Consider the following 213,969-nt stretch of genomic DNA (forward strand, 5'->3'; position numbering starts at 1 on the left):
TAACCAATGGTTGGGTAGCCCAACTAGAGTTAAAGTTTAAAACGTACATAACAACAAGGGTCACATGCAACCCAATTTTAGGTTAAACTTTATCCCTACATGTTTCAGTCAGGATACATTAATTTGATTGTTGAAGAGCCTCACTGTTTGTTGCCCTGTAGGGGGTGTCATCTTTGCATTCCTCAAATTGCCACTCAAGAGCCCACAAAACCAAGCACTGCATCTTCACCACTGACTGCAAAATCCAGGCCAACCTTGCTCATAGTTCCATTCTAAAGTCTATTTCTTTCTTGTCTCATTGGCATCTTTCCTTCTTTCTCTTCTGATTTCTGTTTTTACCAGAGTAGAAACACAAGATAAAAGATCTAGATGTAAAGATCTGTCATCTAGTGAACCTAACACCACCCAAACGGAGTCAAATTAGAGATGAGACCAGCAAAAGCAAAGAGTTACAGGTGTTCCCTCAGCAAGTGATCCAGGGAAGGCCTGCTAGGATTCAGCAAACACAGCCAGCAATACGGCAGTCCTGGCCTATCAGAGGTGACATCTCACTAGATGCTTGCTGGGTCCAGGATAATCAGATGTAAAATAATACAGGACAACCGTCTCTGTAATATAAATGAAAGCCGTATGGGCAGTGCTCCATCCTAGTTGCACACTTGCACAGTCGTAAAAGTCCATCAAGTGCCATGCACTTAATAATTACAGCTGTGTACATCGTGGTGGTGAAATGAATTCAATGCCACTCAAGCTCATGAGCAAAGAACTGGTAGACTCCTCTATGACAGGAACACAAAGGGCTTTAAACTATATAGCTGGGGTGGAGGGGGGTGGTGTGGTTCTGGAGAGGGCATACTTAGGCTACCAAAGCAAAAGGATATGGAAGCGTTGCAGGGCAGCTATTTAGGTAATGATACCCAGAGTGTGACAGGAAGGGACAGAGTGTACAAACATAAAAAACAGCAGCAAATAGGGTCAAAGGAGGAAAAAAATGGCAAAAATGCAAAAATAATGACTCTTTACTTAAATGCACATAGTATTCGGCACAAAATAAGTGAATTAACGACACAAACAGAGGTTAATTGGTATGATCTTATAGCCACTATGGAGATGTGGTTACAAGGAGATCAAGGCTGGGAACTAAATATTCAGGGGTATCTGATTTTTCAAAAAGACAGGCAGCAAGGAAAGGGTGGTGGGGTAGCTTTGTTAGTACGAGATGGAATAAGTACGATAGAAATAAATGATCTTGGGTCAGAAGATGTAGAATCCATGTGGGTGGAGGTAAGAAATAGTAACGGGAAGAAGACACTGGTGGGTGTAGTCTATAGGACCCTTAAAAGTAGCTAGATTGTAGAACAGAGAATAAATCAGGAGATAATGAGGGCATGTAAAAAAAAGCAGTACATTAATCATCCCAGTGCTTCCAGACCACCACTGCCGCATGGAAGACATGGCCTTGAAACTGAAGAAGACTGGAGCCCCCAGGTTCCAGCGACACATTCCTCGAGCACCTTTTCATGCTGCAGAGGCCCGCCAGGATGTCCTCTACCCCTACTCTGACCGCAGGATGGGCAGCAACAGCACTAACCCAGTTTGGGGGGTGATGGCAGTGGTAGTCAGTGCCAACGCTCTTCTAAAGAGGACAGCCACCCAATGCCACAAGAGGATGAATGATCCCCTCCATTCCGCCAGGGTAAGTCACTCTTCTCATCACTCTCAACTCACACAGTCACAAACCCATCACACATCCAGGGCCCTCACTCACTGCTGGTTCAAGGGACATCACCATTCACTCTCTCACAGTCACCATCATTGTCCTCATCCTGACCATGGGACCACTCTCCACACACACATGCCAGGCATACTTATCATCTGGCCTGGCAGGTATCCTGCTTACACTCTGTCTATCTCTATTCATATAGGACAAGCTGGTACATAACAAGAGGGAGAGGATGCTGACCAGTGGCAGAATGACTGAAATCAAGGTCCTCATGGACTTTGAAAACAGAGCCATTCAGCTGGCCGGCGTGGATCTGGACTGTTCCTGTGCTGACGGTGAGGTTGGCACTGCTCTACCAAGTGAGGATCCAGCAGATCAACATATATCAGACAACCATGCTGTGAGTGATGTGTCCTCTTTCACAGGCCACTATCGTGCCCTAATTATCTCTCTTTGTTTCTGCAGGCATATGTGGGAAACAGCCGATGGAGTCCATGACCCAGGGCCTCCAATCAAGCCCGGAAGAAACCTCTGAAGAGGAATCTGAAGGCACCCTCCCTGAAGTCCCCTCACAGCGCTCACACACATCCTCCTCCAGCACAGAGACACACACCGCGGTGGGACCTAGCTTTAGAGTAGCCTCGGGATCACAATCTGGTGAACACATCGCACTATCTGATCCACAGCAGGAGGCGGCAGGATTTCCCAGGTCCCAGGCACTCAGGGGACTGTTGGAGGGCAGAAATTTGCTGAGTCTGAGTCAGATGACAAGCCTTTGGACTCGGTCATGTCACAGTTGCTGGAGCTGCAAAGACAAGCAAGGGAACATCAGGAAGGGATGTCCGCTGCATTCCTCAGATTGCAAGGCACGATGGAGGAATCAGTCTGCCTTCAGGCTGAGGTGATAGTGCCAAAGTGCCAACACACTGAGGTCAACACTGGCAGGATGGCGGCCGCCATGGAGACTTTTGTCCAGGACTTTGCTCCTGCACTGCTGTGCGGGCTCAACTCCATCGCCGATGTCATTGTTGGCCTCCAACAGTGTGTACGTGAGGCAGGTGCCAGGCACTCAATCTCACTCCAGCTACCCCTGCTCCTCAAGGAGTCAGCCAGGAGCCCCTGGACATCCATAGGGAGGAGGAGCAGCAGGTGCACACTTTAGGCCCATCCACCCAGGTGACTTTGAGAGTGTCCAGTCCATCTGAATCCCCTCTTCCTGTGAGCTCCGCAGATCCAGCTCCACAGGCCGAGGAGGGTGCCACTGTCACACAGCAGCACCCCAAAAGCAGGGGCCCTCCAATTCTTGGCCACCCTCATCACAGACAGGGTGTCACAGTCAGCAGGCTGCCTCCACCTCTGCTGTGGGTGTCTGGGGAGCACCAATATGTAGCGGCAGGGTTAGGACAGTTAAGGAGAATTAGCTGCACAGTCTAGGCCTGGGCATTAATTGCTTGTACATACTCTTCACTGTTGTCAACAAACTCCAAAGAATGTCTCCCTGCCTATGGCTCCTTGTTCTGATGAGCAGTGTTCGTGTCACTCAGATGTGAAACCTTTCTGTACAAGATAAAGGCAGGTGTCTCAGTCCAGGGCCTCTTCCCTGTGCTCTGTGCAGCCTTCAGACCAAAGTGATGGTCCAGCCTCACACTCCCTGGACACATTACTGATGCCTGTACCTCAACGGTGCTGGTCATTGCTGCCAGAATGTTGTGGGCAGGCGAAACAGAGTTCCATCATTTTCTCTGTGTGCTCTCAGCACCTTTAAGGTAGGGCTGGCCCCCCTATCTCTTCAGCATCTGTGGCCAGTGACACTGTGCTCCTGAAGCACTCAGGTGCTGAAGATGGACAAAGGATCAGACACTTCTAAACTTCCATGGCTGCATCTCTATGATACGCCCCTGATCACAGAGCATAAGTGTGCTGCCCTCAGACATTCTCAGAGGCTATGTTAAGATTTATGGAGTGTCCTCACTGCATATCGTAATCGAGTGACTATTAGGGCTTCCGCTGCGTCTCCATGACAGGAGCCTTATCACAGAGGTATTCACGTTGCCAGAAGCCAGACTGGAGTCAAACATTCACAGATGCGATGTGAGGATCTATGGTGTCTCCTCACTGAGTGTTGTCATCATCCTGCACAAATCTAGTAGCTATGAGGGCCTCCCGAGCAGCCCTACCTCATCTGGCCAGTGCCTCATCTCTGTCATCGCCGCCTCCAGGGGCCTCCTCACCCTCATCCCCGTCAGCGTCCTCCTTCATCTCCTCCTCAGCCAGCTCATCTCCCCGTTGCAGTGCCAGATTGTAAAGGGCACAGCAGATGATGACGATGCGTGACACCCTCTGTGGACTGTATTGCAGGGCTCTACCAGACCAGTCCAGGCACTGGAACCTCATCTTCAGCATCCTGATGGTCTGCTCCACCAAGTTGCGAGTTGCAGCATGAGCCTCATTATAGCGTCACTCTGCTGCAGTCTGAGGCTGCTGCATGGGTGTCATCAGCCACGTCCTCTATGGGTAGCCCTTGTTCCTGAGGAGCCACCCCTGCAGCTTCTGTGGACCCTGGAAGACTCCAGGAATCTGTGACCGACTGAGGATGTAGGCATCATGCACACTCCCTGGAAACTGCTCATACCTGCAGGATGCATTTCTGGTGGTCGCACACCAGCTGCACATTCAGCGAATGGAACCCCTTGTGGTTGATGTAGTTTATTGTGTGTTGCGATGGAGATCTGAGCGTCACATGAGTGCAGTCGATTGCACCCTGCACCTGTGGGAATCCCGAGATCTGGGTGAATCCAATCGCTCTTGCATCCTGGCACTCTTGGTCCCGGACAAAATGCACGAAGTTGTGTGCCCTCGAGAAGATGGCATCCGTGACCTCATGGATGCATTTGTGGGTGGCGGATTGTGAGATCCCACAGAGGTCACCTGTAAAGCCCTGAAAAGGGCCACTGATGTAGAAATTTAGCGCCGCGGTCACTGGCAGTGGATGCCCTCCATGTTCACGTGGTGCCAAATCTGCGGTAGCTGGCAGATGTGACAAACCAGTTCCCTAGACATGCTCAGTCTTCAGAGACACTGGTTCTTGGTCATCTGCAGGAATGAAAGGTAGTGTCTATAGACTCTGGGTGTCATAAGGCGCCGACCAGCGAACGCTCACTGAGGCTGTTCGGTGGCATGTGCGGGAGACCCAGCCGCCCCTTCTTCCAGTGGGTGCTGCTCCTCCCTCTGCACAGCCAGGTGCCTCAGTCACTCTCTCCTGCATCATCTTTGCGCTCAGTAGGACATCAGGTATACAGCTAGTTCACCAGGCTCCATGATCCTGTTGTACTCCTTCTGCAGGATGAAAGAGAGAGACACGCGGGTTAGCATGAGTAACCAGGCCTGTCCTGGTTAAGTCTGAAGGCCCCTTAACGCATCTTGGAGAGTGCTGGCCACCACTTGGATGGCCAGAGTTTAGTGCACTGCATGGCTGTCCAAAACCCCACCTTCCTCCCCCCCACTCCACCTGACTGAATGGCAGCAGCTTTACCCATTGGACTGCATGCTGTGCTCTCAGCTCAGGCACAGGCATTCTCCTAACCCACACGGCAAGGCTGCACTGTTAGCTTGAACCATGGAGGAGACTGATCCAAACCGGGATGCTGACATTGCAAGGGGCTGTGAGCAACTCCCCCAGTGACTGCTCTATGGCCAGCTTTAGCGAGGAGATTGTACAACATTGTGCAGTCATCCAACTGTTCTGCAGTCCACTAAAACACTCATGGCATTGCAGTCTGTGCCGGGGAGGTGGGTTGCCGGGATGAAAAGCTTTGGAGCACTTGGTGGCACTTTGATGCCTCTGCGTTGCTTGATTGGGCAGATAAGCTAGAGGCCCGACTCTAATCATATCAATGTGGCTGCACCTGAACTGCCTGAATTGCAGAGGAATGGTCATTTTATACAGGTATCTCTAATGCATAACTACTTCCCTACTCCCCAACCCGAATGCTTGTGTGCTAAATTCAATGGCAGGTCCTTGGCCTCCCCCCACTCACAAGTCACCTCAATGGCAGGGCTGCCCTTAATCCTGACCCCCCCGACGCTCCTGAATCTTGAAGTCCAACAGGCGACCCTGGGTGAGTGCTGCACAACATTACTGTGTACTCACCTTCTAGTTCTCCTCAAAGTGCAGCCTGCCAAGTGCACGCCTTTTATATGCTGTTGTGAAACACATTGGCGTGCTTTCCCGTCCACATGGATGAATAATCCAGGTGATTCCAGCGGGCAGGCGTGATAATGAGATGCTGATGTATTATAATGAGGTTCCCGATGTCCGTTGGTGGGAAACGCGGACCGCCACCAGTGTGCTGAGCGGACAATGGTGAACTGGTTTCCCACCATCGTAAAACCGATCGCGCCACGTTGTCTGCTCCCACCATCAATCACGCCCAACGCCAGCGGGCACAGAAAATTCCGCCCCAAGTATCAGCCCACAAGCCACATGAAGAGATTCAAGAAATATATTCAATGATGCTCCAGCCTTTTGGGCCTAAAAGTGTGATTATTTCAAACTCGTCGGGAAAAGAAGACACAACAATCATGATTGACGAATCTGTTGTGTCCTTTGAGAATGTATTTAGTAAGATGGAGAAGGGGGAACCAGTGGATGTGGCATATTTAGATTCTCAAAAACTCCGCCCCAAGACGGAGGTTAATTTAAACAGCACTAATTTCTCCTGTCACCACCCATCCATAAACAAAAGGTATTTTTGATTTGCTCCCTCCTTTATAAGCAGTGGCATATGTCCTAACCCCTCAGTTTTGGTGTAATCCACAGCAAAGTCGAGATAGTATGAACTCGAAGGGTTAGTTTATTTGCACACACTCAAATGTGGGAGGAGGGTCACAACATTGCCTCCTATCCACTCAATCAGTAAAAGACAGATAGAAAAAATAAAGATTTTCAGTGCAGAGGCCACAGGGAAAAGAAATAGTGCTTCACTTTGATTCCAGAGCCCTGGATCAGTGGGTTAAAAACTATGCTGGATACTTTGCTTTTCTGGTGATGTTGATTTCACATGATGAGATAAGCATGCAGAGATGAATTGGTCTTGTAGGTGATAGTGCAAAAGTCCCAGTAGAAACAGTGTAGATGGGGTCAGGTATTCAAACCTGGGCAGAGGGCTCCATGTCTGTTAGGCTGCTTGTAGAATGGTAAACAGCAGACTGAGATTTTGCAGTACAGCAAGGCAATATTACTGGTTACACAAGCCAGAGGTCCATGTCACATGACTCTTACCTCTTCAGTGTCTTTGACAAAGGGTGTGTATTCCTCATCTGGGTCCTCAAGACGGTTAAATGTTTCAACCATTAAGGATTGAAAGGCAGGTGCAGGACCATTTGACCTAGCAGATGAGTAGACTCTGGTTGGCCAACCTGCATTATGAAATGTAGCTGGCTTTTGTATGGTTCTCTTTGAATTTGGCCTCTGCAGTCCACAGGCTGCAGGGGGGTCGTTAGTGTCTTTTCAGAGATAATGATGTGCAAGTCTCTTTGATACTGCCAAGTAGCTCCTTTTGTTGAAGGGTCACAGGCAGACATGTATTCAGCCATTTTAAAAGCTCTTTGTCCAGTTTTAAATTTTTAGAAATAGCCATGAGGATCTATAGATGTTTTATAAAAATATATAATGGGAGGCCTTATTCCCCTCACAGGACAAAAAGCAGAATAGTAATAAAGGGGGTATTTTTGGGTTGGCAGGCTATAAATATAGTTTTTTATCCCATAGGTTGTAGGCATCACTGGCTAGGTCAGCATTTGTTGCCCATCACTAATTCACCTTGAGGGGGTGGTGGTGAGCCGCCTTCTTGAACCGCTGCAGTCCATGTGGTGTAGGTCCACCCATCATGCTGTCAGGGAGGGAGTTCCAGGATTTTGGCCCAGCGACAGTGAAGGAAAAACAATATAGTTCCAAGTCAGGATGGTATGTGGCTTCGAGGGCAACTTGCAGGTGATGGCATTCCAATGTGTCTGTTGCCCTTTTGTCCTTCTAGGTGGTACAGGGTGTGGGCTTGGAAGGTGCTGCTGAAGAAACCTTGGTGAGTTGCTGGTACATACAAGTAAGCACTGCTGCCACTGTGTGTTGGTGATGGGAGAAGTGGTGAATTGGGTGTTGCTCAAACAAATTGCTTTGTCCTGGATGACGTTGAGCTTCTTGAGTATTGTTGAAGCTGCACTAATCTAGGCAAGTGGGGAGTACTCCATTGCACTCCTGACTTGTGCCTTGTAGATGGTGGACAAGCTTTGGAGAATCAGCAGGTGAGTTACTCACCACAGATTTTCCAGTCCCTGACCTACTCTTATGTCCACAGTATTTATATAGTTAGTCCAATTCAGTTTCTGGTCAATGGTAAGCCCTAGCTGGGGTATGGCATATGGGGTATCAGTGCTTTGTCTCAGCTATTTGAAATCTGTATTAAAGACTTAGATGAGGGGACCAAGTGTAATGTATGTGGATTTGCTGGCGATACAAAGTTAGGCAGAGAAGTAAGTGATGACCAGGGTGCACAGAGGCTTCTGTGGGCTATAGACAGGGTTGAGTGAGTGGGGAAGAGCAAGTAAGATGGAAATCAATGTGGTGAAGTGTGGAGCTTTCCACTTTGGTAGCCGAAATCAAAAAACAGAATTTTTTTCAAATGCTGAGAGACTGGAAAATGTTTACATTCAGAAGATGGATGCCCATGTACTTAAATCACAGAAAGTTAACATGCAGGTACAACAGCCAATCAGGCAGGCAAATGGTATGATAGCTTTGGTTCATTCCAGAAATAAAGAGTAACCAAGCAGCCGGGAAACGGTCCATTGCCCCCAATCAGCCCCCAGCCGCGATTTCACGCTAGCCAATTAAGTCCCGCCCAGCGTGAACCGAGGCTCCGCACTGGTCAGGAAGGGCCAAGAGGGGTGCTATCAGCTGACGGGTCCAATGGCGACCTGGTGGCCACTTTAAAAATGCCCGACAGCCCAGGAAGGTTGCCACAGAAGGATGTCTGTTCTGTGGTCTCAATATCAAAGTTATGGAGTTGAGTGCAGCTGGACATGGCAGGTGGGAGGGCAGGTTGGGTGGGCACTCTGCCTGCCACTTTTCAGACGAGTGCCTCGCCATCCTCGTGGAGGAGGTTACTGCCAGGAGGGGCACCCTTGTCCCCAGAGATGGGAGGAGGAGGCCACTGCATCTCACTAAGAGGGCATGGGAGGAGGTGGTAGTCCTGGTGAGCAGCCATGACATGGTGTGATCCACATTGGTGCAGTGCCGGAATTGCTTCAATGACCTGCTGTGCTCAGGAAGGGTGAGTACCGTGTTGGCGTGGGTCACTGCAGAAATCTTATGTATGGGCGTTCCCCCTTGACCTCAGGCTAGAGTCTAAGGGCCAACTGTTAATGATGCTGAGCTGGCCAAGCGGGTGAGCCCTGGCTGCTTGGACTGAGTGCCTTGCAGCTCGAGGGCCATGACTCAGATGTGCCCTGCGATCTGTTCCTCAGGTGAGGTTGGCCAGGCTGCAATGGTGTTGCAGGTAGAGAGTGGACCAATCGATGCTCCTCTGTCCTTTCAGGAGAAGACAAGCCATAACCAGGCAGAGAGGGCACATATGGACAGAAGGCAGCTCAACCTCCTGCTGCTCCACAGGGTCGAGCGAGGTGCCCTTGAGCTCGAGAGCCGGCATGCTCCCTGTGCAAACGGGTGTGGAGAGGTGGGATGCCAGATAAAGGTAAGAGTGCAGTGTGCAAATGTGAGAGGTTCGGATTGTGCAACCATCCTAGTGTAGTGTTTTCATTGATGTGACCCTTGAACCTGGAGCCGCCATTGATCATTGGAAGATGAGGGCACCATAATGCAGATCTCCATTGTCGCACCAGGGTGCCTGGCAGGCACAGTGACAGGGTGATGACTTAAGCTCATGACATGTCCTTCTTCTCCCTTTTAGGTTCACCAGCAGGCGTTCGCTGTGCAGACCCTGAAGGTCCACACTGGAGAACCGTAGAGCTTCATTCACACCTGCGTCACACCTGATCTCTGAAGCAGGCACCAGTGCAGTTACCAACCCCTCGGTGGGCATTAGAGTGGCAGCTAGTATCTTGCTGCACATTGGTGGGGGCACTTCACACTTGCTTGAGGTGCAGGCAGAGGCAGAGAGTGCCCAGGCCATCGGCAGTTGGAGGACTGCTGTGGACCAAGACGATGCTCTGTTGAAGGCTGATGATGAGCCTCTGGAGTCCTCCATTAGGCAGCAGATGCTGGATGTCCACTGAGATTTGCAGGAGGATCTGGCGAAGATCCATGAGGGTATACTTGCCTCCGAGCAAGAGCAATGTGTTGACCCTCATGGCCAAGCATACTGCCTCCTCCATCGAGAGAGTAGCGATTCTCATGGAGAGGTAGCTCCAGGAACAGAATAGGGGTTCCTGGGGTTGCACTCGGACCTGTAAGCCCTCACACAGGTAATGGCCTCAGGTGGTCAGTGCCAGTGTGGGAGATGGATGAGGCACCCAGTATCCCAGCTAGGTGCCCGTCCATCAATGGTGAGCAGGGAGGTCCAGAGCGACCTCATTTTGGCCCATGAGCTGTTTGTCATGTCTGTGGGCTCCTCTCAGGGCAATCTGGATGATGGCAGCAGCTCTTCTACCCTTCTGCCAGTAACCGTCACATCTAATGAGGCTGCGATGCCTGGGGAGATGCCAGCCGTGGCAATAATCGCTCCTTTCCAGGCAGGGCCAGCACAGACTCCACCGGCCAGAGGGCGACCTACAATGTCATCAAGGATAAAAGGACAGCAGAGTCAGCAGGCTGTCTCCAATGCTGGTGCCAGTGAGGGGGGAGCACCAAGACATAGCACTTGGTCACTATTAGATTCATCATCTGTGGCCTGTGCATCTGCATCAAGATCCTCTTCCTCCAGTGGTTCCCCCCTTGCCAGTGCCAGATTGTGGAGTGTGCAGCATGCAACCACTATCAGTGACACCCGCTCTGGGGGGTTTTGGAGTGCGCCCCCTGAACGGTCCAGGAATTGGAAGCGCATCTTGAGAAGACCTATGGTCCTCTCTACTGCCACCCTTGTGGAGGCGTGGCTCCTATTGTAACGCTGCTCTGCCACAGTTCTTGGGTGGCGGAGAGGCGTCATGAGCCACCTCTTCAACGGATAGCCCTTGTCACCCAGCAGCCATCCATCCAGTCGGGCTGGAGCACTGAAGAGCCTCGGCACCTGGGAGTGTCTGAGGATGTACGCATCATGGGAGCTGCCAGGGTTCTGCAGGTTCATGGAGTTGAAGCCCTTCCTGTTGATGAAGGCACCTGGTTGACCCGCTGGCGCCTTGATGGCCACCCTGGATGCGGGGGAACCCAGCAATTGCTGCAAAGCCTCTGGCTCGCTCAGCCTGGTGTCCATATGGTAAAGAATAAAGGTCAGTACCCGCCTGAACAGAGCTTCTGTCACCAGCTTGACACAACTGTGGACAGCTGATTGGGAGACTCCACACAGATCCCCCACTGGCCCCTGGAAAGAGCCGGAGGCATAGAAGTTGAGGGCCACGGTGACCTTCAGAGCCACTGGACTGGGGTGTCCACCCACAGAGTCGGAGCTGATCTCAGGCCCAATCATCTGGCAAATGGAAGTCACAGTCTCCCTGGAGAGGTGGAGCTTCCTTCAGCATTGCACCTCAGACATATTGAGATAGCTGCATCACTGCCTGTAAACCCTGGCAGCAGGATAGTGTGTCTTCTGTGGCCCCTTCCACCTTGGACTTCCTGCTGGCCCTGCGCTCCTTGTGCCAGCGCCTCCCCTCCCACAGGTTCCTCCCCTGGAGGCTGCATTGGGACACCTGGCCTCCTCTTCCTTCTGCCCCTCTCTTCCTCCTCAGAGAAGGTGCCTCCAGTAGAGAGCACAATCCCCATTACCAGGGTAAGGGAAGGCTGTCTGGATACCTGGAAGGATACCTGGAAGGGTCCACATGGTCTGAATCCTCCAGGGGCCTTGGAGACACCAATGAATGAATCCTGAAATGGAGCCTGGAAATGCAAAAAATGAAGCCCTGAACAAAGATGAAGTTGCCAAGTACCATTAAGTCACCAGCAGTGAACTATGTACTAAACTCCCCACTACTCACACTGGCAATGCTGCTCACCTGTTTTATACCACCCGTGGATGAGGTTTCTGAAAATGTCGGCTGGCCACCTGCCCGCTTTGCCCATGTGACGAGTGCGAAATCGCATGGGAATGAAAAATCACCATCAATTGGATTGTTAATGACCTTAAATGGCCTTTTAATTAATAGCTGCACCTGCTCTCACCGACTGAAATATCGCGCGAGTGTGCAATGATGTATGGAAACTCACCTCACGTCATCACACACTATTTTACACCCGATTAGGTCATGTGCACGCCCGCTTGCGGGCTGCAAAATTCTGCCCATGATTTTCCAAAATTCCCTAGATTCTAGAATGGCCCCAACAGACTGAAAGTTAGCAAATGTAACACTGCTTTTCAAGAAAGAGGGAGAGAGAGAAAACAGGGAACTACAGGCCAGTTGGTTTAACATCAATCAATGTGAAAATGTTGCAATCCATTACAAATAATGTCTTAACAATACATTTAGAAACTCATAGTATTATCAGACAGAGACAGCATAATTTTGCTAAAATGAATTAGTGACAAATTTATGGAAGTTTTTGAGGATGTAGTTGTAGATTAGATGAAGGGGAACCAGTTGATGTGGTATACTTGGATTTGCAGAGGACATTAGATGAAGTGCCACATAAAAGATTACTACGCAAAATAAGCGATATAGATTTGGAGATAACATATTGCAAGGATAGAGGTTTGGTTCGTGAACAGATAGCAGAGAGTAGGGATAAATGGGACATTTTCAAGTTGGCAGGCTGTGACTAATGGAGTGCCACAAGTTGTGCCTCAGTTATTTATACTCTATATTAGTGATTTAGACAAAGGGCAGGATTGTCCCAGATTTGCACTAAGTACGGTAGTGGGCATGAAAAAAGTCATTTTGCCCGTCGGCTGCAATGGCAGGCTGTGTCGTCCCACTCCCAATGCCTCCTGCCTCAGTAATAATGCATTCCCGGGAAACATGCCGGATCACTGGCAGGGCAGCCTTTGATTCATCCGCCTTTCCATCGCCTCAGGCCTTCAGTAATCCAGGCGTCATATTTAAAGGGTACCCCTGCATGGAGCTAGCACTATCTAAGGGATTGGAAGCTGCTGCAAAGTCATGGCTGCCAAAGGGAGGAAATGCTGCCCCCAAACTTAGCGATGCCTTCCTCAGGCGCCTACTGGGTGCCGTGGAGATCCGCCATGAAGTCCTTTACCCCTGATCAGGGCGAACACCAGCAAGCAAGGTCACCAATCCAGCATGGGAGGCAGTGGCAGCGGTGGTCAGCACCAATGCCCTGTAAAAGAGGACAGCCACCCAGTGCCAAAAGAGAATGAACAATCTCCTTTGTTCCGCTGGGGAAAGTCACTCTTTTCATCACTCTCAACTCACACACTCACAAACCCATCAGACATCCATAGGGACCTCACTCACTGCTGGTTCAAGGAACATCACCATTCACTCTCTCACACATACCTTCATCTGCCCTGCGGATCGTGTCCTCATCCTGTCCATAGCACCACTCACCACCCACACACACCAGGCATTATAGAGTCATAGAGGCCTACAGCACATAAAAAGGTCCTTCATCCCATCGAGCTTTTGCCAGTCAAACAAGTACCGAACAATTCTAGTCCCATTTTCAAGCACCAGGCCCAAAGCCTTGCTTGCCATGGCGTCGCAAGTGCACATCCAAATACTTCTTAAATGTTATGAGGGTTTCTGCCTATACCACCCTTTCAGGCAGTGAGTTCCAGATTCCCCCCACCCTCTGAGTGAAAAAATTCTTCCTCACATCCCCTCTAAATCTCCTGCCCCTTACCTTAAATCTATGCCCCCTGGTTATTGATCCCTCCACCAAGGGGAAAAGTTACTTCCTGTCTACCCTATCTATGCCCCTCATAATTTTATACACCTCAATCGTGTCCCCCCTCAAACTCCTCCGCTCCAGGGAAAATAACCCCAGTCTGTCCAATCTCTCCTCATAACGAAAACTCTCCAGCCCAGGTAACATCCTGGTAAATCTCCTCTGCACTCTCTCTAGTCCAATCACATCCTTCCTATAATGTGGATTCCAGAACTGCACACAATACTCTAGCTGTGGCCTAACCAGTGTTTTATACAGTTCCAGTATAATCTCCCTGCTCTTATATTCTATGCCTCAGCTAATAAAGGCAAGTATCCCATATGCCTTCTTAACCACCTTATCTACCTGTCCCGCTACCTTAAGAGACCGGTGGACATTCACACCAAGGTCCCTCTGATCCTCGGTACTTCCCAGGGTCCTACCATTCATCGTGTATTCCTGTACCTTGTTTGTCCTGCCCAAGTGCATTACTTCACACATATCCAGATTAAATTCCATTTGCCATTGATCAGCTCATCTGACCAGCCCATCTATATCCTCCTGTAATCTAAGGCTATCCTTCTCACTGTTTACCACCCCACCAATTTCCGTGTCATCTGCGAACTTACTGATCAACCCTCCTACATTCAAGTCCAAATCATTTATACATACCACAAACAGCAAGGGACCCAACACCGATCCCTGTGGAACCCCACTAGACACAGGCATCCAGTCACAAAAACACCCCTCGACCATCACCCTCTGCTTCCTGCCACTCAGCCAATTCTGGATCCAAGTTGCCAAATTGCCTTGGATCCCATGGGCTCTTACCGTCGTTATCAGCCTCCCATATGGGACCTCATCAAAAGCCTTGCTGAAGTCCAAGTAGACTAGGCCAAATGCATTGCCCTCATCTACTCACCTGGCAACCTTCTCATCTTACTGGGCAGGCATTCTGCTTACACTCTCTCCATCTCTATTCATGCAGGACAAGCTGGCACATAACAAAAGGGAAAGGTCACAGGCTGGTGGAGGAATGCCTGATATCAAGGTCCTCATGGACTTTGAGAATAGAGCCATCCAGCTGGGCAGCGATGACCTGGACCGTTCCTGTGCTGGCATTGAGGTCGGCGGTGCTCAACCAAGTGAGGATGCAGCAGTGCAACATCCATCAGACAACCATGCTGTGAGAGTTCTCCTGCCATGCATTAATTATCTCTCCTTGCTTTCACCGGCACATCTGGGAAGTAGTCGAGGGGGTCCATGAGCCAGATCCTCAACTCAAGCCCCAAAGATACTGCAGAAGAAGAATCTATAACATGGGATCATCGACTTAGATTAAGGGGTTGGTCATTTTGGATTGAGATGAGGAGAAATGTCTTCACTCAAAGGGTTGTGAATCTTTTGAATTCTCTACCCCAGAGAGCAGTGGATGTTCAGTTATTAAGCATATTCAAGACAGAGTTCTAAAGGTTTTTGAATACTCAGGAAATTTAAGGGATACAAGGATAGTGCAGGAAAGAGGAGATTAGATAGAAGATTAATCATGATCTTGTTGAATGGTGAAGCAGGCTTCAAGAGCCAAATGATCTGCTCCAGCTCCTATTACTTATGCAAAACTACTGGACTCCTATTAGGAGGACAGGGCTTCCATGAACAGAGGTCAAAAACTCATTCTCTGAAAGCATCTAGTCAATGTGTGAATAATAACAATCTGTATTCAAATGAAGAAGAAAGAATTTAAATAGCATCATCCATGACCTCAGGACATCCCTAAGCATTTTACAGTCAATGAAGTGCTTTTTGAAGTGTAGTCACTGTTGTAATGTAGGAAACACAGGAGCCGATTTGCACACAGTAAGCTCCCACAAACAGCAATATGACAATGACCAGCTAGTTTGTTTCATGATGTTAGCTGAGAGTTAATGATGACCAGGAGAACACCTCTGCTCTTCTTCAAAATGGAATCTTTCAAATCGCCTGAGCGGGCCCTTGTTGATGTCTCACCTCACCTCCATTGTGTGGTACTCCTTCAGTACTGAATGGAGTGTCAGCCTACATTTTGTGCTTCAGTGCCCGCTTTTTGACCCTAACCCACAACTTTCTGACTCTGAAGCAAGAGTACTACTCACTGAGCCACTAATCAAACTTGGCTTCCAGATGGAAAATGCTTACATCATATTCTGTTGCTTTGGATTGGCTTATGTTTCTTACCTTTATGAACAGGGCTTCTCTGGACACTTTTTCTGATGCCCAACACAATTGTCAGCTTCCAGAGACAAGCCCATGCTTGTGCGCAGAGTAATCCAGCATTGGATGACCTGGGCAATTAATAGGCTTACCATTGTTTCTGGATTACATGTAAGCTTTCTGCTATACACTCATGTTATTTTAGAAGAAAATTAGTACCAGTTGCACGAGACACTTGCATAAGCAGTTAAACTACAAAACACGTTTATTCATAGACATCCATTTATTAAAGCTAGCAGTAAGAAAAAGCTATTGAATTAAGTCCCAGTGATGTAGCAATTTGAAATAAATCCAAGAAACAGCCAACCCCATCATTTAAATTCTCTTGGTTTTTATTTTCTTTGCAGAACTTCCTGAAAACAAACAAACAAAAGCCTTTGAAAATGGGAACAAATACTGATCCCCAATTTGACTAACACACCTTCCCCCCTGACCTGCCCACTGTTCTTAATCTACAATTGAAACATAACTGGGACATCAGAAGTGTCCTTATATCCACAAAAGCCATTGAAATACAGTCCAGTCAGAAGCCAGTCCTTGAGATAAAGGCATTTTACTCAGACAATGGACAACCAACTCTGCAGTGCATATACAAGAACACGCTAACAATGTTTGCCATGTGCTATCTTTGTTAGACCAATTCTGATCAGATTATGTCATTGGGTAATCGTTCAGCATGTTAACTTGTTTTTAAAATCAGAATGTGATGCGAGTCCTCTCTCACTTGGGGAATGGGACAGGAAAACTCCTTGGATTTCCATCCTCCTTCAAGGGCAATCAATAATATCTGAGCAGAAAGGAACTCAGTCACTCTATTAGTGTAACTCACTCACACTCACTTTTCCACTTCCTAAGATACATGTTGGATGGCACACACAACATCATCAGGGTTGGTGACACAACCCAGAGACCTGCCTGAACAGGAAAGGCAACCACCCGCTTTGGTCTCAGAACACACCAATGCTCCATGTTGCATTGGTTGCCACTGCCCACGCCGATGGAAGTTGACAACAGGTTATCCAGCTGGCTCTCTGGGTCCAGGCTCACCAAGTGCGACCATGAGATTGATTTTAATTCCTAGCCTGGAACACAGCCTAGCCAGTGGCCTGCCCTTCAGAGAGTGGCGACAGGGATGCTAGCTTTAGCAGCCAGGCCGCTTGCCAGCTTCCCAACCAAATCAGAATCAGGTTCTGCCCCGCCGTTAAAATTGGGCAGCTTGGAGGTCAAGCCCAGGATGCAGGAAACCAATCGCTGGCACATGGTGATCAGGGGCCTCAGGGAAGGGAATCAGGGCTGAGGGGGAGGCCTGGAGCAAGGATTTCCTTGAGGGGCCCAGGGAACACAGCTTCATTATCTGCTGCACAAGGATTCCAGTAGAAAATTTAAAGTTTACTCTTCCTGAGCCTCTTCCGGTCCTGGTTCCTGCTCTCTGCAGGATTTGGCCTGGTGGGGTTGGTCCTGCACTCACACCTCAGGTAAAAACAGTTTGATTACATCATCAGAGCCTGATCCAAATATTTCAAGAGGGACAAGTCTGACTCCAGCCGTGTCCTTATTACCTTCATTGTACAGAATAAAATTATACCATAGAACAGGCCATTTGGCCCATCAGGTCTATGTCAGTGTTAATGTGCCAAACAAGACTCCTCCTACCCCTCTACATGTAACCCTGTCAGTTTTTTTATTCTTTCATGCAAAGTGGGCATCACTGCCAAGGCCAGCATTTGTTGCCCATCACTAATTGTTCTTGAACTGAGTGGCTTGCTGGCCCATTTCAGAGGGCAGTTAAAAGTCAACCACATTGTTGTGGGTCCAGAGTCACACGGAGGACATCATATTTCCTTCCCCAAAGGGCATTAGTGAACCACATGCTTTTTTTTACAATAATCATTGTCACAATTACTGAGATTAGCTTTATATTCTAGATTTGTTAATTGAATTTAAATTCCATCAGCTGCCATGGTGGGATTTGAACCCATGTCCCCAGACCACTAACCTGGGCCTCAGGATTACTGGTCCAGTGACATTACCATTATATCACCATCTCTTCAGTATAGCCTGCCATTCATTTTCACTCATGTTCTTCCATAGCTTTGCTTTAACTGCATCTATACAATTAGCCTCAGCTATTCCTTGTGGTAGTGAGTTCCACATTCCCACTATTCTCTAAGTAAGGATATCTCTCCTGAATTCTGTATTGGATTTATTCCTGATTATCTTATATTTATGGCTGTTAGTTTCTTGAGCTCATGGCTCCTAACATCTCAGTGGAATCACAGCTCAGCAGCAGGTCACTGGTACAAAGAAGCCTCCGCCAACACATGAGGTAGTTGAGAGTAACATAGGGATTTGCAAATGATGGTTGCAATATTTGGAACAGTGTGGTGTTTCTCTACAGTCCTGTCAAAGACCATCACTGTCTGCTGCATACGGCATTATTGTGCCCCTTAAAGAGGGGTGAGCTGGAGGCTGAGGAGCCACTAGAGCAACAACCCCATAGAAAAAGGAGCAACGAAGAAGAGGAAACTGAGATGGAGATCGGTGAAATGCTGGTTGAGAGCAGGGTTTGAAACACTGTCATCCAGGAAAGTTTTCAATAAGAAACACCAACATCCATATACCATCCTTTCCAACGTCCAGTTCACAATAGTTGCAAAGAAAGCCTCATAGACTTCGGATTGAAAAGACCAAATTCGTCGAGGGGTTAAAATGAGGCTGGAAGATTTGCCTAGCTCAGGCTAGATGGCAAGTCTAAAGCAAAAGAAACCCTTAATATAAAAGACAGTTCTAAGATTGTAATTTACTAGGTTAAGAAAAGAATGGAAATAAATCTTCATGGGCTAAGAATCACTTTGGATTAATTCAGGAAAAATGAATGTTTACACAAAGGACAATGTAAAGTGTACATGAAAAGTGTGTTTTCTCAGTTGGATTAAGAATAAGAAAGGGAATATTCCATTCTGTGGTTTAAAATATAGGTTGCCTACAAAGATAGTGTTTAGTTAATACTGTTCTTATGGATAGGTGAGAGACAGGCAAACTGTACTTTTTTCCTCTTACCACCTAACCCTAGGCAGAAGGTGTTTTGAGCTTTTTTGTTTGTTTTTAAAATATGCAATGGTGTCTTTTCCTAATCCCTTGGTTTTTGTGATCCAATTTATGAATAATCCACAGCAAACTCAAGTTAGGATTAATTCAGAAGGTTAAATTTATTTCACATTCAAAAGCCCAGAGGAGGAATGTCTGCAATGTCCTACTCCAAACACACAAGCTCACACACAGTAAATGGGGATAGGAAAAAGGAACTTCTCCAGTACAAGAACCATAGAAATAAGTATTAGTTCACATGATTTCCAGAGTCCCAAGTCAGAATCCACTGAGGAATTGTTTCATGTAGGAGTCTGAGTTCAGTTGGCTGGAGACCGGAGTCTTCAGTTGGTGCTAACCACAGGATGAAATAGGTATGCAGCGACTGGGTTAGCTCTGTAGGCGATAGTACGAAATCTTCCAGCAGGGACAGTTTTCGAGCCACAGGCTGTTGGTCTGCCTGGAGGGGTCTCCTTCTTGTTTGTTCCCCAGCTGGATGTTACATCAGACTGCATAGTACCCAATTCTCAAACGTGTATAGGGATTTCAAAATGGTCACTTTAGTCATGTGACCTTCCTTCTACACAATGGCTTCAAAAAGGGTGTTTGTTCACTGTCTACAATTGGCTTTGATTTCAGGGCTGATGATGGCCCAGTCACTAGTTGTTGAAAGAGGTACCATATATGCTGAGGGTCTGGTGTTGGGAAGCCATTGTCTAGGCAGACCCACTGACTCAGCTGGCAAGGTGAGCTTTTTAGATGCAAATAACATCCCTGTGGTTCTCTTTGAAGTTGGTCTGGGCAGTCCCAGGTGTGACATGAGTCTGTTAGCAGCTCTCCAGGCAAAACATAATTGGATGTGCAAGCCTCCTGGTCTTTTGTAATGACAAGGGGTCTCTACAATAAAGCGTGAGATTCCAGATCCTGAGAAAATAATTATTTTGTTCTTGAAACTCCTGACAGCAGTTCTCAGACAAAAGGCCAACCCTGTGGTCAGGTGACATGTAGAAGTCAACTTTTTGGTTCAGCAAAAAGTCTCTTTTTAAATATAGCAATAAGGATAAAGTTTTGAACATACAGTGTTGGAGTTCTTCTTACGCTGCAGGAAACCAACAGTGTTTTTAATCATTTGTTACAGAAAAGATCTTAAAACATGAAATATTGATGTATTGTTATTTCAACCATTGACTGGAAATTCAAATTTTGTTTTAAAAGTTACCCACCTCTATGGGGATTGTAACGAAGCTATTTGACCCACTTTAGATTATCCATCCTGGAGGACCATACCATCCCCCTCATTGCTGCATCTAATTAATCATTAAATAATTGCAGGGTTTTCAATCTTCCACTTGGAGAGTCTGTTCCATGTGTAGATCAAAGAGGAAACTCAAGACAGCAATTCTAATTAACTTCTGATGAAATGTCATGACCTGAAACACTAACTTTTTAAATTAATTCATTGGATGTAGGTGTTGCTGGCTAGGCCAGCATTTATTGCCCATCCCTAATTGCCCTTGAGAAGGTGGTGGTGAGCTGCCTTCTTGAACTGCTGTAGTCCATGTGGTGTAGGTACACCCACAGTGCTGATAGGATGGGAGTTCCAAGATTTTGACCCAGTGACAGTGAAGGAATGATGATATATTTCCAAGTCAGGGTGGTGAGTGACTTGAGGAGGAGCATCCAGGTGATGGTGTTCCATGTGTCTGCTGCCCTTGTCCTTCTAAATAGTAGTGGTCATGGGTTTAGAAGGTGCTGCCTAAGGAGCCTCGGTGAATTCTTGCAGTGCATTTTGTAGATGGTACACATTGCTGCCATTGTGCACTGGTGGTGGAGGGAGTGAATGTTTGTGGATGGGGTGCCAATCAAGGGGCTGCTTTGTCCTGGATGGTGTCAAGCTTTTTGAGTGTTGTTGAAGCTGTACTCATCCAGACAAGTGAGGAGTATTCCATCAAACTCCTGACTTGTGCCTTGAAGACGGTGGACAGGCTTTGGGGAGTCAGGAGGTGAGTTACTTACTGCAGGATTCCTAGCTTCTAGCTTTATATGGCTTGTTCAGTTCAGTTTCTGGTCAATAGTAATCCCCAGGATGTTGATAGTGGGGGATTCAGTGATGGTAATGCCACTGAATGTCAAGGGACGATGGTTAGATTGTCTCTTGTTGGAAATGGTCATTGCCTGGCAGTTGAGTGGTGTGAACATTACTGCCACTTGTCAGCCCAAGCCTGGATATTTTCCAGGTCTTGCTGCATTTGGACATGAGCTGCTTCAATATCTGAGGAGTCGCAAATGGTGTTGAACATTGTGTAATCATCAGCAAACATCCCCACTTCTGACCTTATGATGGAAGGAAGGTCATTGATGAAAGAGCTGAAGATGGTTGGGCATAGGACACTATCCAGAGGAACTCTTGCAGTGATGTCCTGGAACTGAGATGGTTGACCTCCAACTACAACCATCTTCCTTTGTGCTAGGTATGAATCCAACCAATGGAGAGTTTTCCCTCTGGTTCCCATTGACTCCAGTTTTGCTACAGCTCCTTGATGCCATACTCAGTCAAATGCTGCCTTGATGTCAAGGGCAGTCACTCTCACCTCACCTCTGGAGTTCAGCTGTTTTATTCACGTTTGAAATGCAATGAGGTCAGGAGCTGAGTGGCCCTGGTTGAACCCAAACTGGGCGCCAGTGAGCAGGTTATTTATAAGCAAGTGCAGCTTGATAGCACTGCTGATGACCCCTTCCATCACTTAATAGCTGATTGAAGGGCAGGTGGTGGAATAGTTGTGTTGTCACTAGACCAGTATTCAAGAGGCCTGGAGCAGAGGTCTGGAACTTGGGTTCAAATCCCATCACAGCAAATGGTGAAATTTGAATTCAATATAAATCTGGAGTTAACTCCAGATGCCCAGCAATGTGGTTGACTCTTAAATGCCCTCTAAAGATGGGCAATAAATGCTGGCCTAGCCCACATCCCATGAACTTCAGCCTTTTCTTGATATCATGCAGAGTGAATCAAATTGGCTGAAGACTGACATCTGTGATGCTGGGGACCTCCAGAGGAGGCCGAGACGGTTCATCCATTTCTGGTTGAAGATTGTTGTAAATGCCTTACCTTTTGCATCATTGAGGATGGGGATATTTGTGGAGCCTCCTGCTCCAGTGAGTTGTTTGGATTGGATGTGTCAGAATTGCAAAGCTTAGATCTGATCCACTGTCCATGGAATTGCTGAGCCCTGTCGATCACTTGTTGCTAATGCTGTTTGGTATGTAAGTAGTCCTGTGTTGTAGTTTCACCAGATTGACACCTCATTTTTAGATATGTCTGGTGCTGCTCCTGGCATACCCTCCTGCACTCTTCATTGAACCAGGGTAGATCCCCTGGCTTAGTGGTAATGGTAGAGTGGGGGATATGCTGGGCCATAAGGTTACAGATTGTGGTTGTACACAATTCTGCTGCTGCTGATGGCCCACAGAGCCTCATGGGTGCCCAGTTCTTGAGTTGCTAGATCTGTTTGAAATCCATCTCACTTAGAATCACAGAATCTTAATGGCACAGAAGGAGGCCATTTGGCCCGTCATGTCTGCACTGGCTCTCCAAATGAGCATTATGACCTAGTGCCATTGTCCTGCCTTTTCCCTGTACCCTTGTACATTGTTTCTATTCTAATAATCATCTAATGTCCTCTTGAATGCCTCGTTTGAACCTGCCTCCACCACACTTCCAGGCAGTGCATTCCAGACTTGAACCACTCACTGTGTGAAAAAGTTTTCTCACCTCACACTTGCTTCTTTTGCAAGTCACTTTTAGTCTGTGCCCCCTCATTCTGGGCCCTTTTATGAGCGGGAACAACTTCTCCCTATCTACTCTGTCCAGTCCCCTCATGATTTTGAACATCTCTAACAAATCTCCTCTCAGCCTTCTTCTCTCCAAGGAGAACAGTTCCAATCTCTCTAATTTATCTTCATAGCTGAAGTTTCTCATCCCTTCTGTTGAAGGGTCATGAGGACTCGAAACGTCAACTGTGTTCTTCTCTGCCGATGCTGCCAGACCTGCTGAGTTTTTCCAGGTATTTCTGTTTTTGTTTTACTTATCCCTGGAACCATTCTTGTAAATCCCCTCTGCATTCTCTCCAATGTATTCACATCCTTCCTATAATATGGTGCCCAGAACTGTACACAATATTCCAGCTGAGGTCCAACGAGTGGCTTATATAAATTCGGCATAACCTCCTTGCTCTTGTACTCTACGCCCCTATTAATAAAGCCCAGTACACTGTATGCTTTATTAACTGCTCTCTCCACCTGTCCTGCCACCTTCAATGATCTAGTCATATATACAAACAAGTCTTTCTGCTCGTGCGCCCTCTTCAAAATATCACTCCTTATTTTATATTGTCTCTCCATGTTCTTCCTAGCAAAATGCATCACCTCATACTTCTCCACATTGAACTTCATCTGCTACCTATCTGCCTACTCCACCAACTTGTTTATATCCTCTTGAAGTTCCATACCATTGTCCTCACAGTTCACAACATTCCCAAGTTTCGTATCATCCGTAAACTTTGAAATTGTTCCCTGCACACCAAAATCTAGATCATTAATATACATCAGAAAAAGCAAGGGTCTCAATACCAACCCCTGGGGAACTCTTACAAACTTTCCTCCAGCCCCAAAAATATCCATTGACCTTTACCCTCTGCTTCCTATTTTTCAGCTAATTTTGTATCCACGTTGCTACTGTCCCTTTTATTCCATTAACAATAGCTTTTCTCACAAGTCTGTTGTGTGGCACTGTGTTGAATGCCCTTTCAAAGTCCATGTACACCACATCAATAGCATTACCCTCATCAACCTTTTCTGTTACCTCTTCAAAAAACTCGAGCAAGTTGGTTAAACATGATGTCCCCTTTAGAAATCTATGCTGGCTCTTCCTTATCAACCCATATTTTTCCATGCAACTACTAATTCTATCCCGAATAATTGTTTCTAGAATCTTGCCCACCACTGAAGTTAAACTGACTGGTCAGTAATTGCTGGGCTTATCCTTACGACCTTTCTTGAACAAGGGCGTAATGTTTGCAATTCTCCAGTCCTCTGGTGCCTCCCCTGAGTCTAGGGAAGACTGAAAGATTATGGCCAATGCCCCTGCAATTTCTACTCTCACTTCCTTCAATATCCTTGCACGCATCTCATCTGGTCCCAGTGCCTTGTCAACTTTAAGTACCGACAGTATCAATTTTGAACTCTTTCAGTGACAGAGTTTCCTTGTCTGTCACCATGGCCTGGGCAGCATCTACTTCCTTGGTAAGGACGGTTGCAAAGTATTCATTTAATACCTCAGCCATGGCCCATTTGTCCAGGTGTAAATTCCCTTTTAGGTCTCTAATTGGCCATACTCCACCTTTTACCATCCTTTTACTATTTATATGTCTATAGAAGACTTTGGGATTCCCCTTTATGTTGGCTGCCAGTCTTTTCTCAAAATCCCTCTTCGCTTCTCTAATATGCTTTTTCACCTCCCCATTGAACCTTCTGTATTCCTCATGGTTCTCAATTGTATTTTCTACCTGATACCTGTCATAAGCACACTTTTTCTTCTTTATCTTAATTTCTATCTCCTTTTTCATCCGGGGAGCTCTGGATTTGTTTGCTCTACCTTTCCCTTTCGATGGAATATATCTTGACTGTGCCCAAACCAATTCTTTCTTGAAGGTAGCCCATTGTTCAGCTACAGTTTTTCCTGCCAATCTTTCGTTCCAGTCTATCTGACTCAGCTCCATTCTTGCCCTGTCGAAGTCGGCTCTTGTCCAGTTAATTATTCTTACTCTGGATTGCTTATCGTCCTTTTCTATCATCACCTTAAAAGGTACAATACAATGATCACTGTCTCCTAAATGTTCCCCCACTGACACTTGATTTACTTGGCCCGCTTCATTTCCAAGAACCCGGTCTTTTCTTGTTAGATTGGACACATACTGCTGTAGAAATTTCTCCTGAACGTAATCTAGGAACTTTAGCCCTTCTCTGCCCCTTACACTACCCAGTCTGCATTCGGGTAAATAAAGTGCCCTGTTATAACTACTCTACAAAGCCTGCATCTCTCTGTAATTTCCCTGCAGATTTGTTCTTCTATGTTCTTCTCACTATTTGGCGGTCCATAGATTACACCGAGCAATGTAATTGCATCCTTTTTGTTCCTTAGCTCTAGCCAAACCCATTCTGTCCTTGAACCCTCTGGGACATCCTCTTTCTCAAGCACTGCAACACCCTCCTTAACCTATACCGCCACCCCTCCTCCTTTCCTATCTCTTCTGAACACCTTGTACCTGGGAATATTTAACACCAAGTCCTGCCCTTCCTTGAGCCAGGTCTGTTATCACCACAACATCATATTTCCACATGGCAATCTGCGCCTGTAACTCCCCAATCTTATTTATTATACTCTGTGCATTCACATACATGCACAGCAACCCTGATTTAGATATTGTTACTTCTCCCTTATCCCGACTTTACCTATTAACTTACTACTCTCTATACTAGTGCTTTCTGTCCTTCCCAGTATTTTATGCACCCTGGTATTCCTCTCTAATATTTTCTCTTGGTTCCCACACCCCTGCTTGAATTAGTTTAAGCCCTCCCAAAAGCACTAACAAGGAACTCAGTCCCAGCTCCGTTCAGGTGCAACCTGCCCGGGTTGTACAGGTGCCATCTCCTCCACAGCCAGTCCCAGTGTCCCAGGAATCTAAAGCCCTCTCTCCTGCACCATCTTTCCAGCCACGCATTCATCTGCCTTATCTTCTATTTCTGCACTCACTGGTACGTGGCACTGGGAGCAATACAGAGATTACTACGTTAGAGGTCCTGCTTGTTAATTTTCTACCTAGCTCCCTAAATTCTGATTGCAGGACCATATCCCCCTTCCTACCCTAGTCATTGATACCAATGTGAGCCATGACCTCTGGCTGATCACCCTCCCCCAGAAGAATGTCCTGCAGCCACTCTGTGACATCCTTGACCCAGGCACCAGGGCAGCAACATACCATCCTGGAGTCACATCTATGGCCACAGAAATGCCTGTCTGTTCCCCTAACCAATGAATCCCCTACACCAAAGCTCTTCCTTTCTTCTTCCTTCCCTCCTGTAAAGTCGAGCCACTCATAGTGCCACAAACTTGGCTCTGACCGCACTCCTGAGAAACCAGTGCCCTCATCAGCTTCCAAAATAGAAAACCGATTTGTAAGTGGGACCCCAGGTCCTTACTCCCTTCTTCTCCTGGGCTGCCTTGTGGTCACCCATTGCCTCTCTGTCTCCAGGCTCTTAAAGCTGTGGTGTGACCACCTCTCTGAATGTGCTATCCACGTAGCTCTCAGCCTCATGGATGCACCACAGCGACTCCAGCCACCGCTCGAGCTCTGAAGCCCGGAGCTCAAGTTTCTGCAGCTGACAGCACTTCCTGCACATGTGGTCGTCTAGGACACCGGTAGAATCCATGACTTTGCACATATTACAGGACATGCATTCCACTCGGCTGAGCTGCGCTGCTATGTCTTAGCTCTCATTCCATCACGTTAGCTTCATTCTACTTTGGATTATTTATATTACTTTATTATATTGGTCCTAAATTTCCTTTATTCCTGGTGCTTCGCAGTTAAATCCAAGTATAGGAACTTTAAAAATATTACACTTTTCTAATTCACTCACCAGTTCCTACATACCAAGGCCGCTGCTCTTCTTTCTGAGCAAAGGTAGAAAAAGAAAAGAGCACCTCCTCCCTTCTCACCGAACTCCCTCAGTCACCAAACTCCAACTGAAGCACTCTATTGCAGCCAAAAAACAGCACTCCAGTGCAGATGGTGGTAGTGTCACACAACATAACGGAGGATATCCTCAATGTGAAGGCAGGACTTCATCTCCATAAGGAATGTACGGTGGTCACTCCTACAGATGCTGTCATGGACAGATGCATCCACGGCAGGCAGGTTTGTGAGGATGAGGTCAAGTATGTTTTTCCCTCTTGTTGGTTCCCTCACCACCTGCTGCAGACCCAATCTACCAGCTATGTCCTTTAGGCCTTGGCCAGCTCGGTCAGTAGTGGTGTTGTCGAGCCACTCTTGGTGATGGGCATTGAAGTCCCCCACCCAGAGTACAATCTGCACCCTTGCCACCCTCAGTGCTTCCTCCAAGTGGTGTTCAACATGGAGGAGCACTGATTCATCAGCTGAGGGGGAGGGGTGCAGTGAGGTACATGCTAATCAGCAGGAGGTTTCCTTGCCCATGTTTAACCTGATGCTATGAGACTTCATGAGGTCCAGAGTTGATGTTGAGAATTCCCAGGGCAGCTCCCTCCCAACTGTATACCACTGTGCCGCCACCTCTGCTGGGTCTGTCCTACTGGTGGGACAGGATATACCCAGGGATGGTGATGGTGGTGTCTGGGACATTATCTGTAAGGTATGTTTCCATGAGGGTGACTATGTCAGGCTGTTGCTTGACTAGTCTGTGAGAGAGCTCTCCCAATTTTGGCACAAGCCCCTAGGTGTTAGTCAGGAGGACTTTGCAGGGTCGACAAGGCTGAATTTGTCATTGTCATTTCTGGTGCCAAAGTCTTTTGTCCTGTTCATTAACATGAACTATTTTCTGATCCTGCACCTCTCTCGCACTGGTGGCATCAATTTCTGACTATGTTCTTGGCTTTCTTTCAGGATGTGTGGGATGTATACTCTCCATAACCTTCTTCTTGGAAGGCAGATGGAGATTTCTGCTCCTGATGTCTGCAGTAGAAAGGCGATGAACAGAGATTTTCATTGCACTCTTTTTTTTCTTTCCCTTCTTCTTGTGTTTTGGGAAAGGTTGGACTGCTGGCTGCTCTTGCTTGAAAGAATGAAGCTCGTTCAGCTTGTGTGAAGATTTGTACAGCTGTGGAGTACAAATGAAAATGCTGAGGGTCTACAAACTTCTACTGCTGCAACGAACAAAGTATGATGTAATACCTCATCCACGAATGAATCAGATGGACAAAAGGAAGGATATTCTTGAGGGAAAAATGATGATTATCCTGTTAATACTGTAGGAATTTCCTTTTCTGTAGTTAATTCAGCTTGTACACTCTCTTCAGTGTGAGTGCGCTCCTCAGCGGACACTAACATCTCTGGAAGTTCGTCAGAATGTATGCTGTCACCAGCATCAACAGTGAAAGAAACATGGAGAGGCGGAGAAATTACACTTTCTTGTACACCTATGGCATTAGTAAGATCTGTAGTAAGCACATCTGTAGTTTTTTTGATCTCCAGGTTTAACTTAAGATTGAATGATAGCAGGGATTTGTTCTTAAACAGTTACAGTGGCAATAGTAAGAATTTCTGGCCTCAGTTCTTCATTGTACAAGAGTTGCTGCATCAGGTTGGTGTATGTCATTGTTGTCTTCAGAAGAACAAACAAACGGATTTGCATCTTTAGCATCTTCTACAATATGCTGATCCCCCTCAGCAGAACTATCTGCGCCGTCATCATCACCATTATCTACACTGTCTTCAAAAGTAATCATCATGTCAGTGGCATCGTGGTTATCATCCTCTTCCACTCTTTCCTGAAAGAACAAGAAAATCATCTTGCGGCTGGTCACCTTCATCCTTGGTGCACCTGTCTCCCGCTGCATCTAGTCTCTCCTCAAAGAGAAGTGAAAGATCTACGATGTCCTCCTGTGATCGTCAGGGTGGAGTTTTATCTCTGCAGACTGATTCACAATGTTCTGTGTCAACTTGAGTTTCTTCTGCAACTCGTGAATAAAGAAGATGCAAATCTATACAAACTTCTCTGCTCAACAAGGAAAAATGTTGATTGGGAATGACACATAGGGTATCAGTGAACTCTATACCATTCTAACAAAATACAGCAGTCATCTCTTCCCGCACCTTGAGTGGAATACCTCCTACGCCATGAAGTTGAATGGTAGACTGCTGGAGGCATTCAGGCTTCAGCCATGATGTGGTATCAGAAGGAATGGACACTCCTGCTCCTGTGCCCAGTAAAAAATTCATTTTCTGGCCATTAATCATGATATCTGCATAGCTGAAATCTTCTTGCTGCTCTGTCACTTCACCTATACTGAAGACCACTCTATCCTGTTCTTCAGTATCAGCTATTCCTTGGACACTTGCAGATTGGAATGGCCTGTCTTTAAGTTTTTGACCTGAGAATGGAATACTGCGGCATACTATTTTAAAATGCCCCACCTTGTGGCAGGAGCGACACTTGCGTTAATGGTTGGGCAGGCTTCGCGCCAATGAGGTTCTTCCCTGTAACAACAAGGACATGGATCAATGGCACTGATCGTGCCCTCTTCATTCTGGCTTTGTTTTCTGGCAGGCATACTGAAAGCCCTATGGTTCATGAATTAGACCAAGTTGGCAGTCTGCCCCCAGAAAGGATCCCTATCACTCAGGATGAATAGCCTGTTTTGCTTGCAGCATTCAGCCTGCCTGGTTAACTGTGCTGCTTTGGACAAAGTGAGATCTTCCCTGGACTCCGAGAAGTCTGACAATGCTTCATTAATCATCCCCACCATGACGTGGCCTCTGATGAGCTCCTCTCTTCATGTCTCATATGCACAGTTATCTGCTAAGCAATATAGATTGCTTATAAAAGAATCAATATCCTCCCCAGGTTCCTGGCTACGGGAGGTTAATTTTACCTAGTCTATTATAGTATTGCACTGTAGGCTAAAGCAGGAATCAAAAACTTTGATGACCTCTTAGTTTTTAATGGTTTCTTCATCAACACCTGGTCTTCTTAAAATGTCATTGGCACAGCTCCCAATTGCATAGAGGAGAAAATTAACCTATCCGATTTCGGAGTGAGTCCAGAGGCAGTTCCATATCGACGGAATCGGCAATGCCAGTTTCTCCAGTGCGCAGCTTGCCCAAGGCTCTACACAAGGTCCAAGGGCTTGGGCAGATGTAAGACTTTCTCCATAGCTCTGGGCACTTGTAATCAGCTGCTGTGGGACTCCAGTAACAATTTGTGGCTCTGTTTGCTGCTACAGATGTTTCTCGAGTGTGGTCTGCTGAGCTGACTGCTTTTCTGCTTTTCTTGGCATTGACGGGGATCCTTAAAAAATGGCTGGCAGACTGCTACCACTATGTAATGGTGTCTTTGATGGAAGAGAGCTGGAAACCATGTTGTTGCAAACTAGTGAACATCTATTGACTATTTACACTTTTGCAGAGATGGACTTTAGCAGGACTCTATTAGAACCTTCTTCGCTCAGGTTCCAATTACATGTGTTCTGACACCATCTAACACTGCTAGTGATGCATTCTAGCTATTAGCATAATAGCTATTAACCTTTTATACTACAATGGTGTCCATGAAACTATGATCGATTCTTGTGACCAATTCTTGCTTCATTAATGTCCTTTAGGGAAGGAAATCTGCCACCTTTACCTGATCAGGCCTACATGTGACTCCAGATCCACAGCAATGTGGTTGAATCTTAGCTGCCTTCTGCAATGGCCTAGCAAGCCACTCAGTTCAAGGGCAATTAGAGATGGGCAACAAATGCTGGCCTTGCCAGTGATGCTCACATCCCATGAAAGAGTAAATTTTTAAAAATTAAGGATTAACCTTGAGGTGTTTGTCTGCACTACTTTCTACTCCATATACAAAAGCAAAATACTGCAGATGCTGGAAATCTGAAATAAAAACAGAAAATGTTCAGCAGATCTGGCAGCCTCTGTGGAGGGAGAAACCCCATTTTTCAGATCTGATGAAAGATCATGGCCTGAAACTTTGTTTGTCTCTCCACAGATGCTGCCTAACCATCTGTATATTTCCATAATTCTAAATAGAGTTTGTTTGTGATTTCCACTGACTTCTGCTAATTTGCTTCTGAAATTCAGCATTCTATTGTGTTGGCTGTTTTTCAGTGGTCAGGCAGGCTGAGTATGAAGACTATGCAGACTCTGGCCTTCATCCTTGACTGTACTATTGTTATGTTCCGTGTGTGTCTTGTGGTGGCTTTGACCACATAAGGCAATAAAGCAATGTTGTGGAACAAAAATTGAATAAGTTTTACACAAATGAGTCTTCAGTGATGAACCAGGGCCAGAAAGCATTGTTCTTCTGATAAGTGCTTTCCCAGCACATTGCTGTTAAGCAATTTTGGTATTACAAAGGTTAGATAGCTGCCTTAAGTTATTTACTAGTTGTAAGTTGCAATCTCGATGTGAACAATAGTGGTTTGTATCCATAATCAATTATTGGCAATGAGACGGGGTCAATGAGAAAGGATCAGTAGCCGCAGTCATCTCTTTTAGTACTTGCATTCACAGGCTTTATAGCAACCTCTGAGAGTTGTGGTTTAATTGAAATGTTCATTGTTGTTTTTTAATGGAGCCTCATTCCTAGATGCCCCAATGTTTGTGAAAAAGCATACAGGTTAACCAGGTTTGAGGGATTACATGTTTCTTGCTTTTCCTTCGAGGTGAAGATGACCAGGTTCATCATCTGGGGGTGTTTGGTAGGGGTCAGGTAAATCTGCACCCAAACGTTCTGCTGCAAATAGGACAGGATGCCGCAGACGATTGAGCTTTGGATGAGTTGCTGGCTCGGGATTTACTCTGCTTGCGATTTCTCTCTGCCTCTGACATGCGCTTACTTTCAAAAGGAGTCCGCACTGTTTTTTAGTTGCATACGTCAGGTGCAGCGATCCTGGGCAGACTTCTCGAAGTCAATTACAAAACCTAAGTGAAACCTTCAGAGTGTCCTTGCAGTGCTTCCTTTGACCACATGAGATGGCAGCTCTTCATACAAGATTTGCTCCGGTAAGCGAGTGTCAGGCTTTCTGACTATGTGAACAGCCCACAAACCCAAACCAAACAAGATGGTATGAAGGTCTCCTCTCTGAAGGTTGCTGATAAAGATAAGGGGGAAGAATGTTGGTTGATCATCTGCTGAAGCCCTTAACAAATACTGATTAAGGACGCTGATCAAATCATTAACAACATTCAGGGAACAACAATTTACTTATCAATATAATAGAAGCTGCAATCAAAGACGTTGGTCAGAAGTTTTTTGTCTAGGTTTTGATCATTTTTCCTTTATACATTCCCAACCAGACACAAAATTATAGCTACGTCTGCAGGTTTTAGTATGCAGGCACGGCAAGTGATTAGGGAGACAAATGGAATGTTGGCATTTATTTCATGGGGAATGGAATCTAAAAGTTGGAAAGATTTACTGCAGCTGTACAGGGCCTAGGTGAGACCAAATCTGGAATACTGCGTACAGTTTTGGTCTCCTTATTTGTAAAAAGATATAATTATGTTAGAAGCAGTACAGAGAAAGTTCATTTGACTCATTCCTGGGGTGAGGGGCTTATCTTATGAAGACAGATTGAACAGGTTAGGCCTAAACCCTTTGGACTTCAGAAGAATGAGAGGTGATCTTATTGAAACATATAATATCCTGAGGGGGCTTGACAGGTTGACAAACTGGATACTGGGGGGATGTTTCCATTTGTGGGGGAGACTAGAACTAGGGGACAGTTTAAGAATAAGAGGTATCACTTTTAAGACTGAGATGAGGAGAATTTTTCTCAGAGGGTCATTAGTCTGTGGCATTTTTTTTCCCAGAGAGCAGTGGAGGCTGGGTCTTTGAATTCATTCAAGGTAGGGTTAGGCAGATTTTTGATAGACAAGGGTTAACATGACAGTTGAGGCAACAACAAGATCAGCCATGATCTTATTGAATAGCAGAGCAGGCTTGAAGGGCTGAATGGCCTACTCCTGCTCCTAAGTCCTATATTCCTACATTCCCATATTTTAGCTAATTTATTTTTGGTCTGGATTTTCTACTGCACATTTACACAGGAAGTGTTTTCCACAACCACTCTAATGGCTCAGTCATTTTCAGAGTTTACCACACATGAAGTCACTGAGGCTGGTGACAAGTGAATAACATCATTAAAGCAGCCTGAGATCAGATGTGACTCAGTTAATGGCATTCTTACTTCTGTATCAGAGGAGGATGATAAGGGCGGAGACAACAAGGAGCAGGAAGGAAAACAAAAACAGAATTACCTGGAAAAACTCAGCAGGTCTGGCAGCATCGGCGGAGAAGAAAAGAGTTGACGTTTCGAGTCCTCATGACCCTTCGACAGAACTTGAGTTCGAGTCCAAGAAAGAGTTGAAATGTAAGCTGGTTTAAGGTGTGTGTGTGTGTGTGTGTGTGGGGGGTGGGGGGGGGGGATGTGAGGAGACAGAGAGAGAGAAGTGGAGGGGATTGGTGTGGTTGTAGGGACAAACAAGCAGTGATAGAAGCAGATCATCAAAAGATGTCAACAACAATAGTACAAAAGAACACATAGGTGTTAAAGTTAAAGTTGGTGATATTATCTAAACGAATGTGCTAATTAAGAATGGATGGTAGGGCACTCAAGGTATAGCTCTAGTGGGGGTGGGGAGAGCATAAAAGATTTAAAAATATTTAAAAATAATGGAAATAGGTGGGAAAAGAAAAATCTATATAATTAATTGGAAAAAAACAAAAGGAAGGGGGAAACAGAAAGGGGGTGGGGATGGAGGAGGGAGCTCAAGACCTAAAGTTGTTGAATTCAATATTCAGTCCGGAAGGCTGTAAAGTGCCTAGTCGGAAGATGAGGTGTTGTTCCTCCAGTTTGCGTTGGGCTTCACTGGAACAATGCAGCAAGCCAAGGACAGACATGTGGGCAAGAAAGCAGGGTGGAGTGTTAAAATGGCAAGCGACAGGGATGTTTGGGTCATTCTTGCGGACAGACCGCAGGTGTTCTGCAAAATGGTCGCCCAGTTTACGTTTGGTCTCTCCAATGTAGAGGAGACCACATTGGGAGCAACGAATGCAGTAGACTAAGTTGGGGGAAATGCAAGTGAAATGCTGCTTCACTTGAAAGGAGTGTTTGGGCCCTTGGACGGTGAGGAGAGAGGAAGTGAAGGGGCAGGCTTTGCATCTTTTGCATGGGCATGGGGTGGTGCCATAGGAGAGGGTTGAGGAGCAGGGGGTGATGGAGGAGTGGACCAGGGTGTCCCGGAGGGAGCAATCCTTACAGAATGCCAATAGGGGGGGGTGAAGGGAAGATATGTTTGGTGGTGGCATCATGCTGGAGTTGGCGGAAATGGCGGAGGATGATCCTTTGAATGCGGAGGCTGGTGGGGTGATAAGTGAGGACAAGGGGGACCCTATCATGTTTCTGGGAGGGAGAAGAAGGCGTGAGGGCGGATGCGTGGGAGATGGGCCGGACACGGTTGAGGGCCCTGTCAACCACTGTGGGTGGAAAACCTCGGTTAGGGAAGAAGGAGGACATGTCAGAGGAACTGTTTTTAAAGGTAGCATCATCAGAACAGATGCAACGGAGGTGAAGGAACTGAGAGAATGGGATGGAGTCCTTACAGGAAGCGGGCTGTGAGGAGCTGTAGTCGAGGTAGCTGTGGGAGTCGGTGGGTTTGTAATGGATATTGGTGGACAGTCTATCACCAGAGATTGAGACAGAGAGGTCAAGGAAGGGAAGGGAAGTGTCAGAGATGGACCACGTGAAAATGATGGAGGGCTGGAGATTGGAAGCAAAGTTAATAAATTTTTCCAAGTCCCAACGAGAGCATGAAGCAGCACCGAAGTAATCATCGATGTACCGGAGAAAGAGTTGTGGAAGGGGGCCGGAGTAGGACTGGAACAAGGAATGTTCCACATACCCCCTAAAGAGACAGGTATAGCTGGGGCCCCTGCAGATACCCATAGCCACACCTTTTATTTGCAGGAAGTGAGAGGAGTTGAAGAAGAAATTGTTCAGTGTGAGAACAAGTTCAGCCAGACGGAGGAGAGTAGTGGTGGATGGGGATTGTTCGGGCCTCTGTTCGAGGAAGAAACTAAGGGCCCTCAGACCATCCTGGTGGGGGATGGAGGTGTAGAGGGATTGGACGTCCATGGTGAAGAGGATGCGGTCGGGGCCAGGGAACTGGAAATTGTTGATGTGACGTAAGGTGTCAGAGGAATCACGGATGTAGGTGGGAAGGGACTGGACAAGGGGAGAGAGAAGGGAGTCAAGATAATGAGAAATGAGTTCTGTGGGGCAGGAGCAAGCTGAGACGATCGGTCTACGGGGGCAGTTCTGTTTGTGGATTTTGGGTAGGAGATAGAAGTGGGCCGTCCGAGGTTGGGAGACTATCAGGTTGGAAGCTGTGGGAGGAAGATCCCCAGAGGAGATGAGGTCAGTGACAGTCCTGGAAACAATGGCTTGATGTTCAGTGGTGGGGTCATGGTCCAGGGAGAGGTAGGAGGAAGTGTCTGAGAGTTGATGCTCAGCCTCCGCGAGGTAGAGGTCAGTGCACCAGACAACAACAGCACCACCCTTGTCAGCGGGTTTGATGACAATGTCAGGGTTGGACCTGAGAGAATGGAGTGCAGTAAGTTCAGAGAGAGAGAGATTAGAATGGGTGAGAGGAGTGAGACGACTAATGTCACGCCGACAATTCTCAATGAACAGATCAAGAGAAGGTAAGAATCCAGAGGGAGGGGTCCAGGTGGAGGGAGAATATTGGAGATGGGTTAAAGGATCCGTTGAATGGGGAGAGGACTCCTGCCCAAAGAAGTGAGCCCGGAGACGAAGACGGCGGAAGAAGAGTTCAGCATCATGCCGAGCCCGAAATTCATTGAGGTGAGGGCGTAAGGGTATGAAATTAAGTCCTTTGCTGAGCACTAAACGTTCAGCATCGGAGAGGGGAAGGTCAGGGGGTATAGTGAATACACGGCTGGGGTTGGGATTGGAAGATGGGGTGGGGATGGAGGGACAGGCGGGGTGGAGGGTCCTAGATGGGTGTTGGTGTCGATGAGTTGTTGGAGCTTGCGTTCCTTAGCACTTGAGAGAAAGAGAAAAAGTTTCTTGTTGAGGCGTCGGATGAGCCGAAGAATAAAATGAAACTGGGGGCACGCGCAGCTTTGAAAAAGGGTACGGCGGTGCTGCTGGAGGGAGAGGTCGAGTGTGTTCAAATGGCGGCGCATGGCACTGAGTGTGGATGAAGGGTTTGAGAGGTGGGAGGGGATGTAGACTATGTAAGGAATTGGGGGTGGGCAGAGGGCAAGGCACCGGGTGTGTACAGGGCAATCCAGACTTGCAACATGAGCCTCAAACAGGTGTTCCGACTCCTATATGCCTAAGCCATTCAGGTGTGGCCCTTGGCACCTCATTTTCTGCCTTTACCACCATGGCAGATGGCACATACTGAGTTTGCACAGCCAGTTGCCATGTTGATTTGCTTAATTGCCTGTTTGGCATCTGAAAAATGAGCGCATCACCTCCAAATGCCTAGGTTAATATTTCTGCATCGTGCCGTTATGCCTTGGCCTAGTTTCAAAGCTGTTATTGAAATAATTACTCCCAGGAACTCCTCTCAGTCTTGGTATTTGGAGACTATCTCATCAAAGTGTTTTCTTAAGATGAGCTCCCTGGATCACCATCTGTTAGGAACAGCTTCAAGTACTTTTTCTACTAATCACCAGCAAACAAATTGAAATGTGGCAGCAGTGACTGATCCCTCGACCCCATTGATTGTTATTTTTTTGAATTTAATTTCAATTCAAACCCTGTAGGTGTTGGAAAATCAGCAGGAAATGTATTCTATTAAGTTTGGGTTACATACAAAAAGGAGCCAACCCAAACATACCAGAAGGCACTTAGACGAACATACAAATGAGGAGGAGTAGGCACTCAGCTCCTCAAGCCTGCTCTGCCATTCAATAAGATCATGGCTGATCTGATTATCACCTTCCGCCTACTCCCGATAAACTTACATCCCCTTGTTTATCAAGAATCTATCTACCTCTGCCTTAAAAATATTCAAAGACTCTGCCTCTACCGCCTGTTAAGGAAGAGAGTTCCAAAGACTCACAACCCTCTGAGAGAAAAAAATTTCTCCTCATCTCTGTCTTAAATGAGTGACCTCTTATTTTTAAACAGTGACCCCTAGTTCTCGATTCTCCCACAAGAGGAAATATCCTCTCCACATCCACCCTGTCAAGACCCCTCAGGATCTTAAAGGTTTTAGTCAAGTCGCCTCTTATTCTTCTAAACTCCAATGGATACAAGCCTACTTGGAATGTTAGCACAGGGATTGGGGAGGGGGTGGTTGGAGAGGGATGCGGTAAGTTGCTACAAGAGAGGAGGAGGGCAGAAAATTAACAAGATTCATAAAATAAAAAATACTTGCAGTTTTTGTGTTATAGCCTGGAAACTGCAGGGAATGATCAGGAGGTGGGGGATGGGGAATAAAAATAAAAAATGCCAGAAAAGCTCAGCAGGTCTGGCAGCACCTGTGGAGAGAGAAACAGAGTTAACGTTTTGAGACTGTATGACTCTTCTTCAGAGCTGGAGGATGGGTGTTGCCTGGGGGAGAGAGCAAGTGATTGGGACTCAGGTTGGTGGTGGAGAGGCATGTGGTAAATTATTTGGGAGGAATGATTCCCAAAGCTCTCCAGAGTGAGCATTTCTTTGCCTCATATTTGAGTCTGTTCTAAACTAATTGATAGACTTTGATGGCCATAATTATCAACGATTCCACTATTATTGTATCATGTGACTAGCAGGATGGTGGAAGGCAAACTTGATGGACACCTAGCCTTTTATCATCTGGCAAGTTTTCTGTTCGAAAGCGATAGATCGGTGGACACAGCGAGAGGGGAAGTGATCAGGAGAAAGGAGGGATAGGGAGGGGAAGTGATTGTCGTGTAATGTGTAATATTGGATATTGGGTTGTTAATGGGTTCATTCTAATTGTTTAATAGGCTAATCATATGTGTACATCATTACAGGAAGTGATGCAACTTCACATGATTTGATCCCTCGTACAGCCTCACAGAAGATGTCAGCCAGAGTCAGATGTGTTCCAATAAAGCCCCTGTTTCCTATACCTCTGCAGGCATATTAAGTATATTTTTCACAGTCCTGTGTTCCCCTCTGTACAACCATGAACTGCAGTTTAAGTGTTTCAGCCATACCATCCATAGTTCCGTTGATTTTGTTGACAGATGATCACTTGTGTTGCTGACAAGAGAGTGCACAGATTTGCACAACGTTCCCTCTGTTATGTTGGGAGGTGTATTGCCTGGAAGGAACAGGCTCTAAAGGACGGAATTGCATTTCTCTAGTGTCTTTCATCACCTTAGGACCTCCCAAAGTGCTTCACAGCCAGTGATATATTGAAGTGTAGACATGGTTACAGGAGCCAATTTGTGCACAGGAAACTCCCACAAACAGGAATATGATAATGACCAGATAATCTATTTTTGTGCTGTTGGTTGAAAAATAAACATAGGCTGGGACACTGGCGAGAACTCCTTCTTCCAATCATGCTAAGGGATCTTTTACATTTACCTTAGGGAACAGATGGGCCTCGGTTTAATGTCTAATTTGAAATGTAGCAGTTCCTACAGTGCAGCACTCCCTCAATACTGTACTGGACCATCAACCTGGATTATGTGCAAGCCTCAGAGGTGAGGCTTGATCCCGCAACCTTGTGATTCAAGCGAGAGTGCTACTCACTGAACCAAGGCTGACAGCATAATAACTATTAGCAGTTATTGATGGGTTGCAACACTGGGAGATAACTAAAGGATCCTTTGTTAAACTAGCAAAATCACTAAATGACAGAATATTTTGAAATACAGGCCAAAATCAGAACTATTGACTTGTAAACTCAAAACTACTTTGACAAATCCATCTTTTTCTTTATGAAATATTTATCAATCATATACAATCTGCCTTGACACTCTCCGCTGAGTCCCTTTAGAGCAGGAATAGTCACCAGAAGCTAAATTAAGCTCAGTCAATCAAATACAATCCTCAAACAATTATAGGTCAGTCAGTATCTTAGATAGAAATAAACCAAATGTATTATCGAATCGGTAGAAGTGACAACCACACAGCCATTATGGAGACAAAGTCCCACATTCACACTGAAGATACCCTCCATCGTGTTGTGTGGCACTACCACCATGCTAAATGGGATAGATTTCGAACAGACCTAGCAACTCAAGACTGGGCATCCATGCCCAGCACTGTGGGCCATCAGCAGCAGCAGAATTGTATTTAACCACAATCTGTAACCTCACGGCCTGGCATATTCCCCACTCTATCATTACTATCAAGCCCGGGGATCAACACTGGTTCAATGAAGAGTGCAGCAGGGCATGCCAGGAGCAGCACCAGGCATACCTAAAAATGAGGTATCAACATGTGAAGCTATAACACAGGACTACATGCGTGCCAAATAGCATAAGCAGCAAGTGATAGACAAAGCTAAGCAATCAAACAACTAACAGATCAGATCTGATCAGATCTAAACTCTGCAGTCCTGCCACATCCAGTCGTGAATGGTGGTGGACAATTGAACAACTCATTGGAGGAGGAGGATCCACAATTATCCCCATCCCTAATGATTGGGGAGCCCAGCAGTGCAAAAGATAAGGCTGAAGCATCTGCTACAATCTTCAGCCAGAAGTGCAGAGTGGATGATCCATCTTGGCCTCCTTCGGAGGTCCCCAGCATCACAGATGCCAATCTTCAGCCAATTCGATTCACTCCACGTGAAATGGCTGAAGGCACTGGATACTGCAAAGGCTATGGGCCTTGACAACATTCTAGCAATAGTACTGAAGACTTGTGCTCCAGAACTTGCCGCACCCCTAGCCAAGCTGTTCCAGTACATCTACCTGGCTATGTGGAAAATTGCCCAGGTTTGTCCTGTACACAAAAAGCAGGACAAATCCAACCCGGTCAATTACCGCACCATCAGTCTACTCTTGATCATCAATAAAGTAATGGAAGGGTGCTATCAAGCAGCACTTGCTTAGCAATAACCTGCTCACTGGCGCCCAGTTTGGGTTCACCTGGGCCACTCAGATTCTGACCTCATTACAGCCTTGGTTCAAACATGGACAAAAGAGCTGAACTCCCAAGGTGAGGGGAGAGTGACTGCCCTTGACATCAAGGCAGCATTTGACCGAGTGTGGCATCAAGGAGCCCTAGCAAAACTGGAGTCAATGGGAATCAGGGGGAAAACTCTCCACTAGTTGGAGTCATACCTAACACAAAGGAAGATGATTGTGGTTGTTGGAGGTCAGTCATCTCAGTTCCACGACATCATTGTGGGAGTTCCTCAGGGTAGTGTCCTAGGCCTAGCCATCTTCAGCTGCTTCATCAGTGATCTTCCTTCCATCATAAGGTCAGAAGTGGGGATGTTCGCTGATGATTGCACAACGTTCAGCACCATTCACGACTCCTCAGATACTGAAGCAGTTCATGTCCAAATGCAGCAAGACCTAGACAATATCCAGGCTTGGGCTGACAAGTGGCAAGTAACATTCGTGCCACACAAGTGCCAGGCAATAACCATCTCCAACAAGTGATAATCTAACCATCGGCCCTTGACATACAATGACATTACCATCGCCAAATCCCCCCCTATCAACAGCCTGGGGGTTACCATTGACAAGAAATTGAACTGGACTAGCCATATAAATACTATAGCTACAAGGGCAGGTCAGAGGCTAAGAACCCTGCAACGAGTAACTCACCTCCTGACTCCCCAAAGCTTGTCCACCATCTACAAGGCATAAGTCAGGAGTGTGATGGAATACTCCCCATTTGTCTGGATAAGTGCAGCTCCCACAACACTGCAGAAGCTTGACACCACCCAGGACAAAGCAGCCGCATGATTAGTACCACATCCACAAACGTTCAATCCCTCCACCACCGTCGCACAGTAGCAGCTGTGTGTACCATCTACAAGGTGCACTGCAGGAATTCACCAAGGCTCCTTGGACAGCACGTTCTAAACCCATGACCACTACCATCTAGAAGGACAAGGGCAGCAGATACATGGGAACACCACCACCTGGAAGTTCCCCTCCAAATCCCTCACCATCCTGTCTTGGAAATATATCGACTGTTCCTTCACTGTCGCTGGGTCAAAATCCTGGAATTCCCTCCCTAACAGCACTGTGGGTGTACCTACACCACATAGACTGCAGCGGTTCAAGAAGGCAGCTCGCCACCACCTTCTCAAGGTCAACTAAGGATGGGCAATAAATGCTGGCCCAGCCAGCAAAGCCCACATCCCGTGAATAAATTTTTAAAAAAGCACCCATTCATGAGGCTCTTCTTGGTTTCCTGATAAGGACATCAATAGTTTTTGTATGTACAAGGAATGGCTGTTCTAAATATTTTCCGCTTGAGATTGTCGGCTGGGTCCTCAGTGAATAGTTTCATTTGTAAATTCATGCCACAGGCAAAGTGTTCAAAAAAGAGCTGCATTGGAACATCATCAAGTCACCACCAAGTCACACACCATATGGACTAGAGATGCCAATTCTCTAGGATTGTCCTGGAGTCTCCAGAAATTAAAGGTTAATCTCCTGGACACTGCCAGGAGCAATTAGGGAGAAAAACATGTGGCATTAAAATAGTTTTTTTTCAATTTATGTTAGTTATAAAAATATTGGAAATGCCACAAAACCTATTTGATTCTGTTGGGGATATTGAAGACGGGCATATTCATGGGATGTGGACATATCTGGTAAAGCCAACATTTATTGCTCATACCTACTGCCCTCTAGTGGTTTACATGAGATTGCATTATATGGCAAGGAATCAGGCCATTTACCAAACCAGTCCATGCTGATGTTTATACTCCACTCGAACCTCCTCTCATCTTTCCTCACCTAATTCTACCATCATAACCCTCTATTCCCTTCTTAGATCTCCTTGTTTAGCTTAAATGCTTCTATAAACTCGCTTCAGCCACATTCTATGGTAGTGAGTTCCACATTCTCTTTGGGTGAAGAGGTTTCTTCTGAATTCCCAATTGGATTTCTTGGTGACTATCTTATATCGATGGCCTCTAGTTATGCTGTTCCCCACAAGAGCAAACATTTTCTCTATGTATCTAATCGATCAAAACTTTTCAGAATTTTAAAAATCTCTCCTAATTCACCCCCTCAGCCCTTTGTTTTCAAGAGAGAAGAGACCCAGCTGGTCCATCCTTTTCTGATATGTATACCTACACATTAACATTATCATCCCTGTGGTGGTGATGGTGAGCCACCTTTTTAATGACCGAGTGGTTTGTTCAACCACTTCAAAGGGCAGTTAAGAACCAATCATATTGGCTGTGGGTTTGGAGTCACATACGGGCCAGACCGGGCAAGGACAGCAGATTCCCTTCCTTGAAGTACATTTGTGAACCAGATGTTATCTTAACTGACAATCTGGCAGTTACATGATCACCATTACTGATCCTAGCTTTTAATTCCAGATTGAATTGATTAACTGAATTTAAATTTCCCCATGGTGAAATTATGGACTCGTGGGCTTAATTTCAGGTCAGGAGCAGTGGTGGGGCTGCCCAGAAATACAGGCGTTGGCCAGCATATCAGTTCCCGAACAAAAACAGAATTACCTGGAAAAACTCAGCAGGTCTGGCAGCATCGGCGGAGAAGAAAAGAGTTGACGTTTCGAGTCCTCATGACCCTTCGACAGAACTTGCGTGGTTTTGTCGAAGGGTCATGAGGACTCGAAACGTCAACTCTTTTCTTCTCCGCCGATGCTGCCAGACCTGCTGAGTTTTTCCAGGTAATTCTGTTTTTGTTTTGGATTTCCAGCATCCGCAGTTTTTTTGTTTTTATATCAGTTCCCGAAGCTGGCAATGTTCATCTGGGCAGTGGAAGGACCGTGCAGCGATCCTGTCCACCTCCCAGTTGAGGCCAATTAAGTTAAAATAATTAAAAAGTTCATTATGGGCTTGTTGAAGAGGAAGGATGCCAATGTGAAGGAGCCGTGAGGATTTCAGGAGGTGTCCATTGGCTGTTCGGCTGAAGGGAGGCAGGTACAGAGTGGGGAGCCAGTCATGGCTGCCCCAGGGCATCACCCCATAAGAGGGTCAGTGGGTCAAAGGGGGGCTGGGCATTTGCCCATGATGGCAGGTACAGAGTGAGGAGCCAGAGCCTGGGCATTGAATTGGTTCGTCACACTGTGTCCCCACTACCCCCCACCCCGACTCCCCAGCATCATGTGGGCAGAAGACCTCGAGACAAGGTTGCCAATCACAATACAGTGGCACCTGTCCAAAAGGAAGGCATTGGAGGCATGACTATCAAATTTTGGGCTTGGAGTGATGAGAGAGTAATGCCCTCTGCATTCCAAGAATGAATATTTAGAACATTCATTCCAGAAGGCTGCCTGTGATACAAGTGAGCTGCAACACTCTACAATATAGGGAATTATTCATCTCTTCTGGGAAAAGAACCATCAGCTACTCTTCCTTGAGCTCCGGATACCTTAGCTAAATACAGCCTTGCGCCTGCAAGGATTAATTAGCCATTACCCGGCTTCCTCAGTGCATAAAGGCTGAGCAGTAAACACTTCCTGTGTAGTGTAGTTTGCATGACATTCATTTGTAAGCACACCTGCATGCACCTTGGTGTAACAAATCAACCAATACAGTACCGGCGGGGTTCATTGTTAAGTCTAAAGGCTAAAATCAGGATGGGCCTGAACTGGCGATTACAAAGTAAGTCACCCTCATCGCTTGGAACCAGAATATTACAGCACAATACCAACTTGTGGAAGTTGCTAATTTCAGAGATATCCACATCATTTGCAGGCTGCTGTAATACAACCTTGGTGCTCTTGTTACCAAAGGAGGGAATTCCTTCTCCCTCTCCTGACAGCAGCAACTTGCTTGAAGTTCCACAACTTGTAAAGGGAAAATCAAGAAAGTAAAGGTGGATCTAATCTGAAAACAAGGGATTCATTGTTTTATCAGTAGTTTTCCTTTTGGTGGTTTCTTTAGATGCCTACTTTTCACAGGGTCATGGAGACTTTGTGCAGTCATGTACAATGAGCCAATGTCAATTCATTTACTCATCACACGTCTCTCTCCTTCCTATCATATAAGGAGAGACTGAATTGACAGAGCCCACAGTACACTATCATCCAAAGTCACTGTTTATGTCAGCTCAGACAGTGGAAGTCAACAATACTTACCTCGTGAGGGGTGAACTTTACCTCAAGGTGGGGGTGTGGTCCTCTGTACGTTATCAATAACCAAATTAGAATGCTGTATGATGCCTGAGAGATGCTTTCCTTCCCAGCTAATCCACCTTGAGTCCACCTTCAGGTGCTTCAGGTGATTCCTACTGGTCCAATGTCACTCCTACCGCAGGGATTCCCCTTTGGCAGGGGCCTACACCCAGAGGTGTGGTGAGAGTTGTGAGGACAATGACTTTCAGTTCTTTTGGCTTTGGGCTCAAATACTAAAGGTTTAGCCATTCAGCACTAGATTGGGCTGGGCCACATAAAGCACTATGAGGTACTGCTCTCCTCAGCGAAAACTATTCATTATTCCAGACCATCCCCAGCTTCTTAGAGCCCTTCCCACCTCCTGCCCCCCCCAACAAACCGCAGGCATCCAACAACAAGTGCGAGGACTTCTTTGTCACCAAGACTGAGACTATCCAATGAGCTGCCTTTGCTGCTTCCCTCCCTTCCAATTGGTCACTGGGCCAATAACCCATTGCCCTTGCCATACCGTTATCAACTTCCACTTCCAGCAAGTTACAGGGCAAAAGATGTTTGAGCTTAATGATGCAGGACAAGGTATAACTTATAGTGCAGCCATGAGATGTCCCACTTCAAGAAGAATTGGGCTAATCTGGTTTCTTTTGATCCTCTATGGCTGGTGGTGGGTGACTTATAAGTAGAAACATTGGGGGCCCTGATGCTTAGTAGTAACGTGGTACGTGGGATAAGCTCAACAGACCAACTGGCTGTTCCCTGTTATCCATGTTACATTATGAGGACAACTTGCAAAAACTTGCCTTTTATTCCCTTGAGTATAGAAGATGAGAGGTGAGCTATTTTGACATGTTTGAAATGATAGAAGTGCTTTAACGGAGAAAGGATGGGGGCAGTCCAGGATCTTAAAATTAGAGCTAGATTATTTAGGAGTGAACTCAGGAAGCATCCTTTATCACAGGAGGTAGTGAAAATCTGGAACTATCTCCGTCCAAAAGGAATTTTCAAAGCTGAGATCAATAGGTTTTTGTTGGGTATCAAAGGATGTGGTGAGATAATGGAGGTGAGGTTTAAGCTGAATGACTTTACAGGCTCGAAGGGCTCAGTGGCCTCCTCCTCTTACCATGTTTCATGTGGGCTGAGGAGCAACACCAGAGAAAAATTAAACACAATTAGGTTGCTGCATAATGCAACATTCTTGACCTTAGATATTTGTTGGCAATAAAATATTTTTGTACAAAGTATTTGTTATAGAACATTGAGAAATTTTGATTCTTGTATTGCCATGTGGTGGCAACCTTAATTCACTCTCTCTGCCCTATCCACTCTGCTGTGTTGTACTGGGTCAGAGTAGAAAGTGGAAACAGTTCCCTCTGCTGCATTTACCGAGCTGTTAGTTAGTCACCTGTTATTTGGCTTTTTTTTGCTCCTTCATTCCTCGTGTAGCATCAGTTGCAATATTTCCCGACTCAATTTCTTTTTTCTTTATTCTTTCATGGGATGTGGGCATCGCTGGCAGAGTCAACATTTGTTGCCTATCCCTAATTACCCTTGCGCTCTTGGTGGGTTATTTCAGAGGGCAGCCAACCACATTAATGAGGGTCTGGAGTCACATGTAGGCCAGAGCAGGTAAGGACAGCAGATTTCCATCCCTAAAAAGTATTAGTGAACTAGACAGGTTTTACAGCAATCAACGCCAGCTTCATGGTCACCATTACAAGCTTTAGATTTCAGATTTTTAATTAATTGAATTTAAATCTCATCAGCTGCAGTGGTGGGATTTGAACCTAGGATTTGTTAATTAACGAATTAACAAATTAAGTTAAAGTGATAGTCCCCTAAAGGGGCACTGTGACAGAACAAACCCTCCAGCGGAAACATATCTAACTGAATTAAAATGTTGTTTCGGGGGCCAACGATGTATTCCAGCCCCCCACAGTGCCCACCGGTCGTGCAAGGGGTTTTCTCTTTATACTTTTGAGCGTATCAATTAATGAAGGGACAAATATCAAGTAACGAAGGGATAAATTAATATGATAGCCGTGTAAAGGGGCATGGTAACAAAAGACAAAAATCTTAAAAGGAAACTAATCAAATCAAAATAAAAACAAAAACAAAGATACCTGGAAAAACCCAGCAGGTCTGGCAGCATCGGCGGAGAGGAACACAGTTAACTTTTTGAGACTGTCCACCAATATTCATTTCAAGCCTACCGACTCCCACAACTACCTTGACTACAGCTCCTCACACCCCGCTTCCTGTAAGGGCTCCATCCCATTCTCAGTTCCTTCGCCTCCATCGCATCTGTTCTGATGATGCCACTTTCCAAAACAGTTCCTCTGACATGTCCTCCTTCTTCCTTCACCGAGGTTTTCCACACACAGTGGTTGACAGGGCCCTCAACCGTGTCCAGCCCATCTCCCACGCATCCGCCCTCACACCTTCCTCTCCCTCACAGAAACATGACAGGCTCCCCCTCGTCCTCACTTATCACCCCACCAGCCTCCACATTCAAAGGATCATCCTCCAACATTTCCGCCAACTCCAGCATGATGCCACCACCAAACACATCTTACCTTCACCCCTCTGGCAGCATTCCGCAGGGATTGTTCCCGCTGGGACATCCTGGTCCATTCCTCCATCACCTCCTACACCTCAACCCCCTCCCACGGCACCTTCCCATGCAACCGCAGAAGGTGCAACACCTGCCCCTTTACTTCCCCTCTCCTCACCGTCCAAGGGCCCACACACTCCTTTCAAGTGAAGCAGCATTTCACTTGCACTTCCCTCAATTTAGTCTACTGCATTCGTTGCTCCCAATGCGGTTTCCTCTACATTGGAGAGACCAAACGCAGACTGGGTGACCGCTTTGCAGAACACCTTCAGTCTGTCTGCAAGCATGACCCAGACCTCCCTGTCACTTGCCATTTCAACACTCCACCCTGCTCTCATGCCCACATATCCATCCTTGGCCTGCTGCAATGTTCCAGTGAAGCCCAATGCAAACTGGAGGAACAACACCTCATCTTCTGACTAGGCACTTTACAGCCTTCTGGACTGAATATTGAGTTCAACAATTTTAGATCATGAACTCTCTCCTCCCTCCCCACCCGCTTTCCAATCCCCCCCCTTTTTTTCCCAATAATTTATATAGATTTTTCTTTTCTCGCCTATTTCCATTATTTTTAAATGTATTTCCATCCATTGTTTTATCTCTACCTTTTAGCCTATTTTGATCCCTTCCCTTCACCCCACCCTCACTAGGGCTATCTGTACCTTGCTTGTCCTGCTTTCTACCTTTAATTAGCACATTCCTTAGATAATATCACCACCTTCAACACCTCTTTGTCCTTTTGTCTGTGACATCTTTTGGCTATCTCCACCTATCACTGGCCCTCTATCCAGTTCTACCTGTTCCCCACCACCCCCGCCCCCCCCCATCTTAAACCAGCTTATATTTCACCTCTCTTCTATTTTACTTAGTTCTGTTGAAGAGTCAAATGGACTCGAAACATTAACTGTGTTCCTCTCCGCAGATGCTGCCAGACCTGCTGGGTTTTTCCAGGTATTTTTGTTTTTGTTTTGGATTTCCAGCATCCACAGTTTTTTGCTTTTAAATCAAAATAAAATGTCATTTTGAAGGCCAATGATATACTCCTGTGCCCACCACTTGTGGAAGCGTTTCTCTCTTTATTAGTGCTCTAGGTACTTAATTAATCAATGCCCTTTACCCATGCATCGTAACAATATAAGTAACACACCTTTAACACATGGTTTCGCCCAGGTTTAAGCTCCCCCAGTGAGAGGAGCAGCAGAGAGGGAGAGAGCTGACTAAGGGGCAGGGCCACCAGCTTTTGTGGGTGGGGTTGGGTGGAATGGAGGAGAGAGGCATATAGGGGCTTGCAGCCAGTCTTTTGTGTGAAGAAGTTACCCATCAGTGAGGGTCTGCTGACTGAAGCTCAATTGCCCAAAGGTGTCAAATACTGTGCCTCTCCCACAGACCGTCACAGAGCTGTGTCTAATTCTGAAGCATGAGCTGAGCCTTATGGGATGTGGTGGACATCCAATGTCTGAAGGTCACTAGTGCTGAATTTCCACACCTCCGAATCATTTCAGCGATCCACCAGTGCCAAGTGTGGGATATCGCAGTCTGTGGCTCATTGTTGCAGCAAGATGGTCACCAACGCCATGGTCAAAAGCTCCAGCCAATACGTATGCTTTTGCACCGATCTAGACAGTCAGACTTGTGGGATTCAGGGCAATCGCTGGACTCCCCAGGTGCAGAGGCTAGTCGACTTCACACATGTGGCCATCAAGGCTCCCATTGAACAGCCTGTGGCCTTCATCAAAAAGAAGAGCTTCCACTTGCTCGATGTACTAGTACTGTCTCCAGGTGTGTGCATGCTTCCCAGGTAGTAGCTACAATGTCTACAAAATGCCATAGCCCCATGTGTTTTCAAACCCCTCACGTGCCTTCCAGGATGGATCCTGGGTGACAAAGGCTGCTGCAGAGGAGAGGTACAACACCAGCCATAGCACAAATCAAGCGACTTTTGAGCAGCCCATAGGGCTTCTCAAGATGTAGTTCAGGTGCCTGGACAGACCTGGTGGATCCCTGCAGTATGTCCCAGCAAGAATCTCACTTTTTTTAAATTCATTTTTTATGGGATGTCGGCATCACTGGCTAGGCCTGCATTTGTTGCCCCTTGAACAGGGGGTATTTAAGAATCAGCCACATTGCTATGAGTCATGTAAGGACAGCCAATTTCCTTCCCTGAAGGACATTAGTGAACGAGATGGGTCTTTACAACAATGGTTTCGTGATTGTCATTATCAACTTTTAATTCTAGATCTTTATTGAATTCAAATTCCACCATCTGCCGTGGTGGGATTCAAACCCAGGTCCTCAGAGCATTACCCTGGGTCTCTAGATTACTAGTCCAGTGACAATATCACTATGCCACTTACTACCTATTGCAAAATAATTGAATAATGAGGATATCGTTGAACTCGATGCCTCCTCCGGTGATGAGGGGATGGAGGATGATGAGCAGGTGCAGGATGATGTGGAGCCCCAGGGACCCGGCAGGAGATGTTCGGGACACACAAATACGGGAATAGTTTACATGATCCTTACTGACAGATCGATACAATTCAATAAAGCTTCAGCACTCTGGAGCCTTTGCACTGCCTTGTTCATCTACCTCCCCCTTTACCTGGTCCCGGTTAGACAGCATACTGCAGCATGATAAAGACCCTTAAATGGAGCCAGAATACTCCTGCAGTTCAAGCAGCCCCCAAGAAATGCAAGGAGAACTCAAACCTTTTAACATCAGGCATTTAATGGCAGGACAAATATCTGCAAGGCTTCATGAATCCAAAAAAACCCTGTGAACCCTGAGTGCAGCTAGGTGTTCTTTTTAAATCTCCTCCGTGTGCTCCTATGTGGTTCTCCAAGCATTCAGGCTGAGGTGGAGGCTGGCCCTGTCACCCCATGGCTTGGCATGACTTTGGCCATTGTCCTCTAGCTGTCTGAGGCCTGGTTGGGGGAGGTGGGGGGGTCCTTGCATGCTGAGGTGCTCCTGCAGAGGTCCAGAATCTCCTCTGTCGTCGTGGCTGAGTGAAGTGATAGTGTCACTGACAGAGGGGCTGTGAAGGCAGCTGCTTCACCTCCTTTACAAAGCCCAGCTATCCCTCCCTGCTCAGCTGAGGAGTCCAAGAACCTGGCTGTTATTCCAGGGATCCCGCCACCTCTTGCCAAGCCATTGCTTCACAAGCCTCTTGGAGGTGATGGTGGCATTCACTGGGTGGTGAACTGGATCTGGCGGGTTGGCAGATTCTCAATGGAGGAAGCTGTGTGTACATATGTCAGAGATAGGGCAGCACTCAGGGCCTGGATGGACTCCTCCACTGTCTGTGCCAGGATGTCCATAGCCTCTGGAAACTTTGCTAGGTGTTCTCTCACTGTGCCCTGTAGCTGCAACACCTGCCATCTGCTAAGGGATCCAGAGGCATGTCACCATCTTGAAACTCAGTGTTACCGTCCTTCCCACAGTCCTCCGAGTGTCAGTGGTATTGCCTGTCACAGCCTCCATCAGCTGCTCAGGTGTGCCTGTGATATGCTCACCACATTGTGATCCCAGGTCTACTTGCAAAAAGATATCCTCTGACTTGAGAATATCTCTCCACTTGCCTGGGTGAGTGCAGCTCCAACAACACTCAAGAATCTCGACATCATCCAGGACAAAGCAGCCCGCTTGTTTGGCACCCCATCCACCACCCTCAACATTCACTCCCTCCAAATCTGATGCACAGTAGCAGCAGTGTGTATCATCTACAAGCTGCACTGCAGCAACTCATCAAGGGTCCTTAAGCAGCTCCTTCCAAACCTGTGACCTCTGCCTCCTAGAAGGACAAGGGCAGCAGACACATGGGAACACCATCACCTGGAAGTTCCCCTCCAAGCCACTCACCATCCTGTCTTGGAAATATATCACCGTTCCTTCACTGTCGCTGGGTCAAAATCCTGGAACTCCCTCCCTAACAGCACTGCAGCGGTTCAAGAAGGCAGCTCACTATCACCTCCTCAAGGGCAATTAGGGATGGGCAATAATTGCTGCCCTGGCCAGCGACACACAGATCCTGTGAAAGAATTTTAAAAATTTGTGCTTGAAGAGGAATGATGTAACGGCGCATCCTCGAAGGCTCACTCCCTCTCCTCAGAGTTGGTCAGCTGTTTCCCTATCTGTAGAGCTGTTCCCCTGTCGATACAGCTGTTCCCCTGTGTATGCAGCTGTTCTCTTATCTGTACAGCTGTTCCCCTGTCTGTAGAGCTGTTCCCTTGTCTATGCAGCTGTTCCTGTCTGTGCAGCTGTTCCCCTGACAGTGCAGCTGTTCCCCTCTCTGTGCAGCTGTTGCCCTGTCTTTGCAGCCATTCCCCTGTCTGTACAGCTGTTCCCCTGACAGTGCAGCTGTTCCCCTCTCTGTGCAGATGTTCCCCCGATCCCCTGACTGTGCAGCTGTCCCCTGCCTGTGCAGTTGTTCCCTTATCTGTACAGCTGTTCCCCTGTCTGTACAGCTATTCCCCTGTCTATGTAGCTAGTCCCCTGACTGTGCAGCTGTTCCCCTGTCTGTGCAGCTGTTCCCTTATCTGTACAGCTGTTCCCCTGTCGGTACAGCTATTGCCCTATCTGTGCAGCTAGTCCCCTGTCTGTAGAGCTGTTCCCCTGTCTGTTCAGCTGTTCCCTTATCTGTATAGCTGTTCCCCTATCTGTACAGCTGTTCCCTTATCTGTATAGCTGTTCCCCTATCTGTACAGCTGTTCCCCTGTCTGTGCAGCTGTTCCCCTGTCTGCAACTGTTCCCCTATCTGTGCAGCTGTTCCCCTGTTTGTACAGCTGTTCCCGTCTGTACAGCTGGTTCCCTATCTGTGCAGCTGTTCCCCTATCTGTGCAGCTGTTCCTCTATCTGTACAGCGGTTCCCCTGTCTCTACAGCTGTTCCCCCGTCTGTGCAGATGTTCCCCTGTCTGTACAGCTGGCTGCTCTAGTCTTTGACCTGAGTGAGAATGAAAATTAGTTTGAGGATGATGAGCATTCTACAATGTCTTTCAGTCTGCTTCTAGTGTGCTGTTCCACATGACATATGTGGACATGTGGGCACAAGGCTTCCTGTTCACCAGAAGCTTTCTTGTGCCCATCCATTAGGCCACTCACTCTCATCTCTCCACTCCCATCTCATCATTTGTGATAGAAAGGCCCCCATGGTACCTGCCAAGCTCCAATGCTTCCTGCTTAATGTAGTCAGGATTTGTAGAAATGGACACCACACTAGTCGTCACTTTTTCCCATGACATTGCGGGCTGTCTTTTCCTGAAAGCACACAGATGACCATTGTTAATCATCCGACAAAGACATGCAAGTCACCTATGATGCTGGCTGCCTGATTGTCCATGATGGTTCCTGTTGTAAGGTTATATGTTGTCTCATGAAGACATCTAGAGGCTTGTATGAAATGAATGAAAATGAAATGAAAAAATGATGAACGTCACCGTAGTCCCAGAGGACCATAGGCTGCTCTCTCATTAGAGAGAGACGACAGGTGATGAGTTTATTCTGAGGGTCATCACACCTCATGGATGACCTCAGCCAGTACAGGAATTGAACCCATGCTGTTGGCGTCACTCTGCATCACAAACCAGTTGTTCAGCCAACTGAGGCTTGTATGGTTGAACAATAACTGTTTATTAATAACATATTAATAGGATACAGTCCTGACGAGGTGCTATCACCATGCCAACTTCGACCAGACTCTTTACATCATAATGTGGGTAGTACTGTTTCCCCTGCCCCACATTAACCCTCACAGTCCAGGGATGACACTAGTTTCTATATGTGCAACAGATTTTATTCACAATGCTTTAAAGTGTCTACTCCATTCTTCAGCTCTGGTTTCCAGCTCTTTCTGCTTTTCTCTGAGTCCATACCCAGGCTTAACCAATTGAGCACAGTGAACATAGATCAGTCAACAATCGCCCATAATCAAGTACAGAATAATTGAACCATTAAGTACTCCACAAGTGGAATGCCTTCTGCATATTGTCGCTCAGAAGTGGCAGAGCAGGAATCACCTGAGTTGGAGCAGGGCCATTAACTGACATGCTGCCATACCAGGACCAGCCAATACTGCTGCCTTGTCCCATTGCCAGTGGCTGGGCTGGCATTCCTTTCCTAACTAGCCCACTCTCATGCTTTGCCACATGAATGCCCCTAAGGAGAGCACATTGTGGTGCACCTACCTTGTCGGATCGCATGAGGTCATTCACCCTCGCATGGCAGCGCTGCCACATTTTAGGGACAACCTCATGGCTGCTGACCTGTGTGATCTCTATCCTGGCTTGTTTGGTCTGGCGGGCAGGTCTCCTCCTCCTGTACCAGGAGAAGGGGACCTCCCACCTTGTCCGAGCAGCCTAGAAGAGAACCTGCAGGGAGGTATCGTTAAACCATGGGGTCACTTGGGATCTTGCCTCCACCATTGCTGCATCAGCCTGCTTTCTGCTGCAGTCATCTTTGCTGCTACAATAATTGAACAGAGTGCTGGGAGCTCTTTAAAGATGGTACCATTATTCCAGTGCCTGCTAGGGCACCCATTCCGCTTGTTGGCAGTTAATTGACCAGCCACCACATAATTTTAAACATTATTTCCTGGGGTGTGGGCATCACTGGTTAGGCCAGCATTTATTGCCCATCCTTAATTTCCCTTGAGAAGGTGGTGGTGAGTTGCCTTCCTGAACCGCTACAGTCTTTGTGGTGTAGGTACACCCACAGTGCTGTTAGGGAGGGAGTTCCAGGATTTTGACCTAGCAACTGTGGGTCAATGGCAATATATGGGTGGCTAGTTTTTTCAGCCGGCACAGACAGGATTGGCTGAATGGCCACTTTCTGTGCCATAACTTTCCTATGGTTCAATAGTTCCAAGTCAGGGTGATGTGTGACTCAGAGGGAAACTCGAAGGTGATGGTGTTCCCATGCACCTGCTGCCCTTGTCCTTCTAGGTGGTAGAGGTCATGGGTGTGGAGCCTTGGTGAGCTCCTGCAGTGCATCTTGTAGATGGTACACTCTGCTGCCAACGTGTGTTGGTGGTGGAGGGAGTGAATGCTTGTGGATGTGGTGCCAATCAAGTGGGTTACTTTGTCTTGGATGGTGTTGAGCTTCTTGAATGTTGTGGGAGCTGCACTCATCCAGGAAAGTGGGGAGTATTCCATCATACTCCTGACTTGAGCCTTGTAGATGGTAGATAGGCTTTGTGGAGTCAAGAGGTAAGTCACACGTCGCAGGATTCCTAGCTTCTGACCTGCTCTTGTAGTCACAGTATTTATATGGCTAGCCCAGTTCAGTTCCTGGTCAATGGTAACTCCCAGGATGTTGTTAGTGGGGGATTCAGTGATGGTAATGCCATTGAACATCAAAGGGCAATGGTTGGATTCTCTCTTGTTGGAGATGGTCATTGCCTGGTACCTGTGTGGCATGAATCTTACTTGCCGATTATTAGCCTAATATCCTGCTTCACAGCCCGTCCCCCCCAACCCTTCTGCACAAACAGAAGTGCCTGCTGCTTCCGGCTTGGGGGCAGGACTAGAAGCAGAGCTGAAAAACTCAGCCCAGCGGTCCTACTACTGGTTGTCTCTGATTTTTAATATTTGTGCCCATGATCTACAAGTAGCAGTTAAGGGAACAGTTTGAACATAATATACTTCCCCAGAATGTCCCTTCCCCTTCAAGGGAAACACCAATAACAATTTGGATTTATATGGCACCTTTTAACATTGTAAAATATCTTAAAGCTCTTCACAGGCACATAAATGGACTAAATTGGCATCAAGTTAAAGATAATGAATTGGGGCAGATGACCAAATGCTTGTTCAAGGAGGTAGGTTTTAAGAACATCTTAAAAGGGGAGACAGACAGAGAGGTTTAGGGAAGGAATTCCAGAGATTTGGGCCTAAAGCAGCTGAAGCCATGGCTGCCAATGGTAGAGTCATGGAAATTGGTGGCGGGGGTGGGGTGGTGTGGTGTACAGAAGAGGCCAGAATTGGTGGACCATCAATTTCCCAGAAGGTTGTAGGCTAGAGGAGGCTACGGCAATAGAGAAGGTTGAGGCCATGGAAGGATTTGAACACGAGGATGAGAATTTTAAAATAGATACACTGCTTGACCAGGAGCCAATGAAAATCAGTGAGCAAAAGGGTAATTGGTGAATGGGACTTAGTGCGAGTTATAATAGAGGCAGCACAGTTTTGGATGAGCTGAAGTTTATGGAGGGTGGAAGGCAGGAGGCCAAGTAGGAAAGCAGCAGTGGATCCAAGTGGCTGAAAGAGTCTCTGATAGACTGCCAGAAATAGGCAAGGTTAATGACAATGCTAAAGCTGTCAGCTGTCTCAGTGATTCTTTCACATGTCCAAGAAAAACACAGGCTGTGTAAATACTGTAAACAAACTAGCCAGGGACAGATTAAACCTGCAGACAGGTGTCACATGTAGCAAAAAATAGCTCAGCTTGTAATTCTACACATGGGGAGTTAGAGGGAAAATTTCAAATAATTTGAATCATTTCAAGTTGGTCTTTTTTCTACCAAAAATGATTACAGTTAATGAGGAATTCATGGCCAGAATTTTACCCATCCCACAGGAGCAGGCTGGCAGGTGGGGGCGGGGCTGTAAAATTAGGTTGCCTGGTGAATGGAACATCAAGCCTGTTTCCTACCTGCCTCCACTGTTATTTTACCAAACTCATAGACCCATGGGCAAATTGAATCTCTTAAACGGCTGCCGCTGGTAAATCGTGGTGACCTGGATGTGGGCCTGGGGTTGGGGGAGGGAATCCCCTCCTGTTGGGACGCCTAGGAGCAGAATTTTTCACTGAGCGGGCGGGCACATGCCCGACCTGCTCGAGCATGAAACGTTCAGGCAAGCATCCTGACGTCATCACACGTTTGTGCGATATTTCGTTTGGGGGGTGTGCGCTAAACCCGGAAGCACGCCCGCTGACAATTAAGAGGGCCCTTGAGCCCAGTAATGAGCAATTAACAGAGATTTTTCATTGCCCGTCCAATATTACGGTTGGCAGGTGGGCCAACCGGTCCAAGCGGCCTTTGCATTTTTCAGGAAACCTCATCCATAGGTGGAATGAGGTTTCCATGATAAATTAAAATTAAAATAAATTTCTGTGGGCAGCATTTTCATTACCTACATTTTCAGATGACTGATTATCAGAATTTTAACAACACAGAAGGAGGCCATTCAGCCCACCATGTCTACACCGGCTCTCCAAATGAGCATTATGACCTAGTGCCATTGCCCTGCCTTTTCCCCGTACCCCTGCACATTGTTTCTATTCAAATAATCATCTAATGCCCTCTTGAATACTTCGATTGAACCTGCCTCCAGATTATGAAGCATGGACACTTTTTCCTCTTTCTGTGACCTTTATTTAGGTTGTTCAGCTCTTCAGCTCCCTGAGGCTGGAAGCTTTCTGTGAATGTTTGCCTGCACTGACTTCAGCACTTGCCCTCCTCCTGCCCCCATCCTGGCAGCACTGAGCCTTTCAGTGCACACTTCATGCTAATTAGCCAGCCAGCGTGAACGTGCGGTTGGAGGCCGATTGTGGTCATCAGTCCGTTCCCCGGCCAATCCCGGACCCGCCGACTTGCCTGCCAGTTGAACTGAAAATTCTACCCCTAGTGCCCAGCAAAGGCCCCCCTCCCAACAGTGATCATCAGCCCCTGCTTATTCCTTCAGCCCAGCCTCGTGACCGTGGCACCCCCCCCCCCTCCTCCCCAACAGCCTCACCAGGGCCTACCTGACTGACTCCAGCAAAGCTGCCCTGTCTCACCTTTGAATTGGGCCTCCATGCTGCTCCTCATGAAGTCAGCTGCAATCCAAGCACTGGCCACTATTCCTAGTGGCACTGCTGAAACTGGAGAGCTGCTAGCTCCACTCTGGCCTGCAGTCTCTGCCACATTTACTGCAGAGGGAGACAGTGGGCTGAGAAGGTGCACGATTCACTGGCCTCTGTTTTCTCTGGGCCCTCTTCTCAGCCAGCTGACCTTTTAATTTCTGCTCACCTATTCCGATGCCCTTCCAAACAGTCGGCCTCCAGAGGTCACGGCCGTCAGTGACAGTCTCCCAGTTGTCAGTGTCAGTGTCCGCCATCTTCATATCTCACTTGCAGGTGTCCTTGTAGTGGAGGTATGGACGCCCAGGAGGTCGTGACCCAGTGGCCAGTTCACTGTGCGGCAGGTCTTTGGATTTATGGCCGTCAGCCATTCGGATAGCCTACTCCTGATCCTGAGTCCTGTGCTCCTGTGTTCCATACGATGAATGTGATGAGCCAGTGCAGATGTTGCTGCCTCAGCAATGAGTGTTTGCTGATGGAATTAACACGCTCCAGGACCCCTGAGTTGGTGACCTTGTCCTGTCAAGAGGTGCCGAGGATACGTCTGAGACAGTGAAGGTGGAAACTGTTCCGTTTTTTTCCTGCCTGGCGTATGTTGTCCAGGTCTCACCACTGTATAGGAGTGCACTGAGGACACAGGCTTGGTAGACTCACAGTTTGGTGTTCTCAGTCAGGTTGCTGTTGCTCCACACTCTCTCACTCAGCTTGGACATAACAGCTGCAGCTTTTGTGATGCATGTATTGATTTCAACATCAAGTGACAGATTGCTGGTGTTTGTGGAGCTTAGATATGTGAAGCTATCAACAACCTCCAGTGTCACATTGTCAATGCTGATAGATGGCGATATGACAACATCCTGGACTATGACATTTGTCTTCCTGATGCTGATGGTCAAACCAAACTCTTTACAGGTGTGAGAGTTGTCCATTTGTGCTGAAGGTGTTCCTTGGTATACACTCCCTAGAAACTATATACTTGGCCAAGCTTTTGGTTACTTGTCCTAATGTCTCCTTCTTAATGATTTGAGTACCGCAGCCTGATCAACTTTCCTCTGAGGTGTGTTGGGACATTTTACTGCAATATAGATGTTATGTAAATGGAAATTCTTGTTGTAAATTGTTTATACACTAATGATCAATGGTCCCCACAAAATATATTGTCGATGATCAATATTTCACAGAATCACAGAATTTTAAAGGCATAGAAGGAGGCCATTTGGCCCATCGTGTCTGCACTGGTTCTCCAAATGAGCATTATGACCTAGTGCCATTGCCCTGCCTTTTCCCCATACCCTTGCACATTGTTTCTATTCAAATAACCATCTAATGCCCTCTTGAATGCCTCGATTGAACCTGCATCCAATACACCTCCAGGCAGTGCATTCCAGACCCAAACCACTCATTGTGTGAAAAAGTTTCTTCTCACGTCACACTTGCTTCTTTTGCAAATCACTTTAAATCTGTGCCCTCTTGTTCTTGATCCTTTTACGAGTGGGAACAGCTTCTTACTATCTACTCTGCCCAACCCCATCATGATTTTGAACATCTCTATCAAATCTCCTCTCAGCCTTCTTCTCTCCATGGAGAACAGTCCCAACCTCTCCAATCTGGTTGTGGTTGTAATTGCTCACTTTACCCAATACCCTGGCTGGGAAGTTAGACAATGCTGTTTTTGCTCTGCTAGTCAGGGGCAGTGTCAGGACCAGGATCCCCAGGTCGGTCAGCATTGCCAAATGGACCCAAGGCTAAGTGTTTGTTGTTGTTTTCCAGTAAACTGTAGAAGGGTCCACAAGGCAAAACATGGCAATGCCACCAACATAACTTTGCCAGAAGTGTGGCCGAAATCTCATCACACTCCAAAGGAAATGCCGGCATCTTGTGTCAGAGATGGTGAAGCCACATCAGACGGCCCACCATCATTATCAGTTCTCCTGTGAGAACCGCCCGTTGACAATGCAAGCTTTATTGAGGTGACATTGAAGTTGTAATTGGACAGTGTCAATACTGCTTTGACAGTATTACATAGAAAACAAGAACTTGAATTTATATAGCACCTTTCAAAAGCCTTGGGATATCCCAAAGTGCTTCACAGACAATTACTTACTCCTTGAAGTTTCATATAAAGTTAGTGATACAGAGGCAGCCTTGTAATGATAGTTACAGGGAAGTATGAGAATAGTTCCCCAGCCTTGCCATCTTTGCAGGTCATTACTTATTGTCCTTGCGAAATAAAATATCATCAACTCTTCACAATTATTTCTGGCGGCTGACGATGTGGTTACAGCTGTTGAAAAGAAACTGCATCAGATAACAGCACAATAGATCTTGAAATCAGTGCCAGCAGCTGCCAATATAATTTACTTTTTAGTAGCACAAGTTCTGATTTAATTGTCTCCATTCAAATTACACTGTTGTGCCTCATATTAAACAAGTCTGCAAGACACCATGATTCAACAACTCACATGTGCCAGATGCTCCCTACGCTGAGATAACAGTGGAATTCACCACAGCCTTAATTCGGCAAATCTCAACTGATGCTCTCCTGACAAGTGGAACATTTTCTGCATGTCTCGTGTAGCTATGTAGTGCAACACTCCCCAACCGTTGACAGAGTACAGATGCACTTTTACTTCAATGGCGTGACGGTGCAGTTGAAATTGTTGGGTGCATTTGGACAGGGCTCCGTGACTGAAAGGAACTTGGCAGCTGCTCCATGAAGAACACATTTATTTAAACACCAGGAATTTGGAAGTGATCATTGGCAATTGCTTCAAGCCATCATTGAAAGAACAGAGAGCAGAGAGCCAATGCAGCGAGATGCGAGGATTCCCATCCTCTCTGGCACAGGCTGCACAGATGCCAATGTCATAACACCATGTTATTTCATGGATTGCTCCCTTCAACTTCCATAATAAATAGAAGTAGAACCTTATCACAGTCAGTGCAGCATCCACTTTGAATGAAAATATCACTAGAAACATGATACATTTCTCATAAATTAGTAAAAGTTTATAGATTAATAAATCAGACATGACCTGATAGAGGTCCATAAAAACAATTAAAGGGCTGGATGGTGTCCCTATTGAAAGATTATTCCAGTTTAATAGATTAGGGAGAGCCACGGACTTGAGTTTAAACTTTTTAGGGGTGCGGGTAGACTGGATGCTGGGCAGATCTTTCCTCAGAGAGTATCGTGACTCTGGAATGCATTGCCAGCTGGTTTTGTGGGTACTGACTCTCTGTTTGCCTTCAAGAGGGAGTTGGACTGGGCAGAGATCACCTCATATGGAACTGTCTATAGATAACACTTGGTCTGGGTGATATCCTGGGCTGGTTTGATGGCCTGAGGTGGAGGGAAGGGAAGAAGGGGTGTCAGAGAAGTATTTATCAGGATTGACCTGACCTCGTAGCCAACAGGTTGGTACAAGTGGAGACGATGAATGATTTTAAAGGAAAATTGGATGGGCACTCGAAGGACAAAAATTGCAGGGCTACGGGGATAGAGCTGGGGAATGGGGTGGACTGGATTGCTCTACACTAGCATCACATAGGCTCGATGGGTTAAATGGCCTCCTTCTGCATCGTAATGACAATAACTCCATGACACTATCTGCCTTATTGGCCCTTGGCTTTTTCTCTTTACCTTTCCCAGGAGATCACATGGCTAAGAGGGTGATAGCTAAACATATGCATCATGATGCTGCAATCACCAGGAGGGAGCTGTAAGATTTCCTGATGTACAAGCTGATCTTTTCCTGCCATTCAATTTTATATGTTTGTGCGATTAAAGGCAAACATTGGCTGTATCTCTCTGCTATGGCAAGTGAACAATTTGGAATCACTAATTCTAGATTTTAAATGAATCCTGAATGTATCAACTGCATGTTCACTACACTCTTGTTGCATTTTCAGAATATATAAGATGATAAAACCTTTGTTTCCAGTGTGCTTTCAAAGGGGATGAGTTTTGCAAATTCATTATCTCTATCTGACTTGATTGGGATCGGAGATATGAGTTTAGACCTTTGGCACCCCCTCTGGTCATTCCTGTAAGTGCAGGCCTTTTTTGTCCAAAAATCACTTATTACAGAAAATGTGTGTCATTCAGTTTTTTAAAACCTTTTTCCTGGTTCATCATTCATTGTCCCATTGGGGTCATGTCAGTCAAGATATGTGCAGGAACTTGTTCCTAGCCTTGCAATGAGAGTCATTCTGGGGCTTTCGTCCTGACCTCCACCATCAATTGTAAAGAACTCATGGGTGGAATTTAATGCCTCTCCCCATCACCCCGGAGATGAGTTCAAAGGTGGGGGTGACTGTGTAATTAGGCTGGAGGGTGCGGAGTGGAGATCCCGCCACATTACTGACTCCCCCAATCAAGCTCTGGGTGTGAAGGTTTCCTGTCCAATTAAGGTCCTTAAGTAGGCAGTTAAGGGCCTCATCCCACCTCTGCTGGGATTCAACAAGCAGCAGCTGGGGGATTCGCCATCCAGGACAACCGCAAAGCAAACCCTGAATTGGTAGGGGGGCCCCATGAGATGCCAGCCCCATGCCCTTTCCATTTGGCCCCTCTCCCCCTCCTCGCTGGTTCCCCCCCCACCTTCCTGGGACTTCCATCCTTCCTCACTTATCTCTGTTCCATGGCTCCATCGTCAATCCATGGTGAATGCCTGAGTGCTGTACCAGCAGTGGCCACTAGTATCACTACTACCAGTGGCACTGGGGAGCTGCTGGCCTGTTTGGCTGGCAAATCTCCAGTGTGGGATTTGGATGATTCCGTGGGAAGCTCAATGCTATGCAGGGGGGTGCTCCATTGGGACTAAGTCCCATTAAGCCTTTGGAGTATGGCAGGGTTGTCACTAGTTTTCAGGCAGATGTTCCCTCCCCCCCTCCCCAACCCAAGCTATTAATTTCTGCCCATGGACTTCTTTGTCACTAAGACTGAGCCTATTCATTCAATTCCTCTTCCACTCCACCAACCACCTCCCCCCCACCCCCACCCCCCCCACCCCTCCCCCCACCCTAGCCAAACAGGCCAAGCCTTCTCTAGGTTCCAACAACAACAATGACAGCAACTTGCCAGGGAAGTCGGGTGGTCAGCAGTTTAGTGGGAAGAGCGTAAAGGAGCAGGAAATGGGTCTCATTGACAAGATGAATTCAGAGGCGGCATGAGGGGAGATACGATGATACTAGAGAAAGATGTGAGTTCAGACTTCGGGCACAGAGAACTAAATATTGGGAAGACCCATCCATTGTCTTCAGTCCCTGCCACTGACTCTGTACTCTCCTTGACAACTGTCTGAGGTTGAACTGGACTGTTCACCAATTTGGTGTTGCATTTGATCCCGAGGTGAGCTTCTGAACACCATCACCAAGACCATCTATTTCCACTTCCATAACACTGTCCAACTCCATCCCTGCTGCAACTCATCTGCTGCTGAATTATTCATCTGTGTTATCACTGGACTCAACTATTCCAACACACTCCTGGCCGGTCTCTTATCTTCCCCCTTGCATAAACCTATGATCATTTAAAACACTGCTGCCCATATCCTAACTCACACCAAGTCCCTTTTAACCCATCACGCTTTGCTCACTGACCTACATTGGCTCTTGGTTAAACAACGTCTTGATCTGAAATTTTCATCCTTGTTTTCAAATCCCTCCATGGCCTCACACCCCCCACACCTGCTATCTTTGTAATCTTCTTCAGCCCCTACAACACTCTGGGATTTCTGCGCTCCTCCAATTCTGGCCTCTCCAATTTTAATTGGTTCCCCAGTGGTGGCTGTATCTTCAGCTGCATTGGCGTAATCTCTGGAATTCTCTCCCTAAAGCACTCTGCCTCTCTTTAACCCTTTAGGATGCTCCTTAAAACTGACTTCTGACTAAGCTTTTGGTCACCTGCCTAAACGTCTCCTTAAATGGCTTGGTGTCAAATTCAATAATGCTTTTGTGAAGCATCTCCCAAACTCAGAGCTGTAGCTATTCATTTGTATTAGCTTCAAAGCCTTTTCTAGTCCAATCTGTGGTTCCTAATTTTTCCAGTGTCCTTGCCTCTCCCCTTCAATGCAACAAACTAACATTCTTTCAAAAGCCTTGCATTAAAAAATATTTTTAAAGAGATTTGAGTTAGCATTTTACTAAATTAAAGCTTCTATTTAAATACAACTTGTTGTTGTAAATGTGATCAGTCATAGCATAAATTTTCAGTAAAATTGTGAATAATTGATTGACTTTCATGGAAGAATGTGAGATTTTCAAGAGAATGCTGCTTTATAGAGAGGATAGAACAGAATTGTTTGAATGACCAAAAGGATAGAAAGTTATCACAAAACACCAGTATAGCACTCTAATTTAATATTTTGCTGAATATTCAAATGAGAATAATAATGACTGCAGCAATTTGTATTCAGGTATCGTTTTTGAGATTGTAAAATGCAATTTATATTTAAATGTTGAGCCACAGCAGGATTGGCAATTGTAATCAGAAATATTCGTGAAAACCTTAAAGTGCATTGAGATTTGTATGGAAAAATTGTTTACTAGTCTATCAAAGTAAAGTATTAGGACATATGATGCTATTACACTTTACTTAGAGTATGTGAGTCAGGCATTCAGGGTAGGTATCAAGATCAAATGTGTTTGGTAAAGTGTAAAACATGGAAGCAAGATTGAGTGGGAAGAATTGTTGGCAGGACAATTATGATGAAAGCAATGCACCATCATGCCTCAAATAGGAAGATTTATTTCATACATCATTTTCAAAGGGCATTGCGGCTTGAATGCCTGTCATGTATGATAAACAATGAAAGAACTGAAAAACTGTGTCAACACCAGGCCTAGGCCAACTTTTTTATATTCTTTCTTGGGATGTGGGTGTCGCTGGGAGGGCCAACATTTGTTGCCCACCCCAAATTGCCCTTGAACTGAGTGGCTAGCTAGGCAATTTCAGAGGGAACTTTAGAGTTGACCAAATTTCTGTGTCACATGTAAGTAGATTTCCTAAATGACATTAGTGAACCAGATGGGTTTCTTTTTAACAACAATTGTAAACTTCATGGTTACCATTACTGAGACAATCTTATATTCCAGATTCAGTCCCCCGGTTTTAAATGAAGTTAAATTCCACCAGCTACCATTGGTGAGATTTGAACCCATGTGCCCAGAGCATTAGCCTGGGCCTCTAGATTATTAATCCTACAACATTACCATTACTCTACCATCACCCCATACAGTAGATATGCAACAGACTGACAGGCAATACTCAGTAATGTGCAGACTGGAGCAATCTATTTGGTAAATGGCACCGTTGGGTAGTCTTATCTTGACACTTCCATATCATATGCTGTCTTCTTCCAGATCAATTCCTGTGTTGAGAGGAAAATGTTCACACAGGTTACCAGCTCCTGCCAAACGCTGTTATCTGGGGAGGATTTCCTGGAGTCCCAATTATCCTTTCACCCTCTAACAGCATCTCGACTTTGCCAGCTATTGTTTGCCCAGGTGTTATTTTTCCTGCCTCCATATTTGTTTTGCTTTTTTTTAATCAGACATTTTTTTTTCCATATCTAATCTTGGGAATGGCTGAGGAATAAATGGCAAGTCTATGAAAAGGCTGAAACTGTCCTGTTAACTGAGGCAGGTAAAGGCTAAGATTATAAACTTTAAGATTATGTATTAATTTCCTGCACCTGCCCTGCCCCAGGTCCAATTCAGACAATGAACTTGACATTCATAGACTAGTATTATTCAATAAAAAGCACTGATTAGCCATGGGTGTGGTTGATTGTAGCAGAAAACACCTCACACACACAGAACACATTTACTTTATGTGTATAGTTGCTGAATAAACATCTCCCACCATTCAGTAACCAAGGAAGGAAATTACTCAACAATAAATAAACACTTGCACTCTGCTTTTCCTTTCACCATTTTACCAACAAATGCACAAAAGGGTTTAAGTTCACATACGTATATGACTTGAGATCATCATATGACCAATGACAATCTTTTTCTAACTATTCATTTGTGATTCACAAACACAATTCATCACATCTGGATATATTGGACAGCACTGCCCTAGGGTGACTCAATGGGCTGACTCTGGAAAATCTATTGGCGTCAGTCCTGCATAATTTCAGGGAGCACAAAGCTCCCTGGTGTCACCACCAAGACAAGGAAATCTGCCCTTGTGTCATAAACTCATGCTTATTTCACTCCCCAATTAACCTGGATGTACCCACATTCACTGAAATAAGCAATCACTGCAAATAACACCCCAGAACTCCAAAGAGTATGAGTCTCTGTTCACTAATATTTGTTGAACGGCCTGAGTATGTAACAGTTTTCCTGCTTTTTACAAATGAAGGAACCAATATATCCTTGAGTTTTTAAACAATGTCACTAGTGCCAGCAGTGTATTTTAAGTGATAGTTTAAGAGCAGTAGTTAGTGTTTGCTGCACTAACTTTCAAGAAAGTTAAACTAATTAAAATCTTCCACTCTTTAAATCTTAAATGGCACTAGGGGTAAATAATCTGATGTCTGCCAAGAATCATTGCTATTAGGCATATATGTGTTTGGATGTCTGTACGTGTGCCTGTATATTCTGGGGGCTGAGCATAACTAATTAATAGCGTTCTTCTAGCATTTTGGTCCTTCCCCCACCCAAAAAATATACTTTATTCATAAAATTTGTAAAGGTATTTTATAATACAATTCAGGTGTGACAGTACATAAAACATGATAGATCAATTGGCTAAATACAATACATGGTACTCTAGGCTGTCTAACTTCACTTAAAGAGCAGGTTACTGCTGCATTTACATTGCCTTTAAACATAGCCCATGGAATTACACATATGTTCCAACCCTTCAGTGTGCTATGGCATGAGAGCTCTGAGAGGTGGCATTTCCCCATTGATCGCTGCACCAAGACTCAATGTGTCCCTCAGTAGTCCTGGGTCTTTGGATGTGCTGGTCTGCTGAACTCCATCATGGACAGCTCCTTACAGTGAGGCTCCAGAGGCTTGAGCACAAAGTCCAGGCTGATATTCTAGTACAGTACTGAAAGGGTGCTGTACTATCAGTGTTGTCAGCATTTGGATGAGACATTAAACTGATGCACCAGCTGTCCTTTCAGGCGGATGTAAAAGATCCCATGGCACTGTTAAGCTCCTTACAGTCATTTGGTCAAGGAGAAGACCAGAACTTCACTGTCACTGGGTCAAAATCCTGGAACTTTTTTCCTAACAGCACTGTGGATGTTTCTACACTACATGGACTGCAGTAGCTCAAGAAGGCAGCTCACCACCACCTTCTCAAGGGCAATTAAAGACAGGCAATAAATTCTGGCCTAGCCAGCAACTCCCAAGTTCCTTGAAAGAATATTTAAAAAATAAGCTAATCTTTACTCAGTTTTTGATTTATTCACAGAGTAAAAGTGTGTAACTCCTAACTTTATATGTGCTCAAGTAATCATCCATCAATGCCCTCCACCTGTATATATTTAACCTTAATATAAACAATTAACAGACACTATTTGAAGAAAAATTTGGAGTGTACTTTGTATCCTGACCAATATTTATCCCTCAATCAACATCAATAAAACAATGATTATCTGATAATTATCACTTGGCTGTTTGTGGGAGCTTGCAAATGACTGCTCTATGTCCTACGTTATAACAGTGACTGCACTTCAAAAGTACTTCATTGGCTGTAAAGCATTTTGGGATGTCCTATGTTTGTGGAATATGCTAATAAATGAAAGTCTTGCTTTTCCTCATAAAGGATCGTGTTATGATCCGCGTAGAGACCATTAACTTTGAAAGAGAAATTTGAAAATCCTGTGATTAAATGAAAGAAAATATTCCACAGGATTCCATAGTTTAAAACAAATTAATTTTTACAATTACAAGAGACAAGTAAAGTAAACACTACCAAATAAACACCGTCTTAGGTGAATACTTATACTTAATATCAAAAAGCATAATAAAACACAACCACATATCCTTTAGAATACAACTCTCAACTGAACTTACCCTTTTCCTTATAACTTTCTTCCAGGAAGTCTTTGGCTACTTATCAAACTTTTGAAGGTTGGTCATGTCGTGGGACCAAGTCTCTCAGGAGTTCACTTCGATTTCTTCTCAATGTTTCAGCTATTCTCTGAGGTATGAAATTTCATGGGGGTTTCTTCTATTAGCTTTTGGTTAAGTTTCTTAATATTTCCAATATTCCAATATCCAACATTTCTTAAGCACCTTACGGCCGTAGACATCTCAGCTCGAGCGTATACTTCTCTGCAATCTTGCTTATTACCTCCACCTCAGAAATATCCCTGATTTATATCAGCCCTTTGGTTCTGGTCTACAGTTCCCCCTCCCCACCTCCCTATTAGATAATAATAGTATTAGTTTTGGTTTAGTGGTAGGACTTTTGTGGAAAACAGGCATACAAGGAAAACTCCAGCAAATGATCACCAAGAGGCATCTACAATTCTTTGTGCTTGTATTTAGGATGGATCAACTAGAATATGTGGTAGTTACTGGAAAAACTGAAGGTATCAGAGCAAGAGGGAGACAAAAGGATGAAATACACTGACAGCTTATGAAGCAGAACAGGTACAAGATTTGAGAACAACACCAAAACGTTCATCTGTCCATCTCAAGAGACGATGGACTGTGCCCAGAGGGTATCTCACATCTGGAATGAACATCGTCTGTTGTGGCTGTACAGGCCGATTTGTGAGTGGCAGTCCCTTCCACAGCTGGCACAGATGAATAGTGTTGGTCCGAGGTCAACTGATGTTTTTTTCCTTCTGGCAGGCTCTCATTTCCACAAACTGGTCATTTCTCTTGCTCTCTGCTTTTTCCACGCCCTTCCTGACCGTTTGTCTCCAGGCACTTCAGTCAGCAGTGAGGACTTCCCATGCATCGCCTCCTATCCCAGTCAGCTTGCGGTCTCATTTGCAGCCATCCTTGCATCGCAGACGTGGACGAGCCTGTTGGTCCCATGCCAATAGCAAGTTTGCCATAGAACATGTCTTTTGGAATGCGGCCATCGTCCATTCCGCTCATATGAACCAGCCAATTGAGTTGCCGCTGACTCAAGAGGGTAAACATGCTAGGGATCCCTGCACGCTGGCGTACTTCCATATTCGGCACTCTGTCCTGTCAGGAGATGTTCAATATTCATCTGAGACAGTGGAGGTGGAAGCTGTTCAGCTGCTTTTCTTGCTTTGCACAAGTTATCCATGCTTCGCTGGTGTAAAGGAGAGTGATGAGAACACAAGCCTGGTACACGCAGAGCTTTGTTTTTTTCGGATCCTTTGCTGTTGGCCCACACTCAACTTCTCAAATTTGACATTCAGTTATGGCCTTGGCAATCCTGTTGCTGATTTCAGCATCGAGGGACAGGTTGCTGCTAATTGTTGATCCAAGGTATGTGAAGCTCTTGGCGAGTGAGGTTGGCGTTGTTGATGGAAGCTGGAATGTCTATGACCTAGACCATAACTTTGGTCTTCCTGACATGGATTGTTGGTCCTAACTCCTTGTTGGCCAGGGAGAACCAATCTACAAGCTGTTGCAAGTGAACTTCAGTATGGAATGCCAGCGCAGCATCATCATTTGATGACCTCAAATTGTCAAGATTTGAGAACAACACAAAGATGTTCGTAGGATTATAATAGGAGCAGCAGTAGGCCATTTAGCCCCTCGAGCCTGTTTCGCCATTCAGTAAGATCATGGCTGATCTGATTGTGGCCTTAACTCACTTTCCTGCTTATTTACCATAACCCTTGACTTCCTTATAGATCAAAAATCTAACCCAGTCTTGAATATATTCAATGGCTCAGCCTCCATTGTTCTCTGTAAAAGATAATTCCAAAGATTAACAACTCTCTGACAGAAGAAATTCCTCTTCTGTTTTAAATGGGAGACCCTTTATTTTAAAACTGTGCCCCCTAGTTCTAGATTCTCCATGAGGAGAAACATCCTCTCAGCATCCACCCTGTTAAGCCCCCTCAGAATCTTACATGTTTCAATAAGATCTCCTCTCATTCTTCTAAACTTCAATGAGTATAGGAGCTATCAAGGACCATGCAAGTTGGAGAGCCATAATCACCAATGTTGTAAAACATGACACCTGAAGAACAGTGATAGGACCCTTGCTTCTGAAACAGGAGCATGTGGATTTGAGCCCCATTAAAAGGCAATACTGGGGAAATGCTCTGTTGGAGATGCCATCTTATTGATGAGATATCAGATCAAAATCGTTCTATTTGTCAGATTAGTGTAAAAGATCCCATGGTACTTCTTGAAGAAAAGCAGGATAGTTCCACACAGAATTCTGGTCAACAATGATTCCTCAATCAACATCACCGAAATGGAATAACTGGCCATTTAGCTCACTGCCCTTTATGGGACATTGCCTACATAACCACAGTAACTACACTTCAAAATAATTAATTAGCTATGGGGGTAGTGGACTGGCTATATGAGAATCAGGAGATTTCTCAAGTGCTCCTCCCCTTGTGAATGGTTCCATTGAGCATCATTGCACTACTTTTCTCTGTGAGAATCTCAGATCCTTTCAGGTAAACCAGTCTGAACCCAAATTGGCACTGAAGTGTTTAGGATGTCCTGAGGATTTGAAAGGAGTTACACAAATGTAGGCTTCAGTTTCTGTGCTTTAGAGCTGCAAGAGGAAGACAGTGGCATAATGGTAATGTCACTAGACTAGTAATCCAGAGGCCCAAGGATGTGGATTCAAATCCCACCACTGGTGGGATTTTAAATTCAATTAATAAAATCTGGAACATAAAGCTAGTCCAAGTAATGGTGGCCATAACAACTATCAGTGATTGTTATCTGGTCCACTAATGCGCTTTAGGGAAGGAAATCCTACATGTGAGTCCAGACCCATGGCAATTCTTGAAACGTTAACTCCGTTTCTCTCTCCACAAATGCGGTCAGACCTGCTGAGCATTTTCTGTTTTTATTTCGGATTTCCAGCATCTGCAGCATTTTGCTTTTACCACAGCAATATGGATGACTCTAAACTACCCTCTGAAATGGCCACTCAGTTCAAGGGCAATTAAGGATGGGTAATGCTGACCTTACCAGTGACGCCCACATCCCATGAAAGAATAAACAAAAAGGCAAAGCAACCTAAGAACTAAAACAATATGACATTTCAATACAGCACTCTCCACAATGACCTGGGGGGATCTCTATAGGAACTATCAATAATGTGTACTAATCACAGGATGCACTGTGGCAACTCATCAAGGCTTCTGCTAGTGGCACTTCCCAAACCCGCGACTTCCACCACCTTAAGTGATAAGGGCAGGGGCATGGGAAGATCTTGACCTCCAAGTCATTCAACATCCTGACTTGTACTTATATTGCTATTCTTTAATTCCAGATCCCATCCACTCTCTCAAGTGCATGTAAAAGATCCCACAGCATTATTTGAAGATTAGAGGAGTTCTCCATGAGTTCTGGTCAACACTTATCCCTCAATTATTATCTGAAACAGATTATCTGGTAATTTGTTTCCTTGCTGTTTGTGGGATCTTGCTGTGTGCAAATTGGCTGTCCTGATTCATATAGCAGTGACTTCTGCATGGCTGTAATATTTTTGGCTGACTTACTTGTACTTTTGATCAAAACTTGTGGTTGAGGTTGCTTTTAAACCCATGGGAAGCCCTGGCAGTTTAAAAAAATATAGAACCTTGTTGGTTGTTTGGAGCTGCGGGGTGGTTTTCATGACAGATGAAGAGAGTCACTGATAAAACATCTCTCGGGTATAAAAAGTCATAAAATGGGTTGTAACCAGTAAACAGACATGTTTAAAAACTGTGCCCTCAGGGCCAGAAGGTTGTGGCTTACACTTTTTTTCAAAAGTACTTAATTGGCTTCGAAATGTTTTAGGATATCCTCACTCAGACTGTGAGAGGCACTATTAAAGATGTCAAGTCAGAACTTTGCAGAAGTTTTACATACAGGAAAAACCTAGAGCCATCAGGTCAGAGAACGCAGAGATAAGGGATTGATACGTTTTGAAAAATGTTAATTCAGTTGGTCTTAAGTACTTTGAGAGTTGAAACTTACATTGATGGGCGATATTTCCTTCTGAAATGCAGGGAAATGAGAAGACATGTCTATTTATACGCTTTATACAATACATTGCCTTTAAATCTCCAAAAAACAATTTGTAAAAAGTCAGAAACTTAAGAGATAAAAGCAAAAAACTGGGGATGCTGGAAATCTAAAACAAAAACAGAAACAGAAATACCTGGAAAAACTCAGCAGGTCTGGCAGCATCGGCAGAGGAGAGCACAGTTGACGTTTCAAGTCCTCATGACCCTTCAACAGAACTAAGTAAAAATAGGAAAGGAATGAAATATAAGCTGGTTTAAGTGGAGGGGGGGAGGTTGTTGGGACAAGTAGCCAGTAATAGATGGAGATAACCAAAAGAAGTTACAGACAAAAGGACAAAGAAGTGTTGAAAGTGGTTATATTATCTAAGGGAATGTACTAATTAGGAGTGGAAAGCAGGACAGACAAGATACAGATAGCTCTAATGGGGGTGGGGGAATACTAAAAGTGCTAAAAGGTAGAGATGAACAATGGGTGGAAATACATTTAAAAATAATGGGAAAAGAAAAAAAACCTATATAAATTATTGGAAAAAACAAAAAGGAGGGGGAAGAAATGGAAAGAAGGTGGGGATGGAGGAGGTAGTTCAAGATCTAAAATTGTTGAACTCAATATTCAGTCCGGAAGGCTGTAAAGTGCCTAGTCGGAAGATGAGGTGCTGTTCCTCCAGTTTGCATTGAACTTCACTGGAGCAATACAGCAGGCCAAGGACAGACATGTGGGTATGAGAGCAGGGTGGAGTGTTGAAATGGCAAGCGACAGGGAGGTCTGGGTAATGCTTGTGGACAGACCGAAGATGTTCTGCAAAGCAGTCACCCAGTCTGCGTTTGGTCTTTCCAATGTAGAGGAAACCGCATTGGGAGCAACGAATGCAGTAGACTAAGTTGAGGGAAGTGCAAGTGAAATGCTGCTTCACTTGAAAGGAGTGTTTGGGTCCTTGGATGGTGAGGAGAGATGAAGCGAAGGGGCAGGTGTTGCATCTTCTGCGGTCGCATGACTTGAATTGTTTTATTGTTCTATGGTCATAAAATGTGTGTGTGTGGGATACTCAAAAAGGACTGATAAAGATCTTGAAAGAATTTGTGACAGCCACGAGGGATAGAAAAGTATTGAAGGCATTCCAACATACAGGCATTGTTAAGGAATGTAGAATATTGTGGTTTGAACAAAGTATTAGACACCACATTAGCTTAAGGTTGATTTCGATAGGACAAGATGATCTTGTCAATGAAATATCCTGCTCACCTTGAAAAGAAGGGTGTAAGAATCATTGTGGAAGATTATTTGATGTGCAGCCAAAGCAGTTTGGTCAGCTGCTAGATGGTACGATTGGCAGGGACTGATCATTGAATGATTGTACTTAAGATTTCTTGTAACTTATTTGTGAATAATGGATTATTGTAATAGATGGTATTGTATTGTTCAAATCTAGCAAAGACAGGAGTGTTTAATTTGAGTTTTGAGTGTTGTCTCATTATTTCTGATAATTCTCATATCCAAGCAGTAACTTGTCAGGAGTAGAAGGTCAAGTCTTAGACTTTGCTTCAAAAGTATTTAATTGGCCATAAAGTGCTTTGGGACAATCTCAGGCTGTTAAAGGCGCTATATAAATGCAAGTTCTTTCCCTTTCTTCATCATTGCCAGGCCAAAATCCTTTAACACCCAAGCAAACAGCATTGTTGCAGCACCTTCATCACATGGACCACAGCGGTCCAAGAAGGCAGCCCATCAACAACTTCTGAAGGGGGATGGGGGTGGTGAGTGGCAGGGTGTACAACAAATGCAGACCTTGCTACGTAATAAAAATCAGGAAGCTTGAAAATTTCCATAACCCAGAGCCTGTAGTATGGTTTGGTGGGTGATTCAGGTATTTACTTGCAAAGGACATGGTGCTGGTGGACAGAGGTCCCCTGCCAGATGTACTTATAAAATTCAATTTGTTTCCTATTCACAGGGGAAATGGTGGCATGGAGGTAATGTCACTGGACTAGTAATCCAGAAATGCAGGCTAATGCCATGGGATCAAATTCCACCATGGCAGCTGGTGAATTAATAAAATTCTCAAATATAAAGCTAGTCTCAGTAATGGTGGCCATAAAAGCACCATCAATTGTCCTGAAAACCCGTTTGGTTCACTAATGCCCCCTTAGGGAAGGAATCTGCCATCCTTACCTGGCCAGACCTACCTGCAAGTCCAGACCTACAGCAACATGATTGATTCTTACCTGCTCTCTGAAATGGCCTAGCAATAGGGGGTTGCCAACTGTGATTAAACATATTCCTGGAGGTTCTATCACATGACTTGCCCCTACACTCCAGCCATTAGTCGGCCAACACATCCATCCTTGTGATGCACTGTCTTCCTATGTCAATTGGAAAGCAAAAAGACTTATTACACAACTGGATGATGCTTGACCACCAGCCAAACAGTCTTTTCTCTCCATTTTCAATATTTTTATATCTGGTAATGAGAAAAGCTCAAAGAAAATGACAAAAAAAATGTATTTAATGTCCCGATGATTTTTCTCTAGGTATACACACAGCAGTGTCCTGGAGATTGATCTTCAATTCCTGGAGACTCCAGGACATGCCTGGAAGGTTGACAACACTACCACTCAGTTCATGGGCAATTAGGGATGGGCAACAAATGCTGGTCTTGCCAGGGATGGCCATGCCCACAAAAGAATAAAAAAAAGACAACAGTATAAAAATCACTAAGGATCAAAGCTAAAAAAAATGAACACTAAAATAAAAGCAAAAAACTATGGATGCTGGAAATCCAAAACAAAAACAAAAATACCTGGAAAAACTTAGCAGATCCGGCAGCATCTGCGGAGAGGCGCATGGTTAACGTTTCGAGTCCGTATGACTCTTCAACAGAAATTCAAAAGAAATGAACACTTGGTAACGTATGGACACCCACATCTACAAGGCGCACTGCAGGAATTCACCAAGGTTCGTTCAACAACACCTTCCAAACCCACGACCACCACCATTTAGAAGGACAAGGGCAGTAGATACACCACCACCTGGAAGTTCCCCTCCAAGTCACTCACTATCCTGACTTGGAAATATATCACCGTTCCTTCACTGTCGCTGGGTCAAAATCCTGGAACTCCCTCCCTAACAGCACTGTGGGTGTACCTACACCACATGGACTGCAGCAGTTCAAGAAGGCAGCTCACCACCACCTTCTCAAGGGCAACTAGGGATGGGCAACAAATGCTGGCCCAGCCAGCGAAGCTCACATCCCGTGAATAAATAAAAAATCAAACCCATGAAAGAATAAAGGAAAAGAAAAGAAAACTAAATGATTAAAAAGTGATGTTTTGTGATTGTGAGCAGTTGAGTTTTGATGTGAAGGAGTTAATGAGAAGCTGGGCTAGGGGCTGTCCCTCTCTCCCTGGCTCCTCCCTTCACTTCACTCTCAGGCGGATCCAGTCAGACCCGGAGCCGGCCTCTTGGTGCTGCCAGGCGGTGGCTCACACCATCCTCAGGCCGGCCTCTCCCTCTCCCTCCTTCCTCCAGCCCCCGCCATGCTCAGGCGGATTTTACAGAGGGTGAGTGACCGGGGATGGGGCTGAAGGCGCTGCTTCACCCCCCCTCCCCACCTCGGGCTGCAGGGGGCGGATTTGCTGCCGGCCCGGCCCGGGGAGGGGAGGGGAGGGGAAGGCGGCCTCTTCTGTGCTGGAGAGGCCGAGGCTTGAGTGAGGCCTGCGGGAGCCCAGAGTCCCCGCTCCCTCCCCCAGGACAGGCTAGAGGGGACACACCCGCTTCCCGGCTTGTGTCTGGGGGGGGGGGGGGGGGGGGGGTGCAGGGTGGTGTGTCTGTCTGGGGGGCGTGGGCAGGGTGGTGTGTCTGTGTCTTGGGGGGGTGGGCAGGGTGGTGTGTCTGTGTCTTGGGGGGGTGGGCAGGGTGGTGTGTCTGGGGCGGGGGGTGGGCAGGGTGGTGTGTCTGTGTCTTGGGGGGGTGGGCAGGGTGGTGTGTCTGTGTCTTGGGGGGGTGGGCAGGGTGGTGTGTCTGTCTTGGGGTGGTGGGCAGGGTGGTGTGTCTGTCTGGGGGGGTGGGCAGGGTGGTGGGTCTGTGTCTTGGAGGGGTGGGCAGGGTGGTGTGTCTGTCTGGGGGCGTGGGCAGGGTGGTGGGTCTGTGTCTTGGAGGGGTGGGCAGGGTGGTGTGTCTGTCTGGGGGGGTGGGCAGGGTGGTGTGTCTGTGTCTTGGGGGCGTGGGCAGGGTGGTGGGTCTGTCTGGGGGGGTGGGCAGGGTGGTGTGTCTGTCTTGGGGTGGTGGGCAGGGTGGTGTGTCTGTGTCTTGGGGGGGTGGGCAGGGTGGTGTGTCTGTGTCTTGGGGGGGGTGGGCAGGGTGGTGTGTCTGTCTTGGGGTGGTGGGCAGGGTGGTGTGTCTGTGTCTTGGGGTGGTGGGCAGGGTGGTGGGTCTGTGGCTTGGGGTGGTGGGCAGGGTGGTGGGTCTGTGGCTTGGGGGGGTGGGCAGGGTGGTTTGTCTGTCTGGGGTGGTGGGCAAGGTGGTGGGTCTGTGTCTTGGGGTGGTGGGCAGGGTGGTGTGTCTGTGTCTTGGGGGCGTGGGCAGGGTGGTGGGTCTGTGTCTTGGGGGGGTGGGCAGGGTGGTTTGTCTGTCTGGGGTGGTGGGCAGGGTGGTGGGTCTGTGTCTTGGGGGCGTGGGCAGGGTGGTGGGTCTGTCTGGGGGGGTGGGCAGGGTGGTGTGTCTGTGTCTTGGGGGCGTGGGCAGGGTGGTGGGTCTGTCTGGGGGGGTGGGCAGGGTGGTGTGTCTGTGTCTTGGGGGCGTGGGCAGGCTGGTGGGTCTGTCTGGGGGGGTGGGCAGGGTGGTGTGTCTGTCTGGGGGGGTGGGCAGGGTGATGTGTCTGTGTCTTGGGGGGGTGGGCAGGGTGGTGTGTCTGTGTCTTGGGGGGGTGGGCAGGGTGGTGTGTCTGTGTCTTGGAGGGGTGGGCAGGGTGGTGGGTCTGTGTCTTGGAGGGGTGGGCAGTGTGGTGTGTCTGTGTCTTGGGGGCGTGGGCAGGGTGGTGGGTCTGTCTGGGGGCGTGGGCAGGGTGGTGGGTCTGTGTCTTGGAGGGGTGGGCAGGGTGGTGTGTCTGTCTGGGGGGGTGGGCAGGGTGGTGTGTCTGTGTCTTGGGGGCGTGGGCAGGGTGGTGGGTCTGTCTGGGGGCGTGGGCAGGGTGGTGGGTCTGTGTCTGGGGGGCGTGGGCAGGGTGGTGGGTCTGTGTCTGGGGGGCGTGGGCAGGGTGGTGGGTCTGTGTCTGGGGGGCGTGGGCAGGGTGGTGTGTCTGTGTCTTGGGGGGGGTGGGCAGGGTGGTGTGTCTGTGTCTGGGGGGTGGTGGGCAGTGTGGTGGGTCTGTGTCTTGGGGGCGTGGGCAGGGTGGTGTGTCTGTGCCTTGGGGGCGTGGGCAGGGTGGTGTGTCTGTCTGGGGGGGTGGGCAGGGTGGTGTGTCTGTCTGGGGGGGTGGGCAGGGTGGTGGGTCTGTGTCTGGGGCGGGGGGTGGGCAGGGTGTGGGTCTGTGTCTTGGGGGTGGTGGGCAGGGTGGTGTGTCTGTGTCTTGGGGGGGTGGGCAGGGTGGTTTGTCTGTCTGGGGGGGGTGGGCAGGGTGGTGTGTCTGTGTCTGGGGGGGTGGGCAAGGTGGTGTGTCTGTCTGGGGGCGTGGGCAGGGTGGTGGGTCTGTGTCTGGGGGGGTGGGCAGGGTGGTGTGTCTGTGTCTGGGGTGGTGGGCAGGGTGGTGTGTCTGTCTGGGGGGGTGGGCAGGGTGGTGGGTCTGTCTGGGGGGGTGGGCAGGGTGGTGGGTCTGTGTCTGGGGCGGGGGGTGGGCAGGGTGTGTGTCTGTGTCTGGGGGGGTGGGCAGGGTGGTGGGTCTGTGTCTGGGGCGGGGGGTGGGCAGGGTGGTGGGTCTGTCTGGGGGGGTGGGCAGGGTGGTGGGTCTGTGTCTGGGGCGGGGAGTGGGCAGGGTGGTGGGTCTGTGTCTTGGGGGGGTGGGCAGGGTGGTGGGTTTGTGTCTTGGGGGGGTGGGCAGGGTGGTGTGTCTGTGTCTGGGGCGGGGAGTGGGCAGGGTGGTGGGTCTGTGTCTTGGGGGGGTGGGCAGGGTGGTGGGTCTGTGTCTTGGGGGGGTGGGCAGGGTGGTGGGTCTGTGTCTTGGGGTGGTGGGCAGGGTGGTGTGTCTGTGTCTGGGGGCGTGGGCAAGGTGGTGTGTCTGTGTCTTGGGGGCGTGGGCAGGGTGGTGGGTCTGTCTGGGGGGGTGGGCAGGGTGGTGTGTCTGTGTCTTGGGGGCGTGGGCATGGTGGTGGGTCTGTGTCTTGGGGGCGTGGGCAGGGTGGTGGGTCTGTGTCTTGGGGGCATGGGCAGGGTGGTGGGTCTGTGTCTTGGGGGGGTGGGCAGGGTGGTGGGTCTGTGTCTTGGGGGCGTGGGCAGGGTGGTGGGTCTGTCTGGGGGGGTGGGCAGGGTGGTGTGTCTGTCTGGAGGGGTGGGCAGGGTGGTGTGTCTGTGTCTTGGGGGGGTGGGCAGGGTGGTGTGTCTGTGTGTTGGAGGGGTGGGCAGGGTGGTTTGTCTGTCTGGGGGGTGGGCAGGGTGGTGTGTCTGTGTCTTGGGGGCGTGGGCAGGGTGGTGGGTCTGTCTGGGGGGGTGGGCAGGGTGGTGGGTCTGTGTCTGGGGCGGGGAGTGGGCAGGGTGGTGGGTCTGTGTCTTGGGGGGGTGGGCAGGGTGGTGTGTCTGTGTCTTGGGGGGGTGGGCAGGGTGGTGTGTCTGTCTGGGGGGGTGGGCAGGGTGGTGTGTCTGTGTCTTGGGGGGGTGGGCTGTGTGGTGTGTCTGTGTCTTGGGGGGGTGGGCAGGGTGGTGGGTTTGTGTCTGGGGGGTGGTGGGCAGGGTGGTGGGTCTGTGTCTTGGGGGGGTGGGCAGGGTGGTGTGTCTGTCTGGGGGGGTGGGCAGGATGGTGTGTCTATGTCTTGGGGGGGGTGGGCAGGGTGGTGTGTCTATGTCTTGGGGGGGTGGGCAGGGTGGTGTGTCTGTGTCTGGGGGGTGGTGGGCAGGGTGGTGGGTCTGTGTGTGGGGGTGGGGGGGGGGGGGAGGTGGGGGGGTGGTGTTGTGTCTTTAGGGGCAGTGGGCCTATGTTTGTGGGGGTTGGTGTATAGAGGGCGGTGAACGGGGCGGTAGGTCTGTGCCTGGAGTGTGATGTGCGGGTGCAGTTGTTCTGTGTCTTGGGGGGTGGGGTTTGTGGGCAGGTGTTTGGGTGGTGGGGGGAGGGATGAGGGTCTGGGTAATGAAGGGGAGTCTTGTGGGTCTGTGTCTGGGGTAATTCTAGCATAACCTGCTAGTACCCGGAATGATTGCTGGTTTTCTCCCCCTGCCCAGTTCCACTGTCTGTTGAAGTCGGTGGGTGGGTTTGTAAATCTCTTGCGAGTTCGGCTAAGCTACCCTCTGAGACCTGGGATATTTCACAGATCTCCACATTTTAAGGGTTGTGCTGGGGATCCTTATGGTGTACTATGTTCTTTCGACTGTCAGTTTCCTATGTTTGACAGTACTTGCTGTCTGGCATACAATGCCAGACAAATTACACAATAACGAGTCGGTTTTGCTACAGGCAGCTTGACTATATTTTGGGAATTAAGACGTGTGTCCAGGAGTGTTAGAATTGGCAGAGGATGAGACGACGACTCTAAAAGAAGCTAGTTTGTTGCTGACGTCAATGCTGTGTTATTGCTCCTGGTGCCAGTCTCTTCCCTATGTCACTGTTATTGTTCGCTTTTCAGATCACATAGAAACTTCTCCCAGAGTTTTTTTGTTATTTTTTTTTTGTTGTTGTTTTTACTTAAGAGACATGGCAATTCATTAACAAACCAGTTTTCTGCTTTTTATTTTGTGTCGCATGTGACCATGTGGTATTTCCCTCGATTCTGAGTCAGGATCATGTACTCAAATTCCATTGCAGCAGCTTAGGTACAGAACCTCAGCTGGCAGTGCAATACTGATGGAGCGCTGTCCTGGCGGAGGGGTCACTCTGTACGCTGGCCTGGTGGAGGGGCCACTCTCTGGGTACGCTGGCCTGGCGGAGGGGCCCTGCTTATTTCGGCAAGGTGGGGGTGGGGCTGTGGAAGCTGCTGTAAGGGACTGGTCCTGCTCGTCGAGGCTGGGGTGGGGGACTGTCCTAGTGGAGGGACTTGAACACGGAGCTTCTGGCTTAGAGGCAGGGACTCTACCCAGTGCTCCACAAGACCTTCTAGTGTGATGGCACCAAGTTATAAAAGGTGTCAGCTGTTGCTCATTGGTAGCACTCTCACCTCTGTGTCAGGAGACTGTGTGTCCAACTGCTTGAACACACAAACTGGACTGAGACTCCAGTCTAGTCTGTTCATTGTCACCAAAGCCTTATAGTGAGGCCATTGGCTGTGGCTTGCTTTTCTGGCTTTCTTCAAGCCTCCTTAGCCCATGTTTTTCTTCTTTCTGTTCTGTTTTTACCCTCAATTTTTTCCTCCAATTATTGCCGGGACAAGGCTGTTGGGTCTTTATTTCCAATGTCTGCATTTGGTGTTTTTCTCTCTCTAACTATACTTAGCAACCCCTTTGATTCCTGATCTTCTCTTGACCTAACCCACTCTCTTGTCTTTCTGTCTATCCAGCTGTACAATACTGAGATACTATTCCAATGTCAGGTGCAGGGTGAGACATTAAACATGGCCCTATCTGCCCCCTCAGATGGCATAAAAGGTTCCATGCCACTATGTGAGAAAGGGAGGGGGGGTGGTGGTCTCTGATCTTGCTGGCTAATAATTATCCCTGAACCTTCACTAAGACAAGATTATCTGGTCATTTGTCTCTGTGCTGTTTTGTGGGGCCTTGCTGTGTGCCAAATGGCTGCTCTGTTTTCCTACAAACAACAGTGATTACGTTGCCTTAGTCCATTTGCCTGGATGAGTGCAGCTGCAACAATGCTCGGGGAGCGCAACAACACCCAGGACAACGCAACCCGCTTGATCTGCAGTCCATCCACCATTTTAATCATTCACTCCCTCCACCACTGATGCACAGTGGCGCGAGAAGCACTGCGGGAACTCGCTAAGCCTCCTTCAACAGCACCTTCCACACCCGCAACCTCCACCACCTAGAATACACCACATAAATATAAGTTTATTCTTTGTGTTGCAATGGGTGTTCAAACGCGTCACTTCTGCTGCAATTGGGTTAGAATGACATGGGGTAGAAAGTGAGTGGGAAGCTTGACTGAGGGTTGAGAGGTGCGGTGAAGGTAGGATGTGAGAGATGCAACAGGAGAAGTTGTAAATCACAGGACAAATTCTTGCACTTTGTTAAGTTAGATTCATGAGACTAGATTTCACAAGTAGTTTAGTGAGGGTGCAGTTGAGGCACAGCAGTGAAAACACCCTTGCACAGTGACATTTTTATCAACATGTTTTTGGTTCTGCATGCTGGTTTGCACAAATCCACTAAAACTCTTTGATGAGGGACCCCTCCTTTCTTTTCCCTGGGAGTCCGCTTCACTTGAGCCTGAGTTTGCTGCACTATGTGCGGTATAACTCTAGACTGTCATTGCTGACGCACTCGATGGTTTGCTTCACACTAGTAGTCAGCACTGTGTCAGGAATGAGAAGTGTTTGATTTTGAGATTGTGGAGCTGGGCCGGTGGAAACCAACTAGTACCCAGAATTGTTGTAATGTTAAATGGTCACTCGCACTATGTCTCCTGTGGCTAGCCAGTCAGTTTTCTCATTCCAATTCTGTGTGTGTGGCTGTTTAAATATTTCATAAACTGGTTTTTGCAGAATATGATTAAAACGGGGCTTCACAGTGAGGGCATGTTACAGAAGTTGTTCCTCTTGAAGGCAGAGTTTCTGTGGATCTGTGATGATGTGAGACCTGAGATTTTAAGCAGCAATTATGTGGATTAATTGAGGGGAGAACTGCCTCAATATCGTACTTTTCAATTAGGTTCACACAGTCAGGTACAGGACTATGTGGTGAATGATGTTCTTTATCAACTGTTGGCAGTCCCATCAAATTTGCACCATGGAAACGGGCTACTCAGCCCAATGGGTCTATGCTACTATTTATGCTCCACACAAGTGTCCTTCCACCTACTTCATGTACCCTATCAGCACATCTTTCTATTCCTTTCTTCCTCATATTTCTCTGGCTTCCCCTTAACTACATCTATGCTATTTGCTTCAACCATGTGGTAGCAAGTTTCACACTTTCACCATTCTCTGAGTAAATAAGTTTTTTTCAAATTCTCCATTGGATTTAATAGTGACTCTTTTATATTTATGACTGCTTGTTTTGGTCACCCCATAAATAGAAATGTTGTCTATGTTGTTCCTATCAAACCTATTCATAATTTTAAAAACCTTTATCGAGTCATACTCTCAGCCTTCTCTTCGAGAAAAGAGACCAAGCCTCTTTAGTCTATCCTGATAAGTATATCCGCTCAGATCTGACATCATCCCTGGAATGTTGTTTGCACCTTTCTGGTACCTCTTTGATCGATTGGGAGAAATGGAAGAATTTTTAAGTCAAGTTTTAGCACAGCTTAATTTAATTCCAGGCATGATGGTCTTCCCTTCTCTTCCCCCACCCTTCCCTTCCTGAAGCACCCACTCCTGTGTGGGTACGGTCCATCATGTTCGAAGCATCCACTTAAGCAACGTCTTCACTATGGCTAAGCCTCGTTATGCATTCTTGACTGAGCCCAGACATCCATTACCCTGTTAAAAGAGCTGTGTCCCAGGGAAAACATTGCTTGATTGACAGCTCTTGCTCTGTGATCTTTTCTGTTAATTGCACATGTTTCTGTACATAAGTTCAAGAGTTGTCAAGTGCTTGCAGTTTCTGCTATTGATACTGTAAAGGATTTGGACAATTGACACTTGTAGGGCTGTAATAAAAACAACCATTTTAAGAAGGTAGAAAAATTTTTTTTAAAGCTTTTTCACACATCCTTTTGTTACGATCGTGCTCTTTAGTTCTGTACCAAGTGTATATTTGGTGAATGGGCATGGAATTGCTGTAGCTTGGCATTGCAGATTGGAGGGGCCATGGCAGGTGGGTGCAGGCATAGCTTGGCATGGAGGGTATGAGGGGCCATGGGTGGGGGGGCTGGGTGGAGAGGCATTGCTTGGCATAGTGTGTTTGAGCTGGGGGTCATGAGGCAGCATAAGTTGACATGGATGGGGTATGTGGGGTGTGTGTGGAGTGTTGGTGGGTGAGGGATTGTGAGGGGTGAGGGCTAGAGGGCTGTTCTTTGTTTTGCTGTCATTATTTTAAATGGGACGAAGTCCCACAGCACCGAGATAGGCCTTTTAAACAATCCGCCTCAGCAACCAGCAGCCCCTGTGACTGCCTCTGACCCCTTTCTGATGATGGTTGGCTCGGCTGCTGTTAATGCCACACTTCTGCCACCCGGGAATGAAAATCCCGCATTTGCTGGCACTTTCTGCCATGGATTGTGGGCTGAGCAGGGAAATTTCCCAATTCCTGCCACCAGCCTCTAGGACGAAAATCCAGCCTTTCTCTTGATGAGGACCAGCCTACCCGCTCAGATGGGTGGAAAAACCCCATGACAGTACTTCAAAAAGAGGAGGGCGGTTCTCCCTGTTGTCCTGCCAGTAGTTATTCCTCAAGCAAACAGTGCAGTGGGATCTCTCACACCCTAGTGAGAGGATAGCCAGTCCTTGGCTTAATGCTGTATCTGAAAGATGGCACCTCTGACAATGCTGCACTCCCTTAGAACTGCACTGAAGTGTCAGCCTGGATTATAAATGTTGGTGGGGAGTGTCATTTATAGATCAAGTAAAACTAACTTGTTCATAATTGAAGTGAGTTGTAACTTTTTTAAACACGACTTTAAAACCTGACTGGTTTACTTATTCCAACTGACTTGTGCAGTATCTGTTGTGATGTTTGGAATTCTGGTTGCAGAATGTTCACTTGTTAAAATTAACTGGGTGTTTCTTTAAAGAATTCAGTTAAATATTTCTTAACAGCCCTTAAACTTTAATTGTGAAGGAAGTGTCAATATTGTACTTCTAACAGAAGGATTTTTATTTTTTGCATTTTGTTTTTTGTTTTGGTGGGAAAATGACCAGGAAACATTTAGAAATTTAATCATTATGTTTAATCTATTCTTTCATTTATCTGATGCCTTCAGTGATCAAGTGTTCATTTAAGTGGAATTGATTAATATTTTACTTGCTGGTCAGTGCTAACTGTACAAAATGCTTGTTAAACTCAATGATTCCATTGCTCAAGAAGCAACAATGCTGATCAAAATCTCTCTCCTAAAAGGAAGCATGGACTGCTGGTGAGGTGTGAGCCTTGGCTCAGTGGGTAACACTCTTGCCTCTTTAGCCAGCAGGTCCTGGGTTTATGTCCTACTTCAGGGATTTGAGCACAAGATCCAGGCTGATGCTCCAGTGCAGTGCTTAGATGTGCTTTCTTTCAAATGAGACATTCAACTGAGGCCCCATCTGCCCTCTTGGATGGATGTGAGAGATCCCAGGAGCAGAGCAGTTCTCCCTGGTGTCCTGCCCAACTGAAAGGGATTATCTGGCCTTTATTCACGTTGCTGTTTATGGGGTCTCCTGTGCAAATTGGCTGCCAAGTTTCTTACACTTAAAAAGTACTTCAGTGACCCTAAAACACTTTGGGATATTGTAGGTCATAAAGGCACTGTACAAATGGAGGTTTTTTTTGACAAGTAAATTATCCATGAGCAATTGAGTTGTCGGACATTTTGGATTCCCACAGGAGGTGGTGGATAGAGTACTCTGCCCCACCATGGGGTGGTTGGAGGCCTGCTTAGCTGTGAATGGTCTTTGGGTTGTAACTCTTTATGTTCCAAAATACTTAAACTAAATTAACCAATTCCGGGACAAGGCTTTGGATTGTAGTCACACTTGTGCAGTGAGCTGCCATGATTGACCGTTGGTGGAAGGTGAGGCACCACTCGCATCTCTGACTGTCCCCTTGGATCAGGAAGCCTGCAGTGGAGAGAACTTTTGGGAGTGGTGAGAGGGGTTGTTTTGGGCCTGCACAAACCTCTCCTGGGTTAGTTCAGTGTGAGTCACTTTCTGCGCTGGTGATATTAGAGGATAACGCTCATTGACTCTGACCCAACAATGTTTTCCTTCTTTCGTAGACGCCTCTCGGCTCTGCGGGTTCTGACCCGGACACCCCGGTAACAACAGCTCCTGCTGTGGAAGTCAATGATGAAAGTGGTTCTGAGGTAAGTAACCGTGTTGCTATACATAGTATAGTATACTATACTATACATACACTTAAAATAAACTATACATACACTTCATTCTTCCAAAGTCAGCTGTCGAAGCATTTCTTCCCTTGCTGCAATAGACCTTCTGAAAGGGTTGAATTGAGGGCGTCTGCACAGACCAGCCTTGAATGCTCTCAATTGCAGAAATGAGGGAGAATCTTAATTGAGGTGATTCAAAACGGTTAAAAGATTTTGCCGAGTAGATAGACTGAAACTATTTCCTCTGGGAGAGTCCAGAACAAGAAGGTATAATTTAAGATTACAGCGAAGTCATTTAGGAGTGATATTAGGAAGCACTTTCTATTTCATTTATTTATGGGATGTGAGTGTTGCTGGCAAGGCCAACAGATATTGTCCATCCCTAATTGACCATGAGAGGCTGGTGACCTAGGTTGTGGCCGGATGGTCTGACCAGTTTTATTCTTATTGATTTTTCTGTCGTGGGTTTGATCCAGTAGTTTCACACACAGGGTAGTGAAAATCTTGAATTCCTTTTCCCTCAAAAAGACTGGGATGCTGAGGAATTACTGATAATTTCAAAACTGGGATTGATGGCTTCTTGTTTGACAGGGTTGTTTTAAGGTGGATAGATGGAGTTGATACAGGTCAGCCATAATCTCATTGAATGGTGGAACACTCTCAAAGGGCTGTATAGCCTACCCCTGTTCCTTTGTTTCTTCAATCTAAGCATAAAGAAGGGTTGTTATTGTTGATTTATTAAAATTAGCACATTTTCAGTGTGCTCATTATACAATTTAAATCATTTTAGATACATTTTCTTTTGCTCTTGGAACCCACCCTGTGGCATTGACCAGTTCCCAGTTGAGAGTGAAGGTAGGCGACAGGCTTACCAGGTCTGCTTGGGGAACAAGCACCAAGAAATGTACAAACAAAAGAAAACTGACACACTGGCACTCTGATGCAAAACCTGAAAATGGTAGAAATGCACCGTAGCTCAGTCTGCATCTGAGCAGGGATCAGGCGTGTTAACATCTTGGGTGCAATGAACAAATATCAGAATAAAAAGGGAGAGGGTTGGGGAACAGGAATGATCCCAGTGGCATGGTTTGCAGTGTGTTTGAAAGAAACAAAGCATTAAAATGGCTAGATAGCTAAAGTCTGTAGTAGGTGATACAAGGAATTCTGTACCAGGGAGAGAGACCAAGAAGAAATCGAAGCTGATGCAGTGAGGGATACATCAGGGTTGGAACGGAAATGGACAAAAAGCAGGGTAGAATCTGAGCACCTGAGAATCTGCAAGACCCTGGTGCAGACTCCTGCATGTTGAGGCAGGTTCTAGTCCAGGTGTGTAAGAATTTACTGAGGTGGCTTGTCTCTATTTTACTTTCTCCCTTTAGGATGTGACTTACTCCTAAGAATGGCTTTGATCAAGTTAAGGCTGTTAATCTATGTAGCGACAGGAGGAGGCTATTCAGCCCCTCAAGCCTCTTCCACCATTCAGTTAGATCATGGCTGATTTGTATTTTGTTTCCATTTACCCACTATTGCTCCGCATTCTTCAATACTGTTCCCAAAAAAGTCTTATCAGACTCGGGACTTTCAGTTTTCAATCTCTCCACCATCCAGAGCACTTTGGGTAGAGAATTCCAGATTTCAGTTACCCTTTGTGAGTAAAAGTACTTCATGACCTCACTTCTGAATATCCTAACTCTAATGTTATCATGCTAGCATGTGTTGTTCCTTCATTACACGACCCAAGGGGACAAAAATATTTACCTTTCAAGCTATTTTTTTAAGCATGTCTTCAAAATTGAGTTTCATCTACTTATCTAGTATGGTCAAACCTCTCTGTGCATTTTGTGTGTTTTGCCTTCAGAGCCATTGATGATGTTACAAGTTGCTGTGTTTGAATTTGCTCTTAATCACAACTATAATTCTGAAAGTTAACACTTTTTCCAGGGGTTCATCTGTCCAATCTGTATGCAATCGTTTCTAACACCAACTGAGCTGTTTGAGCATGACCGGAACGAGCACACTGTGGCAGACAGGAGCCAGCTTAATCCAGAAGTGGCCATTAGTGTGGGTTGCTTTTTTTGTTGAATTCTCTCTGGGTGGGTGATGGTTGGTGAAGTGGTGGCGGGTTTTCTTTCTGATTTGAAAGCCGTCCTGCTTTTTTTTTTTGTTTTCCTCCAGTAGTGGGGAGCTGGCTTTTTTTCTGTCTGGTAGAGCACGCTTTATGCTCGCATGGTTGTATATTGACTTTGTCTACAATTGCAAAGTTTCCATCCTTCAGTAAGATGATTGGCTTAATATTTGGTGCAAGTGAAGGCTGCTGGAATTCTTTACGCAAATAAAGTGCCCCGCTGTGCAGTGTTTTTGTACCTCTTGATTTCAGCCAGGGAAGTGCTGCTATATGCAAGCAGTAAGAATCAGTCCCTTTACTGCACTTTCCACTGAGCTACATAACAGAGAGATGAGGATACCTGTAGGCTTCAGGATGACACATGCAGAATGGTGAAATGAACAGAAGTGTGGCAGATGGAGTTTAACATGGAGAAGTGTGAAGTGATTCACTTTGGGCAGACTTATCTGGACAGACAGTACATTATTAATAGCATGATTTTGATAAATGTAATAAGCAGAGAGACTTGGTGTCTATATATGCAAACCCTTAAAAGGCAGGTTAAGATGATATGGTGATTAAAAAGCACATGGGCTACTTAGGTTTATAAACAGAGGAATAAAATATAAAAGCAAAGAGATCTTGCTAGAATTTTATTAATCACTAGTTAGGCCCCAGTTGGAGTATTGTGGACAATTCTGTGCCCCACACTTCAGGAAAGATGTAACGGCTTTAGAAAAGATTCAGAGGAGATTTATCAGAATCTTACCAGGAATGTGGGATTTCATTTATGAGGAGAGATTAGAAAAGTTCGGACTGTTCTTCTTGGAACAGAAAATGTTAAGGGGAAACGTAATATAGGCTTTTTTTAAGCTGTTGAGAGGTTTTGATAGTGTAGATTGAGTAAAACTATTCCCTTTGAGTGGGTTAGTAAGCAGAGGTCAGAGATTGAAAATCGTTAGCTAAAGAGATAGATGAGAGATGAAAAGAAATATTTTCACTTAAGAATGTTGTTGGGAACTGAAAAGGCATGGAAGTCAGTTGGACAAGTCCATGCGGGTGAAGAATTTGAAGGGTTACAGATTAAAAAAAACAGATGTGGGACTAAACACAACAGCTTTTTCAAAGATCGAGCGTGGGTATGATGGGCCAAATGGCTTCCTTCTGTAAGCAAGTTTTTATAATTCCAGTGCCAAGCTAAGGATCAGTGGAAGGAGGGTTAGTCCGATCTAATTGACGTGTTTAAGATTGAAGGATATGATAGGATGGATCATGGAAATCTCTTTTCTCTGATCGGGGAGTCCAGGACAAGGGGGCATAACCCTAACATTAGAATTGAATAGTTTGGGTTGAGTAGTAGATACAGTAGCATACTGGTAGTGTTACTAGACTAGTAATCCAGAGACTGAGACTAATGTTTTGGAGATGAGAGTTCAAATCCCACCATAGTAACTGGGGAATTTAAATTCTGTTAATTAAATAAATATGGAATAACAAGCTAGCCTGAGTAATGGTAACCATGAAATTACTGGATTGTCATAAAAACTCATCTGGTTCACCTGTGTCCTTTAGGGAAAGAATTCTGCCATCCTTACCTGGTCTGGCCCCTGTGTGACTCCGGACCCACAGCAATGTGTTTGACCCATAAGTGCCCTACCAAATGTCCTAGCGAGCCACTCACCACCTGCTCAGACAATTGGGGATGGGGAATAAATTCTGGCCTTGCCACTGATGCCCACGTCCTGTGAATGAATTTGAGAAAATTATCAAGAAACACACAAAGGGTTGTGGAACAATGGAACCCCCCCCCCCCACCCCACCAAATTGCAAGTGAGCCTAAACTGACATTGACAGATTTGTAAAACAAAAACAGAATTACCTGGAAAAACTCAGGAGGTCTGGCAGCATCGGCGGAAAAGAAAAGAGTTGACGTTTCGAGTCTTCATGACCCTTCAACAGAACTAGGTGAATCCAAGGAGAGGAGTGAAATATAAGCTGGTTTAAGGTGGGGGGGGAGAAAAGTGGAGGGGGGTGGTGTGGTTGTAGGGACAAGCAAGCACTGATAGAAGCAGATCATCAAAAGATGTCACAGACAACAGAACAAAAGAACACATAGGTGTTGAAGTTGGTGATATATATCTAAACGCATGTGCTAATTAAGAATGGATGGTAGGGCACTCAAGTTATAGCTCTAGTGGGGGTGGGGGGAGCATAAAAGATTTAAAAATATTTAAAAATAATGGAAATAGGTGGGAAAAGAAAAATCTATATAATTTATTGGAAAAAACAAAAGGAAGGGGGAAGAAACAGAAAGGGGGTGGGGATGAAAGAGGGAGTTCAGGACCTAAAGTTGTTGAATTCAATATTCAGTCCGGAAGGCTGTAAAGTGCCTAGTTGGAAGATGAGATGTTGTTCCTCCAGTTTGCATTGGGCTTCACTGGAACAATGCAGCAAGCCAAGGACAGACATGTGGGCAAGAGAGCAGGGTGGAGTGTTAAAATGGCAAGCGACAGGGAGGTTTGGGTCATTCTTGCGAACAGACTGCATGTGTTCTGCAAAGCGGTCGCCCAGTTTACGTTTGGTCTCTCCAATGTAGAGGAGACCACACTTTTCTTTTCTCCGCCAATGCTGCCAGACCTGCTGAGTTTTTCCAGGTAATTCTGTTTTAGTTTTGGATTTCCAGCATCCGCAGTTTTTTGTTTTTATCTCTTTGTTTAATTGACAGATTTGTGTTAGGCAAGGGTAGCAAGTGCTAGTAGACAGAATAGTTATAGAGTGGACACATAGTCAGAAGCTGCTCTCTGGGTTAAATATGATACTGAGGATACGAGTGGTCTATTTCAGCTTCCTGCAGCTGCCAGAGATAGGAATGAAGCTGGTGGTTAGAGAACGGAGTTCGTGACTGGGACCAAAGACACTCACTTCACTTTTCCTAATATTTAGTTGGAGGAGATTTCTACTCGTCAGTACTGAATGACAGGCAAGCAATTTGACCAATCAGATTGAGAGAGAGATGGTGGTGAGGTAGTGCTGGGTGTCTTCAGTGTGCGTGTGAAAACTAAAGCTGTGCTTTTTGGTCATACCACCAAGGGACATCAGGTTTGAGAGAAATCGGAGGTTGTTAAAGGTATCGGTGCAGGAGCAGGAAGAGAAGCCACTGCTGCAACGTGATAGATAAGGATTGAATCAGAGGGGAGCAGTCCCATTCAGTCGGACAGTGGTGCACAAGGGTTGGAGGAGGATGGTGTGGTCAACCATGTCAAAGGCTGCAAATGGTTCGAGAAGGATGAGGAGGGATAGTTTATCTTTGTCACAGTCATATAGGATGCCATTTGTGACTCATTAAGGATAGTTTTGGTAACATGTTAGGGGCGGAAATCTCATTTTGAGGGATTCAAACAGGGAATGTGGGTACAGATTATGGAGAACACATGTTCAAGGTCTTTGGAGAGGATAGGGATGTTGGGGACGAGGAATTAATTTACAAGGACAGAGGGGTTAAGAATGAGTGATTTGAGGAGAGGGGTGATGTTGGCAGATTTGAAGGAGGGGCAACAGTAACTGAGGAGAGAGAATGACTAGCAATGTCAGTTAATATGGGGGCCAGGAAGGGAAGTTGAATAATCAGCAGTTTGGTAGGAACATGGTCACTGTAGCAGGAGGTGGGTCTAATGGCCAAGCGAAGGTATGAGGGGATTTAGGGGAGAAACTAGAGACAGATGCAAGTCGAGAACCAGGGCAGCTGGGAGGCTTCAGGGAAGTTTGATGTGGTGGGAAGGGAGGGTAGCAGTAGAGGCAGCCAATCGAATGGCCTCCATCTTAGTGACAAAGAATTCATTCCTCACATTTATTGTTGGAGGTGTAGGTGGGCAAGGCAGGGGAGCAGCTGGTGGCTGGGAATATGAATGAGGGAGTTCACATGGAGAAAGAGATTAAGAGATGATCAGAGGGTGGTGAGCTTGGAGAAAAAGAGGAGGACAAGTTGAAATGCAGATTGAAATCCGTGATGAAAAGTTGCTCAGTGCAAAGGCTGAGGGACAATAGCAGGGAACATACCAGAGTCTTAGGACTACAAGTGTTGAAGCTGCAGTTAAAACTGACTTCGTGTTATGACTTCGTGTTACGATCCCAGCTGAAGTTATCCCTAGACTAGCCTGATCCTAGAGTGGAACCCAGCTTGATAGATCCTAACTTTTATTTGTTGTTTAGATACATGGAGAGTAGTTACTGAACAGAGGCACATGAGTTAGGTGATGAATCTTTAACCAAAAAAATGTATTTAACAAGAAAAAATGAACTACATTACAATACTCCTTCACCCATAACAATACATTTACAGATATTTACAGATTTGTAAGGCTAACACAAGTTATAAAAGCTATCTTATACTCTAATGTCCACAGTAAGTACACAGTCTATGTAAACCTATGGCACCCTGTGGTCAGATACACCACACTCTGAAACCAAGTGACAGATGCCACCTCAAACAGATACTATGGATCTCTCCTCAATTCTCCAGTCGCTTGTAACACCATGAGCCAACCAGTCTCACTGAATTCCACACAAGGATTTCCAATCCCTACTCTCTAAGACCTTACCTTGGAATCTTCTCCCAAACCGACTCTTACTCTCAGACACCTTCTCCAAGGTTTCGAACTCTCCTTCTGATGTTCTTCCCTGGGTCACCACATGCACTCGAGCAGCAATGGCTATTAGGGTTTATGTTCTTCCAAGCAATGGCAGGTTAGAGAGCTGGTCGTCATATTTATTGTTAAGTATTTAGTCAGGGAATGGTTGAATGCAATTGAGACTTGTTGGAATTTATGTAATTCTCTATTTTCGTTACTGCACCATTGCCTGTAGAGGCACAGAAAAGATTTGCAAAGGCAATACCAGAACTGACTGGACACAACTATCAGGAAAAGCTGAATGGATTGGGGCTCTTTGCTCTGGAAAAGATAAGGCCTAAAGAACTCTTTAAAATTATGAAGGTCTTCGATAGGGTAAATGTGGAGAGGGTATTTCCATTTTGTGGACAGCCTGAAATTAAGGGTTATCAATATAAGATAGTCAATAATAAACTGAATGTGGAATTCAGGAGAAATTCCTTTACCCAGAGAATGTGGAACTCGCTACTGCAGGGGGTAGTTGAGGCAAATATCATAGATGCATTTAAGGGTAAGGCAGGTAAGCACTTGTGGGAGAAAGAAATAGGAAGTATCTGCTAATAGGATAAGGTGACGTAGGATGGAAGGAGACTCGTGTGGAGCATAAACATAGACCAGTTGGACCGAGTGGCTTGTGTCTGTGCTGTAGAGTCTTATGTATTTGCTGGTTGTCCCTGGTTTAAAACGTGAATGTTGCTTCCATTAAGCAGGAGCGAAGTGTTTGACTCCATCTCTGTTATTTTGTATGCAAACCTGTGCCTGATTTGCCAATGTGTTAGTAGGCTTTTGTAATGGGGTGCTCCACTTTGCAATAAATAAACCAGGGTCTCTCCTAGCCAGTAGATTAGTTTTGAAATTGCGCGCTCTTGGGGTCACCCACATCCAAGAGCTGGATTATTTCCTCAACAACTTAAAACAACTGCATGGATTTTGCATGAGAGCATGTTAAATGGTAGCTGGAGTAGGCCATTTGGCTCCATGAGCCTGCTTCACCACTTAGAGTTCATGGCTGAACTTTGACCTCTGGTCTGCCTTCTTGCATGATCCCCATATCCTTTGATTCCCTTGGTATCCAGATCTTGAATATACTCAGCAGTGGAGCATCCACCACTCTCTGGAGTAGAGAATTCTGAAGATTCACAATCCATTGAGTGATGAAGTTTCTCAGTCCAACATGGCCAACCCCTCATCTGGGCACCAATTTTCACCAAACATCAGCCATCTTTATATCTCTATCTTTTTGGCCTAGGTTATAGCAGTTTGTCCATCATGCCATTTAGACCTTCCTTCCCATAACTTTTTGACATTGATTTTCACAATCTTTTATGGAGCATAAACTGAAATAGAATTGTCCTCCTTCCGTTGCCTTTTTCACTTTTGAAGACTTTCAATGCATTTTGCGCCACTCCTGTGAGATTGTGACACACACAAGCACATTTTCTGACCATAAAAGATGCCTTGTTCTTCCCCTCCACCATAAGACCATAAGACATAGGAGTAGAAGTTAGGTCATTCGGCCGATTGAGTCTGCTCTGCCATTCAATCATGGCTGATAAGTTTCTCAACCCCATTCTCCTGCCTTCTCCCCGTAACCTTTGACCCCCCTTACCAATCAAGAACCTATCTATCTTGGTCTTAAATACATTCAATGACCTGGCCTCCACAGCCTTCTGTGGCAATGAATTCCATAGATTCACCACTCTGGCTAAAGAAGTTTCTCCTCATCTCTGTTCTAAAAGGTCTTCCCTTTACTCTGAGGCCGTGCCCTCGGGTCCTAGTCTGTCCTACTAATGGAAACACCTTCCCCACGTCCACTCTATCCAGGCCTTTCAGTATTCTGTAAATTTCAATCGAATCCCCCCTTATCCTTCTAAACTCCATTGAGTATAGACCCAGAGTCCTCAAACGTACCCCATATGTTAAGCCTTTCATTCCTGGGATCATTCTTATGAACCTCCTCTGGACCCTCTCCAGGGCCAGAACATCCTTCCTGAGGTGCGGGGCCCAAAATTGCTCACAGTATTCTAAATGTGGTCTAACCAGAGCCTTATAAAGCCTCAGCAGCACATCCCTGCTTTTATATTCTAGTCCTCTCGAAATAAATGCCAACATTGCATTTGCCTTCCTAACTACTGACTCAACCTGCAAGTTAACCTTAAGAGAATCCTGGACTAGGACTCCCAAGTCCCTTTGCACTCCAGATTTCTGAATTCTCTCCCCATTTAGAAAATAGTCTATGCCTCTATTCTTCCTACCAAAGTGCATGACCTCACACTTGCCCACGTTGTATTCCATCTGCCACTTCTTTGCCCATTCTCCTAACCTGTCTAAATCCTTCTGCAGCCTCCCTGCCTCCTCAATACTATCTGTCCCTCCACCTATCTTTGAATCATCTGCAAATTTAGCCAGGATGCCCTCAGTTCCTTCATCTAGATCATTAATGTATAAAGTGAAAAGTTGTGATCCCAACATTGACCCCTGACTAGTCACTTGCCGCCATCCTGAGAAGGACCCCCTTATCCCCATTCTCTGCCTCCTGCCAGACAGCCAATCTTCTATCCATGCTAGTACCTTGCCTCTAACACCATGGGCTCTTATCTTACTGAGCAGCCTCCTGTGTGGCCCCTTGTCAAAGGCCTTCTGGAAGTCCAAGTAGATAACATCCATTGGCTCTCCTTTGTCCAACCTACTTGTTACCTCCTCAAAGAAGTCTAACAGATTTGTCAGGCATGACTTCCCCTTGATGAAACCATGCTGACTTTGCCCTATTTTACCGCCACTTATTACTGCCTCTACTTCAATGAGCCGATAGTAAATAAGCTCTTTGTTGTTGTCTGTTGAGTTGATGGGAGGAGGATGGGCAGTTTATGGAGCCAAAAACAAAAATACCTGGAAAAACTCAGCAGCTCTGACATCTGCGGAGAGGAATACAGTTGACTTTTCGAGTCCGTATGACTCTTCATCAGAACTTCTTGGAGTTTATGGATCCCTTGTTGACACTGCCACACCTTGAATGTGCAACAGGGCAGTGCTGCTCTGTGTGACAGCCCTAGCTTCCTCTTTCTTCTTAGCATGTAATGGAATGCTAAATGATAGTGTTATCTCTGTCAGTTGGAGATTAATGACCTGAATACACATTGTGTGTTGCTGGCCCTCATTGGGGGCTGCAGAAATTTGATTGACCTGAGAAGTAACAAGTGCTGGGAATCAATCAGACCCCCATACCTAGTGAGCAGAGTGGTTTTAATAGAGCAGGAAAATGCCCAAGTCAGATTGAGAAGATTTCAGAACTTGACTGTGTTCCACAACTCTTGTGGTCAGTAAGGAAGATAACTCAATAACGTGCATTAACATCTCCAGAGATCAGTAGTTAAGTTTTTCGAAGCTGGTTCTGGAGTTTGAGTTACATTAATGACAGTCAGGTAGATATTTAGACTGCAGGTAATTTTGCTGTCCATTTGCAATTTTTTATGCCACTCTGCACGTTTTGCCAATTGTCAGCAATGAACTAGAAACAGCAATGTAGACAGTTACTAGGGAATGGGCCCAATTAACCTAAATAGGTCAGCCATATTCTGACATCTTAAAAGCCTTATGACAAGAGCACCCTTAATTTGTGGCTTCTCTGATTTTCTAGTTGGCTTTGTTTTTGCTGCCTATTGTGTTGAGTGAGGAGCAACAGGAAGTTAAAGCACGTCAGAGCAGGCATAGGAACAGGAGTTGGCCGTTCATCCCTTCAAGCCTGTTCTGCAAGTTCAGCAGGTCATGTCAATTGGTTAGGCGGGTGTCAAACTAATTATTTTGAGCTGTGTAGAAGGGAGTTTAAGCTCACTGGGGAAGTTATGTAAAATACTGGACTTAAAGATTTTCCTCAGTGATTCCAAATGTTGTATCTGTGGCCAGAAAACACGTGACACCCCTGCCAACCTATTCAGTGTTTCAAGGCTGAATGAGGAGAATGTAAAAGGCAGACCTGTCCTTCTGCCTGTGTCAGGACTGTTCAGGAGCTTGGCCGATCCATTGTTTTAAGAGAGGGCTCTCCTTCCTCCGTTATGGTTGGAGGTTATAGGCACAGTCAAAAAAGAGAGATTTGCAGGGATCACTGATTACACCTTGAGAGCATCAGTTCAGTGCGAAGAGTTTATCAGTAAGGCAAAGGTATTTATGAACTGTTGTGCATATGCAAGGTATTAGAAGACAAGTTAGAGCCCATTTCATAGATTGACGTAAGGCGAGGTCTGGAGTACAGTTTGCTCACCCGAGTGCAGAAAGTATTTGGATGCGTCAGAAAAGTAGCAATTAAGTACTCTGTTTCATATCACTGAATTATTGTGCACAGGGATCCCAAACAGACTCTCGTCCAATACTGTAAGTTGCTCTCTTTCAGGTGAGGCTTTGTCCTTAATCACCACTTAATCCTTAATTATCAATCCTTTTATCCAGTTGTGAATCTTTCTGGGCAATTCCCTGTTTTGGCTTTCCCAACAAGCCTCACATGAAGTGAACAGCAATAAATTTTAAAAAATAATTCATTCACAGCTGTGGTTGTCACTTGCAAGGCCATCATATGCTGCTGTAGTCCTTGTGATGTAGGTAATCCATCAATTACTTTTTCCAACTTGGTACAACTGACTGGTCTCCTAGACCATTTCAGAGGGCAGTTGAAAATTGCTGTGTGTCTGGAGCCACATATAACCTGGACCAAGTAAAGACTGCAGATTTCCTTTCTTAAAGGATAACAGCGAACTGGCTGGGTTTTTTATGACAATCCTGTAGTTGAAGGAACAGCATTAGTTTTCACATGTACACTGAAACACCCAGCTCTACATCATCACCACCTCTCTCAACAACTCCACTAAATTATCAGGCTGCATTTCTGACATCCAGTATTGGATGAATAGAAATTTCCTCCAATTGAATATTGGGAAGACTGAAGCCATTATTTTTGGTCCCCACTTCAAACTCTGTTCCCCAACTACCAACCCCATCCTTCTCCCTGGTAACAGTCTGAGACTGAACTAGTGGTTCGCAACCTTGGTGTCACATTTTCCCCTGAGATGAGCTCCTTACCACCCATTCACATTATCACCAAGACTGCCTATTTCCACCTTGGTAACATCAGTCAACTTTTCCCCTGCCTCAGTTGGTCTTTGCTGAAACCCTCATCCATGCCTTTGTTATCTGTAGACACGACTATTCCAGTGCAATGCTGGCTTTTAAAAAATTCATTCACGGGATATGGTCTTCGCTGGCTGGGCCAGCATTTATTGCCCATCCCTAGTTGCCCTTGAGAAGGTGGTGTTGAGCTGCCTTCTTAAACTGCTGCAGTCCATGTTGTGTAGGTACACCCACAGTGCTGTTAGGGAGGGAATTCCAGGATTTTGACCTAGTGTCAGTGAAGGAACGGCGATATATTTCCAAGTCAGGATGGTGAGTGACTTGGAGGGGAATTTCCAGGTGGTGGTTTTGAGTGCTTTTCCGTCCATTGTGAGATTTTACTTGGAGCTGGTCCCTTCTGACACGGTGTGCTTGGCCAGTTCCCCAGGCAGCAGCAGGCGCATGGCGGTCTGGGTCTCCCAGAAGCTGATGGTGCTGTGCTTGTTGTAATGGGTTAGGCAGGAAGCCCCACCTGCGATGCGCTCAAAAATATTGTTCAGGAACGAGTTCATGATGCTCATGGCCTTGGAGGAGATGCTGGTGTCGGCGTGAACCTGCTTCATCATTTTATAGATGTAGATGGAGTAACTCTCCTTCCTTGACCTTTGATGCTTCTTGCTGCCCTTCGCTGACGGTTTCTTTAAGGTTTTCTTGGCTGCCTTCTTGGGAGCTGGTTCCTTCTCATCACCCATCTTCAGTTTCAGACATAGTGGTGTTGCCGTCTATCCGCTGCCCTTGTCCTTCTAGATGATAGTGGTCGTGGGTTTGGGAAGTGCTGTCTTATGAACCTTGATGAGTTGCTGCACTGCATCTTATGGTGGTACAAACTGATGCCACTGAGCAGTGGTGGAGGGAATGAATGTTGGGGGTGGTGGATTGGGTGCCAATCAAGTCGACACCAACACCCATCTAGGACCCTCCACCCCTGTCTGCCCCTCCGTCCCCACCCCATCTTCCAATCCCAGCCCCAGCCGTGTATTCACTATACCCCCTGACCTTCCCCTCTCCGATGCTGAACGTTCAGTGCTCAGCAAAGGACTTAGTTTCACATCGGTGCTGCTTCATGCTCTCATCGGGACTTGGAAAAATTTATTAATTTTGCTTCCAATCTCCACCCCTCCATCATTTTCACGTGGTCCATCTCTGACACTTCTCTTCCCTTCCTTGACCTCTCTGTCTCAATCTCTGGTGATAGACTGTCCACCCATATCCATTACAAACCCACCGACTCCCACAGCTTCCTCGACTACAGCTCCTCACACCACGCTTCCATTCTCTCAGTTGCTTCGCCTCTGTTGCATCTGTTCCGATGATGCTACCTTCAAAAACAGTTCCTCTGACATGTCCTCCTTCTTCCTTAACCGAGGTTTTCCACCCACGGTCGTTGACAGGGCCCTCAACCGTGTCCGGCCCATCTCCCACGCATCCGCCCTCACGCCTTCTCCCTCCCAGAAACATGATAGGGTCCCCCTTGTCCTCACTTATCACCCCACCAGCCTCCGCATTCAAAGGATCATCCTCCGCCATTTCCGCCAACTCCAGCATGATGCCACCACCAAACACATCTTCCCTTCACCCCCCCCCCTATCGGCATTCCGTAGGGATCGCTCTCTCCGGGACACCCTGGTCCACTCCTCCATCACCCCCTACTCCTCAACCCCCTCCTATGGCACCACCCCATGCCCACGCAAAAGATGCAACACCTGCCCCTTCACTTCCTCTCTCCTCACCGTCCAAGGGCCCAAACACTCCTTTCAAGTGAAGCAGCATTTCACTTGCATTTCCCCCAACTTAGTCTACTGCATTCGTTGCTCCCAATGTGATCTCCTCTACATTGGAGAGACCAAACGTAAACTGGGCGACCTCTTTGCAGAACACCTGCGGTCTGTCCGCAAGAATGACCCAAACCTCCTTGTCGCTTGCCATTTTAACACTCCACCCTGCTCTCTTGCCCACATGTCTGTCCTTGGCTTGCTGCATTGTTGCAGTGAAGCCCAAAGCAAACTGGAGGAACAACACCTCATCTTCCGACTAGGCACTTTACAGCCTTCCGGACTGAATATTGAATTCAACAACTTTAGGTCTTGAGCTCCCTCACCCATCCCCACCCCCTTTCTGTTTCCCCCTTCCTTTTGTTTTTTTCCAATAAATTATATAGATTTTTCTTTTCCCACCTATTTCCATTATTTTTAAATATATTTAAATCTTTTATGCTCTCCCCACCCCCACTAGAGTTGTACCTTGAGTGCCCTAGCATCCATTCTTAATTAGCACATTCGTTTAGATAATATTACCAACTTTAACACCTATGTGTTCTTTTGTTCTATTGTTGGTGACATCTTTTGATGATCTGCTTCTATCACTGCTTGTTTGTCCCTACAACCACACCAACCCCCTCCACTTCTCTCTCTCTCTCTCTCTCTCTCTCTCCGCCCCCCCCACACACCTTAAACCAGCTTATATTTCAACTCTTTCTTGGACTCGAACTCAAGTTCTGTCGAAGGGTCATGAGGACTCGAAACGTCAACTCTTTTCTTCTCCGCCGATGCTGCCAGACCTGCTGAGTTTTTCCAGGTAATTCTGTTTTTGACTTAGTTTCATACCCTTACGCCCTCACCTCAATGAATTTCGGGCACGGCACGATGCTGAACTTTTCTTCCGCTGTCTTCATCTCCGGGCTCACTTCTTTGGGCAGGAGTCCTCTCCCCGTTCAACGGATCCTTTCATCCAGCTCCAATATTCTCCCTCCACCTGGACCCCTCCCTCTGGATTCTTACCTTCTCTTGATCTTTTTATTGAGAACTGTCGGCGCGACATTAGTTGTCTCATTTTCTCTGCTCCTCTCACCCACTCTCTCTCTGAACTTACTGCACTCCATTCTCTCAGGTCCAACCCTGCCATTGTCATCAAACCCGCTGACAAGGGTGGTGCTGTTGTTGTCTGGCGCACTGACCTCTACCTCGCGGAGGCTGAGCGTCAACTCGCAGACACTTCCTCCTACCTCTCCCTGGACCATGACCCCACCACTGAACATCAAGCCATTGTTTCCAGGACTGACCTCATCCCCTCTGGAGATCTTCCTCCCACAGCTTCCAACCTGATAGTCGCCCAACCTCGGACGGCCCGCTTCTACCTCCTACCCAAAATCCACAAACAGAACTGTCCCGGTAGACCGATTGTCTCAGCTTGCTCCTGCCCCACAGAACTCATTTCTCGTTATCTTGACTCCCTTCTCTCTCCCCTTGTCCAGTCCCTTCCCACCTACATCCGTGATTCCTCTGACACCTTACGTCACATCAACAATTTCCAGTTCCCTGGCCCCAACCGCTTCCTCCTCACCATGGACGTCCAATCCCTCTACACTTCTGTCCCCCACCAGGATGGTCTGAGGGCCCTTAGCTTCTTCCTCGAACAGAGGCCCAAACAATCCCCATCCACCACTACTCTCCTCCCTCTGGCTGAACTTGTTCTCATACTGAACAATTTCTCCTTCAACTGCTCTCACTTCCTCCAAATAAAAGGTGTGGCTATGGGTACCTGCATGGGCCCCAGCTATGACTGTCTCTTTATGGGGTATGTGGAACATTCCTTGTTCCAGTCCTACTCCGGCCCCCTTCCACAACTCTTTCTCCAGTACATCGATGATTACTTCGGTGCTGCTTCATGCTCTCGTCGGGACCTGGAAAAATTTATTAATTTTGCTTCCAATCTCTACCCCTCCATCATTTTCACGTGGTCCATCTCTGACACTTCCCTTCCCTTCCTTGACCTCTCTGTCTCAATCTCTGGTGATAGACTGTCCACCAATATCCATTACAAGCCTACCGACTCCCACAGCTACCTCGACTACAGCTCCTCACACCCCGCTTCCTGTAAGGACTCCATCCCATTCTCTCAGTTGCTTCGCCTCCGTCGCATCTGTTCTGATGATGCTACCTTCAAAAACAGTTCCTCTGACATGTCCTCCTTCTTCCTTAACCGAGGTTTTCCACCCACGGTGGTTGACAGGGCCCTCAACCGTGTCCGGCCCATCTCCCGCGCATCCGCCCTCACGCCTTCTCCTCCCTCCCAGAAACATGATAGGGTCCTCCTTGTCCTCGCTTATCACCCCACCAGCCTCCGCATTCAAAGGATCATCCTCCGCCATTTCCGCCAACTCCAGCATGATGCCACCACTAAACACATCTTCCCTTCACCCCCCCCATCGGCATTCCTTAGGGATCGTTCCCTCCGGGACACCCTGGTCCACTCCTCCATCACCCCCTACTCCTCAACCCCCTCCTATGGCACCACCCCATGCCCACGCAAAAGATGTAACACCTGCCTCTTCACTTCCTCTCTCCTCACCGTCCAAGGGCCCAAACACTCCTTTCAAGTGAAGCAGCATTTCACTTGCATTTCCCCCAACTTAGTCTACTGCATTCGTTGCTCCCAACGTGGTCTCCTCTACATTGGAGAGACCAAACATAAACTGGGCGACCGCTTTGCAGAACACCTGCGGTCTGTCCGCAAGAATGACCCAAACCTCCTTGTCGCTTGCCATTTTAACACTCCACCCTGCTCTCTTGCCCACATGTCTGTCCTTGGCTTGCTGCATTGTTGCAGTGAAGCCCAACGCAAACTGGAGGAACAACACCTCATCTTCCTACTAGGCACTTTACAGCCTTCCGGACTGAATATTGAATTCAACAACTTTAGGTCTTGAGCACCCATCTCCATCCCCACGCCCTTTCTGTTTCTTCTCCCTTCCTTTTGTTTTTTCCAATAAATTATATAGATTTTTCTTTTCCCACCTATTTCCATTATTTTTAAATATATTTAAATCTTTTATGCTCTCCCCACCCCCACTAGAGTTGTACCTTGAGTGCCCTACCATCCATTCTTAATTAGCACATTCGTTTAGAAAATATCACCAACTTTAACACCTCTGTGTTCTTTTGTTCTGTTGTCTGTGACATCTTTTGATGATCTGCTTCTATCACTGCTTGTTTGTCCCTACAACCACACCAACCCCCTCCACTTCTCTCCCCCCACCCAAACATACCCACCCCCCAACAAACACACCTTAAACCAGCTTATATTTCACCCCTTTCTTGCATTCACTCAAGTTCTCTCGAAGGGTCGTGAGGACTCGAAACGTCAACTCTTTTCTTCTCCACCGATGCTGCCAGACCTGCTGAGTTTTTCCAGGTAATTCTGTTTTTGTTTTGGATTTCCAGCATCCGCAGTTTTTTTGTTTTTATCTCTGTGTTTAGTGGGCTTCTTTGTTCAGGGTGGTATTGAGCTTCTTAAGTATTTTTGGAGTTGCACTTGTCCAAGCAAATGGAGAGTATCCCAACACTCTCCTGACTTGCTTTTGAAGGAGGCTTGGTGAATTCCTGCAGTGCATCTTGTATATGATAAACACAGCTGCTACTGTGCATTGGTGGTGGAGGGAGCGAATGTTTCTGGATGAGGTGCCAATTAAGTGGGCTGCTCTGTTCTGGACCTTGTCAAGCTTCTTGAGTGTTGTTGGAGCTGCACTCATCCAAGCAAGTGGGGAGTATTCGATCACACTCCTGACTTGGTGCCTTGTAGATGGTGGACAGGCTTTGGGGAGTCAGGAGGTGAGTTACTTGTCGCAGGATTCCTAGCCTCTGACCTGCTCTTGTAGCCACAGTATTTATGTGTAGTCCAGTTCAGTTTCTGGTCAATGGTAATCCCCAGGATGTTGATAGTGAGGATTTCAGTGATGGTAAACCCTTTGAGCGTCAAGGAGTGATGGTTAGATCTTTCTGTTGTTGAAGATGGTCATTGCCTGGCACTTGTGTGGCGTGAATGTTACTTTCCACTTGTCAGCCCAAGCTTGGATATTGTCCAGGGTTTGCTGCATTTTGGACATGGGCTGTTTCAGTATCTGAGGAGTCACGAATGGTGCTTAACATTGTACAATCATCAGTGAACATCCCCACTCTGACCTTATGATGGAGGGAAAGTCATCGATGAAGCAGCTGAAGATGGTTGGGCTGAGGACACTACCCTGAGGAGCTCCTGCAGTGATATCCTGGTGCTGAGATGATTAACCTTCAACAACCACAGCCATCTTCCTTTGTGCTAGGTATGACTCCAAAGAGGAGAATGTTTTCCCCCCTGATTCCCATTGACTCCAGTTTTGCTAGGGCTCCTTGATGCTGCACTCGGTCAAATGCTGCCTTGGTGTCAAGGGCAGTCACTCTTCCCCTCACCTCGGGAGTTCAGCTCTTTTGTCCATGTTTGAACCAAGGCTGTAATGAGGTCAGGAGCTGAGTGGCCCTGGCGGAACCCAAACTGGGTATCAGTGAGCAGGTTATTGCTAAGCAAGTGCCACTTGATAGCAGGGTCGATGACCCCTTCCATCACTTTATTAATCGAGAGGAAATTGACGGGGTAGTAATTGGCCCAGTTGGATTTGTCCTACTTTTTGTGTACAGGACATATCTAGACAATTTTCCACATAGCCGTGTAGATGCCAGTGTTGTAACTGTACTGGTACAGCTTGGCTTGGGGTGTCAAGCTCTGGAGCATAAGTCTTCAGTACTATTGCTGGAATGTTGTCAGGGCCCAGAGCCTCTGAACTATCCAGTGCCTTTGGCCATTTCTTGATACCACATGGAGTGAATCGAACCAGCATTTGTGATGCTGGTGACCTCAAAGAGGCTGAGATGGATCATCCACTTAGCACTTCTGGTTGAAGATTGTAGTAAATGTCTTGTCTTTTGCACTGATGTGCTGGGCTCCCCATCATTGAGGGTGGGGCTATTTGTGGAGCCTCCTCCTCCAATGAGTTGTTTGATTGTCCACCACCATTCATGATTAGATGTGGCAAGACTGCAGAGCTTAGATCTGATCCATTGGTTGTTGGATCGCTTAGCTTTGTCTATTACTTGTTGCCTATGCTGTTTGGCATGCAAGTAGTCCTGTGTTATAGCTTCACTAGCTTGACACCTAATTTTTAGGTATGCCTGGTGCTGCTCCTGGCATGCCCTCCTGCACTCTTCATTGAACCAGTGTTGATCCCCCTGGCTTGATGGTAATGGTAGAGTGGGGGATATGCCAGGGCATGAAGTTACAGATTGTGTTCGAATACAGTTCTGCTGCTACTGATGGCCCGCAGCGTCCAGTCTCGAGTTGATAGATCTGTCGAAATCTACCCCATTTAGCATGGTATTGCCACACAACACGATGGAGGGTATCCTCAATGTGAAGGTGGGACTTTGTCTCCACAAGGACTGTACGGTGGTCACTCCTACCGATACTGTCTTGGCAGATGCATCTGCGGCAGGCAGGTTGGTGAGGATGAGGTCAGATATGATTTTCCTTCTTTTTGGTTCCTTCACCTGCCACAGACCTAGCTATGCCATTTAGGACTCGGCCAGCTCAGTCAGTAGTGGTGCTACCGAGCCACTCTTGCTGATGGACATTGAAGTCCCCCACCCACAGTACATTCTGTGCCTTTGCAACCTTCAGTGTTTCCTCCAAGTGGTGTTCAACGTGGAGGAACACGGAAAATCAGCTGAGGGAGGGCGGTACCTGGTAATCAGCAGGAGGTTTCTTTGTCCAAGTTTGATGCCATGGATGCCATGCCATTATTTAAATGGAGAGAAACTTCAGAATGCTTCAGTGCAGAGGGATCTGGGTGTCCTCGTGCATGAATCGCAGAAAGCTAGTATGCAGGTACAGCAGGTAATAAGGCACCTGGAATTTTGGCATTTATTGCTAAAGGAATAGAATATAAAAATAGGGAAGTGTTGTTGCAACTGTACAAGGCATTGGTGAGACTGCACCTGGAGTACTGTGCACAGTTTCGGTTCCCTTACTTGAGGAAGGATGTAGTTGCATTGGAGGTGGTTCAGAGGAGGTTCACTAGATTGATTCCAGAGATGTGGGGCTTGTCTTATGAGGAGAGATTGAGCAGTTTAGGACTATACTCGCTAGAATTTAGAAGGGTGAGAGGAGATCTAATTGAGGTATATAAGATGCTAAAGGGGATAGACTAAGTAGACATGGAGCGGATGTTTCCCCTTGTGGGGCATTCTAGAACGAGAGGCCATAGTTTTAGGCTAAGGGGTGGTAGATTTAAATCAGAGATGAGGAGGAATTACTTTTCTCAAAGGGCTGTGAATCTGTGGAATTCACTAGCTCAGAGTGCAGTGGATGCTGGGACGCTGCATAAATTTAAGGAGGAGATAGACAAACTTTTAATTAGTAACGGGTTGAAAGATTATGGGGAGAGGGCGGGAAATTGGAGTTGAGGCTGAAATGAGATCAGCCATGATTGTATTGAATGGCGGGGCAGGCTCGAGGGGCTGAATTGCCTACTCCTGCTCCTGGTTCTTATGTCATGAGACTTCATGGGGTGCAGAGTTGATGTTGAGGACTCCTAGGGCAACTCCCTCCCGACTGTATACCACTGTGCTGCCACCTCTGGTGGGACTATCCTGCCGGTGATGGTAATGCCATTGAACGTTGAAGGTTTCATTCTTTTTTTGAGACTTTGCAGTGGTTTGAAACAATGAGTTGCTTGCTAGGCCATTTTAGTGGACATTTAAGAGTCATCTACATTGCTGTGGGCTGGAGTTACATGTAGGCCAGGCCAGGTAAGAACGACATATTTCCTTCCCCAAAGGACATTAGTGAACCAGATGGGTTTAAACTTTTAATTCCAGATTTTTGTTGATTGTAAGTTCCACCACTGCTGTGGCAGTTTGAGGCTGGGTCCCCAGAGCATTACTCTGGGATTACTAGTCCAGCAACAATACTGCTACATCATCACCTCCCCCTTGCTGGCTGGTTTCCTATATTCTATCCTTGGTAAATTGAGGTAATCCAAAACTCTGCCCACGCCTTGATTGTAACAATACCCATTCGTTCCCCTGTCATCCCTGTGCTTACTGACCTACATTTGATTCCGGTCAAGCAAAATCTTGAAAACGGGATGAGAATTTTAAAATTGAGTTGCTCCACAGCCTCGACCCTCCTTTGCGCTGTAATCTCCTCCAGCCCCACAACTTTCTGAGATGTCTACACTCATCTAATTCTGACCTGATTGTATCCCTGCTAATTACTCCACCATTGGTGGCTGCGCCTTCAGTTGCCTAGGCCCAAAGCCCCGGAATTCCCTCCCTACACCTCTCCGCCTCTCTACCTCATTTCCCCTTTAACACACTTCTTAAAATCTACCTCTTTGACCAATCTTTGGTCATTTGACCTATATCTCCTTATGTGACTCAGTCATAATATTGTTTTTTAATGATTCTGTGAAGCACCTTGTGACATTTTATTATTTATTGCTATATTAATGTAAGGTAGTAATACTTGGTTATTAATACACTGTAACCTCTCCATACTTTGGATCAAGTCATTTCTGGATTTCAGAATTTTCTGGATTAATTCTCTGGATTACTTGTCCAGTAAAATAAGCACTGTGCTGCCTCTTTTTTTAAAAAAAAAATGGAATGCTTTGTGAATTTGCATATCATTCTTGTGGAACATTCACAGATAGAAAATAGTTTCCATTAGCAGACCAATTCCCATGAACTGTTACTTAAATTCTTTTATGTATAGTGAGTAGGATGGTTGCAAATGAGCACCCTAATATTGTGAAGCAATGAACTGAAGACCACCAGAGGCTCAGTGTGCTTTGTCCACTCGATAAGGTGGTATATATAAATTTTAGCCTGAAGGCAACTGTCTAGCATTAAAGTAAATAAATGTAAGTTACTAGACAATTACACAGTAACAGAAAAACTGAGTGAGGATCTAAGAGAACAATACTTGGCTTAGATCATACATATGTTATATTCCTGATGGCCAGCTGGTGAAGGAATAAACCAGAGCCAGTCTTTACTTGGAATAGATTTATTCATAGAGTGAAACACTACAGATATATATCCTCTGACTCCACTCCAGTGTCAGCAAGTGTCTCTTTATATGTGCCCCAATCAATGCCCCCCACATCTATGTACTTAAATCTCAATTGATACAATTAACAGCCTGAGCTTTCTCTTTTCACTCCCGGGATGTTGGTGTCACTATTAAGGCTGGCTTTCATTGCCCATTCCTAGTTGTTCATGGATTGTGATGGGCTACTTTCTTGAACTTCCTGGGTAACAGTTTGATATAACTGGCTTGCTACACAACTTCAGAGGGCAGTTAAGAAACGACCTTTGGTCTAAAATAATAGTCACAATTCTAGGTCATTGTCAGTAAAATTTGACTGAGTGAAATCAAAATTGACTCCATATCACCCACCTTGATTGCCTTGTGTGGACAGTTAAAGTCAGTGTATTGACTCTGCGCTGCTGTCTCTTTTTTCTATTGGTGTCGGAAGCCGATTTGTCTGAAGATGATCCTGGATTGTTCAATGTTAAGGGAATTGGGAAGGACATTAACCATTTTTACCACATGTGGTGTGAATTCTTAGACAGTTAATTCTGCTATCGGATCATAACAGAAACCATGACTAATGACTTTTAAAAGTCTGCCAATTATTAATATCCATTATCGTTAACAGTCCCTAATTTAATGACACTCTTTGAACAAAGCTGTTGCAACACTTACATATCAAGCTATCTGTGTGCTCGCCTATAGACAGATGCTCAGTATTAGAAACTGGGCTGTTTTATGTATTGACTGTACCCTGGTCACAAAGTCAGAAGAAGTAAGAGCCATTTTTTTTTAAGTTGAGTCTACAATTCTATTTGGTGAAGTAGCACACTAAGGTTTTCTCTGACGCATCTAAATCTACTCAGTTTAACCTTATTGACTCACCAGGCTAATTACTCAAGGGCTGAAAAGCTTAACCTATTGATTGCAATGCCGACTGTTTTCTGCAATGACCATGTACTTCTAATGTTCAACAGTAATAACCTCAAGCATTCTTCCCCGTGCCCCCTCCAAATTATTAGAAACTACAGTTGCTTTCTTCTAAGATCCAGTTTATAGGAGCTGCTGAAAAGAATAAATGAATCAGAAATGAGCTCTGTGGAGAAGAATATTATTACTCAATCCGCATTTTCAGAACAGGAGATATTAATGTTCTTAGGATTGTTGGATCCACACCCTCGTACCATTCAATGACAGAATAATTGCTCCTTGCTCCCCTTAGTACCCTTCAATGTGACATTGGACATGTTGTATAATTTCAGTTCTTCACTGACCTTGCATAGGTCTCTGCAGCCACCTTGTGTTTGGTGGGGGAGGGGGGGGGGGGGGGGGGGGGGGGGGGGGGCGGCGGCGGTTGGTGGTGGTGGTGGTGGTGGTGATCCATTGGAAGTCAATTATTCGTGGACTCTGGGTGCAATGGGGTGCATTACCCCAATGGCTTCGTTGCACACTCTACCATAAGTCTTGACTTTGATGCATTGGGATTTGAAGAAAAGGAAAAGGGTGGTGCATTCTTAATTCGCGAGACCAGGTTCAGAAGAGCAGTAACATTGTTAGTGACAGAGAGAGACTTTAGCTGGGTAAAAGAAAGGTTTGCACTGACACAAGAATTGCTCAGGCTGGAATTTCTGTTGTTGAAAATATAGAAATGGAAGACCAGGGTTGGAACGAGCCTCCCAAGTATTCAAGTCTTGTCCAGGGTTGGGATTCACATGACGTTGAATTGTTAAGGGAAGAAGAAATATTTGGCGTGGCGGAGGAAAGAGTTTATAATAAAGAGCTTCAGCATTGGAGGATATGTAGGAAATCTGAGGTCAGTGAAGATAGTAAGGCTAAGAATTTTGATACATGTAGAAAGACTTGAGACTGAATTCATTGAAGACGGCAGCAACTGGTTAGGTTTGCTAGAGGCTTGTATAAATAGTGTGCAATGATCTCCATTGTCCTGTTGAGAGGCTTGAGGAGATTGAGGTTGAGATTCTGTCATTGTATGATCAGAGGATTGAGGGCAAAGAGCACTGCGTCATACTAAGACCAGAGGCAATCGATTGCAGAAGAGTGGATTAGACTTTTAACAAGTGAACCTAGGTAAAGGGGTGTAGCGGAAGAGGGGACAAAGCTCTTGGGGAAAGGCCCAAGTTAACAAGGAAAGTCAGATGATAATCCATGAACTGCATGGAGTGAGGGAGAGCTGGAGACCTGTGAACAGTGTTGGTGAAAGGCCATTTGATGGTAACATGTCTATACTGCATGGACCCGGGAATATTGCCACAGGCAGAATCTATTTTAGACGATGAAGTATGATTCACCAGTGTTTTCAGGAGCACAGAACTGCAGAAGTACAATGCAGGCGATGGTCTCCAGTGGACTGGGTGAGCTGAAGCCTCCACGGACCATCATGTCTCACAACAGGACCTCAATGGCAAAGGTGATAGATGGAGAGTTTGCTGCTAGCCTAAAAGGTAAGAGGGATCACTTTTCTTCAGGGTAGACTGGCGCGAGGAAATTTCCTAAGAGCTAGTCAGTCAGCTAGGGAATAGAAGAATTAAAACCAGAGAGATAGGTAAATTTAGCAGCTTTTAGCTTGAGGAGAGAGACCTGTCATCAGGATTGAAGTTCTTATTGAATTTCCAATCTGGAATTCCCTGCACTCCTCCAATTGTGGCCTCTTCCACATCCCTGGTTTCCTTGGCCTCACAATTAGCAGCTATGTCTTGGCTGCCTAGGCCCGAAGCTTTGCAACTTCCTCCCCAAATGTGCCAGCTCTCCCTCTAAAACCTATCTCATTGGCTAAGCTTTTGGCCACCTCTGCAGATGTCCTTGTAACTTGGGACCAAATAATGCTTGAATATCCTGTGAGAGCCTTGGGATGTTTTCTCAAAAAGAAAAGAAAGAAGCACATGCATTTATATAGTGCCTTGCAGAGCCTCCCAAAGCACTTTATAGCTAATCAGGTACTTTTTGAGTGTTATCCCTGCTGTAATGTAGGAAATGCGGCAGCCAATATGTGCATGACAAGATCCCATAAACAGCATAGGATAATGATCAAATAACCTGTTTTAATGATGACGGTCAAGGGAAAATGTTGGCCAGGCTCTTTTTTGAAATCTTTTATGTCAACCTAGGATTAATGAGAGGCACTATATAAGTGCAGGTTGTTGTTGCTGTTGGAGACCAGAGAGTGAGGTGTCTGATGTATCCCAGCTCGGAGAAAGATTCACTGCAGCAGGAGAGGGAGTATTGCCACAACCTATATTTGAGTTGGAGAGAAGTATTCAACGAAAAGTTGAGAGCTGGTGGCACAGATGGGCCGGGGAGGGGTGGGGGGTGGCAGCTGGTGGCACTGGCGGGCCGGGGAAGCGGCAATTGGTTTTGCAGCCTGTGGCTGAGGTGTGGAATGTACAGAAATTGAGAGTTCGGGATAAAGTTGGTTGGAACACTTCCAAGTGATCGAGAGAAGAAATGTGAAAGGAACCTTTTCTGAGAGACAGACCCAATAGGTATTTTTGAATCAAGGTGCAGGAGCAAGTTTGACAGGAGTGGAATAATGGGATATTCCACACATCAATAAGAATATTATAGGTTACTTTAGTGACATGGTCAGGAGAGTATGAACAGCATTTGGCTCATGCGTCTAAAGTGGTGGTTTCCTATCTTAAATCTCATTGGCCGGTGTGCTCATGAAGCTAATTTTGTTCAGGGTGTTCCTTTTGTAATACCTCTACCTATTGGCCAGGTGGTAATCTCGCATCATCAAGGCGGGTGGTTAAAGCTATAACACTGAAGTTTAGTTCTTCAGTTGGGGAATGAGACTATTTTGAGGAACAGCTGTTCGCTTTTCAGCTCCCACACTAGTTTCTAACAGCTGATCAGAAAACAGTTCAGCTATGAATAAATGATAGAATTTTGGTTTTTGGTCATTGGCTTCCTATCTAGCAACACCTCAAGTACTTATAAAATTCTCGTCCTTGTGTTCAAATTCCTTGATGACCTCACATCTCCCCATCTGCTTATAACTTCCAATACCTGTGCTCATCTCATTCTGCCCTCTTTGTATAGTCGACTTCTATTGGTGGTCATGCCTTTAGCTGACAAGGTCCTAAGCTCTGGAATTCCCTCCCTACACCTCTCTACCTCACTTGGCTCCTTTTAAAATTCTCCTTTATCTCTTTTTGATCACCTGCCCTCATATTTCCTTAGTTGGCCTGGTCTGGAATTTTATTTGATCACCCTCCTGTAAAAGTGTTTTGTGACATTTCACTACATTAAGGGACTAACACAAGTTCTCGAGTCAGACTGAATTTGATTGCTGACAGAGCTGATTGAAATGTTGTGGTCAACGTGCATTCTGTGCATTTCGTTGAATATTACTGCACTTATAGCTGTTCATTCACATTTGTCTATCCAGCAAGCGAATACAGCAGCTTAGGGAGGATAGCACAGTTTTTGTGAGTTTTATAAAGAAATGAAGCCGAATAATTCAATACAAAGCAGAATTTTTTTTGTTTGGTAATACTCCTTTAGATGTGTTGCTGTCTTAAAAGCGCCATATAAATGCAATATTGTATTTGATGGACAGGTGTGAAAAGGAGCCTTCAATAAGAAGTATCAAATAGTCTCAATGGAAAAGTGGCTTAATATAGAACTCAAAGTCCACTGTACATCTGGGAATCAAGTGGACTAGTATTTATTCCTCTCTCCCTTTCCCTCGCATGTTATGGTTGAGGAGATGGAAGGACCTGCTTCCAGTCCTTGTCGTTTGTGTCTCTGCTCAGTCTAGAGTGATTCTCCCTTCAACATCAACCTGACCTCCAACCAGTTCCTAACTAAAACCTGAAACTCAGGCCTCCATTTTATCTTTCGGGCTTCATTTCTATAGTTGGGTTCTTAACTCATGGCGGGAGCCACAGCCTGGCAGGTGGGTGAGAGCGAGAGTTCATCACCATGAGCAGCATGAGGCTGCAACCAGGGACCCAGTGGCAATGATCCCCTGCAGTCAAGTAAGCAGTGGGATGGAGGGAGGACACTCAACTAGGGAAAGATGGAAATTTCCTTGTGGGACCTGGAGGGTATGGCTGCTTTCACCCCGCCCCCACCTTTGGCAAGCAAGGAAGTTTAAAAAGCTAAGAGTTTCCTTACTGGGTTCTCTCCTGGACTTCAATTCAGCTTGGTAGGTTCAGCCTGGGGAGACACCTCCCACTATTCTCCCTGCCCCAGGCCTTGGGTTAAAATATTTGCTGGAGCCTGATTTTCAGGGGACCCCAACAGATTGCTGGGAGAATTGGTGGTGGGGCGGGGGTGTTATTTGGAGATAGTGGAGAGGTTAGAGTTTGTTCAGCATGGAGGATTTGTTGGGAGAGTTGACTGTAACACAATAATGGCTAGAGGTGAACACTTGTGCACAGACAGCATGCAATATTCATCGTCAGCTTCAGCACTAGTCAGTGCTTCAATGTTGTAGTGGAATTGCATTCAGCCTCTGATTTCCCAAATGATCGTGTGTGCTTGGCATGATATGTTTTGCATTGCAACCTTCTGCTGTGAGGTGTTACGTTTCTTTGCTTCCCATTTCCAACAATGAACCTCTTTTGTCTGTGAGCAGTGATATTCTTGTGTGCATGTACAAATATGCCTCTTTATTTTTGTGTCTACTTTCTTTTCACAGGGTTTCATTTGCCCACAGTGTATGAAGTCTCATGATTCAGCAGAAGATCTCTTCAAACACTATGATGCATTTCATGAACCGGGAAATGATTCTGGCCCCAGAGAAGAAATGGCTTCGAGGAGGTTTGTTTCTTTGCTTTGAAAATTGCCTTATGGAAGTTGCTTTCTGCTATTTTTCTGGGTTTCTGCTGACATAAGGCACCTTGAGTTGATTCTACATCTGTGCTGCTTTGTTAACTAACACACTTGATGAAACATGGTGAAATCTGGGTGTTTAATCATTCACACTAGTTTATAAGTTTAAATGTCATCCTTTTTAAATGTCAGCCTTAGCTCAGTGCTAGCACCCTCTTGCCTTTTGAGTCAGAAGGCTGTGAGTTTGAGTCCCACCACTGAGAATTGAGCACAAAACTCTAAGCTGCGGGGGATTGCTGCACTGTCAGGAGACGCTGTCCTTTGGCTGAGATGTTAAACGAATGCTCCTTGTACTCTTTCAAGTGGATGTAAAAGATCCAGTGCCACTATTTCAAAGCAAAGCAGGGGAATTCTCCCCAGTGTGCTGGCCAATATCACTAAAGACGGGAGATCTGGCCATTTATCTGATGGCTGTTTGTGGGATCTTGCTTTGTGCAAATTGGCTGTAGTATTCCCTGCAAAAGATACTTCAAAAGGTACCTAATCGGCCCTTGAGCACTTTGGATTAAATCAAAGCAAATCAGGGCTAAACGTCTACCAAACAATGTGACCTGATGACCATCCGGAGCACACAGTCCCCCATTGTGAAACAGGTAGCAGCTTACAATACTGCAAAGGCTGGATTGCCTTTATTTGTCAACTTGGTACTACACAGAATTCCATACTACCAACCTGTGTAAAATTGAATTATTTTTAAATATCCTATGTGAGAGTTCTGTCCAGAAAGCTGGGTGTATCATGTTTGTTCTCCCTTATTAAAAGAGACCTTTTACAGCTCACTTATTTGCCTCCTCATGGCTGGAATAAGCATACTTGCACTGTCTGCATACCTTGTGAAAAATGTTAAGTGTTGTATTCTAAAGTTTTTGAAGCTGAGTTGTATCGGGTAGATATGATTTTGATGCTGGGGATGGTAGTGTGTGAAGAAAATATTTGGATCTGACCTTGCCAGACAAAAGAAAATTACTTCAAATGGCTCATGTTTCAAATTAATATCATAGAATGGTTACAGCACAGAAACAGGCCATTCAGCCCATCGTGTCTGTGCCTGCTGTCTGCAAGTGCAACTCTGCTAGTTCAATACCCCAGCCTTCCCCTGTAACCCTGTTTGTTTTTTTCTCTTCCAATAATTATCCAGTTCCATTTTGAAAGCCACAATTGGGTCTGCCACCACCATTGTCTTAGATAGTGCATTCCAGATTCTAACTACTTACTGCATTTAAAAAAAAATCTTATGTTGTCTTTGGTTCTTTGTAGATCACCTTAAATCTACGCCTTGTAGTTTACAATCTTTGCGCCACTTTGAACAGTTGCTCTCTAGCTACTTTGTTTAGATCTCTCATGATTTTGAACAGCTCTATCAAAGCTCTTCTCAACCTCTGACAAGAACAACCCCACCTTCTCTCATCTGTCCATGTAACTGAGGTTTCTCAACCCTGAGACCATTCACGTAAATCTTCCCTGTACCCTCTCTAATGCTTTCTCATCGTTCCTGAGCTGTGATGCCCAGAATTGGACATAATGGTCCAGTTGAGGGTGAACCAGAGTTTTATAAAGGTTCACCATAACTTTCTTGCCTTTTGGTTTGTTTTGGAATCGATAAGGTTCAGATGGAAGTATTATCACTTCCGTTAACCTAATACTTCAAATGAAGTGAATGGGGGGGTGGTGTGGAGAGAAAAGCCTTATTAGTCCAACTGCCAGTTATGGGTTGCTGTTTGATCAATAACTTCCGTACTTTTCATTGCAATACTCTGGCAAACATTCAGAAGAACCATCCCAACTTTATTTTTTAAAATTTGTTCATGTGATGGGGACGTTGCTGGCTCGGCCAGCGTTTATTGCCCATGCCTAATTGCTGTGGTTACCACATTGCTGTGGGTCTGCAGTCACATGGAGGCCAGACCAGGTAAGGATGGCAGATTTCCTTTCCCTAAAGGACATTAGCGAAACAGATGGGTTTTTATGACAATTGACTATTTTTGACAATTTATTTTTTATTGAATTCACCGCCTGCCGTGACTCTGAATACGAGTCCAGTGACAATGCCACTATGCATCCAACCCTGACTGGTTGAATTGTACTGACCAGCTTGGAAAGAACATCCCTTGTTTTTTTGTGTTCTCTCAAGTGACCTAAGGCACTCTTCTTTTGAAAGAAGGAGTTCCGTATGTCAGGGGCTGTTTTGGTGTTTTCCTACACTGCTGGCATTGATCATTATTACAGCTGACGGTAAATTAATTTGTCGGGCAACCTGGAGATGGAGGGGAAGGGAGTTGCTTCTATTTGTTGAGGGTACTAGAGTGGGATATGTGCATGATTGAGAAAGACCTGCCTTCTGACTATAATAATTTTGTTTCCCTTGTGCAGAGACGACCTCGCACTCCATCAACAAGAGGTGCAAGATCTGCAGGCCTCCTTAAAGGTTGGGATTTGCACATTCAGATTTCTGCAGCCCCACCTATTGCGAGTAGCCACTGGGGCCACTATATTCAAATGCTGGTCTGTTTTTTCCACAGGAGGAGCGCTGGTTCTCGCAAGAGTTGAAGAAGGAACTGGAAAAAGTGCAAGGACAACTGAAGCAAGTAATTCCTTTCAAATACCTAAAGCACCAGGCTTTGAGATAACTAATCAGCTGGGCTGGAACCAGTGTCACAATCTGATTTGTGTAGCCTCTTACACATTGAGCCATGCAACAGCAGCCTTGACTGACTGTCTTTATGATGCTTAGATTAGGGTGCAAGAGCAGGGAGATCTGGGGTGTATGTGCAGAAAGCTTTTTGGCAGGGCAAGTTGAGAAGGCCTTTTTTTACTGTTTGTAGGATCATATGGAACCCATGATATCAGTAGAGATAGAGTAAAAAAACAGCAAGTTGTCCTAAACCTCAATAAAATGCTGACTCAGCCTCAGGTGGAGTATTGTGTTCTATTCACGTTCTATTGGACTCACCTTAGGAAGGAAGTATTGCCTTTGCAAGAGTGCAGGATAGATTTACTAGAATGGAACCAGGAATGAGGGACTTCAGTTATGTGGAAATAATGGAGAAGATGGGATTGTTCCCTTTAGAGTAGAGAATATCAAGAGGAGATTTAATTGAGATGTTGAAAAATCATAAGGGTTTTGATTGAGTGAACAGGGTAAAACCATTTCCGGTGACATGAAGGTGGATAACCTGAGGACACGGATTCAAGATAATTGGCAAAAGAACTGGGAGGGAAATGAGAATTTTTATTATGCAGCGAGTTGTAATGATCAGGGTGCAGAGCCTGAATGGCTGGTACAAGCAGATTCAGTAATAATTTTCAAAAGGGAATTGGATGAATAATGAAAAAGGGAAAAAAACTACAGGGCTATGGGGGAAGATCACGGCAGTGGCACTAATTAGGAAACAATCCTCAAAGGCATAATGGGTTGAATGGCCCCCTTGTGTGCTGTATGATTCTTTGATTGTTACAGAGAAGTTATACTTTATTAATAATAAACAAGCACAATTCAGTGGCAATCAGACTGAAGATTTATTGAATCTTAAGTCATGGTGATGAGTTTAAATGATTTGAGATCCTGTTCTGGCAGGGCGGGGGGGCACCATTTTAGAAAGAGAAGTAATGTATTTAAAAGAATTGTTTTTGAATTAACTACAGTGCTTAAAATAATGTGGTTAACCAGCACGCCAGAGGAAGCCAGCTCCCTCATGTCTTAGATGCGCATAAATTCAATGCTCCAGTTTTTGGGGATGTACAACATCAACGGTCCTAAAGATAAACTTTGGCTTGGATTTGCAGTCATTTTACTTGGTATCGAGTGTCACATTGCTTTGTGATCCAGAATTATTGGCACAACATTGGAATTGTCGAGATTTTTTTTAACGTTAGTTTGAAAGGACAACAAATTTGAGATGGTAAATTTATTTTGTCACCAGGATTGGCGGGGAGTGGGAGGGGGGGTGGAACCTGAAAGAAGCGCTCAAACTTGCTGAAAGGTTTGAGAGGGTCGGGGGGGAAATACGCCACCTGTAACAAGGAGACACAAGGGAGCAGTTGGGAGGAACCTTTCACCCAGAGTCTTTTGGAGTATGGCCTGTGTTACATGCACAGCTGGGTCGAGGCATTTAAGTGGGAGTGACTTGAAGATTTTTTTTAAAGAGGGTGAGGAAATGAAAGAAATGAGGTTGAAGTAGGTCTGATGTGAAGTCAGCCGCAGCATTTTTCAGTTTTACTTCAGCCCTATTTGATTTGCATTTGGAAGTAAAATGGCTTCAGATTCCAAGTGCTTAAAATTATGCAGTTCTTTGAATGGAGTATTGTCCAATCCATTGGTCACTAACTGCAAAACAAAAACAGAATTACCTGGAAAAACTCAGCAGGTCTGGCAGCATCGGCGGAGAAGAAAAGAGTTGACGTTTCGAGTCCTCATGACCCTTCAACAGAACTGTTCTGTTTAATATGCTGTTGTAAACTTGTTCTGCATTTCTTTCCAGGCATCCCTGTCCGGTGGAGTGATACCCCCTTTTCCCCCAGGTAAGTTGAGTTCCACTTAAGATCATTTATGGCACAGAAGGAAGCCATTTGGCCCATTGAATCCACATGAGCTCTCCGTGGAGCAGTCCAGTCAATCCCATTCCCCTGCTCTATCCCTGTGGCCCTGCAAGTTTATCTCCCATGAGTATCCATCCAGTTTCCTTATGAATCATTCATCATCTCTGCTAGCACCACCCTTGAGTTCCAGGTCATTACCAGTCACTTTATATAAATAAAGTTCTCCTCAGATTGTCCGTGCATCTCTTTCCCAAAACCTTATACCTGTGTCCCCATAGTCCTTGTACCATCAGCTAATGGGAACAATTTTTTCTTGTCTACCTTGTCCAAACCTATCATAATCTTGGACACCTCTATCAAATCTCCCCTCAATCTCCTTTGCTCCATAGAACCATAGAAAAGTTACAGCACAGAAGGAGGCCATTCGGCCCATCTTGCCCATGCCAGCCTGAGGACACCCAGATGCCCTTTCTAATCCCACCTTCCTGCACCTGGCCCATAACCCTGCAGTTTACAGCACTTTAGGTGCAGATCCAGATACTTTTTAAAAGAGTTTAAAGTTTCTGCCTCTACCACCAACTTGGGTAGCAAATTCCAGACACCCACTACCCTCTGCGTAAAAAAGTTCTTCCTCATGTCCCCCCTACACCTTCTGCCACTTCTCTTGAATCTATGTCCCCTGGTTCTAGAATTCTTCACCAAGGGAACCAATTTTATCCTGTCCACTCTATCTATTCCCCTCATAATTTTGTACACCTCAATCAAGTCACCTCTCAGCCGCCTTTGTTCTAAGGAAAATAACCCCAACCTATCCAATCTCTCCTTGTAGCTACACTTTTCTAACCCTGGCAACATTCTTGTAAACCTCCTCTGCACTCTGTCCAGAGCTCTGTTACTTCCTTCCTGTAATGTGGTGACCAGAACTACACACAATACTCCGATTGTGGCCTCACCAGTATTTTATACAATTCCAACATTATATCTTTACTTTGATATTCTATACCTCTGCCAATGAAGGAGAGCATTCCATATGCCTTCTTTACAACCTTGTCTACTTGAACTGCTGCCTTCAGGGACCTGTGTACTTGGACGCTAAGATCTCTCACTTCAACTACCCCTCTTAGTATATTCCCATTTATTGTGTAATCCCTGTAACTGCTTGACCTCCCTAAATGTATGACCTCACTCATGTCTATGTTAAAATCCATCTGCCACTTTACCGCCCGCTCCACCAACCCATCTGTATCGTTTTGGAGATTATGGCTATCCTCTACACTATCCACTACTCGGCCAATCTTTGTGTCATCTGCAAATTTCCCAATTGTGCCCCCACGTTTCCGTCCAAATCGTTCATATGTAACACAAACAGCAAGGGTCCCAACACCAAGCCCTGTGGAACACCACTTGAGACAACTCTTCATTCACAAGGGCATCCATCGACCATTACCCTTTGTTTCCTGTTACCAAGCCAACCTTTTATCCAGTTTGCCACATTACCTTGAATCCCATGGGCTTTTACTTTCCTGACCAATCTGCCATGTGGGACCTTGTCAAATGCCTTGGTAAAATCCATGTACACAACATCCACTGCACTACCTTCATCAACCCTTCTTGTCACTTTCTCAAAGAATTCAATCAAATTTGTGAGGCAAGACCTTACTTTAACATATCCATACTGACCATCCCTGACTAGTCCATCCCTTTCCACATGACAGTTAATCCTATCTCTCAGGATTGATTCTACTAATTTGCTCACCACTGATGTAAGACTAATTGGCCTATAATTGTTTGGCGTTTCCTTTGATCCCTGTTTAAACAATGGAACTACGTTTGCATTTCTCCAGTCCTCTGGTACCTCCCCTGTATCTAGTGAAGATTGGAAAATCATCCTCAGAGCATCTACTATCTCCTCCCTGACTTCCTTCAGCAGCCTTGGAAACAATCCATCTGGCCCTGGTGGGTTATCAGCTTTCAAGGATTTCAACCCTTCGAGTACTTCCTCTCTCTTTATGACTATCCCATCCAATATCTTGCAGTGTTCCTCCTGGACTACTATATCTACATCCTCCCTTTCCTTTGTAAACACGGCGACAAAATATTCATTCAAAACCCTTCCCACAGCCTCTGCATCTACACACAAGTTTCCATCTTCATCTCTGATAGATCCCACTTTTTCCTTAGCTAACCTTTTAGCATTAATGTATTGGTAAAACATCTTTGGGTTATCTTTAACTTTACTTGCTAATCTTTTTTCATGCCCTCTCTTTGATTTCCTTATTTCCTTTTTTACTTCGTCCCTGCACTTCCTATATTCATCTACGTTATCTGCAGTGCTTAGTTCTTTGTGCCTATCGTATGCTTTCTTTTTCTGTTTGATCTTCCCCTGTATTCCTCTAGACAACCAGGGGGGTCTAGATTTGGCAGTACCGCTCTTATTTTTATAGGGGACATGTCTACTTTGTACAATTAGGATCTCGCTTTTTAGTGCTTCCCACTGGTTTTCCATTGTTGTATCCTCCAGCAGTGCTGTCCAGTCCACCTCAGCAAAGTCCCTTCTCATTTCTGCAAAATTTGCCTTCCCCCAATTCAAGACTTTTACTCTTGCCTTATCTCTGTCCTTTTTCATGGTAATGCTAAATCTAACTGAATTGTGATCACTGTCCCCGATATGGTCGCCAACTGTCACTTCACCCACTTGCCCTTCTTCGTGCCCCAAGACTAGGTCTAGAATTGCCTCTCCTCTCGTTGGGTTTGTCACTAATTGGTTGAAAAAATGTTCCTGGACACACTGCATGAATTTTTCTCCCTCAGTGCCCCTTATACTGTTTGAGTCCCAGTTGATATTAGGATAGTTGAAGTCTCCTACTGTTATTGCCCTCTTGCTTTTACAAGCAGAAATTTGCCTACCTACTTCTTCTTCTATCTCCCTTTCATTATTTGGGGGTCTGTACTATACTCCCAGTAGTGTGACTACCCCTTTTTTATTTCTAAGCTCAATCCATAAAGCATCGTTTGTTGACCCATTTAGTATATCAATCCTTCTCGCAACTGGAATTGATTCTTTAACCATTAGTGCTACCCCCCCTCCTTTTTTATCTCCTACTCTATCATGTCTGAAGGCTCTATAGCCATGGATATTAAGCTGCCAGTTTTGTCCCTCCTTTAGCCAGGTCTCCGTTATAGCAATGACATCCTGCTTCCATGTGTCTACCTGTGCCCTTAACTCATCTACCTTGTTTGTAATACTCCTTGCATTGAAGTATAAATAGTTTAACCCTGTCAATTTCCCTTGCTGGGCACTTTGTAAACTTTGCTTCTCCTGTAACTCCCAGTGTCCCTAACTAATGTTCTACCTCCATTTTTCTGATCTGAATCTGACCTATCTGATCCTACTCCTGGGATCCCATTCCCCTGCCACACTAGTTTAAATATTCCCCAACAGATCTAGCAAAAGCCCCCGCAAGGACACTGGTCCCAGCTCTGCCTAGGTGCAGCCCGTCCGGTTTGTACAGGTCCCACCTTCCCCAGAACTGGTCCCAGTGCCTCAAGAACCTGAATCCCTCCCAGCTACGCCATCTCTCCAGCCACGTGTTCATTTGGTCTATCCTCTTATTCCTGCTCTCGCTGGTATGTGGAACTGGGAGTAATCCTGAGATGACTACATTTGAGGTCCTGCATTTTAATTTATCTCCTAACTTCCTGTACTGAGCTTGCAGATCCTCATCCCTTCGTTTACCTATGTCAGTACTAACGTGTACCATGACCACTGGCTGTTTACATTCCTTCCCCAGAATGTCCTGCAGCCGTTATGTGACATCCTAGACCCTGGCACCAGGGAGGCAACATACCATCCTTGATTCATGTTTGCAGCCACAGAAGTGTCTGCCTGTGCCCTTAAATATTGAATCCCCTATCACTATAGCCCTGCCACTTCTTTTCCTACCGCCCCTCTGAGCAGCAGAGCCACCCACAGTGCCATGAACTTGGCTGTTGCTGCTTTCCCCTGAGAGACCCTCCCCCCAACAGTATCCAAAGCGGTATATCTGTTAGATGACCACAGGGGACTCCTACACTACCTTCCTGAGTCTTTTACTGTTGCTGATGGTCACCTTTCTGCCTGTGTAATCTTCACCTGCGGTGTGACCGCCTCGTTAAATGTGCTATCCATGACTTGCTCAGCATCACGGATGCTCCACAATGAGTCCACCCACAGCCCCAGCTCCGAAATCTAGTTAGCTAAAAGCTGCATTTGGACACACCTTCTGCACACATGGTCACCATCATCCCTCATTTCCCACACCCTACAGGAGGAGCATATCACGGGTCTGAGTTCTCCTGCCATGACGTCCCTCTCGATTAAGCTAGTTACTCCCTTAAAAACACGCTAGCTTGGGGCCTTATTTATGTTAGCTAGGAACCTTGTTTCTTGACTAATTATATTTGTACAGTACTACTCTATACTTTTTTGTTTTAGCTCCTACCTCAGTATTAAGCAATGAATTACTTTAATAGACTGAAAAAAAACTCAGCAGGATTTACTCACCAATCAGCTGCTTTTTTAAAATCCACTTTCAGAAGAGTGTCTCTTGCAGGTCTGGTGTACTCCTGAAGGTACTGCCTCTCCCTCTTTCTTTTTTGGTTTGAGGATGATGGAGGGATGGAAACACTACAGCGATGTAATGTTTGGGGTTATTCCGTTCTTTGACAGTGGGTCCTCCTCGATCCCCTACTGAGTTGTGGTGACTGCACTGACTTCTCCCAAAATGCGTCTCAGTCACTTCTCACTACCGCCCTCTGTTGGATGCTCTTCCTCCTTTTGAGTGCAAGGTTCTTCTCCTTGATCCCCTTCTGAGTTGCGGTGACTGCACTAACTTCTCCCAGAATGCATCTCGTCACTTCTCACTACAGCCCTCTGTTGGATCCAAGGAGAACAACCCCAGCTTCCCCAGTTTAACCCTGTAGCTAAAATCCCCCAACCCTGGAACCATTCTCGTAAATCTCTGCTCCTTCTCAAGAGCCTCATACCTGTTCTAAAAGGTGGTGATCAGAATTGGATGTAATACTCTAGTTGTGGTGTAACCAGAGCTTTACAAACGTTCAGCATAAGTTCCTTACTTTTGTACTTGGTGCCTCCATGACCCATCTGCTTTCAAACCACTTTCCTAATATGTCATGCCACCTACCAAGATCTATACACATGCACCCCCACTTCCCTCTGTCCCTGCATACTCTTTAGAACCGTGCCATCCCCTCTGCCAAATTCAAGATGCAAAATGTGTACCAATAGTACTGGCTACCTATTACTTCAATCCTATTTCTTCCAGTTTTGTCAGCAGTAACTTGAAACACTGAGGTAACTTACTACACTGCTGTTCATTGTTCTTTCTACAGAGCTAACAGATCTCCAGAGCCAATTGGAAGATGCACAGGTAGAAAATATGAAGATTAAGCAGATGAATGAGTTGTTGGAACAGAAAGCTGCCACATTAGCAACTGAATTAGTAGGTGAGTGTGAGTTCACTTGCTGAAGGACTGAGTTAAATGTAAGGAAGATTTGCATTTCGTAGAATGGTTACAGCATGGGGGGGGAGACCATTTGGCTCCTCGTGCCTCTCTTCAAAAGGAACTCATCTAAATTCAACCCCCCACCTTTATCTGGAACTGTGCACAGTTTTTTTCTTCAGATCATTGCCCAATTTTCTTTTGAAGGCTGCAAGTGCAATCTAGATCCTAATCAATCACTGTGTCTAAACAAAACATTTATCCTTTTTTCATCATTGCTTCTTTTTCCAATCACCTTAAATCAGTGTCCTCTGGTTCTCAATCTTTCTGCCAACAGGATCAGTTTCTCTCTTTCTGTCCAGATCCCTCATGATTTTGAACACCCCTATCAAATCTCCTCTCAATCTTCTCTTCCCCAAGGAGAACAACCCCAGCTTCTCTAAACTATTTGCATAACTGAAGTCCCTCAAACCTGGAATCATTCTTGTAAATCTTTTCTGCACCTTCTGTAATGTTTTCACATTGTTCCTAAAGTGTGCAGCCCAGAAGTGGATGCAATACTCCAGTTGAGGGCAAACCAGTGTTTTTTACGGCTCATTGTAACCTACTTGTTTTTATACTCTATGCCCATATTTATAAAACCCAGGATGCTGTATGATTTATTAACATCTATCTCAACTTGTCCTGCCACCTTCCACGATTTGTGCATATATACTCCCTGCTCCTGCACACCACCTTTAGAATTTTACACTTTGTTTTGCTTTGTTTTGTTCACCCTACTGAAGTGAATCACTTCACATTTTCCTATATTAAATTTCATCTGACACCTGTCCGCCCATTCCACCAGTTTGTCTATATCCCCTTGTTTTCACTGCTCCGAGCCTGCTTCACACTGCTCCCCTGTTGACCAGCTTCACGCTGCTCCCGGTCTGCTTCATGCTGCTCCCAGTCTGCTTCACACTGCTCCCTTGCCGACCAGCTCCACACTGCTCCCTTGTTGACCTGATTCACACTGTTTCCAGTTCTTTTCCCAACTCAGAACATTCCTAAGTGCTGTACGTCCAATTAAGCCATTTTGAGATATGGTCACTGCGCCAATGTAGGAATAGCAGCAGCTAATTTGTGCACAGCAAGCTCCCACAGATAGCAATGTGATGGTAACGAGGTTCCACCAAGGCCAGCTCCTGACCTCTTGACAGCCTTGGTTCAAACATGGACAAAAGAGCTGAACTCCCAAGGTGAAGTGAGAGTGACTGCCCTTGACATCAAGGCTGCATTTGACTGAGTGTGGCATCAAGGAGCCCTAGCAAAACTGGAATCAATGGGAATCGGAGGGAAAGCTCTCTGCAGGTTGGAGTTATACTTAGCACAAAGGAAGATGGTTGTGGTTGTTGGACATCAACCATCTTCCATCTTGGCTCCAGGACATCATTGCAGGAGTGTCCTCGGCCCAACCATCTTCAGCTGCTTCATCAATGACCTTCCTTCCATCATAAGGTCAGAAGTAGGGATGTTTGCGATTTTTGCACAATGTTCAGCACCAATCGCGACTCCTCAGACACTGAAGCAGTCCATGTCCAAATGCAGCAAGACTTGGACAATATCCAGGGCCGACAAGTGGCAAATAACACAAGTGCTGGGGCAACGACCATCTCCAACAAGAGAGGGTCTAACCATCACCCCTTGACATTCGATGGCTTTACCATCACTGAATCCCCCACTATCAATATCCAGGGGGTTACAATTGACCAGAAACTGAACTTGACTAGCCATATAATTACTGTGGCTACAAGAGCAGGTCAGAAGCTAGGAATCCTATGGTGAGTAACTCACCACCTGACTTGCTAAAGCCCACCATCTATAAGGCACAAGTCAGGAGTGTGATGGAATACTCCCCACTTGCCTGGATGAGTGCAGCTCCAACAACACTTGAGAAGCTTAACACCATCCAGGACAAAGCAGCTCACTTGATTGGCACCATATCCACAAACATTCACTCCCTCCACTATTGACACACATTGGCAGCAGTGTGTACCATCTACAAGGTGCACTGCAGGAACTTGCCAAGGTTCCTTAGTCAGCACCTTCCAAACCCACAACTGCTACCATCTAGAAGGACAAGGGCAACAGATAGATGGGAACACAACCACCTGGAAGTTCCCCTCCAAGCCACTCACCATCCTGACTTGGAAATATATTGCTGCTCCTTTACTGTCGTTGGGTCAAAATCCTGGAACTTCCTTCCTAACAGTACTGTGGGTGTACCTACACCACATGGACTGCAGTTGTTCAAGGAGGCAGCTCACCACTACCTTCTCAAGAGAAATTAGGGATGGGCAATAAATGCTGGCCTAGCCAGTGACGCCACATCCCATGTTTGAATAAAAAAAAATCTCCCTTTGTGATGTTGGCTGAGCGATAAATATTGGCCAGGGGAGAACTCTCCACCTTCTCTCAAACATTTTTCTTCATTGTTTCATGGGATGTGGGTGTCGCTGGCTAGGCCAGCTTTTATTGCCCATCTGTTTTTGCCTTTGAGAAGGTGGTGGTGAGCCATTGCAGTCCATGTAGTGAAGGTACATCCACAGAGCTGTTAGGAAGGGAGTTCCAGGGTTTTGACGCAGTGACAGTGAAGGAAGGGTGATATATTTCCAAGTCAGGATGGTGTGTAGCTTCGAGGGGAACTTGCAGGTGATGGTGTTTCCATCTAGCTGCTACCCTTGTCCTTCTTGAGGGTAGTGGTCATGAGTTTGGAATGTGCTGTGTAAGGAGGCTTGGTGAGTTCCTGCAGTGCATCTCATAGGCCATCCACTGTGCGTCGGTGGTGGAGGGAGTGAATGTTTGTGGATATGGTGCCAACCCAGCAGGCTGCTTTGTCTTGGATGGTGTCAAGTTTCTTGAGTGTTGTTGGAGCTGCACTCATCCAGGCAAGTGGGGAGTATTCCATCATACTCCTGACTTGTGCCTTGTAGATGGTGGACAGGCTTTGGGGAGTCAGGAGGTGAGTTAGTTGCTGCAGGTTTCCTAGACTTTGACTTGTTCTTGTAGCCACAGTATTTATATGGCTAGTCCAGTTCAGTTTCTGGTCAATGGTAACCCCCCAGAATGTTGATAATAGAAGATTCAGTGATGGTTTTGCCATTGAATGTCAAGGGGAAGTGGTTAGATTCTCTCTTGGACATGGTCATTGCCTGGCACTTGTGTAGTGCGAATGTTACTTGTCACCAGCACGCTGGAATCTTTTACGTCCACCCGAGAGAGCAGACGGACCTTGGTTTAATGTCTTTACTGAAAGTTGGCAACTCTGATCATCCAGCACTCCCTCAGAACTGCATTGGGAGTGTCGGCCTAGTTTATATGCTTGAGTCTCTGAAATGGGATTTTAGACCCCAACCTCTGGCTCAGAGGCAAGAGTGCTGACGTGAGCCACTGCTGACATCTAAGACTAATGAGGCAAATCAATTCCAAACAATCTACCCTTTAGAAAACAAACGAACATCCTACGTAGGTAAATATTCTTCATTCCTCGGCAGATATTAAGGCAAAATTTGACGATGAAAAAAGCCACAAGGACCTTGCAGAGATGAGACTGAAAACCTTAGTGGAAGAGCTGGGAAGGGAAAGGACCATGACTGAAGAACTCCAAAATGAATTGGTACGTGAGTTTTAACTTGTTTGGATATATAGTTTCATCTCAGAAATTCAGGAGAGTATTCAAGCTACCAAGCAAAGTCTTAGAGATTTATCCTTCCCCCACATTATAATTATTTTTCTCCTGTAAAATAAATGATTGTGATCGTTTGAAATTTGGTATTCTTGCGTTTGTCCTGATGAGTGCAGGCAGACAAGCCTCAGCAACAAATCTCTCTCTTCAGCAAAATTCAAGTTCTGTCCTACCAAGTGACTCTTTATAATTATTTTGTTCTGAGGCAGTTTCTTGCTACCCCCAAAGTCTAACTAACGGTATTCACTTCTTCATTTTCAAGCATTCAGCCTTCTTCTTTCACCTATTGATCTTCTTGTATCATTATCTCCTCTGACCTCCGATGAGAATAACACACCACCTCCATTAATTAAAGTCCCATCTTATCTTTTGTGCCAAGCACAATTGTTCTTTCCAGCTTGTAACTTTGTCAGAGTAAGACCCAAATCGTTAAGGCAAGAGAAGTAGTAATAATTGTTCAAAGGACGGCAAACAGTTTCGGTGAATATGTGCTTTCCAATATGGAGGGCTGTACCCAGTGGTATCCCCTCGCGGGATGTGTTGGGACTATTGCTGTATACATGAGTTTTGCCAGATAGTAAGAGGTCGCTCTGTCCATTGTGAGGCTCTTTACACAAACTTTTCAGTCAGTCCCACTCCCCTCTTCATTTTTTATAGTTCTATAAATTGTTCATTTTCAATGATATGTCCAATTTCCCTGTTGAAAATTCCGATTGAATCTGCTTCTCTTCTGTTATTTCAGATTCCAGGCAAATTTAACCTAGTGGTTCTGGTACTGCACTGGCAAACTAATAGTTATGAGTTCCAGTAACGCCTTGTGGAATTGATTTCATATATTGTGGGCTGGTGCCAGAAAAGCTGAAAATGAAAGCAGCTGTTCTGTTATAAAAACCCAAGTGGTTCATTGATTTCCCTTCAGTGAAGGGTGTCTGCTAGCCCTCCCCTCGTGGGGGAATCTAGAACCAGGAGACGCAGTTTACATCCCATGAATTGTCTTTAAAATAATTTGTCTGGAACAGAGAAGTTAAGAATTAAATTAAGTTATGTGGAATCTCCAGGCTGAATCATAAAATGGCGAAATCCCAGGGTAAAAGGCATGAATGAATAGGTATTTTGACCCACTGAATCCTTTCTTTACCTTGTTAGTAAATGTGAACCTCAGAGTTTGATATTATTGGTGATAAAATGGAAGCAACATTGGTCAGAAATAGTCATTTGGTAGTACAGAACTTGAGTTTTACTGGGAAAAAGAGATGTTGAAGCTTTCCATCTTGCACTCCTCAGGACACTTAGCAAGAATACCAATATAAGGGAAAATCAACAATTTGTACTGTATGTGAGGAGAGTGCTGATTGATTGGCAAGCGGACTCTGATTAGTAGAGGCGTTGCCATGGAGATTGCACCAGTGCTGGTGATTAACAGTTAACTGCCAAACATTGTTTGAAATTTAAACGAGGCAGCTTGATGCTGATTGGCCAAGGCACATCCTGATGAATGAATCAGCGAATGGCTGTCACTTATTTTGTTTAGCTGAAACAGGCACAATGTATGTACATGTTTTTTCTGTCTGCAAAGAACAGGGCTCTATGTATTAATATAAGTAGCTTCCAGTGCACACAAGTGTGCCACACTGCGAGCCCAACTGACAATCTTAAATTGGTTGTCAGCGTAATTTTTAGCACACTGAGGATTATTCAGCAAACGTTGTCCAATCACGGAATCATATCTAATGTTGGACACTGTTTTGAGTTTTGCAAGCACAGACTGGCTGGGTATGGTCTGTACCTTGCCCATTGCGAACAGCGGCTGGGACATGCTGTTTGATATGATCCGCCAGTCTTTGGGACATACGGCCAACATACCTAGCATCTCACTGGCACTGAAATTTGTATAGCACATTATTCATTTGTGTGATAGGCAGAATGTTTTTTGGTTTGACAGCAGCATCCTGTTAATGGTGAATACCACTTGTGTTGCTACTGCATAGTAGCAGCGTGAAGCACCTAGCTTCACCTGTTGCTCAAATTTTTGAGATACCTTTCCCTTCCAGGGTAATCTGAGGTAGACTGGGCACTTTTCAGGGCTGAAAGTGATGGCCTTAGGCCTGTTCATGAGTTTGCGTGACATGCAGCGTGAAATGATCTGATCATGGTAGCCATTATCCTGCAGAATGCCTTTGATGTGCCCTATTTCAGCATCAAGCTTGCCTGGTGAGCAATGGATAGGGCCTATTTACAAGGTTACCGATAATACCAACCTTACAGCACATCGAACTGTATGAATTCCAATGCGTAAATTGACCAATGAAGGTAAGTTTGTGATATACGATGGTAGAGAACCCCTGGCACATTCCTCAACTAGCATGTCAAGGAAGGGGAGTTCATTTGACTGCTCCATTTCAGAGAAGCACTGCAGGGATTCACCAAGGCTCCTTAGACAGTGCGTTCCAAACCCACGACCACTACCATCTAGGACAAGGGCAGCAGATAGATGGGAACACCACCAACTGGAAGTTCCCCTCCATGTCACACACCATCTTGGAAATATATCGCTGTTCCTTCACTGTCGCTGTGTCAAAAATCTGGAACTCCTTCCCTAACAGCACTGTGGGTGTACCTGCACCACATGGACTACAGCGGTTCAAGAAGCAGCTCCGAGTTGCAAAACTTAAAAAGCAGTGTCTAACATTAGATGTGATTCCGTGATTAGACAACACTCGTTAAATAATCCTCAGTGTACTAAACAGTACACTGACAACCAATTTAAGATTGTCAGTTGGGTTCACAGTGTGGCGCATTTGTGTGTGCTGGAAGCTGCATATAGTAATACGCAGGGCCCTGTTCTTTGCAAATAGAACACGAACATGTACATACATTGCGCCTGTTTCAGCTAAACAAAATAAGTGACTGCAATTCGCTGACTCATTCCTCAGGGCAATGCCTTGACCAATCAGGGTCAAGCTGCCTGGTTTAAACTTCAAAGTATGCTTGGCAGTTAACTGTCAGTCACCATCACTGGTACATTCTCCATGGTAACGCCTCTACTGGAGTCCACTTGCTAACCAATCAGCACTCTCTTCACATACAATACAAATTGTTGATTGCCCTTTTATTTTGGCATTCTTGCCAAGTGTCCTGAAGATTGTAAGACAAAAGCTTCAACATGTCTCTTTCTTAGCACTATTGGTCAGAAACCTAATTGAGGTTGTGTTTGCGTCTTAGTTTCAGCGGCCTGGACTGGAGGACGTGGCGGTACTGAAGAAGGAATTGGTGCAGGTTCAGACACTGATGGATCAGATGAGTCTTGAGCAGGAGAGACGATCAGATAAACTGACAGATGAAAATGCGCAGCTGAAGGTGCAACGTAACACGGCGGAGGTAAGATCGCGTCCATGCCTGTCTGACAGCAACCCCTGATTCAACTGGTGATGTTAAATGCTGAATAATCAACTGTAGTTAAAGCTGTAGCTTTAAACTCGGAGATCTGTAACTTGCTTAGTTATTTGCCCATGAAAATATTGGTACCTGAACAGTCTCATAAGATCTTACAGCTCCGGAGGTGGCCATTCAACCCATCATGCCTATGCTGGCTCTTTGAAAGAGGTATCCAATTAATCTTATCCCTTGTTCTTTTCATTGCCCATGGTCCTACATTTTATTTCCTTTTCAAGTATATATCCAGTTGTCCTTCGAAGATCCTGTTGGATGTGCTTGTGCTACCCTTTCTGACAGTGCATGCCAAATCTTCATAACTGGTTGTGTAATTGAATGAATTTCATGAAACTCAACATCTCATATGAGCATTATTTTGCTTCTCCATTACCTCATATTAGATGTTTAATCAGCACACTGTGTATGTGTTTTGTGTGTGTGTGGGTGTGTGTATGTACACATGGGGCAATTTAAATCTAACTTACCAGTTGGAGGCTCCATCCCATGGGATGGGCTGGAACGCTGTTGACTTCCACAGGATTGTAAATCAGTGTTGCACCTGATCTCACCAGTTTCTGGGCAGGTGGGTTAGGTTATAATTGTGTCACATATATTGAGTGAATCTGTTGAATCAGTGTCAGTATGATGGCGTGCTGTCATTCATCCTCCTGTCTAACATGTTCCCTTATTTACTTCCGTCCAGTTCTCATTATTCAAATGAATTAAATAACAGGCTCCAGTGTTGATGCTTTCATTGTGTAATTTTGTTGTTTGTCAAGTTGTTGAATTTTTCTCCATCTACCATGCTGTCATTCTTCATTTTCTGTTTTTCTTCTGATTGCTGCCCCATGGAGAAACTTAAACTTGAGGTAAACCTTCACACTATCCCTCTCAAAACCAAATCCATTCCTGACTGTCAAACCCTATGCAGCAAATCGATTTGAAGTTTTTAGTTTCATCACTTCTGAAAGACCCTACCTGGCTCATAGTGGCTTTAATAATGGCACTTCTTTAAAATTTGATAGAAAACCTAACGTCTCTGTAAAAAATTTGTTGGGAGTAGCAGTTATGTGTAAGTTGCATAGACTTGCAAGAGGCACAGTGTATGTGATCTCTCATGAAATACCTCATGTCGCTAAGTGTTTGCTCTGATTCTCAAGTTTGGGGTGGCTCTACATCTCTTCTAGAGAGCAGTGATGAGTCATGGATGTGAAGATTGTGGCTGGAACATATGAAGAAGCTGTAATGAAATATTGTACTCTCACACTCTGCAAGACACCCTGCTCTAAAGCTGTGTACAAAGCTGAGTTCTGTACATTTGTTCTTGTTAGAATCAGTAACACACACCTCCTTCAGTTTAACACAAAGGCAAAATACTGCAGATTCTGTCAATCTGAAATAAGGACAAAAAAAGCTAGAAAATCTCAGCAGATCAGGCAGCATCTGTCAACATTTTAGGCTGATGACCTTTCATTGCAACTGAAGAAAGATAAAAATGGAAGAGTTTTTAACTCCGAGGAAGGGGGAGGGGCCAGGAAAATGAAGGAGAAGGTCTGTGATAGGGTGGAGGGCAGGAGGGATTAAATATCAAGAGATTACATGATGCAGCAGGCAGAGAGAGTGGTAAAGGATATAGGAAAGAAGGAAAAGTCGTGACCAAATGAGGTGTGATTGGCTACTTATAAACCATCCGATTGGAACATGAAGGGATAAAGAGGGAAACAAAATGAAGACTGACCCAGTAAAACAACAAAAAAAACCAGAATAAGATGGCGGCAGAGGTTATGATCTAAAGGCGTTGAACTCGATGTTACGTCCAGAGGCCTGTAGAATGCTGAGTTGAAAGGTGAGCTGCAGTTCCTTGACCTTGTGTTGAGCTTCATTGGAACACTATAGCAGGCCATGGACAGAAAAGTCAGAGTGTGTAGCAGGCCGTGGACAGAAAGGTCAGAGTGTGTAGCAGGCCGTGGACAGAAAAGTCAGAGTGTGTAGCAGGCCGTGGACAGAAAGGTCAGAGTGTGTAGCAGGCCGTGGACAGAAAGGTCAGTGGCAGCAAGGTGGAGAGTTAAAATGACAAGCAACCGAAAGCTCAGGGTCATGCTTATGGACTGAATGGGGCTGTTCGGCAAAGCAGTTACCCAACTGCATTTGGTCTCCCCAGTGTAGAGGAAACCACATCATGAGCAGTGAATATGGTAGACTAAATTGAAAGAAGTACAAGTAAATCACTGGTTTACTTGGAAAAGAGTGTTTGAGGCCTTGGACTGCAACAATGTTAGATTATAACCTCTGTCTCTGTTCTATTCTAAGTTTTTTTTTCTCTTTTACTTTGTTTTACTGTGGTCTTCATCTTGTTTCTCTCTTTCTCTCTTCGTGCTGCAATCAGATGGTTTTTTTTTTAATGTAACCAATCAGGCCTCATTTGGACATGACATTTGTTTCTTTACTTTATCCATTACCAGAATCACAGAATTTTAACAGCACAGAAAGAGGCCATTTGGCCCATCGTGTCTGCACCAGCTCTCCAAATGAGCATTAGGACTTAGTGCCATTGCCCTGCCTTTTCGCCGTACTCTTGCACATTGTTTCTGTTCAAATAATCACCTAATGCCCTCTTGAATATCGCAATTGAACCTGCCTCCACCACACTGCCAGGCAGTGCATTCCAGACCCAAACCACTTGTGTGAATAAGATTTTTCTCAAGTCACATTTGTTTCTTTTGCAAATCACTTTAAATCTGTGCTCTCTCCTTCTTGATCCTTTTACGAGTGGGAAAAGCTTCTCCCCATCTATTCTACCCATCAGCTCATGACTTTGAACGTCTCTACCAAATCTCCTCTTAGCCGCCTTCTCTCCAAGGAGAACAGTCCCAACTGCTCCAATCTATGTAATTGAAGTTTCTCATCCCTGGAACCATTCTTGTAAACATCTTCTACACTCTCCTGTGTGTCACATCCTTCCTACAATGTGGTACCCAGAACTATACACACTACTCCAGCTGAGGTCTAACGAGTGTCTTATATAAATTCAGCATAATCTCCCTGCTCTTGTACTCTATGCCCCTTTTAATAAAGTCCAGGATACTATATGCTGCTTTAACTGCTCTCTCCACCTGATCTGCCACCTTCAATGATCTATGTACATATACACCTAGGTGTTTCTGCTCCTGCACCTTCTTCAAAATTTCGCCCCTTTTATATTGTCTGTCCATGTTCTTCCTACCAAAATGCATCTCCTCACACTTCTCCGCATTGAACTTCATCTGCCACCTATCTGTCTACTCCACCATTTTGTCCGTGTCCTCCCGAAGTTCCACATTGTCCTCTTCACAGTTTACAACACTCCCAAGCGTCGTACCATCTGCAAACCTTGAAATTGTCCCCTGCACACCAAGACCTAGACCATTAATATATACCAGGAAAAGCAAGGGTCCCAATACCAACCCCTGGGGAACTTCACCACAAACCTCCTTCTAGCCTGAAAAATATTCATTAACCATTACTCTCCTTCCTATTTTTCAGCTAATTTTGTATCCACGTCCTTTTTATTGCATGAGCAATAACTTTTCTCACAAGTGTGTTGCGTGGCACTGTATCAAATGTCTTTTGAAAGTCTACGTACACCACATCAACAGCATTACTCTCATTGACCTTTTCCGTTACCTCTTCAAAAAACTCCAGCAAGTTAGTAAAGCACAATTTCCCCTTTAAAAATCCATGCTGGCTCTTCCTTATCAACTGATATTTTTCCATGTGACTACTAATTCTATCCTGAATAATTGTTCCTAGAATCTTGCCCACCACCTAAGTTAAACCAACCAGTCTGTAATTGCTGGGCTTATGCTTACAATCTTTTTTAAAAAGGACATAATGTTTGCAATTCTCCAGTCCTCTGGCACCTCCCCAAAGTCTAGGGAAGACTGAAAGATTATGGCCGGTGCCCCTGCAATTTCTACTCTCACTTCCTTCAGTATCCTTGGATGCATCTTGTCCGGTCCCGGTGCCTTGTCAACTTTAGGTACTGACAATCTATTCAACACTTCCTCCTTATCAGTTTTGAGCCCTTCTAATAACAGAGTTTCCTCGTTTGTCATGATGGCCTGGATAGCATCTAGCTCCTTGGTAAGGACAGATGCAAAGTATTCATTTAATACCTCAGCCATGACCCCTTCGTCCATGTGTAAATTCCCTTTTAGGTCCCTAATTGTCCCTCCTCCTCCTTTTACCATTCTTACACTATTTATATGCCTATAGAAGACTTTGGGATTCCCCTTTATGTTGGCTGCCAGTCTTTTCTCATAATCCCTCTTCGCTTCTCTAATATGCTTTTTCACCTCCCCTCTGAACCTTCTGCATTCCTCTTGGTTCTCAGTTGTACTTTCTACCTGACACCTGTCATAAGCACACTTTTTCTTCTTTATCTTAATATCCATCTCCCTTTTCATCCAGGGAGCTCTGGATTTGTTTGTCTTACCTTTCCCTTTCGATGGAATATACCTTGACTTTGCCCGAACCAATTCTTTTTTGAAGGTAGCCCATTGTTCAGTTACAGTTTTTCCTGACAATCTTTCGTTCAAGTCTATCTGGCCCAGCTCCATTCTTGCCCCATCAAAGTTGGCTGTCATCCAGTTAATTATTCTTACTCTGGATTGCCTGTTGTCCTTTTTCTATCATCATCCTTAAAGGTACAATACAATGGTCACTGTCTCCTAAGTATTCCCCCACTGACATTTGATCTATTTGGCCCACCTCATTTCCAAGAACCAGGTCCAACCGTGCATCTTTTCTTGTTGTACTGGACACATACTGCTGCAGAAAATTCTCCTGAACACAATCTAGGAACTTTTGCCCCTCTCCGCCCTTTACACTACCACTGTCCCAGTCTACATTTGGGTAATTAAAGTCCCATATTATAACTACTCTATAGTATTGCACCTCTCTGTAACTTCCCTGCAGATTTGCTCTTCTATTCCTTCTCACTAGTTGGTGGCCTGTAGGCCTCACCGAGCAATGTAATTATGCCCTTTTTGTTCCTTATCTGCAGCCAAATTGATTCTGTCCTTGAACCCTTTGGGACATCCTCTTTCTCCAGCACTGCAACGCCCTCCTTAACCAATACTGCCACCACTCCTCCTTTCCTTCCTTTCCTATCTCTTCTGAACACCTTGCACCCAGGAATATTTAACACTCAGTCCTGTCCTTCCTTAAGCCAGATCTCTGTTATCATCACAACATCATATTTCCACATGGCAATCTGCGCCTGTAACTCCCCAATCTTTTTTACTATACTCCATGCATTTAAATACATACATAGCAACCCTGATTTAGATTTCTCCCTCACCCCGACTCCACCTATTAACTTACTATTCTCTATTCTAATTATTTGATTCTTCCAGTATTTTGTGCACCCTGGTATTCCTCTCTAATATTCTCCCCTGGTTCCCACACCCTGTCAAGTTAGTTTAAACCGCTGAGTTAGTTTAAAGCCCACCCAACAGCAGTAACAAAATGCCCCACAAGGAACTCAGTCCCAGTTCTGTTCAGGTACAACCTGCCCGGGTTGTACAGGTGCCATCTTCAACAGAGCCAGTCCCAGTGTCCCAGGAATCTTAAGCCCTACCACTCTCTCTGGCTGTTGCATCATAAATCTCTTGTTACTTAACCTCTCACCCTCCACCCTATTACAGACCTGCCCCATTGTTTTTCCTGCCCCTTTACCCACTTTCTCTGGCTTAAAAACTTACATTGTTATCAACCAGGAACATTAACTCTGTTTCTCTCCACAGGTGCAGTCTGACCTACTGTGTCCCCCAGCGTTTTGTGTTCTTCCTTCAGTTTAATTTGGTTTAGTTTTTAAAGCACTGAAACTGCAGTGGGCCAAATCTTAAGTAATGGCCCTTTGGAAGAGCTTAAGTTAAACAATATTTAGAGTTTGGGTTTAAGAGTGGAATTTCTTGTTGTTTGTGTTCAAATGTGTTGTTTAGTGAAGTCTGCGCTTGATGTCTGACACTGATTGGTGGGAAGGGATGTAAATTGAGTGTAGCACAGTCACCACAATTATATAAAGATATCAGTGGACCATGCTCCTTCGTTTATGGAAAGCACCAACTATTGCTACAAGCCAATTTAAAAATGGTCTTTGGACGTTTTGCAAAAAATTGTGTCTTTTGGTTAAATCTTTGTTTTCATTTCTGGCCTTAGCAAAATCTCACAGAAACAAGATTGGACCATTCAATCCTAATAATCTACCATCATGGAACAAGGGAGTGTAAACTTAAAAAAAGAAACACTTCTATTCAAAGGATAGTGGAAATCAGGAACTCATTTCCTCAAAAAGCTGTTGAGGCTGGAGGTCAATTAAAAATGTCAGATTTGAGATTGAAAGAGTTTGTTGGATAAAGATTATGCAAGCAAGGCAAGTAGTTTATGGAGTTAAGGTATAGATCAACCATGGTCTAATTGAATGGCTGAAGAGGCTCAAGGGGCTGAATGGCTCCTCTTGTTCCCATTTTCAACACTCATGTGTCAGAATAGTTTTGTGTATCAGATGACCAGCTTGAAAAGTTTTAAAAAGGAATTGCGATTATCTGGGTGTCATCCATGTTCCATCTTTTTGAACACATTGTCCTTTTTTTTGTGACTGAGCTTCCTTGTGCGTTTTGGCCTCTAAATCTTGCTTGTTTTTTGCTCCAAGGCGTCTATGTCTGAGCTGAGGGCGGAGCTTGCTAAAATTCAACAGGAGAAAGCTGCGCAATGTGAGGAGGTGCGGAAGGTCCAGCAGGAATGTGAGGAAATAAAGCAGCAAAACCAGGTGTGTGAAATGTCCATCAAGGAAGCTGAGGCTCGTTACTGAGTAACCTGTGACATATTGTCAGTGGGAGGGTGATTCACTCTTTAGATTTGATTTCACCAAATTAAAAACAAGCATTTACTCATCAAACAGCATATCCTTATTTTTGAGCAGATAAGGGTAGAATCCCTTTCATCCTCCACATAGGACATGAATGATGGAGGAAGGATGGAATTGTGTTCTGAGTACCACACTTTTAAAAAAAATTCATTCATGATGTATGGGCATCGCTGGCTAAACCAACATTTATTGTTCATTGCTAATTGCCCCAGAAGTTAGTGGTGGGCTGCCTTCTTGAACTGCTGCAGGCCATGTGGTATAGGTGCACCCATTCTGTTGTTAGGAAGGGTGTTCCAGGATTTTGACCCAGCAACAGTGAAGGAACGGTGATATAGTTCCAAGTCAAGATGGTTTGTTTCTTGGAGACAAACTAGCAGGTGGTGGTGTTCCCATGCATCTGCTGACCTTGTCCTTCTACATGGTAGAGGTTGTAGATTTGGAAGGGACTGTTGAAGGAGCCTTGGTGAGTTGCTGCAGCACATCCTGTATGTGGTACACACTGCTGCCACTGTGTATCGGTGGTGGAGGAGTGAATATTGAAGGTGGTAGATGGGGTGCCATTCAAGCAGGCTGTTTTCAGAGTAATGGCAATGTTAATTGTATACAGGTTGTGGGCATTAATTGTGGATTCACTTGTGCTCCTATAAATAAGAAGAGATTATAAAAAGAGGTATAAATAGGAAGAGACAAACTCTGGTGGCCAGGTTAGGAGGTGTATGCTTGTAATGTGTATCTCTGTAAATAAATGCTTAAAAAAGTGTGTAAAGATTAGCTCCAGCTCTATCCTACACTGTTGGGCTTCATGAATTAGAACAGTCAAGGCATTGGAGAGGATATGGAGAGGAGAGTGTGAGAGGAGGACCCTGGGCCATGCAGTCAGCAGCACCAAGAGGAGAGTGCAACAGGAGGACCCCGTACCAGGCAGTCAGCATCACCTAGAGGATAGCGGAGTTGGAGTGGAGAGGCTGTATAAAGAGTGGGAGCAGAGCGGTTGTATAAAGAGTGGGAGTTTACCTGTGAAGGAGCGGAGCGGCTGTATGAAAAGTGGAGTTTACCTGTGAAGGAGCCGGTTCTCACCCAGACACCCAGTGGCAAAGGAATTCGAAAGGAATGATGTCAGGACAAGGGAGAGAGCTGATTGGTAAGTAGTGGATAAGTTGTTTTATTCCACTTTAAAGTGACATCACAGAAGGTCAGAGTCTCACCATTTTTTTTAAGAAACACGAAATAGTTTTCTACTTGGCTTAAATTTAAGGAAATAGTCTTTTAATTAAAAACAAACAAAAGGAGCTCAGTCCCATGTGTTGTATGGCCTGCAGCATGTGGGAATTCTTAGACACTCCTTGCAGTCTGAATGACCAGATGTGCAGGAAGTGCCTCTGGTTTGACCAACTTGAGCAACAGGTTTCAGAGCTCGAGCATCAGCTGGAGACTCAGGCGTGCATCTGCGAGGCTGAAGGTTATGTGGATAGCATGTTTTTAGATGTGGTCACTCTGCAGCTTAAGGAAGTGCAGTCAGAGAGAGAATGGGTGACCACCAGTCAGAAGAAGGGATGTAGGCAGGTAGTCAGGAAAGCTCCAGAGTGAAACTCACTCGGGAACCGTTTTTCTATGTTGGAACACGGTGAGGGTGAAGGTTCCTCTGGAGACTCTATATGGAGGAGATTTACTAGAATGCCACCAGGGCTGAGGGACTTCAGTTATATGGAGAGATTGCAGAAGTTGAAATTGTTCTCTTTTTTTCAGCAGAGGAGATTAGGAGTAGAAATGTGGATAATGTTGAAAATTATGCAGGGTTTTGACAGAGTAGATAGGGAGATATTGCTTCCAGTGGTCAGAGGGTTGGTAACCAGAGGATGCAGATTTAAGATAATTACCAAATAGAACCAGGGGAGGACGAGATTTTTTTAAGCAGCGAGTTGTTATGGAATGCACTGTCTGAAAGGATGGAAGAAGCAATAGTGACCATGATGAGGGATATGGATGCGTTTGTGGAAAGGAGGGATTTGCAGGGCTATAGAAAAACAGCAGGAGAGTGGATATAATTCGATAGACTTTCAAAGAACTGGCACAGGTACGATGGGTTGAATGGCCTCCTCTTTTGTATGATTGCAAGTTTGACTTGTCCAATTTCGACCAAATCAGGGTTTTTTTGGGGGGTATCTAAAGTCGTCTCTGGTATTTCAGCAATTGTGAGATATCGAGGTTCTTGCTTTATAATTAGTAAAAACTTGATCAGGTGATATTTTTAAACAGTACTTCCAAGTGATTAAAATCTAAGTTTCAGTGGTCAGCATAAGTTGCTCTGTATTCATTCTCTGGATGATTCTCTTTGCAATTTTTGCTCATCCCTAGTTCGCCCTTGAGAAGGTGGTGGTGAGCCAATGTGACCTATAGCTGTTTGTTACAACTGAGCAGGCACTTCAGGGGACAAGTTGAGTCACCCAAGTTGGTGTGGGGCTGGAGTCACAAAACCAGTCGAGGGCACCTGATTTACTTCCCTAAAGGTCATTAGTGAAACCAATGGTTTTTTAATGACCGCCTGGCAGCTTTGTTGTCACTTTTACTCACACTAGCTTTTTGCTTCTAAATTATTATAAACTGAATTGAAACTCTCAAAGTGTTCTTTTCTTCAGTCACGAACGTGTGCATTGCTGACAAGAGTTACATTTATTCCTTAAGAAATGTGGTAATAAGCTGCCATCTTAAAAACGATCAAATGGCTTGCTAGGACATTTTGGTTTTAAGTTGACCACGTTGTTATGGGCTTGGAGTCGCACATAGGTCAGATTGCACATGGACGTCAGATTTCCTTCCCTACAGGATCGGTTTTTATGATCATTGAGTGGTCTCATATTCACCATTGCAGATACAAGCACATTTTTAATTCCAAATTTATTTAATTAAATTTAAATTCCCCTGCTGCCATGATGGGATTTGAACCCATGTCTCCTGAAAATGTGTAATTGCATTATTTCAGAAACTGTCAGAAAATCTATCCAAGAAAGGGGTTGAGTTCCAGCAACTGCATGATCGTCTAAATGAAGCATCTTTAAGTAAGAAGAGTTTGGAGACCAGCCTGCAGGAGAAGGAGCTGGATTCCAAGCAGCTGCAGGCGAAGCTGTTGGCTGCTGAGACACTGATGCAAAGAGCGCACACGGAGTTGGGTCAGAGCGGGGAGACGAGCCAGAAACTGAGGGGAGAACTATCGGAGGTGGAAACCAAGTACCAGCAGCTGCGGGCCGAGTTCAAACAAATGCAGCAACAGAGAGAAGAGAAGGAGCAGCAGAAGATCCAGCTGCAGAATGAGATGAATCAGGTGAGGTGCTACAGTTTGATGGCAGTGACTGGAAAATTTCCAGTGCTGCACCTAAAGTTTTCCGCACTTCAATTCGGGAAATTGAATTAGGGATATCAAAAACATGAGCCAATCATTCAGCCCTCGACCCCGTTGCACCATTCAAATAGATCATGGTCGACCTGCACCGTTGCTCCATACCTTACCTAATCTATCAATCTCAGTCTTGGAAGCTCCAGTTGTTCCCCGGCATCTATGGTTTGTTGAGGGGCGTGTTCTAGATTTCTTCCACCCTTTGTGAAAGACACCAGCATGGACCAAGTGCTGTAAATACCATGTAATAAATACTTATATAAAAAACCCTTTCTGATCTTGCTTCTGAATGGCCTATCTCTAATTTTAAGACTTTTTTTTGTTTCCCCGCCAGACAAGAATGTTTGTTGTACTGCAATGATTTAGAATTATTTCTGCCTGGGAATGGGGGGAAGGATGGGGGAGCATCTGCATATTAAATATTGTCCCAGGAACCCCCTGCTCTAATGTCTGCAAGGCAGTGTCAGCTATCAGTGCTTTCTTGATATCTAACAGTAGAAATGCTACAATTGGAAGCAGTGAGTTTAAGACCCTGCTGGACTCTAGTTTCGAGGGAGCCCTTCAGCCCCAGTGACTCTTTAGAGATGAGTGGCCATGTTGGCATCTTTAAACTTTGGGTTAATGAAGTTCTGTGGTTCCAAATCGTACTAAACAGAGCACAATGAGGCCATTTGGCCCATTGTGCCTGTTGGTTCTTTGAAAAAGCTATCCAATTAGTCCCACTCCCCTGTCTTCCCCATCCGCCTGCGTTTTTATCTTTTCAAGCACATGTCCAATTCCGTTTCCAAAGTTACTACTGAATCTGTTTGCACTGTCCTCTCAGGCAATGTGTTTCAGTGCTTAGTGACTGTACTATACAAATTGCTAACATTCATTACTGCGAGGCAGGATAAGTGAGCACTTATGAAAGTATAAGCTGCTTAAGGAGAGTTAGTGTGGTTTTGCCAGACATAAGTCCCCTGTGCCTCAATAGTGGAGATCTTTTGACGGTTAGTTGTACAGTATATGGAGGATCAATGGATGTCGAGCACACAGATCTTTTGAAACGTTTTAGCTAAGGTTCAAGCAGGGAGTTGATCATTCATTTCGGACATAGAACTGGATGGAACCTTGTGACTGGAGGATGAAATTAATTGGAAATGAGTTAGAGATTGAGATAAAAGGGCCATTTTTGCATTGGCGGGCAGTTACGAAGTGTCTGAGAAGAAAGCTAGGATTCCCGCATATAAAGAGTCTGATTTTTACAATGTAAGGCAATGTAGAGTGAGTTGTGAATTTCATAAAATTGCACAGAATGTATAGCACAATGACAGGGCATTCAGTTCAGCCCAACTCCTCCAAGCCAGTGTATATGCTCCACACGCGTCTCTTCTTTTACTTCATCTTACCCTTTCAGCATATCCTTCTATTTTCTTTCTCCCGCATCTGTTTATCAAGTTTCTCCTTGAATGCATCAGTGCTATTGACCCTAACTAACCCCATTGGATCCACATTTTACTACCCTCTGGATAAAGCAACCTTTTCTGAATTCCCTGCTGGATTTATTAGTGACTATCTTGTGTTTGTAACCCCTAGCTATTGGAATTCGCACAATTTCCATATCAAAACTTTTCATAGTTTTGAAGATCGCTATATCATGTAATCCTGAAGCTTCAATTTTCTAGAACAAAGAGCTCGGCCTATTCAATCATTCCTGATAGTTGTAACCTCTCAGTTCTGCAACTTTCTGTCCTTCAGAAGGTAAAAGATGAGAGAAAAGATGGTTAAATTGGAGTGTTTGGAGTAGGTGGGAAGATTTAACAGCGTACATGCAATTAAAAGGTCACAGCATGAAGCAGAGCGAGTAGGACATGTTCCTACTACAAAAAGCTAAACTGAGAACGCTAGATCAGTATGTGAAGATATATACCTACAGATAGAGCAGTGAAGACAAAATACAAAGTGGCCTTCCTTATCTGTAATTAGATGTGATGGATTAAACACTGCGGGAATGATGGGTGGAGTGGTTGTTTAAAGAAATGGTGAGAGGTGGTACATTTTGAACATGAGTGTGACAGTTGAACAAACAGTCAAAACATTGGGTCAAACTCAGGCTATGTATGTGGGCTCTTGCAATGTGCAAATTGCCTGCTACGTTTCTTGCAGTACAACACTTCAGAAGTAGTTAATTGGCTGTAATGAATTTTGAACACACTCAGCACAACCTCAGTTTCTGCAATCTTTTGTGGTAATTTCAAAACCTTTGCGCTAGATGCAGGGCATCCCCCCACCAACACCACCACCACTCCCCACTCCCTGGGTGACTTGATCATCCATTGGGAGTTTCTGTTATTCTGCTCATTCACAGGTCTTTCAGGAGGCTCTAAACATTAAACTGGAACTTTGGGACACAAGGACACTATTGTTAAAAGGTTTTAATTTAAATTTCCTAAATATCTAACTAGAAAATAGATATTTTTAAATGTATTCTTTCATTGGATGTGGGCGTTGCTGGCAAGGCCAGCATTTGTTGCCCATCCCTAATTGCCCTTGAACTGAGTGGCTTGCTAGGCCATTTCAGAGGGTAGTTAGGAGTCGACCGCATTGCTGTGTGTCTGGAGTCACATGCTGGCCAGACCAGGTAAGGATGGCAGATTTCCTTCCCGAAAGGACATTAGTGAACCAGATGGGTTTTTACAACAATCGATGATAGTTGTCATGATCACCGTTACAGATTTATTAATTGAATTTAAATTTGAACCCATGTTTGCAGAGAATTAACCTGGGCCTCGGGATTACTAGTCCAGTGACATTACCACTATGCCACCATCTACTTCAAGTTTCTCTATATATTTTTTAAAAAGTCATTTTAAGTAATTCAAAATTCGGGTTACTCAAGGGCAGTGGATTGACACTAATTTAAAATGCTTATTTTTTTTGTGATGAACTCCTTTTTGGCTGTCTTATCAAACTGCACCAAGTTACCATTCTTAAATATATCGAGGAATATTTTAAAAATTGCTTTTAAAAGCTCTGCCCAATTGTGCGGGTATGTGGAAGAATTTGCAAATGACTTTCCAAAACTGATGCAAATTTTCATCGATTGCACCAAAAGTAAAAACTCCAGCCTATATTTGTAATAATGTGAATGATTTGTGCTGAATGTCTAGTTGTGTAAGGTCTGCAGTTCTCGATGTGGTTGGATGGCTGCGAGCCTGCTCACAGTGATCCGAGATGTTCATTGTACTCGTCTTGTTGATAGCTCCACGCGAAGCTTCTGGAGACTGAGAGGCAGCTTGGTGAGGTACAGGGCCGGCTGAAGGAACAGAGGCAGCTGTCGGGTGAGAAGCTGAAGGACAAGGAACAGCAAGTAGCTGACCTGCAGCTCAAACTCTCCCGCACTGAGGAACAGGTAAGGGGCACATATGGAATGTGTGGTACAGTTGACACCTGTTCTCCTTTAACTCTGCACCAATCGAACAGTTTCTTTCACTCATCAGACCTGAGCACACCACGGCTCATTCATTCCCGTTTATAAGGATTCTTGACCCTGGTATGATGAGCAGTTTATACCATTCAATTTATTATCTGTCTGAGACTGTGGGTAGGGAGGGAGTGAAGTCATTGGTGAGAGTATAGGCTTGTAGTGGGAATAAGTCATAATGTCAAAGTTTAATCCCTGGCTCAGTATCTAACACTACATCATCTCCATCATTAATGGCACCTATTTCCACCTCTTGTTATGTTAGCTCCTGGTCCAATAAAGTCTCAAGTTTAATCATCTTGTTCTCGTCTTCAATCTGCACATGGCCTTGATCCTTGCTCCAGTCCTACCATTCACTTCTAAGTCAGAAGGTCAAGGGGTTTGAGCCCCACACCCAAGGCTCGAATGGACTTTGTAAGCTGACCCTCCAGTGTAGTACTGAGGGAGTGCTGCATTCTAAGGCACTGTTTTTCAGATGAGACATTGAACTGAAATGCCACCTGCCCCCTCGGGTAAGCGTTAAAGATCCCATAACTCTGTATGAAGAAGAGCAGTAGAGTTCTTGGTGGTTTCCTGGCCAACATTTATCTCTTACCAACAAAACAAATGAAGTGGCGATTTATTAGTCCATATCCTGATTAACAAAATATTTCCTGTTTGCATTAGTAATTCTGTAGACTTGAGATAAAAATAACTGATTTGCAAATTCTTTCCCCAGTGTTCAATTAGTGATGTATTTAGTTCTTGAACTTAACGTATTTCAAATACCTGATAAACCATAGTGACTATTTAAAGAAATTTCACACTTGAAATTTGGTAGTCTCATTAGCTGCGGAACTTCACTATGTACTGGTCGGCTGCTGCATTGGCAATAAAATAACAGCTCTTTGGGTGGAAAGCACTTTTGGGATGCCCTGAGCTCTCAGAATGTGCATCTCTATAGCACCTTCTCTCATTCCTTCCTTTCAAATGTGATCTGCTGTTTGCCAAATTTCATATGAGACAGTATTTAAGTTGTGTGTAATATCTATTTGAGGTATTTTCAACTTGAATTAAGAAATAAATTGTTTATCTAGCTGCGGTGCAACATTTGTAAATTTGCTGCTCTTGAGCCTGTAGAAAACCAAGTGCAAGCTGGAAATATTTTGTCACATTGTACATTGATCAGCATGTAACATAGACATTGCAGTCTTCTCCCACTAAAAATTAGCATTTTCATCGGGGAAATCTTCAACAACTGTCCTGTAATGGTATTGAAAACCCTAATCCTATCCAGCTGTCCATCCTGTAACAGTATTCGGATCCTTCTTCTACCCAACTCTTTGCCCATTATTCTGTGAACAGCTGTGGTCAGTCTTGCTCTCATTTATATCTTCAGCACCAATCTAATTGATGTCGCTTCTGTAAAATTAAACGGGTGGTGCAGATTTTGTCCATGCTACTGAAAGTAAACTTTGGCCCTCTGTATATTTCAAATGATGTTTGGCCTGTGCAGGTTTTAACTTTGAAATTGTAGCGAGTCATATCAGTCTTCGCCTGTCACCAGTAGAGACTGAGCAAATACTTGACAGTATAATAGATACCTACAGCGATCAATGTGTTGACCCAACTGGCTGACAACCTATCAGCTTCTCCAATACGTCAACCAACATAGAGGAATGAACCGTCAACCTAGCCATCCTCATTGGTTGATCCAAAAAAAATATAAAAAATATATTTAAAAATTGGAATTTCGTTGCTGGGGGAATGGTTAATCGTAGGCAAGGAGATGGTTTAAAGATCCTGAGGGCTGGGCTGTAGGAAGTTGGCATTGTGGCCCCTCCACTCCTGGGAGGAGGAGAAAGGGGCAGTTGTGTTTATATTAAGGCAAGACCCTTGAGAGAGAGCCTAAAGATGATGTAGATGTTGCGTAGACCTGTGTCATGGTCCCCAGTTTATAATGGCATTTGGAAGAAGTTGGAAGAGGCTTATTACCTGATTATGATGTGGTTCGTCAAGCACACAAAGGTCAAGTACTCTTACTGCTGTTTTCAAGGCTCATGCCCTCTTTAAAGATTTTTGTAGGGTTTTTTTAATGTATATATTTTGGATTCCTTTCAGGTAAAGGAAAGTACAGCTGCTACAACTGAAGCACAGCATCAGTTGGACAAACTACGACAGCAGCAGCAGGAATTGCAGACTGGTCAGCAGAACACCACATCCCAGCTGAGGGAAACACAGGTATTCTACTCCATGTCTATCTTGAATCATTTGACAGGTCTCACATGAGGAAATGCTAAGTTGTACAGTTAGATTTTTGAAAAATTCTAATTTTTGATCTGACAAAACCATTTATTGTCCCTCCCTAGTTTCCCATTTAGAAGGTGGTGGTGAGCCGCCACCTTCAACTGCTGCAGTTCATGTGTTGCAGGTCCACCCACAGTGGTGTCGGGAAGGAGTTCCAGGACTTTGACCCAGCGACAGAAAGGAACAGTAATTATGGGCAGAATTTTGCCCTCGGATGGCAGGCTGGCCCCACCGGCGTCATCTTCCCCTCGGTGAGCTGGCCCTGCCCCCAAATCGCCGAGGGGAAAATCCTGGCCTATAATTCCAAGTCAGGATGGTGTGTGACTTGGAGAGGAACTTGCAGGTGGTGGTGTTCCCATGCGCCTATTGCCCTAGCTGTAGGTGTTAGAGGTTGCAGAGTTTGTTAGGTGCTGCCAAAGAAGCCATGGTGATTTGCTGCAGTGCTTGTAGTTTGGAGATTGGAGTACAAGATCCAAGCTGATACTCCAGTGCAGTACTCAGGGAGGGCTGCACTGTTGGAGGTGCTGTCTTTCAGATGCGACATTAAACTGAGACCCTGTCTGTCTTCTCATCTGCGTGTGTAAGATCCCACGGCACTATTTTGAAGAAGGGCAGTTATTCCCGGTGTGCTATCCTCGACCTACGCAGCACTTAAAAATAGACTATCTGGTCTTTATTACATTGCTGTGTACAAAAAGTTGGCTGCTGCATTTTCTACATTACAACATGGGCTACATTTCTTCACTGACTGTGAAGCACTTTGCAACGAGTTTGTGAAAGGTGCTATGGAAGTGCAAGCCATCCTTTTTATGTCTGTCTTCATGCTGTGCCTGGTGATCTCAAGAAACTGAGTTAGGTGTATGCCATCTGTTTAAAATAAACACAGAAAATGAAGAGAATTAAAAATATTGAAGAAGAGCTTCTTTTGTGTATGAAATTTTTGGGGCCTGCAGTGATTTTAGGTCAGTCTCAATCCACAGGTAAAATATCCACAACACTTGAAGTCTTCATTAATTTTGGAATAGTTAAGTATTTGCAGTGCTTAAAAAAAAAAGTAGTTTTTTTTTTAGTTTAAACTCTGCTAAAGGTAAGCACTTCCAGTCATCTCTGGTGCTTTTTGCTTTAGAATGACCTGGAGCAAGTGCTGCGCCAGATTGGGGACAAGGACCAGAAGATCCAGAACCTGGAGGCTCTGCTGCAGAAGAGCAAAGACAGCATGGTGCAACTGGAAACTGAGCGGCAGGAGCTTGTTGCTAAAATTCAAGATGGCAAGGGCGAGGTAGCCATTTTGAATCAACTGCAGGAGAAGAACCATGCCCTGCAAGACCAGGTACACCAGTTGACTCTCATTTTAGTGTTTATATGTGCTTGTACCTTACTTCTCCAGAGCTATGTAAACCCATTAATGGTGTGTGGATTTGGAAGCAGCTTTATTATAGTAGGTAAACAGAGAACAATTTTTATAATTAGGCAGTGAATTCTGCTCATGTTAGTCTATCTCCAGAAACATTCATCATGAATTTGACACATTTATGAAAGCAATTTTTTAATTCTCCTCCTCTTGAAGGCATTGGGGAGTGAGATTGAATTTGGGCAGGGACACATAACTTCTGCCATGTGCTACATGCCCTGCCCAATATTCAGTTTGGTTGAAGTCATACTCATGTCCAGTTTCACCCCTGTTGATTCTCACTGAAGTATATTTCTGAGGAACTGCCTTCCTCCCAAGTGGCCATTCCCCATATGTGAATCTAGACTAAGAGTGTTATCTGTGAGGAGATGGAGGATGATGCTGCAGTTAATCTCATTCCTGCTCATTCATGCTTTTCTCAATGGCAGGAGTCATGAGGTTGCAACCAGCAGTGTTTGTTCCTCTCCTTCCCAGGGGATGTTGAGACCACTTTCGGTCTTTCCACTATTGCCCCAACTGAGATGCAATAATTTAGCATAGATTGGGAATGGGCTGGCATATCCCTGGTCTATCTGTCCCATTCCCACACTGACCAGTGTGCTGACTAGTAGAGCCATCCAGGAGCTCAGCATAATTGAAATATCAGTTTTAGAGAGGGATTCTTAATTATAATCCACTCCGCAAATCATTAACGGTCTTAAACACTGCGGCAGTACCTAAACATGCACTTTAAAAGATTGCACTTACAAACATACCCGTGTTTGGTTGGTCAGGGACTGAAACATGTTACAGTTCTGAACTCTGTTCCTTAGACTTTTTATAAATCCAGATACTCATTACAAACACCCTATTTTTATTCATCTCTCTTAACTCCCTCCGTGTGACAATACACACAGTTCTGTATTGCATATTTCCATAACTCTGTTAAAGGAGAATTTAGTTAACTTATCCCTAATTAATAACTTCACTTTAATAAAAATAGAAAATGCTGGAAGAACTCAGCAGCTCAGGCAGCATCTGTGGAGAGAGAAACAGAGTAAATGTTTTGAGTCTAACATGACTCTTCTTTGGAACTCTTCACGAGTGTGCCTACGCCACAGGGATTGCAGCAGCTCAAGAAGGCAGCTCATCACCACCTCGTGGGCAATTAGGGATGGACAACATCCCTACATCCCATGAATGAATAAAAAATATTGCTATTCTTCCAATGAAACCTTCAATTATAAGTCTGCATTGCTTGTGTATCATTCATACCAATTATAAAGGATGATGTGTACCCAGATGTTTTCTTTTGGAAAACTATTTTCCCACACAGTCTGTCAATGTCTGAAATCTCTTATTACTATTGCTACAGGAGCAGTCCTGATCCACCAACCCAGTACTTTCCATTGACCTTGACTTCCCTGTTTAATATGTTTAACGATAACATTACTGCAATATTAAGAGACGTTACTAGCAGCATAACATTATTAGTCTTCAGGACGGCCGGATTAACTCTTTTCTTACACCAAGGTGTTAAATTTACCTCAGTTAACATAAAATAAAGCTGAGTGCGAGCGGCTGTAACTGTGTATTAACCCCACTCCAATGACTGTTCTCTGTATCGAAATGTTAGGTTGCTCAGTTAACTGATAAGCTGAAAAATCAAATGGAGAGTCATAACCAAGCACAAGAGAATTTACACAAGCAAATGCAGGAGCAGAAATCACAACTGCATGCTGCTGAAGACAGAGCCCGCTCCCTTGAATCTACCATTAGTGAACTCACCAATCAACTTGCTGAAACCAAGGAGAAGATGGCTCAACTTGACTTACAGGTGCAGTGTGGACTTAATTCATTTATAGTCAGATATTGGCCTTAGTGTTTTATTTGTCTCTATGTAGAACAACAAATTGTGATTTCAAAAATGAAATTACTTGAGTTTTGCCCTTTATATAGTTGCTGTAAAGCAGACTGGAATGGTGAGCTATGTGGTCAATGTAAAGGGGCAATCACTGAGTGTGCTCAGGCACCAATAAATATTTGCTGAGATTAATTACACTGAGAAGCTGGATTTGTTCTCCTTAACAGTAGAGAAAGTTAAGGGCAGATTTAACAGTGGTATTCAAAATTATGAAGGGTTTTGATAGATTAAATAGGAAGAAACTGTTTCCACTGACAGGAGGGTTGGTAACCAGTGGACACAGATTTATGATCTTTGAATCCTAGGGAAGATGAGTTTTTTTTTAATGAAGCAAATTATTATAATCTATTTTACATAGAATAGAATTATACATAAAATAGAATGCACTGCCGGTAAGGGCAGTGAAAACAGATTTGGTAGTAACTTTTAAAAGGAAATCTGATATATATTTGAAAAGGAAAAATGCTGCAGGGCTCTGGGAAAAGAGCAGGAAAGTGGGATTAATTGGACAGCTCCTTCAAAGAGGCACAATCTGCCAAACATATTCTCTGACTATTAGGACATTTATGGACATGACTCTTAGAACACATGTGGCAACTTTTAAAAAGTAAAGCATTGTTATTCAAGGGAAATTAAGAGACACAGTTTTAAGATTTTAACATTGATTGGGAAACATAATCCCAGTTGAGGTGTTTAGATGACCTTGTAAACTACAACAGGAAAGCCTGAGATCTTTATTGATCAACTCATTCACACCATGATCAATAGATCTTGAACTGTGCTCCTGTTTTACTGGACATTTCAAGTATGTCTCCCCTTCCAGTAATTGGCAGGACTTGAGCTGCAAGTTCAGTTGTATTGTTCAGTCCTGTATTGCCATGACATGACACTCAGTTTTCAGTGGATGTCACAGGGACATAACCATGTGTGAGATAGAAGTTAACTCTAACCACCACTAGCCTGTCTCATGCTGGAAGTGGAACTTTCAATGCTGTTTTCAGTCATTACCCTGAACCTGTAGTAGCTTGGAAAAAATACATAGCTTTTTATTTCTATTTGCAATTTTATTACATATTGAGATTCCGTTGATTTGCATCATTCCTTTTCATCACTGCTATTTACTGAATTTATTTATTTGAATTTACATCGTAATCAGAGGAGGCAATTTGCTAAATTAAATCTACCATAGCGCAGCTGAAGTAATTTTACAATGTGGATCAAGGAACAGGAGGAGGCCATTCAGCCCCTCAAACCTGTTCTGCCATTTGATTTAATCCATTTACCTGTTCAGATACTATGACAGTGCGTTTTAATATGATAACCCATCTCTCATGTTGTTGGACATAGGAGATTCAGACCAAATGTAGTCATCAGGTGAACTTAGAGTCTGAGGTTAATTGGATCAGGATCTCCAAAGGAAATTTTAACCTCTTTTCAAGTTATAGATTTTCTCCTTAATTGCATATTTCCATTAAGGGTCCCAATGTCCATGTTTTTAATAGGAATTTCCTATGTAAACTTGTCAGTGTAATTACAGCCTACCAGCTCAGCACCTCCAATGGCAGGAAGGTGCCAGCCTACCGAGGGCCATGTCCGTTTTGAATGTGGACATTGCCTGCCAACTTTTCCTATATTAAATGCAACGTATGCAGATACAAACATTGATATACTGTCAACATAATTGTGACAGTGCCTTATTAAAAGAGGCACTACACTTTCTTAGTTGAATTACATGGAATTGCACAGAATCAGGCCATTCAGCCCAGTCAGCTCATACTGCTGTTTATGCTCCATTTGAGCCACCTCCCTTCTTCTCTCAGCCAATTCTATCAGCATAACCCTCTATTCCCTTCTCCCTCATATGCTTACCTGGCCTCCCCTTAACTGCAACTAATACTGTTTACTTCAACTGCTATGAGTGGGAGCAAGTACCAAATTTTCACCACTCTCTGGGTAAAACAGTTTCTTCTGAATTCCCTATTTGATTTCTTGATAAAGATGGCCTCTAGTTTTGCTCTTCCCCACAATTTGAAATACTCCTTATCAAAATCTTTGATAATTTTAAAACTCTCCGTTATGTCCCCCTCAGCCATCTCATTTCAAAAGCAAACACGCTCAGTCTTTTCATCATTTTGTATTTCTGGTATTATCATTGTCTATCTTCTTTACACCATCTCCAGTGTCTCTATATCCATTTTATACTATAGTGACGTGACCTGCACACAGTGTTCTCAAGGCTGTTCTAACAAAAGTTTGATAAATATTTAGCATAACATCTCTACTTTTCAGTTGTAGCCCTCTAGAAATAAACCCTCGTGATAGGTTTGCTTTTTTTTGGGTCTTCTTAATCTGCATTGTTATTTTTAAAAATTTGTATAATTTTATTTATTCAGCCATGGTGAAACATTAGTGTTTAGCTTGCTCTTGTTTTTACTGCCACATATTTTTTCCTGGACTCTGTTGAGCACCATACTAAATGTTTCTCATTGCTGCTCCACATCATTGTTATTATTGTCCATTTCATTTTCCAAAGTTCTATTCTCAATTTTTCAAAGTTAGTCATTCTCCAATCTATTAGCTTGGTCGTTACCATGCTTATCTCCTGCTCACTCATTTTTAAGCGTGTTATATCTACTAAAATGTTTGTGTGGTTTTAATTGTACATAATTGATGCAACTGGGTGCAATTGTTTTTGAGTTTCCAGCAGTGTATTTTTGAAACATTTGTCAAGCACTGTGGTTAAATCAAGTGATAAGTGGTAACAAATATCTAATATCCAATAAAATTCGTAAAACTGGATTTTATGCAGTGGTACATTTAAACAGCCCCTGCTATTAGTGGGAAAGGGCAGGGAAATGCAACAAGAGGTGATCAGGTCCATTGAAGAGCTGGTGCTAGCCCTTGCCCAACGGCCATTTGATCCTATTCTGTGCAGTGAATGTCCGATACCATTGCTTTCCCCACAGGCATTCTGTTACAGTAATAAGTGGGCAGTGAATCTACTGTGAAACAAAAACAAAAATTTCTGGGAAAAAACTTAGCAGGTCTGACAGCATCTGTGGAGGGAAAGAATTAATGTTTCAAGTCCAGATGACTCTTCTTCAGAACTGAAGAGTCAATTTCTGAAGAAGAATCATCTGGACTTGAAACATTAACTCTTTCCTTCCACAGATGCTGTCAGTACTGCTGAGTTTTCCCAGCAATTTTTGTTTCAGATTTCCAGCATCTGTAGTATTTTGCTTTAATCTACTGTGAAAGACAGGTGTTACGACCGCAGTAGAGACCAATAACCTTAGAAGGGAATTCCCAAGCAACCCAGATGGAGGGAATCGATGGATAAGATTTCACTTTTTAAAACTTTTACCGTAACAATTAAACCAAAATCAATATAAATTAGGCATGCATTAACAGACAAAGGTTATTCCAATAGAAATGATGAATTTCACTCTAAATAGCCGATACACAAAGATAATTCTCTCTCGATTCCCAGCAACACCCCTAGCACATAAATGGCATCACATGAAGTTCCAAAGTTCTTCAAACTCTGCCTTCCATATGTAACAACTCTCACTTAATGGATTTACTCCTCTTGTCACTCGCACAGGCAGCCATCCAAATTCTCCAGATACCAACAAGGTGAGCTTCTATAAACCTCCTCCCTCTCAGGTCATGACAATCTTGATGGCATAGCTTTCCAGAGTTCATTTTCAACTGGCCAACCAATAAAGCCCTGGTTCACAGTCTGGTCGCCTTGGTAAAAACACCCAGTTCTTGAGCATGCCTGAGCTATTTGTACAACGTTTAAGTTGCAGTCTTTTTAGCTAGTTCATACATTGCTTCACCAAGCGCTCCTGTCGGTCCTCTTTTCTGCTAAACAGAAAACTGACTTTTTTTCTCCTGAACACCAGGATTTGTGTGTGTGTTCTGCACCAAAAGCTGAAATCCAATCCTCCCAGTTGGCTTCTATTAGTCCTTTTTTGGTTAATTAGCTTTCATTTCCATAGTAACCTTAGGTCACAGGTTTGCTTCTCTCCGGCTGTCGGTCGGAGAAGATTGTTCTGAAGGAGAGATGTCTGGTCGCGGTAAAACCGGAGACAAAGGATGTCCCAAGGCCAAGACTCGCTCCTCCAGAGCTGGCCTCCAGTTCCCCATTGACCGTATCCACTGGCTGCTGCGCAAGGGTCACTATGCTGAGCGTGTTGGGGCCAGAGCTCCCACCTATTTGGCTGCTGTCCTCGAGCAGCTGACAGCCGAGGCCCTTGAGCTGGCTGGCAACGTGGCCCAGCACAAAAAGAAGACCCGCATCATCCTTCGCCACCTGCAGCTTGCCATCTGCAGCGAGGAGGAGCTCAACAAGCTGCTGGGAGGGGCCATCATAGCGCAGGGTGGGGTCCTGCCCAACGTTCAGGCTGTGCTGCTGCCCAAGAAAACCAGCCACCCCAGCAAGGTTTATGCCTGAAGGGGCAAGATCGGATTACACCCTTTTCAGCAGCTTAGTTTGGCTTCACTTTGGTTAAGGGAATATCTCCAAAAATACAATTTTTTCCTTTTTTTTGCAAAATGTGATGTTCATCACACCAGTCAGAATAGTTGAGCAATGCACTTTACCCTTCTCCACGCATGAATCTGCTTGAGGTATTTTCTCCTTTTGAATTCGATAACTTAGTTATTTCGTACGATGAAAATAAATCAAATGTTTCACTCCTATTTGACCTCGGCTAGTTTGAAGTGAAATCATGAAGCACTTTATTACACAAAGGGACAATCTGGATGGATCTCTCTCCTCCAAATGGCTGTGGATGCTGAAATGAAAACAAAAAATGCTGAAAACTCAGCAGGTCTGACGGCATCTGAGGAGAGAGAGAAACAGAGATAACGTTTCGAGTCCATATGACTTCTTCAGATTTAAAAGGACGTAGAAATGTGGTGAAATATATACTGATTAAGGGGGGCGGGATAGGTGAAGCTAGATAGAGGGCCAGCGATAAATGGAAGCAAAGGAGAGATGACAAAAGATGTCATAAACCAAAGGTCAAAGAGTAGTTAATGGTGGTTGTACTGGCTAAAGGAGGTGCTAATGGTGACATTAAAGAAGCAAGATATGATAATGGCTGGACCAGGGTAAGCACTCTGGAAAGTGACAGATGGCCCTAGTGGGGGTGGGATAGGGGGAGGGGACGTGGGTGGGAAGAAATATCGAAAATAGGCTAAAAGCTGGGGATAAAACGATGAATGAAAATGGAAATAAATGTAAAAAATAATAATGAAAATAAGTGGGAAAAGAAAAAAAAAAATTAAAATAAATTAACTAATTAGAATAAAATAAAAATGAATATGGAAAAAAGGGGAATGAAAAACAGGGGTGAGGATGGAAGAGAGTGATCATGGTCTGAAGTTATTGAACTCAATGTTAAGTCCGGAAGGCTGTAAAGTGCCTAATCGGAAGATGAGGTGCTGTTCCTCCGGTTTGCGTTGAGCTTCAGTGGAACATTGCAGCAGGCCAAGGATGGACATGTGGGCATGAGAGCAGGGTGATGTGTTGAAATGGCAAGCAACAGGAAGGTTTGGGTCATGCTTGCGGACAGACCGGAGGTGTCCCGCAAAACAGTCACCCAATCTATGTTTGGTGTCTCCAATGTAGAGGAAACCGCATTGGGAGCAACGAATGCAGTAGACCAAGTGGAGGGAAGTGCTGCTTCACCTGAAAGGAGTGTTTGGGCCCTTGGACGGTGAGGAGGGGGTTAGAAACGGGCCAGGTGTTGCACCTTCTGCGATTGCATGGGAAGGTACCATGAACAACCATTAACAATTCTTTGACCTTTTGCCATCTCTCCTTTGCCTCCATCTAACGCTGCTCTTCTGTCCAGCTATACCAGTTACACTCCACTTAATCAGTATATATTTCACCACATCTCTACCTCCCTTTAGATCTGAAGAAGAGTCATATGGACTCGAAATGTTCTGTCTCTCTCTCCACAGATGCAGTCATCTTTCCCAGCATTTTTTGTTTTCGTTTCAGATTTCCAGCATCCGCAGTATTTTCCCTTATTTTAGCTGAAATGTTTGATTCTGAAATTGATCGATTTTTGCTGGGCAGGGGTATGAAGAGATGTGGAGCAAAGGTGGGCACATGGGGTTGAAGTGCAGATCAGACATGATCTAATTTAATCGCGGCACAGAGGAACAGGCTTGAGGGACCAAGGGGCTGCCTCCTGTTTGTATATTCCGTTCTCCAGAGTTAAATGAGGCTCTCTGATGCCTGATAGCCGTCTTTATAACTCATGTTTTCTCTAATATTTCAGGTGAAGGGAAAAACAGAGCTGCTGCTGTCTGCAGAAGCATCCAAAACTGCACAAAGAGCTGACCTGGAAAACCATTTGGAAACCGCCAAACATGCCCTTCAGGATAAAGAGCAGGTCCTGGACTTTGATACTTCAGCACCTGTTTTTAAAGTCATGCGTTCTGCCTTTTATCTTTCCATTCTAAATTCCCATGACAGCATGACAATGGAAACTGCCAATGTAAATGTGCCACATTGCAATTACACCCTTTTCCTAATGGCAGCACAGCAACACCCATCACAGCAGGAATGTCTGATTGCCTTGAAGTGGCATACTGATATTGTCAGTGGACTAGTATTCCAGAGGCCCAGGCTAATGCTCTGGGGACCTGGGTTTGAATCCCATCATGGCAGATGGTAAAATTTGAATTCAATAAAAATCTGGAATTAAAAGTCTGATGACCACAAAACCATTGTCGATTGTTGTAAAAACCCACCTAGTTCACTTATATCCTTTAGGGAAGGAAATCTGCTGTCCTTACCTGGCCTGGCCTACATGTGACTCCAGACCCACAGCACTCTTAAAATGCCTGTTGAACAAGGGCAATTAGGATGGGCAATAAATGCAGGCCAAGCTACATCCCATAAATGATTTTTTTTTTAAAAAGTTGACAATCTAATTTCTCCACCTGAAATTTCTATGTACACATTTAGTATGGAAGGGTATTCACATTATTTGATAGAGGTATTCAAATTCATGACAGACATGTTGGTGTGTGACTGACATCGCATGAGGGTCCTGGACAGAGTAGATAGGGAGAAACTGTTCCCATTTGTGAAAGAATGGAGAACGAGAGGGTACAGATTTAAAATAATTGGCAAAAGAAGCAAAAGCGACACGAGGAAAAACTTTTTCACACAAGTGGCTAGAGTCTGGAATGCACTGCCTGAGATTGGTGGAGGCAGGTTCAATTGAATCATTCAAAAGGCAATTAAATTGTTACCTAAAAAGGACCTCAAGGTTATGAGGATAAGGTGGGAGAATGACACTAACTGAATTGCTCATTCAGAGAGCCAGTGCAGACATGATAGGCAGAATGGCCCCCTTCTGCGCTGCAACAATTCTGTGATGAGAGGTTTGTACAGATTTAAGATTAATACATTATAGGTGATTAATATATATTCTTTTATCTTGCATTGTTGCTTCAGGACTAAATGTTAAGTGATGTCAGTACGAGCAACACCTAGTAAGACTCCAAACCAACAGTTACTATTTACACTCATGCAAAAAAATCAAGCAAGCTGGCTATTAGTTACACAGCGAGCTGCAAATTAGTATGTAAGGTTAGAGAAAGCTCTTTAACGAGTTTCGTGAAACTCATTATTGCGGGGGGTGGGGATTTCCACTTGACAGCCAGAAAATCTGTTTTGCGATGGGGGTGGAGGGAAAATTGAGGGCAGAAAGTGTACTTGATGAATTGTATTCCTACTTTCAACATAACCCATTAAAAATGCTCATATAAATTAAAGTAGCCTGCCAGTTATGGGGAAACGTTCTTTAGACATTATTCCTTTGCAGGATGTAGGAGTTACTTGCAAGTTATTGCCCACCCCTGCTTACCCTTGTTTAAGCTGAGTAGCTTTTTAAGCAGTTCAAAGTCAGACATGTTGGTATGTGACTGACATCGCAAATAGTCCAGACCCAGTAAGGACAGCAGGGTTCCTTCTCTAAAGGGCATAAGTGAACCAATTAGTTTTTTTACGACAATCTGACAACTTCACAGTCAGTTTTACCGAGACCAGCTTTTAATATGCACATTTGTATTTTTAATCTGAGCTCAAATTTTCAAACTGGAACAATGGGATTTGAATTCATTTTCTCTGGATTACTTGACCACCCAAGCTTAGCTTCCGAACCATTATCCTCACCATCATCAGCACCACCTGCTTCCACTTCCATCATTGTCTGAGTTTACCCCTGCATTAACCTTTTGGGGATGAAACCCTCATCTACACCTTATTGATACCTTTGGACCTGACTATTCCAGGGTTCCACTGGCCAGCCACCCACCCTGCACTCCACTGTAAACTCAAGCTCATCGAAAACTCTGCTGCCTGTATCCTAACTTTCACCAAGTCCTATTCACCCATTGCCCCTGTGCTCACTGACCTTCATTGGCGGCAGGATCTGACAACGCCTTGATTTTAAATTTCTCATCCTTGTTTTCAAACCCCTCCGTGGCCTCATCCCTCCTTTTCCCTGTAATCTTCTGCAGCCCCACAACCCTATGAGACACCTGTGCCTCTCCAATTCTAGCCTGTTGTGCATCTGTGATTTTAATCGCTGCACCATTGGCCTTCAGCTGCCTGGGCCCTAACTTCTGGAATTCCCTGTCTGAACCTCACCAACTGTACCTCACTTTAAGATGCTTCTGTAAAATCTACCTCTTTGATCAAGCTTTTGATCATTCATTCTTTCTCCTTATGTAGCCTGGTGTCAAATTTCACTTTATAATGCTCCTATGAAACACCCTGGGGCATTTTACTATGTCAAAGGTGCTATGCAAGTACAAGTTGTGGTTGTCCTCTAGCATTCTTGTCTCTTGACACACAAGGTTCCGGGTTCAAGTCCCACTCCAGGGCTTGAGCACAAAATTCAAGACTGACACTCTCAGTGCAGCACCTAGTGATTGTTTCATGTAACTCGTTATTGTGGGGGTTGGGGGATGGTGGCATGGATTTCCACTCAACAGTGAGAACTCCTGCTTTGCGTTTGGGGTGGAAGGAAAATTGAGGGTATTTGATGACTTGTAATCCTACTTTCAACATAACCCATTAAAAACTAGTGAGTGCTGCACTGTCGAAGGTGCCATCCTTCAGATGAGATGTTAAACCAAGGCTTTACCTGCATGCTTCGGTGGATGTGAAAGATCTCATGGTACCATTTTGAAGGCAAGCAGGGGAGTTATCCCCAGTGTCCTGGCCAATACTTATCCCTCAATCAACATCACAAAAACACATTATCTGGCCATTATCACATTGCTGTTTATGGGAGCTTGCTGTGCACTAATTAGCTGCCATGTTTCCTACATTACAACGGTGTCTACACTTCAAAGCACCGTAAAGTGATGTCTAGTGGCCATAAAAAATCATTGTAGAAGTGGAAGTTATTTTCTTATATTGACTTTGACATGTATTTCCCTAGGAGCTGACCAAGGCCCAGGGCCAGCTGGATCAGACTGCAGCCAAACTCATTGAGAAGACCGAGTATTGCACTCAACTGGACAATAGCCTTAAAGAGTACAAGGAGAAGCAACTGATCTCTGAGCAGAAAGTAGAACAACTGGAAACACAAATTAAGGTCAAAATTATAACAAACTCTAAAGTTTATAGATAACATTTATCCTGAAGAGCAGGAGTAGTAATGCTTAATTTCCAGTGTATAATGTACGTAATACAGTGTTCTATATAATGCAAGCTCAAGAGCTGAGAAATGGGACTGTATTTTTACTTTCATTTTCATAGTGACATAAATTACACATATCAATAAAGTATGAGCTGAACAATAATTCCGGCCTTTCCAGCAACACCCAAATCTCACAAATAAATAAAAAGAAGTTGATGTCAAAGGCAATACATTACACAATTGGTGCATTATAGATCTTTTCTCAGCTGGGCTGGTTTAGAGGTCACTAGAAGTTAACTGGGGATCTAAATTTATACTCCAGATAATCATTGGATCAGCTCTTTTTCTTATCACTGTTGGAATGATAGTGAAATCAGACCCTTGGTTTTTTTTAGGCTGCGTTTACTGCCAACGTTGTACATGTGCAGTTGTATGCTGCTGACAGGCTTGGGTTAACGGCCTCCAACCTTATAGGGGGCAATTATATTGCATCATCTAACACTCTCTCAGCAACCTACAATCCACTTACATTACTGGGATAATGAGACAGAGTTTAAAAACACTCACCAACATGGCTACAGTAAAATATCCCACAATATGCCAGTTTCCTGTCTGCAAATCCTTCCCTCCCTATTCTGTCACTGAGTTCCAGGCTGCAGCCTGCAGCTGTGATGTTGTTGGATTTCTGCACATACACAGATTATCGGTGGCTTTCTTGCGTGGCCATGTTGCGCTGGCAGGAAACAGTGCTTCTTCTCCCCCTCCCATTCTCAATTTAAATATAATAGCCACATTTCTGAAGAAAGCACTAAGTACCATATGTATAAAAGACAGATAGACCTCACTCCTTACAGCACAGTAAGGGATCATTGAGATCGAGTTTAATGAACAGATCTTTAATCAACATTATCAAGTGCCAGTGGTGATGTGAATGGAATAAGCTTCACAAATGATTTTCTTTAAAACAAACTGAGCCAGGATTGCTGCAATCCAGTTTTCAGATAAAATACCCTTTTCTCAGCTCATCTTTATTATAATTAGTCCAAGCCATTGATCAAGAACTGAACTGGACCAGCCTTATAAATACTGTGGCTATAAGAGCAGGCCAGAGACTGGGACTTCTGCGGAGAGTAACTCACCTCCTGAATCCCCAAAGCCTGTCCACCATCTACAAGGCACAAGTCAGGAATGTGATGGAATACTCACCACTTGCCTGGATGAGTGCAGCTTCAATAACATTCAAGAAGATTGACACCATCCAGGACAAAGCAGCCCGCTTGATTGGTCATCCACCACCTTAAATATTCACTCCCTCCACCATCAGTGCACAGTGGCAGCAGTGTGTACAATATACTAAATACACCTCAGCAACTCACCAAGGTTCCTTTGTCAGCACCTTCCAAACCTGCGATTTCAACCACCTGGAAGGACAAGGGCAAGACACATGGGAACATCGCCTGCAAGTTTCCCTCCAAGCCGCACACCATCCTGAATTTTGATTTTATGTTCATTCATGGGATGTGGGCGTTGCTGGCTACGCCAGCATTAATTGCCCATCCTTAATTGCTCTTGAGAAGGTGCTGGTTAGCTGCCTTCTTGAACCGCTGCAGTCTTGGAACTATATCACCATTCCTTCACTGTCACTGGGTCAAAATCCTGGAACTCCCTCCCTAATTTGCATCATATGCAGTGGTTGAAGAAGGCAGTTCACCACCACCTTTTCAAGGGTGATTAGGGATGGGCAACCAATGCTGTGATGCCCTTGTCCTGAGAATGAATTAATAAAAAGTTAAACTGCATGGAGCCATGAACTGCTGTGCAATTGATGGTCACCACTTACATTATTCCAAAGATTTATCACAGCAGCTGCCTGCATTAAAGCCCCAAAAGCAACTATTATGGGCAGGAGGTGGCAGAGGGGGGGGTTGATTTAAACGGCACTAATTTCTCTTTTCACCACCCGCCCATAAACAGAAGGGTGCATTGATTTGTTTCCCTCTTTATAAGCGGCAGCATATTTCCCAACCCCTTGGTTTTGGTGCAATCCAATTTTTTTATTAATAACCCTGCAGAACACTCGAGATAGGATGAACTCAAAGCGTTAGTCTATTTGCACATGCTCAAAACGTAGGGCCGCAATGCTGCCTCCTTTGCATTCAAACCATAAAAGAGGGATAGAGAAAAGAAAGATTTACAGTGAAGAGACCACAGAGAAAATAAATAGTGCTTCATGTGGATTTCAGAGCCCTGAATCAAAGTCCAGTGAAGTATTCCTTCTCAGAGGTTGGTGGACTGAAAATCGATGCTGGATAATTCACTTTCCCGGTAGCGTTGACTTTATGCAATGAGATAAGCACGCAGTGCTGAATTAGTCTTGTAGGCGATGGTACAGAATTTACAGTGGAAGCAGTGTAGGTGGGGCCAGGTGTCCAACTTGGGCCAGAGCTCCTTGTCTGTGATGCTGCTAGTAAGATGGCGAAATGGCAGACTGAGACTTTGCAGTACAGCAATGCAGTGTTACTGGTTCCACAAGCCAGAGGTCCATACCTCATGACTCCCACCTCTCCACCTTGTCTTTGACAAGGGATGTGTATTCCTCATCTGGGAACCCGAGATGGTTAAATGTCTCAACCATTAAGAATTGAAAGGAATGTTGTGGGGCCCTTTGGCCCTTTGTCCTGTCAGACGAGTAGACTCTGGTTGGCCAGCCTGGGTTATGAAATGCAGATGGCCTTGTATTAGCTCTGTTTGAATTTGGTCTGTGTAGCCCACAGTGGTAGTGGGGGTGGGTTGTTAATGTCTGTTCAGGGATAACGAAGCACAAATTTCTCTGATACTGCTAGGTAGCTTCTTTGTCACAGACAGACTTAGATTCAGGTTTTGAGATAGCAATAAGAGGGTGAGGTCTTAGTCCCTCACAAAACAATCCAAATAGGTATTTTGATCAGTTTTGTAAGTTTAAACCAAAATGAAGTTAAACCGCAGCTAACTAGCTCTCTGAATAAAAAGTAGCTAATCTTTAATTGCACCATGTGAGGTTTTACACAGAGCCTGCTGAAAAAGTCATTACAGTGCAATAATGAGGCTTCTTCTTTTAGAAACTAGAATCTGAAATCAAAGAGGCCCGAGATGACCGAAATCAGCTCCAAAAACAGCACTCTGCTCAAGAGAGCCAAATCAAAGAACTGAACCAACAGCTCAAGGCCGAGAAGGAGATGTAAGGAGTGAAATCACTGTCGACTTCTGTGTTGTTGGCTTGGAATCATAATCCGCTGAAGGAGGCCATTCGGCCCATTATGCCTGAAACGATTCTTTTAAAGATCTATCCATTAGCCCTGCAAATTTCCCCTTTTCAAGTACATTTTTAATTCTCTTTTGAAAGTTGTTATTGGAATCTGTTTCCATTATCCTTTCCCACAGTGCATTTTAGATCACAATAACTCACTGTAGAAAAACAAGATTTCCCCCTGATGTTTATGCTAATTATCTTAAATCTGTCTCCTCGACCAACCCTTCTGGTATTGTAAATACTTTCTCCCTTTCTATTCTGTCAGAAGGTCCCATGTTTTTGAACACCTCCATTAAATTGCTCCTTAACCTTCTAGTTTCTAATACTCTAGTTGGGGTACAACAAGTGTTTTATAAAGATTTACTATAATTTTGTTGCTTTTGTTCTCCATCTCTGCATTAATAAAGTCAATGATCTTGTTTTTAATTGCTTTATCAACTTGTCCTGCCACCTTCAAAGATTTATGTGAGATTCCCCAGGTCTCTCCTTTCCTGCACTCACTTTAAAATGGAACTGTTCAGTTGATGTTGCCTCTCCTTATTCTTCCTTCCAAAATGCATAATTTCACGCTTTTGTGTGATAAGTTGCATCTGCCCTGCGTCTGCTCATTTCTCCAGTCCATGTTCTCCTGAAGCCTGTTACTAATCCTCACCTTTTTACATTGAGTTCTGTGAAGCCTGCAAACTTTAAAATTATGCTCTTATGCCCACGTACAGGCATAGATATATGAGCAGTGTTCCTAATATTGAAATAAAAGCAAAATACTGCTGATGCTGGAAATCTGAAATAGTTTGCTGTTCTGAAGAACAGTCATATTCAACATGACACATTTATTCTGCTTCACTCTCCACACGTGCTGCCAGTATTTCCAGTGCTTTGTTTTTATTTTTGATCCTAATACTGACCCCAGGGGAACACCAGTGTATACTACCCTCCAGTCCGAAAACAACCATTCATTACTGCCCTCTGCTACCTGTTTCTCAGCCAATTCCATGTTTACACTGTAATTGGCCCTTTTCATCCCGGGGGTTTAACCCAATAGTATTCTATGGGTTGTGTTTAATTTATTTTCAAAGCACTGAACTTTCAAAGCCCTTGGAGGGAAAGAAGCCCAGTTTGGAGCAATGTGCAAAGAGTTAATATTTTCAGTTTTATCGACTACGGTGACGCATGGAACCTGAATTGTGAATGTTTATACGGAAGCTGTCACAATTTGTTGAACTGATTTTATGACCAACTTTTTCTTACTTCCAGGGTTTGTGGTGTAAAGCAGGAACTACAGGAGAAATCAAAGGCCCTGGACAAGACAAGGAAACAGGCGCTGGAGTATGAGAAAGAGCAAGCTCAGCTGGGCCAGGGGCTCGAGCGGCTGAAGGAGGATGCAAAGAATAAGGCAGAGAGTGAGAGCAGAATGCAAAAGGAGCTTATGGCACTCAGACTGGAGAAGGAGGCTTCATCCAAGGAGCTGATGGAAACCAAGGGCAGCTTCACCAAGACTTCGAGGGCCCTCGCAGAAACACGAGCAGAATTGGAGAAAGAGCGTCATTTGATGAAAACTGCCCATGATGAAAAGGTCAGTGTGTACTAGCTGCCAGGTACCTGTATAAACCTTGGATATTTTTTTAAAGTATATCACTCTTGGGCTGTGAATCTCTCTGGCAAGCCTGGCGTTTATTGCTCTTCCCTAGTTTCCCACAAAAAGGGAGTGGTGAACTGCCTTGTAACCGGACAGGGGAAGGCTGCAAGGATAGTTAGAAGTCCAACACTTTCATGTTGTGGCACTGGAGTTACACAGTAAAGGTGTGACAAGTGGGTTTACTTCCCTAAAGACAGTCAGTTAGGTTTTTATGACGCAATGGAAAGCAGGGGAATTCTCCCTATGTCCTTGTCAATATTCATCCTCATCCAACATCACTAAAACAGGTGGCCTCTAGGCCATTTATCGTGGATGTTTCTGGCATTTTGCGGAGTGCAAATTGGCAGCCACACTTCCTACATTACAACAGTGACTACACTTCAAAAATACAACATAGGCTGGAAAGCGCTTTGGGATGTCATGGAGGGCACTATATAAATGCAAGTCTTCTTGTTTTCCTTGTTCTACCTTGAACCAGCAGTCGCTCCATAGGCAAAGTCTGTCAGTATTTCAATCCATCACATCTTTACTAACCACACAAATAGCTCGACTGCTGCAAGCCAGTCTGAATCTTCACATGTGTAAACATTTTAAAGAGAGGAGATCCCATGCTCACCTCTGTTGGTGACGCGGGGAGTCAGTTTCACTCCTTCAGCAATAACTGATCCCAATTCCTGTTCGATTAGGAAAAATTGCACGAGCAGGTCAAACAAGAGTGGCAGAAGAAGTTTGAGAGCGCAACCAATGAAGTGAATGAACTGAAGAGTTTGGTGCAGAGGAAAGAGGAGGTGAGCAAACCGGGATTGTACTACTGTCAAGATCATCTGATCTGTAATGTGTTCACCCATGCCTAAGAACAGCGATTCAAATAATTCAGTGACACTATAGGCCTTCACCCACTTGATAAGTAACTCCGCTTATTGGAGCATGGGCCCTAATTGAAACAGTTTGCATGTCGCCAGGATGTAAAGTGAGATTCCATCACATTCTGCTTTCCACTCTTAATGTCACCTCTTTTAGCCATTACCACCACTATTAACAACCCTTTGACCTTTTGCTGATGACATCTTTTGCAATCTCTCCTTTGCCTCCAACGATTGCTAGCCTTCTACCCAGCTTCACCTGTTCCACCCCCCCTTAAACAGTATATATTTCACTACACTTCTACTTCCCTTTAGCTCTGAAGAAGAGTCATGCGGACTCAAAACGTTAACTCTGTCTTTCTCTCCAAAGATACTGTCAGACCTGCTGAGTTTTTCCAGCATTTTTGTTTTTGTTTCAGATTTCCAGCAGCTGCAGTATTTTGCCTTTATTCCATTTGCCTTCCCTATTACCTGCTGAGCTTGTATGCTAGCTTTTTGAGATTTTTTAAAAAAATATTCATTCACGGGATGTGGGCTTCACTGCCTGGGCCAGCATTTATTGCCCATACCTAGTTTCCCCTGAGAATGTGGTGGTGAGCTGCCTTCTTAAACTGCTGCAATCCATGTGGTTTAGGTACATCAACAGAGCTGTTAGGGAGGGAGTTCCAGGATTTTGACCCAACGGCAGTGAAGGAACGGCGATATATTTCGAAGTCAGGATGATGGATGACTTGGAGGGGAATTTCCAGGTGATGGTGTTCCCATCTATCTGCTTCCCTTGTTCTTCTAGTTGGTAGTGGTTGTGGGTTTGGAAGATGCTGTCAAGGAGCCTTGGTGAATTCCTGCAGTGCATCTTGTAGATGGTACACACAGCTTCTACTGTGCGTCGGTGATGGAGGGAGTGAATGTTTGTGGATGTAGTGCCAATCAAGCGGGCTGCTTTGCCCTGGACTATGTCAAGCTTCTTGAATGTTGTTGGAGCTGCACTCATCCAGGCATGTGGGGAGTACTCCATCATACTCCTGACTTGTGTCTTGTAGGTGGTGGACAGGCTTTGGGGAGTCAGGAGTTAAGGTACTTGTCGCAGGATTCCTAGTCTCTGATCTGCCCTTGTAGCCACAGTATTTTTATGGATAGTCCAGTTCAGTTTCTGGTCAATGGTAACCCCCAGGATATTGATAGTGGGGCATTCAATGATGGTAATGCCATTGAATGTCAATGGGCGATGGTTAGGTTCTCTCTTGTTGGAGACTGTCATTGCCTGACACTTGTGTGGCGCGAATGTTATTTGCTACTTGTTAGCCGAAGCCTGGATGTTGTCCAGATCTTGCTGCATTTGGACATGGACTGCTTCAGTATCTGAGGAGTCATGAATGGTGCTGAACATTGTGCAATCATCAGCGAACACCCCCACTTCTGACCTTATCAAGGTAGGAAGGTCATTGATGTAGCAGTTGAAGATGGTTGGGCCAAAGGCATTACCCTGAGGAACTCCTGCAATGATGTCCTGGAGGTGAGATGACTGACCTCCAACAACCACAATCATTTTCCTTTGAGTTAGGTATGAATCCAACCAGCAGAGAACTTTCCCCCTGATTTCCATTGACTCCAGTTTTGCTAGGGCTCCTTGATGCCACATTCTGACAAACGCAGCCTTGACAAGGGCAGTTACTCTCACCCCACCTCACCTCTGTATTTCAGCTCTTTTGTCCATGTTTGAACCAAGGCTGTAATGAGGTCAGGAACTGAGCGGCCCTGGCGGAATCCAAACTGGGCATCAGTGTGCAGGTTATTGCTAAGTAAGTGCCATTTGATAGCACTGTTGGTGGCCCCTTCCATCACTTTACTGATGATCGAGAGTAGACTGATGGGGCGGTAATTGGCCGGGTTGGATTTGTCCTGCTGTTTTTGTACAGGACATACCTGGGCAATTTTCCACATAGCCAGGTAGATGCCAGTGTTGTAACTGTACTGGAACAGCTTGACTAGGGGTGCGGCAAGTGCTGGAGCACAAGTCTTCAGTAGTATTACCGGAATATTGTCAGGGCCCACAGTCTTTGCAGTATCCAGTGCCTTCAGCCTTTTCACGTGGATTGAATTGAATTGGCCGAAGACTGGCATCTATGATGCTGGGCACCTCCAGAGGAGGCCTGAATGGATCATCCACTCGGCACTTCTGGCTGAAGATTGTAGCAGATGCTTCAGCCTTATCTTTTGCACTGATGTGCTGGGCTCCCTTATTATTGAAATGGGCCTGTTTGTGGAGCCTCCTCCTCCAGTGAGTTGTTAACTTGTCCACCACCATACATGACTGTGTGTGGCAGGACTGCAGAGCTTAGATCTGATCCGTTGGTTGTTTTATTGCTTCGCTCTGTCTATCACTTGCTGCTTATGTTGTTTGGCATGCAAGTAGTCTTGTGTTATAGCTTCACCAGGTTGACACCTCATTTTTAGGTTTGCCTGGTGCTGCTCCTGGCACGCCCTCCTGCACTCTTCATTGAACCAGAGTTGATCACCTGGCTAGATGATAATGGTAGAGTGGAGGATATGCCGGGCCATGAGGGTACAGATTATGTTGGAGTACAATTCTGCTGTTGCTGATGGCCCACAGCGCCTCATGGATGCCCAGTCTTGAGTTGCTAGATCTGTTCAAAATCTAACCCATTTAGCACAATGGTGGTGCCACACAACACGATGGAGGGTATCCTCAATGCGAAGGCGAGACTTCGTCTCCACAAGAATTGTGCAGGGGTCACTCTTACCGATACTGTCATGGGCAGATAAATATGCGGCAGGCAGGCTGGTGAGGATGAGATCAAGTATGTTTTTTTTCCCTCTTGTTGGTTCCCTCACCACCTACCGCAGGCCCAGTTTAGCAGCTGTGTCCTTTAGGATTCGGCCAGATTGGTCAGTAGTGGTGTTACCGAGCCACTCTTGGTGATGGACATTGAAATCCCCCAGCCAGAGTACATTCTGTGCCCTTGCCACCCTAGGTGCTTCCTCCAAATGGTGTTCAACATGGAGGCGCACTGATTCATCAGCTGAGGGCGGGGCAGTATGTGGTAATCAGCAGGAGGTTTCCTTGCCCATGCTTGACCTAGAGTCATAGAGGTCTACAGACACAGAAAAAGGCCCATCGGCCTATTGAGCCTGTGCCAGTCAAACAAGTACCTAACTATTCTAATCCCATTTTCCAGCACTAGGCCCATAGCCTTGTTTGCCATGGCATTGCAAGTGCACATCCAAACACTTCTTAAATGTTATGAGGGTTTCTGCCTATACCACCCTTTCAGGCAGTGAGTTCCAGATTCCCACCACCCTCTGGGTGAAAAAATTCTTCCTCACACCCCCTCTAAACCTCCTGCCCTTTACCTTAAATCTATGCCTCCTGGTTATTGCTCCCTCCACCAAGGGGAAAAGTTCCTTCCTGTCTCCCCTATCTATGTCCCTCAGAATTTTATACACCTCAGTCATGTCCCCCCTTCAATCTCCTCTGCTCCAGGGAAAACAACCCCAGTCTATCCAATCCCCCCTCATAACTAAAACTCTCCAGCCCAGGTAACATCCTGGTAAATCGCCTCTGCACTCTCTCTAGTCCAATCACATCCTTCCTAAAATCCGGATTCCAGAACTGTACGCAATACTCTAGCTGTGGCCTAACCAGCATTTTATACAGTTCCAGCATAACCTCCCTGCTCTTATATTCTACGCCTCGGCTAATAAAGGCAAGTATCCCATATGCCTTCTTAACCACCTTATCTACCTGTCCTGCTACCTTAAGGGACCGGTGGACATTCACACCAAGTTCCCTCTGATCCTCAGTACTTCCCAGGGTCCTACTATTCATCGTGTATTCCCGTGCCTTGTATGTCCTGCCCAAGTGCATCACCTCACACTTATCCGGATTAAATTCCATTTGCCACTGATCAGCCCATCTGACCAGCCTGTCTATACCCTCCTGTAATCTAAGACTATCCTCTTCACTATTTACCACCCCACCAATTTTTGTTTCATCCGCGAACTTACTGATCAACCCTCCTACATTCAAGTCTAAATCGTTTATTTATATATATATATATATATATATATATATATATATATACATACCACAAACAGCAAGGGACCTAACACCGATCCCTGTGGAACCCCACTGGACCCAGGCATGCAGTCACAAAAACATCCCTCGACCATCATCCTCTGATTCCTGCCACTCAGCCAATTCTGGATCGAATTTGCCAAATTGCCTTGGATCCCATAGGCTCTTACCTTCGTTATCAGTCTCCCAAGCGGGTCCTTATCAAAAGCCTTGCTGAAGTCCAAGTAGACTACGTTAAATGCATTCCCTCATCTACATACCTGATCACCTCTTCGAAAAATTCAATCAAATTGGTCAGACATGGCCTCCCCTTAACAAAACCATGCTGACTGTCCTTGATTAATCCCTGCCCCTCCAAGTGTAGACTAATTCTGTCGCTCAGAATTGCTTCCAATAGTTTCCCCAGCACTGAGGTTAGTTCCCTGGTTTATCCCTATCTCTCTTCTTGAATAACGGCACTACATTGGCTGTCCTCCAGTCCTCTGGCACCTCTCCTGTAGCCAGAGAGGAATTGAAAATTATTGCCAGTGCCCCTGCTATCTCCTCCCTTGCCTCACTCAACAGCCTCACTCAACACCCAACAGCCTCATCCGGGCCTGGAGATTTATCTACTTTTAAGCCTGCCAGACCACTTAGAACCTCCTCCCTTTCAATGCTAATTTCTTTAATTATATTACAGTCCTTCTGCCTGATTTCCATACCCACGTCGCCCCTCTCACTTGTGAACATCGACACAAAGTATTCATTTAGAACCCTACCCACGTCTTCTGGCTCCACACACAAATTACCACTATGGTCCTTAATGGGCCCTACTCTTTCCCTAGTTATCCTCTTACTCTTAATGTACTTGTAAAATAACTTTCGCTATTTCTTTATTTTACTTACCAATGTTTTTTCATGCTCCCTTTTTGCTCTCCTAATTTCCTTTTTAAGTTCCCCCCTACACATTCTATACGCCTGTAGGGCTTCCACTGTTTTGAGCCCTTGGTAACTGCCATAAGCCTCCCTTTTTATCCAATCCTGTATACCCCTCGACATCCAGAGTTCCCCAGTCCAGGGATCTGATGCCATGAGACTTCTTGGGGTCTGAATTCGATGTTGAGGACTCCCAGGGCAACTCCCTCCCAACCCTATACCACTGTGCTGCCACCTCTGCTGGGTCTATCCTGCCTGTGGGACAGGATAATGCCAGAGACGGTGATGGTGGTGTCTGGGACATTACTTGTATGTGAGGATAACTATGTCAGGCTGTTGCTTGACTAGTCTATGAGACAGCTCTCCCAATTTTGGCTCTAGCGCCCAGATGTTAATAAGGAGGACTTTGCAAGGTCGACAGGGCTGACTTTGCCTTTGTCATTTACGGTGCCTAGGTTGATGCCGGGTGGTCCGTCCAGTTTCATTCCTTCTTTATGACTTTGTAGTGGTTTGATACAACTGAGTGGCTTGCTAGGCCATTTCAGAGGGCATTTAAGAGTTAACCACATTGTTGTGGGTCTGGAGTCCCATGTAGGCCAGACCAGGTAAGATTGACATTTCTTTACCTAAATTACATGAGTGAACTAGATGGGTTATTACAACAATCGACAATGGTTTCATGGTCATTATTAGACTTTTAATTCCAGATTTGTATTGAATTCAAATTCCCCCATCTGCCGTGGTGGGATTCAAACCCAGGTCCGTAGAGCATACCCTGGGTCTCTGGATTACTAGTTCAGTGACAATACCACTCCGCCGTCGCCATATGCCATGCATGATGACCCCCAATTCCCTCTGTAGACTTTGTGTCATCCTCACCACTTGCCTTCCCTTGGTGATAGTACATTCATTTCCCTCATCCAAGTCTTTAATATATATTGTAAATAACTGTGGCCCCAGCATTGATCCCCGTGGAACTCCACTAGTTACAGGTTGCCATCCTGAAAATGCCCCCTCTATCCCAACTCTGTCTTCTATTAGTTAGCCAATCTTCTATCCATGCTAATATTTTACCCCCAACACCATGGGCTCTTATTAAGTAGTCTGATTTGCGGTACCTTATCAAACGCCTTTTAGAAATCCAAATATATTACATCCACTGGTTCCCCTTTATCTATTCTGCTTGTTACCACCTCAAAGAATTCTAATAAATTTATCAGGCATGATTTCCATCCAATGAAGCCATGCTGACTTGGCTTGAGTATGTTATGCATTTCTAAATGCTTTGCTATTACATCTTTTATAATAGACTCTCACATTTTCCCAGTGATGGATGTTAAGCTAACTGGCCTAAAGTTACCTGTTTTTTGTCTCCCTTTTTGAGTAAGGGTGTTACATTGGCAGTTTTCCAATCCTCTGGAACTTTTCCAGAATCTTAGGATTCTTGGAAGATTACTATCAGTGCATCCACTATCTCTGTAGCTACTTCCTTTAATATCCTACGAGGCAACCCATCAGGTCCAATGGACTTATCAACCTTTAGCCCCACTAGTTTCCCTAGTACTTTTTCTCTAGTGATAGTTATTATATTTATTTCCTTCCCCCTTTTGCCCCTTGATTATTTCATAATTTTGGAATGCTATTACTGTCTTCTACGGTGAAGACAGATGCTAAGTATTTATTCAACTCCTCTGCCATTTCCTGGTTCCTCATTATTACTTCCCCAGCCTCATTCTCTAAGGGGCCTATATTGACTTTGGCCTCTGTCTTCCTTTTTATATATTTAAAGAAGCTCTTACTTGCTAGTTTACCCTCAAAAGTTTATTTTCACCCTCTTTATTTATTTGTGGTCATCTTTTATTGGTTTTTAAAACTTTCCCAATCCTCTGGCTTACCATTAATCTTTGCCACATTGTATGTTTTTTCTTTCAATTCGATACTATCCTTAACTTCCTTGGTTAACCATGGTTGGTTTATTCCCTTCCTAGAATCCTTCTTCGTCACTGGGTTGTATCTTTGTTGCAAATCATAAACTGTTTTCTTAAACGTCTACCATTGTTCATCAACCGTGTTTTCTGCTAAACTCCTTTCCTAGACCACTCCAGCCAACTCTACCCTCATCCCTTTGTAATTACCCTTATTTAAGTTTAGCACAGTTGTTTCCGACCCAAGTTTCTCACTGTCAAACTGAATGCTAAATTCTACCATGTTATGGTCACTCTTTCCTGGGGGATCTTTTACTCTGAGCCCCCAAGTTCTGTAATTTTTTCACTAAACCTTGATGCTTCTTTCTCCTCTTAATGACAACCATTAAAACCTATCTATTCCGAACCAGGGTACATAATTATGAAATCTGAGCCAGGCCATTTAATAGTGAAATTAGGAGGACATTTTCATACATAGGGTAGTGGAAAACTAGAACTCTGTCCTCCGTAAGGTTATAGATACTGGGGCTCAATTAAAGCTTTCAAAACTGAGATCAATAGATGTTTGTCAGATAAGGGGTGTGGAGTAAAAGTGGGTAAATGGAATTGAACTACAGATCAGCCATAAACTAGTTGAATGGCAGGGCAGGCTCGAGGGGCTGATGTTCCACATCAGAGGATAGATACAGATGAAAGGCCAATTGGCCCCTTCAATTTGCTTGTTTTTTGGCTCCATTGTTAAATTTTCTGAACCCCTCTGACATTTACAGCCTTGTTTTATGAAGTATTTATACTTCTGGCTTATGTCCAACATTTTCCACTTGCCTGTGGTGCTTCATCTTCTATTGTTCTGCCCACTTTGATATTTTGCCCCAGCTCTTTCAGTAGTTTCTGAGCTGTCTCCTCAGGATCAGAGGTGCTCCTTCTCATTTGCAAACTTGACCAGTTGTCATTCAGTTTTTGAACATAAGTCATTAATATGAATTAGAAACACTATGGATCCCAACAACCACTCAAGTTTAAATAGCGCTTTTAATGTATTAAAACATCCCAAGGCATTGTCACAGACACAAACTGACACTGAGCCAAAGAAGGAACCTTAAGAGCAGGCAACCAAAAGTTTGGTTAAAGTTGTACTATTAATACAGTCATTATGCACAGAAGGAGGTCATTCAGCCCATCGAGCCTATGCCAGTTCTCCGTAAAGCAATCAATACCTACCTCTTTTAAAAAGTACCAACTGCTTTTTATCCATTCCCGGGCTCTGCTTGAGTCCTTCCTTACTATAAGCTTCTGTAGCAGTCTTTCAGACAGAAATTTGTCAAATGCCTTTTCAAAACCCACGCTTACCACGTCCATTTGGAGTGTCAGAGAGAAGCTGAGGAGCTTAGTTTGACAGGATATCTCCCTCCTGAATCCCCCATATGCTGCGAATGGGTATCAGATCTGTAATCCTAATGCCCAGTGTTCCCTCTAGGATGTGCCCCGCAGCCTCACAGCGATCAGGAGTATTTTGTGCAGGGGCAGCAGACAACACAGGAACAGCGGTCCCTTCAAGATGTACACGAGTAGGTGCACGGCACTCTTAAAGGGACTGCGCAGTGTTAGACACGCATGATGAAGGGAAAATAGAGGGAATGTTGCTCATGCCTACTCAGAATACCTCTGATATTGATGTAACGGGAATGATACTGCAGTTACCTGGGTCTTTGATCCATTTGGAAAGCTGGCATGATGTCCACTTCTTTCTAATCTACTCTCCAACATTCATTGATCCCTCACAATGATCATCAAAGCTTCACAAATCTCATCACTTGTCTCTCTTGGTGTTCCCAGGTTAAAAAGTATCTACTGCTTGGGGTTTATCCCTTTGGAACCTTTTAAATCTGTCTGAGACCCTATATCTTTATGTCAAACTTATTAATGCTATTTGGAATATTATTTAGTTGCGGGTGGCAATTTGCCCACCCGGGATTGCTCTTCAGCCCTTGGATTTTGGGTTTTAAAGAGCTTTTAAGGGATAAACAAGTCCTTGACACACGGGAGGAAACCAGCTTCCTGGAGGCCCCTTTAACAATGGAGTTCCTTCTGAGATCAAAGGAAATTGGCCAAATGTCTGAGTTGTAGAAGGGAGACCAAGAGTGGCACCAACAAAGCAAAGAGTTGCTTGGACTAGAGAGAAATGAAAGAATCAAAGGAAGCAATATTTTCAATATCCACTGAAGAGAATGGGGGCTAACCCTGTATTGGTCATCTCAAATATGGTTCAGGATGATACCTGGGCGGGCACTTCAGAATGTCTGGGAATCTGAAGGACAGCTGAAACATTCCAACCTCCTTTCCAAACCCAAAGCTGAAAGCAGTGACAGTGCTGCCTAAGGAGGTCAGTGCACAGCAGATAGTGGATCACTATCCTGCACAGTCTCCAAGGATGTGTTACTCATGTCTTCAGCAAGGCTGAAGAATGCATCAATTTAGAAAAACATTATCCAAATAGAATCTACAATACAGTAACCAGCCATTTGGCCCAATTGGTCTGTGTCAGAGTTTATACATCACACAAGACTCCTCCCATTCTAGTTATCTCTTCCCTATCCTACCCATCTCTCTCCTTCTCCCTTATTTATTATTCATTCCTTCATGGGATGTGGGCATCGCTGGCAAGTGCAGCATTTGTTGCCCATCCCTAATTGTCCTTGAACTGAGTGGCTTGCTAGCCCCTTTCCAGGGGACAGTTAAGGGTCAACCACGTCATTGTGGTCCTGGTGTCCCATGTAGGCCAGGCCGGGTAAGGATGGCAGATTTCCTTCCCTAAAGGACATTAGTGAACCAGAAGGGTTTTTACAACAATCAATGGTACTGAGATGAGCTTTATATTCCAGATATGGTTTAAATTTAAATTCAACCAGCTGCTGTCATGGGATTTGAACCCATGTCCCTAGAGCATTGGCCTGAACCTCTGGATTGCTAATCCAGCGACATTGGCACTACGCAACTGTCTCTTTTTGCACGCCACCACCCTCCCCCCCCCCCCCCCCCCCCCCCCGCCCCTGCCCCCCCATTTATGTCTTGCCTCCCCTCAATGTGATCTGTTTAACCCACGCCACATGGCAGTAACACACTTATCTCACTGTATTTAAAAAAACCGAATCCTCCCAAACTCATTGCACGATCTATTAACTTATTCAGTCTTTACCAACAAATGGAAACAGTTTCTCCACATCTGCTCCTTCGGTTTAAAGCCCTCAATCACATACCTTTTCTTTCCCAGCCTGCACTGGGTTGTGGTAATGCATTAACAGCCACGTGAGCTGTTGGAAGGTAGGATGTGCGTGATGTGTACAATTTAAGTTTAGTGATTGTTTTTGTTTCAGGCTGAGAAGCAGCTGAAAGTAAGCACTGACGGACTAACAGCCCAAACGGTCAAACTGCAGGAAGGTTTGAAGGAGAAACAGAAAGCTGAACAGCAACTCCAGACAAAACTGAAACAATCAATGGAATCTCAGGAGCAGCAAAAGAAGCAATATGAGGCCCAGATAAAAGATTTAAAAATGGAACTTTCTCAAAAGGTATGTCATTTTGGGAGGCTTTCTACCAAGTAAAATGTTTTTAGTAACATTGGGGAAAATTATAGTTTGGTGTTATACTCATTTTATGGTGTTACTTTCTTAACTTCCCCTATGATTGGTACAGGTCCCATAGCACCATTCAAACAATAACAAGAGAGCAGTCCTCAGTGTCCTGGTCAAACTATTATTCCTTCAAACCACATCACTAAAACAGAATATCTGCTCATTATCACATTACTGTTCGTGGGAGCTTGCTGTGCATAAATTGGCTGTTGCATTTCCTACATTACACTGTGACTGCACTTCATTCCCTGTCAAGCGCTTTGGTACATCCTGAGGTCTTTAAAGGTCCATTTTTCTTTTACTCTCACATTCTTTTTCTTTTGTATGTTCCTTCTTTCGCTCTCGTGCTCGTGCCCTTACACATCCATCTACAATTTAATGTAAAAAAGCTACAAATTGTCTTTAAGATAAGTGTTTTCTATTTTCTATTCAGGCTGACACATTACCCAAACTGCAGCAGCAGGTGGCAGTGCTGAACGAGCAGCTGGCTGTGAATGAAGGGAAGCTCTCGGAGCTGCAGAAGAATTACCAAGCCTCTCAAACCAACTTGGCCAAGCTTCAGTCAGATATTTATGGGAAAGAATCAGAACTGTCATCAACCAGACACGACCTGAAGGTAAATTAATTAACTTTCCCATGTTTTTCCAGCGGGAGGTCGGGGGTTTGTGTACAGGCTGCCAGCAGTCTGCAGTATTAAATGGGGCTTAACAGCCCAAACTCTGCTCCTGGCTCCTCACAGGTGGCGGGGGAGGGAGAGAAGTGGAGGGGGTGGGGTGTGGTTGTAAGGACAAACAAGCAGTAATAGAAGCAGATCATCAAACGATGTCACAGACAACAGAACAAAAGAACACAGAGGTGTTGAAGTTGGTGATATATATCTAAACGAATGTGCTAATTAAGAATGGATGGTAGGGCACTCAAGGTATAGCTCTAGTGGGGGTGGGGGGAGCATGAAAGATTTAAAAATATTTAAAAATAATGGAAATACGTAGGAAAAGAAAAATCTATATAATTTATTGGAAAAAACAAAAGGAAGGGGGAAGAAACAGAAACATCCCCACCCCCTTTCTGTTTTTTCCCCCTTGGATTCACCTAGTTCTGTTGAAGGGTCATGAGGACTCGAAACGTCAACTCTTTTCTTCTCCGCCGATGCTGCCAGACCTGCTGAGTTTTTCCAGGTAATTCTGTTTTTGTTATCCCTGGTGGCCTGGCCAATATTTATTCCTCAATCAACATCTCCAAAACACACTATCTGGTCATTATCACTTTACTGTTTGTGGAAGTTTGCTGAGCACAAATTGCCTGCACCTTTCCCACATTACAACAGTGATTACACTTCAACTGTAAAGCAGTTTGGGGTCTGGAGGTTGCACAAGGTGCTATAGAAATGCAAATTATTCTCTTCCTTTTGAAATTGGTGCAAGGCCCACCATCTGATTCTGAAATGAGGCAGAAAAAGGCCATTCAGTCCATTGTGTCTGTGCTGGCCAATAAAAAAGAAACTAACAGTTCATTTTTAATCCCATTTTTCAGCACTTGGTCTGTAGCCTTGCAGAGGCCTACATGTGGCTCCAGACCCACAGCAATGTGGTTGACTCTTAAATGTCCTCTGAACAAGGGCAATTCAGGATTGGCAATAAATACCTGCCTAGCCAGCGACACCCACATCCCATGAACGAATAAAAAACAGTTCCAGCACTTCAGGTGTAGATCCAGGTAGCTTTTAAATGAGTTGCATTTCAGCCTCAACCACCAATTCAGGCAGTGAATTCCATATGCCTACTACTCTGTGGAAGAAAACATTTTTCCTAATGTCCCCTCTAATCCTTCTACCAATCACTTTAAAACTGTGTCCTCTGGTAGTTAGCCCATCAGCGAGGGGAAACAAGCCTTTCCTGTCCAACCTATCAAGGCCCCTCATAATTTTGTGCACTTCAATTAGGTCACCCCTCAGCCTCCTCTGGTCTAAAGGAAACAACCCTAGCCTATTCAATCCTTCCTCATAGCTGCATTTGTCGAGCCTTGGCAACATTCTTGTAAATATCCTCTGTACTCTCTCCAGAGCGATTAGGTCCTTCCTGTAAAGTGGTGACCAGAACTGTACACACAATTCCAGCTGTGGGCTAACCAGCGTTTTATACAGTTCCATCATTGCATCCCTGCTTTTGTATTCTTTGCCTTGTCCAATAAAGGAAAGCATTCCATATGCTTTCTTACTGCCTTATTGACCTGTCCTGCCATCTTCAGGGACCTTTGGACATGCACTCCATGTTCTATCACTTCCTCAATCCCCCTCAATATCCTCCTGTTTGTGTATTCCCTTGCTTTGTTTGCCCTCCCCAAATGCATTACCCCTCACATTTTCTGGACCGAATTCCATTTGCTACTTATCTGCCCCCGCAACCAAACAATTGGAGACAACAGCTATCCTCTGCACTATCAACTACATGATCAGTTTTTGTGTCATCTGCAAATTCCCAATCATGTCTCCCACATTTAAATCTAAATCATTAGTATATGCAGCAAGCAGCAAGAGCTCCAATACTGAGCCCTGTGGAACGCCACTGGAAACCACTTTCCATTTGCAAAAACATCCATCGACTATTAACCTTTGTTTCCTAGTTCTGAGCCAACTTTGGATCCAACTCACCACCTTCCCCTGTATCCCATGGGATCACACTTTTTTTGACCAGTCTGCCATGTGGGACCTTGTCAAATGCCTTACTAAAATACATGTAGACAACATTCACTGCACTACGCTCATCAATCTGTTCAGTTAGTAGGACACTATCTTCCCCTAACAAAACCATGCTGACGATCCCTGATCAACATGTGCCTTTCTAAGTGACAGTTTATCCTGTCTCAGAATTGATTCCAATAATTTGCCCACCACTGAAGTCAGACTGACTGCCCTATGATTTTCTGGCCTATCTCTCACACCCATTTTAAATAATGGTACAACGTTTACAGACTTCCAATCCTCTAAGTATCTGCTATCTCCTCACTGTATTTGTTTAACAGCCTGGGATACAATCCATCTGGCCCTGGTGACTTATCCACCTTCAAGAATGCTGGTCCCTCCAGTACTTCCTCTCTCACTATGCTTATTGTTTCTGATATTTCACACTCCTTTTCTTTAACTAAAATATCTGCATCATCACTCTCCTTAGTGAAGACAGAGACAAAGTACACATTGAGAACCCTGCCCACATCTTCAGCATCAGCGCACATGTTACCATATACATCTCTGGCCCTACCATTTCCTTAGTTATTCCCTTGCTCTTTAATGTACAGGTTTTCTTTTGGGTTTTCTTTGATTTTACCTGCCAATACTTTTTTGTATCCTCTCTTTGCTTTCCTAAGTTACTTTTTTACTTCACCCCTGTACTTTCTAGACTCCTCTAGACTTTCTTTTTTTTAAGTTTTATTTATTCATTCACTGGATGTGGGCTTTACTGGCTGGGCCAGCATTTATTGTCCATCTCTGGTTGCCTTTGAGAAGGTGGGGGTGAGCTGCCTTCTTGAACCGCTGCAGTCCATGTGATGTAGGTACACCCACAGTGCTGTTAGGGAGGGAGCTCCAGGATTTTGACCCAGCGACAGTGAAGAAACAGTGATACATTTCCAAGGCAGGTTGGTGAGGGACTTGGAGGGGAACTTCCAGGTGGTGGTGTCCCCATCTATCTGCTGCCCTTGTCCTTCTAGTTGGTAGTGGTCATGGATTTGGAAGGTGCTGTCGAAGGGGTCTTGGTGAATTCTTGCAGTGCACCTTATAGATAGTACACACTGCTGCAACTCTGCATCGATGGTGGAGGAAGTGAATGTTTATGGTTGTGGTGCCAATCAAGCGGGTTGCTTTGTCCTGGACAATGTCAAGCTTCTTGAGTGTTGTGGGTTCTGGACTCATCCAGGCAAGTAGGGAGTATTCCATCACGCTCCTGTCTTGCGCCTTGCAGATGGTGGACAGACTTTGGGGTGTCAGAAGGTGAGTTACTTTTCTCACTATTCCTAGCCTCTGACCTGCTCTTGTAGCCACAATATTTATATGGCTAGCCGACTTCAGTTTCTGGTCAAAGGTAACCCCCAGGGTGTTGATAGTTGGGGATTCAGTGATGGTAATGCCAGTGAACATCATGGGGCGATAGCTGGATTCTCTCTTGTTGGGGATGGTCATTGCCTGGCACATGTGTGGCGTGAATGTTGCTTGCCACTTGTCAGCCCAAGCCTGGATATTGTCCAGACCTTGCTGCTTTTGGACATGGACTGCTTCAGTATCTGAGGAGTTGCAAATGGTGCTGAACATTGTGCAATCATCAGCAAACATCCCCACTTCAGACCTTATGATCGAAGGAAGGTCACAAATGAAGCAGCTGAAGACGATTGGGCTGAGGACACTGCCCTGAGGAGCTCCTGCAATGATGTCCTGGAGCTGAGATGATTGACCTCCAGCAATCACATCCATCTCCCTTTGTGCTAGGCATGACTTCAGCTGACGGAGAGTTTTCCTCCTGATTCCATTTGACTCCAATTTTGCATGGGCTCCTTGATGTCACACTCTGTCAAATGCAGCCTTGATGTCAAGGGCAGTCACTCTCACCTCACCTCTGGAGTTCAACTCTTTTGTCCATGTTTGAACCAAGGCTGTAATGCTGAGTGTTCCTGGAGGAACCAAAACTGGGCATCACTGACCAGGTTATTGCTAAGCAAGTGCCATATGATTACCCTGTTGATTACCCCTTTCCATCACTTTACTGATGATCGACAGTATACTGATGGAGGTGGTAATTGGCCGTGTTGGACTTGTCCTGTTTCTTGTGTACAGGCTATACCTTGGCAATTTTACACATAGCTGTGTAGATGCTAGTGTTGTAGCTGTACTGGAATATCTTGGCTAGGGGACGGCAAGTTCTGGAGCATAAGTCTTCAGTACTATTGCCGGAATATTGTCATGGTCCATAGCCTTTGCAGTATCCAGTGCTTTTAGCCATTTCTTGATAATAAGTGGAGTGAATCAAATTGGCTGAAGACTAGCATCTGTGATGCTGGGGATCTCTGGAGGAGGCTGAGATAGATCATCCACTCGGCACTTCTGGCTGAAGATGGTAGCAAATGCTTCAGCCTTATCTCTTGCACTGATGTGCTGGCTCCTCTATCATTGAGGATGGGGATATTTGTGGAGCCGCCTCCTCCAATGAGAGTTGTTTAATTGTCCACCACCATTCACGACTGGATGTGGCCAAACTGCAGAGCTTAGTTCTGATCCATTGGTTTGAAGATCGCTTAGCTCTGTCTATCATTTGTTGCTTAAGCTGATTGACACACAAGTAGTCCTGTGTTATAGCTTCACGAGGTTGACACGTCATTTTTAGGTATGCCTGGTGCTGGCTCCTGGCATGCCCTCCTGCGCTCTTCATTGAACCAGGATTGATCCCCTGGCTTGATAGGTCATGGTGGAGTGGAGGATATGCCAGGCCATGAGGTTACAGATTGTGTTCAAGTACAATTCTGCTGCTGCTGATAGCCCACAGCGCCTCCTGGGTACCCCGTCTTGAGTTGCTAGATCTGTTAGAAATCTACCCCATTTAGCATGGTGGTAGTGCCACACAACACAATGGAGGGTATCCTCAATGTAAAGGTGAGATTTCATCTCCACAGCGACTGTATGGTGGTCACTCCTACCGATACTGTCATCGACAGATGCATCTGTGGCAGGCAGGCTGGTGAGGATGAGGTCAAGTATGTTTTTCCCTCTTGTTCGTTCCCTCACAACCTGCCGCAGACCCAGTCTAGCAGCTATGTCTTTTAAGACTCAGCCAGCTCAGTCAGTAGTGGTGCAATCGAGCCACTCTTGGTGCTGGACATTGAAATCCCTCACCCAGAGTACATTCTGTGTCCTTGCCACCCTCACTGCTCCCTCGAAGTGGTGTTCAACATGGAGGAGCACTGATTCATCGGCTGAGGGAGGGCAGTACGTGGTAATCAGCAGGAGATTTCCTTGCCCATGTTTGACCTGATACCATGAGACTTCATGGGGTCTAGAGTCGATGTTGAGGACTCCCAGGGCAACTCCCTCCTGACTGTATACCACTGTGCCACCACCTCTATTGGGCCTGTCCTGTCAGTGGGACAGGACATACCCAGGGATGGCGATGGTAGTGTCTGAGACATTGTTGAACCCTGGGTCTCTGGATTACTAGTCCAGTGACAATATCACTATGCCATCGCCTCCCCCTACATTAAGCTTCTTTGTGACTGTCATAAGCTTTCTTTTTCTGCTGTATGTTACACCGTATCTTCTGGATAACCAGGGGGCTCTAGATTTGGCAGTATCCCCTTTATCTTTGTGGGGACATGTCTACACTGTGCTCATTGAATCTTACTTTTGAATGTCTCCCACTGATTTGACATTGTTTTCCCTTCTAGTAGCTCTATGGGGTCCACTTTAGCCAGCTCGCTTCTCAGATTTGTAAAATTTGTCTTCCTCCAGTTTAGAACTTTTACTCCTGTTCTATCTTTTTCCTTCTCCACAATGATGCTGAATCATTATGGTCATTATGGTCACTATCTCCAAAATGGTCTCTTACTGCTACTTCATCCACTTGCCCAGCTTCATTTCCTAAGACTAAATCTAGAATTGCGCCCCCTGTCATTGGGCTTGTTACGTGCTGGCTGAAAAAGTTCTCTTGAATGCAGTTCAAGAATTTTGCACCCACTCTGCCCTTCACACTGTTCACATCCCAATTGATATTAGGACAATTGAAGTCTCTAACTATTACTGTCCTATTGTTTTTGCACTCAGAAATTTGGCGACATATTTGCTCTTCTAATTTTTTTTGTTCATTTATGGGATGTGGCGTCGCTGGCTAGGCCAGCATTTATTGCCCATCCATAATTGCCCATGAGGTGGTGCTGAGCTGTCTCCTTGAACCGCTGCAGTCCCTGCGGTATAGGCAAACCAACAGTGCTGTTAAGAAGGCAGTTCCAGGATTTTGATCCAGTGACAGTGAAGGAACGGCGATGTATTTCCAAGTCAGGATGGTGAGTGGCTTAGAGGAGAACTTCCAGGTGATGGTGTTCCAGGTGATGGTGTTCCCATCTATCTGCTGCCCTTAACTCCTTCCACTATTTGGGTGTGTATAATATACTCCTAACAATGTGGCTGCCCTTTTTATTTCTGACTCAACCCATATACTAAATGGGGCATCAAATGAGGCCATATCACCCCTCCTCACAGCTGCGATTCTTTAACCAATAATGCTACACCCCGACAGGGACTCCAGCTGTTCAAGAAGGCAGCTCACTGCCATTCTGGAGTCACATCTGTATCAATAGCCACAGAAACATCTGCCTGTTCCCCTAGCAACCCCTATCACTACTGCTCTTCCCCTCTACTTCCTCCCCTCCTGTACAGCAGAGCCACCTATGGTACCAGACCTGGCTCTGATGGCACTCCTCCAAGGAACTAATACTCTCATCAGTATCCAAAATGGAAAACTGATTGGCGAGCGGGATCCCAGGGGATTCCTGCACTTTCTGCATAGCTCTCTTGGGCTACCTGGTAGTCACCCATTCCCTTTCTGCCTCCAGGCTCCTACGCTGTGGTGTGACCACCACTCTGCACATACTATCCACGTAACTCTCAGCCTCGCGGATGCGACACAGTGACTCCAGCCACTGCCCAAGCTCCAAAACCCGGAGCCCAAGGTGACAGCCAGTGACACTTACTGCACATGTGGTCATCTAGGACACTGGTAGCGCCCACGACTTCCCACATATTACAGGGCATGTATTTCACACGACAGAGCTGTCCTGCCATGGCTTCAATGTACTTCCCTTATGTTAACTTTATTTTACTTTGGTTTACTTTTACTACTTTATTTTACCTGGCCTTGGCTTAACTTTACTACCCTATTGTTTGTGTTTCTTACTTAAATCTAAGTAGTTCCTTCTTTTAAAAGAATATATTTTTCTAATTTTGAGCTACGTGAAGACCCTCCCTAACAGCAGTTTCTCTTTCTGCTGTGATGTCACTCTTGGGTATTTTCAAAACTCAGGCCTCTTGTGCAGCTTTTCAACTCCTGGTCTCCTTCAGGCTGCGAAAGATAGAGAAAGGAAAAAGAGCACCTCTCTCCCCTCCTGTTTCATTCGCAGGATATGGACTTCGATTGCTGGGCCAACACTTATTGACCGTCCCTAGTTGGGATGCCCTTGAGAAAGTGGTAGTGAGCTGCCTTCTTGAACCGCTGCAGTCGATGTGTAAGTACACACACAGTGCTGTTAGAGAGGGAGTTCCAGGATTTTGACCCAGTGATATATTTCCAAGTCATGGTGGTGAGTGGCTTGGAGGGGAGCTTCCAGGTGGTGGTGTTCCCATCTAACTGCTGCCCTTGTCCTTCTAGATGGTAGTGGTCGTGCGTTTGGAAGGTGCTCTCTAAGGAACCTTGGTGAGTTCCTGCATTGCACCTTGTAGATGGTATTGTGCATCAGTGCTGGAGGGAGTGAATATTTGTGAATGTGGTGCCAATCAAGCGGGCTGCTTTGTCCTGATGGTGTCAAGCGTCTTGAGTGTTGTTGGAGCTGCACTCATCCAGGCAAGTGGGGAGTATTCCATCACACTCCTGACTTGTGCCTTGTAGATGGTGGACAGGCTTTGGGGAGTCAGGAGATGAGTTACTTGTCGCAGCATTCCCAGCCTCTGACCTGCACTTATAGCCACATTGTTTATATGGCTGGTCCAGTTCAGTTTCTGGTGAATGATAACCCCCAGGGCGTCGATAGTGGGGTATTCAGTGGTGGTAATGCCATTGAATGTCAAGGGCCGATGGTTAGATTCTCTCTTGCTGGAGATGGTCATTGTCTCAGCACTTGTGTGGTGTGAATGTTACTTGCCACTTGTCAGCCCAAGCCTGGATATTGTCCTGGTCTTGCTGCATTTGGACATGGACTGTTACAGTATGTGAGGAGTCGCGAATGGCGTTGACCATTGTGCAATCATCAGTGAACATCCCTACTACTGACCTTATGATGGAAGGAAGGTCATTGATGAAGCTGCTGAAAATGGTTGGGCTGAGAACACTACCCTGAGGAACTCCTACAGTGATATCCTGGAGCTGAGACGATTGACCTCCAACAATCACAACCATCTTCCTTTGTGCTAGGTATAACTCCAACTAGTGTAGAGTTTTCGTCCGGATTCCCGTTGACTCCCATTTTGCTAGGGCTCCTTGATGCCACACTCTGTCAAATGGGACCTTGATGTCAAGGGCAGCCACTCTCACCTCTCCTCAGGAGTTCAGCTCTTTATCCATATTTGAACCAAGGCTGTAATGAGGTCAGGAGCTGAGTGGCCCTGTCGGAACCCAAACTGGGCATCAGTGAGCAGGTTATTGCTAAGCAAGTGCCACTTGGTAGCACTGCTGATGACCCCTTCCATTACTTTACTGATGATCGAGAGTAGACTGATGGGGCGGTAATTGGCCGTGTTGGATTTGTCCTGCTTTTTGTGTACAGGACATACCTGGGCAATTTTCCGCATAGCCGGATAGATGCCAGTGTTGTAGCTGTACTGGTACAGTTTGGCTTGGGGTACAGCAAGTTCTGGAGCACAAGTCTTCAGTACTATTGCTGGAATATAGCCATTACACAGTCCACTCCCTTCAGTCATTTCTTGATATCATGTGGACTGAATCGAATTGGCCGAAGACTGGCATCTGTGATGGTGGGGGCCTCCAGTTGGGACAGGACAGGGATGGTGGTGTCTGGGGCATTATCTGTAAGGTATGATTCTGTGAGAATGACTACGTCAGGCTGTTGCTTAACTCGCCTTTGAGACGGCTCTCCCAAATTTGGCACTAGTCCCTAGATGTTAGTAAGGAGGACTTTGCAGAGTCGACAGGGCTGTTTGCTGAGGTTTCTGATGCCAAGGTCGATGTCAGGTGGTCAGTTCGGTTCCATTCCTTTTTTTTGAGACCTTGTAGCGGTTTGATACAACTGGGTGGCTTGCCAGGCTATTTCAGAGGGCACGTAAGAGTCAACCACATTGCCGTGTGCCTGGAGCCACGTGCAGGCCAGATCAGGTAAGGACAGCAGATTTCCTTCCCTAAAAAGGGCATTAGTGAAGCAAATATTTTTTTCCAAAATCTACAATGGTTTCATGGTCATCATTAGACTTTTAAGTCCAGATTCTTTTTTATATTGAATTCAAATTCCACCAACTGCCGTGGCGGGATTCAAACACGGGTCCCCAGAGCATTACCCTTGGTCTGTGGATTACTAGTCCAGCAACAATACCACTTCGCCATTACCTTCCCCAAGCTCACAGCAATTCCACTTTCTACCAGCTGCTCTCCATGACAGTGCGCTTAGCCTCTCTTATTTATACTGTTGAGATTTGGATGAATGTCCTATTTAGCTTCCCAGGAGAGTTGCCCCCAACCCCCAGCCACCCACATATACCAAAGAAACTGGCCGAAAAGTACCATCAACAATGTCCGTTCTTCCTTGCTACCACGCTGCTAGTGCCCATCTTTCACGACGATGCTACATTCTGCACAGTCAGCTGTTCTCTGCACCAACTACAAATCAAATGTGAAAAGTTATAGAATAATCTGGCAAGTGTGAACGATGATTGTGTATGTTTTGGCAGGCTGTTTCTTGATGCTGGTGGACTGCATGTGGTATCTAAGACTGGGGGTCATAATTATAAGATAGTCACTAATAACTCCAAAAGAGAATACAGGAGGGACTTAATTATTCTTAGACTGGTTAGAATTGAGGAACTCGCTGCTGTATGGAGTGGGTGAGTTGAATTGTATAGATGCATTTAAGGGGTAACTAGATAAAAACACAAGGAAGAAACAAATAGGAGGACATGCATGAGGGTAGGAGGATGCTCATGTGGAGCATAAACACCAGCTAAGACCAGTCGGCCCGACCTGTTGTGTTTTCGATGCAACAGCTTTAAATTATTCCCTGGTGTAAGTTGTGTGCATGCAGCTGGCTGTTGGGTCTCTCTGGGGACCTGCTGGGACTTGGGTGGTCCTGGACCTCTGGTTGTGTATTAAGTTCCTGTAAGTCTTCACAAAGGTGACTGCTGTTTCTTGTGTCCAACCACTCCGTTCCCACCTGGCCTTTTGTGAGGTGTTGGAGAGGAGTTTCATAACTCACATTTCTCTTCCGAGTCATTGCAATGCAGGCTTTGAATTCTGGTCTGGAAATTTGTCCTTAACCTTCTAACTCTCAATTGTGCAAAACACTTCAACCTCTGAAAAGGCTGCTATTTTCAGTACACAGCTTGCTGAGATAATTAGTGCACTGCTCTTTTCATTAATTAGCCTGTAGCTTGGGAGATCTAACCCATGTTATAGAGAATTTTTTTTAAATCTTGTGTTTATGTGGCACCTTTCGTGACTTTGGGACCTCCGATACAGCCAGTGAAATACATTTGAAGCGTCGTTACTCTTGCAGCATAGGAAATGAGGCAGCCAATTTTTCACAAAGCAAGGTCCCACAAACAGCAATGGGATAATGACCAATGGGATAATCTGTTTCAGTGATGTTGTTTTGAGCATTAATTATTAGCCAGGACACGAGGGAGAGGTCCCCTGCATTTCTTTGAATAATGTCATGGGATCATTTACTTCAAGTCTAACTCCTGGGTAACTATACAACTGACACCTCAATCGCTTAGTGACTGTGCCCCACCCCCTCAAACCACCGACTACTCCTGCCCAACCTGACCTGACTCGCCCCCGCCACCCAACTCCCCCTTCCCCCCCACCACGAAACACAACCTCACCACCCTACCCAGCTGCCACCCTACCCTCTTACCACCCATTTCATCATACAATAACACACTGAAAATATAAATGATCTCAAATGAAAAATCTTGAGTGCAGATGGGGCCTCCTTTTAACATCTTATCCCAAAAGACGGCACCTTCAACAGTGCAGCACTCCCACAGTGAGTGTCAGCCTGGATCTATGGGTCAAGGGGGAATTAAAATTAATAGGTATTTCGCAGTGCACCTTGGCATTTTAAATAATGGCCCAAATCTTCTGATTCCCAGATAGCACCCCCCAAGATATGCCAAAGGACTCTTGGAAGTCCCAGTGCACAGACCCTGTGAGAATTGCTTGGGAAGTTTAGCTCCCCAGAAGCCTCTGAAAAAGTCTCCAACTATGAGTTCGAGTCAGAGTCTGTGGAGGGTTCCAACTCACTTACCTGGATAGTTACCCGGGAAATGTTAGACAGAAAGATCCTAGTCAAGTCTAACTCCTGGGTAACTATACAACTGACACCTCAATCGCTCAGTGACTCTGCCCCATCCCCTTGAACCACCGACTACTCCTGCCCAACCTGACCTGACTAGCCCCCGCCACCCAACTCCCCCTCCCCCCCCCCCACCACGAAACACAACCTCACCACCCTACCCAGCTGCCACCCTACCCTCTTACCACCCATTCCAGCATACACTAAGGTACTGAAAAGCAGTCCCAGCTTTCCAGTGTGTTAGTGAACACTTCTCAGAATGTGGCAACTGGTGCCGCAAAAAGGGGGTATGGTATGGATCTTTCCCCAATGATCCAGCTGTTAGCACCACACCTGCTATTAATTGATGCGCAAACCAAACCCCATTCTGAAAATGAGAAGAAAACTTACTGATCTCAGCAGCAAGAAGTCCAGTAATACTTTTGGGATTTTAAAAATTAGAAGTAAAAGGTTAATAACAAGAATAAAAGATAACTTAAGTACACAAAATTACAGTTATACAGTTAAAATTCATCTTGCAAGACATTCCCCCAAAAAGACACTATACTTGGTCAGATCCACAAGTAAACACCTTGCAGGCAACACTCCCTTATAAATTTTTAACAATAAAATCCTGTAATATTACCCAAGACAAACTGCTGTAGCTTTAAAAAAGGCATACCACATGATCTCTTAACCTCTCTCCCACTCTGCTATGGAAATCTAAAACTTTGGAACAAGACTGCTTTTGTTGCAGCCTAAGACTTTTATGGCTTGACTGGCTGGCTGATTCAAACTGCATCTTCTCCCAGCCTAGAGCTACAGCTAACAGCCACAGCCACAACTAACAGCCCCCACAGCTTTCCACAGTAACTGTAAAAATACAATTTTTCCCCTTTCATCTCAAGTTCCACTGTTCTCACACCTCTTTGAAACTCAAACCCTTCCAAATATAAAACCTTTCATGTTTCTATTTTGTCTCTGTTTTTGGGTCAATAAAGTGTAATATACCCTCTGCTGTTTACATTTGGAACTCCTGCAAGATGCAAACATGTTTCTTTTAGTCTCTGACTTCCCTTTAATATTCAAACAAACTCAACTTATCTAAAAATGCGAATGTTATGGGGAAGAGGCAAGAAAGTGGAGTTGAGGATTATCAGATCAGCCATGATATCATTGAATGGTGGAGCAGACTTGATGGGCCAAATGGCCTACTTCTGCTCCTGCATCATATGGTCTTATGTTAGGTCCAACCTATCCACTTGTACGTCAAACCTAATGCCTCTATCCTTTCATGTTTCAAACCCCCCGGACAATCTGTCTTCTGGTAACTTTTCCCTAGCTTAATTAAGACATACACGCATACGAATTAAGTCATACATGCACATAAGCACATGCATGCACCCTTTTTCACAGAATAACACAATATTCTCCAAAAATATTTAAAAAAATAACATCCATTCTCATACAGCACTACGTGGAAACAGTTGGATTGAAGGTGCTCTGAAGGCAGTTCTGAATAAGCTGGAATCTGGAGCTCCACTTTGGTACAAGAAAATAGGAGCGGAGCAGCAATCTGGTGATTGCCACTCCTCGAACGATTTGGGCCATAATATCAGCTCTGATTCCATGTGAAATACATGTACAGAAACTTAATTTGACGAACTCTAAATCAATCTTTCTATGGCCGGAGAGGTAGTTTAAAGTTAAACTGTATTTTTATTAGATTTTAGGTACATTTTTAAGTAAACTTTGGAAGATGCATGGCTCAGATTGACAGATGATCATTTAGTATGAGATTCAGCACAGTGTCTCCTGTTCCCTCACTTGGGTCTTGAGGCCCACCTGCTCACTGATTTTGTGACCTCAAGTCCTGACTTGCCGATCCAGCTTTGCTAAGAAGCTGATCCTGGCCAGAAGATCATTGGGTTGCACTCGAAGACAGGGGAGGTGATGAGAATTTATTTCACAGAGTTGTGGCTGTAATGTGCTGTCTGAAAGGGTGGGAGAAACTGACCACAATAGTAAATTTTGAAAGGATATTGGATAAATTCTTGAAAAGGATCTGCAGGCCTGGGTGGGGTGGCGGTGGTGGAAGAGCAGAGACTGAGACTAATTGATTAGCTCTTTATAAGAACTGGCACAGGCACAGTGGGCTGAATGGCCTCCTGTGTTGTATAATTCTGTAATGTAAAGCATGGAAGTAAAAATCACGTTGAAACAGTTTGAATGCCCGCATGCTTGTTAATGCATTTATAACATTAAAAATGGGGATTGTGTTCAATCATAAGACATAAGACAGGAGCAGAAATTAGGCCATTCGGCCCATCAAGTCTGCTCCGCCATTCAATCATGGCTGATAAGTTTCTCAAACCCATTCTCCTGCCTTCTCCCCCTAACCTTTGATCCCCTTACCAATCAAGAACCTATCTATCTCGGTCTTAAATACACTCAATGACCTGGCCTCCACAGCCTTCTGTGGCAATGAATTCCATAGATTCACCACTCTCTGGCTAAAGAAGTTTCTCCTCATCTCTGTTCCAAAAGGTCTTCCCTTTACTCTGAGGCTGTGCCCTTGGGTCCTAGTCTCTCCTACTAATGGAGACATCTTCCCCACATCCACTATATCCAGGCCTTTCAGTATTCTGTAAGTTTCAATCAGATCCCCCCTCATCCTTCTAAACTCTATCAAGTATAGACCCAGAGTCCTTAAACATTCTTCATATGTTAAGCCTTTCATTCTTGGGATCGTTCTCACGAACTTCCTCTGGACCCCCTGCAGGGCCAGCACATCCTTCCTGAGATACGGGACCCAAAATTGCTCACAATATTCTAAATGTGGTCTGACCAGAGCCTTATAAAGCCTCAGACAGATCCCTGCTTTTATATTCTAGTCCTTTCGAAATAAATGCCAACATTGCATTTGACTCCTTAACTACCGATTCAACCTGCAAGTTAACCTTAAGAGAATCCTGGACTAGGACTCCCAAGTCCCTTTGCACTTCAGATTTCTGAATTCTCTCCCCATTTAGAAAATAGTCTATGCCTCTATTCTTCCTACCAACGTGCATGACCTCACACTTGCCCAGGTTGTATTCCATCTGTCACTTCTTTGCCCATTCTCCTAACCTGTCCAAATCCTTCTGCAGCCTCCCCGCCTCCTCAATGCTACCTGTCCCTCCACCTATCTTTTGTATCATCTGCAAACTTAGCCACGATGCCCTCAGTTCCTTCATCTAGATCATTAATGTATAAAGTGAAAAGTTGTGGTCCCAACACTGACCCCTGTGGAACTCCACTAGTCACCGGCCGCCATTACTATCACTAGACATCTGTATGGAATTCAGAATGGAGATTTTTTTATATTTACACAGAGGATTGTGAGGCTATATAATGCATGACCAGAGGTAGCGATAGAATTGGAAACCTTATTAACATTCAAGAATAGGTTAGATCAGTGTTTGAAGAAAAGGACAATGAAGGGATATGGGGATAGAGCAGACACATGGGATTAGGACACTGCTCTTGAGGGGCATAAACTCCAACACTAACTAGCTGGGCTGAGTGGGCTGTTTCTTTGTTGTAATTTCAATGTAACTCAAGGTAAAAGCCAAAAAACACAATTAGAACATTTGAACAGAATAAGTGGAGATTTGTTCATTCTGGGTAATGCTAAATGACTATCAATGCAGTTTCCTGTCATTTCTGCTAGAGTTGAATAAATTGTTAACAGTACGGCAAATCGAAAGTGTTTGTATTCTCGCAGTTAGGTATGAATTTGCCTTGATCTACAAATAAGACAATCTAGATTTAAAATAATTTAAAGAGCCAGAGGGAGGAGAAATGTTTTTATGCAGAGTTATGATCTGCAGTGCACTCTTTTTTTATTCTTTCAAAGGATGTGGGTGTTGCTGGCTGGGCCAGAATGTATTCCCGATCCCTAATTGTCCTTGAGAAGGTGGGGGTGAGCTGCCTTCTTGAACCGCTGCAATCCATGTGGTGTAGGTACACCCACAGTGCTGTTAGGGAGGGAGTTCCAGGGTTTTGACCCAGCGACAGTAAAGGAACAGTGATAAGTTCCAAGTCAGGATGGCGGGTGGCTTTGAGGAAAAGTTGCAGGTGGTGGTGTTCTCATGTGCGCGCTGCCCTCGTCCTTCTAGGTGGTAGAGGTTGTGGGTTTGGAAGGTGCTTTCTAAGGTAGCTTGGTGAGTTGCTGCAGTGCATCTTGTGGATGGTACACACTGCTGCTACTATGGGTGGAGGGACTGATTATTCAAGATGGTGGATGGGATGCCAATCAAGCGGGCTGCTTTGTCCTGGATGGTGTCAAGCTTCATGAGTATTGTTGGAGCTGCACGCATCCAGGCAAGTGGAGAGTATTCCATCACACTCCTGACTTGTGCCCTGTAAAGGAGCTCCATCACCTCTAATTTAACAGCCTGTTTCTCCAACATCAGTACTGGACAACAAAACTTTCCTCCGGCTAAATATTGGGAAGACGGAAGCCATTATTTTCAATGTCCATCACATGGTTTGTTCCCAGCTACTGACTTCATCCTTCTGCCTGGCAACTGTCCGAGACTGAACCAGACTGTTTGCAATTTTGTTCTGATATTCGCCTCCAGCAACCACATATCCGCACCATCTCTAAGATCGCCAATTTCTGTCTCTATAATGTTGCCTGACTCCACCCCTGTTTCGGCTTATCTACTGCTGAATTCCTCATCCATTCCTCTAGACATGACTATTCCAATGTACTCCTGGGTGGCCTCCCATCATCTTCCATTCTACATAAAATTAACGTGATCTAAAACTCTGCTGCCCATGTCTTAATGCACAACAGGTCATGTTCCCCCATCACCCTGGGCTCACCGACCTACATTGGCTTATGGTTCAGCAGCCACCTCGATTTGAAAATTCTCACCCATGCTTTCAAATCCCTCCATGTCCTCAATCCTTCTGATCTCTAACTGCCTTGAGCCCTAGAGCTCTGAGATATCTGCACTCTTCAAATTCCTGCCTCTTGCACACCTCCAATTTTAATCAGTCTACCATTGGCCATGCCTTCAGCCTCCTAGACCCTAATCTTTGGAATTCTGTACCTCTCTCGTGTATAAGAAGCTTTAACCAAACTTTTGGTCACCTGTCCTAATATCTCTTTATGTGGTTCGGGGTCAGATTTTGTTTAATAATCGCGCCTGTGAACTGTCTTGGGGTAGCTTAATATATTAAAAGGCACTATATAAATGCAATTTGTTTTGTTGGAAGCCGATTCAATAGTAACTTTTTCACAAGGGGACTGGATAAATATTTGCAAAGGAAAAATTTACAGGGGCGCGGGGCAAGAGCAGGGTAATGGGACTAATTAGATAGCTCTTCCATAGAGTCAACATGGGCGCAATGGGTTGTTTGGCCTCCATCTGTGTGGTAAATGGTTTGAGGGGCCAACTGGCTGATTCTTCTTTCTGATAGAAGTTATTTTTGTTACTCGGTTAGAAATGAAGAGCAAGTTTGTCTTCTGACTCTTGCCTGGAATCTGCTGCGGCAACAGGTCATTTCTGAGGGGTGACAAGAATAATGGCAATGTATTCCTCTGCAGGCTAAGGAGGAGAAGTTGTTCCTCGCTGAGGAGGAGCTGGTTACCAGCAGGAGTCAAGCCAGCAGCAATTATCAGATGATCCAAGAACTGAAACAAGCTAAGGCTTCACTGGAGACAGACCTGGCTTACAGAGAAACCAAAATAAAGGACAAGGAGAAAGCTCTGCTGCAGGCAGAGAAAGAAAAGGTAATACCTTCACTATTGCTGGAAAAAGAGACATGTCGAAGCTTTTTGTCTTGTAATCAATCAGGACACTCGCAAGAATACCAACATAAGGGGAAGACAACATTTTATACTGTATGACAGGGTCAAAGCTGCCTTGTTTAAATTTCAAACAAATCTTGGCAGTTAACTGTCAGTCACCATCAGTGGTGCATTCGCCATGAGAAAGCCACTTGCCAACCAATCAGCGCTCTCTTCACATACAGTATAAATTTTTGTTTTCCCTTATATTTGTATTCTTGCAATTGTCCTGATGAGTGCAAAACAAAAATGTCTCTTTTTTCAGCAATACTCAAGTTCTGTACTACCAAATGACAATTTGTAATGCCTTCAATTAAACTAAGCCTTGTAAAAGAAATATTTTATCAAATAGTCACTGAGTAGTACAAAACTTGAATATTGCCGAAAAGAGAGACATGTTGCCAAAGCGTTTCGTCTTGCACTCAACAGGACAAATGCAAGAATGCCAAATTTCAAATGATCACAACAATTTGTACTGCAGGAGAAAAGGGTGCTGGTTGGTTGGTGAGCAATTAACTGATTGAATCAAACAACAAGTTCCTTTGGTTGTTTGTAATAGGCAGAGTACACAGCCTGCACTTCCAAAACCCAAAACAAAACGTCTACTATTAGATGTGATTCTGCATTTGGGCAACACTTGCTGAACAATCCTAAGGGTGCTAATTGTTACACCTACAACCAATTTAAGATTATCAGTCAAGCCCTTAGCATGGCTCATTTACATTTGTTAGAAGCCTCATACATTCATATGCAAGGACCTGGTCTCTGCAAACAAAGGAATATGTTTAAGCCTTACATCTTTTTGACTTAACAGGGAATTTGGGCAGTTTATAGTTGCCCATTGCCTTCTCCATTGGCAGTGGCCAATTAGCACCTATTTCTCACGTAGTATAAATAGTTGTGATTGTTTGAAATTTGGCATTCTTGGTGTTTGTCCTGATGAGTGCAAGATGAAAAGCTTCTGTAACATCTCTCATTTTAGCAACATTTGAGTGTTTTATCATACTGCAACACAGATGGGATAGTTATACTTCCTCTTCCCCCACTCTAGCCTAGAAATAATTCATTAACACCTGAGATTTGATGTTTGTTCATCTGAAAAATTGACTGCATCACACAGCATTTCCCTTCATTCCATAAATACAGTGAATGGGCACAGCACTGGGCCATTCTGCCCTTCAAGCCTGTCCTGCCATTCAATTAGATCATGGCTGATCTGTAACATATCTCCATTTATCCACCATTCTCCATGCCCCTCAATAACCGTACCCAAGAACAATCTAATAATCTCAGTCTTGAAAGCTCCAACTGACCCCCAGCATCCATAGGCTTTGTGGAAGAGAATTCTAGCTTTCCACAAATCTTAGTGAGGAGATGGATAACCCTATCAAATCCCTTTTTATTTTTATTTTTCAGCCTAAGAGTCATTACTTTAACGGCACAGCGATTATTTCTGTCCAGGCTGCTTGTTGGACTTTGTGGTTACATTGTCAGTTTGTTCCCAATAGCTTTTGTGGGGCCTTTGACTGGCTGGCAGAGGAATGTGTCGGGGAGGTGGGTGCATGGGCTGAGGGGGAAGGTAGTGCATGTTGGGAGGGGGTACACAGAGGAGGGAGGAAAGGGGCTGGGGAAGACTGTTTCCATTGGCTGCAAGAGACCACTGACCAGCAATGTTAAAGTAGCTTAAACTTTGGTAGAGCTTCTCCCCCAATCCTGGTCTCTGCTGCTCGAACCATGCATGTTCACAAATAATTTACAAGTAAGGGGCACAAATAATTATATCCATGAACGGTTAGTGATTTGAGGCCAATATTGTAGTTTTGTACATTGTAATTGTATGGCAAGAATCAATCAATACCACTAATACTTTAGGATCTAATTGGCTTCCAGCACTTTTAATGTTTCAAAATTAGTCCATTACCTCTTTAATTGACGTGAACATTTACACTCTCAAATAAAGTCATAAGTTATTTCACAACTGCTGGAGGTAAACTAAGTGAAACCTGGGTATCATGTTTAAAATGCACTTCTTTTTCCCTCCCCACATAAGACTTTGAAAGAAGAGGAATTGGCAAAAGAAAAGCTTAGAAATGATGAGCTTCAAGGTGCCAAGATGTCTCTGGAAAAAGAATTGAACAAACTTACTGAGGACTCAAGAATCTGCAAACAGGATTATGCGAAGGTAAGTTGAGGACTTGGGCACTGTCGCGACAACTAAGCAGCATTTTAAAACCTGACATAATTAGCCATTAACTGGTCAATTTATTTTGATGGCTTTCTTTGGTGATTGTAGAAGCTAATCTTAAAATAAGTTGGATTCGAAATTATTCAGTTGACCAATTAAATCTAAGGATCTTGGAATTGCTGAATTCTCTCCCTCCACTATTTTACTATACTCGCTGCTCCACCCCATAACACAAATGCAAGAATTATTTTCCGCGCTAAAATGAGTTCTGCAATTAAACAAAGAGTTAACACAGACACACTGGGCCGATTGGCCTCCTCCAGCACTCTGATCCTATGAAAGGTGATCCAGTCTGTGCAGCCTCAATGCAAATGGTATCATTGTTCAAACCGTAGACCTTGAATATCACCCTTGATACTTCATATAACAGTATCATGAATACATTTGTAAAGTGCAGGGTTATGAGTTTGATCCAAATGTACAGAAACCCCACTGCAACCCATCAGATATCTCAATAAAATAGAAATGTTTGATACAGAGCCTTGGCAAGATTTGGTGATAGTTCCGGGACTTTCCCCGTGCCAGGCACCAAAATCTCCAGCAAGACAGCTGACTTGATTTTGACATACAGATTATTTCAAAGTAATCTAAGCTTGATGGATTTTGACATGTTAAGGTCAGAATCCACACATTTTGGAGGATTAAATGTCAGTCATTATCATCATTTTGGTTTCAAATTCCTAAAATTCACAGGCTTTACTTACAAATCTGTATTAGGTGCAGACGGTTGTGTTAACGTGTTTGGTAGCTTCTTAGTGTTTGTGTTTATATCTGAAAGATAAAGCAAGTAAAAGGCAATCGAGCAACAAACATCTTTAATAAATTCACTCGTCTTCGTAAACTGCACCGGTATTATTAAGATACCCGGGCACATTATGTATATTGGTAATCTGCAGCTTTAAAATGGTCGATAACCACCATACAGCTATCAAATTACCTTTCCCAATTAGATAAATATTTTAATCTCTACATCAGTCTCCCATTTTAAACTGGGATTCGCTTCTCGCATTTGAAAACTTGCACCAAACCAGAAGAGCTGAACATTTCAAAGTTAATATTTGTAAACTTAAACAGGGGTGATGCAGAAGTAGAATTGATTGGTCATTCAAGCAAGCAATTCTGCAGCTTTAAAGCAGAAAATTATAATTTAATGTTTCCAGCCTGTCGTTCATTTGACCAATAAGCAATGTTTGTAATATTAAGAAATCTGATGCCATTATTTCAGATGAAATGTATTTTTACTTCATCTCCAGAGAGAGATCAAGCAGATTATACTCCAGTGTCTGTCGAGTTTTCATACTGAAACAAAACCCTTGATGTTACAATCCTACTTGAAGTCAGACAGCCCGTGACTGCGTTACACGGGCTGACTGCAAATCATTTTTTAAATTCTCTCACAGGATGTGGGGATGCTGGCTAGTATTTGTTGCCCACCGCTAATTGCCCTTGATAAGGTGGTGGTGAACTACCATTTCATGTGCATTAAGCCAATGTGTAAAATTAAAATAAAATGTGTTGTAAAAGCACACGCACATGATCATTACGGCACATGTCAGAGTAAGATTCTTGGTGATTCCCTTTCCATCGCTCTGATATATTCAGGAATTGATCTTTTTATTTAATAAGCTGGTCACAAGAGTGATAGTCACTGCTTCCCGAGGTCTGTCTCACAGTGTCACTGGTGAGTGCCAAAGACAAAGCTGGACCAGCAACATCACATCCTTCACCCACCCGGACAGCAGGATGTCTCTGCACAAACTGAACTCTTTGTCTCTTCTATATAAACACACTGAAACCTGTCTGTGACCTTGAACCCTGATAGAGGAGTTGTCTGTCAATCCTTTAAACCCAGCTTCTGTCCAAAGAAAAGTAATCCCTTCTGGTAAACCATGGTTGGCACAAATACACACGGTAGTTTATTGAGTTCAAATCAATAGGAAGTCAACGCGAGATCATTTTAAAAACAATTTGAAGCTTTGGCGGATCTCCCAGAACCTGTGAATTGCTTGAGCGCTCTATAATTTGATGATGCTGGAAAGCCCCTCTGCTCACTCTGTATCTGAAATCCCCCTTTCGCTGAATCACAGAATCACTATAGTGCGGAAGGAGGCCATTCAGTCCATCGCGTCTACACTGGCTCTCTGAATGAGTGCCATTACCCTGCCTATTCCCCATATCTCTGCACATTGTTTTTTTTCAAATAATCATCTAATTCCCTCTTGAATGCCTTAATTGATCTCGCCCCCACCACACTCTCAGGCAGTGCATTCCAGATCCTAACCACTTGCTGCATGAAAAAGTTTTTTCTCATATTGCTTTTGCTTCTTTTGCATATTACTTTAAACCTGTGCCCTCTTGTTCTCGATCCTTTCACAAGTGGGAACAGTTTCTCCCTATCTACTCTGCCCAGACCCCTCATGATTTTGAACACTTCAAATCTCCTCTCACCTGCCTTTTCTCTGAGGAAAAGAGTCTTAACTTCTCCAATCCATCTTCATAACTGATGTTTCTCATCCCTGGAAACATCCTGATGAATCTTTTCTGCACTCTTTCCATTGTCTTCACATCTTTCCTAAAATGCAGCACCCAGAACTGGACGCAATACTCCAGTTGAGGTCTAACTAGGGTCTTATACAAGTTCAACATAACCACCTCGCTATTGTGCTCTATGTCCCTATTAGTAAAGCCCAGGATGCTATGTGCTTTATTTACTGTTTTCTCAACCTGTCCTGCCACCTTCAATGACTTATACAAATATACACCCAGGTCCGTCTGCTCCTGCACCCCATTTAGAGTAGTACCCTTTATTTTGTATTGCCTGTCCATGTTCTTCCTGACTCTGACTGTTTGCAATGTATAGGTTCTATATGGTAGGATGATGTTTTTTTTAACCAGTCTATTTGAACTTTAATCCTTCAAACCCCACCAGGGGAAATAGTATCTCTATCTACTCTCTCAAATCTTTTTAACATTTTAAATGTTCATTCTTCTATACCCAGGTGAATACAAGCTAACTTTACACAACCTGCCCTCATAATTTAACCTTCTAAACCCTGGTGACTCTACATTGTACCCTCTCCCAAGTTAGGATATCCTTCCTGAAGTTCTCTGCCCAAAACTGAACACTGAACTCCAGATGGGGTCTGACCAAGGCTCTGAACATCTGGAGAGTATCACTTCGTCTTGTTTGTATTCCAGCTTTCTGTAAATGAACATTCAAACATATGAATTAGGAGCAGGAGTAGGCCATTCAGCTTCTTGAGCCAGCTCTGCCATTCAATAAGATCATGGCTGATCTGATTATAACCTCAACCCCACATTCCTGCCTACCCCCAATAAAGTTCTGCCTTAAAAATATTCAAAGACTCTGCTTCCACCGCCTTTTAAAGAAGAGAGACTCTCAACCCTCAGATAGAAAATTTCTCCTCATCTCTGTCTGAAATGAGCGACCCCTTATTTTTAAACAGTGATCCCTAGTTCTAGATTCTTCCACAAGAGGAAACATCCTCTCCACATCAACCCTGTCAAGACCCCTCAGGATCTTAAAGGTTTCAATTAAGTTGCCTCTTACTCTTCTAAATTCCAGTGGATACAAGCCTAAGCTGGCCAACCTTTCCTCATAAGACAGCCTGCCCATTCCTGCTACTAGTCTCAATTCTTCTCTGAACTAATTCTAAAGTATTTGTATCTTTCTTTAAATAAGACCAGTACTGTACACCACACTCCAGATGTGGTCTCACAGTGCCCTCTACAACTGAAGCATAACCTCCCTACTTTTGTAATCAATTCCCCTCACAATAAATGGTAACATTCTATTAGCTTTCTTAATTACCTGCTGTACCTGCATACTAACCTTTTGTGATTCATGTACTAGGACACCTAGGCCCCTCTGAATCTGAGTTCGGCAATCTCTCACCATTTTGATTGAGTTTCTTTTTTAATCTTCCTGCCAAAATGAACAATTTCACATTTTCCCACGTCATACCCCCTTCGCCAGATGTATGCCCACTCACTTAACCTATCAAATGGAAGGCCAACTCTCATTAACTTTTATGAGTGCTTTTTGTACTTACCAACTGGCTTTTTTTGATTTGTGTATTTGAACTCCCAAATCTCTCTGCTTTGGAGTTTCCCACAATTTGGTAAATACTCGGATTTATCTTTCTTGGGGCCACAGCAGGCAGCCTCACATTTGCCCTCATTGAACTCCATTTGCCAGTTTCCAATCTATCAATGTCCCTTGGTAACTCCTTTGGGCTATTTACTGACCCTCTCAGTGTCATCTGTAAATTTGCACAAATAACTCTCTATTCCTTCATTCAAGTTATTAATGAATATAGCGAAAGGTTAAGGCGCCAGAACAGATTCCTAGAGAGCACCATATTTCTTATCCCAGCAATCGGAGAACGTTCCCTCTAACCTCTCCCTCTGTCTCGTGCTCTCCCCCTCACCCTCCCAACTCGCCCGCATGCTCTCGCTCTCATGTGCTCTTCACTCCACCCCCAACTTCCCAACCAATTTCTAACTCGAGACAAGAAAAAGCCAATATCGGAGGCTGCCAAGTCGGAATTGGTGCTCTCCTGAATATCCAATAGAAGTTGGTTTGTTTCAAATCTAATGAAGCACTAAAAATGGAGATATGAATCTACATTCCTAAACATGTCCACCCCCTTCATCTTTTAAGATCATTCTTCAAACCCAGGCCTTGCACCAGGCTTTTGCTGGTGATATCCGCTCCTTTCTTAGGCCTTGGGCATTTATCTCTTAATTAAACGCAAGTAGTTATTGAATGGAGTAGATGGTTCACTTGTTCAAAAACTGATGGTATGCCTGTGGTCAGCAGGAGTTGACGGGGTTGAAAGAGGCCAAGCAGTTGCTGATTCAGCAGAAGCTGGAGCTTCAAGCGAACACAGACAGCGTGAAGTCAATGGTGGAGCAGGAGAGGAGCGACCATCAGCTCACCAAGAATAAACTTAGTGAGGCACAAGTGGACATGAAGAAACAATGTGCAGAATTGGAAGCCAAACTGGTTCGTAGCCTAATATAAAATAAGGCGTTGGCACCTTAACTTACACCTTACTGCATGTTTCTTTGGCATACCAATGCACAATTGGATTTTCAACTAAGAAGGTTTAAACTAAATTAGCAGGGGCGGGGCATTAGAGAGGTGATACAAAGCGCACAGAGGACGGGGAGAAGCAAACAGCATTAGAGTAAAGAGTAGTTCAGATATAGGAGAGATCAGGCAAGGCGCATGTGCAAAGCAGTCTAAATGTGTGCAAAGCAGTCTAAGTATATGCAGATGCAAAAGCATTGTCGACACAGTTGCTGATCTGCTGAAACAGGCCACCACATGGGATTATGATGTATTGGCAATAATTGTGGCTGGATTGAATAAGAGAAGGATTGGGAACTTAATATTCCTGGCTACAAAATATTTGAGAATGATAGAAGAAAAGAAGAAAGGAGAAGGTGCAGGTATTGATCAAAGGTACTGCTACAGCACTGGAGAGGGAAGACGTAGTTGAGAGTTCAAGGACAGCAGTCAAGAGCTATTACGCTACTGGGTGTATACAGTTTATTTCATTCATTCATGTTTATTCTGTCTGAAGGTAGACCCTTGGCTCATTTTCTGCTGATGTTTCATCTTGAGCCATTTTCTTGGCAGTTTTTGTTAGTGGTGGGTTTGCCTTTGTCTTGCACTTTCAGGAGCAGGGCAAGGAGGCAGGTACGATGTACTACCTCAGCCAGAACCGGAATCGAACCTGCACTGTTGGCATTATTCTGAATCACACGCTAGCTGTGTAGCCAACTGAACTAACCAACAGGACATCAAATAGTGGCAAGGCTGTAGAGGTGCAAATTATAGAAAGATGCAAAACCTACAGAGTAGTGATAATGAGGGACTTCAATTATCCTAATACAAACTGGGATAATAACAGTGTAATGGGCAAGAGGGTGGTGGGGTTCCTGAAATGTATACAAGAGAACTTGCTTGATCATTGTGTTTCCAGCCCATCGAGTACTGGATCTAGTTCTGGAGAATGAAATAGAGCCAAGGGAGCATCTTTCGGTGGGGAGCATTTGGAAAACACTGATCACAATATCATCAGGCTTAAAGAGTTAAAGAAAAGAGCAAGGGACAATCAAAGGTTAAGATACTCAACTGGCAGAGGACTAATTTCAGTGAAGTGAGAAGGAATTTGGCACAGACGGATTGAAATCGAAGATTGGCAGGTAAAACAATAAATTAGCAATGGGAGGCTATCAAAGAGGAGAGACTTCTGGTATGGACTCATGAGGAGGGAAAGGAAGGGCAATCAAAGCAAGAGTTGTCACTGGATGATTAAAAATATAGAGCTAAAAATGAGACAGACAAAGGAGGCTTGTGAGTAAAAACAAAATGCTGGAAATACTCGGCAGCATCTGTGGAAAGAGAAATGGAGTTTATGTTTCAGATCGCTGGCCTTTCAGGAGAAAGTACTGAGATTGTGAAGGGCATTGTGTAAGTGCAAATTATTACTTCCTTTGTGTTGGGATTGACCTGTATACATTGAAATGCAAGTAACATTAAAGGTTAATAATTTATCATAGATTTGAGCTACACTTGGGAACAAGGACTACGTGAGCGGCACTGACTGAACAGTTTTATTCGAGATGGGGGTCGAATGCTAAAAGGTTTTGATGTATATTGAGTCCGATGAAGTTGATGGTGTCTTTCCTGTTGTTTCAATGCAGCAGGTTGAGCTGAAGGATAAGGAAGGACAAAATAAAGAGCACGAAGAGGCTGTGATCAAACTCAACATGCAGATTACAGCACTGAATGAAAACATGGCCACGCTGAAGAAGGAGTGGCAGGGCAGTCAGCGGCGGGTCACTGAGCTGGAGAAGCAGACGGACGACCTCCGTGGAGAGATTGCTGTGTTGGAAGCGACGGTGCAGCATAACCAGGAGGAGAGGAGAGCCCTGTTGGAAAGGTGTGTTCTCACTGCAACCTCTCTCTGTTTGGCTGGAATCTGAGCTGCATTTCAATAGTGCATCCAGGCCAAGAATGCTGACGTGGTCCCCTCAGTAATTTATAGGAAAAACATTTTGAGCCCTGCTGCCAGTTAGTGTCAGTGTCTTGAAGTAAGGCATTGAACACCTGGGCAAAAGAAACATGGTTTATGTATGTGATATGCTGTCAGCTGTAACTCTTTGGAGACTTTCTCGCCCCTTGAGTCAGAAGGTTGTGGGTTCAAGATCTATTCCGGAGACTGGATCATGTAATCTAGACTGACAGTCCAGTGGGGCACCGAGGCCGCTCACCGCACCCCCCACTGTCTGTTGTCTCTTTGGCATTGGGTACTTTAGTGATATGGAGCTTGTAAACGTTTGCCCAGAGTCTCAGGCCATCACTAGCAATGAAAGGTGAGGTGAGAGTGACTGCCCTTGACATCGAGGCCGCATTTGACCGAGTGTCGCATTAAGGAGCCCTTGCAAACCTGGAGCCAATGGGAATCAGAGGGAAAACTCTCTGCTGGTTGGAGTTACACCTAGCACAAAGGAAGATGGTTGTGGTTGTTGGAGGTCAGTCATCTCAGCTGCACGACATCATTGTAGGAGTTCCTCAGGGTAGTGCCCTCAGCCCAACCATCTTCAGCTGCTTCGTGTGTCCGTCCCCCCCCCCCCCCCATCATAAGGTCTGAAGTGGGGATGTTCGCTGATGATTGCACAATGTTCAGCACCATTCGCAACTCCTCAGATACTGAAGCAGTCTATGTCCAAATGCAGGACAATATCCAGGCTTGGGCTGACCAGTGGCACAAAACATTCACACCACACAAGTGTCAGGCAATGATCATCTCCAACAAGAGAGAATCCAACCTTTGCCCCTTGATGTTCAATGGCATTGCCATCACTGAATCCCCCACTGTCAACATCCTGGGTGTTACCATTGGCCAGAAACTAAATTGGACTAGTCATATAAATACTGTGGCTACAAGAGAGTTCAGAGGCTAAGAATAGTGCAATGAGTAACCCATCTCCTGACTCCCCAAAGCCTGCTTCATCTACAAGGCACAAGTCAGGAGTGTGATGGAATACTCCCCACTTGCCTGGATGAGTGCAGCTCCCACAATGCTCAAGAAGCTTGACACCAACCAAGACAAAGCAGCCTGCTTAATTGGCACCACATCCACAAACATTCCCTCCCTCCACCACCGACGCATAGTTGCAGTAGTGTGTATCATCTACAAGATGCACTACAGGAATTCACCAAGGCTTCTTCGACAGCACCTTCCAAACCCACGACTACTACCAACTAGTCACTCAGCATCCTGACTTGGAAATCCTTCACTGTCACTGGGTCAAAATCCTGGAACTCCCTCCCTAACAGCTCTGTTGGTGTACCTACACCACTTGGACAGCAGCGGTTCAAGAAGGCAGCTCACCATCACCTTCTCAAGGGCTACTAGGGATGGGCGCTAAATGCTGGCTCAACCAGCAAAGCCCGCATCCCATGAATGAATAAAAAATATATATATATATGACGGGGGCTGGATTCTTTGCGCACAATTCTTAATCTCAGTTCTGTCACTGGGGCACAAATTCAGTTATTCACTTAGGTGGAACATTTCAGCCCTGATGGAGTATTGTCAAGCTATTGAAGTCCAAAGCGGGAAGCTCCTTCAAGCTTATCTGTTGGATGTGTAGATGGAAATATTGTTTCTTAAAGGGTTGTGGACATTGATAAAGAGGCAAGGACAGCAGAGAAAATGAAGCTCTAATTCAATATTTAATGGGATACTGTCTCCATTTGTGATTGGAGTATTTTGATATATTTTATTGTTCTGTGTACCCCTATATTTTGGATTGTCTCCAGTATGACAGACTAATGTTTGCCAGGCACTTCTTTATTGGAGCTGATGTCCCTACTGACTCGGTGTGTTATTGAGTCTTGCATCTTGTTTTAACCTCTTACTCCTGTCAATTAGGTGCCTCAAGAGTGAAGGAGAGACGGAAAAATTGCAGGCGAAGGTGGTGGACCTGAGACGGAAGCTGGATGATACAACAGCTGCTATGCAGGAGTTGGGGAGAGAGAACCAAGCTCTCCAGGTAACCAGACACACAGTGGCTGTAGGAACTGCAGTGTATAACAAAAGTCTGATGGGAGCTAATTGGTGCCTCCACCTGCTCCTGACAATGACCTGAAACCGTGCAGTCTCCTGTCCTGGTGTGGCAGCTCCTGGAGCCAGAACTGGTCCTGGGACCAATGCCTTGGTGGATTCTGAGACTTCCTGGTGAAAGGAATCGTGCTCTATTTTTCATCAGAGGCAGTTTTGACCTCAGCATCTATTTCACACTAAATAGGTTTAGTGTCAGTGCAAAGTGCAAACCACTTGGTTGCTAAATAAAATTCTAAACTGGCCACCCTATTGGTTTATTTTCACCACATTTCTGCAATTAGTCATTTGATAGCACAGAGCTTGAGTATTGCTGAGAAAAGAGACATGCTGTCAAAGCTTTTCACCTTGCACTCATCAGGACAGATGCAAGAATACCACCTTTCAAAGGGAGCAACAATTTATACTACATGAGAAAATAGATGTTGATTGGTTGGCAAGTTGATTCTGGTGGAGGCATTGCCATGGAAAATGCACTAAGGAACAGTTATCCCCCAAACCTTTGTTTAATTGAAAAAAGCACAATCCTGGATATATCCTTTCTGTTTGCAGAGGACAGGGCCCTGCCAATGAATATACGTAGCTTTAGCAAGCATAAGTGAGTCACATTGCAAGTCCAACTGATGATCTTAAATTGTTTGTTAATATAATTCTTAGCACACTCAAAATTGATCAGTAAGTGCTGTCCAATCGCAGAATCACATCTAATGTTGGACACAGTTCTGAGGTTTACAAGCACTGGCTGGATGAGTACAGTCAGTACTCTGCCTGTTATGAAGAGCCAAAGAGACATACTGTTTGATCCACTGGTCTTAGGGACATATGACCTACATACATGGCATTGCATCGACACTGAAAATTCATTCAACACATTACTCCTTTGGGTGGGCAAAACATCTGTTCTGATGAGTGGAGGATGAAAAGCTTTGACAGTATGTCTCTTGTTTCAGCTTCTGCAATTATTGATTTTTGCTTGATCACTCCCTGTGTCTTTCATGCCTTTGTGCCACCTGTAACCTTTAGTCTCCCTCAGTCCAGTTGATCTCCTAGTACAGCTCCCACCTTCACTTGATCAAGCCCAAAGGGATGCAGGCATGAGCATATCTGACACACAGCTGCTAGATTTGCTGGTCCACACTAAGCGCTAATGGGCCTTGCTATCTGAACTCATAACTTCATGATCAGCCTGGAGAGGAAAGATACCTCCCACAGCATCATTTCAGTCCTCACCCATCAGTCCTCTACAGCCTCAACTCCACCAAGTACAAAGGGCTGGTGGGCTCCTGAGATCATCCATTCAGCTGCTTCCCCCCTCATCCCCAACAATCCAAACCTCCCTCTCCCTCCAAAAACTGATAGCCTAACTCCACTTAACCAACTTCCTGTGTACCACCTTTATATTCTATTGTTAACAGTTTGGGGTTAACCATTGAATCTAATTCCTGGTCCTCATTTCTGTCAACATTTTTAAATAGCAGGAGAGGCAGCCAATCTAAGACATGCTGTCAGTGTGCCAATACATCTTCAGAAAAGAGCAATGGTTTTCTCATTCTGGAACTACTTTTGAAGTATAGTCAATGTTGCAGTGTAAGAAATGTGACGAACACAGCAATGTCCCACAAACTAATTAGATTATGGCCACATAATCTGTTTGTATGATATTGGTTGAGGGATTATTATTGGCCAGGACAATAGGGAAACCCCCCTGCTCTTCTTCAAATAGCGACTTGGAATCTTTTACTTCAACTTGAGAGGGAAGATGGAGCCTCAGTGTAACGTCTCAGCCGAAGGTGAGCGCCTCTACCACAGTACTGAGGAAGCGTTGCTCTGCTGGAATGTCTGGACTTGAACCCACAACCTTCTGACTCTGAGGGGACAGTGTTACCTACACAGGTCACCTTAAAAATAAAAGCAAAACTACTGCAGATGCAATAAAAACAGAAAAGGCCTGTAAAAACTCAGCAGGCCTGGCAGCATCTGTGGAGAGAGAACCTAGAGTTAATGTTTTGAGTCCAATATGACTTCTTCAGAACTGGAGAGAGGTAGAAATGTGATGGGCTTTATGTTGTTGAAAAAGGGATGAGGGGCAGCTGGAGCACATAGAAGGTCAGGGATAGGTTATTGGACAGGGAAGATTAAAAGATAAAGATGTCGTGGAACAAATGGTAAAGAGAGTGTGAATGGTAGTAGAATGGAACAAAGCATTGGTCCATATTAGGTGTTAATAGTAGAATAAAGGTTAGCGCTGTCTGAAAGCAAAAACATAAGAACAAGATACAGACAGGCACATGAGACAAAAATAACAAAACGGAGGACAGAGTTCATGGTCTGAAGTTGTTGAACTCAATGTTAAGTCCAGAAGGCTGTAAAGTGCCTATCAGAAGATGAGGTGCTGTTCCTCCAGTTTGCATTGGGTTTCATTGGAACAGTGTAGCAGGCCAAGGACAGAAATGTGGGCATGAGGACAAGATGGTGAATTGGAATGACGAACGACATGCGGGTCAGGATCATGTTTGTGGATGGAATGGGGGTGTTCTGCAAAGTGGTCATCTGGTCTGTGTTTGGTCTCCCCAGTGTAGAGGAGACCATTCTGAAGAAGGGTCATATTAACTCGAAGCGTTAACTCTGCTTCTCTCTTCACAGATGCTGCCAGACCTGCTGAGTATTTCCAGCATTTTCTGTTTTTATTATAGAGGAGACCGCATTGTGAGCAGCAAATACAGGAGACTAAATTGACAAAAGTGCGAGTAAGTCACTGCTTCACCTAGGAGTGTTCAGGGCCTTTGACGGTGAGGAGGTAAAGGGGTAGATGTTACACCTCCTGCGATTGCATGGGAAGGTGCCACGGGAAGGGGATGAGGTGTAGGGGGTGATGGAGGAGTGAGCCAGGTTGTCCCGGAGGGAATAGTCCCTTCGGAATGCTGACGGGGAGGGGGTTGAGGGGAAGATGTGGCATCATGCTGGAATTTGCAGAAATGGCGGAGGATGATCCTTTGAATGTGGAGGCTGATGGAGTGGAAAGTGAGGCCAAGGGGGACCCTATCATGGCTCCAGGAGGGAGGGGAAGAGGTGAGGGCAGAGGCATGGGAGATGGGTCGGATACGGTTAACCACATTGGGGGGGTTGGGTGATGGATGGAGGAATGTTCTCGATTGAAGCGCCATTGTGGAAGGTAGCATCCATCAGAACAGATGTGACAGACACAGAGAAACTGGGAGAATGGAATCCTTACAGGAAGCATGGTTTGAGGAGGTGTAGTTGAGCTAGCTGTGGGTTTATAACAAATATTAGTAGACAGCCTATCACCAGAAATAAAACTCCACCTTAAAAACTCCAAGGTATTGATTCAATCGAGCACTAGTAAGCTTCCTGTAGTTTGGGCAGTGGGGACTAGACTGGGTGTTGTTGGATGAGGAGGAAGTGACAGATAGCTTGCTTGCAGTCACCGTCTGCAGACAGTGGGACAGTCCTAGCTCCCAGTGACAGGCCTAAGTCTGAGACCTGTTTTCTACACAGAGATAAAAACAAAAAAACTGCGGATGCTGGAAATCAAAAACAAAAACAGAATTATCTGGAAAAACACAGCAGGTCTGGCAGCGTCGGCGGAGAAGAAAAGAGTTGACGTTTCGAGTCCTCATGACCCTTCGACAGAACTTGAGTTCGAGTCCAAGAAAGAGTTGAAATATAAGCTGGTTTAAGGTGTGTGTGTGGGGGGTGGAGAGAGAGAGAGAGAGAGGTGGAGTGGGGGTGTGGTTGTAGGGACAAACTAGCAGTGATAGAAGCAGATCGTCAAAAGATGTCAACAATAATACAAAAGAACACATAGGTGTTAAAGTTAAAGTTGGTGATATTATCTAAACGAATGTGCTAATTAAGAATGGATGGTAGGGCACTCAAGGTATAGCTCTAGTGGGGGTGGGGAGAGCATAAAAGATGTAAAAAAAAAACACCCCCACTCCACCTCTCTCTCTCTCTCTCTCCGCCCCCCACACACACACCTTAAACCAGCTTATATTTCAACTCTTTCTTGGACTCGAACTCAAGTTCTGTCGAAGGGGCATGAGGACTCGAAACGTCAACTCTTTTCTTCTCCGCCGATGCTGCCAGACCTGCTGAGTTTTTCCAGGTAATTCTGTTTTTGTACCTGTTTTCTAACCTGTCTGGCCAGCACCGCACCTACCTGCAAACGAATATTCTCGACCACTAAAATAATGAAACAAGCTGATATAAACAAACCTCAAGGCACATTGCTGCAGGAAATGTTAACTGAGGGGAATGTGCTTCATTATCTGGTGGAATGTATGATTTTATACAATAAGCATTATCTGCATGCCCATGAAGAAAACAAAATGATGGTTTCCTTTTTGCTTTTCTAGATTAAACACACACAAGCACTAAATAGGAAATGGACTGAAGATACCGATGTGATGAATTGTATGGCCTGTGGAAAAGGGTTTTCAGTCACTGTAAGGAAGGTATGTACTCACAGTTTCATTTTATAATCAATTGTCCTATAAATGCCCCAACATTATTTGCTCTAGCTATCACTTCACAGCATTGTGAGATACCCTTGAAGATTCAGCCACTGAATACACAGATGTCTCTCTCTCTCTCTCTCTCTGCACATTCTTTAATGCTTTTCCCTGAAGAGTATTTGAATGTTGAGCATTCACTTTGCTCACTTGCATAATACTGAACTTGAGCATTGCTGAAAAAGAGACATGCTGTCAGATTTTCATCTTACACTCTTCAGACAGATTCGCAAGAATACCACTCGTAAAAGGGACAACAATTTATACTGCATGATAAGAGAGTGTTGATTGATTGGCAAGTGGACTCTAGTAGAGGTGTTGCCATGGAGAATGTGCCAGTTAACTGTTCCCATGGCATGCCTCTACCAATCAGAGTCCACTTGCCCGCACTCTCTTCTCATGCAGTATAAATTGTTGTTCCCTTTACAATTGGTGCTCTTGCGAATCTGTCCTGATGAGTGCAAGATGAAAAGCTTCGACAGCATGTCTTTTTTCCCCCGCAAATTCTATACTACCAAGCGACTCTTTGAATACTGAACTTGTTCAAGTTAAACATCATTTGCCAAACCTGATCCCAATCTCCCAATGTATTGCCCAAGCTATGACTCAGTGAGTAGGACGTTGGCCTCTGAGTCACAAGATTCCAGGTTCAAGTCACACTCCACACTTGAGCAGGAAAATCTGGGCTGATACTACAGTGCAGGACTGAGGGAGTGCTATGCTGTGGGAGATGCCATCTTTTGAATAAGACAATAAACCAAGGCCCCATCTGCCTGCTCTGGTGGATTTGAAAGGGTCCTATGGCACTATTCTAAGAAGAGCGAGGGAGTTCTATATATAAATGTAAGCCTGCCTGCCTTTCTTTCATGTTAAGATTTGCCTGAGGCACTAGCACATCATCCAAATCCTTAAACTGGGACAAGTCTTAGTATCATCTGCAAATTTGAAGATCCTGTCCCAAACACCTATATCCAGATTATGACTAAAAATAATAAAGAGTAGTCCCAACACCACTAGTGACCAGTTGTATGTAACTATGTATAGTTACTTTCTGCCTACATCCTACCAGCCAGTTCTCCATCCAGCTTGGTATGTTACCATTTATACTGGTTGTGATGTTGCTTATAAAGCTCAAGAGGTCTAATGCTAAAAATTCAGATATTATTTACTTGCAGGTTAGTTGAGTTAACACTGCAATTCTTGCCCTTTGCAGCATCACTGTAGGAACTGTGGAAACATTTTCTGTGCCGACTGTTCTGCCCGGAATGCCTTAACCCCATCCTCAAAGAAGCCTGTGCGAGTCTGCAACACTTGTTTCGAAGAGCTGCAGGGATGAGTTGTCCCAGCCTTTTGCCTGCAACTAGGAACCTATAACTATTCTTCGTATTCTCCCACTCGTTTTGTATTTTATAAGGAGACTGTATGTTGAAAGTGTAATAAATCCTGGCCACTATATTTTAGTTGCTGTCAATGGGAGCGTGTTGATGTGTTCAGCAGCTCGTTCCCAACCTCTGCACCAGCTGGGGTCCTTGATTCAACTTCAGACCAGAGAAATGGAAGCTTCTGAAATTGGGCGTCAGTGAGGCATCGGAGAGGATCCCTCGCCTGTTATAGAAACCGCCCAATTTTAACCTGCTGACTTCAAAGCGAATGGAAATTGGGCGGGTTCAGTAATAGGCAGTTGATCTCCATCAGAAGCTGAAAGTTCCTTTCCTCCAAGTTCAACTCGGTTAATTCCTTCACTGGACTGAAGGCCACCAGACTTAACCTTAAAAAAATTTGTTGGGGGTTCTTCACTCCACTGAGATATATCTGAGACAGAATAATCTTAAACACTAGGGCAGCCTGGTAGAGTTTTGTAAAGTTTTGAGTGAAGCACTTTGATTCTGTATGCCCAGAATTCCCATTAAATCCCTTTGGAAATTGTGCAATGCTAAGAACCCTTCATCAGCTTTCACTATGCAGAAGGAAGGTTAAAACTTTAATTATAATATCTGGCAAATAGCATCTCCGTCCCACACTGCTGCTTTTTAAGGTGGTTGTTTTCTTCAAGCTATTGATGCCAATTGGTTTTCCATAGTTAATACCCCTCCTTTTCATCATCTGTTTTCTCTTTCCATTGTTATGCAAATAGTCGATCAATGCTAAGGATTAGAGTGAAGATGATCGCGGTAGTGGGTGGGTTGTGGGTAGACTGGCACTGCACTTTTTTCACCTGAATTCATCCCTGAAAACTGTCCAAGTAACTGCACCCCCTCCCACTTGGATTGCAGCAGGTTGGAGACCATTTTGTACACAGCAGTCTCATGTGTTGCTCAACCGTGTGTGGCTGCCCTTGTGGTGCCTCCAAGCTGTGGTTAAACAGAACAGGAAGCTGCTTTCTCCTGGTTGCCGATCCCGGCACAGAGACCTTCACACTGGCTGCTGCGGGAATGGCCTGACCCCAAGTCTCCTCTTCCTCCATCCTTGCTGCAACTCTCCACCTCTTCACGCCACTGCTGAGATTAGAAGACCACTATAAAGATTTCTTGTGTGTCAATTGGCCTCTTGTTTTATGATAAAAATTGCTGCCTGAAATCCAGCTCATGCTGCTTTCTCTGGACTTCCCTCTTCGAGTTATTGTCACTTGACAGAGAACTGGGAAGGAGGAAGGCTGAAATACTAAAACATAAGCCAAATGCTGCCTGCTTTATATTTTCCTGTATAGATTAACTGCAGCCTACATACACAAACAAATCCAATTATTTCTTTTACTAATATATCCACCACCCCCCAATGCAAACTAGATTAGGGGGGCATTTCACCAGGATCTGATCTGTACATGTGGCCAAAATAAGCCTGTGCTAAATCCACATGACCCTTCCACTGGGTTAATGCGGGTGACAGTGTCATGAGTGAGATTGCTGTACACAGTCCCAATGCTGCACTCACTCACTGCTTCATTTAGCTGATTCCTCCATTATAAAACACTAGTGCTAGCTGTGGGTATGAGCTTGAAAGGTTTGTTGTGTCAATCACACTGATGCTTGATGGTGAAGAGCAAGGAGCTGATTTCTTGCATCTGATGGTGCCTGCATGAAATGTCAATAGTGGAAACTAGTTGCTTTCATGCTTATTGTTTAAAAAGAATGATGTGAATAATAGAATTGTGTACAAAAATTGTATTAATTTCCATATTATCATGTGAAACTATGTATAGATATTCAAAGGTTTAATTCTCGATATTGAATGAAGATTATGTATTCTGTTTATAGCAAAATGTTAATTTGAACAGTGAAGCAACTTCCACAGTTAAATTTTTGTTTATTAAAACAGCATTCCTAGTGATTTTTTTTTAAAGTTCAAAAGATGTAAAATACTGTCCAAAAGACATTTTTTATCAACTATCTACCTTTGATGTTCACATAATATCATACATGATGTTATACAGGCTGGATGTGACCGACACAGCATTACAATTCAGCAGAAGCTTTTCTTCAAATACTGCTGAACTGTATTATTGAAGCAGTATAAAATAATTCATTTTAGCTAATGTAGCTTTCAAGAGGGAATTTGATAAGCACCTGAAGGGAAAAAAGTGGGAAAGGCTGAGGGAATTGAGCTAACTAAATAGCTCTTGCAGAGACTCAGCAGGGACGCAATGGGCCGAATAGCCTCCTTCAGTGCTGTAGCCAGCTTATGATTTTAATCAATCTTCCAGTTCATTTCTCAGTGTCTACAAAAAGCTAATGTGATATTGTTAGATGCCCATTTGCCCTTTACTGCAGCATTCTATGCCAACAGAACTGTCAAGTGTATTAGACGTTATTTATAGCTGTCAACCAATGCCATCATTTTATTTCTATCAGCTAAAAAACTCATTGTTTACTTAACATACAGGTTATTTGACATGATTCAGTGGTTGCATATTGGTAAATTGACAACGTTTCAAAATTAGCATTTTGTAAGGTTTCTTCAACACCTCCCAAACCCATGACTTCCACAGCCTAGAAGGACAAGGACAGCAGGCACATGGGAACACCGCTACCTGGAAGTTACCCTCCAAGTTGTTCACCATCCTGACTTGGAAATATATCACCGTTCCTTCACTGTCGCTGGGTCAAAATCCTGGAGCTCCCATCCTAACAGGACTGTGGGTGTACCTCCAGCACATGGATTGCAGTGGCTCAAGAAGGTGGGTCACCACCACCTTCTCAAGGGCAATAAATGATGGTCTTGCCAGTGATACCCACATCATGAGAATTATTAATAAAATAAGGGGATTGAATCAATTCCAAGTTTAGTATATATATTTGTGCTGAAACTTAATTAAAATCTTGAATGCATTTATGATCCTTCACTTTCCTGTTTTAAACTAAGTTATAAAGCTTTTCTTTTCATACAAACAGATGGGCTTAAGACGGTGATTTGGATTCTATAGTTTGTAATTGAAGGGGTGGGGAGGCAGAGAAGAGGGTCTTTGGCAATGGTGTTGTGAGGAAGATAGTATGAGATTTATTTAGATTTGTTCTTGGGATGTGCCATAGAAAGAACGTGTATCGCCTGTTGTGGCAGGTTCCCTTTCCTGAAGAACAATAGTAAATCAGCTGAGGATCTACAACCATCTAACAGCTTCTGCTTCTAGCCCACAATTGATCAAATCCATTGAAATCATTTCCACAATTGGCTATGGTGGGATTTGAAGTCATGACCTCTTGGATGCTAGTCTGGTTCCAGAGCCATTACATTACTGTACCTGACCACACGTGATGGACAACACTGATATATCTGGTCTTAAGAGATACTCTGATTACTGGGAAAGGGAAAAGGACCATTCGAGATACTCAACATAACTTCAGGAAAAGATGATCACCTCTTAGAAACTTGCTCAGGTTTTTGATGAAGTTACCACATTAGTGGATGGGTGTCCTGGTGACACTACCTAGAATTAAGAAAACCTTTGATAGTGGACCTCTCATTAGGTTAGTTTACAAGAATAGAATCTTCTTGAATTGGGGGATTTAATACACAGGATTGGGAATTGACTTCAATTTTACAGCCAAAATGTTGTAGTCAGTGGTTATGGATCAGCCAGGAGGCAGCTTACTAGAGATAAAACAAAAACAAAAATACCTGGAAAAACTCAGCAGGTCTGGCAGCATCTGCGTTTAGGAGCACAGTTAACGTTTTGAGTCCGAATGACCCTTCAACAGAACTAAGTAAAAATAGAAGAGAGGTGAAATATAAGCTGGTTTAAGGTGGTGGTTGGGGGGGGGAAACAAGAAGAGCTGGATAGAGGGCCAGTGATAGGTGGAGATAACCAAAAGATGTCACAGACAAAAGGACAAAAGTGTTGAAGGTAGTGATATTTTCTAAAGGAATGTGCTAATTAAGGGTAGAAAGCAGGACGAGCAAGGTACAGATAGCACTAGTGGGGGTGGGGTGGGGGGAAGGGATCGAAATAGGCTAAAAGGTAGAGATAAAACAATGTACACTTAAAAATAATGGAAGTAGGTGGGAAAAGAAAAATCTATATAAATTATTGGAAAAAACAAAGGGGGGGAAAATCGGAAAGGGGGTGGGGATGGAGGAGAGAGTTCGTGATCTAAAATTGTTGAACTCAATATTCAGTCTGAAAGG

At 44.8% G+C, this 213,969-nt stretch overlaps 1 protein-coding gene across 3 annotated transcripts; it reads left to right on the forward strand.

Annotated features, from left to right (window-relative positions):
• Positions 1-74,190: 74,190 nt before the first annotated feature.
• On the forward strand, positions 74,191-211,662 carry eea1 (early endosome antigen 1). 3 transcript variants are annotated; one of them, XM_041202848.1, is made up of 30 exons: positions 74,191-74,312; positions 83,918-84,004; positions 85,970-86,089; positions 111,525-111,646; positions 114,089-114,143; positions 114,238-114,303; positions 116,197-116,236; positions 121,646-121,759; positions 125,290-125,411; positions 128,703-128,858; positions 135,607-135,723; positions 138,803-139,141; positions 142,455-142,604; positions 144,777-144,896; positions 146,089-146,292; positions 147,989-148,189; positions 154,579-154,692; positions 157,762-157,917; positions 161,061-161,179; positions 162,506-162,824; positions 163,574-163,675; positions 174,061-174,255; positions 174,752-174,934; positions 192,167-192,352; positions 194,460-194,591; positions 199,498-199,683; positions 201,393-201,631; positions 203,630-203,750; positions 208,195-208,293; positions 209,564-211,662. In XM_041202848.1, exons 1-30 carry the CDS (start codon positions 74,289-74,291, stop codon positions 209,684-209,686), a joined length of 4,311 nt encoding a protein of 1,436 aa, XP_041058782.1. In that variant the 5' UTR covers positions 74,191-74,288; the 3' UTR covers positions 209,687-211,662. The 3 variants fall into 3 exon arrangements, with proteins under 3 accessions (XP_041058782.1, XP_041058784.1, XP_041058783.1); XM_041202850.1 differs by lacking the exon at positions 138,803-139,141; XM_041202849.1 differs by lacking the exon at positions 85,970-86,089.
• The last annotated feature ends 2,307 nt before the right edge of the window (positions 211,663-213,969 follow it).

Source organism: Carcharodon carcharias, chromosome 13 (genome assembly GCF_017639515.1).
Source record: "Carcharodon carcharias isolate sCarCar2 chromosome 13, sCarCar2.pri, whole genome shotgun sequence".
NCBI classification, from domain to species: Eukaryota; Metazoa; Chordata; class Chondrichthyes; order Lamniformes; family Lamnidae; genus Carcharodon; species Carcharodon carcharias.

Excerpts from the sequence above, each read along its gene's own strand:
- eea1 (XM_041202848.1), top strand. The coding sequence starts at position 74,289 with ATGCTCAGGCGGATTTTACAGAGG. Across the intron at positions 125,412-128,702 it reads AAGAACTCCAAAATGAATTG|TTTCAGCGGCCTGGACTGGA; the intron begins GTACGTGAGTTT and ends TTTGCGTCTTAG. Across the intron at positions 201,632-203,629 it reads AGGAGAGCCCTGTTGGAAAG|GTGCCTCAAGAGTGAAGGAG; the intron begins GTGTGTTCTCAC and ends CCTGTCAATTAG.